Consider the following 288,358-nt stretch of genomic DNA (forward strand, 5'->3'; position numbering starts at 1 on the left):
ATGAATTCTGGGTCAAGGAGACTCATTGTCTTAAGTTGCATACTTATCAGTGATCCTGCCAGGTTCCTACAGTTCTAAACACAGGTTCAGATGGACAGTATTGGTTAAAAATGGTAGGAAATTACAAAACAAAAGAAACACAGATAAGGGGGTAGGGTTTTTAAGGATGAGATAAGAGTTGCTATGGATAGGAGGGAAATAGAAGATGATGGGATAAAAATAATCAGAGAGAGGTATATACATGTATGATGTTGTCAACAAACATATCCATTTAATGAAAAAGAAAAATAACTTGTAAAAAGGTGTAATTTGCTCTGCAAAGAGAAGTTCTGTGAATGGATCTAACATCTATGTTTCAGTCAAGTAGTTGAATAGAAATCTCATCTTTTCCAAGCATCAGCTACCTCTGAGGTCCATGAGATGGTGTTAATAGGACAAACTATGAAGAGGTAGATCTGAGCCTGAAATGATGTTCTATGGAGAGAAAGTCTCGGTTTCCATATGAATATAAACAATATCTGATGCCTTAAATCAACACCAGACAATTACCATGATCCTGCCAAGCTGGTATGTTGCTGTTAAAACTCATGCAAACTTCAAAACAGTAGATAAAATTCTTGGAGAAGATTGTCTCCTCCCCATGCATACAGCCTGGTTTCTTTTTCTTAGCAACAGTGGTTTCTGTAAATTTTCATTGTGGTTAACTGCAAGTGTGCTTTCTTATCACCTACTCTTTTCACATCTCTCAAATCAAGATCTTATTTTATTGTGGGGATTATAATTCCCCTAAGAAGTATGTGAGGAGCCACTGAGAAAATTATCAGAGCTAAGCTTCCAACTTAGAGCAGATGAACCTTCATACTTTCCAAGTCATGGTCCTCTAGCCAGAGTTTACAGCCTGGTAACCATGGAAACTGGATTGCAAAGGCCCACCAATCTTCACCTTGTTATTTTCTGGAGGGATTGGTTGACAAAATAGGTTCATAGAGACCTGAACTTTTAGCCCAGATAAGATCAGTCACTGAATTTCTATGGAAGTGTCTTGCTCTGACATTCAGAAATGACTAAATGGGAGAGCATGCCCCGGATGTACGAGAGAGCCAGACCCCAATGTTTTGATACAATTCATGAAGGTGACCTCTCTAAGAATGGTTGAAGCAACTCACCTTCAAACAACACCCTTCAGTGGTGCTCCTCACACCCTGTCTGGCAAATGAGCTATTTCCTCTGCTCTCTTTTCTTATTTTTGTTTGCGACAGTCTTACAATGTGTACTAGGCCTGCATTGAACTCACAACAATCCTTCTGCCTTAGCATTTTGAGCACTGAGATTACAGACATGAGCTACTACTGTTATTGATTCATCTCACTTGACCATTCAAACTTGAACTGCATGGATTTCTAGTGTCAGTTTTAAAGGCCACATTGAGAAGAGCTGAAAATGGGGGATGCTCATTCCCCCCCAAAGCTAGTGCCCCTCCCTCTCCCACAATTCCTCAGTGTTGCTAGGGGTGTTGATGAGAAAGAAATGTCTTAGTATGTCATTTTGGATTTAGCTATTTCACCTTGAGACTGATGTTGCCAATTTATTTCATTTTTTTTCATTAAATTTGGGGTTTAAGTTAAAGAAATAAAGGCTCTGCATCATTCATGAAGTTATTAACCCAAATTGTTAACTTACATGGAAAAACGATAGAAAATGAGTACTTTTGGGATGCAAAGGGGTGAGAAAAGAATGAAACAGTCAGAGAAAGTAACAGCATTTGTGCAAAAGTATCAGAGTTTAATGGAAGAATAATTCTCTTCAAAAACTACCCTGACATGTCTGTGCTTCCAAATCATTTTACTCTCCTTCAGATTCCAAACTCAGAGTTCACCCAGTCTGTGCCCAGATTTAACTCCAGAACCACATCAGCTTGTATGTAGTCTTTATTCCACCACTCTGAGATGAGTACCGCTGTCTCCGTTGTTCACCTCCTGGCTACATCTCGTGTCTTTGGCTGTGCTGAGCATCAAATAGCAGAATTCCAAGAACCAACAGGACCAAGCCACCCAATGTGATCCTGGTAAGATTCTCCACTGTGTGATCTTGGAGATGTGAGCCTGGGTGATTTCAGACACAGAGGTCACACTGCAGTACAGACTCCATATTCCACATAGGGCACTTACCTGACCCTAGACAAGGCTTAACTATCTGCATCCAGCTCTGTAACTGCTCTCCCTACTCACCTGTTTTAGGGTCTGACATGTTTGGTGATGAGCTGGTGGTCTCACCTATTCCTAAGAATCATAAAAGAGGAATAGAATAAATAAAGTGGCTGAGAGAATAGGTCATTGACTATTTCCTGGATTTCTCTCTGTAAGTATATCATGACACATGGTTCTGATCATGATGGTTTGGGATGAATTACTTAACTGTTGGCTAAGGGTTCTTTTCATAAGCTCTTCTTGCTTTTGTATGTAACACCAAGTTCATGCCATCCACTGTGGACTGAGCCATCCCACATCAATCATTAATCAAGAAAATTGCCTACAGACAAATTTGATGGTGACATCTTTTCAAAATAGGTTCCCTCTCTCTAGATGATTCCAGCTTGTTTCAAACAGACAAAAAAACTAATCACCACAGAATGCATTTATATATATATATAAAATAATATGTTTCATATACTTTATATTGTCATATACTTATCTTATGCCTTATATAATATACATTTTATATTATATAAAATGTAAATTTATATTGTCAAAAATAATATAAATTAATAAAAACATTTAACAAACTGTTTCTATATTTGAGGATAGAGAGATGGCTCAGTGGATAAGAGTGCTCAGTGCTCTGGCAGAGGACCTGAGTTCATTTCCCAGCATCCATGTTGGTGGTTCACAAATGCCTGTAACTCTACATTCTGAAGAATTCAATGCCTCTGGCTTCTGTGGGCATGTTTGTCATAAGCACATACTCTCTCCACATATATACACACAATTAAAAATACAACAATCTTAATTCATTCTACATTTTAGAATCTATGTAGAAGGATACACAATAACAACCAATTGGTCAATATTAAGCAAGTGAATAAAAATAGTAAACATGAATGTTTTCGAATGTAAACATATGATGTTTATTATAGATGAGCATGCAAGTGGTTTTATCATGAAAGATGTACACATATGTATATACATATAAGAAAGAAATGTTTGTTTATAAATAAGAAGTTAAGATGAAAAGTTTCCAACTTATTTTGGCTGATGTACTTGCCATCAATAAATCACAAAACACTGAAAATCCATGGTGCATCAAGAGGGAGGGTTCCAGGACAGTCATGGAGGGAGATCAGGTGGACACTAGGAGGCTATTTCTGCCAAACACTTGCCACCAGCCACTCTGCACAGCAGCTGCCCCCATTTCTCAAAGTGTCTATCCCCAGTTTAGTAGCACAGAACAAACAAAATTGGAAAAGTCCTCTTTGGGGAGTGACAATCACTTACAACCCAATCACAAAGGACTTCCCACTAATGGGACAGGTGTCCATAAACCAGTCTGGAAAAAAACTGCCCAGAGACATATACAGTACTGACAAGCCAAGCCATGAAGGAATACCCAAAGATGTGGCCATGATTTGAACCAGACAAGAGGAACAAAGCCCAGAACTGTGAACAGCATCTGTACACCAACCTCTGAAAATCTATGCAGAAGTGTGACTGGCATCTGTGAGCCCTGGGAGGAAGGCTTAGAAAAAATCAGCACCCATGCAAGATATCACATTTAGATTCCACATGCCTACCCATATCTGCTTTATTCACATGAATTCAATAATTTGTTAATTTAATAAAAAAAAAACGTTTTTGAGACAAAGTCTCTCTATGTAGCTCTAGCTGAACTGAAAGTTATTATGTAGACCAGGCTGGCCTAGGACACAGAGAGATCTGTCTGTCTCTGCCTCCCAAATATTAAAATTAAGGTGTGTTGCACCATGCCTACATTAATAAACACCAATTTAGAAGAGCAGCTTGTTCCTGCTTTATTCAATTTCTCTCTCTCAGCCTTGTATTTATTTTTGCATCATATATGTTCTCTATATTACTGTGGTAGTTTGAATGTAATTGGCCCCCTTAGGCTCTAAGTAGTGGCACTATTAGGAAGTGTGGCTTTGTTGGAGTGAATATGGCCTTGTTGGAGGAAGTGTGTCACTGTGGTTTCCTACACTCAGGGTACTACCCAGTGTCTCAGACCATTTCCTGGTGCCTTCTGATCAAAATGTAACCAGCACCATGTCTACCTACATGCTGCCATGCTCCCTGCCATGATAATAACAAACTGAAATTCTGAACTGTAAGCCATCACTTCAATGAAATATTTTCCTTTATAAGAGTTCCCATGATCATAGTGTCTCTTCACAGCAATAGAAACCCAAACTAAGAGAATTACCATTCCACAGTCTTTTTAAAAGATGTATATTTAAGTGTGTTTATTATACTGTATATGTGATAGTATGTGAGTGTGTGCACATGAATACCATGTCACCTGTGTGGAGTCAGGGAACAAACCTCAGATGTCAAGTAAGTCTCACTTCTGTGTCTGGCTTTATGTAGGTTACAGGAGATCCAAGTTGAGATCCTTTCACTTTCAAACAAGTGTTTGAACCACAGAGCCATCTCTCCAACCCACACTCCACAGTCTTACTCTGATTTTCTTTTTCTGTTTCACTTATACCCTCAGCACTGGACACAGTACTTCAATGCTCTGTTACCTACTAAAGTGATGAGGATTGAAGGGAGGTTTATTTTTTAAGTGAATGTTATAGAGATACACAAGTACTAGTTTTAAAACAGACTAAGAACATGAAAAACAATGCAACATGGTTTCCTCTGAAAATTAGTTTCCACACAATGGTTTCCAATGTGAATGATTAAGGCAAAATATTAAAGAATTCAAAAGAATGATTTTAAGTAAAAATAATAATAATTGAAGAAGACATGGACAAAAATTTTGAGATAATTCAAAGAATGAAACAAACAGCTGAATGAAATAGGGAAGCAAATATAGGATATGAAAGTGGAATTCACACAGACGGATAAATACAAAGAACTGTTGTAGAATATTATTTTAAGATGTGCTACATCTGTTTATGCTGTAGAACATTTAATGATGCAAAGATGTGCTGCATTATTTTATGTTGCATTTGTTTAGACAGACAAAGTAACACAACTCTGTGAAGTTGTGTTATTAGTCTAATAAAGAGCTGAAAGGCCGATAGAAAAGCAGGAGAAAGGATAGGCAGGGCTGGCAGGTAGAGAGAATAAATTGGAGAAATCTGGGAAAAGGATTGAGGAGCAAGAAAAGGAGAAGAAGAGGATTCCAGGGACCAGCCACCCAGCTACATAGCAAGGCATGGAGTAAGAAGTAAAGAAAGTTAAAAGCCCAGAGGCAAAAGGTAAATGGAATAATTTAAGGGAAAAAAAAGCTGGCTAGGGACAAGCCAAGTTAAGGCTGGGAAATTATAAGAAAGAATAAGCCTCTGTGTGTATTTATTTGGAAGCTGAGTCATGGGCTCCCAAAGAGCAAAGATTAAAAAGAAAAAGAACTACAAAGATCTAATTAAAATGATGAAAAAGAAACTATATGAAAGAAAAAGATATAAAAGAATAATAAAAATGAAAACTTTTATAAGCAAAGTAAGAAGACCAGTGGAAAGCCTTCCCAACAGGACAGATCAAGTACAGGGCAGAAGAACATCAGGGCCCTAAGACAGGTAGGTGAATTAGAGCATCCTGAAAATGACTAAGAAATATTAATAAGAAAGTACAAACAATTCATACAAAATGCCCTGTTGACAATGAAAAGACCAAATAAAAAAGTCGTGGCCAAAATGTGAAGAATTTTATTGCAGTGATGCAAAAACAATTTGAATAAAATAATAGCAGATATTTATTTGCACTAATCTAGGGAAAGATGTACCTATCCAGGCAAAGGCATTAAAATACCAAGCAGTCATACGCGGCCACAAACACTCCTACTTCAAACATTCATATCATAGTTTAAAAGCTAACTATACAGAGGAAAGGAAGCATAATGAAAGATGTGGGAAACACATAAAGGATAGACCAATGGTGGAGGCATGGGCCATTGTATTTCAGGCTATGGAAGGCAATAACTGCCAAAACTGGTAGAGTAATATCCTGGAAATAAATTCAGTAAAATCCAAGAAAGCTGTCATAATGGAAAAATAAAGGAAAATATTTCCATAATGAAAACAAGCTGAAGTCATCCATGAAGTCAGCTCTATAAGAAAAAAAAATGCTTGAAGAATCCTTGGGTGTGGTAATGCATGCTTTAATTCCAGCACTAGGGAGGCAGAGGTAAGAGGATCTCTGCACTGAAGCCCAGCCTAATCTATATAGTGAGTTCCAGGGCAGCTAGGACCACAAAAAGAAACAATGATTCTCATCTCCTAATACCTAGAGACACATTTTACCTGGAACCCCCAATGGCCATACCTGGCAGGATGCCAGAGGAATTTCCTGTCAGGAAACATGCAGCCACCACACCTCCTAAGAAACAAAGAGGATAACAGAAACCAAGGAACAAATACACACTCAATAAAGGCAAGACCTGATATCATCACAAAAAACCCAGATGCTTAGACATCGATGTAAAAACACAATTAATAACAGCCAGGAAAATACATCTCCACCAGAATCCATCAACATTACTATAGCAGACCTGGAGATCGCAGCATAGCTAGAGCATAAGGTAAGGACCACTAAGTAGGTTTTATGGATATTGTATTGGTCTTTAACGAGATTGGATAAATCCCTTAAAGAATTTAAGAAAACACAAATGAACTGTGGAAGGAAGTGAATAAAACTGTTCAAGACCTAAAAGTGGAAAGAGAATCAGTTAAAAAAAAAACAAACAGAGAAAATTCTAGAAATGAAAAATTTAGGAACTCAAACAGAAACATCAGAGGCAAGCCTCAACAAGAGAGTACAAGAGATGGAAGAGGAAATATTAGGCAATATAGAAGAAATGTATGCATTGAACAAAGAAAATGTTAAACAAAAATGTTCCTGGCAACAAAACATCCAGAAAATGTGGGACACTTTGAAAAGACAAACTGTAAGAAAAATACTAGAGGAAGGATAAGAAACATCGGTCAAAGGAACAGAAAATATTTTAAACAAAATGATAGAAAAAAACTTTCCTAACCTAAAGAAAGAGATGACTCTAAAGGTTCAAGAAGCGTATAGAATACCAAATAACCTGGATCAGAAAGGAACATCTCCTCAGCATATAATAATAAAAACACTAAACATAGAGAAAAAAAGAAAGAATATTAAAATCATCAAGGGATAAGGATCAAATAACATATGATACAGACCTATTAGAATAACACCTGACTTTCTAATGGAGATTATTAAATGCCAGAAGTGTCCAGATAGATGTTCCACAGACTCCAAGAGACCGCAAATGACAGCCTAGAATAAGTTTCAATCACAATAGATGGAGAAAATAAAACATTCCATGATAAAACCAAATATAAGCAATATTTTTCTACAAATCTAGCCCTACAGAAGGTGCTAGAAGGAAAACTCCAACCTGAAGAAGTTAACTACATCGAAGAAAACACAAGGAATAAATAATCCATGACCATCAAATTAAAAGAGAGAGAAAATTCTCTCTCCTCTCCTCTCTCTCTCTCTCTCTCTCTCTCTCTCTCTCTCTCTCTCTCTCTTACACAAGTATACACACACACATACACACAAACCACCACCACCATCATAACCACCACCACCAGCAGCAGCAACAGCAAGAAGAACAAAAGAACAGGAATCAACAATCATTGGTCATTGATATCGCTCAACATCAATAGCCTCAATTTACCAATAAAAAGATTAACAGAATGGATGTGAACACATGATATATCATTCTGCTACATCCAAGGAACACAGCTTAACATCTAGAATAGATATCTCCTCAGGCTAAAAAGACAGAAAGAGATGATCCAAGCAAACAGACCTAAGAAGCAAGCTGATGTAGCTATTTTAACATCAGACAAAAAAAAAAAAAAAGACTTTCAACCAAAACAAATCAGAAGAGATAGTGAAGGACAATTAATAGTCACCAAATAGAAAAAAAAAAAAAAAACAACACCAAAAGCATTGCAATTCTAAACAACAACAACAAAAAGCTATTCTGGAGCTAACTGATGTTATAAATTAAATGGATCTAACACATTATAGAGCATTTTACTCAAACACAACAGAATATACTTTCTTCTCTGCATTTTATGGAACTTTCTCCAAATCTGACCACATATTCAGGCATAAAACAAATAAACAGTTATTAAAAAAATGAAATAACACCCTGTACCTTATCATAATATCATGGATTAAAGCAAGATATCAACAATAACAGAAACAACAGAAAGTTTACAAACTCATAGAAACTAAACAACTCACAACCGAATGAAAAATGGGTCAAGAAAAAAAATCAAAGAATTTCTAGAATTGAATAAAAAAGAATACACAACATACCCAAACTTACAGGACATAATGAAGTTAATTCTATAAGGCAAATTCATAGCACTAAGTGCCTACATTAAAAATTGGAGAGATCTCATAAGAGCACCCCTGAAAGGTCTAGAACAAAAAAGAAACAAGCACATTCAAGAGGAGTGGATGGCAAGAAATGATCAAACTTGGGGCTAAAATCAACAAAACATAACAAATAGAAAGATACAAATAATCAATGAAAAAAAGAGTTTGTTCTTTGAGAAAACAATAAGACTGACAACCTCTTATCCATATTAACTAAAAGGCAGATAAATATCAGAATTAACAAAATTAGAAAGGAAAGGGGGGACATAACAACAGACAGAAAGGAAATCTTGAGAATCGTAAAAATCATTTTAAAAACCTCTAATCCACCACATAGGAAAATCTAAAAGAAATGGATAATTTTCTCCATATATACCACCTACCAAGGTTAAATCAAGATCAGATAGGCAATGTAAATAGACCTTTAATCCCTAATTAAAATAGAAGCATTAATTAAAGCCTACTAACAAAAACAAAAAGAAAAAGCCCAGGGCCCAATGGTTTTAATACAGAATTCTGCCATACTTTCAAAGAAGAGTCAATACAAATACTTCTGAAATTATTGAAACAAATAGAAACAGAAGAAACATTGCCCAATTCATTTTACAAGTCCACAATTACCCTGATGCCAAAACCACATAAAGATCCAACAAAGAAAGAGAATTACAGAACAATTTCCCTTTATGAACATAGAAGCAAACATTCTCAATAAAATACCTGAAAACTGAATCCAAGAATACATCAAAAAGATTATCCCTGAGGATCAAGTAGGCTTCATCACTGAGATTCAAGGATGGTTCAACATGTGTAAATCAATAAATATAATAGACCTTACAAACAAACAGAGTCAAATGATCATCTCATTGGATTCAGTATGCCTTTAACAAAATTTCAAACCCCTTCTTTTTGTTTTCATTTTTTACTGAAAATAGGTTCTTTTCTCATACAATACATCTTAATTACTGTTTCCCATCTCTTTACTCCTTCCAATTCCTTCCCATCTCCCCTCCAATCCCAATACACTCCCTTTCTGTCCTTCATTAGAATAAAAAAAAGAGGCTTCTAAAAGACAACAAAACATGACAAAATAAAGTCTAATAAGATAAAGCAAAAACTATCACATCAAGGCTGGACCAGGTCACACAACAGAAGGAAAAGAGCCCCAGGAGAAGTCATGAGAATTGGAGACTCCTTCAAACATTTAGGAGTCCCATAAAAATAATCATCTGAATGCTAAAATATGTATACAGAGGACTTGGTTCAAACCCTTGTAGACCCTATGATCACTGCTTCCATCTCTGTGAGTCACATGAGCCTTGTTCAGTTGAATCAGAAGGCTTTATACTCTTGTTGTCCTCCATGCCCTGTGGCTCTTATAATATTTCCACCCCCTCTTCTGCAGGCTCTTTCCTGAGCTCTGAGGGGAGGGATTTGAAGGCGATATCCCATTTAGAGCTGTGTCAACACCCCTTCTTGATAAAAGTCCTGGAGATGTTAGGGATACAAAGGACATACATGAGCATAATAAAGGCATTTTTTACCAAGCCCATAGCCAACATCAACTTAGATGGAGAGAAACTAAAATTAATTCCACTAAAATGAGGAACAAGACAAAGATGTCCATTCTCTCCATAAATATTCAATATAGTACTTAAAGTCTTAGCTACAGTAATAAGACAAAAAAGACATTAAGAAAGAGGATTTTCCTAATATATCAGAAATAATATCAGAAAAGAAGTCAAAGTAACTTTATTTGCAGATGTTGTATTAGTGTACATAAGCAACCCCAAACATTCCACTGTGAAACTCCTATAGCTGGGGACACTTTCAGCAAAGCAGCTGTATGCAAAATTAACACACAAAAATCAGTAGCCCTCCTATGTTCAAATGATAAATGGACTGAAAAAGAAACCAGTGAAACAGAATCTTTCAAAATAGACTCAAATAATATAAAATATCTTAGTATGACAGCTCTAGCTAAAAGGTAAAAGTTTTTTTCTTTTAGTTTTGTAATTTTTTTTTATTCCATTTGTGTTTTAATTTTACACATCAGCCGTGGGTTCCCCTGTCCTCCCCCCTCCCGCCCCCGCCCTCACCTTCCCCCAGCCCCTCCCCTCCATTCCATCTCCTCCAGGGCCAAGACTCCCCTGGGGATTCATTTAAACCTGGTGGATTCAGTACAGGCAGTACAGACAATGAGGAAATCCAGAGAATCATCAGGTCATATTTCAAAAACCTCTACTCCACAAAAGTGAAAGTTTTTATGATTGAAAAAATACTTAAGATGTTGAAAAAAGAAATTGAGGAAGATATCAGAAGACAGAATGATTTCCCATGCTCACAGAGCAGTAGAATTGACACAGTAAAAATAGCCTTCCTACCAAAAGCTATCTCCAGATTCAATACAAGCCCCATCAAAATCCAACAGAATTCTCAGGCTTCGACAGGACAACTCTCAACATCACATGGAAACACAAAATAAACAGGAGAGTTATAATGTTCCTGAACAACAAAGAAAAAGAATTACAGGAGGCATCACCATCTTGTACCACAGAGCTGTAGCAATAAAAGCAGCACAGCATGGTATTGGCACAAAAACGGATGTGTTGATAAATGGAATCTAATTAAAGATCTACATACCCATGGACACCTGATTTTTTTAAGAAGAAGGCAGAAATACATGCTGGAAAAAGATATCTTCAACAAATTGTTCTGGTCAAACTAGATGTCCACATGTAGAAGAATGCAAAGAGGTCCTTACCTATCTATCACCTTGCACAAAACGTACATCCAAGTGAATCAAAGACCTCAACATAAAACCAGATACACTAAACCTTATAGAACAGAAACTAGGAAATAGCCTTGAACACATTGGCACAGGAAAAAACTTTCTGAACAGAACACAGCACAGGCACTAAGATCAACAACTAACAAATGGAACCTTATGAAACTGAAAAGCTTCTGCATGACAAAAGATGTCATCATATGGACAAATGACCATCAGCCTACAAAAAGAGAAAAGGATTTTTACCAACTACACTTCTTATAAAGAGCTGATACCCAAAATATGTAAAGAACTCAAAGAAAACTAGATATCAAAAAAGTAAATAACTCATTAAAAAAGGGGTACAGATCTAAACAGAATTCTCAGGAGAGGAAACTCAAATTATTGAGAAGACTTAAAGAAATGTTCAACATCCTTAGTTATCAGGGAAATGCAAATCAAATCTACATTGATATTTCATCTTATTCCCATCAGAATGGCTTAGGATCAATAAAACAACTGGCAGTTCATGACGCTGAAGATGTGGAGTAACTGGAACACTTCTCCATTATTGGCAGAATTGTAGTTTTATACAGACACTAAGAAAATCATTCTTGAGGTTCCTCGAGAAGATAAGAATTGATATACTCAAGATCGAGCTATACCACTCTTGGGCATATATCCAAAGGATATTTCACCCATCACTATATGCCACAAACCACAAGAATAGGAAGTAGGTTTTTAGCTGATTATGACAAGCTAATACCTGGAAGAAGCCAAGGGTCTTTCAGAGGTCAAAGTGAGGCTTAAAGGGAGTTTCAGTGATATTAGCTCTTGAGCACTAGCCATTTTCCTACAGTGACTTTTTTGCGTGCTATTGTAGCTTTTTCATTCAATTACTTTTCTAAGAACAGTGTGTTGATCATTTATTGAGCACCATTTCCCTTCTACAATGGAATATTTAGATAACCTTCTGTGCTGACAGCTATACACAGCCAGAACCCCAGTTCAAGCCTCCCTGTAATTATAGTCATTAGCAGAATCCAGCCAGGACCATCCCCGGACCAACAAAAATATCTTATCAGAGATACCTCTATACTCTCTAAGAACAAACTTAAGCCCCAGACTATCTGTTTGAGAAGGCCTGGTGGATGTGCAATTAAGCTTAACTTTCTCCTTTTCCAAAGTCTTATCTCTAGTTTTAGATCTAATCTACCTTTAACTATTAACTCAGAACTAAAGGGTTTCTACTTACAGGTACATCAAACTGACTCAGGCTGCCCAGCCACCAAGTGCACTCCCCCGCCCTGCCAGAAAACCACAGTAGCCAAGATAGCTTGGACAGATAAGGGGCCAAAGGAAAATAAGACAGTTTTATTTTCACTCATCACTGATAGACTCCTAACACTTTAACTAACCACTTCTAAGAATATAGTTGAGCACATAAAATCCCCCTTGCCCAGATACTAATTTAGCCCTCAGTTGATTCTATTCCCCATTAGTCACTTCCCTTTTTGGGTTGCGGATGATGGCTGGCAATTATTGCTCTTCTGTGTGGATCTTATTGCCCTTTCTTTTGACCCTGAGGGAATTCAAGACTGGTGATCTTGCCTTAGCCAAAACATTGCTATAGCATGGGTATATAACTGTAAACCTCAGAGACTTGAGGGAATGGATTGGAAGCAAACTAGATTGGGGGAGAACAAGATTGGAGGACTAGAAGAGAGAACTAGAAGAGCGAGATGGAAGATGAGGAAGAGCCGGATGGGAAAGAACTAGATGGATAAGAATCAGATGGGAAGAACTAAGGAGATTGGGAAGAACTTGATGGGAAAAAATGAGAGAGAGAATTTAGAAGATTATAGAGAGGAACTAAGGAGGGTCAGAACAAGATGAGAAAGACCAAGATGGGGCAGAACTAAGATGAAAGAGTTAAGATAGCACATAGAGGGAAAGGAGCTAAGTAGGAGACCAGAATAGAAGTAGTGTAGAGAGAACTAACTCAGAAAAATAAAGTGAATGGATAAAAGAGTTTTGTGTACATATCTTTATTAGAGAACCCCTCAGATTAATCCACCACTGGTAGCATTTCTTCTGGGACTCTGGGAGCAGGCCATTGAGGGGCTGGACCCCAATAGCTTTTAGTAACTATATATTCTATTTCCCTTCCTGAGAAGCTCCCTCTGTTCTCCCTAGTCACTTACTCTGTGCCTACCTCTGTGGTTCTATGGGTTATAGTTTGGTTGTCACTGACTTAGCATCTAATATCTACTTATAAGCGAATACATACCATATTTGTCTTTGTGGGTCTGGGTCACTTTGCTCAGAATGTTTTTTTCTATTTCCAACCATTTACCTGTGAATTTCATGATTTAATCTTTTTAACTGCCAAATACTAACTAGTCCATTGTGTAAGCTTGCCACATTTTCTTTATCCAATTATCTCTTAAGAGATATCTAGGTTGTTTCCAATTTGGGGGTATTGTGAATAGAGTGGCAATGAACATGGTTGTGGAAGTGTTTTAGTGGTAGAACGAAGCAACCTTTGAGTATATGACTAAGAGAGGTGTAGCTAGGTCTTGAGGTAGGTTGATGCCCATCTTCCTGAGGAACCATGCTCATTTTATGTATTTTATTTTTTGGTATCCTTTAGAAGCCTGTTTGATTTCTAATGAGCGGCATAAATGTAATGGATCCAGAGGAGAGGAGATTTGAGAAGGAACTTGGAATAGATGGGGGGGAATCCAGAGTCAGAATATATTATATGAGGAAAACAAAACCTGTTTAAAATAAAAGGGAAAAAAGAAATAACTTCAAACTGAAGAGAAACATAAACATATGAATGAGACAACAGAAAAGCATAAGCAGTGTTGGACTAAATGAAGAGTAGGAACCAGACAAGTACTACAGAATCAATCAAACAAAAGGAATTAATGCACATCCTCCAATAACAATGAAATATTAATGATCCTAACTTCCAAGTCAAGCACACAGACTGGCAGATAGGATTACAAAATAAGACTTATCTGCTTCTTGTCTCCATAGAAACCCACCTTATCATCAAAGACAAATGCAACCTCAGGGTGAAGGATGAGCAGACACATTTAAAATACAAAGAACTATAAAGCAGGTACACGTTGCTATCCTAACATGTGACAAAGTAGATTTCAAGCCAAAACTATTCAGAAGAGATAAAGAAAGCTACTTCACAATGGTTAAAGGAATTGTCAATCAAGAGGATAATACTATTCCAAACATGTATGCATCACACACATGATTTCAGGATCTTGAAATAGATACTACTGTATGTAAAAACACAGATTAATCTCAACACAATAATAATACATGGCTTGAATACTTCACTTGCACCAATATACAGGTCATGCCAATAAAACACAAAGAGAGAAACACCTGAGTTAAATGATACAGTAAATCAAATAGAACTACCGGCATATGCAGACAGTCCCATTCAAACACTGCAAATACTCATTCTGCACAGCAACCCATGGGATATTCTCTAGAACTAGCCATATGACACACACACACAAAAAAAATCTCAACAAACATGGAATAGTAATGTCAGGAGCTATGTGATGGGACAAACAGGCAGTGTTAGAACTCATGGAACAAGAAAGGGCAATTGCCAGGTGGTGGTGGCACACGCCTTTAATCCCACCTCTGGGGAGGCAGAGGCAGGCAGATCTCTGTGAGTTCGAGGCCAGCCTGGGCTACAGAGTGAGATCCAGGACAGGCACCAAAACTACACAGAGAAACCCTGTCTCAGAAAAACAAAACAAGACAAAAACAAACAAACAAAAAAGGGCAATTGACAAAGCCAAACTTGAGTGAGCCTTGGAGAGGTGAAGCCCAGAAGACTACGTGTCATGAGGACCTAATGCTGTTATTGAGCATAGCACTGATCACTGTTCTCATGGTCACCACATCCCTCATAATCTATGGGCTGTATGTTTGAAAACTCTCAGGGAGTTTCTAGTCCATCACTGGGCAATATTACTGGTACTACAATAATAGTGATTGACTTTTTCCAAGCATTGCTGCTGGAGCAGATTAATGATTCAACCACCACCCTTAGAAAGAATTTAGACTTGTAGAACTGTTAGTAAGGTTAGGTTATGGTGTTTTGTTAGTAATTTTGAGGTAGAAATCTTAGGGAACTATTTAAAGTTTAGAAAGGCACACTTTTAATAGGTGAACAAGGGACTCATTGGGATCAAGAAACAAGAACAAAGACAGCCCAGTTAATATTAGCTGACATATCGACAGAGGAATGGTTCTCAAGGAAATCAAATGCTGACTGGGAGGCAAGGTGGGTAAAAACCATAAAGGCAAGAGTCTACTCTCTCCGTTCTGATTCAGTTCAGTGCTTGATGTCTTTGCCAGAACAATATGTCAGCACAAAGGAATAAAGGACATTCAGGTCTTTCAGACAATATGAAAACATGCTTGCTTTCCTAATAAATCTTTCATTTATATGTAGATACACAAAACCATGTATGTATGCATGGCATGAAAGGAGAAATGAAAGTTTTTAGGGCAGGAAGTAGACTGAGAGGAAGGAGAAAATAAGAAAGTAGCAGATACTGAAGTGCAGTGTGAATATACCCAAAGTCCATAATGAATGTGTATGAAGAGATACCTTTATGAACCGCAATACCATGTGTAATGATTTTATGCCAGTTAAAATTACATTATTTGAACAAACAAAACGAAGTAAAAACTATTTTTGAAAAAGCTGTGTCAAGGAAGAGATTCTCACCTGAGATTATGAGCTCTAGGGGTTCACTGGGTGCTGACCATACTAGGGCATTGCTCTTGTCATACCCGTAACACCTGAGCTTCCGCCCGTGGCCGGGGCTTACGGGACCCATAGGAAAAAGCGCCTGCATGTGCCCATTTGGATGTCTCTGTGAGTCACCAGTCCAGGAGAGCTTGTTTTCTCCCTCCTCAGTCAGAATGAAGGTTTCAAATCCCAACCATGAGACGCACTGAAAGGTTACATTCTCTCCTGGAGCCACCACAGAACTGGGCAGGGCTGACAGGCTAGGTTTACTATAGACATCTAGAGAGAAGGAGGCAGGATGTTAAAGGTAGCCCACAAAGTCCTTCCCCTGTGTCTATGCTGTAGCAGGGACCTGGACCCGTAAGTGTCCTCTCACCTGTCACCACCAGCTCCAGCATGTCACTGTGCTCTGAAGAACCAGCAAGGCTCTCATAGTAACAGCGATATCGTCCTGCATAGAGCTCTGTAACGAATAGGATGGGGAACATAGCCTTGTTCCCAGGCTCCATTACGGTCTGCCTGTGCGAGAGTGATGTTCTTCCTTCTTTATTCAAGTAGTACTCCCGTGCCTGGATATTTCCTTGACACAAGATGGTCACCGACTTCCCCCAAGAGACAATAGAACCTGGCTCAGCCCAAAGGATGGGTGAGGGGAGTGTTTCTGAAAAATATTCAAAGGTTGCGTCCCAGGATATCACCTCTCTCATTCTTGCGCTTAGTTCTAGGACCTTCCAGATTACAACAGAATCACCTCTCACTCTCTGTTCTCCATCCTCACTGCATAGGACAGTATTTGTGGTCTCAAATGAAGATGAAGGGGTTTGAGACAGCCTTGAAGCTACTCACCTTTCTGCACTATGGTAGTACTGGGGCTCAGACTCAGGCCTGGAGGAGTATTTCCTGGAAGATATTTGTCCCCCAAATGCTCAGCTAATTGCATTAGCCCAAGAGCCCCCTGTATTTTCCTTAGAAATCTGGATTTTACTCTCAAACATATCACAATGTCCCTTCCACCTCTGCAAATCTCACCAATGCAAAACAGGACAGTGAGGATGGTAATCATGGTGTTTCCTTCCACAGGTTCAAATCCACAGATGAAGGAGACCGCAATGCCTGGCAGCACTTGGAGACACAGGCAATTTGGACACTGCAGGCAGAGCCTGTGTTCTGCATCATGAGGTTTCTCATTTCAGAGAGAGGAAATATCACCGCAAAAAGGCATGATTTCATTTCCCCTGGCTTGTGGTTGGATCAGGCACCAGTCTCTTTGCTGACACTAACAGGGGCTCACATAGACACATCCACTCACTGCCTCATTACTTTTCAGCCCCCTGATATCAGAAAACAACTGCAAGCAGAATTTCTTTATTCCTTGGCCAATCCAGTCTCAGTGAGAGTGACTGAAGGCTGGTCTTTCCTCCTAGAGCCTCCCCTTGGGGAACCTCTTCCATTCCTTCAGCCCATCCATCCATACAGCACTGTGTAGTCCTTATCATGTGCCGTAATCTTCCCAACCCAAGACATGCTTAGAGGAAGATATAAATGTATACTATAGGCAGATGCAGAGCAGCAGAGTATCAATTCTTTGGTTCACATGGACTCAATTCTGGAAGTCTCATGTCTATTACTTTTACATAGTAGGTCAACTCAAGAGTTGTTATTTTCTTCCATTGTGTATGCTGTCTACCACTATCTAGTCTGCAACTAACCATAGGAAGAGACATAGGAGAGAAGTGAAGGGCGTTCCACTCTTTCCTGAGTTGACTAGAGGAACTGATAGGGTCATTGGATGGATGGATGGATGGATGGATGGATGGATGGATGGATGGATGGAAGGAAGAGAAGGATATCTGAGACCTTGTAATCCATAACTGACCCAGTGAAGGTGGTTAACTTCCCTCTCAGGAGGTGCTTGAGTTAAAACTTATAACAAATGTAAGCATTTGGAAGACTAAAAGACAATAAGCTACAGTATATTCCAGTTCAGAATGCCATAAAGGTAATGGCAATGCATAGATTAATTTTAACTCTATTACGAGGTTAAAGCAAAAGGCATTACAGAAGCAGTAATTTTTAAAATTGACAATTTTTTCCTCCTTTTTTATTTATTATATTTGTGTTTTAATTTTACACATCAGCCATGGGTTCCCTTGTCCTCCCCCTCCTGCCCCTTCCCCACCTTCCCCGCAGCCCTTCCCCTCCATTCCCATGTCCTTCAGGGCCAAGACTCCCCTGGTGATTCAGCTCAACCTGGTGGATTCAGTACAGGTAGGTCCAGTCCCCTCCTTCCAGGCTGAGCAAAGTGTCCCTGTGTAAGCCCCAGGCTCCAAACAGCCAGCTCATACACTAAGGACAGGTCCGAGTCCCACTGCCTGGGTGCCTCCCAAAGAGTTCAAGCTATTCAACTGCCTCACTTATCCAGGTGATCAGATGGCCAAACACCCTAACGGTCATGCTGGAACTCTCATCCAATAACTGATGGAAGTGGATGCAGAGATCCTCAGCCAGGCCCCAGGGGGAGCTCCAGGAGTCCATTGTCGAGAAAGAGGAGGGACTGTAAGAGTGTGAATTGTTGAGACCAAGATTGGAAAAGTACAGGGACAAATAGCCAAACGAATGGAAACACATGAATTATGAACCAAAAACTGTGGAGCCCCAACTGGATCAGGCCCTCTGAATAAGTGAGACAATTGAAAATTTACAACTTTTAATGTTAATAAATTTTCTATTCATTTTACATACCAACCACAGATCCCCTCTCTTCCCTCCTCCCCCCCCCAGCCTTCTCCCCCATCCACCCCCATTCCCACCTCCTTCAAGGCAAGGTCTCGCATGGGGAGTCAGCAGAGCCTGATATATTCAGTTGAGGCAGGTCCAAGCCCTTCCCCCTTGCACCAAGACTGTACAAGGTGTCCCACTATAGGCACTGGGCTCTAAAAAGCCTGCTCACACACCTGGGATGGATCCCAATCCCACTACCTGGGGGCCCCCTAAACAGTTCAAGCTAAACAACTGTCTCACCTTGGATTTACATTTTATAAACTACTTATTTTACATAGAGGCACAGGACCAAATAGAACTTTATTCTTGGGAATTAATGGCAAAAACTGAAAAATTGGACTGCACCAAACCTAAAAGCTTCTGTATAGCAAAGGAAATAGTCAGCTGAGTGAGAAGAAACCCCCACAGAATGGGAGAAAAATCTGGTAGGAGATTAATATCTAGAACACACAAGTAAATAAAAAAGCAAAGCACCAAGAAAACATATAGCCCAATTAAAAGTGGGCTGTAAGACCCAAAGCTGAAGGAGCTCCACAACACAGGGCAGCCATGGAATGTCCAAGATTCCCAGTGAGGGCCCAGCATTAATAGTGTACTAGAACCAAGAGGTCTCAAACCAGACCAACAACTCTTTACAATGAACATTTGCAAGTAAAATTAGGTGGACAAAAGGGTTCACTGTGTGGCTAACTGCAGCTTCCATGGTGGTAATTTTAATTTCCCCCTTTTTCTTTCCTTTTCTCTCTTAAATTTTGTTTTATTTTCTTGGGGGGTGGGGTTGCAAGGGCAGAGGGCAGATGTGAAGGATGGGAACATGAATGGGATCAAGATACATGACGTAAAAGACACATAGAACAAATAATAAGAAAGTTAAAATAGGCTGTAAATCTGAACCAAATACTCAAAAAAGAAATACAAATAGATAATAATTATTTAAAAGTGTCCAGTGTCATTAGGTATCAGATAAATGCAAATTAAAACCACTTTGAGTTTCCATTGTGCCAGAATTAGGATAGTGGTCATCAACAAATTATTAAAAAACATCAGATGCTGGCAAAGATAGGCAGAAAGGAACAGTTATTCACTGTTGGTGGGAATGCAATGAATGGTACCACCACTATGGAAGGAAACCAGTAGGAAGGTTCCTTGAAAGGCTGAAAATGGAACTAAAATATGACCCAGCTATACCACTCATTGGCATGTGCATAGTGTAGAGATACTTGCTCATCCATGTTCACTGTTGCTCTGCTCATAATATTTAGGAAATGGAATGAGCATATATGTCCATCAACTGATGACTGGATAATGAAAACATGATACGAATAAACAGTGTAATATTATCCAGCTCTTTGACCTACTCTGGTGATCAGATGGCCAAACACACTGTCATGATAGAACCCTCATCCAGTGACTGATGGAAGCAGATGCAGAGATCCACAACCAAGCCCCTGGAGGAGCTCCAGGAGCCCAATTGATGAGAGAGGGGAGGGATTATATGAGCAAGAGATACTGAGACCATGATTGGAAAAAGAACAGAGACAACTAGCCAAACTAGTGGATACACATGAACTGTGAACCAATACCTGAGGAGCCACCATGGAACAAGACTAGGCCCTCTGGGTAAGTGAGACAGTTGCTTAGCTTGAACTGTTTAGAGGGCCCCCAGGCAGTGAGACCAGAACCTGTCTTTGGTGCAAGGGCTGACATTTTGGAACCTGAGGCCTATGCTGAGACACTTTGCTCAGCCTTAGTGCAGGGAGGAAGGGATTGGACCTGCCTCAACTGAATGTAGCAGGCTCTGCTGACTCCCCAGGGAAGACCTTGCCTTGGAGGAGGTGGGAATGGGAGATGGTTTGGGGAGAAGGCTGGGGGTGAAAGGAGGGAGGACAGGGGAATCCATGGTTGATACATAAAACAAATAGAAAATCTCTTAATAAAAAGGAAAAAAAAGAAAGTCAATCTGTTGATGAAAAGCAAAAAAAAAATTATCCAGCTCTTAAAAAAATAAATGAAGGTAAATACACAAATCAATCCAGGAAGCTAAAGGGGGCTCATTGGCACAGAGGGGAAGAAATATCTTAAACGCAGATGTGGAGAGAGGTTGAATTGGGGAGAGGGACATGAGGTAGGATGGAGAAGGGAAGGGAAGATAGGTAACTGAGAGATAACCAACACTGAGGATGTTTGAAAAAGCAATACAGAAATCTGCTGTTTAATCATGTGTGTGTGTGTGTGTGTGTGTGTGTGTTTGTGAACACGTGCACATGCATATCACCAGAACCTGATGATAAAATTCTTATTGCTCAAGACATCACACACTTTTGTTACAGGACATACAGAAATGAAGTTGATACTGACCAGGAAGCTTCCTCCCCAGTAGCTAGATCTCATAGTACCAAAAGATGCTATTCAGTCTTCTGGTGAAAAATCACCAGTAGCTCTGCACAAACACAAACCCTGTGTGCTACAGTAATAACTGGTGGGGCGAAATATGTCCATGGATCCAATAGTGGTATAAATGTTACAGAGTTAGCCAACTGCTTCCTGAGTAAAGGGAATTCATTCCTGGTACTGTAAAAGTGGACAAAAACCTTGGTCAGGAAACTAACATTCTACCATTATCTTGCCAAATTAACAATCGCAAACCTCTAAATGTATATCTCTGTACACACAGATTTACACAGATCTCAGACTTCATCAGAGAAGTTTCTTTGCACAGTGGACAGCAGTTAGTACAGAAATGTACAACTGGTCAAAATATAGAGAATAAATGTCTATGCAGAGCTCAGCCACAAGTGAGACATCAATGTCTCATCCCTCCTTGCAAGGCTCAGGATCATCTTGGAAGAGGGTCCAGAAAGATCATAAGAGTCTGAGGTCAGAGGGGACTGGAGTGAAACAGTGTCTTCTGGACGTGTCAGGATTCCTGCACTCACAAGCTCGCAGTGGCTGTCGTTGCCTACACAGGACCCAAAGAAGATCAAGACAGGTCCTTTGCACACTTAGCAAGTGCTTTTAGCCTCTGGTCCATCTCTTCAGTCCCATATATGTAATAAAAAAAAAACCAACCACTTGATTATGTGGGTCTAAAGTGTGAACTTTGCAGATGACAATATCATGTCATAATGTCAAGGGTTGGATGTGCCTGGGCCTGATGCTTATTGATGCTGTTTGGTTCACTTAAATCTGTGTGAATTCTTGTTTCAGTCTCCTGATTATTATTTTTCATACTACTTGATATATAACCTAGTGTTTTGTGGCATCTGCATACAAATGAACGTGCATACACACCAAAACACACACACACGCACACACACACACACACACACACACACACACACACACACACACCTCATGGTATTTGAAGTAAGTGTGAAGTTGTGTGTAGGTTCACAGCTGTTTTCAGGCATTTCTGCCACTGAACCACATCCCTTTCCTGTTTTTACCTTTTATTTTTTGATTCTCACCCAAAACTAATAATCCTCCTTCTTCAGCATCTCAAGTACCTGGAATTATGGGTGTGCATCTCCAGACCTACCTTCCCATTTTATTAGTCATTTCTAATTTCACCTGATTGTTGTTTGAATCACACATGGGATTTCAATCTTCCTAATGCTGTGACCTGCTCTGTGACCCTCCATAACCTGTCCTGGAGAGCTCCATGAGTGACCTGTGGGTTGAAAGTTCTTGAATATTGGCAGTGCTGCTCATGTCTACTGCTTTCTTACTAATGTTCTGTCTGGATGTTATGTCCAATGTTAAAGTTAAGATGGCAGTCTAGTATAGCATTTCCTCTATCTCTTTTTACGTGTTTGTATGTAATGATATGGAAGGAATATACACACTATTAGTTGTTCATGCTGAAGTCTTGGTTCAGAATGACAATACAGAATGAACTTCTTTGTCTCCTAAAATCTATTTTGCATAATGTAAATGTGACTACTACCTCTTTAATCTATCTATCATCTATTTTTATCTATCTATCTATCTATTCTCTATCTATATCTCTATCCCTCTCTCCCTTCCTCTCTATCTTATATAAGAAAGAAGTAGAGCAGATGGGCAGTTGGAAGGCATGTGCTTTCTTTTTATTTTCAACTTAGAAGAAAATAGGATTTACCTAAGACCTGTGATAATTAGTCCTCATTGTTAATGTGACTAGGTTTTTAATCACCTAGCAGATACACTTCTAGGTGTGCCTGGGAGGACATTTACAGGGAGGTTTAACTGAGGAAGAAAGACTCACATTGAACGTGGATGGCGTCATGGAACAAAAGAAGGCTAGAGAGATGGCTCATTGGTTAAAGTGCTTGCCTATCCTATTATGAATATAATTGCTTATTAATGTTTATTGACCATTTATAAATGATAAAGGGTGATCTTTCTAGATATTACCAACTTTACCATCTGCTGGTTTACAAATCTTCCCCTGGAAAGAAGCTGCTTGCTGCCAGTTTTCAGCCTCAACTTTGCCTATTCTCATTCCTTGTAATACATTGGAAAATAAATTTCAATCACTCCATCCACCCTCAAACTCCTTTTGCTTCCCCTGACTCCTTTTTATTCACCATTGTTACACGTACACACCACTTCTTTTTTCCCTTTAGCATTGCTCCTGTGTACATATGACCAGGGCTGACCACTTGGGATTGAACAACCTGTGTGGAAGCTCATCCCTGGAGGAAACTGATTCTCCCTTTCAGTAGCTATTGACTACCTATAGCTCTTCATCTAGACATGGGACCATGTGTAATTTCCAATGTCCATATTTGCATGCCAACTGCTGATATTATTATGCTGCTCTTGTTTTGGAAACTGAGTTGTTGAGATTTCATGGGTTCATTTTTCCAGCATCAGGCATCTTGACAAGATCTGAGAGCCTCTGGCTCTCAAAATTCATCTTCCCCTCTCTCATAATTGTTCCCAAACCTAGTATTGGAGTTGTATTGCAAATACATAAGTTGATCTTACACCCTGTTTCCAAAGACACCACACACTGTGGACACAGGATTTGGAGGAGTCAAGTTGGAACTTAACTGGTGTCTTCCTCCTTGAAAACTGGCCCTAATAGTACCAGAAGATGCTCTGCATGCTGCCAAGTGAGGGGAAAAATCTATAGTCCCATCAAACTGCAAAGTTTACAAGCCACAACAATGGCTGGACCAGCAAAATATCCACAACAGGGAAATAATAGCACTACTGTCTTGTGAATAACCAACAGCTATCTGATCAGATGTAATACTCACTCAATAAAAAGGTATTCATAATCTGGTATTGTAAATCTAGACAACTACCTGTGGCTAGAGAGGTCATAGACCTATGAGGAGAACCTACCACTTCCCTACATAACTTTTTCACCTTTCATCAAAGAAGCTTCTGTTTCCCAACATACTGTCTTTTTTCATGTTGTTTCCTCCATATTTCCCTATGTTTGTATGAAATTACATTCTTCCTAATTGAAGAATTACTCTTATATTTCTTGTATTTCAAGCCTACAGTAAAGTATTTCATTAATGTTGGTAGCAAGGTTCTCATTCATCCTCATTCATAAAAGATGATTTCACAAGAAATAAAATTCTGACTAGGCAAAACTATTTTCTTTCTCCCATTCAAATGAAGTCTATTGCATCCTGCCTTCCCTTTTGCCAAAGTCAGTAATCAGTTCAAAGTCTCTTAATGAAAAGCCCCACACCATCAAAATAGGATGCTGCTAAGATTTTTTTCTCACTTTGATTATGTTTCTATATGTAGATCTCAGTGTTTTCACTGACTAGAGTTAGGTAGGATTCTAAATCACAAAGGTCCTTGTAATGACTTTGGAAGTTTCTTTCTTCACCTCACTGTAGAGACATAATTTAATATTTTGCGAAGTTACAAGATGCTATTTCACTTTTTCTTTATTTGTTGAGACATTTTTTGTATACTAATATATGATTGATTATGCAGAGAGTTCCATAGACTGCTAAAAAGGAATCTGTATTCTTCCATGTTTAGATGGAAAGTTATGTAGATGTCTGTTAGGTCTGCTTGGTTTATAATATATTTTCACTCCAATGTTTCCCTATTTCATTTTTGTCCAGATAACTTGACTATTGTGGAAAACGGGGCATTAAGGTTAATCTGTAGTTTCATATGTAGTTGTATTTCTTTTATAGAATTAGTTGCTTCTATGTTTGGCATGTTTGTTTAGAATTATAGTACCCTCTTGGTAGACTGTTCATATGTTCAATATGAAGTGACATTCCTTAGCTCCCCTGACTAGTTTTGGTTTAATGACTATTTTGTCATATATATAATCTATAACAGAGCAGCACAAAGAAGGGAAGGTAAATGAAGACAGATAATTTAAGAGTCTGCTTCAGGGCCACAGATGCAGTGGTTGAGCAATGTATACCATGACAGAGTTCTGTTTAACACTCTGCACCATGAAGGAAGAAAGTCTATGGCACTGAATTAAAGAGAGTAGGATGTCTCTGATGCAAGGTGGTACCAGGGAATGTAACGAGAAATCACTAGGTTCTGCACATCTGACAAAAGTAGCAATGGATCAAGAAAGAAATAGACACAAGTGTGAGAGAAATGGGAACCCTATCCAACATCAAGATTTCTATCTTGAGCAAGAGGAATAAAGCAAAGTTCCATGGGAGTCACTAAGTAGAACAAGATCCTTCCATCAAGCACAACCACTATGACTGCATCAAGTAGCACATGTCTGTGTGTACTAGTTGAGGACAGTCATCCAACACTGGAAATATTTAACTGAACAAAGATGACACCATTTTCTTTTTACTATTCTTATCTTGTATTATTTGGGGGTAAAAATACATGTGCCTTAATCAGAAAAAAATTAAAAAAATAAAGCACTTGCTTATCAAGTGTGGGGAGCTAAATTTGAATTCAGGAATTCACATGAAAAAATAGGCACTGTGATGCACCTGTAATCCAAGCATTGCCATGGTGAGATGGTAAGCAGAGACAGGCAGATACCAGGAAGTTTGTAGATACCAGGAAGATAATCTGGACTTTGAGTCAAAATTCCAGGCCAAGCAGAAGTGAAAGATGCCTAAGGACTGATATTTGAGGTTGTCCTATAATCTCAACATGCACACTGTGCATATGTGCACCCACACTCACACATGCACTCCCATCTACACACCCAAATTATAGAAATGAGATGGGGAAAAGGATAAATGGGTTGGGCTTCTTCTATTCCTCCTTCCTATTTTTTTCTACTTTTGCTGTTTGGTTATTATGGACACAATGTAACCAATGGCCTCAAGCTCCTATTGCTGTAATTTCACTATCACAGTGGACTATCTTCTCTCAAACTGTGAGTCCAAACAAACCATTCCTTTCATAGGTTTCTGTTGTCTTAGATTTTGACACAGCAACAAGAACAATCATTTTATTCTGTATTTATCTGTTCATCAGAGACTTTTATGTTGCCTTTTTTGGTTTTGTGTTTGTTTGTTTGTTTGTTTTTGTGTTATGAATTCACCCTCGGGACTTTCTCAGGCTACATATACCACTAAGATCAACCCCTGCTCTCATGCTTCTATGTAGTATCCTTTGGTTCTTTTACTTTTGGGGTTTATTTATTTTTATCTCATATGTATGAGTATTTTCCTTCATGTACTTTTATTCAACAGATACATGCCTGTTGCCCACAAAAGCTAGTAGAAGGCATCAGAACACATGGAACTGGAGTTATAGACAGCTATGAACTACTATATGAGTACTTGGAACTGGACCTGGGTTCTCTGGGAGAACAAAACGTGCTCCTAACTGCTGGGCCAATTCTCAAACACTTGGTTTCTATGTCATTGTTTAATTATTTTTATTGTTTATTTGGGTATTTCACATCATGCATCTTGATTATACTCACCTCCCAGTCTTCCTTTATGCCTTCGTCTCCTGTGACTTCCCCTTCCAAATCAAGTCTATTTTGTGCTGTCTATATATTCCTTGAAGCATTCCTAGTGTCCAGCCCCCTAAGGGAAGATAAGTCTTTTTCCACCTGTACCCCAACCAGAAGCCATCAACTAAGGAGAGCCAGGTCTCCTGCACCATGACACCCCCTGCACCTGCTGTGGTATAGGCTGGTGAGGGGCAGGAGCAGGACCAGATCTCCTGCACCCATGCCACTCCCTGCACCTGCCGTGCTATAGGCTGGTGAGGGGCAGGAGCAGGTCTACCACAAAAGGCAGGGTCAGATCTCCAGTGCCCACAAACTTTAACTTGGGTTCTGGAAGCAGCCCACACTACAGGCATCAACATGGGCTTCAGTGGTAACATGAGCTGCAGACATCAACATGGCCCTTGTGTGTATCAGTCCCACTGAGCCACTTGTGGTCCTCAGCAGCTGCATGGTTCTTGAGTCTCAACATGACCTCAGGTGGTTACACATGTCACTCACATCAGCATGATACCCCAAGGCAGCAAAGCCTGAGCACATCACCAAGCCATCAGGCATTGGCACAGATTGCATGCTTCCACATGTTTCTAAAACCTGGGGGAAGCACCATGGACCACAAGTGATAACATGACCTGTGGTTGCATCATCTTTCTTCATTTCAGGCCTCCATTACTGCCCAGAGCCAGGGGTATCCCATGTCCAGGAGGCAGGTTCAGGGGGTGGGACTCAGGCTGTGTCTGAATAAGCTCCATGCTGTTGTACACCAGCCAACCAACCCTACTGGGCAATGATAACATGTCGCTCTCAGCCCTCTTTCTCTCTCATGTATCACTACCATCACAACCCCAGTTCTACCTCACTCCATAACACTCTGTTTTTCTATCTTTCCCAACTCTCCATCATGTATTTGTTCTTTGCAGTGGTGTATGACACCACCCCAGGCTGTAAGGCTAGGGTGGTGTTTGGCTGTCTTCATCACTGCCCTAGTCTGTGAGACCCAGCTTGGTTTGTATTTATTATGGGGCAGGGATCATGGGGATGAACACCTTACTGTTTGTGTGTCTGCTAAACTCTTCATTACTTTTCCTCTTCTGAAGGACACAGACTTATGGTTCAATCATCTCTATTTTGGGGACATACCTAAAGAGTTGAAATCAGAGTCCCAGCTTATCAAACTCAGCACCCAAAATAGATGCTTGCACATGCATGTACTGCAGTATTATTTGCAATAGCTAAAATATGAATCAATAGATTAAAAATGAAATATATGCCCAATTTTTTTAAAGATTTATTTTAAATTATGTGTATTGTGTGTGCTTGTCTCTGTGTGGATATATGTGTGTGTGCTGGGGGCGGGGGAGGTGCTCAAGGAGGCCAGAAGAAGGCATCATATCCTCTAAAGCTGGAGTTAAGGGGGTTATGGGCTGCCTGACATAGGATATAGAAGAAAAAAAAACTTGGTTCCTCTAGACAAGCAACAATTTATATTTAGTTTCTAAGCCATCACTCTAGTAAAAACAATGGAGTTATACTCAGCAATAAAGAACAAAATGATTTCATTTATAGAAAACTGGATGGAACTAAATATATATACCAAGAGAAGTAACCCAGTGTCTTAGTTAGGGGTTTATTGCCATGAAGAGACATCATGACCATGGCAATTCTTAATTAAGAAGCATTGATGGGGGCTGGCTTACTGTTTCAGAGGCTTAGTCCATTATCACCATGATAAGAAGCATGGCGGCGGCTCACAGGTAGACATGGTGCTGGAGAAGGAGCTGAGAGTTCTACATCTCAATTGGCAGGCAGCGCGAAGAGAGGGTAACCCTGGGCCTGGCTTGAGCTTCTGAAACTTCAAAGCCTCCTGAGGTGACACACTTCTTCTGACAAGTCCACAACTACTCAAACAAGAACACACCTCTTAATAGTGCCAGTCCTTGTGAGCCTATGGGGACCATTTTCATTCAAACCATTACACCCGGATTCAGGAAGATAAATTTTTCATGTTTTCCTCCACAGGCAGAATCTAGATTTTTAAAACATACAGAATAAAGGGGAGATTCTTAAGGAAGAGGAACAGACACCAGGAGAGGCACAGGAAATCAAAGAGTGACCTACAGAGACACTATGTTTCCATGGAGATGACATAATAAAATCCATTGTTTGCGCAACAGACACTAAAAAAAATTTTTAAAGCATTTCCTAGATAACATGTTCAATGCCATGTCTAGTCCTTTGAAGCTTTAAGAATTTTGTTCAGAATAAGAGAAATTGCCCTGCTCATCAATTAATTCACAACTATTTTTATAGGATATTAATCAAAGCACAGTGGGGTTTGAAATATTTCCATGTATGTTCTGAGGAAAAGTACCAAACACTGTTTTTTCCCTATGAATGCTAAACAATTAGTTACATTCTTTAAATTCCAAAGTGCGTGCAAAAACATACACACACACACACACACACACACACACACACACACACACACTTATGGCTTAAAAGCATTGTAGTTTCTCCTTCTTCCATCACTCCCCATCTCTGAAATTCTCTTTTGAAATTTTAACTTCAAAAAGAATAATGTAATTTGGGATACTAAGAACATGCAATAGTTCCACAAATATTAAGTCAAATGGCAAAGAAAAGTGACCATTTTAATCATTAGCTAGAAACAAAAGTGTGTTAAAACCTCAGAAGAGTTAGACAAATTATTGACAGAACAACTGAAATGATAATCAAAATGTCATTTTTCATGATCATTTATTCCACATGCAAAACTTCACATTAGAAGACTTAGGTTTTGGCCAGGCAGTAGTGGCATATGCCTTTAATCCCAGCACTCAGGAGGCAGAGCCAGGCAGATCTCTGTGAGTTCAAGGCCAGCCTGGTCTCGAAAGTGAGTTCCAGGACAGGCACAAAGCAAAATGAGTGAAAAATTGTTAGCTTATTTTAAGCGCTTGGATCCATGCTTATGAAAATGCAGAATCACCTGCCTTTATTTGCAGCCTCTGGGAGGCAGAAAAGCAATGGGATCTTTGTGATTTCTAGGACAGCCTGGTCTCCATAGTGAGCTCCAAGCCAGTTAGGGCTACACACTGAGACCCTGTTTTGAAAAGGGGGAAAAGCAGAACCCGAGAGTCAACAAAGAGGAAAGTCAAAGGTTTCATCATTGAAAAGAAAAATGAAGTGGAAATAAGAGGTAGAAAGGAAAATAATGTAACAATAACAGAAAAAGAGAGGAAGAAGGGAAGAAAGTAGAGGAGAAGGAGACGGGGGTACGGGAACCATCATCAACAAAAGCAAGCACAAATGAGACCACACATTTACAAACACAGGGAGAAAGAGCCTAAGTGTTGTACAAGCCAAAGAAAACCGAAGAACACTCATACACTGTGAGTGTATGTAAGTTTGTCAGTACCTCTCCTCCCTGGTGTCCACAAGGAGCTCATCTCAGATCTTGGGTGTGCTCCCTGCCTCATGAGGTTCAGCTGTTCTTCCAAGCATCCCCCAAAAGGCTCTAATACCCTAAGTACAGTCCACATCCACTCAGGGACATCTCAGCAGATGGAGTTCTTTCCAAGATCCATTCTGCCAAACGATCTGTTTGTTCACAGGGTTCTGGCAGAAATGTCTCTCATTTCAACCTGTAGTGGTTCCTTATGGTTCCACCAGGCCTCAGTCAACATTATCAATGGAATAAGGAGAACCACCCCTGCCACGCCCATCCTGATTGAATTCTCCAGGGTGTAATCCTTCATGACAGAACCTGGCAAGGGAGAACAGAAAACTTTATGAGTGGGTCAGACCATCCACCACAGGAACTCAGAAATGCAACTCTTTTCTGTCTACCTTAAAGGAATTCTTTCTGTCCAGACAGTATCTTCTGCCCTGAAATCATAGAAAGTCTTTCAAGGGGAACCACATTCATTCATTCCTCACCCTTGCAAGTTTCCTTTGAATTTCCTGGTCTTTGAGTCTATGCACAGGCCTGTTGGTGGCTATCACCTTTCTCCTCCCCAGCCATGCTAGGATTCAGGGGTATAGATCCTCCATGGACATATGTCTATTCACTTGAATGTCCTTTGTTGCTACCTGGACTTAAAATAGCCCATGTTTCTCTCAAGCCTGCTAGAGGGACATGGGGGACCATGGCCCTCAGTTTTACCTATATTCATTGTGAATATCAAGGACTGATTTTCTCTCCTGGTTTAAAAAAAAAAAAAAAACGATACTAATAAGAAAACTTTCTGGAACTTCCACATCTAGGGTTAAGGTCTGATTGACAGTTGGGACATAGTGAACTAGGGTATGTTCAACAGGAAAACAGAAGCAAGACCAAGTGATAAAATGTCAAGAGAGAAGATAGATTTAAGGGCAGGACAACTACAAGGAATCTTTAAGTTCTGTGTGTACGCTGACTACCCACTGTGTTCACATACTTCCTGTGTTGTGTCCCCACCCTCTGGTACTTACCTTGTGTGATGTTAAGATAATATGAAGAGTTGGTGGCATTAGGAACTGAGAGGCAGAGGAAGAACAGAAGATGAGGTCTTGATTCTTCCTACAAGTTTTCAGTCCACCTCTTTCCTCTGTGCTTGCTCCAGGAACTTCACATTCATTGTAAAGTCACTTCTCTATAAAAATGTGACCCTTTTATGAGTTTAATTCCATGCTGTCACTTTCTTGAATATTAATTTCTTCTATAAATTTTAGAATTGTGATGGATTTGGCAGCAACACAGTGTACCAAACCAGACTGAGAACGAATACATTTTCTATCTCTTTTTGGGAACTTAAGTATGTTAATTTTTAAAACTACTCTATCTACCTTCCTTTGTAGACTAATGGAGTACTAGTGTGATGGAGATTTCCTATAGCCAACCTGTGCATCAGTGAGTTTCATTTTTTATAAAATTGTGAAGTGCTGTTTTTGGAGTTAGGAAAAAATGCTTTTCTGTCCTCTACTCTCATTGGCATTATTCACCAATCTATTTAATTTCTATATACATTTCTACATTAAAATATTTATGCTGGGAATCAAACCTAGGGTCTTGTCTTGCCTGCACGTTAGGCAGATGCTCTACAAATGAGATGCACTCTCAAGACTTTTGCATTTTATTTTTTAAGGATTTATTAGTGTTTATGTTATGTCTATGGGTGTTTTGCCTGCATGTGTGTCATATACCAAATTCATGCATCATACCCAAAGAGTCCAGAAAAGAGCATCAGAGCTTCTGAACTAGAGTTAAAGACAGTTATGAAACCAGACCCAGGTCCTCTGCAAGAGTGATAATTGTTCTTTACCACTAAAATATCTCTTCAGGCCCCAAAGATTTTTTTTAATTATGTGTATTTGTGTATGTGTTTCTCTGCTGTATATATACTCACATGAGTTCAGAGCAGTTGGAGGCAGAGTATTGCATGACATCCCTTGAAGATGGAATTATAGGTGGTTGTGGGCCATCCAGTGTAGGTGCTGGGAAACGAACTTGGTTCTTCTTGAAGAATACCAAGTGCTCTTAACCATTTAGCTACCTTTAAAGTCTTTCATTTCTTTCTTTTTAAAAAAACAATTTAACTTTATTTTATGTGCATTGGTTTGAAGTGTCAGATTCCCTGGAACTGGAGTTACAGACAGTTATGAGCTGCCATGTGGGTGCTGGGAATTGAACCCTTGTCCTCTGAAAGAGCAGCCATTGCTTTTAACCACTGAGCCATCTCTCCAGCCCTGCCTTTCATTTCTTAAAAAATATTTTATTTTACTGTGTGTTTGAGTGTTTTGTTTACATGTATGTATGTATGTTTGTATGTGCACCACATGTATGCAATGCACACTGATGTCAGGAGAGAACATTGGATCCTCTGGGACTGGAGTTACAGTTGGTTGTGAGCCTCTATGCAGGTGCTGGGAATTGAACCTGGGCCTCAGCAAGAGCAACAAGTGCTCTTGACCACTGTGCCATCATCAGCTCCTTCTTCCATTTGTTTAAGTTAACTGCTTTCTCTCTCTCTCTCTCTCTCTCTCTCTCTCTCTCTCTCTCTCTCTCTCTCCCTCTCTCTCTTTCTCCCTCTCTCTCTCCCTCTCTCTCTCTTTCCCTGTGTCCCTCTCCTCTTCCCTCCCTCCTCTCTCTCTTTCCCTCCCTCCCTTTCTCCTCCCTCTCACCCCTCTCTCCCCCTCCCTTTCTCTCTTTCTCTTTCTCTCTCTCCCCCCTCTCTCGCTCCTCCCTCCCTTTCCCCACCTCTGTTTGTGCCCATGTCTCTGATTTACTTGACTCTACTTATCTCTTTTGGACCCAAAATGTAGCTTTCTCCTGAGTCATCCTATAATATCAGTGATTATTTCAGAATATGGTCTTTAAAAGCCATTTGGAGACATAGGAAAGTCATACAAACACACAGGTACAGGTTCAGCCTCTTCACCCAGGAGCATGATACAAGGCCATTATGACTCAAGCAGAGGAAGGGAGGGAGTGTCAAACTAAAGTCAATGTGAGGAATCATGGTTGAAGCAGCGTGAGAGAGCACAGCACAGTCCTGAAACTCAGGTCAGGTAGAAGATATGTCTGGGTTTCCTGGTTGAGAAGGGAGATGTGGTAAAATGGAAACTCAATTTCTGAACTTGACAAGGTAAGAGTGGAAAGAGTCGCTTTCTGACCCATGTGTTGTATCACCATGGTTTCTCTGCTGTTTGTCTCTGTTCATAACTCCTCTGACCCCCCATCTATGTTTTTAAAAAATTATTTTATTTTTGAGATTATAAAATATATAACTCTCCCTCTCCTCTACGAAACTTTATCTGTTTCTACATAATAATATTAACTTGAGTTTCCTTTGTCATTGTCTCTGTCATTAAAACTCTCATCAAGTCTACTTCTCTCCATAAGTACCCAATACTTACCATCCTCCTGTCCTAAGACTGCCCAGTTCTAGAACATCCAGTACATATATGATTGAGAGTCAAAGAAATAAGTCTGGAGACTCTCACCTGAGATTACAATGTCCAGTGTGTCACTTGGGTGTGACCACACATGGGAATGTTGACTAGAAGAACTATAACATCTGTAGGTCACAGCATGTGCTGCAGTCACAGGAGCTGTAGAGATGTTGGCTTGGGAGCCTCCAGCATAAGGTTCCCCAACTAGATGCATTTGGACCTCATTTATATTCTCTCTGTACACAACCAGAATGAAGGTCTCAAACATGGCATCTGAATAGCATGGCAATGTCATTGTCTCTCCTGAATTTATTGGAGGAGCTCGTAGGGCTCAGAGAGAAGGCTTTCTGTAGACTCCCAAAAACAAACAGGTTGTGAGTTGGAGAGTCACTCTACCTCGCCCCACATCATGGAAACTGGGATAAGAAAGGTTCTCCAAGCCCAAGTCTTTCTTCCTACTCATATCCTCACGTTCTCTTCTGTGGCTATCTCCCAACCCACATACTTACCATTTTTTCTGTCTTTTGATCAATTCTCTGTGTCTATAGTTTCAAGCTCCCTCTGACATGGGGTTGTCCCATGAAGATGACTGTTGCATTCATCTACCACAGACCTCTTCCATTTTCTATGATGGATGAGGGTGGAAAACACAGCATACTGGGTTTCAGGCTCCCCTCTGTATACATTCCATGCCCTTTGGGGAAGAGTAAGATCCCTGCCAGGATGTGATAAGAGCAGTAAGGCAGCTAACTGGAGCTCTGCTGTGTTTTCTCCTGAAACTAGGCTGGTTCACCCAGTGTGCCTGGGCCTTGTCTGTAGTCCCAGCTTACACAGGGCAGCCTTGAGTCTGGGTTCATGAGCATCACCCCCTCTCAGCCTGATGGCAGCACCAGTACTCTGGTCATACTGTCTCAGCTTTGCTTCTCTTCCTTTTTGTCTCTGACTTGGGGTACATTTTTGGTTACTAATTGCTGATGTCAGAAATGATCATAAAAATGACATAGGAAAAGGAACATGCGTGTGTACTATCTTCTAGTTCTGGAAGTAAAAAGCCTGAATGAGCCCACTGGTATGAGTCTCGTGTCTTAAGGGCTGCATTTCTTCCAAAGGCCCCAGGAGGAAGCATATATGTCTTTTTCTCTTCCAGATTATAGAAGCCTCCTGAACTCAGTGGCTTGTGGACACTTCGTTTTCAGAACCCGGAAAAAAATGGAATGTGCCACATGCTTCCTTGCTCTGACCATTGCTATCTTCTTCCTCCTCTTTTATGAGCTAGTGTAGCTGCTCTAGCCTGTGCGGATCACCCAGGACGTTCTCTTCATCTTAAAATCAGGCAGCTGATTAAACCATGAATTGCATCCTCAACCTTTGTCCCTCTTCCATATGGGAGTTGTTCTGTACCAACTGTCCAGTGAGAACTCACCAGGGTCTCAGGAAAACTACCTTAGAACCTTCTGAGTGCAGTGTCCTTCATAACCTAAATATTGTATATAAAACTTCACTCTTAAAGATCTCTCTATCACAACAAATCTCCCCTTAGAACCAAGATTTTAGCACATAAACTTTAGGTGGAGGTTAAACAACCAAACCATCAAACCACATGACAAATATTAATTGGTTCTAAGGCTGGGAATATGAATATCATTAGGGGAACACTCTCCTAACTACCTCAGTGCCCAGTCCCCTATATTGATGTTTCTGGAGGCTAAGACACTTTAAGACATCCCTGCTATTCTGGGGTCTCCTATCTAATAATCACATTTAAAATCTCAGTAGAAATGGTGGGATAATGAAGAACACCTCTGACATGAGCTGTCTCACCTGTAAATATGGTCAACAGAGGATCACTGATTTCTGACAATACACCACGGACGGTAAGATCAATGCCCTGACATCTAATAGGTCCCCACATGTGCCATGGTCATGGGGTACATGTCAAAGCTGTGTCGTAATATGATGTCTTGGAACACCCCATCTTCCTTGAACAAGTATTTCAAATCCAAAGTGGGACTGACACCTCAGAGTCACATGCCCTCCAATGGAAACCAGGGGACTGGGGCAGGCAGACAGGGTGGGCTTGTCAGAAACCCCTGTGAAGAGAAACTAGCCCAATCTTACAAAGAAAGAGGCAGGAGCACCTCGTTATCCTTTGTGCTCAGGACTCTCCTTGCTTGTGTATTTCTAAAGTCCCTTCCAAGGCAATACATCCAGAAATACATGGTGACACCATACCCTGCTAAAACTTTTGTGCAACTACTGCATAAGCGATTCAAGGCATTATGAAAATAAGTTCCATATATAAATGTAGTCATCAACAGAAGACCAAGTGACATCAATTTGCATCAGGAAAATACTAAGCAGCTGAGTTTGATTGGAATAATCTGGAATTCCCAGGACATAGTACAAAGTTTCCCCACCTCTTCTGGTACAATAACAGCTGTCCTCCACATGTTCCATCATCATGGATATTCTGGAGAGCTTGTGTCCACATCTCATCCTGAGAGAGACTGGTGTTCTGAGCTATGTGTCTTCCCCACTACACAATGACATCACTTTTCCTAGACACTCAGGCCTCTTCCAGTCTTTTCCTCAGTGTTGATTGAGTCAACCAAGGAAGGAAAGTCTGGGGGGTCTCTGGGACAGAATCAGAGAGCATATTTCCATGTCTTTCACTTTTGAACTTGTAAGATGTCATACACAGGCCTTCCTGGTAGTCTTTACAGCAACCCAATCCCTGTGCTGTTTGCCTTCCTATTGTAGAAAAAAATCTTTCTGTGTAGCATGAGAAGTAATCCATGATTTTGGGCAGACTCATCCACTTTTGCCCACGTCCTCTGGAACAGGAAGAATCCTGGAGGGAAAGACCCATGGTAGATGAGCTGTCTCCTTCCAGCATCCTGGCATTCTGTCTCTCTGCCCTGGTTGGTCCTCTGCACATTAGAAGTCAGAGCCCACTCAGTGAACATGAACTCATGTACTAACCTCCACCATTGGGAGCCAGACACCCTGCTGTAGACAGATCCAGCACCCCTGGCTGATACTTCCACCCCTGTATTCCACACCATTCACTCCCAGCAGAACTCACCATGACACAACAGGCTAAGGAACGTAGGCAGTTTGGTGCTGCTTCTGCTGCCAGGAGGCAATGCCCCAATATAACCAGACAGGATTTTCTGAGAGTCCCAAGTCATCTGTTTCACTGGCTGACCACAGCTGAGGAAGCTGATATTCGTTGGCTCCTTGCATCTTGTATGTGGCTCACAAATCATGATGACTTTCAGAAAATTCTCAAGACTCTAAGTCTTGTTTTACTGATTTTTACCATGACTATACTGGAACATGTCTTGACCTCATTTCCTCTTATTCAGAGTCATCAAATGAGGTAATTATATCAAAACTGTATCTATATGTTTTTTATACAAGATTTAAATTATTCTTCCTATGTAGTGTATACTTATTAAATGAGTACTTTTAAGATAATAATAATAACATGTGGCCCCTAGGACGCAGGCCTTAGGACACAGCCAGTCCCAGGGAACCCTTACCCAGCTCTGCTCCAGTTGCTGGCCAGCAGGGAAAACTCCTGCAGGAAGGCACACACACACACACACACACACACACACACACACACACACACACACCTCCCCCACCAGACCATGCATTCTACATGCCCTGCCCCAATACCCATCTGTCTGTGAACCAGTAACTTCCTGATGCACAGAAACCAAACCACCAGCTCTCATTGGACCAAGAGGTGAGTGACTCTTCTCACACCCAGAGTCCTGCCCCTAGGTCCCAGGCACTGGGACATAGCCAGTCCCCGGGAGCCCCCACCCAATTCTGCCACAGTAGCCAGCCAGCAGGGAAAACTTCTGTGGAAAGGCCTCTTCCCACCAAAACTCCCCATCAGACCCTGCAATCTACAAGTTCCACACTCTGCCCCAATACCCAACCACCTATGACCCCAGTAACTTCCTGAGGTACTGAAACCAAACAGCCACCTCACATTGGACCAAGAGTAACTTCCTGAGACAAGGAATCCACCAGACTCATTAGACCAAGAGTGGCTTCTGAGTGATATAATCTACAACTCTCATTGGACCAAGAGAGGCTTCCTAAGACACAGAATCTGTCAGCTCTGACTGGACCAAGAGCCCTAATAAGACCAAGAGTGGCTCTGTGAGTCACAAAATAAACTAACTTGGGTTGAGCTAAGAGTAGCTCTCTGAGATACAGAATCAGCCAGATCGAATTAGGCCAATAGCTAAGATTGGAACCAGAGGGGCCCCTTGAGACACAGACACAATAAAAACAGAGTGGACCAATAGCAACTCGCTTAGACACAGGAACCTCTAATACCTATTTGAGGAGGAGATAGGCAGACATCAAGGCAAAATTACATACAACAACATGAAGAGTAATAAAGTATCACCAGAACCTAGCCCTCCTCCAACAGCAGGACCTGAACATCACAATGTAAAAGAAGCCAAAGAGAGTGACCTTAAAAATAGCTTCATAAAGATGCTAGAGACCTTTCAAGAAAAACTGAAAAACTCTCTTAAAGAAATTGAGGAAAAGGCAAACAAAAAATTGGAAGAAACCAATAAAGAAGTTGAGAAAAATACAAACAAAAAATTGAAAGAAATCAATAAATCACTTTAAAAAAAGCCAAGAAAACCATGAAAAAGCAATTAACCATGTGAGGGAAACAATCCAAGACCTGAAAAGGGAAATAGAAACAATGAAGAAGACACAAACAGAGGGAATGCTGGAAATAGAAAATCTGAGTAAACAAACAGGAAACACAGATGCAAGCATAACCAACGGAATACAAGAGATGGAATAGAGAATCTCTGGTTTAGAGGATACAAGAGAGGAAATAGATTTGTCAGTCAAAGAAAATACCAAAGCCAAAAAAGTTGTAACACAAAATCTGGGACACCATGAAAAGGCCAAATCTAAGAAAATTATGGATGGAAGAAGGAGAAGAATACCAACACAAAGGCACAGAAAATATATTCAACAAGATCATAGAAGAAAACTTTCCCAACTTAAAGAAGGAAATACCTATGAAGATACAAGAAGCCTACAGAACACCAAACACACTAGACCCCTCTCCAAAAAAATCCCCTCGACACATAATAATTCAACAACTAAACGTACAGAATAAAGAAAGAATATTAAGAGCAGCAAAGGAAAAAGGCTAAGTGAATTATAAAGACAGACCCATCAGAATAACACCCAACTTCACAACTGGGACTTTGAAAGCCAGAAGGACCTGGACAGATGTAATGCAGACACTAAGAGACCATGGATGCCAGCCTAGACTAATATACCCAGCAAAACTTTCAATCATCATAGATGGAGTGAAGAAGACCTTCCAAGACAAAACCAGATTTAAACAATACTTATCCACAAACCCAGCCCTACAGAAAGCACTAGAAGGAAAATTCCAACCTAAGGAAGGCAGATACACCCATGAAAACACAGGTAATAGATTACACCACAGCAGTAAACCCCAAAGAAGAGAAGTACATACACACTACCACCAAAAATAAAAATAACAACAGGAATGAACAATCACTGGTCATTAATATCCCTTAATATCAATGGACTTAATTCACCTATAAAAAGACATAGGCTAACAACGGATTTGAAAGCAGGACCCATCTTTCTGCTGCATACAAGAAACACACCTCAACTTCAAAGATAGACACTACCTCAGAGTAAAAGGCTGAGAAAAGTTTTTCCAATCAAATGGTCTTAAGAAGTCGCTATCCTAATACCCAAAAAATAGACTTCGAACTAAAATAAATCAAAAGAGATCAAGAAAGGCAGTACATACTCATCACAGGAAAGATCCACCAAGATAAAGTTTCTTTTTTTTCTTTTTTTTAATAAACTTTATGTTCAATAATTTCATACATACATATACTCTCAATTTTGATTACTATCTCCTTCACACTCATCTCCTTTCTTTCACTATCTTTTTTTTCATTTTTCTTTATTAAGAAATTTTCTACTCACTCCACATACTATCCACAGATCCTCCTCCTCCCTCCTCCCTCCTCCCTCCTCCCACCCTCCAGCCCTCTTCCCCAAGCCACCCTGCATCCCCACATCCCCCAAATTGAGCTGGAGGAGTTCCTCAGTTCCTCAGTGGAAATGTAAGGGTTACTTATGTATACTGTCATATCATCTGCAAGTAAATACATTTTTATATCTTCCTTTCCAGTATGTATCCTCTTGATCTCCTTCAGTTGTCTTATTGCTCCAACTAAAATTCCAAGTACTATATTTAATAGATACAAAGAGATACAGAGCAGATAACCTTGACTTGTTCCTCATTTTAGTGGACCTGCTTTGAGTTTTTCCATATTTACGTTGATGTTGACTATAGGCTTGCAGTAACCCCCTTAATATGTTTAGGTATGTCTCTTGTATCCCTAATAACTCCAGGACTTTTATTTTGAAGAGACGTTGGATTTTGTCAAAGAACTTTCTGAATCTAATGAGATGGTCATATGGTTTTTGTCTTTCAGTTTATTTATAGTACGAATTACATTTACTGGGTTTTGTATACTGAAACATCCCTGCATCTCTGAGATGAAGTCTGCTTTATCATGTGGGATGATCTTTTTGATGCATTCTTGGATTTGGTTTCAAAGATTTTGAGTCATTTTGCATTTATGTTCATAAGGGAAAATGGTCCATAATTCCCTTTCTTTGTTGAGTCTTTATGTGGTTTGGGTATAAAGGGTATCTGTGGCCTCATTAAATGAATTGGACAATGTTTCTTCTGTTTCTGTTTCATGAAAAAATTTGAGGATTATTGGCATTAACTCTTTTTTGAAAGTCATAGAATTCTGCCCTAAAACCATCCCTCCCTGGGCTATTTTTTTGGTTGAGAAATTTTTTTTCTCCTTTTTTTTACTTATATTTGTGTTTTAATTTTACACATCAGCCATGGGTTCCCCTGTCCTCCCCCCTCCGGCCCCCACCCCTACCTTCTCCCCCAGCCCCTCCCCTCCATTTCCATCTCCTCCAGGGCCAAGACTCCCCTGGGTTGAGAAAATTTTAATGACTGCTTCTATTTCACTAGGGATTATAGATTAGTTTTAGTTGCTTATCTGATCTTGATTTAACTTTAGTAACTAGTACCTATCAGGAAAATTATCCATTTCCTATATATTTTCCAGTTTGGAAGAGTACAGGTTTTTAAGTATGTCCTTATGATTTTCTGGTTTTCTTGATATCTGTTATGTTCCCCTTTTCTTTTCAGATTTTGTTGATTGGGATATTTTCTTCATTTTAGTTAGTTTGAATAAGGGTTTATCTATCTTCGTGGTTTTCTCAAAGAACCAATTCTTTGTTTCATTGATTCTCTGTGTTCTTCTCTTTGTTTCTGTTTTATTTATTTCAGTCCTCAGTTTGATATTTATTGCCATCTACTCCTATTCAATGTGATTAAGTATTTTTGTAGGAGAGGATTCAGGTGTGCTGTTATGTTGCTAGTATGAGATCTCTCCAATTTTTTTTCATGTAGGCACTTAGTTTTATGCGCTTTCCTCTTAGCAAACCTTTCATTGTATCCTGTAAGTTTGGGCATGTTGTGTATTCATTTTCAATCAATTCTAGAAAGTCTTTAACATTTTTGTCTTGCCCAATTTTTCATCCATCGGGGACTTGTTCAATTTCCATGGTTTTGTACACTTTCTGTTGTTTGGCATTGTTGCTATCCAGTATTAATCCGTGGTGGTTTAATACAATGCAGGGAGTTGCTTCAATTTTCTTATATCTGTTGAGACTTGCTTTGTGTCCAAGTATGTGGTCAATTTTGGAGAAAGTTCCATGATGTATAGAGAAGAAGGTGTATTCGTTTGTGTTTGTGTGAAATGATTGTAAACATCTGTTTGCTTCAGCCTTTCTCTATTTATTTTTTGTCTGGATGAAAGTGTCATTAGTAAGAGCAGGTTACTGAAGTCTCCCGATATCAGTGTACGCAATTTAATCTGTAGTAGTGTTTCTTTCACAAACTTGGGTGCCCTTGTGTTTGGGGAATAATTGAATTGAAATTAAGAATTGAAATGTCATCTTGTTGGATTTTTCCTTTGTTGAATATGTAGTGTCCTTCCCCAACTCTTTTGATTATTTTTTGCTTGCAGTCTAAAATGGTTATACCAGTTTGCTTCCCAGGTGCATTTGCTTGAAATATTGTTTTTCAGCCTTTTACCCTGAAGTAATGTCTACCCTTGATGTTGAGGTGTGTGTGTTTCTTTGATGCAACAGAAAGATGGATTCTGTTTTCCCATCCATTTTGTTAGTCTGTGTCTTTTTTATTGAGTAATTCAGTACATTGAGATTGAGATTGAGATTGAGATTGAGATTGAGAGATACCAATGGCCAATGATGGTTGATTTCTGTTATTTTGTTGTTCATGGTGGTGTGTGCTTCTCTTCTTTTGATTTTGTTTTCCTGAGATTATTTATTCCCTGTGTTGTCTTTGGTGTTAGTTAGCTGCCTTAGATTGGAGTTTTCTTTCTACCAACTTTTGCAGGGCTGGAACTGGAGATACATATGGTTTAAATTTGTTTTTTTTATCATGAAATAGCTTATTTTATATATCTATAGTGACTGAAAGTTTTGTTAGGTCCAGTAATCTGGTCTGGCATCTCTGGTTTCTTTCAGTGGGCAGTACATCTGTCCAGGCCCTTCTGGCTTTTAGAGACTCCATTGAGATATTGAACTCAATTCTAATAGGTCTTCATATGTTACTTTGTATTTTTCAATTGCAGCTTTTAATATTCTTTCTTTGTTCTGTACATTTACTATTTTTATTATCATGTGTGGAGGGTACTTTCTTTTCTGGTCCAAACTATTTGGTGTTCTGTATGCTTTTGTAACTTTACAGGAATTTCCTTCTTTAGGTTAGGGAAATTTTCTTCTATGATTTTGTTTTCTGGGCCTTTGAATTGGCTGGTTTTGTCTGTCAACTTGATGCAAGCTAAAGTCATCAAAGAGGAAGGAACTCCAGTTGTGGAAAGTCCTCCATGGCCTCAGAATAAGCTCTTATGTCTAGATTCCAGCCCTGTTTGAGTTCCTGTTCTGACTTCCTCCAATGAACCACAGTTCATCACTTAAGTGTAAACCATATACACCCTTTTCTCCCCAACTTTCTCTTTGACCATGATGTTTGTTCACAGCTATAGAAACCCTAAGTAAGACAAATTGTTACAGTGTAGTAGGGTATTGCTGTGACAGACCTGACCATGTTTTGGGGAGAATTGTGGAAGGACTTTCGAACTTTGGGCTAAAAGAACGATTGAGTATTAAGAGGTATGGTGGGGAGGGGTCCTGGAGAGATGGCTAAATGGTTAAGAGCACTGCTGCTCTTCCAGAGGAGCCGGGTTCAATTCTAAGCACCCACATGGCAACTCACAACTGTCTATAATTCCAGTTCCAGGGGATCTGACACCTTCACACCAATGCACATAAAATAAAGTTAAATAAATTTTACAAAGAGCTCTGTGGGATGTTCTGCAAGAAGATAAGAATGCTGAGAAAGTGCAGAGGATGGAGGCCTGGCTTATGAATTTTCAGAGGGAAGTTTAAAGACTCTATCAGGGCTGTTTGTTATTTTGAGTTAAGAGTCTGAGGTTCTGGTTAGGTGGGGCTGAAGAATCAGCTGTGACTAACAAGATCCCAGAACTATTGAAGCGAAACTTTTCTTTGCTTGGATACTTGATACTGGTCAGCTGGAGCTAAGAAAGTAGTGGTGAATAAGAAGAGATCAGCAACACTAAGGTGAAATCTTCGGGGAAGTGTTTGCTGAGAGCACAGAGAAGTGGTGTTCCAGAGGTGGCCAAGGTTGTACCTACCTTCTGCTGGCAGCTGGACTTGGTAATGTGTAAGCATCACTCAGGTGGTACTGGTTTTGTAGGCATGAAGGAGTTATGGAGAGCTTGACGCTGTGAGAGGCCAGGAGAGGACCTTGGTAAAGGTGCAGCCTCAGTGGCAGTTTAAGGCCCAGGACTGAAGGTTTGGCACCATGGAGACAACCTATAAGAAGCTGTTGGTTAGAACCTGTCTCAACTGAATGTACCAGGCTTTGCTGACTCCTCATTCGAGGCCTTACCTTTTCAGAGGAGGGGATGGGGTGTAGGTTTGGGGGAAGGCTGAGGGGAGCGGAAAAAGGGTTGAAAGGGGGAATCTGTGGTTGGTATGTAAAATGAATAAAAAATTTCTTAATAAAGAAGAAAAGTAGAGAAAATAAAATAAAAAAGTCTATCAGTGAAAGTGCAGTATTTTGGAGATGCGGGTACCATAGATGACCACCAAGTATCATATTGAAGAAGATATTTAATTTTAATTTTGATTTTTTTCTTTTTTTTCTATTTATTATTTTGATTTTTAAAGTAGCCCACAGATGAAAGACGAGCTTTTAAAAGAGACTGAAATTTTAATGTGTTTGAATTTAAAGTTAATAATGATTTTAATGTGAGATCTTGGGGATGAATAAGAAAGGAAGGGCTGTGGCTTCATATTTGTGTGTCAAGTTGACAAGGGTCAGCTGTACTGACTGGTTTTATGTGTCAACATGACACAAGCTAGATTCATCAAAGAAGGAGCTCCAGTTGTGGAAATGCCTCCATGAGAAGCAGCTGTAAGACATTTTCTCGATTAGCAACCAGTGGGGGAGGGCACAATCCATTGTGGGTGGTGCCGCCCCTGGGCTGGTGGTCCTAGGTTCTATGAGAAAGCAGGCTGAGCAAGCCAGTAAGCATCCGCAGCTCCTGCCTCCAGCTTCACATCCTGCTTGGATTCCTGTTCTGACTTCCTCCAATGATGGACTATGATCTGGAAGTGTAAGTCAAATAAACCCTTTCCTCCCCAACTTGCTCTTTGATCATGATGTTTTGTGCAGCAATGGAAACCTAACTAAGACAGCCTTTGATCTGGGATTCTCCTCCTATTCCTATGTTTCTTAGATTGCTGTTGAAGGGCCCAGCCCCTAGCAGGTCAGAGAAACTGGAGAGGTGATATAGAGCAGGCAACCTACTGGACAGATGTATATAGATACACATGGGAACTTTATCTGGGGCAAGGCTTAATTCTTCATTTTATTTTCCTTTCTGCTGATGGTTCTACTCTATTCTTTCTCTGTTCTGTTCTTCTGTCTTCTGATGTTTCTCTTTTTCCCCAGTTGTTTCATCTCTTCCCTGATGTATACCTTCTATTACATCTCTTATTTTTCTCTTGTCCATTTTATACATCCTAATATAAAGATTTCTATGTAAGAAAAGATTACCTCACAACTGTAAGTTACATATTTTCCAAAAACAAATTAAAATCTTTACACAGGAAGAAATCACATTGTGATCACAAGTTACATGTTTTCCTTATAAGCCCTCAAGTAGTTAAATATTTTTCTTTGTGTTAATTTCCCACCATAACATACTCACCTCACAGCAATGATTCTTTTATTATTGAACTTTTAGCAAGCTAAGTATGTTTCAGCCAGTTCCTTTTGTACTGGCAGGCAGCTGTTTGTAGTTTCAGAGTAGCAGATTTCTATTTTCTACTGTAGAGAAACTTTACTTTAAACAAATAGTTAGCTCACCACCCATTTTCCTTTACACACAATAGGGTCATTTAATTTCCTTTTTAAGGAAAAAAAATTGTTTTTTCAAAGTGCATACTTGGGCCTGTGAATAATTCTATAAGTTACATGACCAAGGAACTCGGGCCTAACCTTGGGTGTAGGGACATAAATGCTTTCTTTGATCATTAGCCTGTTTTTCCACAGGCAGAATTCAAGGGTCTATAATGCTTACAACTTCCTTGTTCTTATTTTTTTATCCTCTGCAAATCTCACATCCAACAAAGGGAAAGGAGATTTTTAGCCTATTTTTGCCTTTTTTATATCTCTTACTGGAACAATTGGGAGAATAACCTAAATCATTTCCCTAATCATCCTTTCTGTCGTAAGCACATATATCTTTTAGGTTAACTCAGAAAGTCTAATTAAATCACAGATTTAACTCATCATCATTGCTCATCTAAAATTATCTTCATTATGATCTGCAAGTAAAGTGCCCAGTGAGGAGTGGGGTTTTCCCAGAAACAATCACACTATATTAGATACAGTGGATCCTCTCATATACCAGATACAGCAGCAACACAGTAGTAGCAAGCAGGAGGAAACACTGCAAAAGCAAGAGGCATTCTGGAAACAATCCTTGGGGCTTTGCCTCTCCACGATGTACTCAGAGTAATTCTGTTATCCTCTGGGCTGGATTCTGTAAGCTCCATTGCTGAGTGTAGCTCCTCCATAGCCACCAGCATGAGGTTTTGTCTTTTCACATGTCCCAGATTTTCTGGATGTTCTGTGTTAGGAAATGTTTACATTTAACATTTTCTATGACCGATGTATCCCATTTCTTCTGCCTCACCTTTCGTGCCCAAGACTCTCTCTTCCATCTCTTCTATTCCATTGGTGAAGCTTGCCTCTATAGAGCCTGTTTGTATTCCTAATTTTTTCATTTTCAGAATTCCCTCAGTTTGGGTTTGCTTTGTTCCAGGTCTTGGACAGTTCTTTGTACTGTTTCTATTTTCCTGGATTTCTTCTTTTTTTAATAACATAATTCTTTATTGATCTTTGGGAATTTCAAATCATGTGCCCCAATCCTTTATAACTCCCAGTCCCTCCCTATCTGACCCTCACCCCTGAAGCAACCCCCAAAGAAAACCCACAAACAATTAACTAAGAACAGAACAACGACAACAAAACACCCTGCTCCTCTGTCTTTCCCATCTCCCCATCACCTCGTCATTCCTTCTGGTGACATTAGAAGCTGCAATGTCCCAGGTACACATTTTGTACAAGAAGTCCCACCTGCAAATGTTCATTGCAATGAGTCATTGGTCTGGTTCAAGCCCTCTGTCACACCATCCTCACTGGAACCTCATCAAAATTCCTCTTGGATATCCTGCTATTGCCCTGAGTGATGGAGATCCTGTGGCTCTCATTCCAGCATGTGATTGATGGGATAAATGTTAGGGTGGGCCAACCCAAGGCCTAAGATGTGGGTCTATAGTGGTAGCTGAGCTAGTCAGTCTGGACCACTGGGATTACCCACATCAAGTGAGGGGTGGAGCCAGATTTCCTAGGCCCATGCCATCAGGGCCAGCTCTACAACACCCATGGTGAGGGGTGAAGCTATCTCCCCTGAGAACAGGAGACAGCTCTCCCATGAGTAGCAGGGCCAGCTCTCCTTCAGTGTCCAGCAAGGGACCGGGCCAGCTAGCCCAAGGTCAGTGAAGGGTGAAACCGACTCAACACAGCCCTCAGATTTCAACAGACATGATTCCTATGATGTCCTGTGGTAACATGGCCATGGACATCAACACAGTCCCCAGCTGCAGCACAAACATGGACCCAGACATGGCACTTGAAAGTAGCTCAGGTCTAGATGTCACCATGGCCAAGTGCAGCAGTGTAGGCCACTCAGAGCAGTATGGCTCAGGCTGCTGATTGGCCATCAGATACCAACATGATCTCAGTAGCTGACCAGACCCCAGGCATCTGCTTGGGCCTTGGTCATAACAGAAGCCATGTGTGGGAGCCCTCAGAGGTTTTCTAGTGAGATCTGAGCTATCTTTACCCAGAAGGAATGCATAAGAGAATGATTGGACCATGGGCCTGGGTACTAAGTGGTTAGTAGGGTCGATATTTGGCTGGAGCTAGAAAGGGGGAGGTCTTTTGCCCTTCCCCTTGGTATTGTTATAAAAAAAAAAACCTTTTGAATAAACTTCTGGGCCAATGGAGAAGGATCCAGGCTCTCCTGAGGCTATCCTGTATTTCTGTTTCTCTCCTCTGTGTCCTTCTATCTAAATCCCTTACTCACTCCTCAAGAGTTCCTTGGGGAAAAAAGTGGGAGAGGATCCCCCACAGCCATGATCCTGGCTGCTATAGAGCCACAGGCCCAGATATGGCCCTTGACAGCTTCTCCAGCCTGAATGGCATCATGGTCCTGTGTGGCAGTACAGACTACTAAGATTGGCATGGCTCCAGTAGCAGCATGGACCTCAGACACCCACATGGCCTCGACCCCAGTCATCCATGTGGCCTTTGGTAGCAATGTGAGCCACAGACATCAATACAGACCTTGACTGTGGTAGGACTACAGACCCAGACATGATCTTCAGCTGCAGCCCGGCCCAGATGTCACCATGGCACCTTGTGACAGCACAAGCCACTCAGCTCTATATGGACCAGGCTGCAGAATGACCCCCAGAACCCCACCTGGCCTCAGTTCATGGCCCAGATTCTGGGTTTTGCATGGCCTTTGGTAGTAACAGGTACCAAGGACATCAACAAATACCCTGGCTGTGGCACGGTCATGGTTTTTCTGGATTTCTTTTTTTAATGATGTATTTTATTTATTTTTATTTTCATGTGTATTGGTATTTTGTCTGCATGTATGTCTGTGTGAGAGTGTTGGATCCCCTAGAACTGGAGCTACAGACAGTTGTGAGCTCCTATGTGAATGCTGAGAGTTGAACCCAGATCCTCTGGAAGAGCAGCCAGTGCTCTTAACCACTGAGCTATCTCTCCAGTCCCTAAAAATTTTTAAAGATTTATTTTATGTATAAGGTGCTCTTATCTGCATCATATCTGCATGTCAGAAGAGGGCATCAGATCCCATTATAGATGGCCATGTGGTTGCTGGGAATTGAACTCAGGACCTCTAGGAAGAGCTGCCAGTGCTCTTAACTGCTGAGCCATCTCTCCAGCCCCTTCTCTGGATTTCTTTAATGGATTTGTTCATTTCTTCTTTAAGGACCTCTATCATCTTCATACAGGCGATTTTACGATTTTTTTTCTTATGCTTCAACTATGTTGTAATTCCCAGGGTATGATGTGGTAAGATAACTGGGCTCTATTGGAGATATTTTTCCCTGACTGTTATTGATTGTATTTTTAGGCTGATGTCTATGCATCTGGGATTGGGATAACTATAGGTCTAGGTGCTGCTTTCTGGATTTGTCTTTTTTGGATGGTTTGTTCCTTGGTTTCTGTTTTTTCTCTGGATTTTCAGACAGTGTAATGACTGTGTGTTGCCTAGATTGACCTGATAGTTGGAACCACTGGGTGTTCCAGATCAAATGTGCTCCTCGGTATTGGGAGTTGATGTTTGGGAATGAGGATAGGCTACAAGTTTGAAAGTGGTCACATGATGAATCAGAGGAGAGACTTCAACCAGGATCTACTTATTTTGTCTCCTTAGAATGGGAGGAGGCACTGAATAGAGTTCACCCCAGAGGTTCTACTAGAGAGGTAGGGATGAGACTGAAGGATTTGATCTAGAGAGGCAGAAAGATAAGTGTGGATCTGCCTTCACCATACTCATTTTTCCTAGCAGGAGAGGCCATAGAGTTAGCAGGAAATGTGTGCTGGAGTCAAAGGCTGGGACAAAGCAATGAGCTGGGGAAGAGTAGTTAGAAGGGAGAGTTCTGTGTGATCCACATGAGATGGAAATAGGGAGACAGTAAAGCCTGCCACAGGTGTTCTGCAGCAGAGCTGGAAATGAGACTCGGGATTGAACCTGGGGAACAGAAACCGGAGAGAGCATCTGTAGGCAACCTAGCTGGTTTTCTCATAGACATGGCCTGTGGGCTAGCAGTAGCTCCCTACTGTAGTTGGGAGCTGCTAGAAAGCAACAAATGGGCAGAGAGTGAGGAATGCTGAAGCCAGTGTTCTGTTGTAAAGCCAGGGATGAAGCTGAGGGATTGCATCTGGAGGAGAGGAGAGAGTGGTGAAGGTCTTCAGCTGACTTGCCTGTTTCCCTGGACTGCTCAACTGGTGTGTTCACAGAGATTCTGTCCATTAACTTTTTATTTTATTTTATAATTTAATTTAATTTTACGTGTCAGCCACAGATTCCCCTGTCCTCCCTTTTCCTGCCCCCCCCTGCCCTCTCCCCAATCCACCCGCCATTCCCATCTCCTTCAGGGCAAGGACTCCCCTAGGGATTCAGCTCAGCCTGGTAGATTCAGTCGAGGCAGGTTCAGCACCTCCTCCCTTCACCCAGGCTGAGCAAAGTGACCCAGCATAGGCCCCAGGCTCCAAAAAGGCAGCTCATGCACTAAGGGTAGGTCCCAGCCCCACTGCCTGGGGGCGCCTAGATAGTTCAAGCTAATCGGCTGTCTCGCTTATCCAGAGGGCCAGATCCAGTTGGGGGTTCCTCAGCTGTTGGTTCATAGTTCATGTGTTTCCACTAGTTTGGGTATTTGTCCCTGTGCTTTTTCCAATCATGGTCTCAACATCTCTCACTCATGCAATCCCTCCTCTTTCTTGCTGATTACTGTCCATTAACTTTAAATTTAGTTTCAGACAAGTTCTTAAGGCAAGAGCAGAAGGCAGACATATCATGTGCCGAAATATCACAGGAATGGCCTCTAGCTGGGTTGCTGTTAAGTCTTTGCTTCCCTCTGAAATATCTTCAGCTAGGCCTCCACAGTCTGTTTGCTTTCACCACTGTCTTCCAGAGCTCTCACTAAGATAGTCAATTAAGCCTTGCTTAGGGTATTCTGTAGTAGCTGTTCCAGCTTTGACCTGGAAGTATTACCCCCCAGTGAGGCTTCCAGTAACTGTCACACCGACCTGCCCCTGAGGCAGGGCTGATATGGGAGCCCTTAAGATCAGAGATCTGGATGTGCTGGCCCTCTTGGTTCCTGATGATCCTGGATGCTGGATGGTAGACTGAGCAGAGTTCTCCAGAGAACCCAGCTGGACTGCACCTCACCTCTCCCACATCCTGTAACCAACCCTTTTACTATCTGTAAGTTACCCCCCAAAATAAACTTCCTTTTTAACTACGTGGAGTTGCCTTAATAAATCCCCCAATACTATTCAACCTCTTTTGCATTCCAAAATCATGAAGTCTTCTACATTCCTCTAAAAAGGATCGAGGTCAGGCTTGTCACAGCAATCTCCCACTCCTGGTACCAACCTCTGTATTATTGCTGTGACAAAACACCATGACTAAAGCAACTTACAGAAGAAGTAGTTTATTTGCATTCAAAATTCCAAAGGCAGAGTCCATGATGACAGAGTGAAGGCACAGTGGCAGCTCACGTCTCGAATCACAAGCACAAGAAAGAAAGAATTGTTCTGTGGCAAGATTTTTCCTGGGAGACACAGCATACACAGTAGACACTACTCACTCTAGATAGGGAGCCTGTGACAGACTGAAGTATGGCTACCACTAAAGTCCAATTTGGTGAATCAATGAGTTTTGTTAAGATTACTTACAGGAGCAGAAATGACTCCAAGTCATCTGCATCACCAAATTTTGCCCCTTGCATGGATGACAACTCCCAAAGGACACACTTCACAGCCTTCAGGCAAGCTAAACAGGTTGGAGAGTATCCTTTTGAAGTGATTCTGGTCCAAACCTCTGCTAAGCCACTCAGCTGTGTTTTTGTTTTGTTTTGTTTTATTCTTCCTGGTAGATGCTCTGTTCTCGGATTCTTCTTTGCAGCTTACCTAGTCTAACAGTGACTGTCACCAGATCTTCTTGTTAACTCGTAGAAAGAAGGGGCCTAGTGAATCTTGTCAGTTTCAGGGCCTTCCTGGGTCTGTTGTGAGTTTCTTGCCTTCTGACTTAAGATTTCCTTCAGGATGGATCTTGGAGGAAATGGATACACAACAGTGAGCTGGAAATGATGAGAGTCTTAAAACTTTCAGTTACAGAATTCCTCTGACAAGACCACACCTCCTAAGTCTCTCCAAACAGCATCACCAAATGAGGACCAAACATTCAAATGCCTGAGACTATGGAGGCCAACTCATTCAAGCCACCATTCTGTCCCAATTGAATGGGTGTAGAGTTATCTTCACAGATCTTTCTGACAGTTCCCCTGCACCCAAATATGTTGTTCTCTTTGGGGCACCCAACAGTGTTCACACACTTGTACCACAAATTTTCTTCCATGATTTTTCTCTACTTGGTGGATTCATCTCCAAGTTTCTACCATATTAAGAGATGCACTATTCTCTCTGGTTCACTTCCACCCTGAATCTTGAGGACTTCTCTGGCTCTTTTGAGCTTCAAACAGAAAAATCCCAAGAGCAACCAGAATCAAGCCAGCCACAGCCATCCTGATGAGATTCTCCACTGTGTGATCTTGTGAGTGTGAATCTGGGAATTTGGACAAACAAGACAACAAAATCAATACAGTCCCAAATTGAAAACAAAGTGGAATAAACACCTATATCAATAAAAGGCAATATTATACTGAAATCAATAGTCTTTTATGTATATTTATTATTTAGTAACTATTACACCATGAAAATCATTATGTTCCAATTATTAAATTAGTTGAATAATTCATTGATATTTCCATGAGTATATATAACATTTATCAACAACTTAAAATATTTTATACATTATTATTACACAGCATAAGCTGAGAATATAGTTCAGTCACTAAAGTGATTACTTCACAATCATGAGAAATAGACTACTTGGAGTTAAAGGTTTAAGTAGAGATAGGGGTTGGCAAAGAAGAGGGTAAAAGTTATATTAATGACAACTAAGGATGTAGAAGACATCCTAATGAAATCTGTTGTTTGTATGTATTTAAAAGGGAGTTTAAACAGAAGCATCCTGCATGGGTTGGCAATGTTTGCTTCTAGAAAGTATGGGTTATTAAGTGAAACTATTATTGCAGGGCACAGAATACCTCCTTATGTATTATTTGTTAGGGACACCCAAGAAGTACCCTAAACAATACAAGAGCCGTTGCTCTTTGTTGTCCATTATAACTACTGTATGGACCTCTTGCTTGAGATATCACACTCGTTTATGTAGGAGTACATAGAGAAAGCAACCTCAAACTGACTAGGAAGCTCTCTCCCTGCTGACTAGCTTAGACACTGCCATAAAGAGTTATGCAGATTGCAGGGTGAGAAATGACATCAATGGTCCTATCAAGCTCTAGACCCCACATGCTATAATAGTGTCCTCTTTGGCAAGATGCCTACAGGTACAGTATTGACATGGCAGTTATGTGTGTAACCAGCTTTCTAATTGGACATAAGGCCTGATCCACGGGAAGGATCCAGTGCATGATACTGAAAACATGGACAAAAGCTCATGACAGAGAGATTGTAGGCCCTAGGTATGGGAAACTCACTGTTGTTGTTTTGATAAATGGTCATACTGTCAAACTGCATTCTAAGTGTATATTTCTATATCCACACATCTGTGCTACTCTTAACTTTGGTGGGGGCCACATCTTTCTTCAGTGGGTAGTAGTTAATGTAAAGACTGCTAGCTGGTCAAAGCCTCATTTTTAACTATGAGTGCTCAGCTCTGGATAGAACATCCATATCAGCCTCCTCACAGCCAAGGCTCAGAGAACATCATGCAAAAGGGGGTGGAAGGAATATAAGAAGCAGAAGACACAGAAAAGAGTTGTGAAATGCTGATTCTGGTATTGCATCAACTGTTGCACATATCAATTCACAGAAACTGTAGTTACCCTACGCGAGACCTGTACAAAATTAAAATTAATCCAGTCAAAACTCAAGCATATATGGGGAAGGGACCCTCAAAGCTTTACCCCTAGCTTGGGATCTATTGGCATTGATGGCTGCTGAGGGTGAGGGAGTCAATCCCCTTTGGAGATGTGACAACTGATAGGTTGACCAAGCCCTAGTGGATAGTCCCATATACATAGACAAATGGAATATTAATAATTTAAAAGAAGATATGAAATTGGAATGGAGGTGAGGTGGAGAAACTAGGGAGAATTGAAGGGAAATAGTAGTAGAAGAATATTATTACATTACATTTTATAAACACATGAAAGTTTAAAGAATAAACAAGACCTACAGAAGATCAAGCCAGCCAAATTTCTGGCACAGATGGGTAGGTCAGACCTAGGTCCCTTGCCTTACTACTGAGGAGTTTTTGGAAGTTAGTAGAGGATAGGGGAGGGAGAATCATTCTGAGTGTGTGACCAGTAGTAGATTTTTCCATGCTCTAGTAGACCCACATCTATGAAAATAGAGGCAGCACTAACTGAACTAGGGGGTTATAAAAACCACGTGGAGTTCAGAGTGGGGTGTATGAGGAGAGTTGGAAGGGCAAAGTCTGGGAGTAAATATGATCACATTTCACTGAAAATACATATGAAAATGGAAAAATAAATAAAATTGTTCAGATATTTAAAAATACCCTGCAAACCAAAGAATAAGTGTAAAAAACAAAGACAAAATATGTGTGGTGGTTGGCCCCTCTAATTCTAGCACTGGGGAGGCAGAGACAGGCTGGTTCCTGGTCCGCACTGGCTGACCAGCCTTGCCTACTGGCAAGTTCCACACCAGGTGAGACCCTGTCTCTAAAACCAAGGTGTATGGCTCCTGAATCTCTACATCTGTTTTATGTAACTCCACACCAGACATGCCCCCTCTGCCTGTTGTTCTCACTCATTTTCACTTCAAAATCTCCAGTCTTTCTGTCTCTCATCTTTCCTAAGACCTCATCTTTCATCCTAGTCATGATGATATGGGCTCCCCTGCGTGGTCGTTGAAGAATATGAGTCTCTTACAGGACCAAGGATTCTCACCTGTGTTTAGGATATTCAGAGGCCATTGGTAAATGGCCACATGGAGGACGTAGAATATCCACAGCTTGTGTATTGACTAATGTGGAAGCTGCTTGCAGGAGCCAATGTGACATCAGCCTGAGAGAGCCAGGCCTGGGCTGCTGGGTAGGGCAAGAAGGGATGTAGTGTTGCCATCATCTGATAGAACAAATCCATCATAATGACTGTCACTATGATGTTAGAGGGTTGGGTCAGGGTCTCTCTAAGTGCTCAGATATACCCCTGCTGGGTCAAAATGGGGGCCTTCCTAGAGAAGTCCCTCGGAGAGAAGATGGGCCAGGTATTAAGAATACAGTTCATGCCAAACACCTTCCTCTCCCATCACCTTTCCTTGCAGGCCTTGCTGTGTCTCTACATCAAGCCCCCTGAGCATCCCTCAGCTGTCTTTCAGTGTTATTGTTCTCATCTGGAACAGGGCTCATGCAAAGAATTTATGGGCTTCTAATAAATGTCAAAGATGGGATTGCCTCACCTGAAAGGAGGAGCTGCAGGGTCTCACTGGGTACCGACCACATCTGGGAGGTTCTCTTGTAGTATCCATAGCACCTGAAGGCCCAGCTGTGTTTGGAAGTCACTGGTCCCACAGGAAACAGGGCCAGAAAATGTCCATTGGGGTGTTTCTGTGAGTTCTGAGTCCAGGACACATTCTGTTCTCCTTCCTTAGTAAGGACGTACCTTCCATATCCCTGATGTGAGCTACACTGGAGGGTGACATTCCTTCCTGAGGTTACCAGAGAGCTTGGCAGAGCTGAGATACTGGGTTTGCTGTAGAATCCTGAAAGAGAAGACAAACATTCCACGTTATCTAAAGACTGGACTGTGAGAAGGAGATGCCATGAGATCAAAACCCCTCACTCAGGGCATAACCTGAGTTCAGGACCCTTGAGAGCCCTTTACCTGTCACCACCAGCTCTAGGACATTGCTCTTTTCTGATAAGCCAGCAGGGCTATAATAGTAGCAGTGGTATAGTCCTGCGTGATACTCCGTTGTGAATGGAATGGAGAAGTTGGCCTTGTTCCCAGGCTCAAATACAGTCTGTGGCTTCAAGGATTTTGAACCTTCCTCTTTATACAGATAGTACACCTGGGCTTCCTCGGTCCCAAGACACCAGATAGTAACAGACTGTCCCTTGGTGACCACGGAGTCTGGCTCAGCCCAGACGGTGGGTACGGGAAATTTTCCTGCAAGAAAAATCAAATGCTGTGTCCCAGGGTATTCCTTTCTTAAATTCCATCTCGGAGCCCCTGGGTCTTGAAGCATCACCATAATCAACCCACATCTGCGGTTGTCCATCTCCAGTGCACAGCAGTGTTTTTTTATTTCAGTGTGGAAACAGCATCTGGGGAGGTGTGGGGAATGACTCACCTGCCATCGTTGTGGTCCTGGGTTCCAGACTCAGCCCTGAAAAAGATTTCTCTGTGAGATTTTCTCCCTGAAGCTTGAGGAGATCCTCTCCTCTGCAAAGCCATCCAAGGCCATGAGATCTCCTGATGAGCCACGGCTTAGTTGTAGCCTGAGGTCCCTCCTAGAATTAGGTGTCCCCTCCACCCTTCAAATCTCACCAAGATGAAACAGCACTATGAAAGTGGAGATCATGATGTCGCCTTCCAGGGATGCCAGCTACGCTGACTGATGAGAGTACAGAAACTGCCAGGACAGATCAACACAGAGGATGACACTAAAGACACTGTGCTCGATGTTGCGGGCTGTCACGTCAAGAGGAGGAAGTCTTATGCAACCGGCTCACTGGTGGAATGCTTGCCTGGCAAGGACAAAGCCCAAGATTGCATATACAGCATTGGAAATGAAAATAAGGGGAAGTGTCCTCCTCAAGAGTGAGTTCGCTATTTTCCCAAGACTGTGGCTAAGCTGGGTACAAGGTCTACTGAGAACATTAGAGAGAGTAAACAGGGCCTTATCCAGCTGCAGTTTTTTTTTTCCTCTCCAAGTCCAGTGAATAGCTTCAAATATACCTCCTGTCTTCCTGATAAATGACTCCCAGGTGAGTGTGACTGAGGACTAAGAGCTGATGATCCTCTTTACTGAGCAACCATAATGAAGTTTTGTTCATGCCCAGGTTCCTCCCTCTCTAATTGTCTTGTGTTTAAGAATTTAAGAAAACATGGGGTTTTCTCTCTACCATGTTCATATCTACAATATCATGATGTCTTACCATCTTCAGTCATATCCCTGACTCTGATGATGCATTGGGGAATATGGAAACTGATGTTTCAGGGTGGATTCAAAGCAGCAGAGACACCAAGCACCTGTATTTGTGGCTCATGTGGAGCTGCTTCTGAGATTATTATAGGATTTTTAAATGCAAGATTGTGTCATCTCTCCTAGACACCTTGTAAATGTAAGAATTGTTCTTTTGCTATTCATACAATCAACAACTTTCCCCTTATCCCTCACTAATGTGTTTGTCAGTACCAGGCATAAGACTCCTTGCTGATGCCTATAAGTTCCTTCCTTGGACTTATGAATCTCACAAGGATGAAAACGGGCACTGTAAATGTGAGGAAGCCTTCTGTAGCTTCCCATAATACAAGCCGATACAAAAAAGAGAAGTTAACACTTACTAAAAGTTTAAATGAATAGAGTCCTTGTGACACAAGACTATTAGAGATGGAGGAACTTGAGCATGAACATACGACAGAGATAACTTCCGTATGGTTGCTCAGTAAAAAGGATTATCAGCTGTTTTGAGAAGTGAAACTCATACAGAATTCTGGAGCCCCATATCACTCTTGAAAAATGTACATTCTGAAGTTTCATAGTTAAGGATATAGGAAATCTTAAAATTTGTGTGGGTTCTTTGAGAATATCATACAATGTGTTTTGATTATGTCCATTCCTCACCCAACTCTTCCTAGATCCAGCTCCTTTCCTACATGATCAACTTTGTGTCCTTTTGTGGTTTTTTTAACCCATCAAGTTCAATTTACTCTTGGATGTGTGGCCTTCCACTGAAGCATGGTTGACTTACCAGAGGCTACACTTTTTCTCCCTTTCTCAACAACTATCAGTTATCAATATCTCCATAAATATGGATGGAAATTTGTGTCCTCCCATCTCTATGCTGGGATTTGGTCTAGTTTGATCTTGCACAGTTTCGGACATATGGCTACAACTGCTGTGAGTTCATGTGTGAAGCTGCCATGCTGTGTCCAGAAGACACTGTTTCCTTGTAGATAGCCACAGTCTCTGGCTCTTACAATCTTTTCCCTCCCATCTTCCATATCTATCTCTGAGCGTTGAGAGGAAGGGGAATATCCATCAGAAATGCCAAGTCACTTATAAATAAGACCATTAAAAATTAGGTTATTGGACAGAAATATTTAAATCGGAAGTTCCTGGAAAGATATACTCCAAGTCCTGAAAGACTACAACTATCAACCCTGATTATTCTACCCAGCAAAACTATATATTAAATTGAAGTTACTATAAATCTTTAAGCAAAGAAACAGATATACATGTTGCTATTTTAAGATCACCTTTAGGTGGGTAATGGATCTGAAAGAAATGTAAATGATTTAAAACTATGATAAAATCTATAATGGTTTGAATCTGGTGTGCTCATCAATATTCTAAGGGGTGTGGAGTTCTTGTGTATCCCTAGCACAAATTTCAGCTATTGAATATACTTCAGTTGAGTGTGTCAAAAAGAGAACAGTTCTCTGCCTTTATCATACTGAGGAGTTTAGAAAGGTATTTTATAGTCTCTTACTGCCTCAGGAAGCTGACTTTAAAGACACAAGTGTGTTAGTGAATGAATGTGTCTGTCTGTCAGGAACATATGGTAACCTTTGTTGAGTTCCCTCTCTAAAAATGAGAGGAATTTGTGAGGAAGAAGACTACCTTCTCTGACCATGAATGGCAAAACATAGGCACTGTGATGTTTCAGGCATATAAAGCCCTGTGGAAGGATTCAGCATGGTGGATGGCAAGGGTTCTTAGATGAAATTCTGGAGTGGTGATAGAAATGAGCTAATGTGGTGACAGGATTAGGGCAGGAGGTGGATGGAGTGATGATACCAACATGTGAACTTGAATCTCACTGAACATGGACAGTATTGATACCTGGAGGACAGTTCAGAGCAGGATTTTTTTTTTTTTTGGAGTTCATGTTAAAATTAAAAAAGAAACATGGAGGAACTGAGTCTATCCTCTGTCCGGCTTGATCAGAGAATATAACATCGCCACCACAGATGGTCTCAGAAGGAGGTTTGGGTAGGCATTAACAAGACCTAATTTACTTGAAGAGAGAAGTTAACCTTTTTGCTAATCACTCCTGTGATTTGTTTGCTGGTAATTTCCTTCTTCTTACTTCTTCATTGCTGTAAGGGCAGTGGCTTCTCTTAAACCGTCCTTATCTAAACTTCCTCATGATTTCTTTGCAATACCTCTTCTCTCCTGACCATGGAAGACACTGATGGGTCAACATTGTAGATTCTGTCTCAGTGCTCAGGACACTAATACTCACTGGAAGAAATGTATTTGTTTCCATGTAAGGTATGAGGGATAACATTTACCAATATTCAATCTCAAACAGGTAACAGTCTCCCTCAGAGTAGGGTGAAGGGAATATACTTTCTTGCAGGAACAGTGCGAGGATCAGTCAGGCCACAAATTTGGAAGGGTTTAAATCTAGATTCCAATCCTCAGAATAATAAGTGGAAGGTTAATAAAAATTAATGGTGCAGGAAAAATCAATATAGAACTCTGTAAGGTAATTAAAATATTGAGAACTAGATGGAATAGAGTAGCTTGCATGAGTAAATAATGCTTATCTCAGAAGCCATTGGTTGTTAAATGAAGATATCAGTGCCAAGTGTAAGACACTTTCACTCCAGTTGTTGATCAAGGAGGCTCCTGGGGCTACCAAGGCTCAGAAAACAACATCATTTGCTGACATTGCTCTGGACTGACCACTAGAGTGGATGGTAAGACACTATTGGTGAAGACAAGCTGGAATGAACTGAAATCTTCCTTCCTATTGGCCTGCTTTTATAGTGCTGGAAAATGCTGTGTAGCTTCCTGGAAAAGGAAACGTCAATGATTGTACCTAGCTGTAGTCTCGTGGTCTTGATGATGATGTATTTTCTTCAAAATTAAAGGATCATAAGCATTAAATTTTATTCCAATTTTACCCAGCTTTCTTTGTAGATTGACAATCAAATTGTGTACTGAATATTTGCAATGACTTATGTGTTTATTTATTGATTTATTTGTAGAAACTTGAACAGCCATTTTGAAGTAATGATTTCTGACTGTTTACCTGTTTATGACCTTCATTCAGCAGCAGGTTTAACTGGAAAATGTATTTGCCTATATTCCAACTATTTAGATATCTCTGAAGGTATTTGGATTCAATGTAATTTGTTTATTGTTTGTTTTATTCAACATTAAAGTGCTGGGGATCAACGACAGACCATCTGCCAGATAAATGCTTAAGCACTGAATGGTACACCAAGCCCCTATTCATGAGTGTGCTTTCTCTGCACACAAGCTACACTAATCTGTGTGGTTGGTCTAGTTTAACTCAATGAACACTATTTTCTAGCTGTCTATTGCTTCTCAGATTATCTGTCTTTTATAATATGCATCCACCTTTGTCTGTACATTTTCCATTATGGATTCTGATCTTTCAGCTGTTTCCTTGCCAATTTTAGTCATTATCTCTAATTTCATGCTCCCTTTTGTTCTGAGCCTCTCTCTCTCCTCAACCTCTGAATTGCTGTGTATGTGTGGGAGGGGTTCTATTTTTGTTTATTTGACTCTAATTATTGGCAGAATGGTTGCTTCCACAAGGACAATAAGGAAGATGAAACCCACACCCTCCAGATAAAGGACATCAATGTCAACAAGGACAAATTATGCATAAATCACAATGAAGCAGGAAGAGTCAGATTGAATCTATTTGTTTAGCCTGCATAGAAATCTTAGGATCCCTGAGAAATTAGGCCAAGACAAGATAAACTCAACCCCATAACTCAGTTTACATAAGTAACACATCCAGTTCTCATTGTTGAAAAATGAGAGTAAAGGTGAAATGGAAACTCAAATTCTGAAGTGCTCAGGTTTCTTCACAAGTACAGAGAAGAGGATACCACGTGCTGACCCTTGTGTGCCATCACCATGTCTCTCTTTGGTACTTATACCCATTCATGACTTCTCTGTATTTCCTTTGTAACTGTACCATTCATTATGTTAAATGGTCTGTGCTTGTGTCTCCTTTTTCAATGTCTTTCTTGATAAAACTCACCAGGACGGTCACTCTCCCCAAGTAAACCTGCTTGTCATCATTTTTATGACCGCCCTATGTGCACCTGATCTGTGTCTTAAAGACAGTAAGAGACAGATGTGGAGACTCTGACACATGATCTCCATGTCCAGAAGGTCACTGGAGTCTGACCATGCATAGGATCAATGAATGAGAGAACCATAACATCTGTAGGTCCCAGCATGTGCAGGAGTTATGGAGATGTTGGCCAGGGAGCCCTCAGCATAAGATTCCCCAACAAGGTACAGGTGGTCTGGCCTTCTTTATTCCCTCTCTCTGCAGAACCAGAATGAAGGCCTCAAATCGCATGTTTTGAACAGCATTGCAGTGTCACTGTCCCTACTGACTTCAGCAGGGAGCTAGGAGGGCCAAGAGTGAGAACTTGCTTCAGCTACTAGAAATGAGCAGATTATAAGTTTAGAGGATATTTCCCTTTACCCAGCTCAGTGTGACCTAGAAAAACAGAGGTTTTCCTCCCTCCATCTGTTCTTCTTAGTGTCTCCTTGCTCCTTTTAGTATCTATGCCTCTTGTTTATGCTCCATTTCTCTGATGCAGAAAAGACCCATTGCATCATTGACTTTGGTGTCTAACAAGGAACTATGGCAAGAACAAACCAGTGCCCCATGAAAACTACATTAGTACCTTATTGAGACAATGTCACTAACAACCCAGCAATCATGCATTAGGCTCCACCTCTTAAACTTGCCTGTACTCCAAGATGTGAACACTGGAGAATAATCATTCAGTCTGTCATCTTTAAGGTACAAGATACACCTTAAAATTGTATCATGTGACCTAATTATGCATAAGTCAGGTTTAAAATGTGGTTGTCATTGAAGGCTGGTGGCCCTTCCTGACATAGTACTCAATCCTTTGTACTGAATTCTCCATAACCTAAAACATTTAGGTTCATGTTTTCCTTGTGTTGTACTAAAAACCTGCTGACTAGATACTCTGAATAAGAAACATGGCATCATTGAACACATTTCAGGATACAAGCTCCCTCACCCGTCACCATGATCAACCAGGAGTCACTCAGTGCTGATGATTCATGAGAATATTTAAGGTCAAAACTTAGACCTCTGTAGGTCCCTATGTGTGCTGTTGTTTCAGAGCCCATCACAAAACTCTGTTGTGAGTTGATCGCTGCATCTGGAGGATGCATCCTGAAACAGACTGAACATTTCACACTCAAGCTAGGACTAACACTTGAGAGTCATATGCTCTCCAACAAGAACATAATAACTCTGCCAGGAAGACAGGGGAAGGATCTTATTTCAAAGAGAAGGCACAGCCTTGGAGAGAAAGAGGTATAGCTGCCTCCTTCTTCCTTGTACTTAGAATATCTTATTTCCTGGTTTGTAAGGCTCCTTGATAGCTGTCATAATTAGTTTTTGTTGACTTGACAGGAACCTAGACATACCTAGGAAGAGGAAATGTCAACTGAGGAACTGTCTGTGGGAATGTCATTTTTTAAACTGCTGATTGATGTTGGAGGATCCAACCCACTGTGGATGGTGCCATCTATGACCGGGTGGCCTGGTTGTATAAGAAAGTGCAAACATCATCAGAGAGGCTTCCTCTGGCAGCTGATGGGAATAGATACATAGACCCACACCTAAACATTAGGCAGAGCTTGGGAACCCCTCGAAAGATGGGGAGGAAGTATTGTAGGAACCAAAGGAATTGAGAACACCAGGAGAGTATGGCTCACAGAATCAACTAAACAGTGCTCACAGGATCAGAGACTGAAGTGGCAATCAGGGAGCATGCATAGGTCTATACCAGGCCCTCTGCATACACACTGTGGTTGGTTAGCTTGGGGTTTCGTTTGGACTTCTAACAGTGGGAGTGGAGGTGTCTCTGACTCTTTTCCCTGCTCTTGGAACCATTTTCCTCCTGCTGGGTTACCTCATCCAACCTTGATAAGGGGGTTTGTGCCTAGCTTTATTGTATCTTGTTGTGACATATTTGGTTGATATCACTGATAGGCCTGTGCTTTTCTGAAAGGAAACGGAGGAGCAGTGGATGTAGGGGAGAAAGGAAGTGGGGGCATTTGTGAGAAATGAAGAAACGGGAGACTGTAGTCAGGACGTATCATTTGAGAGAATAAATAAAAAGTTTTAAAAAAAAGAGAGATAAAGCAAGGTGAGCAATCCAGGGAAGCAAGCCAATAAGCAGAATTTTTCAATGGTCTTCACTTTGGTTTCTAGCTCAAGGTTCTCTCTTTGCATTTCTGCTGTGCTTTCCCTCAATGGTGGATTATAATCTGTAAATCAAAGACACCCTCTCCTCCCGCAACTGCACTTGGCCAATGTTATATCATGGCAACAGAAGCAGCTGCAACACCACTATGAGTGCTCAGGGTTAAAGGACAGCATTTTCTATCCCTGAAGAATGGTGAGAATGTTGAGCAAATACTGTATAAGGGAGTAACCACATTGTGATAAAAAGAGGAAAAGGTGTGTGTGTGTGTGTGTGTGTGTGTGTGTGTGTGTGTGTCTGTCTGTCTGTCTGTCTGTCTGTCTGTCTGTGGAGAAATTTTTATGTGAATGAAATAACACCAGTTAACATGAGTAAAGCATTAAACATTGGAATCTCTGATCAGTGATTGCTGAAATTCCTGGAACAGAGCATAAGACTCTCTTGCCTCAGAATACAAGAGAATGTAACAGCAACTATCCTTTGCATTTTCTACTGCCATGAAGTGCTGGAAACCTTGAAAGCTGTCTGGTACTGAGGGTTGCTGTCTCCAGCTCTGTTTCCATGCTTACTACCTACATAATACCTCTTGCTCTGGGCACACAGCTCTCCTCTACTTGCAGGAGTCACTTGGATCAGTCAAAGGCAGAATGACTAAATTGGTGGAAAGTATTCAGGGCCCTCTCTTTCCAGTTTAATATAGGTTAATCCACAAGGCTTCCAACACTTGACCCACTTTCCCATGCCCTGTGCTGTCTACCACACTGTTACAGCAAAATATGGATTGCATTTTAATCCATACTTTGGTGACAGACTCAGCCATTTGTGCCCAGATCTTCTACACCCCTTGAAATAAAGATACATGGTGAATTATCTGCTTCATATATAGCCCTGCCTCTGTTTTTCTCCCATTGCCTGGTCTGTGAGCCTTAGCAGCCAGAACATGGTAGATAAGGGTTAACTCAGGCATCAATGTACAGCTACTTTGTGGAAGCAAGGTAACCCACTGCAGTTGTAGACAGCCTCTCAGACAAATACTCCACTTCCATACCCCTCATCTCCACTATAACTTATCAGAAGACACCAGAATGACAAGTGTGGGCAACATGATACTGCCCATGTCAACAGAACTGACAGGAGTCAGTCCCAATATAGTGTACAGTATATAGCATACCCTCAGGGGCCCAGCTAATCTGGTTTACCAGCTGACTACAGTATTAAAAGTTGATGCCTGCAGGATCCTTTTGCCCTTTATGTGGCTAAGAAAGAAAAAGGACTTTCAGAAAATTATTATATACAGCTCTCTCTTGGCAAAATTCAGCATGGTTATAAACAGAACATGTCTTTGACCCAAACTCATGTTGAATATATTTTGGGTTTTTTATCATATTCAATTATTCATCATACATAGTGTGTACCAACTTGAATAGCTATAATTAGTATTATATGAATAGTCAAATAGTGAAAACCAAAATCATCTTATATGATAGATGTTATATTTAATTTTGTCAGCATAGTGTAATTTGGAACCATCCATGGGAAAAAAAATCTCTGAGTATATCTGTGATAGAGTTTCTACATGAAGTTAATTAAGGTAGAAAGACTTTCACTAATTGGCACCCTTCCATATGCTGGCACCTCAGGCTGAATAATAAAGATGAAAGGGACTGAGTATCAGCGTTCATAACTCTCTCTGCTTTCTAATCCAGTGTGACTAGCCACCTCAAGCTCCCGCCAACATGGCTTCCCTACATGTGACAGATTATGCCTCCAAATTATTAACTGAAATAAGCTCTTCCTTTTGTACATATCTTTTGTTAGGTATTTCACTAGATAAAAGAGTGAGAGAAGCTCAGGAGGTGCCATCACAAACTAAGGAACTAATGGCGATGGCTAGCTGCTGGGGAAGGAAAATCATGCTTCCTCGGGCCACTCATTGATTGCCTACACTCAGATGGATGGCCTGATGTTCATACAGTCAGCACCAACTAGACTTAGTAGGTTATGAAAAGAAGAAGATGACATGAAGTTGAGGAAAGAATGTATTGTATGGGATTCAGTGAAGTCGGAGCAGATAAATGGGAGGTGGATAAAATTCTATTTTATGGTGTACATGTATGAGATTCTCGATGAATGTGTGTGTGTTTGTTTTATTGAGACAGAGTCTCTATGTGTAGTCCTAGCTGTTCTAGTATACTCACTATGTAGAGCACTCTGACCTCGAACTCATAGAGATCCACCTGCCTCTACCTCCAAAGTGCTGTGATTAAAGGTGTGGTCACTACGTCAGGCTTCAAAGAATATTTTTAAAGAAAGCAACTGAAAATGAGGAATAACAGCACTGAGTTTGTTCCTAAGCTCTGTTTATGTTCCTGTTTTCTGTTTTGTTTTGTTTTGCTGTTCTTGTTTGTTTTGTGTCATTTTGTTTGTTTATTTTGGATATTTGGGGGATTGGTGTCTTCTGATGGCAGATCTTTGTGGTATCTCTCTTTCTGTGTTGGTTTTTATCTTCTTTGCTCTGTGAATAGAGGGTATGGTGTGTGATCCAGGCAGTCTTTTCTATTGCTCTAGGTGGTCTTGCTGTCTCCAGGTACTGGATGGACTGTCAATAATCTCTCTACAGCTGGGACTTCAATCTGGCATCCCGGTGTTTCTGAGATGTGGCAGCCTGCATGCTTCTGTCTACTGTGAATTCATTTTTTACAACTCACCCTTTCTCTGGGGGAGCTTGGTGTGTACATGGTGAAATAACCACGCTCTGGTCTATAGCAAAGATCAGATTTCTACATGGTGATTCCTGTGGTTCCTAGTCCAAGGTTGCCACCTCTACCTGCATTCTGCCTAGTGGTACTCTAGTGTTAATTACTTTCTGTGTCTCTTTTGTTTAATTTCCTCTGTTCCCTTCCTCATCTCTGCTCATATATGTTTGTCCCTTGTGCCAACATCTCCTGCTTCTGTGATCTAAATTTCTTAGCACCGAAAGCACAGCACGTGCTTTTTGAGGATACTCCTGTGTGTCTTGATTCTTGCTTTGGCTCTTGTCTTACTCAGCCATATTCCCTCGCCATCTGCAGCTAAGTGTTCTCACCTTGAGTCTCTGAAACAGACTTTCTGTAGCTCTGTTCTGAATTCTCAAGTGTTGCTTCCTTCCTTCTTTGCTCTGAACCTTGAGTGCTGTTCTACTTTCCCTTACTTCAAAGCATGGTTGCTTTTCATCAACTCCTGGTTTCTCACTCAGAGATTCTAGCCATTCCTGTGTGAGTGTCACCCACTGTCTTCTCTCAAGGTCCAGATTAGACTGAAAAGGTTGCTCTAAATCAAGAAAGTTGTCCCCAATTCCACATCTGTAGAGAGTTCATCCCAGACCAGGATCCAAGATCAACTTCTGACTCCAAAATTCAAATACTTTCAACAGATTTTATTGCTCTAGAGAAGTGGTTCTCAACCTGTGGGTCATGACCCCTTCGCAGGTTGAACAACCCTTTCATGAGGATCACATGTCACATATCCTGCATATCAGATATTTACATTATGAATCATTACAGTAAAAGTATAGTTTTGCAGTAGCAACAATAATTTGATGGTTGGGGGCGGGGGTCACGAGTATGGAACTGTATTAAGAGTTCACAGAATTAGGAAGGCTGAGGACCACTGCTCCAGAGAGACACTTCAGCCCCTGGCTTCCAGGGTGTCCTCCCTAGGAGTTCACCACCAGTAGCAGGTCACAGAACTAGAGAGGCTGTGGAAAACAGAGACCAAAGAAAGGACCCAAGGTCTCCAAAGAATTAAGAGTCATTAAAGTAATAAAAATGTGGCTCTTAATATTTGTGGTGGTCTGAATGAGAATATCCCATAGGCTCGGGTATTTGAACACTTGGTCTCTAATTAAGGAGGTTAGGAAGGTGTGGCCATGCTGGAGGAAGCACGTCATCAGGGGTGAGATTTAAGATTGTGTATCTTCAGCCTACTGCTAGTTCCCTTTCTCTGCTTTGTGTTGTAGTTAAAGATGTGATCTCTCAACTTCACGCTCCTTCCACAATCCTGCCACTTGTGGCCATGTCTCCCTGTTATGACAGACTCTTTTTTCATCTGCATATTTGTGTGTGTGTGTGTGAGGGTGTCAGATTCCCTGAAACTGGAGTAACAGACAGTTGTGAGCTGCCATGTGGGTGCTGGGAATTGAACCCAGGTCCTCTGGAAGTTCTCTCCAATCCCCATGAGAGACTTTTATACCTCTGTAGCCATTAGCCAAACTAAACTCTCCCTTCTATAAGTTGCTTCTGGGAATGGTGTTTTATTATAATAATGTAAAATAACTAAAAATATTTTATGTGAAATTTGTCATGAGTTAAAGGCCTCTGTGTGTGTGTGTGTCTCTCTCTCTCTGTCTCTCTGTCTCTCCATATATGTAAGTCATTTGTGCAACTACATATATGGGAGTGTATTTTAATCTAGGAAATTCTTGTTTAAGTTCAGCTCCAGAGACCAGGATATAGGTAAGTGGGAAAATGTGTGCCTAAGATGCACTAGGTTCCAAGCACAATCCTCAGCAGTGAAATTATCGGAAAAAGTTTAATTCTAAGTCGATAAAGCCAGTTAGGATACTAATGGGTGGTAGGCTTGTGAACTTGTGAGTATTGATTGTGAACTCCACGGTATTTAGAATAACCCATCAGACAAGCCTCTGGGCATGTTTGTGAAGGATTTTGCAGTTTTAACCAAAAGAGAACTACCCTCCGGATGAGCAGATCCATCCCATGGCCTGGAGTCATGCGCTGGATAAAGGAGAATGTGAGATGAGCTGCAGTGTTCGTGGATCTGTTTCCTGACGTCACATGTGATGTGACCAGCTTCCTCTTGCCCCTGCTGCTGCCACACCTTCTCCAACGGGACGGATGGTAACCTCAGACTGTCAGCCAAAATAAACCTTTCCCTCATGGAGTTGCTTTTCCAGGTATTTTGACACAGATGATGAGTAGCTGGTCACAGACTAAAAGTTACTGGTATGTAGGTCAAATAATGGTGAGAGTATGAGTCCAGAAGAAAATAAAAATTACATTTTATTCTAAGAGCATTACTCTACATTTTATTCTACATTTTGTAAAATGAGGAATGTTAATTATGCAAAACAAGCTTTTAATATTTTTTGTAATCTCTTGAAATCTTAAAACTTATACATTAAAATAGTGACTTTGAAAATGTTTAATAATAGAGAATATAGAATTTTAATGATTATTTCATTGCTTCACCTTTGTAATTCTGTGGTAGCAAGTGCAGTTGCTAGAAAATGCAAATTTAAATATTTGGCTTATTCTAAGCACCTTAAACGAAGCACAACAAAAAAGAGCTTATGGTGCCCACCAGGGTTCTCCCATTGTGCTGTAAGCCTGTATTTAAGACATCCTCCCTCCTTCAATAAACAGCATTTAGCATTCAAAAAGAAGAAGAAGAAGAAGAAGAAGAAGAAGAAGAAGAAGAAGAAGAAGAGGAGGAGGAGGAGGAGGAGGAGGAGGAGGAGGAGGAGGAGGAGGGGGAGGAGGAGGAGGGGTCAAGATTATGATGGGAAACCCCACAGAGACAGCTGACTGGTACTAGCTGGAACTCACTGACTCTGGACTGACAGCCTGGGAACCTGCATGGAACTGAACTAGACCCGCTGAATGTGGGTGACAGTTGTGTGGCTTGATCTGTTTGTGGGGCCCCTGGCATCAGGACCAGGACTTATCCCAGGAGCATGAACTGGCTTTTTTGGAGCCCATTCCCTGTGGTGGGATACCTTGCTCAGCCTTGATACAATGGAGAGGGCCTAGGCTCTCCTTCAACTTGGTATGCCAGACTTTGTTGACTACCATGGGAGGCCTTACCCACTCTGAGGAGTGGATGGGGGTAGAGTGGGAGGGAGGTGAGGAGGCGGGAGAAGGGGAAGGAGGAGGAACTGGGGTTGGTATGTAAAATGAAAAAAAATAATATATTTATTAAAAATAAGGTTATGGAACAGTGTAAAATAAATGAGAATAAGTCAGATGTGGTGGTATGTGCATTTAATCCCAGCGTGCAGGAGACAGAAGCAGGTTGATCTCTCTGAGGTCCAGGGCAGCAGAGCTGTAGAGAGAGACTCTGTCTCCAAAAGTGTATGAGAAGAAATGTCAGTGAGAACAAAGAAGAGTAAAAGGGGTAATGACATAACAAAAGTGTGATGGGAAGAGGAAGAAAGAGAAGAACAATGAAGAGAAAAGGAAGAGCAGATACCAAAGGGGACAAGAAAGAGGAGAAATATATTATCAACAACAGGAAAAATTACAGTCAGATCACTAAAAATAATGAGGAGAAATGAATGACATTTAGGAAGAAATGTTAATATCTCACGTGGTATCTGTATGTGGAGCCCAGCTTGCCAATGTCCTCTCCTGATGCTTCCCCCAAGTAGCTCCCCAGTCTCTACAGACTGCTCTTGCATAATGAAGGGTTGGAAGGGTTGTCTTACTTCAAAGACCCTTCTGATACTTCACCAAGACCTGCCCCTGGTGCATTCCACATCTGTATCATTTGATGAGCTGTAATCCAGGGCCCATTCTGTCCCATCATCTGTTCACTTCAGCTGGGTTCTGTAAAATTTTCCTTCTCTCCATCCTTACCTCTTCATGGCTCCACCAGGCCTTAGCCAGCATCAGCAACAGAGCAAGTAGGACCAGCCCTGCCACAACTATCCTGATGGAATTCCCCAAGGTGTAATTCTGAAAAACGGGACCTTTGGAAGAAACGGAAAACATCACATGTAGGCCAGCAGCTCAGCAGTCATATAGGAGCTGCAAAATGAAAGTACTTTCCCATCAACCTTGGCAGAATGCTTTCTTTCCATATGTCTTCCATTATCCCTGCATCATCACGAGCTCCTTAGGGACTCTGTCCTTTATTCCCCTGTCACCACTGCAATCTTCCACTGAACCTCCCTGCTGCAGTAGTGAGTGCCCTTTAGTGTGCCTTTACCAGGAGACTGTTAGGAACTCACATTCTCCATGAGCACCAGCCTCACCTGATACTGAGAAACCCTGCATTGTGAGGCTATGATAGTGCTGTATGAAGATCAGAAAAACTGCAATCAAGACTGACCCCAAATTTATCTACTGTGACATGAGATTTTTCGCTGGAATTCTACACTACTTTCTTCTCTCTCTTTACTTGGCTACGTTAATCCACCCTTCTCTCATGTATTCTGAGGACACGGAGAAGATTATAATGCAGAGTTTCAAATAATTTCCCTTCTGAGTATTCAGGACTCCTCTCTCTGTCCCTTCATAAAATGAGATTAAAACAGAAAGCCTCTTGGAACTCCAGTGTTAAGACATGAATGAGAGTCAGGCTGAGGTAAACTGTGGAGGATGCTCAAGAGAAAAATCTTAGAATGGAGGCCAGATGAGGAGAGAAAGAAGTCACAGACCCAGGAACTAGCCACATGGGAGGAACCCTGAAGTACTGTTCGTCCTCCGATCCACTTACAGACATGTGGGGATTGCGCCATTTGGTCCAATGACTAATTGGATGGAGGGGGTTTAGGCCTTATGAATGTGGTTTTCTCTGTTATACGTGACACCTTAAAAATTGTGGGACAAGGGTCTCACACTTTCTTGGGTGATCAGAGAAGGAGCAAGCTGCGGAGAAGCGTGGCTTGCAGTTTCGGTTCATCACCCTTAAGTGGAAGGGCAGGTCAGTGGCGGCATCTCAGCTCAGCCGTGTCATGAGTGTATTTTATTGATTTCATTCTTTTATAAATCTTACCTGGCCCCACACATCAGCGTCCTGCTTTACAGACTTCAATGTGCCCCCTTCCCCAGCTCCCCTAGCAACTTGACATTCCTGGTACTTACCTAGTTTACGTTCAAAAGGGCATAAAGAGCCAGGGTCATCAGGAGCTGAGAGGCAGAGAGGGAGGTGAGGTGAGCGCTGGAATGTGCTACAGCAGGTTGCAGCCCATCTCTTTCTTCTGGGCTTTCTCTGAGAACTGAGTATTTAATGCATTTATAAAGTCACATTTCTGAAAGGACACCCAATGACACTTCCCAGCACTGTATGCTTCTGCTCTACTTTTCAAGTCTAATTCTACCATTTTCATTCTCCTGAAATTTATTGTGAGGATTTTGGCATTGTGATAGGTTGGGCAATAAGATCATATACCAGATAAGACCGAAAAACAATACATGTCCCCCAAATACAGAATTTATTAGCATTGCTCTTGTTTTTCTACTTTATCTTACTGTCTTCATAAATCGGTAGATAAACAGCATACTGGAGATTTTCTGAAGCACACTTATATGTCAATGAATTTCCCTACAGAAGTGTGAGATACCATTTTTGGAACTAGTTAAGATACTATCTACCCATTTACTGTCACCATTATTATCCAACATTATATTTAAGCATACAAGCTATTTATGTATTTTAAATTTCATTACTGTATTTTTAAACTATTAATTTCATAATGCTGTGTGTCACGCCTGCACTATTGACCACACATGGTCAGGCAAATATTCAACAAATGAGCTATCTCCAAGCCCACTAGCTGTTACTATTTATGTAATATTTCATAATGAGGGTGTGTGCTGTCTCTTCTCATGGGCTGCGCTGATCTCTGTGTTTCTCCAAGGTTATACTTTGTGTGGCCAAAATGCTATTTATGGTATGTTTATTTAGCATCTAACAATACCTTTCTCTGCTTTCCATATTCTCTAGCCTTCTTTTAGAACCATTCACCATCATGTCTCCCTTTTTCTTTGGATCTGCTTTTCAGAATCGTTTTGTCTCTCACTCTCACTGTCAGCCATTCCCTCTGATCACACTTCTTTCTCACTCTTCACTCTATATTCATAGTCTCTCTCTCTCTCTCTCTCTCTCTCTCTCTCTCTCTCTCTCTCTCTCTCTCTCTCATCTGACTTATCTGACCTTGTTTATCTCTGGTAGCATGTCTCCATGTGATTTTTCTCCTTCTTCACCCTATTATGTGTGGTGTGGTGTGTGGGGGATGGGGTGTGTGTGTGTGTGTGTGTGTGTGTGTGTTGCAAAGAACTCAGCCACACGGGGATTGGTGTTCTTTTCTTCATCCAGGAATGTGATAAACTGGCACTAATTATGGCTTAACACCATGAAAGAAAGTAGTGTCAGACTAAACACAGCGTTTGTTACTGGCAACTACACCAAGGTCTTGGGACCCATGTTGAGCCAGCTCCCCTGTAATGAAATTCAGTTATAGGGCATGTCTAGCGTTTTCTGGAAGAGAATATGATTAACTAAAATGGGAATCTAACTTTGTACAGACTTATTAACTTATTGAATAACTCTGTTTGATCCATGAGTGTCAATAATTATGTCATTTTTTGCCTTAAGCTCCTTCTGTTGCTGTGACGAAACACCATGACCAAAAAGAAAGTTGGGGAGGAAAGGGCTTATTTGGTTTACACTTTTGTATTGCTGTTCATCATCAAAGGAAGTCATGACAGAAACTCAAACAGGGCATTAACCTAAAGGCAGGAGCTGATGCAGAGGCCATGGAACTGTGCTGCTTACTGGTTTGATTGCTCTGGCTTACCCAGCCTGCTTTCTTATAGAATCCAGCACCACCAGCCTAGGGATGGAACCACTCATAATGAGCTGAGACTGCCCCCATCAATCACTAATTAAGAAAATGCCTTATAGCTGGATCTTATGGAATTGTCCTCCATTGATGTTTCCTCCTATTAAATAACCCATTTGTATGTCAAGTTGACATAAGACTAGCCAGCACAAGGTCCTTTCATGATTCCTCTGAACTGGCTGTATCTATGCTTTGTGTAAGGACCAATGGTGTGTGCTTATGTCTCCTTTTCCACTTCTGTCACGAAATCTACCCCAAAGACTGATTCTCTCCAGAGTACCTAAAAGGTATCAGTTTTCTCACCTTCTGAGTCCTTCAGAATTTACAATGATCTGCTTACTGGAGAGGGTGAGGAACAAGACTAGATAGACACTCTCACCTTTGACTTTGATGTCCAGGGAGTCACTGGGGTCTGACCATTCATAGGGTTGGTGGCTGACAGAACCATAGCATCTGTAGGTCCCAGCATGTGCAGCGGTCACGGGAGCTATGGAGATGTTGGCTTGGTAGCCTCCATCATAAGGCTCCCCAACAAGGTAAAGGGGGTTCACACTTAGTCCCTTTCTGTGCAGAACCAGAATGAAGGTCTCAAACACAATCTCCGAGAAGCATTTCACGGTCACTGCCCCTCCTGATTTCACCAAGGGAGCTGGTAGGGCCAAGAGTGAGGGCTTTCTGTAGATTCCTGAGAACAAAGAGGCTGTGAATTTGGGAGTCATCCCACCTCAGCAAGCTCTTAGACTTTAAATAAGTAAGATTTTTTCTCCTTATATCATTGCTCCCTCTCAGTGTCTTTTTATCATTTTCTGTCTACATTCTCCTCCACGTACATTCCGGCTCTCCATGTATTTTCTCAGTTCTTGGTTTCTATTAGTACCTGACTGATTTCACCTAGCATGTCCTAGCATTGTGTCAATGGCATTCATCTCCATTAGACCGCTTTCCCACTTTGTATCATGAATGAAGAGATGGAACCTGGAAGGCTGCACTTTAGTCTGCTTCTTTTAGCTTGTTTCATGCTCTTTTTGAAAAAGTATAATCAATATCAGGGTGTGAGGATTAGTAAAACAAATGAGAGGCGGTTCCCAAATGTTCTCTCTATCCAGTTCTAAAAAGGGTTCCCTGCCATGTCTGGACCCTCGCTGAGTTCCAGTATCACAAAGAGTCCCTAGTCTGGATACGGGAGCATTGGATAGTCTCAACCTGGTGGTAGTTCCAGCATCTTCATCTTCCTGATATCAGTACATCCCTACCCTTCCTTCTTTGGCTTCATTAATGTGTCCTTGACTTGTGTATCTGTATTAGATTCCAGTTGCTGCTATGACAATGATCACAACTGGGCAGCATAAATTGAATACAAGTGTACTACCGTTTGGTTCTGGGTGTCACAAGTCTGAAATTGACATTACTGGCATAAGTTAGGTGTCTTTAGGGCTGCCTTCCTTCATGATTGTCTAGAGGAGAATTCATTTCTTTTCCCCTCCAAGTTTCTAGAAATCTTTAATTCCTTTTCTTGTAGACCTTTTCTCTATCTTCATAGCTGGCTGTACATAATCTCTCCCACAGTTCACTGCACTGACCTTCAAACACCAGCCGCCAACTCCCCTTCCTCTGATTGAGGCTGTTTGGGTTATAAGGTATTGTCTGTACTCAAGGGGCTAAGTGCTAAGACCCAGACTTTGACATTTTACCTCAATTTCCCTTCTGTATGTATCAGTCCATTTTATCTTAATATAAAACATATCTAATGTTGGTTACCTCACTCATGAAAAATGTTTGATTAGGGTGAAAGTTTTAGAGGCTGGGGGTCAAAGAGGAGGCAACCCATCTGCTTATCCTCTGATGAAGTATGATATGCCACAGGTGGCAGAGGAGCAGAGAGGCAGCAAGTTACAAAGGGGAGCAGGCACTTTGTGTGCTCTTGACCAGGGTTGGGACTACAGAGGTGGCTGAGAAGCAATGGCTGGTCTTCAATAGGAAATGAACTCATTTCCCAGAACCCACATGGCAACTCATAGCTGCCTATAATTCCAGTTACAAGAGATTCAATTCCCTTTTCTTGCCTCTGAGGAGACAAACATCTGTGTATATACATCAAATAAAAATGGAAATAACAAGGTCCTGTGAGAGCCTTATTAACTTCTGAAGGCATCTGGTACTAGTGCCACATGTTAAAAATAACTATGCACCAACACCTCCTCACTAGGGGGCATGCTGTCAGCACATAGAACTTTATAACACAAGCCATAGCCACACTTTTGAGCTATAGGATGTAAATATTCAGTTTCCAGGTATTAGTGGGAGGGTGACAACTGATGAGTATTGTCCTGTGCCCCTCAGTACTGAGTCCCCTTATTTAATTACCCATAACCGGAAGCTCTTGGAGGTGTCTACCCCCTCTTCTGATAGAACTCCCACTGACAGTTCCTGTAGAAACGTTAGGATGAGAAATATTGGGCAAGGAACCACCCCTCTGGACAAGGAGCCCTCTTACCTGTGACCACAATCTCCAGGCTATCACTCAGTGCTGATAATCCATGAGGAGCAAATCCCTGGCATCTGTAGATCCCTGCATGTGCTGTTGTCACAGGTCCTATCACAAAGTTCTGCTGGGAGCTGAAGTTCAGCATCTGGAGGATGCGACCCCTCTGTTCCTTGAACAGACTGAACATTTCAAACCCAAGCTCAGACTGACAATACAGAGTCACATGCTCTCTGATGGGAACGATAGGGCTTGGCCAGGCAGACAGGAAGGGCTTTTTAGATTCCACTGCTGAGGAAAAGGAGACCAGATTTAGAGAAGAAAACAGAGAAGTTCCTCCCTTATGTGTTCAGCAACCCTTCTCCTTTCCATGTTCCCAAGGTTCTTCCTGGCCAGTTGTGCCCAGCACTATGCATTGGGACCACCCACCATACAAGCATGCTTTCCTCTAACAAAAGTGTGATCTGAGAATTTTGAGCAAGTACTTCATAAAGAAATCAAAGCTTTCAACAAAACAGTATCATCTATATATAAAAATGAGATGCAGAACAAGGCCCTAGTTGAGAACCCAATATTATCATTCTGCTACATGGACATAGTATTAGAATGACTACTACTGACTTATTTGTATACTCAGTAGATCACAGAATCTCTTACCTCTCTTCAGGTAAGCCACTCTTTGTAGGCTCAGTGATCTTTATGAAATAGGGGATGGAAAGATTGTAAGAGCTGTAGATGGTGGATAACTTCAAGAAAACAGAGTTTTACAAGCACAGGAAGGGAGATGCACATATGAGCTCAAAGGGGTTGGGACAGCATGCATAAAGCCTGGGCAAACTTCAGCCACACAGAACCCTGGGACAAACAGGGGAAGGCAGACATGAAATGCCACCACTAGCTGAGGAGATATTAGCATCTAATGGTTGCTGGAAGAGGAAGAGTCAGTTTTCTTTTAATGATATGATGCTTGGCAGTCCTGACCAACCCCAAGACTAGCACAAACTGGAATTGTTGGAGAAAGAAAAAAGGAACCAACCTCAGAGTTGGGTGGTAAAGGATTGGAGGGTTAAGAGGCTGTTAAGGGAGGTATTTAAGAGGAGTGAATATTTTCAAAATACATGATGTGAAATTTCCAAAGAAGTAATAAAAGTTTTTGAGACAGGGTCTCTCTAGACAGCCCTAGATGTTCTGAAACTCACTATGTGGACAAAGATAGCCTCAAACTTAGAGATCTGCCTGTCTCTGACCCTCAAGTCCTGAGAATAAAGACATGTATTACCACACCTGGCTTATAAAAATTATTTTTTAAAAAAGTCAGAACAGAGGTCAGATTTCATATGAATAAAATGATATTGGTAAATATGAAAAAGCATTAAACAACAGTCTATATCACACATTCATGGGCCACAATACCAGATTCTCCCACCTTTCCTGGCACAATAGTAGCTGTACTTTTTGTATACCACCATCATAGAGCTGCTGGGAGGCCTATGATCCTTTCTGGTCCTGAGGAGGGGCTGCTGTTTCCACCTCTGCTTCCTTACTTACTATACCTATTCCCATAAGACACCTTGCTTTCTTCCATGCCCTTATATTTCCCGGTACAGCTTAACTTAGTGAGTGGCAAAATTGTCCAGTATGCGTAAGCTATCAAGGCAAGGTCTCTAAGGACCCCACTTTCCATTTCAACAGAGATTCACTCACAGGACTTCCCACATTCAACCCATGAGCTGTGTTCCTCCTACCCTCCTGCTACAGGAACACTCTATTTGGTTTGGCAAACAGACTCACCAACTTGTGTCCAGATCCCTTGAGCCCAGATGCACCCTGCAAAGAAAGAGTCATGATAGTTGATCCATGTCCTCACAATGCCTGATTTCCACTCCTCTTACCTCTTTCAGGTCTGTATACCTCTGAAGCCATACCTGTTGTGTAAAGATCAACCAACCCTCCAATGTCCATCCACTTGGGTATTCTTCTCTATACATACCAAGTCTCCTAGACTACTGTTTCCACCCTGGTGTTCCATACCCTTCATTCCCAGAAGGACTCACCAGAACACACCACACTGAAGAGCATGAGCATCATAGTACTGCTTGAGCTGACTGGAGGCAGTGCACCAGCAAAAGCTCACAGGATGTTGTGAGTTGAACAGCTTATCTGATTTATCAGTTGACCACAGCATTAAGGTTCTGATGCCAATGGGCTTCTATTGCCCTGTAGGCACTGAGAAAGGAAGAGGGTTTGTATTACAGCTCTTTCCTGGCAGTTTACCATGTCAGTAACTGGAACACATTTTAGACCTAATGCATCATCTGAATGATTCAATAGAATAATTTCATTAAAATGTATATATTTTGTTGTTTTCACCTAATGTTCAACTCTCCTTCATAGATAGTCTTTTAAATATCAAATAGATGATGATTATTATTACTATTTTTGCAACAATAACAATGATTTTTCATGCTGATATCTCTAATATTTGGTTCAAAGTATAAGCATCTGATTTCCAAGAAGACAATGTACATATTTATGATCATAAAATTCACCTCTAAAGAAAATAACCAAAAATGCTATCTTATCATTCATAGCATGATTTGAAATTTGTTTTATGAATGACTAAAAACCATCTAAACTCTGCCATGGGTGGCAATGCATGCCTTCAATCTCAGAACCCTGGAGACAGAGACAGGTTATCTCTATGAATTTGAGGCCAGCTTGGTCTACAAAGTGAGTTTCAGGAAGGCCAAGGCTCCATAATAAGACCTTGGCTCAAAAACAAACAAACAAAAATACAAGTTCATGATTCTGGGTTTTTTCCGCTCTATCTGAGAATTGGATATACTCATGTAATGTATTTTGATTAAACCCACTATCCATTCCCTCCCTCCAAGTCTTCCTCTGTCCCCCTGCCAAAAGGACTATATGCATCTTAGAGAAAAATAACCAACAGCTTAATTCATTATTCTTCCTTTTTATTCCTCTTCTCTCCCCATATCAGTCACTACTTTCCCCTTCTCTATATATCTCTACTTAAATTATAGACAAATATTCAAATATCAATTAATATAGTGCTATGGAAAAGAAACATTTCAATAATCAGTTGCAAATGCTTCGAGTCACAGTTGCTTTACTTCCCCTACTCTTGTGGCTCCTTCTATTGACGTTTCCTTCCCTGTCTTCTCCATTACCCAGTGATTAATCACCTCTTTTTCCTGCCTAGAGGTTCTGGAAGTCACTTTTTAAAATATGTTATTTATTTACATAATCATTTATTTATGTGCATGAGTGTGTTGCCTGCATATCTGCATATGCACCACATATGTCCAGTGTAAAGGGAGGCCAGAAGACAGTGTTGGATCTTCTGAATCTGGAGTTACAGATGATTGTGATCTACAAAATGGGTCCTAGGAACTGAACCCAGGTCCTCTTCAAGACAGCAAATGCTGTCAACTGTAGAGGGAGAATTCCAGTCTCATAATCGTAACTCTGCCTTTTTCTCACTTCACTCCTTCACTCATACCCACAGTAACTGTAGGGCTTAACTGAGCATGCCCATAGGCTCTGTGACTGAGTGCTGATGCCCAGTGGGTGGAAGCATTATAGGTGTGTCCTTGTTGGAGGAGGTGCATCACTGGGGTGAGCTTTGAGTTTTTGAAAGACTCTTGTTATTTCCAGTGCTGTCATGGTTGTGGATCATAATGTGAGCTCTCAGCTGTTCTTTTGCTCTGCCATCATAAACTATAATCCTGAGACACCATAAGCCAAATTAAATGTTTACTTTGATAAGGAAGGAGAGAGACAACATTTGTGGCTTCCAAAAAGTTTAATAATTCACCACATAAGCAGGTCACTGATTGATCAGGGCTGCAGGACAAGGACTCAGGAGCAGGGGCAGAAGTGGGGTTCCTAAGCATAAAATTTACTAACATTTGTTTCTAAGTTACAGTCGTGATTTTTACTGATCAGGATTTAGAGATTAGGGGCTTTCTTGAATGTTCCATCATTGATAACTGATATACAATGCAAGCCTTTCAGTGCAACTAATCACATTCATTTGTTCCTTCTGTGGTTAGGAACAGCTGTAATGTTTCTCAAGAACTAAAGATTCATAACAACTATTTCTATGGTTTAGGGATGAGGTTGATCAGCCATTGGAAAGTTCTCCCCTAGGGTTTGGGAACCTGAACTTTATTTCACCCTGCAGGTAAAATGGAGTCTGAAGTCAAAATGGCAGTACTCAGGTCAAGGTGCTTTTGCCTGCTCCCTTCACATTGTGTTTATCACATAATAGCAAAGTAACTAAGACAAAAATAAATGTCTTATGGTTCCACAATATTATCAGAGTTTATTTTTCTTAAATTATTGACATTGAAAGAGCTTGTTATTTCTTGTTTGTAAATTGACTATTACTGTATTTTCATAATTCTTCTTTTTTTCCATTTTAAGAAATAGATTTTTTCCTGCAGAAGAGGGGGAGAAAGAGTTGCAGGAGCCAGAGGGGTCAAGGATGCTACAAGAAAACCCACAGAATCAACTCACCGGGGCTCATAGGGCTTCACAGAGATTGAATCAGCAATCGAGGAGCATGTGTGGGTCTGACCTGGGCCCTCTGCATATATGCTATGGATGTGTAGTTTGGTCTCCTTGTGGGACTCCTAACTGTAGGAGAGGAGTGGGGAGAGCTGTCTCTGACTCTTTGACCAGTTTGGGGGACCTTTTGCCTCACAGCCTTAATATGAGGGGAGGTGCCCAATCTTACTGCAACTTGATACTCCATGTTTGGCTAATATCCCTGGGAGGTCTACCCTTTTCTGAAGGGAAACATATAAGGGTGGATAGGGGGAAATGGGAGGTGAGGGAGTGGCTGGGAGGAGAGGAGGGAGGGGAAACTGTGGTCAAGATGTAATATATGAAAGAAGAATAAATAAAAAAGAAAAGAAACCGATTCTTTTCACATATAATATATACTGATTAAAATTTCCCTGCCTGTATTCCTCCCAGTTCCCCCCAACTCCCCTCCCATCTGGATCCACCCCAATTCTATATCTCATTAGAAAATAAACAGGCATGGCCACATGGCCACCAGAATCATTTCCACCCAAGTGGCCATTCCTTCCACCCAGAGCCAGGATATCATCCAGACCCAAACTGCTGCTGAGAACCATGTCTGGGTCCATGGCCCAGCTGCTGCTGGGGTCTGTGTGGATGTCTGTGCCCTATGTTACCTCAGGAGGCTGTAGGAACCATACAAGATGAAATCAGAGGGAAATGCTGATCTGGCCCTGCCCTTCGCTGCCCTGAGAAAGCTGCCCTTGCCTCTTGCTAAACACTAGAGCAAGAGAACTGACCCATGCACTTGGGAGAGATGGCCCCCACCCCTTACCACAAGCAAGGTGAACCTGTTCTGGGGGCATAGACATAGGGGAGTTGACTCTGCCCCTTTGCCTGAGGCAGGTGGCCCCAGTGGCTTGAACTGAGTAGCTTGGCTACTACCCAGGCTCACAGCCTGGTCTTGGGTTGACCCACCCTAGCTAGCATCTACCACATCTAGGACCTGCTGGAGCTCATGAAGGAACGGGTTCTGTGAAACAATACCCATAGGATCTCCAAGACTTAGGGCAGTCACAGGATATCCCAGAGGAGTTCTGGTGAGGATCAGTGATGATGGTGTACCAGAAACCAGAGGCCTTGAACCAGACCAGACTCATTGCCATGAACATTTGCCAGTAAAGCTGATGGGAAAGAGGTTATACTATATGACACACTGCTCCCAATGCCACCAGGAAATGAAGAGGTGTGGGAGAGGCAGGAAAGAAGGAGAAGCAAAGAGACGTTTCTGTTGTGGTGGTTTTTGTTTTGTTTGGGGTTTGTTTTGCTTTTGCTTTTGATTGCTTGCTTGCTTTGTTCTGTTTTATTCGGGGGGGGGGGGGGTTCAGCAAGGATGAGGAGAGGATATTGGGGGACCAGGAGGTGAGCAGAAATGGGGTGTATGATGTGACACTACCAAAGAGTCAATAGAGAAGTTAAATAAAAATATAAAAAAGGCTTCTAAGGGATTAATATGATATAAATAATACAAAATATTTTTTTTAAATAACACAATAGACCAAAACAAACAGAAAGAAAAGGGCCCAAGAAACAGATACCTAGAGACCCACTCACTCACATACCCAGGAATCCTATCAAAACACTAAACTAGAAGTCATAATATATATATACAAAGGACCTGTAGAGGTTCATGCTGCATCAGTCTTTGCGAGTTTTTATGTGTGTTGATCCTGTTGATTCAGAAGGCCTTGCTTCCTTGGTGTCCTCCATCCTCTCTGGATTTTACACTCTTTCTCCCTCCATTTCACAAGGATCCACAACCCCTAAAGGGAAGAATAGATCTCTCTCTCTCTCTCTCTCTCTCTCTCTCTCTCTCTCGTGTGTGTGTGTGTGTCTGTCTGTCTGTCTGTCTGTCCCAACGTATTTCCTGGTTATTTTATTTACTTTGCCTAGGGAGATCTACCTGTCCCCTGCTAGTCCATTACTCTATATCTAACCTCTGTGGTTCTATGGACTGTAGCTTGGTTATCATTAACTTAACAGTTAATATCCACATCTTAGCAAGCACATACCATATTTATCTTTCTGGGTCTTGGTTGCCTCACTCAGGATGATTACATGCAAATTTCATGATGTCATATATTTTATTAAGAATTTTTTTATTCATTTTATATGCCAACCACAGATCCCCCTTTCTCTTCCTTCCACCCCTCCAGTCTTCCCCCCGCCACCCTCCATTCGCTCCTACAAGAAGGCAAGGCCTGCCTTTACTGAATGTACCAGACTCTGATGTCATATTTTTAAAGGCTGATTTTTTTTGTTGATATTTCTATTTTATTGATTTCCCTCTGCATTCTTGCTGTCTATTCCCTTTAGGTGTGATTTCTTCTCTTTCTTGTGGAGTTTTCAGGTGTTTTGTTGAGTTACTAGCATGAGATCTCTCCAGACTTTTATGGAAGCACCCGGTGCTATGAATTTGCCTTTTAGGACACGCTTCATCATGTTCCATAACTTGGACTATGTTGTATCATTTTTATTCAGTTCTAGAAAGTATTTCATTTCTTTCTTTATTCCTGTCCTGATCCATCTCTCATTCAGTAGAGAACTGTTTGGTTTCCGTGAGTTTGTAGGCTTTCTGTTGTTTCTGTTGTTGACATACAGCTCTAATTAGTGGTAGGTAGATAAGCTGCAGGGTATTGTTTCAATTTTCTTACATCTGTTGAGGCCTGCTTTGGGTCTAATTGTGTTGCCAGTTTTGAATAAGGTTCCATAAAGTGATGAGAAGAAGGAATTTTTTGTGTGTTTTGGTGAAATGTTCTGTAAATATCAGTTAGGTCCTTTTTGTTTATAACATCTGTAAGCTCCAATATTTCTCTGTTTAGGTTTTGTCTGGGTGGCCTTTCTGTTGTCAAAAATGGGTGGTGACGTTTCCCGCTGTCAGTGTGTATGAGGGTCAATATGTGTTTTAACTTAGTGGTGTTTTCTTTTACAGACTTGGGTGCCCTTACATTTGGAACATAGATGTCAAGAATTGTGATAGCTTCTTGTTGGATTTTTTTTCCTTTGAAGAGTATGTAGCCCCTTTCCCTGTGTCTTCTGATCAGCTTTTGTCTAAAGACTATTTTGTTCTTATATTTTACCTGGGTTCGATCCTCAGCTCAAAAAAAAAAAAAAAAAGAAAAAGAAAAAAAAAGACTATTTTGCTAAATATTAAAATGGTTTCTTAGGTCTACTTGCTTTGAATATCTTCTTCTATCCTTTTATCCTGAGGTGATGTCTATCATTGATATTAAATTGAGTTTCTTGTATGTTGCAGAAGGATGGATCCTGTTTTCACATTCACTGTTACTCCATGTCTTTCTATTGGGGAACTGAAACCATTGCTATGAAGAGATATCAATGAGCAGTATTTTTTGATTCGTTATATTGTTGTTGTTGTGGTGGTGGTGGTAGTGGTGGTTGATGTGTGTGTGTGTGTGTGTGTGTGTGTGTGTGTGTGTGTGTGTGTGTGTTTCCCCTCTTTTGATTTGGTTGGGATTATCTATTCCCATGTTTTCTTGGGTGTGGTTAACTACCTTAGATTGGAGTTTACCTTCTAGCACATTCTGTAGGGATGGATTTGTAGATAATTTTTTTATTTCCAGATTCATTATTTATTCTTGTTTTGTTTTGTTTTGTTTGTTTTTTGAGACAGGGTTTCTCTGTGTAGCTTTGTGCCTTTCCCAGGCTGGCCTTGAACTCACAAAAGATCCACCTGCCTCTGCCTCCACTTTCAGGTCTTGAACTCTTTTATTCCATTCCTTCCACTCTTTTTGTGTTTATAGATGCCTTTAAGTGATATGTTCATTTCCCTCTTAAGGACCTCTCTTGTAGTCATAATGGCTGTTTTAAGGCCATTTCCTTGTGCTTCAGCTATGTTGGAATATCCAGGGTCTGCTGTGATGTGGTTGCTGGGCTCTAGTGGAGACATATTGTCTGGCTGTTATTGATGCGTTTTTATACTGTCAATGCATCTAGGTTTGAGATGATTGTAATTTTAGGTGATAATATCTGATCTTCTCTTTGTGGGGTAGGTGTTTGTTTGTTTTTTTTTTTCCTTGATTTCTGTTTACCCTCTCAGGTTCTTAGGAGAGAGCAGTAGCTTTTTTATTGTTTAGTGGGTAATTGTCCTGGGATATTTCCAGGTGTAGCCACTGGGGGTTCTAGGTAAAATGTAATAGTATTCGCTCCTCCCATTGCTCCGCCCATTGCTCCACCCATGACCTTGGGCTGCGGAAAGAAGTGTTTTTTCTTGCCTTTGTACATGACCTCTTCAAAGGAGAGGAGAGAGGGGTCATGTGTTTCCTTCTTCCTTTTTTTATTTTTTATTTTATTTTGGTTTTTTGTTTTTGTTTTTGTTTTTTGTTTTTTGTGGGGTTTTTTTTGAGACAAGATTTCTCTGTGTGTAGCCCTGGCTATCTTGGAACTCACTCTGTAGACCAGACTGGCCTCGAACTCAGAGATTCACCTCCTCTGCCTTCTGAGTGCTGGAATTAAATGCATACACCACCATGCCTGGCTTTTTTTTTTAATCCTGGCGTGATGGGACACCTAACAGAATGGGACTTGAACATCAGTCAGTGCTCTTAACTGCTGAGACATCTCTCTCTTCTCTTTTTAAGAGGTCGGGTACTAAGGCAAGAAGCACCTCCTCCTTAGGGCCATTAGCCCAGGGTCATGGGCAGAGCAAATACCACTAGAGTAAAATGTGTTTCTAGGTATTGGAAACTGAGACAAGAATGTGGATGGGCTGGCGTGGACGTGGGGGTTAGGACTCAGGCTCTACAAGAGGGAGAAAAACGTGGTGTTCCACCGAGATCTGCTTATTTCCCTGGAAACAGGTTCAGAGATTGAGGAGAGGCAACAACAGATAGTCTGCTCCAGAACTATAAATGAGGCTGGGACATTAACTTGGAGGAAAAGAATAAAAGTGAAGATCTGAAGCTTGCCTGCTTGCTTCTCTGTCAGCATTTGTTGGTGAATTTCCAGAGAGTGCCTGCTGGAGTTGGGAGATATGATGATGGGATGAATGGGGAAGAAATTTGGGGAAGAAAAGTTGTGTGGTCCACTGGCTATAGGGGCAGAGGGGAGTGGGTGCCACAGCTAGTGGTCTCCTACAGAGCTGGGAATGAGAGTAGGAGATTAGGAGATTGGATTTGGAGGAGAGCAGGAGGAGGTAAAGATCGGCAGTTAGCCTTCCTGCTTCCCTTTAGTCCTCAATTTTACTCTAGTGGTAAACTAAAGCCAGAATTGGGCTAAAGGAATGAAGGAGCATACACAGAGATGCTCTGAGATGACCAGACTCTTGTCATTCTCACTGGGAAGTGACGGGCTGAGGAAGAAAGGAGGGATATTTTCAGCTATTTCCTGGTGGGATAATGTAAATGAGAATGCCCAGACCTCCACACATCATTGTGGGGTCATTATCATGTCCTGTCATCTTCTTGGCCATGGGGATGATCCATGGAAGAGGCAGATGGATGCCACAGAAAGGATACAGAGCAGCAGAGATACACTGAGCAGCTGACTGTGCAGCTCAGGTGGAAACAATTCTGGCAATCTCTTACACAATATCGTTAAAGGTTGTACCAAGTGCTTTTCTCCCAGATCTTATTAAACAGTTACTTTTCCTTCCATAATTCATTCAGTCATTATCCTCTATTGAGTCATCACCACATGAGCTTTGCTAACTGGCATGAGAGTCATTGCTAATCTGACAGTTTCTTCCCCAGACTCACACATCTCACACTGATGAAGACAGACAAGATGATGGGTAATTTAGCTTTAGTTTTCCACACCACATTATGTAAGAGAAAGGGGGAGATAAGTCGCAATGCCAAGTCAATATCAAATTGGCAAATGATGAGAACACATTGGATAAAGGAGTGTCCCAAGCCTGAGCAGATGTCGGGTCAGCAAGGCAAGTATCAGCTGAACTGAGAAATAAAACTGAACCAGCATGCTCTGAATCCACCTCACAGACACCCTCACATGGATTCTGGGGCTTTACCTTTAAGTTCATGGAAAAATGTTCAATGAAAGAATCATGTTATATTGGTCTTCTTTTTTGTGTTTTTTTTTAAGTTGTATTTTTGAGACAAGTTCTCATATAATATATACTGGCTTCAAACTTGCTGTGTGTCTCAGATGACCCTGACATTCTTAGCCTTTCGCTTTCACCTCCAGAGAGCTGGATTATGTTGATAATTTATGGTGATAGAATTCCAGGGATAATGTCAAGCCAAATGATATCTGCAGCATTGTTTAAGTGATGTGCATGGGTGTCATAACATATATCTTAATTCATAAGTGCATTTGCAGCTGAGTGGGTCAAGACAGGAGTACTTTTCTCAACTTTCCACAATGAAGAATCTACAAAGGTATTCCATGCTGTCATTGTTTCAGGGAGGAGGTCAAAGTATGTAACAGATCCCTATGGAGCTGGAGTTAAAGACAGTTGTAAGCCACCTGACACGGGGGTAGGAACCCACCTCAAGTCCTCTTAAAGAGCAACAGGTGCACTTAACCACTGAAGCATCATTCCAGCCCATCAACAATCATTTTTATTAAAATTTTATTTTATTTCATGTATGTGTTTTGTCTGCATGTTTGTCTGTGAACCACATGTGTGCCTTGTGTCTACTGAGACCAGAGTAGGGCACCAGATCCATGGAACTGGAGTTACAGAAAGGTTTGAGATGCCTTTGGTGTGCTAAGAATCAAACCCACATCCTCTGGAAAAACAGCCAATATTCTTAACCACTGAGCCATCTCTTAAGCCCCTCAATAATTACTATAGAACTAAGTGAATTGAGTCATGTAAACAAGTCAGAGAGGGCATGAATGGATTTAAAGACTCAATTACATACAAATATAAAAGACTCTCTTTACTCTTAAAGATGAACCAAGCAGAAAGGGATCCCCAAAAGTATTTTATTTAAGTAAAATCAAGCAGAAGCATGAATATTGATACTTAAAGCATTTTAAACACTTTTAATTCAAAGCTATGGGAAGTTAAAAATTCATAATATCACAACCAAAACGATCAAGGAATCATGGGAGGTACAATTGTAAGGCTGGTGATAGACAACAGTTTCACAGTACATTGTAACATGAGAGTTAAGTTCTTGATTCCCATCAGGCAAATGGTGAGTGACAGGAGCTGGAAGATTCTAATACTGGGATCCTCCTCTCAGGTATAAGAGGGCAATCCCAAATGCCAGGCACAAGTGGGTGAGTTAATGCCTAAACTAATCCACACTAAGAGATGGATTTTGTATTTTGGGGGTAGTGTTTTTTCTTTTTTTAAGACAAGCCTCTCTGTGTAGTCCTGGTTGCCCTAGAATTCACTAATTGGACCAGAATATCCTTGAACACATGGAGATCCGCCTATCTCTCACTCTCGTGTGCTGAGATTAAAGGTGTTTGCCACCATGCTTGGCAGATGGGTTTTATTTTAATAGGTGTGCTCCTCCATGAAGAAGACTCTCCTACTCTCGGCTTTCCTTCATTGCTGTAGTTCTGTACAAACACACTTTTTTTTAAATTTTACCTATCATCTATCTATCTATCTATCTATCTATCTATCTATCTATCTATCTATCTATTTTATATCCCTACCACAGATTCCTTTCCCTCCTCTCTTCCCATTCTCTCCATCCACTCCCCTCCACCCCTCCTCAGTCCCCTCCTCTGTTTCTGTTCAGAAAGAGACAGGCCTCCCACGATTATCAACAAATCAAGGCATATCAAGTTGCCCAAAGACTAAGCTCCTCTCATTGTATTTAGACTGGGGAAGGCAACCCAGTATGAGGAATAGGTTCCCAGGTGCCAGCCAAAGCATTAGAGAAAGCCCCTGTTCTCATTGTTAGAAGTCCCAAAGATAAACCAAGTTATACAACTGTCATGTATATGTGGAGGGCTTAGGTTGGTCCCATGCAGGCTCCCTCATTGTTGGTTCAGACTCTGTGAGCTCCAATGAGCCAGGTTAATTGTTTTTCTGGGTTTTCTGGTGATGTTCTTGACTCCTTTGGTACCTACATTCCTTCCTCCCTCTTTTCAGCTGGATTCCCTGAGCTTGGCCTAATATTTGGCTGTGGATCTCTGCAACTGTGTCTGTCAGTTACTGGATGAAGGCTCTCTAACAACAATTGGGGTATTCACCAATCTAATCACAGGAGATGGCCAGTTCAGGCACCCTCTCCACTATTGCTAGCGGTCATCCTTATAGATTCCTTGGAGGTTGGCTGGCATCAAGTTTCTACCTGACCCTGAAAAGGCCCCCATTTCCAGCCATCTCTTTCAGTACTCTACTCCTCCACTCACCCCTAACCCAATACCTCAAGTTCCATCCACACTTAACCCCATTCTGCCCAGGAGATATCTTCTATTTCCCCCTTCCCAGGGAGATCCATGCCTCCCCTTTGGACCTTCATTGTTACCTAACCTCTCTGGGTCTGTGGATTGTAGCATGGTCATCCTTTACAGTTAATATCCACTTATGAGTGAGTACATAACATGTTTGTCTTTCTGAGTCTGGTTTACTTCACTAAGGATGATTTTTTTTCCAGTTCCATTCATTTGCCTTCAAATTTCCTGGTGTCATTGTTATTAACAGCTGAGTATTATCCCATCATATAAATTGTTACATTTTGTTTATTCATTCTTAGGGTGAGGGGCAACTAGATTGTTTGCAGATTCTAGGATTACAAATAAAGCTTCTATGAACATATTCGAGCAAGTGTCCTTGTGGTATGATTGAGCGTACTTTGGGTATTTGCCCAAGAGTGGTATAGCTGTGTCTGTCCTGAAGTAGATTGATTCACAATTTTCTGAGACATTGCCATATTAATTTCCAAAGTGGTTGTACAAGTTTTCACTCAAACCAGCAATGGAGGAGTCAAGCACACAGTTTTTAAAAAGTAAAATCCATGAATATATACATGAAACTCACTTTACATTAAGGACCAACATAGGCTGGAAGTTAATGGATGGAAAAGAGTCAGAAGGCAAGAAAGACCAAGGAAGAGGGTGCAGGGGGCTCCTGACTGTGAAATCACATGTTTAAGCAAATTATCAAGACAAATTTCTGACTCTAAATATAGAATATTCTCTGGCAACAGTCTAGACCCATGGAACTCATAGGCCAATATGAGCTCTTGGTCTTCTTGGACACCAAGATGAAACTTAGTCCCCTTGGTTGTGTCCTTCTGGGGTTCTGGAGCTGTCTGTGGACTTTTGCTTGTACCAAGCTTCTCCAATGATTGCCCCCAGGACCAGCAAGACTACCCCAGCCAGGGCCATGCGGACACCATTCCACACCTTGTAACTCTGGAGGGTGAAGCCTGAAAGGGAAAAGACAACAGTGAGTGGTCATTCTCTGGTGAACAGGACCTAGCCTAGGAATCCTGAAACAAGAGTTACTTATGTACTTCGCAGTTAGAAGCCATCATCATAGATGTCACTTACTTGTTGCAGAAAGTTGATTGTAAAAAAATAAAAATAAAAATAAAAAATAGTCAATCTTATGGTGTCTGCCAGGACTCAAAAGAAAGGGATGAAAAAGTGTGAAACTTCTCCTTCCCTTTGGGCTGATGCTGGCATCTTGAGTCCTTTGCCTGGCTCCCATCATTTGTGATACCCCTGTACTTCTCACCTTGGTTCTGATTGTACTCATCCCAGCACCCTTAGATCACTGGGTGCATACCCAGGCTCTCTCACACAGTGAGAAATGGGTCCCAGGGGCAGATCCAAATGGAAAATTTCCACACGCAAAGGGTTAGACTCAGCTATGAGTTGGAAGGCAAAGTTACCCCTTTGTGTGCCTCAAATGTCCAAAGAGTAAATTGAGGATAAACTTCCCTGGTGTCTTTTTAAAAACACAGTGAGACTGCAGGGCTCTGTGAAAACTGATTAGTAAAGGTGGTAGCTGGGATGCTTTGGATGGTCATTGCTATGCCCTGTATCCAGGTCCCTGGATATATCCAGGACTGGATATAGAGGAAGAGCTTGGAAATGTCATGGTCCCTGGTGTCTCTTCTCTGTTCATCCACCACTTTGTCTCTGTTCACTACAGGTCTTCCATCTTCTATCTCATGTCTGAAGTCTTGCTTGGTATCGTTAATATGGATGACATTAGGAAGACTGTCTTTCATCCCTGAGTCAAGAAGTATGAGTCTTTTTAGCCTTTCCCTTGGTATAGCCTCTCCATCTATACTGTGTCAAGCACTGAGTGTACAGTGAGGAGGATCAAGGTCCCAAGGGCTGGATGGGTCTCGTGGGGGATTACATACTCACTGCATCCCTTTATACTGACTTTCTGTACTGATAACGGTCAGGCACTACAGTAAGTATGTTAGAAATGGTAGTTATACATAAAATATTGAGGTGAGAATTTGAACTTAACATTACTCTCCTTTTCCTCCCCACCCTTGACCTCCTTTTCCTTACATCTGCTCTCACCTTAAACTAAATTTGAATAGTATTAATAATGTTAGAGGGATAAAGTAAGATTGGAATCTACCCAGAGTAGGGAACAAGCCCATCCAGAGTGGACACCACCGAACTTATCACATGGACACAGAGGCAGAGTTAGTAATATTAGTCTGACAATAAGGGGTGTAATGGGGGTCAGCCTGGCCTCTCCCTTGTCTGGAGACACTTTCCTGCTCTGAGGCAGGATCCTCTAAAGGGTCTGTGATGTTGATATCTATTTCCCTGAAGAACACATATGACATTTATTTATATCTTCATAGTCTTCACTGCATTGATCATATTTTAAAATTTTATTTATTTATCTGCTAGAAATAAATACAGATACATAAACACATAGATACAAAACTCTGAAAAACCCTGGGCTTAGTAAAGAGGAAAAATAATAGCAAAAAGTCAAGTTCTTCCTATTTCCACCTACGATGGTCCCTCTACTCCCATCTGTCCCCTTTCTGGGCACTTTAAATTACAGATGACCCATCCAGAACCCATAACTGGAAAGACCCTTAGCATATGGATAAAATACTTTCTCTTCCCATTTGGAAACACTTCCACAACCTAGCCAGCCTTTTTCTAAGGACACCCATGGATGAGGGAACTTCCTTTGCTAGACACAGAGTCAGGAGCACTTGATGATGGCCTTACCTTGAGAGCCACTGTCTCACCTAGATATTAGGGTTATGTCAGTGCTCCTGGATAAACTTGATGGATACCTCACAGTGATGGGGTCATCCCTAAACTCACAGGATAGTTGAGTCACAGCAGTTGAAGATAACTGGGGAAAAGATTTTTAAACCAAGAATGACCCCATCTTTTCCTGATGAAGGCCAGACCTTTGGAGCTCACCACATATAGGGAAAGGACCTAAGATTCAAAGTATTATCCAGTTCTGCTCAAAGGCCATCTCTGGACCATGTGACATGCTCAGTGGAAAGAGGCCACACCAGAAAGCACATATAACATGGATGGTACCATGCCAGTAAAGAGTAAAGCATTCCACTGAGGAGAGTCAGTTCCCTTACTATGTCTGAACTCCAGTCCCTAACCAGCCAGAAAAATTAGTGTGTACTCAGTCCAGGATAGAACTGAATGTAGACAATCAAGATGATGAGTAAAGACAGAGCTTCAGAAGCCTGGGAACAAACCTGGGGTAACTTGTGTGATTGTAGCAGAGGCCTGGGTGATGTCCTCATGAATGCCCTCCAGAACCAGGGTCTCACTGCGTGGGGACCAGGTGTTCTTTACCTCATAGAGACATCTATAGAGTCCAGCGGTGTCTTTACTCACTCTACCAAGGTAGAACCTGGCTTCTGTCTTAGAAGAAGAGGAGTTCATCACATCTATGATCCTGAAATTTTCCTTCTCCAGGCGGAACCGATCAAACACAACAGGGCTCTTGCACATGATGACCACTGGTATCCCTCTAGGTAGCACATTGCCTGGTTCAGCAAAAATGTAGGGTCTGGGTAGATACTCTAGGAGGAAGCAGAGTAGGATTCTGTGTACAGGATGGGGACATTTTTTCTCTTTTCATGTAAAGAGTGGGAAGGAAACAACCCAAGACCCACATCCTTCACCACATCTATGCTCCACTTCCCATTTGCAGAACAGCACTGCTTAGGTGGTGTTTCATGAGATCGGTAGTGATATTTGAGAAGCCCAGAGTCACACTGTGCAGCTGCATGATCCTCTTTATGCTAAAGAGATGGAGCCTTGCTGGGAGAGACCTTCAAAACAGTCTTTGCTATCTATAAACTATGCAAATACATGGGATGGTTGGAGCAGCAGTGACATTGTACATGAAAAGAGGATTTCAAGGTGAGTGGCCACAAAAACAGACGAGGAAGAAAGCTCCATCTCTGGGGACCTGCTGGCGCTATTGCAAGACCACTGTTGAAGCTTTGGCTTTAGAAGGAAGGTAACTGGCAAGGGAGGTGGGCAAAGAAGAGAATGCTTATAGCCAAGTTAGCCAGATTCTGGTTTTTAATAAATGATGGTGAACATCAGAGCAAATCAAAGAAGACTTTTCATTATCTTACATGATACCGAAGACCAAGATGAAAAAATCAGATATGAAAAAAAATCAGAATAGGAAACCTGCAACGTTTAGAGGATGTTGGATGAGAAGATTAAAGTGTGATAGTCGTATGGCTTAAAGTGGGTTACAATCCTTCCTCAAATCCACATGACTCCCATCTAGTTAGGTTATTGATGGGGGAGGGGGTTAGAATGCCACAGATATGACTCACCATCCTGCATGTGGGTCGGCTGGCCCAGGCAGATCACTGAAAGAGAAATCCCAGTGAGAAAAACATTCACTGCTCAAGTTCCCTCAGCTGGGGTCATGGGTCAGTGAATAAGGGTGACATGAAACCTCCAAACTCTCTAGTCAGTGTTGCCTCTCAATCAGGCAGTCTCCTCCTCTGAAGTAGGATCTTAACAAGGCCCAAGGGACCTCACTGTCAACCCCTTTGTACCCACTCTGCCCCAATTTTTATGATACACTGGAGATCTTAGGTGTCCTCATGTTTGGCTTAGGACAATAGGCTGGTAGGTGCCTGTGGGACTGAAAGCCTCTCAGATATTTGGCACTCCTGGGCTAGAAAGTGAATGGGATCTTAGACCTATGTCTCCCACTCTTCCTGTTTCCCTAATCTCTCTTCATTTACATACTCACTGAGGACCAGGATAGAGATGGAATGCAACGGAAACATGGTCCAGTGTCTCAGCCCTCTGTGTCTGCTCTGTGGTAAGAGAACAGAGTCTTCAGCCAGGCAGAGTAGACTTACAGAGCTATATATACCACAGGAAGGAAGGTGCTGAGTTCTGGATCCCATCTGAACTTCCCCAAATGAGTTACAGAAACTCTTGGTTTTCTGTGTTGATGTATTGCACAAGTAGGCTGAAGCAATGTCTGTATTAAACTTATATGCTGCTGACTTGTAGCTGGATATATAAGTGATGCATTGTTACATAAATAATCAAAACTATCTTGATATGTTGATGAGGGTAAAATAAAAAAGGATTGATGATGAATGAGTGATGAATCATTGGAGAGAGGAGTGATGAATGGATAGGTAAATAATGATGTATGTATGTATGTATGAATGTGCATGTTGATGGATAGATATGAGGGTGTTTGCATGGATAGCTGGATTGAGAGATATGAAGATGGATGAATGGAAGATGATTGATGCATGGAGGTTTGGATGGATGGATGGATATGTGGGTGGATGAATTGATTAGTGAGTAGGTGGATGAATGGATACTAGTAACCTAAGAGGGAAAGAATAGGGACAAAACCTTCCTGTCTAAACTCTAAAAAAATCTCATGTTTCTCATGTGACACATTTTTCTCTCTATCATGCAAAGAGAAAACTAAACATTTTATTTATGACTTATTATATTATCATACCTATCATGTTAAGTACAAGACACCAGAAAGACAAGTACCACATGATTTTGATCACTTGTGTAATCAAGGAAAAAGGTAATAAAAAAGCATTTGTATTATTAGGGAGAAATGGATGGATGGGGGAGTAATGAGAGCAGTGGGGTGAATATGATAAAAGTGTGTTATGTATGTGGATGAAAGTGTCATAACAGAATCCATTATTTGTATAATTAATATATGACAAGTAAATGTGTTCTTTTTTTCTTTTTTTTTTAAACTTTATTTTATATGCATTGGTGTGAAGGTGTCAAATCCCCTGGAACTAGAATTACAGACAGTTGCGAGCTGCCATGTGGGTGCTGGGAATTGAACATGGGTCCACTGGGCCAGCTCTCCAGCCCCTAAATGTATTCTTTTATCTAAACATTTGCATATCACAGGGGTATTAGACACATGAAGAACTCATTCCTGGTTTACATTCTGTTCTCTAAGGTGAGTTCCCCCTGGGTCAGTTACCTGGCCCTCCATAATTCCCACTTATTTATAAAGATAGAGGCTGTGACCTGCAGCACAAATTCTAATTGGTTTTAATAAAATAAAGAGTTAGATATCAGAAAGCTGAAAGATAAGAGTAGCAGGGCAGCCAGCCACTAGAAAGACTTCTTACCTCTAGGAATCCTCAGACTGAATGGGTTGAGCTCCTAACTCTACCCAACTTATATTCCTTCTTGACCTCCTTAGTGCTTGGATTAAAGCTGTAAGCCGCCACCACCACCACCTGGTTCTGTTTCTCTTTTACAATCACATGTATCCCAGGGTGGCCTTGAACTCCTGATCTTCCTCCTTCCTCCTCCCAAGTGCTGGGATTAAAGGTGGGTGCCATCACTACCTGGCCCCTCTGATTAACTAGTGGCTAGCTCTGCCCTTTGATCTTCAGGCAAGCTTTATTTGTTAGAGCATGAGCAAAACATCACCACAGTGACTATCAGCTATCCTTATTACCAGCTGGGTGCCATTGTCTAGAGACCCAAATGCACTGAGACTCTACTGAGCATGTGCTGATGGGAAGAGCTTTTTGGACTGTCCAATTTAAAAACACCCAGATAGATCTGATGCAGTGGTGGCTTCTTATCCAGGACCATGCTGGGCCTCCTGTGACCCATTTATAAAACAGAACAAGAGCTCAATGTGTACAGCAGGGTGACCTTGTAGCTTCATCCCCAACCATTTTGAGTAACCCATCAACCTTCTCTGCTTTCTCTCCATGGTCCTCATGTCCAGGATGCCTGAGGTCTCAGGGTTGTCATGAAGATATGAGGTCTTCTTCCATTGGTCTCTGTCCAGTGGTCTGTTGTCCCTGTTTTCTCATTTTCCTCAAACCTGGAGATACTTCTCAATGGGTGAACCTTCACTTCGTCCCAGTGGTACAGGAGTCTGTGAGCATCTGCATCTGCCTGTAGACAGATGGCATTTCTCATTCAAGGAGCCCAGTGATGCTCTCTGGAGAGCCTCCCCTACATGCCTCCAGGGAATTGGGAAGTGGGGCTTCAGGTGAACGCATTTCTCCCCTGCCTTTCACTCCGACAAGGTGCTCTACCCTAGCATCACCTGTAGAGGGCACTCTAACAAGAGCAAGAGGAACGTCCTCCCTCTCTCGACTTGGAGACTGCCTGTGTCTGTCAAGTGGCTAGAGATTAGAGAAGAAAAGGCCAAAACAAAGTTGTTGGGTTTTTTTTTTTTATTTAATTTAATTTTACAAATCAGCCATGGGTTCCCCTATCCTCCTCACTCCCAACCTCGATCCCGCCTTCCCCCCAGCCCTCCCCCATTCCCATCTCCTCCAGGGCCAAGACTCCCCTGGGGATTCATTTAAACCTGGTGGACTCAGTACAGGCAGGTCCTGTCCCCTCCTTCCAGGCTGAGCAAAGTGTCCCTGTGTAAGCCCAGGGTTCCAAACAGCCAGCTCATGTACTAAGGACAGGTCTGGGTCCCACTGCCTGGGTGCTTCCCAAACAGTTCAAGCTATTCAAGAAGCAAAGTGCTAGAGAGGTCCCCAAAAATCCACAAAGATACCTCCACTGTAGACTACTGGCAATGGTCGAGAGAAAGCCTGAACCGACGTAGTCTGGTGATCGGATGGCCAAACACCCTAACTGTTGTGCTGGAATTCTCATCCAATAACTGATGGAAGTGGATGCAGAGATCCTCGGCCAGGCCCCAGGTGGAGCTCCAGGAGTCCAATTGTCAAGAAGCAGGAGGGATTGTAAGAGCATGAGTTGTTGAGACCAAGACTGGAAAAAGCACAGGGACAAATAGCCAAACTAATAGAAACACATGAATTATGAACCAAAAGCTGTGGAGCCCCAACTGGATCAGACCCTCTGGATAAGTGAGATGAAGTTTGTTTTAATCTTTTTTTTTTTCCGTTTTCTTTAACAGTTCAAATTTTTCTCTTATTTTTTATTTTTTAGATTAATTAATTTATTTCTTTTTCTATTATCAGCTTGATACAGTATAAATTCTTACCTTAATAGTGTAATGTTTCATTGAGGGGTGCTCAGTAATTGAGTAAAACCAAATCTTATCATAAGCAACAGTCATCCTAGGGTCCCCCATGCCATATATACAGCCTTATGGTTCTGTGGGTTGCAGTCTGATTGTTCTTTGCTTTCTATCTAGAATCCACTTATGAGTGAGTACATATCATGTTTGTCCTTCTGGGTCTGGCTTACCTCACTCAGGATGATTTTTTCTAGATCCATCCATTTGCCTGCAAACCTCATACTGTCATTGTTTTTCTCTGCTGCATTATGTATGATCCTTGCTCCTTACTCCCTTCCCCTTTCCTCCTCCTCCCCTTCTTTCTTACCTCCTTTCCTCCTTTCCTCCCTCAAAAAGGAACCTTTTCTCCTCATGTGTAATTTCTCTCTTGCCTTCCCCAGCAGCCCTGCTACTTGCTTTCACTGGCCACAGTGAATGAGAGATGGTTCTACTCAGCATTTGTGCTCTGGCGGGAGCTGGGACTCCACCAATCCTCTCTGTCCATGTTGTTGTCTCTTGCTAAGAGCAACTCTGACACCTGGACACCTCTGCCCACATGACTTTGGAAGAACCCACGAGGATCACATTGAAAATTAATGACAAGTAGACAGAGACACAGAGAGGAGGTGAAGGTGGTGAGGCAGGCAGATATCACAGAAGTACACGGAGATACAGAAGCAGGGTTGGAAAGCAGCTACCTAGAGAAAGGGAATGTGAGAGCAAGAAAAGCAGTAACTTAGTATAGATGAAAGTCTTTAGAGCTGGGCACCTACCTCTGAGACTGAACAGAGGCTCCCAGCAAAGAAACATAGCTTGTCTGGTTTGGGACCCCCTGAAACCCTGCAGCTGGGGACCCTAAGATCTGCCTTCTTTAGTGACCTGCTCATACCATGATCCCTTGCGTTCACACAGCAGGGGAGAGGGCTGTGCAGTGTGGGGATGACACAGAAGATTATGGCCTAATGGATGAGATATGTATTTGTTTGTTCATTTAATTATTATCTCGAGAAGTCTCCCTCTATGTAGGCTTGGCTTTCCTGGAACTCACTATGCAGGTAAGGCTGGCTTTGAACTCACGGAGATCCACTTGCCTCTGTTTCCCAAGCGCTGGGATTAAAGGCGTGGACCATCACACCTGCATTTTCAAACTATGTTTCTTCACATACATGACTAGTATTCTAGTCTCTTTCCTGTTCTTTTAATTATGTTTTCTTTTATTGATATTTATTTTCTTATTTCTTCATTTATGAAGCACAGTACATTGTGATATTTACTTTTAATTATGTATTAGGTTTATTCGCTTTATTTTATGTGAGAGTGTTTTGCCTGCATGTATGCATACTAGGTGCCTGCAAAAAAAAATCAGGAAATGGTATCAAATCCCATGGAATTGGACTTAGAGATGGTTCTGAGGCACCATGTGGGTGCTAAGAATCAAACTCAGGTCCTCTACAAGAGCAGCTGGTTCTCTTAACCTCTGAGCAGTCTCCCCAGCTCAGATTATGATGATTTTATGTGTGTGTGTTAGTATTTCCACCTCTCTGGATCCTGCCAAAGTGACACTCTCCAATTTTCCCTTCAAGAGAGGATTTCTTCTTATTGGGCTCTTTTTGGGGAAGGATGTTTGTTTTAACACAAGCACACTGAAATCGGCTTATTTTTGTTGTTGTTTGCGTCTTTTGTGTTCTTGCAGCCCAGAGTGTTTGAAGATGCACCATCAAGATGAGATACTCTCACCCCCTAGTGGTCTTCTGAAATTTTTACTCTGCCTTTTCGTTTGTTTTATTTATTTATTTATTTATTTATTTATTTATTTATTTATTTATTTCCGTTTCACACACCATCCCCAATCCCCCTCCCTCCCCTTCTCCTGTCCCCCCATCTCCATCCACTCCTCAGAGGGGGTAAGGCCTCCCTTGGGTAGTCAACCAAGTCTGGCATACCAAATTGAGGCAGAGCCCAGCCTCTCCCTGCTGCATCAAGGCTGAGCAAGGTATCCTACCATAGCGGATGGGCTCCAAAAAGCCAGTTCATGCCAGGCAGTGGTGGCGCACACCTTTAATCCCAGCACTCGGGAGGCAGAGCCAGGCGGATCTCTGTGAATTTGAGGCCAGCCTGGGCTACCAAGTGAGTTCCAGGAAAGGCGCAAAGCTGCACAGAGAAACCCTGTCTCAAAAAAAACAAAGAGAGAGAGAGAGAGAGAGAGAGAGAGAGAGAGAGAGAGAGAGAGAGAGAAGCCAGCACCTGGTGTTAAGTCCTGGTCCCACAAACAGAGGGGATGTGATGAAGAACATGAGAGAGATTAAGATGGCCGATGGGGGGGGGGCATGGAGAGGGAGAGCAATAATGAGATATCTTATTCATTATGGGCAAGAGAGAAATCTGGTACTAGGGAAATTGTCAAGATTCCACAAGGATGGCCCCAGCCAAGACTCCTAGCAACAGTGGAGAGGGTGCCTGAACTGGCCTTCCTCTGTAATCAGATTGGTGACTACCCTAATTGTCATCATAGAACCTACATTCAGTAACTGATGGAAGCAGATGCAGTGATCCACAGCCAAGCACCAGACCCAGTTCCTGGAGAACAGCTGAAGAGAGAGAGGAGGGATCATATGAGCAAGGGGGGCTCAAGATCATGGTGGGGGAAACCCTATAGATAACTGACCCTTGCTAGTGGAAGCTCATAGACTCTGGACTGACAGCTGGGGAACCTGCATGGGACCGAACTAGGCCCTCTGAATGTGGGTTGTTTTTTATTTTAACAAAATAAAATATAATATAAAACAAGAAAATCGCATGTAGACTGGACAAGCGAAACCAACAGAAGGAAACGAGCCCAAAAGAAGGCACAAGAATCAAAGACCCACTCATTCACACACTCAGGAGACTGATAAAAACACTAAGCTGAAAGCCATAATAAATATGCAGAGGACCTGGTACAAACCTCTGCAGGCCCTCCCTGTGCACACTGCTTCGGTCTCTGTAAGTTCGTGTGAGTATCTTTCTTTTTTAATTAGTATTTTAATTTATTTTGAAATTTTCACAGATGTCTTATCCACCTCTCCAATAGCTCTCTCAAACTCCCCGGGGCTCTACCATCTTATGGTTGATCTCATCCAGACTTCATGTCTTTTGCAGGGGTGAGGGGAGAGTGGGCTTTTGTTTTGAGACAGTGTCTCATCATGTGGCCCCGGCTAGACTGAAACACACTATGTAGACCAGGGTGGCTGAAAACTCACAAAGATCTGCCTGCCTCTGACCCCCAAAGCACCAAGAGTGAAGATGTGTGCCACTGCGTCCTGCTGTGTCCTCTTTTTAATTCTTTACTGTTGTCGTTGTTCTTGTTAAAGCTTTCTGAATCTAATTAGTGCTGACAGTATGCGCATGCGCATGGGTATGGGACCATTGCGCCTGACCCTGTGTGCAGGCAGAGACACTGACAAATAGCACCTCATGGTGATCAGTGTTCTCCTGCTCCATGTGCATGAATACACTTGTGTGTGTGTGTGTGTGTGTGTGTGTGTGTCCGTGTGTGTATATTGGCATGTGTGAGTCTGTGTGTGTGTGTGTGCATATTTGCATGTGTGAGTCTGTCTGTGTGACTGTGTGTGTGTGTGTGTGTGTGTGTGTGTGTGTGTGTGCAGGTAGAACAGCTCTGCCCACTCTCAGCCTCCCCTCCCCATTGACTCCTCCTTCCTCTTCCATCCCTTGATCAACACACTCCAGTAACAAACACCGACCCAAGTTCAATCATCAGTGAACATGTTGAGGGCATCCAGGGGGAGGTGGCAGCTGTGCTGACGGTCTGTGCCGCTGGCTACACACACAACAGCACACCAAACCTGATGGTACACACTTGAGTATGCTCAGCTTGTTCAACTACACATATATTTAAAGAAAAGGGAATCATAGGCATCCTGTGTCACCCTCATTTCTCCACTCATCTCTGGACAGCTATAAAGACAGAATTTGGGTCCTTACAGGCTGTGTGTCCAAGATCCACACAGGTTGCAGATGCTCCATCTTCAAAAATCCCCATGATACATGCCATGAGGCCTGATGCAGAGAAGCGGCTTAGCTTCCAGCTGCATGAGTACAACCCAGTCAGAGTCGGCAGGGGGATCCGAGGAAGCCTTTAGGGTTTCACTTGGCTTATTACACAAGTTGGGGTGTAGAGGCCACTGGATAATTCCAGTGCTGTTCATTAAAGAATCTGGGCTGTGGAAGGGTCTGTAGAAACAGCTAAGGGGCTCTAACTGTGTCTCTGGACACAACCAGGTGATTGCAACTTGGGCTCGGAAGCTTACTGCAACATGGTCTTTCCAAGGACTGATACTACCACCTACACAATGCAACTCCTAGATAGGGAACAGGGGCCTCCAGGGTCCAGTTTCTGCCTTGAGCAGAACTGGCTGGTTAGCTTTCCACACCAAGGTGATCCGAAAAGGAGCCCTTGAATGGCTGCTTTGGGCTTTTCCACTGTGCATGTCTCCAGATGTGCCCAGGCTCAGCGTCCGATGATGGCGGCATAGGTGCTGGACTCAGTCATGGTATCTGTGCTCTGTGGGGTCACAGCTCCAGCTGTCCTCTGTGTGAGGGCGTGATGGTCCAGCTGGGCATATGTCACCTCCTGAAGGCCTCCTGCAGCAGGGGTCTGAAAGAGAGGCCCAGGAGAGTTAGGGGGGTTGTGGGGGTGGGGTGCTTAGGAGTGGGAAGCTACCTGTAATGACTCTATGGGTTGCAGTCATGTTATCCTCTGGTTTCCTTCCAATGGTGTTTGAGTTGGATTACAATACTCAGAGATATGGTAGAAGTGGTTTCTGCCCTCTCTTGTCTTGGACGCTCTCTCTGGGGAAAGCCAGCTGCTGTGGAGAGCTCTCCTGTCTGTAAGCACTAGAACGTGTCACTCTGAACAAGGCCTGAGTGACAGCATCTGCAGTCAATACTTTTAGAATTCTTCTGCTCCACGGTTCCTTACCCAAGAGACTGAAGCCGTGCTACTAAGCTGCTAAATTTGGGGGCATTTTCTTAGTTAGCACTAGATGACAAATACAAGACCTACCCAGGTTTCTGTTCTTCTGTCCTCAGGAAGCTTGTCATCCCTGACTATATCTGTGAAAAAGAAGACACAGGAAAAGTTCTCTTTGGTGGACACTAAAAGACAATTATGACCACATTATATCCCACCCCACCTAGAACCCTCTACAATGTTTTCCTACAAAATCCTTGATGTTTTCCTTGCCTTTTGCTTCCCAGTGGACTGGGTAACCCTTCCTTGCTCCTCACATTCCTTACCTGGTGTCCTCTCAAGGCCATTAGGAGCTGGGCTGAGCCTAAGGGGGAAGGATAGATGAACATTAGAGATTGATTGAAGGCAAAGGACTGGGCAAGGGTATAGGAGTCATTCCAGAAAGCTCACCTCTCTTGTGGCCTCTGCTGCTGGCTCTTGCTGTTTGGGAGCCCTAAGAATAGTCAGTAGTCCACATTTAGGAGGGAGGTCTTGTTCCCAATACTCCCCACAGCCCACCGAAGCCAACTCTCACCACAGATACCTACCCTGCTTTTTCTGACGGTGGCTATGGAAGCAGAAGAGAAGGAGGAGGAGAAGACAAAGGAGGAAGACCACAGAGACCCCAACAAGAATATAAATGCCATTTGTCTTCAGCCAAGATGTGTCTAGAAAAGATGGTAACCAGGTTATCAGCAGCAGGCATTTTTTTTTTTGAGTACCCACTGCATAGGACACATCCGCTGTGTGATGTTCACAAATGTGTGAGTATGTAAAATTTCACGTGCAACAGTAGCCTTGAAACATTTCAACATTATCCTCATGTTACCCATCAGGAGTGTTGATGTTCTTTGTGCCCTGGGACACACTAGCCACTGGCAGAGTCATCTAATGACTCAGCAGTCATATGTAGCTAATGGCATCCACTCTGGTTCCCACAGATAAGAGCACTGACTTCATGATTGAAGTCATGAAGGGCAGCATTGTCCACCACACTCCGTAGAGCTTCGCAGAGACTGACAACCAGCAAGAAAAGAAGCAGTGCTCCCTCAACAAACCCACTTGGGCTCCCACTGATGTCAAGTATCCCCATCTCTATGTGTTCCTCAGGGTAGCCCCTGACAGGAAGGAACTCAGTCCCAATGTTGTCTTGTTGTCTGGTGCCCTGCAGACAGCATCTGGTGCCCATCCCATCCTCTCCTATAACATTCACCCTTCTCCACCCATGCACTCACTGTTCCACCTCACAAGCAACCATACAAGGTGGGGCCCACTTGTCCCCTTTTCCTGGATGGTAGCCACTCCCCTCCCTTGCTCCTGAGGCAGAATCTTCAATGCCCTTTAAAAAAAAAGTCAGGCAATGTCCCTTTGGAAGCTCTTCCCTCAACACCTTGCCCAAGTCTAACTCCAGGCTCTACCTGCTATTCTTTTCATGTATCTTATTGCAACTTAATTATACATGTCATATGCATGCACATGATATAGTTATAATTATATATTACATATGCAAATTGAGTCACATGTGCTGTATCATGACGTTATAATTAACTATGGACCATTGGTAAGATTGTAACTGAGCTGAAAAGTTTCTATGCCCTTGTGGCATTGTGCCTACCCCTAAGTTTTGGTTGCCTGCAGCATTCAGGATACCATTTGTACAGGACTGCAGTCTAGAAGTCACTTGCTCTATATGCCAAATGGTCAGGTGTACAAAGAACTTTGCCTTCAAGCTGGTTTAAATAACATCTTGCTCACATAATGACACAGTGAGCTACCAACCATGCACTTCTCAGAACACAGGAGCCACATGACCACATGGCCTATGGGCATTGTGTCCCAGAACAAAGGACCATTCTTAAGTGACACATGGCTTTATATTCATCTGTAATGTAAATAAGTACAGCTAAGGTGCTCTGGATCAATGAGTAAAGATTTTGGTGTGTAAGAGTGAAGACTAGAATTTGGATCCCAAGACCTATAGCCAAAGTTAAATGACCATGACACCTGGCCTGAGTAATTACTGAGTAATCCCAGTGCATAGGAGACTCTGGTGTGGGACAGAGAAAAACCAATATTTCTGTAAATGCAATCTCTTTCTAAAGAATAAAGGGGGATATGATATAGATATATATGATATAGATATAATAGGATGAAAGGGTAGATTATTGAACCTACTTTTAAAGAGCAATGTGTTTAAAAATGTTTTACATTGCTATGGATTTTTGTTTATTGATACAAATTTAAAGTTAATTTTGTTATACTGTATGTGTATATTTATTCTTGTTTAAGGTATTGTGTTTATACAACTCATTTAAATTGTAATGGAACAATTAGTCTTCTATGATAGTCAAACTTATAGTCATGTTAAGTTTTCTAGGTATACATAGATATATTTCAGATAGATAAGTAATCTTCAAACACTTCAAAGACCTACAGAATATGGTATTTAAAATGTTTTTTAAAATTTTAGACTTTCTGGACAATGAGACATGTCTGCTCCTGGTAGCACCAATTTATTTCAGAGAGGAGGATGGGCATTGAAGACACTCTATATGGAGTTTATCTTCACGTTGACAAAAAAAAAAAAAGCCATTTGGGCAAGAAACTGTTCTTGCCTGGACTGCTTGATCAATTGGACATGCAGGACCCATAGAAAGATGACCACTGAACTTTGCTTGGTAAAATGGTCCTTCAGGTTCCTGCTTCACAGAGGAAACTGCCAGACCTTTTACAGGACACAGAGAAAAGTGACTGAGAGACTCTAGACCTGTGGGCTGAAGACAGATGCCCCAACTTTACAAAAGAACTTTGGATGACTGTCCAGGCTGCTAGCTGTCTCTGTCTACTGTCACAAGACTCTAGAAAGTTGCTTGCATCCTTCTCCCATTTCTCAGGTAATATTATATCCTTCTGAGGTCTTTAATGTAGTTGAAGCTGGATAGTTACAATTTTCCTTAATTATGATAAAAGATAAGTTAGATATGAAACCTTAGACTCATAAATATAGGATAGATAGGATATCTTCTTTAATTTTGCCAAATACAAATAGACTAGATATTATAAATAGACTAGACAGTGTAACTGTAATTCTTGTTTGATAATTGTTTTGTTATCTGTAATTTTACTATGTAGAAGTTAAAACCTTCCTTTTTGAAGAAAAGAAAAGGGAAAGTAGTATGAGAAGCTACCCAAATTCCCACAGCAGGAAATCCCCTGAGCAATCTGGCTAGCCAGACGAGCTGAAACAGTGAACCCTGGGGTCAGTCAGAGATTGCACCTCAATTGGAAGGTGGAGAACACCCCAATAAGACATTCAACATCAATCATGGACCTATACACACACACACACATGCATGTGTGAAAGCCTGCACCCACCTGAGTGTCAACACATGAGAACACACAGTACACAACACATCTCTTCACAAGAAAGTAAAAAAGCAAGTATGAAATAAAATAATATATTAACTTCTATCACATAAATTAATATGTAAATAACTTATATATATTATCTTTCAAATGTATAAATTATACAATACTATCCTAATATATTATGTGTACTTATGTGTGTGTTATAGGAATAAATGATATCTGTTAAGCTATGTATTGCAAATATGAAATAGCATGTGATACTATTTAGAATGGAATAACATGCATTATATTCATGTGTAAAGATACATTATATTGTTACATCAATAATATTGCTTATTTTAATTATGAGTCAATTATATGACTCAATATAAATTTAGCTTTAGATCTGAAATTTTAGTGTATTTCTGTGACATCCTAATTATCTCTCCATTCTGCCCACAATGGCAGGGCCATTTCTCTCCCCCCACAGTGAGTGTCTAGTTTGACTCACTTTTGGACCGGTGCATTTAAAATGAGAGAATACTTACTTAAAAAGTCGAAAACAGGATGGTGATCCAGTACATTCAGCTGGGAAACACACCACGACACCACAACAGCACAAAAAAGGGCTCTGGCCGAAGCACCACCGTGCTCCTCTGTTTCCACTCTGTGTGTCCCTGTCCACCATCCCGCCTGCCTAAACTCGGAGGTTAGCCTAGATCAGAGTCCACGGATGACTCAGGACCACCACCCAGGGAGCAAGCAGCACAGCCCGACGGCGTGAGACACAAGGAGTGAAAAAAACGCATCCCACATCCCGCAGCATGCCAGACTAGCTACCTAGTTTCACAGGTCACACTCTCCCCGTGGCTCTTTCCTCTCAGGGATCCTTCCATCTTTGTCAGGTGTAGACACTGAAAAAGTGCCTTTAGCTGTCATAGAGCCTGCGCTGGCAAGGATAGACCTGCTCCACCGCAGAGTAATGTGTGTAATGAGGCTCAGACCACAAGAGGGCAGCATAGAGCTGTGCAAACTGAGTTCTGGGATGACGTTTCTGGGCTACTTCTGTCCCAGTCTTCAGAGTTTGGTATCCTTAACCAAGAGCGTTAATTTTCTCCATATTTAAAATAATAGTGTCACTGGGGCATGGTGGCATAGCCCTTAATCCCAGGACTCAGGAGACAAAGGCAGGAGAATCTCTGTGAATTTGAATCCAGCCTGGTTTATGTAACAAGTTCCAGGACAGCTGGGATTACATAGACTCCATCTCAAAATAAATAAATAAATAAAAATAATATCAATGACATCCTAATGCCTGGCTCCAAAGCTAAGCAGAAGGCTTATCAGGACATCAACCCAACATATAAACCCTAATAAACCACAACATCAGCAACGAGGCAGGGTAAAGGATTGAGAGCTTATAAGGAGAGCTATGTAGACTTCTTCTCCATCCTAAGTATTGATCCAAAAGGGGTGATTTGCACATCACTCAGTCACAGATCATGAGGGAGACCTGAAATGACTGGACAGGGAAAACAGGAAACATGGCGGAGCCTCTCCTAAAACCCTCCTGTTGGATAGTGGTCCTTCTGTTCTTCACTCACTAACTCTGCTTGGCTTCACAAAATAAGCACTGAGAAGCTCCTAGGAAGATGTTCAAAGGCATGGAAATGGAGTCTGTACCCTGACTCAACGACATTCTGGGACCTGACCACATTCCATATGAAAGCACACCCAAAAGAATAGTCCAACTGTCCACCAGCCCTGCATGGACCATATGACCTGCCTAGTGACATGGGACCACAGCAGAGGAGATATATTCCTGCAGTCACCACAGGCTTGGACTCAGTGGAAGGACAGGATAAATCACCATGCCCAGTGTAAAAACATGCATAGCCTTGAGAGGAGTCTACCCCCACCACTGCTGGGGCTCCTACCCAATAATCAGGAGCATCTCAGTGCCCTACCCCCTAGACTGTCATGTCATCCAGGTCATTCATGGTGTCTGGTAAGACTAAGGCCCTAGAATCTGGGGTTTAAGGGCAGAGGGGACCTGTGCTGAGGAAGGTGGGAGAAAAGAGCCTTGGGTTTAAGAAAAAGCAGGGGAAGTTGAGGCAGGGGAGAGCAGCTAGGGTTAGAATCCAGGGACCTGGGAACAAACCTGAGTTCACTGTTGGACCTGGGTCAGGAGCCTGGGTGACATCTTCTCTGGTTACCATTAGTTCCAGGGTCTCACTGCGTGGGGACCAGTTGCCCCATTTTAAATAGAGACAGGAATAGCCTCCAGAAGTGCTTTCATTCACTGGGCCAAGCTGGAATCTAACCTCTGTCATTGAGGGCTGTGTGTTCTCCTTATCCATGACTGCATGGCCTCCCTTCTCCAGGCGGAATGTATCATGCCCACCAGGGTTTGAGCACACAAAGGTTACAGAATGCCCTTGGGGAATCACGAGGCCTGGTTCAGCTGAGATGAAAGGACTCAACAGAGACCCTAGGAGAGAGCAGAGTAGGGATCTCAGTTACACAGTGAGGACATTTCCACACATAAACCAATTTATGCACACCATTCTATAGTCTTACCAAATTTAGAGTTCTCCAGACATAATGGAAGTGCAGCTTTATAACATTGCCACTTTCTTTGTGCATTTGAATCCCCATCACATGATAATAAGGAACCTAAGCCTCACCACATGCTGGGTCTAGCAAGGATCTGTCCAAGGAAATCTCAGAACATCCCAGGCTGGACATGTCTGTTGCAGAGCCTGCTGTCTTCTTGTTCATGCCAAGAACCTCTGAATTTTGTACCTTTATTTCAGCCTTTTTTCCAGGCCCTCTTATTGGGGCCTTCAATGCCCACCTGCATCAAACTGTCTGGATGTAGAAACACCCTCATAAAATCACAGATATATATGCTTACATCAAGAGATAAGTTTAAAATGCTCAAAGTGATAGATATCTTGGTGTACATTGTAGAACTGCTGGATCAAGCTCATCAATGTTGATTAAAACGTGAACTTACCTTTTTGTGAGGATACAACTGATCATTTGCCATCCTCTCCTTATCAATTCCCAAGCTTGCAAATGCATGGTTACTACCCATGATGCACAATTGGCCTTCTGCTCTTATTCATGTGTAAATGAGATTTTGTGCCCTTAGACCAACATTCCTAATCCTCACTCTTTCCTTCACTTATTCTTTCAGCCGTTTTTAATATCTTAGTCATCTTTTAGGGATGCCTTCAATGTTTCCCTGGCTTCACCTATACAAGAAACACAGTTTCTTCCATTTGAAGGGAAATTATGGGAGGGAAGACTGATTTGAGATAATAACTGTCTGGTGCCATAGGAAAAAGACTGCAAAGAAAGCGAGGGGTGAGCACAGAGATCCTGAGGTACAGGTGAGGTCAGAGGTGTACTCCCGGCGACGACAGGAGAAAGATACGTGCACTGAGACCCGAAAGACAGGAGTAAACTCCCTGAACCTAGCAGACAGGGACACGGAGAATCAAACACTGATAAGACACTGTGGAGCACCCAGCAACTAGAAATGTATGAGCTCTACATGAGCAAACTGGAAGTGAGGGGAGGGTAATGGAGGACAAGGGTTGGTGGAAAGAGAGCTTAGGAGAGTGGGAGGTCCTTGCTGGATCAGGGACAGAGTGGGAGAACAAGGAAAGAGAGACCATGATAAAAAATGAAGACTCCATAGGAATAGGAAGAAGCAGAGTGCTAGAGAGGTCCCCAGAAATCCACAAAGATACCTCCACCATAGACTACTGGCAATGGTCTAGACAGTGGCTGAGCTGACCTACTCTGGTGATTGGATGGCCGAACACCCTAATTGTCATGATAGAACTCTCATCCAATAACTGATGGAAGCAGATGCAGAAATCCATGGCCAGGCTCCAGGCTGAGCTCCAGGAGTCCCATCAACGAGAGAGAGGAGGGATTATATGAGCAAGAGATATTGAGACCATGACTGGTAAAATTATAGAGACAACTAGCCAAACTAGTAGAAACACATGAACTGTGAACCAATAGCTGAGGAGCCCCCATGGAACTCGACTAGGCCCTCTGGATAAGTGAAACAGTTGTTCAGCTTGAACTGTTTAGGAGGCCCCCAGGCAGTGGAACCAGGACCTGTCCTTGGTGCGTGAGCCTGCTTTTTGGAACCTAGTGCCTATGCTGAGACACTTTGCTCAGCCTTGGTGCAGGGAAGAGGGGATTGGACCTGCCTCAAATGAATGTACCAGGCTCTGCTGATTCCCCAGGGGAGATCTTGTCTTGGAGAAGATGGGAACAGGGTGGGGGGAGGTTGGGGGGGAAGGCTGGGGGTGGGAGGAGGGAGGACAGGGGAATCTGTGGCTGATATGTAAAATGAATAGAAAATCTCTTAATAAAAAAAAGTTAAAAATAACACACACACACACACACACACACACACACACACACACACACACACTGTGTAGAATGCCACTCAGAGGACACAGACCCTCTGCTATAGAAGAAGAAGCAGTTCAAGAGATCAACTGGAGGATATGCCAAGAGTGATTAATACAAAGCTTCCTGTCCGTCAGTCGCTGAATTTAAGGGCTGTCTGAAAAGGGAAATGTCAGGATGAATCATATGCAAACTGGCTTGATTTGGTCATTCTCCAACGTCTATTTATTTCAATACATGAAGTCAGACATGGTAAAGACACACAATTTTTTTCTCGAGACAGGGTTTCTCTGTGTAGCTTTGTGCCTTTTCTGGAATTCACTCTGTAGCCCAGGCTGGCCTCGAACACACAGAGATCCACCTGCCTCTGCCTCCTGAGTGCTGGGATTAAAGGCGTGAGCCACCACCGCCTGGCTTGCAATTTTTATTATTTTAAAAATTAAGTTAAAATTCATCCTGTTAGATAACCCAGAGCGGGTGCAGGGCTGGAGTGTCTAAAGAAAATGGAAGAATGTTGAAGAGCCTTGAATAACCTAGAAATAAGCCAGCCTGATAGGACAGGGGATCAGGATGTAGCTCGGTGTCACCAGCTCCTAGAGACACAGTGGTCTGTTTCTGTGTCAAAACAAACTATGGAGCCCGAGCCACATCCCACCTCCAGGCCTAGCCTGATTTGTTCATCCAGAGTCCAGCCTGACTAGTAAATGTGGCTCTCAGCTCTCGTCAAAGATGCTTCCTTTTACAACACACAGAGACCATTACAGCAAGCCTCAACTGGTTGAAATTCAGAAAACAACTGATAATGAGGGCCCATCCCCAACGGATAAATCTGCAACACATCCCCAAACCTAAGTCTCAGGGAACATTATAGAAGAGGGAACAGAAAGACTGTAAAGGCCAGATGACCAGGAAATCTACTGTGAGAGTGTTTCTTCCTGGTATGACTGGACGATACCTCAACAATATGGCTGCCTAAACATGTCCTGAACAATGACAATAACAGTTGACATCCCAGCTTGGTTGAGGGAACTCTCACAGGGCTCCAATGCCTCTGTGAGGAGCTACAAGCATTTAATGACTGCTAAGAGAGTGAGAATTAGTATTCCCCAGGGATGGGGCCCTTGACTGGTTGTTCAATATGAAGTAAAAGCACATATAGGCAAGACTAATCACTACACAGCAAGTTGTATTTATATATTTATCTGAATGTATGTAACAATAATAAAGAAAAAGAAGCCATGCATTTGAGTGTGATCATGGAAAGCAGGGATACAGAAGGGGTTCGAGGGAATATAGAGAGTGGATAATAATGATGTAACTATATTTTAATTGAAAATAATTTTTTAAAATTAAGAAGAGAAGCAATGCACGGGGCCAGAAGAAACTGTTCAGAGAAACATGTGAAGCCTCTGGGATAAAACATACATAAAAGCTTCTAAGTAGAAGGATGATATTTGTGCTTCTGGATGGCAAGAGACAATCTCCATGGTGTCAGGAAGGGTGAGAGGGTATAGAAGAGCTCAATAGACATGAGGGAAGGCACAAATGAGTGGGGAGGGAAGGAGCTTAGAAAGAAGTTAGCAGACTTTTACGCAAAAAGGAAGAAAGACTTGAAGCTGGGTGCATGCATGTAATCCTAACACTTGGCAGCAGGCATATCTCTGTGTGTTGTGCCAGGCTGTTCTACAGAGTAAGTTTCAGGCCAGACATGGGCACATAGTGAGAATCTGTCTCAAAACAAACCAATTAAGCTAACTAACAGACTTACAAATTTAGTGGGAGGAAACAACAGGACCTGGTGACACATTATACACGGGAAGGTGGAGAGGGGAGATCAAGTGTGACTTCTCATGATCTGCCTTTCAGAACTGTCAATGCCTTGCTAAGAGAGATCTGGGTTATGGGGAGAAATCTCTCAGCTGTAGGCTTGGTCATACTGAATGGAATTGTCTTTGCAAATATCTCATACCCACGTTTTCTTAGCATGATTCCGAGTAGAGAAGAGATAGAATCAATGCAACTGTCAGTCAGTAGATGAATAGGTAAAGAGAATGTGGTGCACAAACACATTAGAATCCTGGTCATCCTTCAGAGAGGAAATGCTGCTGCTGGTGGCAACCAGAATGAATCTAGGGGAGTTAACTGAAATATGCCAGTCACCGAAATACAATTACCATAGGATCTCACTTATATATGGAATGTAATGACATTCACATCAGAGATTAACATAATGAAAAAAGAATGATTGGCTACCTGAGGCTAGGGAGAGGGTAGATGGAGACAGAGAAGATGTTCATCAAAGATGCAAAATTCCATTTAGACAGGAGAAATGCATTATTTGAGATCCACCATGCCTGACAGTTCCTTTAAAACTTCCAATAATGGTAGATATGTAACATTCTCACCAATAAAAAATGATGAGTGTCAAAGGTGATAGACATGCAACATAGACTAACTTGGTCATAGCATAGTGTATATATATATACAGCAAGTTGCATCCCATAAATATATAACGGTTGTTATTTGTCAATTAAGAACGTTTTAAACCAGAAAACAAAAGAAGAGAGGTGAAGGTTGAATATTTGAGTGTTTACGATGACAGAAAATATTCAAGGGTCTCCCTCCAGGCCTTCCAAGTGCACATGGTCCTCTCCAAAGCTTCCCATAGGTGCAGAAGTAACCAAAGACATAACTCACCTTCCTGAGTGTTGATTGTCTGCCCCAGGCACAGCACTGAAAGAGAAGACCTGGTGAGAAAGACACTCGCCACACGGTTTGCTTAGAAATGAGAATCTAGGAAGGACTAGATAGATGTAGATGGGGACATCCAGCCTCCCAGGATTACCCGGCCATCCCTCCTCCACATATATGTCATAGTATAATCCTCCTTCTTGCTCTGAAAGAACTCTTAAAATATCCCCAAGGCAGAGACACAGACTTGAAATCCCAGCTACTCAACCAAGTCATGTGTTCCAGTATTACTTGGGCGACAAAGTGAGTTCCTCTCAGTGCAGCCATGTCTCAAAACTGAAAGTAAAATAGGGTTAGTTCAGAGCCTAGCCCAGTCATCACTGGAGAGGCTTCCCTAGCAGATGACAGGAGCAAATACAGAGACACACTGTCAAACAGTAGGCAGAGCTCGGAGAACACTGAGGGAGAGGGAGAGGGAGAGGGAGGATTGGAGGAGCCAGGGGGGTTGAGGACATCAGGAGAACACGGTGCACAGAATCAACGAAACAGAGCTCAGAGGGGCTCCCAGAGACTGAGGCAGCAGTCACAGAGCCTGCACGAGTCTGCACTAAGGCCTCTGAATAAAAGTTATGCTTGTTTATCTTGGGGGGTTGTGGGACTCCTAACAGTGGGAGTTGGTGTATCTCTGACTCTTTGGCCTGCTCTTGGGACTCTTTCCTCCTGCTGCACTGCCGTGTCCAGCCTCAATATGAGGGTTTGTTCCTAGTCGTATTGAATCTTGTTATGCCATATTCAGTTGATGTCCCTGTAAGGCTTGCTCTTTTCTGATGGGAAACTGGAGGAACAGTGGATCTTGGGGAGAGAGGAAGTGGGTGGGGAACTGGAGGAATGAAAGGAGGGGAAACTGCTATTGGGGTGTATTGTATGAGAGAAGCATAAATAAGAAAAAGTGGAAAAAAGTAAAATGAGAGCTGGGATGGCTGGAAGAGAGGTTCACAAGGTCCCCACTCCTTGCTAAGGAGCTATGTGCAGTAGACAGCTTCTGGGGACGGGAGAGTCAGTTTTCTCTAAGGCTGTGGCCAGTGGTGGGCTGAACATGCTCCAGCAGATGGCCCCAAACCCTGGAGTATATGGACAGCCCAAATGATATTCACTGGATCATCCTTTTTAAAGAGGCACAAAGTAGAGGGGGGAGGAGATGGTAGGGAATTACAGAAAGAATGGGGATGAGTGTGATCAAAACATATTGCATGCATCTAAGAAATTCTTTAAAAATATTTTAAATATATCTAATAACAAAAATTTATTTATCATTGTTGCCAATGGATCGATGCATCTCCCACCCCTCATCTGAGAAGCTTCTATTTGCAGCAAATGGAGATTAACACAGACACCCACAACTGATCAAGGGGCACAGAATAAGAGACTGCAGAACGCTCAGCCTTAAAGGGAACATACATACCGTACATCTCTGCCTCCCAAGACTCAGGGATTGTTTTGGAAGAGGGCGTGGGAAGAGCATAAAAGCCAGAGGCAGATGATTTCAGGGACTACAGGGTATTCTGGACACAGAGGGCAGCTGCACACATGAACACATGGCATTTGTGACAGCACACACAAGACCTGTGCAATTCCAAGCCAGACAAAATCCCAAAACTGGAAGGAAATTTAGGCACATACTCCCTGCTTTAGCCTTGGAGAGAATGGTAATTACCGGCTGCTAGAAGGAGAGTCAGTTTTAAGAGTGTGGACCCTGGAATCAGGTGTTGTGAAGCACACCTTTAATACCAGAATTTAGGAGGCAGAGGCAGGTGGATTGCTGTGAGTTGGAGATCCAGCCTGGTCTCCACAGCGAGTTCCATGACAGCCAGAGCTACATAGCAAGACACTGTCTCTGAATAAACCAAAAAATAAAATTAAGTACAGCCCCTGTTAAGTGAACCATTCTCCAGTGCTAGACCACACACAAGAATGTGTGAGAAGCACAAATGGATCCTAAGGGGCTTTTTAAAAACGGACACAGAAGAGCAGGGTGGTGGTGGCCCTCGCCTACACTCCCAGCACTTGGGACGCAGAGGCGGATGCATCTCTGTGAGTTTGTCTGGCCAGCCTGGTCTACAAAGAGAGTTCCAGGACACCTGAGACTGTTACACAGGGAAACCTTGTCTTGGAAAAAAAATTAAAAAATCAAAAAGTAAAAAAATAAAAATGAACACAGTGTTGAGTGGGTAAAGAAGAGGGGTGGATCATGGAAAAGATGGATGTGAGTAATGTAAGAAACTCAAAAATTAATAAAAAAAAAACTTTTTAGAAATAAAAGAATTTCTGAGCAAGGATATGTAATAACATGTAACCGCTGTGATCTTAAAAAAATAAAATAAAAATATAAAGAATGGGAGGATGTGCAGAGATGACTGGCCACACTTGTGGAAGCCCATGAACTGTGGACTGGTGTCTGTGGAGCCCCCGTGGGACTGGACGAGGCCCTCTGGGTATGGAAGACAGTTGTTTGGCTCGAACTGTTTGGGGGGCACCCAGGCAGGGGGATCAGGATCTGTCCCTGGTCCATGGGCAGGCTTCTGGAATCCGGTGCCTGTGACACCTTGCACAGCCTTGGTGCAGTGGGGAGGGGATTGGACCTGCCTAGGCTCAGTGTGCTGGGCTCTGCTGACTCCCCATGGAAGACCTCCATTTGGAGGATGTGGGGATGCGGGGTGGCTTGGGAAAGAGGGCTAGGGGTGGAAGGAGGGAGGATCTGTGGATAGTATGTAGAATGAGTAGGAAAATTCTTAATAAGAAAAATGAAAGAAAAAAGGAAAGTGGAAAAATAAGTAAAAAGTGAAGATTTAAAAATGGTGCTACTCTTTAAAAAAATAAAAAGAAGGCATGGATTTAGAGGCTACAGTTCTGTGGTAGCATGCTTACCTAGCATGCATTAGGCCCTGAGTTCAACCTCGGACACTGAAAAAAACAAAAGTCCCTAGGTCATCGTCCCTTCTGAACAGGCTCTTCCTAACTCCTTTTAAAGCTGAACTTGGCCGCATGCCCTATTCCTGTTCCTATCAATAAGTCCACAGAAGTATCTTCCAAGTACAGGAGGGGATGAAGAGACTCTCCTCCCAGGGGACTCCAGAATCTGCCTGGCTGGTTTCAGGCCTGAGTAGGGAGTAGACTCCCTTCCTCAAATCACCTCCCTCATCCCTCTGTTTCTCCCAGGACTCACCGAGGGCCAGCACAATGGCAGGATGAAGTGACATGACTCAGGCTCCAGCAGTCTGACCAGGTCTGGAGCTGAAGCCCTGCAGTGGACACAAGAGGCAGGATGTGTGGACTGGCGCTCATCACAAGGTTTCTGTATCAGTTTCCTCACACGAAGAGGAAGAGGTTTCTCTTCTGGGCTTTCCACTCTTTCCTCTAGTGACTCTGTGAGAAGGTGTCAGATTCTGAAAAAATAGGTTAGGTCCCTGAGTACAGGTGCAAGCGAGCTCATCCCTCAACGTGTTTGTCTTGCTGTAAATATGTAAGACACAGAAATATAAGATTTTACACGTCAGTCCTTATTGTAGAAACGAATGGACATCGATCTTTGGACAAGGCATTTCAACACCCAAACCTCATATTTCCCAAAGTTTAAAATGAGAATCATAAAGTCTCCCCTAAATGTTTGATGTTATGATCTTTGTAAGATCCCAAGCAGATATTTCAGATATTTTACACATTATATGTGTGCTGCTATAGATAATGGCTTTTATTAAATAATTTTTATTTGTGTGTGTGTGTGTTTGTGTGTGTGTGTGTGTGTGTGTGTGTGTGTGTGTGTGTGTGTGTGTGTAGCAGTCACAGGACAATTTGCCTAAGTTGGTTCTTTCCTTTTATTGTGTAGGTCCTAGGGATCTAACTCAGGTTTTCAGGCTTGGAAGCAAGCATCTTTACTCCCTGAGCCATCTCACTGACCCAGATGACAATTTTTTTTGTTTTTGTTTTTTCAAGACAGAGTTTCTCTGTGTTGTTTTGGTAACTGTCCTGGACTAGCTCTGTAGACCAGGCTGGCCTTGAACTCGCAGAGATCCACCAGGCTCTGCCTCCTAAGTGCTGGGATTAAAGCCATGCGCCACCGCTGCCCAGGCCCAGATGACATTTTTAAGATTTATTTTTTATTCTACACATTGGTGTCTCAAGTGTCTTTGTGTCTGTGTGAGGGTCTTGGGTCCCCTGGAACTGGAATTTCAGACATTTGTGAGCTGCCATGTAGATGTTGGGAATTGAACCTGGGTCCTCTAGAAGAGCAGCTGAGCCATCTATCCAGCCCCAGATCATATTTTTAAAAGATAACAAATGTTATCAGCAGTGGTGAAAGTGGATCCTTTTCATACTGTTAACAGGAACCCATGACCCCAACTGTTATGAGGAAAAGCTGTCTCTGAACGAATGAGTCAGAATCATTTTGGAGAATCTGAGGCCCTCCTTCCATGCCACTAGTGGAAAAAAATGTGTAAATCAGAGGGAAGAAAGCTCTTCCTCTTTGGAAACAGCATGAAGATTTCACAAAATAAGAAATTAAAAATAGAACCCAAGTAAGTGGATGAAATAAGTATGGAAGTGAGAAGTCAGCACTCATGTAATCATTGCAACACTATTCACAAGAGCTATGGTGGAGAAATAATTACAAAGAATGAGTGAAATGTGGTGCATATACACAGTGGAATGGAGAAGATAATGATGGTGCCATATGAAAAAAATCATATGGCTGGACCTTCAAAAATCATATGGCTTGGCCCAGTGAAACAAACAACCCCAGAAGGGCAGGCACTGCATTGTTCCCCTTATATGAGATACGTTAAGTAATCATATTCAAGCTGGACATGCTGATCCATGCTTGCAATCCCTGCACATGGATTAACAGTTAACAGTATGAAAAAGATCCACTTTCACCACTTCTGATAACATGGAGGCAGGAAGATCACCATGAGTGCAAGGTCAGTCTGCACCACATAGTGAGTTCTAAGCCAGCCTGAGCTATATGGCAAGATTCTGTCTCAAAAACTATAAAATACTTAAAGAAGTCAAATTCATAAAAGCAAAGTTTGGAATGCTGTCTTCCAGAAGAAAAAAAATGTGGGGAAGTTATTTATCAATAGACAAAATTTTTAGTCAATCAATAAGAATAACTCTAAGACAATGTAATACCTATAGTCAATAATACAGAACTGCACAATAAAAATGTTAAGAGAACAGATTCTATCCTTTTCTGTCTTAGCTAGGTTTTCTATTGCCATGATAAAACTCCATGAGCAAAAGTAACTTGTGGAGGAAAGAGTTTGCTTCATCTGAGATTTCCAGGTAACACTATCACTGAGGGAAGTCAGGGCAGGAACTCAAGGCGGGAGCCCAGAGGCAGGAACTGAAGCAGAGCCTGTGGAGGAATGCCTCTTACTGGCTTTCTCCCCCATGGCTTGCTCAGTTTTCTTTCTTATAAAACTCAGAACCACCATACCAGGGGATGTACCACCCACAGTGCGCTAGGTCCACCCACATCCATCAATAATCAAAAAAAAAAAAAAAAAAAATGCCTCAGAGCTTTATCCACAGGACAACCTGATGAGTGCATTTTCTTTTCCTTCCTTCCTTCCTTCCTTCCTTCCTTCCTTCCTTCCTTCCTTCCCTCCCTCCTTCCTTCCTTCCTTTTCTTTCTTTCTTTCTTTCTTTCTTTCTTTTTTTCTTTCTTTCTTTCTTTTTCTTTGGTTTTTCAAGGCTGGGTTTCTCTGTGTAGTTTTGCTGCCTATCCTGGATCTCACTCTGTAGACCAAACTCACAGAGATCGACCTGGCTCTGCCTCCCGAGTGCTGGGATTAAAGGTGTGCACCACCACCTCCTGGCAGGTGCATTCTCTTTTTTTAATATTTTTTATAATTAATTTAATTTTATATATCAGCCATGGATTCCCCTGTCCTCCCTCATCCCCCCCAGTACACCCCCCCATTCCCACCTCCTCCAAGGCAAAGTCATGCCTGGGGAGTCAGCCCAGCCTGGTAGAATCAGCTGAGGCAGGTCCAGTCCCCTCCTCCCTGTACCAAGGCTGAGCAAAGTGTCTCAGCACAGGCCCTAGGTTCCAAAAAGCCAGCTCATGCACCAAGGACAGGTCCCAGTCCCACTGCCTGGGGGCCTGCTAAACAGTTCAAGCTCATCAACTGTCTCACTTATCCAGAGGTCCTGGTCCAGTTCCATGGGGCTCCTCAGCTATTGGTTCACAGTTCATGTGTTTCCGCTAGTTTAGTGATTTGTCCCTGTGCTTTTTCCAACCATAGTCTCGGTATCTCTTGCTCATGTAATCCCTCCTCTCTCTTGTCGATTGGACTCCTCTTCCCAAATTACTGTGGCTTGTGTCAAGTCCACAAAATACTAGCCAGCTCCCTCTCCCTCTCTTTGTCCCTCTCCTTCTCCCTGTCCCCTCCTCCTTTCTCTCTCTCCAGCCTTCTATCCCTCCCTCTCCATATTCTTGTAGTACCATGGAAACTAGAGTGGGTCAGAGTGGCATAAACAAAATTCTAAAGAGACTAAATAGACAAGAGACAGACCTAGAGTTTGAGGACGGATGGATACCCTTATGTCAAGACCAGAGAAGGCAACACTTAGTGTGTCATGAGCAGAGGGAAAGGATAGACGTCCTCTCACGGAGTCTCTAAGGTCTTCAGTGTTTGAAGACAGGCATGGTGATTCCTCCACACCTTGCTGACACTGGTGGTGGTTCAAACAGCTTGTGCTCAGTCATCCTACTAATAAAGACCTAGCTCTGTGTGCATGCTCTGTTCTGAGGTTGCAAACATGGACAGGGAGGAAACAAAATTTGAACTAAGACAGTTTCAACAGTCCAACCTGTAGCCCACATGGGTCTTGACCTTACAATGGATCTGCTTAACTCCCCCAAGTAGCTGGGATTGTAAGGCTTGTGCCACCAGGCCCAGCTTTTCGAAAGAAGCTCAGATTACCAAATATGGCCAAGTGATACTTAAAACAAGATACATTTTATACATTGAGGTTTTGTGGGAATCAACCCTTTCTTTATATATTAAAAAAAAATGGTTTCACAAGGAGACCTTTGCCCACCTTTACTTCTTATCATGGACTCTGGGGGTCCAGACCCTCAATAGTCCCCTCACAGAGTCTGGGAAGAATCTACAACCAGCTGATAATTAATCTTTGATGAAAAGAAATGAATCTATATACACGAAACTCCTCAGTCCACACACTATTATTCTGTGATAGTTCTCTTTCTTCATAGCTTCTATTCTGCTCTCCTGCCTAGCTCCTTTCTTGTCTGATTTCTCTATATATTTATCTACTGTCCCCTCCAGGTTCTATCTTAATTCCTTCATCTAGTTCTGCCCCTTCTAGGTTCTCATCCATCTAGTTCTTTCCCATCTTAGCTCCTCTCCCATCTCCTTCTCTCCCATCTTCTTCTCTCTCATCCTGTTCTTCCCCATCTAGCTCATCTTCATCTTCCATCTTGTTCCTCTAGTACTCTCTTCTGCCCTTCAGTCTAGTTCGTCCCATCTCAGTTTGGTCCTCTCAAGTTCTTACCCATCTAGTTCTTCCATTCTCTTTTCTCTTCTCTGTCCTCCACATTCCACCTAAGTCTCCCAGGGATTCAGTTATAAGCCCAAGCAATAGCAAGCCTCTGGTACTAGCCAAAATACTAACAAACATGAGAGTCAGGGTCTCTAGAAAACTGTTGAGTCGCTGAATCAAACCAGAAAATTTCCATCCTTGGAATTCCTCCTCTTCCCTCTCTCTCTCCCTCCCTCCTTCCCTCCCCATCTCCTTCCACATACCCTCTCTTCTTTTGTTCATTAGTAAGGAAGAAATTTAGGGTCTCCCACATGCCAGGCAAGCACTCTGCTGTTCAGTTATAGCTCCAAACTCTTTAACCTTTTTTTAACATATTTTTCATTTTGTTTTATGTGTGTGAGTGTTTTGGTTGCATGTATGCAAATTTAAAAACATTATATACCAACTCCTAATGACTTATTGTTATACCCTTAGACTACCATATATCTCAAGCCTTATCAGAGAAAATTTTAGTCTACAGAATGGAACTAAATGTTTTTATATTATATTTTGTATTTTCATACATGTGTGTGTTCCTTTTTAAAATTTCTCCTTTTCCTTCTCCTCTTTTTCTTCTTTTTCTCCTTTTTAAGATAGGGTCTCATTGGCCACACTAGTGGAAGCCCATGAACTGTGGACTGGTGGCTGTGGAGCCCCCATGGGACTGGACTAGGCCCTCTGGGTATAGAAGATGTTTGTTTGGCTCGAACTGTTTGGGGGGCACCATTGAGATCTGTCCCTGGTCTATGGGCAAGCTTCTGGCATCTGGTGCCTCTGGTGTAACACCTTGCACAGCCTTGGTGCAGTGGGAAGGAACTTGGACCTGCCTAGGCTCAGTGTGCTGGGCTCTGCTGACTCCCCATGGGAGACCTCGATTTGGGGATGTGGGGATGTGGGGTAGCATGGGAGAGAGGACTGGGTGTGGGAGGAGGGAGGAAGGGGGATCTGTGGATAGTATATGGAGTGAGTAGAAAATTTCTTAATAAAGAAAAATGAAACAAAAAGATATGGTATCATGTAACTAGGCAAGACTTTAATTGACTATATAGTCAAGGATGACCTAGAATTCCATATCTGCTTACCTTGACTTCCCAAGTTATGAAATGACAGGCATGTGCCTCCAAGCTATTTATTAATTATTTAATTAATTTTAACCCACTTAATCAAATTAGTGATACCCAAATATTCATGGATGTAGAGACATCCACTGGAGCATGGTCAACCTACCATGGGCCACACCCTTAAAGTAAACTGACTCTCCCTCTCATGGAAGCTATCAATTGCCAATCAATCCTAAGTGGGACCTAGAGAGCCCTTACCTCAGCCATATTAGATGTTTAAGTGGCTTGATCTTGTGCAGATCACCATAGTCTGTGATCTAATAGCCATGTCATGACCAGCATTTCACAGAACTCCTCCCATCTTCTGGTTCTCACACTCTATCAACCCCTCTTCCATGATGGATAGGTTGATATGGGTGTCCCATCTATGGCTGAGCCCTCAAAGCTGCTTCTTCTCAGTACTTTGTACAGTTATGAGTGTCAACATTAACCACTATGTGCTGCAAAGAGAAGCTTCTTTGACCAAGTTTGAGATCAGCACAAATGTACAGCCATAAATACAAAAATTTAGAGGTGCCTTGAAAACATGTTCATTTAAAAATAAACAACAGTAGGTTCCTCCCCTAGGTCCTCTCACATCCGTAGCCATGGATTAGGGCTATGTCTAACTTCTAGCCATAGGTTTTGACCATGTCTACAATACCTGCCTTTTGTGTGTGTTGTTTTGCAGCATCAGTTGAATTCATGGAGGCAGAACTTGGGCTCACATGCCCGTGTCTTGGTGTGAGTTTAGCAGTTGTTATATGTGGTCTGAACTATCTTCATCTCATTTTCCAAAATGATCAGCTCCCACCAAGCCACATGACTTCACCAGCTCCTGAAGCTTTTCTGTTTTTGTCTTAGCCAAATCACTTTTGGGAATGGCATCTTCTTGTTTTACTTTGCATTCCTGTGACTAACATATTGAGATCATATTTGCCATTTGGATATGCTTTCTATTTTTGAGAAATATTTCTCATTTCCTCTTTTTTTTTTCCTAAGTGAGGTATACTTTAGTTAAATAGGAAGACGTTTCTTTTCTTAGCAAGCATATGAGTTCTGTGTCAAACCCATACATTATGAATGTCAATTCCCATCTGACAGTTTTTGCTCTTACTGGCACATTTTAAAGAACAAAATTCTTGAGTCCTACTATGGTCCAGTTCATCTTACTTCATATTTTATTTTAAATCCTGTGTGTATGTGTGTTTTGTATATGATGTAAATCGCATATATGACAGAAAACATAGTATAACTGTCTTTCTGAGTCTTTTTCACTTTACTTAGTATAATAAACTCCAGACCCATCTATTTTCCTGAGAATTATGTTTCTCATTTCTCATGTTTCTTTCATCTTCATGGCTGAATACAGTTCCATTGTGTAAATACAACACATTTTTATTCACATATCTGTTGATAAGTAGTGGGTGCCCAGTTTCACCTGGCCAATCAGAATCCCTCATGGGACAGAAAGAAATGGCAGAAGTATGGCATCATGCATTTTTAAATCCCAGTGTCACAACTCTGGAGCCAAATATAAGACTCCAGCCCTTAATAAGTTCCTTGAGATTGTAGGAGCCAGATGGGTCAAGAACACCACAAGAAAACTCACAGATCTACTAGCCAGGGCTCGTAGGCGCTCACTGGCAACCAGGGACCTGCATGGGACTGACATAGGCACTCTGCATATATGTTAAGTTATGTAGCTTTGTCTTCTTGTGGGACTCCTAACATCGGGAGCAGGAGCTGTCTCTGACTCTTTTGCTGGCTTTTGGGACTGTACTCCTCATACTGGGTCTCCTTGCCCAGGTGCGTAGTCTTACCACAGCTTTAATACCATGTTTTGTTCACACTCGGGGAGGTCTGCCCCTTTCCTAAACAGAAACAGAGGAGGAATGGATTAGGGTGTGGGAACAGAGGGGGGGGGGGGATGGGACCGAGAGGAGGGAGGAGAAATGGTGGCCAGGATGTAAAATAAATAAATAAATTTATTTTAAAAAAAGAAGTTCCACGCTGTTATACATTGAACATTTGTGTACCTTCAAAACTTACATGTTAAAACTTAATCCCTTGGGGCTTTGAAAGAGGTTCAGTGGTTAACAACTGCTTGTTGCTCTGGCGGAGACCCATGTTGGGCAGCCCACAACTTCCTGTACTCTTGCTCTGGAGGATTCAACATCCTCTATTGATCTCCACAGGCATCTGTGCATACGTGATATAAACACACGCACACACACACACACACACACACACACACACAGAGAGAGAGAGAGACAGAGACAGAGAGAGACAGAGACGGAGAGACAGAGACAGAGAGAGAGGGAGAATAAATTTGTTTAAAATAAATATCTCTAAAATTCCATTGAAGACACTAGAACACAGATATTAAAGGAAGGAGACTATATTGGATCCCCCACATGCAGTATCAGTTGAAACTTCTAACTTCGCAAACTGCAAGTCAGTAAATTTACAGTCAATCAATTATCCTAAACCACTGTATTCATGATAGTTCACTCACAGTTAAGTGAAGAATGAAGCCACCAGCTGGAGAATGGCATGGATAACTCTATTCAGATTTTACTAACAAGAATTGGACGCAAGAGAAAAGATGTAAACACTTCACCTGTTTCTTCTCTTCTTGTTGTGATAACATGCCTCTGTTGTGGAATAATCCTCTTGTACATTGTAAAGATTTGTCACTCTATACTGATAGGCCAGTATCCAGGCAGGGAGTATAGGTGGGGAGACCAAACTAAGAAAGATGGGAAGGAGAAGGGTGGAGTCAGGACTTGCCAGCAGATGCAGAGGGAGCAGGAAATGAATGTCCCATGCTAAAACAGATACCACCACGTGGCAAAGCATAAATAGAATTATGGGTTAATTTGAGAGTTAGCTAGTAACAAGCCTAAGCTATTGGCCAATCATTTATAAATAACATTAAGCCTCTGTGTTGGTTATTTGGGAGCAAGCAGTTGGAAAAGGAAAATCTCTATTTACACACCTCAGCAAGTGGAACTTAATGGAGACAGGATTTATTTTAACTCACAGTTCAATCTATTATGGCAAGCAAGTTACAATGGTAGGAGCTTGAGGCACCTGGTTACACTGCACCTTCAATCAGAAAGCAGAGTGTGATGAATACTTGCTGCTACTTAGCTCAGTCTCTGCTTGTACAGTCCAGGATCCCATCCAGGCAAAGGAACCACCACAGTGGGTGGGTCTTCCCACCTCAATGAACAGAATTAAGGTAATTCCTCAGGGCCATGTATGTCCACAGGCCCCTCTCCTAGGTGATGCTAGATTCTCTCTAGTAGATTACACTAAACATTACAACCTTCATATGGCCACTCAACACCATTTTTACTGCATGATGCACTTATAGTCATGAGAATAAATAGTCCTGTGTTCTGTCTGTTCATCATGGTAGCATGCATTATGGCTTTGTGAACTTGTAAGAGCATTGGAGTTTCACCCACAGCCAGCCTGAATCATGGCTGTTCTGAGAATGCAAATACATGATTCAAAATGAAAGGGGATTACCAGGAACATCTAATTTACTTTCCTGACTGCTCCTGAGGTTTTGACTCTGAGGGAGCCATGGGCCTAGAGAAGAGCTACTGCTCCCTTTTCTGTTCACAGAGGAAGAAGTTGCAGCTGGGGAGCTGTGGTGTCCGAAAACTGCCACCACCAATAAGGCACCTTCTCCGTGGCTAATATTGAGTCATATGGTCGTAAGTGTCTCTGTTTTGAATATAACTAAGGTTTTAGAAATGTGACTGTGAGGCCTTTCTTCTCCTACTCTAAAGAGCTCACAGAGCTGGGCAGTGGTGGTGCATGCCTGTAATCCCAGCACTCGGGAGGCAGAGGCAGGTGGATCTCTGTGAGTTCGAGGCCAGCCTGGTCTACAAAGCAAGTTCCAGGACAGCCTCCAAAGCTACAGAGAAACCCTGTCTTGAAAAAAAAAAAGTTCACAGAACTATGAGCTCCCTGCACCAAGTGGACAAATTCGATGCATACTCAGCTCAAACCATCAATTTAGAGGAAGTCCCTGGAAATGATCAGCATGTCTTCTGGAATTTTAGTTTCAGGGCCTTTCCCAGAGAAACCACAATCACACCAGCTCTTCCAACCACAGTGATATCTCCATGTTAAAGACAGAAGCACAGATTCTGAGTGTTAGGGAAAGGATTTTCCTATGCCAGGTGTGCTTAACCAGACACAGGCTTGAAGAGTAACAGGGCACAGTGCTCCCCCACCTTAGCCACAATCCAGTCTCAGTCACATCTCCCAGACATGGATCCAGCCTTCCAGCCTATAGCACATAAACCTGGTGGTGTGAGAGCATTCTTCCTAGGTGAAGAAGCAGGTGATCTGCATGCCCAGGAGCCAGTTACCACCACAGGAAGGCTCCAGCTGGCATCTTGACTATGACTGGCTCTAGACACTGTATTTCTGAGGCCTGAAATAACAGGTAAAGGTATCGGAAACGGTGCTCTGAGCACCATAGAGTGAGGCAGTATGCTGTGTTTTCCTCTGGCAATTTCTCAGAGGAACAGAAGCACCCACTTCCTTAGAACTTCACCCCTCTCACCTCTGACCTTACCACACTGAGAAATTTCTCATACCATGAGCAATGCCTGAAGTTTCACAAGCCCCACCTGCCAGACCAGCGTCCACTACCAGACACTAGACTCTGATGGCTCATTTGACTCTGGTTTTTAAAAACAGATTTCAACAGAAACTTGGGGTTCACAGGAAAACTGACCAAAAGTTGAACAGGGTTTCAGGTGTTCTCCCAACAGGTACATTTTGTGATAAAGCTACAGGAACACGTGGCTGTCATTCAGGATCTGTAATTCATGTTGCATTGTGCACCCTGTGGATTGTGCAAATGTCTAAGGCATGCCACAATTATGGTTTGCTACCCCCTAAAACATCTGTAACCCATTTATTTCTCTCTGTGTGTCTCTCTGTCTTTCCGTGTCTGTCTGTCTGTCTGTCTCTCTCTCTCTCTCTCTCTCTCTCTCTCTCTCTCTCTCTCTTTCATGTGTGTGTTTCAGGAGATGGAACTTGTGTTAGTTATTTTTTCTCACTGCTGTGACAAAATACCTAACAAAGGCAATTTAAGGAAGGAAGGGTTTATTGTAGGTCATAGCACCAGGGTGCAGACCATCGTGGCAGAAAAGTCATAGCATTGGGAACATGAGGCAGTTAGTCACATATCTGCCAGTCAAGAGACAGAGAGAGGTGAATGTTGGTGCCTGGATTGCCTTCCCTTTTTCATTCAGTCCAGGGGACCACAGTCACCAACATTCCTGGCAAGTCTTCTCAGCTCTGCTAAATTCTTTTGGAAATACCCTTATAGCAGCAGTTCTCAGCCTCCCCTTTAATACAGTTCCTCATGTTGTGGTGACCCCCAAACATATCTTCTTCGCTGTTTCATAACTGAAATTTTGCTGCTGCTGTGAATCACAATGCAAATATCTGATACGCAGAATGTGTGGTATACGTGACCCCTGTGAAAGGGTCATTTGACTCCCACCACCAAAAAAAGGTCAAGACCCACAGGTTGAGAACTGCTGCCTTTTAGACACACCCAGAGGTGTGATTTCATGGTGTTACTAAATCCCACCAAATTGACAGTAAAAATTAACTATCACAGAATGTAAGGTTTCACACACACTAGGCAAGCACTCTCCTTCTGAGCTACAACATCAACTACTTGCTGCTTTCTCCATGAGTTTTGTCTTCTTCAGAACATCTTGCAGAGTTGAATCAGACCATATGTGCTCCTTTGAGACTGGCTTCTTTCACTTAGTAATGTACATTTTTTTCCTCCAAATTCATGAGCAGGCACACGCGTGTCTGTGTGTGTGTGTGTGTGTGTGTGTGTGTGTGTGTGTGTAGACACAGCTTCTCAATTTCCCTGGGCAGATAGCAAGGATCTAGATTGCTTGGTCTTATAAAAATATGCTTTTCCACTGGACCTAGCTCTGGGACTCCAACTGAAGAGAGAGGGGAGAGATTATATAAGCAAGGAGGGGTCAAGATCATGATGGGGAACCCACAGAGACAGCTGACCAGAGCTCGTGGGAGCTCACAGACTCTAGACTGACAGCTAGGGAGCCTGCATGGGACCAACCTAGGCCTTCTGCATGTGGGTGACAGTTGCGTAGCTTGGTCTGTTTGTGGGACCACTAGCAATGTGACCAGGATCTGTCTCCTGGCACATGAGCTGGCTCCTTGGAACCTAGTCCCTATGGTGGGATGCCTCGCTCAGCCTTGATGCAGGGAAGAACTTGCTCCTGCCTCAACTTGATATGCCATGCTTTGTTGACACTGATAGAAGGCCTTACCCTTTCTGAGGAGTGGATGTGGGGGTAGAAAGGAGGTGGGGGGAGGGGGCAGTAGGAGAGGAGAAAGGGGAAACTGTGGTTGATATGTAAAATAAATAAATAAATAATTTTTTCAAAAAGAAAGTAGGGCCGGGCAGTGGTGGTGCACGCCTATAATCTCAGCACTCGGGAGACCAAACCAGGTAGATCTCTGTGAGTTCGAGGCCAGCCTGGTCTCCAAAGCAAGTTCCAGGAAAGGCGCAAAGCTACCTAGAGAAAGCCTGTCTCGAAAAACCAAAAAAAAAAAAAAAAAAGAAAGAAAAAGGTAGGGGAAAGGGGGGCCAGTGAAAAATATGCTTAAATTACATTGAATATTTATATGAAAATATGTAATCATTACTGTATACAATAAATATGTGAAATAAAAGAAGTATGGTTTGTAAAAAAAAAAAAAAATGTGCTTGCCTCTGTCAGCTACAGCTGCACTGTGTCTGCAGCTGCCACACCACACTGACCACACTGACTCTCCGAAGCCCATAACCACATCTCACCATTCCACATCCTTCCCAGGATGCACAGTTGCCACTGCTCTGGATTTGACCACTCTAACAGGTGTTCAATGAAAATTTGGTTTCTGAGATGTTACAAGGGCTGCAGCTCAGGAGGCAGGGGCAGGCAGATCTCTGTAAGTTCAAGGCCAGCCTGATCTATATAGAGAGAGACTTCCAGGACAGCCAGGAATGCACAGAGAAACCCTTTCTCCACAAACAACAAACACAAACAAAAAGACTGCAGAACACTGGCTGCAAGTCCGACTTTAGGATAAGTTCCTCCTCTGGTTCAGTCTCTCACAGCCTCAGAGACCTGAGCAAATCACTTCCCCTTGTCGACTTGCTTACACATGAGAATCTCCTTTCTTGGAAACCAATCAGCCAAGATTTACTGGTTGCCCATCACAAGCTCAGTGCTGGAAGTTAAGGACACACTTGAAGGTCTGTGCAGCAGGAGCTTTCAGTGTGTCTTGTTCACATTTTTGTGGATCAGGAATGGGATCCTGGCTGGAAATGAGACCAGGTTATCGTCTTCACTGGCCCACCTCCAGTGGTCTATGTCCTCCAACTAGACACTGTGTCCCAAATGTTTCATAAACCACCCAGTGGATACTAAGTGCTCAAAACCTGAGCTCACCGGAGTCCACAGCAAACTTACTGCTCTAACTCTCCACAAACAACCTAACCTTAACCCTGACCCTTTCCTCTATGGGAATTTAGCAACCTGAAGCTCTTAAGTATCACCAAAGGAAGACATTCCCAAGCTCCTCCCATAAACCAGCACAAATCTCCACAAAGCTAATAGTAGTCACTCTACCATAAAGAATGTGAAGCCAGGTGGTGGTGGCGCACCCCTTTAATCCCAGCATGCAGGAGGCAGAGCAGGCGGATCTCTGTGAGTTTGAGGCCAGCTTGGGCTACAAAAAGGCACCAAAGCTACACAGAGAAACCCTGTCTCAAAAAAAAAAAAAATGTGAGCTGTAGGTAAGGGTGTCTTCTCTCTCAATGCTCTGGCTCTGGACTTCAACACAGAAAATTTCCTACATGGGACAATTTATTTTCTTATCTATTCTAGTTCCATTTCTATGGCAATGACAAAATACCCAAACAAAAAGCAAATTTGGGGAGAAAATATTTAATTTTAGGCCACAGTTCCAGGTTGCAGTCCACCACAGCCCAGAACTCACTATTGCATGAGCTTGAAGCATCTAGTCACATCATATCTATATTCAAGAACAGGGGGAAATAAATATGTGAGTGTTTGCTTGTTTATGCTATTTGATTTTTCCACTCTTACTTACTTCAGGAGCTCCTGGTTAAGGAATGGTGCCACCCACTGCTGGCTGAATCTTCACACATCACTAACTTAAGACAACCTTCCCCCTGCCCCCCCCACTGCCAATGCCTGTCCACAGCCCAGCCCAATGTAGAAAATTCGTCAATGATAGTCTCTTCCCAGGTGATTATAGGTTGTGTCTAGTTAATAATTAAAACTATCACACCCTCTCAGGTACATAAAAGTAGGACCTGAGGCTGGGCAACTGTTGGGTGTTTCCAACTCAAAGACGTCAGCTGTCACCATGACGAAATCCTGAACTGTCTGCTGCTGTGGAAAATGATGGATGACTTTGGCATTGTTCTGGACCCTAACACTGTCTTTATCCTTGGTTGGAAATGTTCTTCTCAAAGCTAGAGAGATGGCTTCATGGCTAAGAGAGCTTACAGCTCTAGCAGAGAGAAGATCAAAATTCAAATTCCAGTGCCCATGTCTGGTGACTCACAGCCATCTGTAACTCTAGTTCCTGGGGATCTGATGCACTCTTCTGGCCTTGTCAGATTCTAAAAATAAGTGCTCTCTCTCTCTCTCTCTCTCTCTCTCTCTCTCTCTCTCTCTCTCTCTCTCGCACACACACACACACACACACACACACACACACACACACACACACACGGGGGGGGGGGGGGGGGGGGCAGGCAGACAGACAGATGGACTGACAGAGACAGATCCATACAGAGATAGAGAGAGGCATGAGTGAAGAGGGAAGAGAGAGGGAAAGAACGAGATACATACATAAAAACAAGTATCTCCCCCATCTAGACAAAACCATGGGATCCAGAAGGTGGCCAAGAGGGTTAATCTGGAGAGGGGTTATGATCTAATGTCCCAAATACGAGTCTCAACTCCAAAATCATTTCCAAAGTTACCCCATCAGCTTTTCCTTCTCTAACACTGCCTCTCCTGACATGGACCAACTCAAAATAGACCTCCACAATTTATTACGAAGAGTTGCCCTTCTGTTCTCAGACTGTGTGGATTCAGGCCTCGAAGAGGAATTCAGACTTTAAATGTTCAATATTTCACTCAAAAATCTGGGCCTGATTTGGCCTTTCAACATTTGGTTCTAGCTAGGGTCAGGGGAACAGGAAGCCTGGATAGATACTGCCCTTCTGTCCCTCTCTCTTCTCCCTGTGAATCAGGGCAGTCCCACTTTGTGGATGCAAGCTGGGCTCGGATCTAGAGGCCTGTCTTCCCTGCACCCGAAACTCACACCTTATGGGCTCTCATAATTCTACACTTTTCGAAGAGAAAAGCAGGAAGTAAATACAGTAGGCATTGTGCTGTGTCCTTGGCCTCACCCTGGCCAACAGATGGCTATGGTCATCAGAGCGGTTCTGTCATAACTATCTGTGGGCTTCTTATCAAGGATTTCCTCTTTTTTATCAAGTGTTTCTTTGAGTTGTTTCCTCTTTATCATCACTGGGGCCTAACAGAGAACTGTTCTCCTAAAATATCTTTGTGCCTGCCCATGTTCTCTATGAACAACATCTCTGATCCAAGTATCAGGTTTACACTAGTTATGCTGACCCTGATCTGCCAAGAGAGATTCTCGTTGCTGAATTTGAAGCAGGGTTGAATTTGAGCATGGCATCAAATGTGTGCCAGGCATGCCTAAAATAAAATAGAGAACCTTAAGTAAGTCACCTTTTTATAAAGCTTTGTGCAATTGTTTTCATTTTTCTGATCAACTGGTGTATTTTCACAGTCATGGCTATGGAGGGACTTGGGTCTATGTGTACATGACACTTGAGATACACAAGTCAATGAAACGAATAGTCTGAGAAAGATACACATCAAACTTCCTCAGAAATTATGTAACTTGAACTAATATTAGACACTTCAAAGATGGAAAGAATAGCTAAGTGATAAAGAATGCCTACTATTCTTGCAGAAGACCCAACTTCAGGTCCCCACATCTGCATCAGGAGGCTACAAATACTTTTAACTCCAGCTCTAACTGACATGATGCCATTTTTCTGACCTACACAGACACCTATAGGTATATACACTAGCGCACACACACACAGTTAAAAGTAAAACCTTAAGTAAACAAGCTAAAGAAAGGTGGGCTTGGGTTGGGGATTTAGCTCAGTGGTAGAGCACTTGCCTAGCAAGCGCAAGGCCCTGGGTTTGATCCTCAGCTCAAAAAGAAAAGAAAAAAAAAGAAAGGTGGGCTTTGTTTATTCCTTGGTGTTGTGAGATCGCCATGTGGGAGATCCAGGCTGTCATTTGGATTTCTTCCTGGGGTAGCTCAGGTACCGGGGTCTCCTCCAGCTTCACTTCACCATGGCCTTGAACTTGAGAAAGAAATCTTTTTTTTTCATTTTATTACTTTTTTTTACATACTAACTACAGTTTCTTCCCCTCCCTCTCCTCCCAACCCTCCCCTGTATATCCACTTTTATCTTTATCTTTATGTTTTATTTCTTATTAAATTTTTATAGGAATGGGTTTAACCATGACATTTCATACATGTACATCCTTGTACTTTGCTCATTTCCCCCACCCCATCACTGTCTTTTATCTACCCCCCTTCCTCTGGGCCTTTATCCCAAATACTCCACATTCAGGTTTCACTTGAGAAAACAGACTTAGAAATAGATACACATAAAATATGGTTAGCATGTGCGATATTTGTTTTTCTGAGTCTGTCTTATTTCCTGCAACACAATGGTCTCCAGTTCCATTCATTTTCCTGACAGTGGTGTAATTTTGTTCTTCTTTATGGCTGGGTAAAATCCCACTTTATATATGTATAGTGTTTTCTTTATCCATTCATCCGTTGATGGACATCTAGCCTTGTTGCATAACTTGGCTGTTGGAAATAGTGCCACAGTAAGCATAAATGTGAAAGAATCTCTGTAGCGTGCTGACTATGATTTCTTTGTGCATATAGCCGGGATTAATATAGCTGGATCAAATAGCAATTTTCTTAAATAAATAGTAATTTATTTTTATTTTGAAGGGACCTCCATACTGATTTCCACAGTAACTTCACCAGCGTGTAATCCCACTGTGGTGTATAAGGGTTCCTTTTCCCATGCACCCATGCCAGCACCCCTCTTTTAGAAACTGCACACCTCACTTCTGCTCACACGCCAGTGGTGAGAATTAGCCAAGAGTCCTTCAGGCATTCAGTGAGCCAGGGCAAGGGGCTGGGGGAGACCTACCCTGATGGAGGAGAAATCCTGTGGTCCATGAAAGAAAAGAAAAACTTGGTCTTAAGGCAGATGTCAGAAAGATCTTGATACTGGTTAAGAGATGTAGAGTTTGTGAAGTGGTGAGCTGGCCCGGTGGGAAGCAAGGCAGAAGGCTGAGGACATTGAGGTGGCTCAGCCACGGCCAGGAGTTAAGAAAATAGCTCTATTCAGTCTGAGAAGTGAATCAATTCTAAATGTAAAGTGATAATTGGGTGGGATGGCCTAAAAGGCTGAAAGAAGATTTAGGATTTCATTTCTCTTAATTTTAATAATAATTTTAATTTCTTTTCTTTTGATAATTGTTTTGAATAGTTTCAGATATTTAGATAAGTAATTTTGGCCATTTTCACCCCTTCTCATTCTCTGCTTCTACCACGGAAACCTTTTTTCTCATGTCTCCTTTCTACTCCAATGTCTCCTTGTGTGTGGCTCAGAGAATTGAATTAGGATTGCTTGCTCCAGTGCTGGGAAGGGGTTCAAATTCAATGGAGCAAGGGAAACATCTCAGTGCTTACACCACTGAAGAATTTAGAACTCCCTCCCCAACAACTGTGAATTGCCAATAGTCCCTCAAAACTATGAAGCTCATCTCCCATCTGTGATGAAACAGTGATGGACCAAATCTGGTGCAGGTCTTGTGGAGATAAGCACATCTACAGTGCATGCTCATAGGCAAAGATGACCACACCCAGATGACAACTTTTTGATGTCCTATCCTCTGACTCCTGTATCCTTTTGATATCCTGTCCCCTGACTCCTGTATCCTTTTGACATCCTGTCCCCTGACTCCTGTATCCTTTTGACATCCTGTCCTCTGACTCCTGTATCCTTTTGACATCCTGTCCCCTGACTCCTGTATCCTTTTGACATCCTGTCCTCTGACTCCTGTATCCTTTTGACATCCTGTCCTCTGACTCCTGTATCCTTTTGACATCCTGTCCTCTGACTCCTGTATCCTTTTGGCATCCTGTCCTCTGACTCCTGTATCCTTTTGACATCCTGTCCTCTGACTCTTGAATCCTTTTGGCCCCCTCTTCTATGATCTTCCTTTATTTTTTATTATTTATTTTTCTCTATCTTCATTTTTATCTATATCTTTGCCTGCATTTGTGTATATCACATAAACGCAGTGCCTACAGAGGCCAGAAAAGGGCATCAGGTGTCCTGGAATTAGAGTTATAGATAGCTGTTGGAAGCCACCATGCTGCAAGTACTCTTGACTACTGAGCCATCTGTCCAGCCCCTCTGTGGTGTCCCAGTGAAGAGTGAGCTCTCCACCCTCACTGACCACTTTGGCCAATTACAGATTTCTACAGATTAACTGATGCCCACTGCAGTAAGGAGCTTCTCTGGTGATTTGGGATGTTATCCTTAAGAAAATAAGAAAGATTCTTTTTTCTTATTTAAGAAAAATTTCCACTCATTCTACATATCAACCACAGATCCCCCTCCCATCCATCCCTCCTCCTGCTGCTCCCTCCAGTCTCCTCCCCTGCCCCAATCCACCCTCTATCTCCTCCTCTAAAAGGGTAAGGACCCCCGTGGGAAACCTGGTACATTCAGTTGAGGCAGGACCAAGACCCTTCCCCCTGCATCAAGGCTGAGCAAGGTGTCCAACCATAGGTAATGGGCTCTAGAAAGCCAGCTCATGCACCAGGTATAGATCCTGATCCCACTGCCATGGGCCCCTCAAATAGACCAAGCTACACACCTGTCTCCCGTGTGTAGAGGCCTAGTCTGGTCCTGTGCAGGCTCCACAGCTGTTGGTCTAAAGTTCGTGAGTTCCTATGAGCTTGGTTGAGTTGTCTCTGTAGATTTCCCCATAAAGACCTTGACCCACCCCCCTTGCTCATAGAATCCCTCTTCTCTCTCTTCTGCTGGACTCCTGGAGCTCTGCCTGGTGTTTGGGTGTGGATCTCTGCAACTGCTTCCTTTAGTTACTGGATGAAGGCTCTATGATGAATAAGGAAGGTTGTATGCATATATGTTGCTCAATCACGTTCTTTGTCTAAATATATCTATGGGACCACTGTGTGGACACAGAATTGTGTGAAGCAATAAAAATAACAACAGTTGTTTCCTAGCTCTTTCAGTATGCCAGGCACATCTTTTAATCCCCTACAAGCAGTTACTTAAATCTCACCACAAAGCACCATACCACCCAGACTTGCCTCAAACTTATGATATCTTGTGTCTACTCCCAGCTTACTGGGATCACAGTACCCAACCTCAGTTTTTATTGTTTTGATAAAGGTGTTTCAATTGCTAGAACCATTCTACAGTCGAGCACACTGAGATTCAGAGTGTTCATTCATTTGATCTGTGTTGTGCATGAAAACATGGAACTGGAATCCACCTGTTCAGACATCCTGTCCACCCTTTTACTTCTCTGCCATTGTCTTTATTAAACAAAAGGAAAAAAAAAAGTAGTAGATTAAGCGGGAGGGGGTCCTTGCCTTCCAGCACTGAATTCAGGTACCTGAATTGAGATGACTGCTGTGAAATATAAACAAACACACACTGTTATGCCTGAGGAAGCAGGCTGGTAGGAGTTTGGCTCCCAGACATGTTTGTTTTTGTTAGATAAAATGGGTTTGTTTACAGTTTTAGTCAGAACTGTGAGGAGAAAACAAGCATCTTTTTCTCTCCATCTTACCCTCAGCAGTGCTTCAGCTTATAGAGAAGATTGAACAAGAAGCCAGTGGGTGATGGCCCCAGGGCAGAGGCCTGAAAATCTGAGTTCTGTATTCAGATCCCACAGTGGAAGGAAAGAACCAAGTCCTGAGAGTCAGCCTCTGACCTCCATGTATGCACCATGGCACATGCCCACTCCTACTTACTTACACATCCATCGTGCACACAAATGCACATGAATAATGAGTATTTTTTAAATATTAAACAAAATCCTCCTAATATGCATATGCAACTTTCACCAAAAATTTCTTTCCTAGAGGACAGTTCCCTCTAGCTCTCTCCCTCACACAGCCCCCTCCACAGCTCCCCGTCACACAACCCCTCATACCTCCTCCTCTGGGAATTACGGGTTCAGACAATTTTGATTCCACAGCCCAGAATTTCTTAGAGAATTCTTCATTTTTAGGGTAATAATACAAACTACCTTCTTTCTTTCTTTTCTTTTTCTTTTTTGTTTCTTTCTTTCTTTTTTTTTTTTTTTTTTTTGGTTTCTTGAGACAAGGTTTCTCTGTGTAGCTTTGGAGCCTGTCCTGGAACTCACTTTGTAGACCAGGCTGGCCTCGAACTCACAGAGATCCACCTGCCTCTGCCTCTGCCTCCCGAGTGCTGGGATTAAAGGTGTACACCACCACCACCCCGCTTTCTTTTCTTTTTCTTGAGACAGGGTCTCACTCCATAGCTGTTAATCCCACAGATTCAAGGAGAAAGACCATTGATTCAAAAGTATAACCAGATCAAAGCAAGCTTTATTCTGTGCCCACCTGAGCTGGTCCAGTGGCTGTCTCCCCCTAAGATGGGGTCCAAGAGATCAGCTGGAGAAATTTTCCCAAGCCCCCTTTATAGAGAAAAACCCATAGGATGGGAGATTTTGCAAGCACACCTCATTACAGAAGTGAGACCAGGCCTTTAAGGAAACCTTCCTGGGGGTACGGTGCAGCCCAACTCCAAGAAACATTAAGTTTTACAGTAAACAGAAACCTGACTGAGCTAGAATATCAAAATGGCTCCTGATTACAAAATGGAGTTGGGCAGGTTTCATAGACTGTGTAGTCCTGGCTGTCCTGGAATTCACTATGTAGACCAGGCTGGCCTTGACTCCTTTCATATCTGGTCTCTGTCTTGAGGGATTTGTGGGTTTTATATAATTTACGGCCGTACTGATGTGAAAATCCATGAAACGTGCCTGTGTTCAAAAGAATACTATAACTGTAAAAGAAGAAGCAGAAATCAGCCAGGCAGTGGTGGCACACCCACTTAATCCCAGCACTCGGGAGGCAGAGCCAGGTGGATCTCTGTGAGTTCGAAGGCCAGCCTGGGCTACCGAGTGAGTCCCAGGAAAAGCGCAAAGCTGCACAGAGAAACCCTGTCTCGAAAAACAAAACCAAAAAAAAGACTGGCTCTCATGGGGACTCAGGCTGGCCTAGAACTTGCTATGTAGCCAAGGGACTTCTCACCTTCCTGCCTCCTCTGCCACCTCCTGAGTCAGACGAAGGCTTCCTTCATACACTCTAAGTGAGCACTCTTCCAACTGAGCTACATCCCCAGGCCCAAGTCTCCATTCTCCACTGGGGAGGGGGGTGTCTTTTGTTTGTCTGAGATAATGCTTTTGGTACATAGTTCAGGCTGGCTTCAAACTCCTAACTCTCTGGTTTTGTGTACCATTGTGTTCACTATCAATTCATTTTGATTGTGACTCCTTCACCCCTTATCTATAAAGATAATGCTAACTGTCCTGGATTTGTTCTTAACTGTCCTAAAACACAGTCAAGGTTGAGTTAAACTAAGCTTTTTACTGTTGAAAATAAAATGGAGACATGGCCCGTCAGGTAATAACACTGGGTGCTCTTCGAGAGAATCGAATTCGATTCCCATCACCCACAAGGTGACTTACAACCATCGGTAACTCCAGTTCTAGGGGATCCAACACCCTCTTTTGATTTTCAAGAGCACCAGGCACAGATGTGGTGCACAGATGTAGAGACAGGCAAAATACTGGTACACATTTAAAAAATACCAGGTTGAGCTGAATCTCCAGGGGAGTCTTTGCCCTGGAGGAGATGGGAATGGGGGGAGGGGCGGGGGTGAAGGCAGGGGTGGGGGCGGGAGGGGGAGGACAGGGGAACCCATGGCTGATGTGTAAAATTAAATTAAATTTAAAAAAATTTTAAAAAAGAAAAAAATAATAATTTCTTTAACGGATGGAGGTGCAGCTTGGTGATAAACCAAGTTGTCTGAGCATGTTCTAGTGTATGGACTTGGTCCCCAACATTGAAAAAAAAATAGGGAAAAAGAAGACAGAACATCTGTTTGTGCCTTGGAGCCCCTCCAAGACAGAGAGAACAAGAGTTTCCAATTTTAGAACAAGGAAGGAAGGAAGTTCATGCTTAGGGTTTGCTAATTCTGAAAACAAAGGTAACAAGCAAGAGACAAAGAGCAGACACTGAATGGGACCTGGAGGGCCAGCGAGGGAGCAGAAGGCAGGACACTAGATAGGTGGGAGCTTCAGAGACATCGCCAGCAGAGGAGATCCACAAGTTGAGCTCAGATGGGTCGAAAGGACTCATTGAACCAGGAGGCCGGTCTACCCTTCACTTCGGTCTTAGAGGGGAAACCACTCAACTGCTCAAACTGAGACATCAAAACAAAAATGAAGAAATCGGGCCGGTTACACTTGTGACTATCAGAGTCACACAGGCTGCAGAAGAAGAAGGATCAAGAGTTGGGCACCCGGGTTACGTCTTTATTATTAAGTATACACCGTAATTTAAAGTATTCAAACCCTATAATTATGTAATACTAAAAAAAGAAAAAGAAAAAAACAGGGCACTGGAGAGATGGCTCTATGGGCAAGAACAGTTGCTGCTTAGAGGATCCAGGTTCAATTCCCAGCATCCATACAGAGAATACAACCATCTATAACTCAAGTTAGAGATAATCCAGTGTTCTCTTCCAGCCTCTATGGGCACTAGGCATGCCTGTAGTGTGGAGACTTACATGCAGGCAAAGCTCCCATGCACAAACAATTTTTAATGGAGCTGGGGAAATGGCTTGACAGTTAAGATCACGTACAGGGCATCTGGGGTTTGGCTCCCTACACCCATATCAAGTGACTCAGAATCTACTGCAACTGCAATTTCAGGGAATTCAGTGGCCCCTTCTGAACTCCATGGGCACCTGAACATGCATACACTAAGGTCAGGCGCACACACACACACACATACACACACACACACACACACACACACACACACACACACACACACACACACACACACACACACACACACACACCAGTTTTAATTTGCAAAGATAGTATCAGATATGCAGATATGGTGGTGTCTTACATGTATATAAATGGAGAGAGGATGAGAAGGAGCGACAGAATATGGAAATGAGGCAGGCACACGCCTAAACTTCTCTCCCTATGGTCCTTCCTGTGTCAGATAATGAGAATCCCAATCTTCTAGTTTTTCAGACTAAAATAAAATATAACACTATTCTCCTCAACTTCCTTTTCCTCATACTTCAGCGGCTTATGTGGATTTCCCGCTCACAGTTCTCCAAAGCTGGCACACATCTCATACCCTCCACCATCTCCTATCACCTTCAGTGTTACAAGGACTCCCCCTAGTTTCTCCTAAAATATTACCTCTAATCTGTCCTGGACACAGCATCATAATTAGCCCCTTAAAAGCCTGTCAATTTTCCTGAGAGTTGGGGGCATCCTGGCAGACAGGGTGACAGACGTAGTAGCCGTGAGGTGCCAGGAACGGCACCCACGCACTGTGCCAGCCTAGTTTGTCAAAGTGTGTGCTCATCCAGATGAGAGAGGGTAATGTGCCAACTTTGTGTCTGTTATTCTTGGAAATCATTCCCTTGAGAGCAAGCCTTTGTCAGGAGCAGGAAGGGGGGGCTGGGAAGATGGCTCAGTGGGGTAAATGTCTCTGAGCAAACATGGCAGCCTGAGTTCGATCCCTAACACCAACAAAAAGCCAGATGTGGTTGCTCATGTCTGCAATCCCAGCACTTTTACCTGGAGATGAGTTGCAAGGGAAACAGGAAAATCATTCAGAAGCAAGGAGACAGCAAGGGAGAGCTGGAAGGAGAGGACCAACTCATGAAAGTTTTCTTCTGACCTCCATGTGTGTGCCATGGCATACACATAAGCACACTTGTGTTCTCTCTCTCTCTCTCTCTCTCTCTCTCTCTCTCTCTCTCTCTCTCTCTCTCTCTAAATTGCCAAGGCCTCACCCCTAGCTGAGGAGTCATTGGCAATTGGCAATGGATGGTTTCTTGGAGAAGTAGAATTATTTTTCTGTGGAGGAATGATGACTGGCAGGTTGTCTATGCCTCAGTGGATGACTTCCCACACATGCATATATGGCCAGCCACCACTTGAACTTAGTGATTTAAAACAAACAAATAACTACATACAAAACAAAATGAAAAAAGAAGACATAAAACTTGGATGGAAGCGTGTTGGGGGAAGTCATGGGGAGAGTTGGGTGGAGGGAGTGGGGAATGGATATGATCAAGACACGTTGTTTACATGTATGACACTTTCAAAGAGTAAATAATTAGTATTAAAAATGTGTATAGGGCTAGGTGTGGAGGAGCATCCCTTTAATTCAAGCACTTAGGAGGCGGGGATGGGGAGGGGGGGTCTCTGTGAATTCAGGGTCAGGCCTGGCCTGTATAGTGAGTCTCAGGACAGCCAGGATTGCATAAAGAGACAATATCTCAAAACATAAATAAACAAAGAAAGGAAGGGAGGGAGGGAGAGAAAAAGAAAGAGAAAGAGAGAGAGAAAGAGCCGGGTGGTGGTGTCACACGCCTTTAATCTCAGCACTCAGGAGGCAGAGGCAGGTGGATCTCTGTGAGTTCAAGGCCAGCCTGGTCTACAGAGCGAGATCCAGGACAGGCACCAAAACACCACAGAGAAACCCTGTCTCGAAAAAAAAGAGGGAAAAAAAAGAAAAAAATCAAAAGAGAGAGAGAGAGAGAGAGAGAGAGAGAGAGAGCAATGTGTAACCAGATGTCGTGGCATATGTCAGTATATCAGTCAATACTGCTGTCAAGTTATGTGCTATTGCAAGCATCCCTCTGATACTTATTTTCTTAAAAAATAAATAAATAAAACCGTGGGGGAAAGATACGGACAATCTGACTCTCTGACAACTGTGGAGTCAAGCAGACTGTCCCTTTGCCAGCACAAACTACTCTGAATAGTGGCAGAACCTTAAGGAAGTTGTACAACAGTTTCAGCTGCCTGCTGTCAGCACACAGCTCTGGCTCCTGAAGGTGCAGCCCCAGTCATAACTGTTTGGAGAGTCTGCAGCGGCCTGTTTCTCCAACCATCTCCACCCAGGCCAATGGACGAGCACTTCTCCTGGGGGTCCAGCCAGGGACTGTGATCAGTGCAAAGAGACACTGCTGTATCTGGTCTGAACACTGTTAGGGGAGCTGCCGGAGAAGATGACTGTGACATGGGTCTAAGTCACTAGAGAGCAGTGGCCAGCCTGCAACTCCACTGGGCTTCTGGATCCCAGAGTAGCCCTGAGACTTTCTCAGGGTGAGCTTTCATGCACAAAAACCATATCCTAGGCTGACACACTTCAGTTAACAAGGACATTTAGCCGGAGACAGAACTACAGAAGTGGAAAATCAAAATTAGTACATTTAGAGACTCTCCCAGAATTATGGATTTTGTTCTCATTTTGGCAGGTAGTCTGTCTGCGTGCTGAGTTTTATGGCCTGAATGGTACTTCCATCAGGGAATCAGTTGTGCTAAGGTCTAGGGGCCTGTTACAAATTACAGTTGATATCACATGTTTATAAAAGTTGGTAAGTTTAGAAAAGTAATACTTTTTAAACTATTTACATCATATATAGCTAAAGTATACAACATGAAAACCTTTTAAAACAAATTTCACACCAGGTAGTGATGTTGGTGCACACCTTTAATCCCAGGACTTGAGAAGCAGAGGCAGGCAGATCTGAGTTCAAGGCCAGCCTGGTCTACAGAGTGAGTTCTGGAACAGCCAGGGCCACACAGAGAAATCCTGTCTTGATAAAACCAAAATAAATAAATAAATTTTGTATAAAGATGAATACAAGAAGATATCTTTAAAAATATATACCATAAAGTGGTTACTCTAGTGGCAGAAACTACCACACCCATCTTCCTGCGTAGTAACCATTCCCCCGGGAAATGGCAATTACCCACTCACATATCAAAGCCGTTCTTAACCCCAGTCCTCATGGTATGCATTAGATCTTTCACTGCCAGCTAATGTATCTTTGGAGTGCACTCAGTGATGGAGCACTTGACCAGCATGCATGAGGTTCAATGCCCAGGTGAGACAAAAGAAACTTTTCAGCTTCTTCATATCTGTCCTGTTTCCATTGGAGAAGCAGAGGACCACGGGAAGACAGAAGGTCCAGTTAAAAGTCACTAGGCTGAGGCACCCGGACCACCCACTTTCCCATTGCAAACGCTTAATCTGTGTCTTGGGCTCCCTCTTGTGGCTATAGTGGGGAAAATCCCTTTTAAGTAGGTGTGGCGTGTCCCATCAACCCCCAAGACCCCCGACTGGCCCAGTCCTTCCTGTATCCGTCCTTTACCTGAACCGTCCCGTTCAAACAATACAACTAATGCAAGCAGCCCTGCAGGGAGTGAGTCAGTCACACAACAAGACAGAAAAGTGGGAGAGAGACTGCCCAGGAAGAAGGAAGCTTGAGGTGGATGGAAGAGAGTGGGGTCTTGAAACGGCTAAAGTCGTGTGTGTGTGTGTGTGTGTGTGTGTGTGTGTGTGTGTGTGTGTGTGTGTGTGTGTGTGTGTGTGTGCGCGCGTTATCCTGGCATCATACATCAGTATACAGACAACACTCCCCTGGATACATCTGTATTCTTTTGTTTGTTTGTTTGTTTTGTTTTTTGGTTTTTGGAGACAGGGTTTCTCTGTGTAGCTTTGCATCTTTCCAGGAACTCACTCTGTAGACCAGGCTGGCCTCGAACTGGCAGAGATCACCTGCCTCGGCCTCCCGAGTGCTGGGATTAATGGCGTGCGCCGCCGCCACCACCACCACCGCCAGGCAACATTTGTATTCTTGCAGACAGACAGGAAGCCACAGGAACAATACAGGAGTCCTCCTTACCATAGTTGTGATTCATTGCAGCTCATCAGCCACTGTCAACCATAGAATACTGAATGGAAAATTCCCGAAGTAAACAGACTATACCTTTTCAATCATGTGCCTCTCTGAGTAGTTTGAAGAAGTCTTGCTCAAAGTAATACTCTGTCCAAAATAATGCTAATAATATACGTTAGGGGGAAAACCCCATTCTCCATCACTTTTATTACAGTGTTTTACAGATGTCCTGTTTTATTTTTAGTGATGACTGCTAGTCCTTGTGTGTGGTTTATAAACTGAGCTTTGTGGTAGGGATGCAAGCACATAGTATATATATAGAATTCAATACTCGGTGTGGCTTCAGGCATCTGCTGGGTGCCTTGAGATGAATTCCCCACAGATGGCAGGCTGCTGTGAGCTTGTTCACAGTCTTCTTAAACTGATCAGAAAAGATGAGACAGTCGAACAGCTTGCACAGGAGATCTAGAGGGCCACAGACCTGCAGTGAGTGCAGGGGTCCTGAGTAAAGGGGTAGGAGAGAAGGCAGCAGGGGTTGACTCCAGATAATGTGGAACCCTGTCAGTCTCTGCAGTTACCCTGAGAGAAATGGCAAGTAACACAGACTGCCCCAAGTTGAAGATACTTCCGGCAATGAGTCTTTTATCTAGACTTCCATTATAAAGCTGAACCTCTCAAGCAAGAGATCTGCTTTTCCAGTGACCTCCAAACAGTCTCGGCCAGCTTCCTCAGCAGCCGCCAACCCCTTCCCTCTAGGTATCATTGCTGACAGCTCCATAATGAATTGACTCCTGAATGCCTATCTTGTTGGGGGCAGAGGGGTGTCTCATAGGGCTCCTCACAGTATGTGGCACAGTGACCCCCGAGTTATGCAGTGCATAACAGATCTGTGCATAGTGTTCCTAACATACTCTCTCTGTGTCTCTTTCGTTTGTGTCTTTTCTGTTATTTCACTGGGTAATAAGATGTCTTAACTCTCTCCTCTCGCATAAAGGACAGGATAGCGTTAGAAGCACCCAGAAGAGCAACAGAAACACAGCAGCTTCAATGTCATTCTTAATAAAGAAAATGAGTTGCTACAAAGGGCCAGGAAACTATGACGGGGTTTTAGATACCAGTCTGCAACTCTGTATAGCCACTGAGATCAGATGAGGGACTGCAGCCCAGCTGGCTCATTGTACCGGGAGCTCCCACAGCCAGCAGAGTAATTATAGATCTACTGGGTGATTACCATGTAGTCATAGAGTCCAAAGCGATAATAGCAGGGTTCCAAACACAGGCACTAGGCAATAGCTGGAGACATGGTGATGATCAAAACTCAGAGACAGAGGATGTCCCTGAAATGTTGAGCCTCAGGATGCCCAGGATAGCCCCACCAGTCACACAGCCTAACACTGAATGATTATTTTTCCCCCTTTTTTATGTGGTTCTTGGAATTGAACCTAGCTCCTTACATACAGATAGATATCAAGGACTCTGCTACTCGGCCATGCCCCCAGCCCCTCACTGGGGGATTCTAGGCAGGGGCTCTACCACTGAGCCACACCCCAGCCCCTCACTGGGGGATTCTAGGCAGGGGCTCTACCACTGAGCCACACCCCCAGCCCCTCACTGGGGGATTCTAGGCAGGGGCTCTACCACTGAGCCACACCCCCAGCCCCTCACTGGGGGATTCTAGGCAGGGGCTCTACCACTGAGTCACACCCCAGCCCCTCACTGGGGGATTCTAGGCAGGGGTTCTACCACTGAACCACACCCCAGCCCCTCACTGGGGGATTCTAGGCAGGGGCTCTACCACTGAGCCACACCCCAGCCCCTCACTGGGGGACTCTAGGCAGGGGCTCTACCACTGAGCCACACCCCAGCCCCTCACTGGGGGATTCTAGGCAGGGGCTCTACCACTGAGCCACACCCCAGCCCCTCACTGGGGGATTCTAGGCAGGGGCTCTACCACTGAGCCACACCCCAGCCCCTCACTGGGGGATTCTAGGCAGGGGCTCTACCACTGAGCCACACCCCAGCCCCTCACTGGGGGATTCTAGGCAGGGGCTCTACCACTGAGCCACACCCCCAGCCCCTCACTGGGGGATTCTAGGCAGGGGCTCTACCACTGAGCCACACCCCCAGCCCCTCACTGGGGGATTCTAGGCAGCTCTACCACTGAGCCAAACCTTTTGCTCCCCCTCCGCCACCAGCATGTCTTTTCCTCACAGGCAATCTTTTTGTTTTGTTTAGTTTAACCAGGGCTATCTGTGTGGCCGTGGATTTAAAAGTATCCACTGGTTTTATATCTAGAATCCACTTATGTTCAGTAATAAAGCTGAATGAACTATTGTTTACTTGTTTGAGACAGAGTCTCACTCTAGCGCAAGCTACCCTGGAACTATGTGGACCAGGCTGGCCTTACCTCTTCAGGGTTGGGATACAGTGTGCAACTATGTCTAGCTGAATAACTACTGACACATGCTACAACATAAACCAAACTAGAAACACTACGCCAGGTGAAAAAGCCAATCATAAAAGACCACGCGGAGCCTGTTCATAGGTTACCAGAAAATGTAAATCTCTAGAAATCAAAACAGAATAGTCATTGCCAGGGACTCAAGAGGGGAGTACAAGGGAACTCTGGGAATTAGAGACAATTCTAAATCTAGACTGTGATTATGGCCGAATAGCTTCTTAAATACACTATAGCCGGGGCTGGGAGTTTAGCTCAATGATAAAGCAATTGTTTAATATATCTGAGACCCTGGTTTGATTCTCTGTCTTTGTTCATGACTTAGTTATACACATGCAATGATAAATTAATTATATAACTCAATAAAGCTGTTGTTTTCAAAAAAAAAAAAAAAAAAAAGTATCCACTGGAGGCTGATGGGCTCACCAGTACGTAAACAACTGAAGGCAACGATACCCATTCCCTCCCTGCAGAATCTGTAGCCAATTGAGATAAGGTAGGACACCACAAGCCCCTCCCCCATCTATAACTGACTGATGACAGGCCCAGACTTGTGTGGGGCCCAGTGCAGGTGACCATAGCTGCTGTGAGATCATGGTTACAAGGTCATCTAAGGGCTTTCTAAAGCCAAGACCCCCAAAGCAGAGATGTTGTTGGCATGGCAGCCATCATGATAACTGTGGTTCCTACAACAGGAACAAAGCAGCTAAAGGAAACGATCTGATGTGAAGTCTCTCCCAGGTGTCAGTAGCTGGGTTGGTGATTTTTTTTTTAGCAGGCACGAGGGATTTAAAGCAGCCACAATATTCACGATGATTGCTGGGGAAGCAGCTGCTTGATTGACAGCCCCCATGGTTCCCCAGGGAGAGGCTGTCTACCTCCAGTGAGCTGCCAGAGGCCTAGCAGCAGCCAGCAGCATTACTTCCAGACCTGCAGGATGCTGGACTTGGGACCGAAGAAGATAAATCTCGACTTTCTGATTCAGCCTCTGTCACTGTCTTTCCTGGGACAGTCACCCATCCTGCTCCCAGGAAGCTGCTGATGTATGTAGGCACAAGGAAAATGTCTAGACAGCTGTCAATCAAGCAGCTAAATTGCTGGTAGCTGAGGGAAAACATTATGGTGGGCTGGTTGAAAAGATCTGACATGGAAGTAATTAGTCATCTTCAGTAAACGTTATCTAAGAGGATTTAACCTCCAACCAGTACCCTAGGGAGGGCTGAGTTCTCCAGATCTGTCTTAATTCCCGGCATTTCTTTTTTTCCTTTCCTCTGAGTCTGCTAGGCCCTGTGTTCAGAAATGACGGGAACATAGGTCTTTCTAGCTCAGTTCCTGGTGCAGGGAAAAACCATCGTTCTTTCTATTTCCTTGCAGCACAGGTGATGCCGATCTGAGTGGCCTGGGCAGCCACGTGGGGACACGGTGACCTCTGGGCCTGGGATGCTGCCGGGGACCATGTCTGGGTTTGTGGTCCTACTGCAGCCAGAGTCTGTGTTGGTGTTCATGGCCCTAGTTGCCACCAAGGGCCACAAGGATGCCCAGCTTCTGGGCCACTACCTGTGGCCATGTTGGGGTCCGAGGGACCATGCCACTGAGGGACCATGCTACCTACCACCTGTAGCCATGGTGTCATCTGTACCCAAGCTACTCCGAAGAGCCATGTCTGGATCTCTGGCCCTACTGCAGCTAGGATCTATGTTGATGTCTGTGGCTCCAGTCGCCACCAAAGGCAGTGCAGATGCGTGGGGTCTGGGCTGACACCTGAGGCTATGTTGGAGCCCAAGGGTCATGTTGTCACCAGGACCACACAGATCAGGTGGCCAGCACTGCCACCCAGAGCCATGTTAACGTTTGGGCCCAAGCTGTGGCCCAGGGCCATGTCTAGGTCCATAGCCCTGCTGCAGCCAGGGTTTCAGCATCCACACAACAAGCTGGGTGTCCTGCATATAGTTGCTAACTCTAGCTCTAAGTGTTCCTTTGCCCTTTTCTGGCCTCTGCACACATGCACAGGCACACAGACAGTGCATACATGTGCCTCTACACTCATACAGACACATCACACATAAATTAGAAAACATAAAACTTTAACAGAAAGATTAAAAGGAAGGAAATGTTGTCACTTGTGCTAACAAGGATAAATCCAGAAGATATTGTGTTATGTAAAATATGTCAGGCCTCTGGCTTCCTTTGAATCATTTTGAGAGAGTATTGGGTCAGGAGGCCAAATCTCACCCTGTAGTCCCAGCTGCCCCTGAAATCCTGAGTTCAATTACTGGGACCTATATGGTGGAAGGAGTAAGTGTGACTGTTGACCTTCACATGTTTGCTCTGGGACATATATTCCCTCTACACACACACACATACACACACACACACACACACACACACACACACACACACACACACTGAATGAATGAATGAATGAATGAATGAATGAATGAATGAATGAATGTAATAAAATAACTCTTTGAAGAAACAAGAATTTTGTAAAGGGCTGAGGCTGGCATGGTGGTGTGTATTTGTATGCAATCCCAGCATTTGTGAGGTAGAGGCAGAAGGATCAAGAGTTCAAGGTAAGCTACACAAGACCTTGTCTAGAGGCGGGAGAAAAAATGATTGCAAAGATGTTAGGCAGCTCTTGAAATCTAAAGAAAGGCTGAGGAGTGAGACCCCGAGGACAGATTTGGTGGTTTATGTCTCTAGTCCCAACACTCAGGAGGGTGAGCAAGACATTGTCGGGATTTCAGAGGCAGCTGGGACTACAGCGTGAGACCCTGCCTCACTCAAAATGACTCAGAGGAAGCAAGGCAGAGAATACAGAGCCAAATGGAACATCCTAGAGTGGAAGATACTCGTGTTTAGGGCTAGGGGTGTAGCTCAGATGTTAGAGTCCTTGCCCAGCAAGCACAAAGCCCTGGGTTTCATCCCAAGCACCACGTACATGAACTAGGTGTGGTGATACATACAGGTAATCCCAGCACTACAGAGGTGAAGGCAGGAGGGTCAGAAGTTCAAGGTCAGCCTGAACTCCATGAGATTCTGCCTCAAGGAAGGAACGAAAGAGTGGAAGGAGAGAGGAAGGGACAGAGGGATGAAGGAGGGAGAAAAGGAAGAAAGGGAAGGAGGGGAGAGGAGGAGGTAAGGAAGGGGGAACTGGCCACTAGGAACACCATCATTCCTGGTATCTCTGCCTTAGCTCCCCGCAGAGAAGTCCCACATAGGACCCTAAGATAGGTGGAGTCCAGAACTGACTCTAAAGAAAACACTCAATATGTGGGAACAGTGGGCAAGCAAGGACTTTGGCTTCCATAAAAGAAGGCGAAGCAAGACTTCCCACTAAGCCCCAGATGGATGGAAACTTCTTTCCAAACAGGAAAAGAACGTCCAAAGATGGCAACCATGCTCTCTCTGTGTCTGCGCACACCAGCCAAGGTGATACCTTAAATAAAAGCTCTGCTCCTCCTGCCTGCCCACACACTTTCTGCCAGGTGCCCAGAGAAGTTTTTTTTATTTTGTTTTAGTAACTAAGAGACTGACAGACTTGTGGGTGAGAAGGTTGAGCTCTTCAACATTTCAATATGCAGATTTTTCAAACATAAAGGTTGAAAGAATTTGCCAGTGACTATCTACTCACACCCCACTTGAGTTCTTCCAGTAGCAGCTTCCCCTGCTTGGTTTTAAAATAGAACGTCTTTTTGAATTCTTTGATAATTTCATACTTGCATACAATGTGTTTTGATCGTACCCACTGTCTCTCCTCCCCTAACTCCTCTCAGACCCAACCCTCACCTCTTCTAACTTCCAGCCCTCTTGTTTTGCTTTTAATAACCTTCAGAGCCCAGTTTGCGCTGCTCATATACTCATCTGTATAGAGGTATACCCTGGAACTTGGTGGACTTACTAGGTGCCACACCCTTAAAGAAAGCTGACTCTCCCTCTCCCAGAAGCCATCAGCTGTCAACAGCTCCTCAGCCCGGAAGGGGGGCTGGTGAGTCCCTATACCTCCATGCTGGGTTGTCAACTGGCTCGATCTTGTTCAGGCTTCCACAGCCTCTGTTGAGTTCATGAATACAGCAGTCCTGTTGTGTCCAAAAGAAACTGGTTTGCTCAATCTTCCCTGGCCTCTGGCTCTTAAAATCTTTCTTCTCCTTGTCCACGAGGACGATCCTTTGGCCTTGGATAATGAGTGTGATAGAGATGTCCATTTGTGGCTGAGCATTTCACACTCACTTAGTCTCTGCATTTTAATCAGTTGCAATTTTTCTGCCTTAACTGTCATCCACTATACCACAAAAAACTTCTCTATTGAGGTCTGAGAGTCACACTAATCAATGAGTATAGAGATGGAAATTTAGAGAGCAGTTTGGTAGATACTATGCCCATGTCTCAATTAGGATTTCTGTTGCTGTGATAAAATACCATGACCAAAATCAACTTGGGGAAGAAAGTGTTTAAGTTTACACTTTCAGGTAACAATCCATCAATAGAGAAGTCAAGGCAAGAAGTGGTGTGTAGAGAAATGCCTACTAGCTTGCTCTGGATGACTCACTCAGCCTGCTTTCTTACACAAGTCAGGATTACCTACCCAGGGGTGGCCCTGCTTACAGTGTTCTGGGCCCTCCCACGTCAATCATTAATCAAGACAATACCCCATAGATCTGCCTATAGGCCCATCCTACGGAAGCATTTTCTTAATTAAGATGCCCTCTTCCCAACTATGTCTAGGTTTGTGCCAAATTGACAAAAATCAAACCAGTCCAGTCCAGTTAGTAGAATAATAGTAGCAGGGCCTGAGAGCTCCCCCATCAGTTCCTGGCCAGATTTACACTACCAGGTGTGAGCTTCCGTCTAAGAATATTGTTGCTCAGTTACCATGTTAGGTAAAAGCTGAGCTCTAGATCTCCTGTGTCCTGAGAAGAGATTGCAATTTCATCTCTCTGGATATAACTCTTTCATTTAATCATACAGGTTTGTTGCTTTTTGCTGTTGATTACTGGCTTTGTTCATGTTTGAGACTAAATAGCAAAACATGAAACTAGGCACTGACTATTGTAAAATTTTTATTTAACTTATGCATAGTGTGGGTTGGGGCATGTGAGCATCAGAGGACAACTTGAATGAGGCAGTAGGTTTCGAGAACTGAACTCAGGTTGTCAGCCTTGTCAACAAGTGTCCTTACCCACTGAGCCATCCCACTGGCCCACCACTGTTTTAAGGTGGGTAATTTGGTGGGTGTGGTATCTTCGTATGTTACCTAACTGCAAGACAAAGTCATCACCCTGAAAGGAGATTCCATCCCTTTAGATTCCCTGGCCAGCAGCTCTCAAAATCATGCTTCTGTTGGCATGGATTTTGATATACATGGACTTGTATGCCCTTCAACTTTGTGTATTTGTATTCTCTCACCCATCATAGCCACCTGTGTCCCAGGTATTGATACTTCATCCCATTTTTGACTGAATATTTTTGCGGGATGCTGAGGTGGAACCCAAGGTCTCACACACGCTAGGCAAGTGCACGACTGTTGAGCCACACTCTCGGCACCTCACTGGGGCATTCTAGGCAAGCAATTTATTACTGAGCTACATCCCTATTCCCCTTCCTTTTATTTTGAGACAGGGTTTCACTAAATTTCCTAGGCAGATCTTTCGATCACTCCATAGCTCAAGCTACCCTTGACCTTTAGCCCCCTCCTGTCTCAATCTTCTGAATAGTTGGGCTGACAGATCTGTGCCGCTATACTAGGCTAGGTAATAGTCCATTGCATGGTCACACCACTTTTTGCTTACCACTGATGGGTTGTTTCTAATGATCTTTCCAACTTCCTCGTGGAACCCAAGAGTTACGGGGTTAAACTGTGGGGCCACACATCCACTCTGCTACTCCTTATTTGTGTGATGGTGACCAGATGGCTTCACATTCACTGAACATCTGTTTTCTCAAATACAGAACAGCAGGAATGACTGTGTCTGACTCACAGGGTGGGTGTGAAGGTCGAGAGAAGTGATCGATCTATGGTGAGTGTCTGTGGCATTGGAATGACCGTAAACTCATTTCACTGTTAAGAAAACTGAAGCTTTTGTGCAACCAAGTCACAAATGCACTGAGAGGGAGTCAGATTTCAACCCCCACACATGCCCTACATGTAGGCCTAGTCCCTCCTCCTCTTACTCCTGTTTGTCTTCTTTCTCTTCCTCCTCCTCCTCATCATCATCCTTTTCTTCTTCATCCTTCTTCTTCTTTGTCCCTCCTTTTCTTCCTCCCTACTCCTCCTCTTCCTCTTCCCTCCTCCTTCTTCTCCTTTTTTCTTCTTCTTCTGGAAGTCCCCTCGGTTGGTTAAATCCCATGCTCGTGGCTGGCTGCTGCCAAAGTCGATGGAGCAAGAGTGCTGGAGTCACGAGCCATAGTTGCCTTTTTAGAGCTTTATTGGGAGAGAGGGGGAGAGAGGGGGAGAGAGGACCAGAGAAACAGAGAGACCGCACGGAGGGAAGAGAGCGGAAAAGGGAAAAGGGAACACACAGAGGACCCTCCCGCTTTTTAGGCTGGGCCATCCGAGGCTAATGATGTAATTAAGAACAGAGTCCTTACACCCTCCACGCTCCCCCGCCCCTGCAGAAACACCTCAGAAGCCATAATAATGGTGACAGCAGCTGAAGAAATATAATGATAAATATAAATAAAGAAGATACATAATGAAGTGCACACAATAGTATACCCAGTCACAAAAAAGAAATGAGGACTGACGTGTCTCTGCTCTACTTTGCTTCTCTGTTGCTGTGATAAAATGCTGACCCAAAACACCTTGGGTAGGAAAGGGTTTGTTTGGCTGGCAAGCTAAAGTCTATCGTGGAGGGAAACCAGGGTAGGAACTCAGATGGGAACCTGGAGGCAGGAGCTGAAGCAGAGACCACGGAGGAACATTTACTGGCTTGCTCTCCAATGCATGCTCAGTTTGCTTTCATATCTTGATTGTTTGAAAGAAAATGGCCCCAAAGGGAGAGGCAATATTAGGAGGAGGCGTGGCCTTGCTGGAGGAAGTGCGTTGCCGGGGCCTAGCTGCCTCACAGGTTCAGGTCCTGAGACAGAGAATGGGTGTCAGCGCAAGAGAAACTTCTGACCACCAAGTGGATTGCATTCAAGTGTCTCGAAAAAGCTGGAGCCATCTTTATTTACATGTTAACAGAGTTTTTCTTACCAGGGTTACATAATAAAACCAGTTTTATTATTGGTTCCTATTTTTGACTTTTAAGAAATACACTATATTTTAAGAAATACATCACAATCGTTATGAAAGCCCCCATTGTTCCCCTTTATGCTCCCCCAAACACACCTTCCCACCCCTGCACAACCTTATTCTAGACACAGAGTTCAGCACTTTAGCAGGATTAACTAAATATGGAGCCAGACACATCATCCTGCCCTTACAGCACTTACGTCAGCTGGCAGCTACTTGTAGTAACAAAGTTAAAAAGTAATAAACATCAGTACAGTGCTTTAAGGACAACAATATTCAAATCCAAACAATTCTTTCAGATCTGCCAGATTTGCTTTTATACAAGAGGGTCCCACGTCTCAATCTCTCTATAAAGGCAGACTTCGATTAGGCACTCTTTTCCCATCCCACTATACCATACTTTTTTCACCAATATAAGCTCCTGTGTACAGAAAGATCGATCTTTCCATCCCATATTTTACATTGCATTTTTCCTATTGGACTAGACTAGATCTCATCATCAATTCTATATGATTGGTTTCCAGGAAACTTACTCTCAACAGTGGCCCTATGTGTATTCCTGAGGCTTTTTCCCTATTCTGTGTATGCATGCATGCCTTACTCTCTCTTCCAGGACTGTTAGACATGATTAATGTCCCAAGTGTTGTTTTTTCAAATGTTCCTCTCTCTGTTGGGTCAGAAAAGCTCCCAGGATTAGCAGTTGTAGTTAGTAATTCCAGATAAGATATTTGAGAAACCTGAGCTAGTGGGAGCTCATAGACTCTGAACTGACAGCTGGAGAACCTGCATGGGACCAAACCAGGCCCTCTGAATGTGGGTGACAGTTGTGTGGCTTGGACAGTTTGTGGCCCCTAGCAGTGGGACAAGGATTTATCCCTAGTGCATGAACTGCCTTTTTGGAACTCATTCCCTATGGAGGGATACCTTGTTCAGCCTTGATGCTGGGGGAGTTGCTTGGTCCTGCCTCATCTTGATTCTGTTGTTGTTGTTGTTGTTGTTGTTGTTGTTGTTGTTGTTTTTGAGACAGGGTTTCTCTGTGTAGTTTTGGTGCCTATCCTGGATCTCACTCTGTAGCCCAGGCTGGCCTTGAACTCACAGAGATCTGCCTGCCTCTGCCTCCTGAGTGTGGGGTTAAAGGCGTGTGCCACCACCATCCAGCAGTGCCTCATCTTGATATGCCAGTCTTTGTGGAGACCTTACCCTCTCTGAAGACTGAATGGAGGGTGGGGAAGAAGTGGAGAGGGAATTGTAGTTGGTATGTAAAATGAAAAAAAAAAAAAAAAAAACAAAAACAAAAAAAAAACTCTTAAATTTAAGGAAAAAAAGAAATACCCAGAAGGCAAACCCAGAGTCATAAAGCAGATTAACGGGGGACAGAACGGGTAGAGAGTTACTTCTCTGTGGCATGGAGCATTCTATGGGCCTGGGGAGGTGGCTCCTACCACACAATGTGAGAATGTGAGTTCAGACCCCTAGAACCCATTTAAGCTGGGCAGAGTAGCAAGTGTCTACAATCCCAGCACTCCTACAGCAGGATAGGAGATGGAAACAAGAGAGTGCCTGGAGGCACATGGGTGAGCTAGCCTGGTGTACACAGCAGCAAACAAGGTGGTAGGCAAGTCTCCTGGCCCCCACATGTGTGCTGTGACAGGTGCACTCTCACACTCCAATGTGTGCGCATCAAGCACACACACACACACACACACACACACACACACACACACACACAATTATAATAATGTGCACGTGGAGATCAGAGGGTATGTTTGGGGAGTTTGGTTCTCGGCCTTTTTGAGGCAGAGTCCCGCTTGTTTCTGACATGCTGTGTACTCCGGTATAGCTGATTCACAACTTCCAAGTGATCCCCGTAACTCTGGGTCTCCTCTCACAGTAGGAATACCAGGATTTCACATGCATCCCACCACAGCATAAGTTTGGGGTTTTTTGTTGTTGTTGTTTTTAACAAGGGTTCCAGACATCTGACCCAGGCCTTTAGGCTTGCAAGACAAGTGCTCTTACCCCCTGAGCCCTCTCTCTGGTTCTGAAAAATACTTAGGAAATGGCAATGTTAGCAAGAAGCTGATAGAGCATCCTGTCTCAAAACTGCTGGCTGATACTGAGGAGCCTACTTGCAAATTTCCCTTGATAAAAGGGCTTGGGAGTTTCCATTCCTTCCTCCCCCCCCCCCCCCCCCCCCCGGATCAGCCCTGGTGTGGCTTCCTCTCACATTCTGGGCTGCTAATCAATATTTGCTAGTTTGTTTATTTATTTATTTACTTCTTTAATTCTTTTTAGTTTCTTTTTTTGCTGTTTTTGTTTTTGTTGTTGTTGTTGTTTGTTTCTTTTTTTATGCCAAGTCTCTCTATGTAGTCCCGGACTGTCCTCAAACTTGACATGTAGACTAGTAGGCTGGTCTTGAACTTACAGACATCTGTCTGCCTCTGTCTCCCAAGGACTAAGATTAAAGACATGTGCTACCATGCCCAACACAATATTTCCTATAAAATTACTTTGTTGCACTCTCCAATGAGCCTGCAAAGAAAGTCAACAGAAAGAGTGGATGAGAAAGACAGAATGTGCATTTTAAAATCCAGGAACTGTTAGGTTTTTACTGCCTTTCTCCTAGTTGGTGTCAAATCACTCCATGCCTGCACCCCTGTCATGCTATAAATAAAATGATTTAATTTTTATCTCACCTGCTGGAGCTAACGCATCTGCAGCAAGGCCCACACATATTCCCTGCCAAGTTCCATTCAGAATCTTACTGCTGTGCTTGGAATCACCCCAGCAGCTTCTGTTGCCTGGAAATAAACTCTGAACTCCCCACCACCATACTTTAAAACACTGCAGAGCTCACCCTGCCTGCTCCCAGACCCATGCTTTAGCAGTTCTCCAGCTCAGTCCAACCAGCCCTCACAGAAATGCCCTCAGAGGCTGCAGCCCTGTACCAGGCCTTTGCATCTGCTCTTACAACAGCCTGACAGCCACTGGCTATAGCGTCTTCTCATGCTCCCTGTACCACCTTTTGTTTCAACCTCAGAGCACCTCTCCTGGAGGCTGGAGAGAGGCTCAGCATTAAGAGTACTTGTTGCTCTTTCAGAGGACCTGGGTTCAGTACCCAAAGGACCTGGGTTCAGGTCCCAGGACCTGCATTGTGACTCACAGTCTATAACTACAGTTTCAGGAGATCTGATGCTCTCTTCTGGCCTCTGTGGGTACTGCACGCACATGGTGCTCATACATACATACAGACAGACAAAACAGTCATACATATAAATCAAATTTTTTAAAATTAAAAAAAATTAAATGCTTCCCCTGGTTATTCTAAATAAAATGTCTCCCTCATTGTGCCTGATCAGACCTCCATATCCACATTCTATCATCATTCTTTCCACAGTGTAGTCACATGGGGAGGATTGTGTGCTGTCCCCAACCCATCACCACCATGGCCAGATTCAAGAGTGGGGCACAATTGCTTTTTAATTCTACTTCTGAAATTTATGTCATGATACTTACCTGGCAAGGGAGATACCATGATAACAAAGGTGGTTTTCCCATGATGAGGTTTGTCCATTACACTCCGGATGTGCTGGGCCCTGCAATTTCCCCAAATTTGATAAACTTGACTGCATATTTTGTGGTAGTGGGGGACTGTGTTCTCGCTACCCTCTGGAAAAAATTAAATAAATGTATGTCGTGAATCCAAACCTTGACTGAAACGGCGTTTAGAAGTGGTACGTTTTTGAGTGATTGGTTTTAGATGAAGTGATGAAGGTGCTGTCTCCATGGGGGCATTAGTGTTTTATATGGTGGGAAAGACACTGGAACTAGATCTCTCTCTCTCTCTTTCTCCCTTCCCCTACCTCCCTCCTTCCATTTCTTGCTCTCCTCGATATGTGAGGACATTCTAGAATAGCTACATATCTGAAGTGTGAAAAACAACTTTCAGAACATTCTAGAATTTCCCCCATCAACTCTTCCCGTCTGGGGAAGCCAGATGCATGGTAGCCCTCTGCAGCAGCCCATAGAGAGTGTCAGTCAGGAAAGTTAAATATGGAGACCCTGTGAGACTCTTTACAGAATTATCTGTTGACAAGGCCAATCTTGTGCAGACCCAGTGCAGGTAACGGAATCTACTGCAAGCTCATGATTACACCGACTGTGTCATATGCAGAGGGTAGTATGTCATGGCCCTTCCCTCCCTATCTTAAACCTCTCCTGTTCCCTCTGCCTCTTCATCTGTAAAGGTCCCTAAGCCCTCGAGCAATGGTTCTCAACCTGTGGGTCATGACCCTTTTAGGGGTTGAATGACATCTTCACAGTGGTCACATATTCTGCATATTAGATGTTTACATTACTATTCATAACAACATCAAAATACAGTTAAGACGTGGCAATAAAAGAAATTTTATGGTTGGGTCACCACAGCACGAGGCACTTCATTAAATGATCACAGAATTAGGAAGATTGAGAATCATGGCCCAGAGGGAAAGGTATAAAAGATGAACTCAGCTGTGACTTATTTTCAACATCTTACACAGCCACGAGTTTCTGCATCCACCACTGCTCCCTGCAAAGACAAGTTTCTTTGACTAACTATGTATTTAGATGGTAGTTTGATGCTATGTCAACTTAGCTGAAAAAATAGCACTAGGTTCCCTCTGAGAGCAAATGAGTTCCTGACTAGATATATAGTAGCAAGGGTAGAGTCCCTCCTGTGAGGCAGGCCTCAAATCTAATCAGAGAGCGGTTGGTTATTCCAGTAAAAGTCATGCCTCCGTCACACAAAAAGACTGGTCTTGGTAGGGTAGTTTGTAAATTTCACAGCCTCTCTGATGAGTTATTGGCTATTGATAAATTCCGTGAGAGTAGGAGCCATTGCTTTGAGTTCTGAACCTACTAGTGAGTTTACCAGGCTCCAGTCGATACTTCTAAGCAGATGATGAACCAGACAGCAATGGTTAAACTCTGAATCTCCAAACAAAACCAAAAGACATGAACGGAAGAAAGGGATCTATGTGGAGGAGGAAATTTAACAAGAGAGGCAGAGAGATAAAAGAGGGTGGGTGGGAATGAAGGCAATCGTGATGATGTATGGAATTGTAAAATAACAAATGTAATTAACTGAAAATAAAACAAATAAAGGAGTAGATTTAGAGGACCATATGGAAACCATGCAGTCTACAAACTTCTATAATTCAAAGGGGAAGGATTCCAAGGAACTCCTGAGAAAAGTGTCTCTCAAATCTCCACATCTGAGATTGAAACATTCCAAGAGAATTAAGCCGGCTGCCACATCGCAAGGGAGGCTGGTAGCAGTTCTGGATACGACCACTAGATGTCAGTATTCAGTGTGTCCTCTTTGTAAGACCAAAATGTCAATCTTGGAGGCTAAAATCCTGTGAAGGGGTTACTTTTGAGTTCCTAAGGGATGATCTATGTAAGAAATTACTGCAAACCTAATACCTTACAGGAAGTCATCTACAGTTCAGACAATGAGGTAAACATCTCTCTTCAAAACCAGTGGATTCCTGACCAACAGGCCTCGGATATGAATCATGTATTTTCAGTCTATATGTTGGTGTTTGTTTGTGCCTTGATATCTTGAGGTCTTAAAGACTCTGTAGTGGACTAACTATCTTTCCAGACACGCCAAACACTCATCTATTATGATGTCTGATCTTGGTTGTCAACTTGATTGGACTTGGTCTCAACTAAGAGACCCACCTGTCTGAGGCAGGTTCATATCCTGTGACTGGGATAAAATGTTTTGGAAAAAGCAATTTGAGGGGTCATTTGTCTCACAATCCATCATTGTGGGGAAGTTAAGGCAGCAGGAACTTGGAGCAGTCAGTCACGTTACAACCATAGTCAAGAGCAAAGAGCGGTCAATTAATAAATGAATGCTAGTCTTCAACTCACTTTCTCCATGTTTATACAACCCAGGATCCTCTCTATTCAGGAACCAGTGCCACCCATAGTGGGCATATATTTGCATTAAATCAAGAGAACCCCTCAATGCATCTCCATGGTCCAGCCTGATCTAGACAGTCCTAGATTGTGTCAAGTTGATAATTAGAAATATGCATCCAAAGTATGTTTCCTAGAGGCATTAGAAGGGGAAGACTCTCGCCCAGAGTGGCGCATTTTGCTGCTCAGATAAAGAGACCTGAGAGAAAAGCAGGATGGCTTTTGCCTGCCTGCTTAAGCCTTTGCTGGCAAGTGTATCTACACTGTTGTTGCTGCCTCTGCGGCCAGCCATCCTTTGCTAACATCAGAGCCCAGATAGTCCTGTCTTCCAGTGTGGACTGAAGGTCAGTGGCTCTCCAGGAATCCTCTAGGCCTTCACCACTAGATTAAGACAGCTGAGGCATCCAGCTTTGTGGCCTGAGCAGCCACTGGGCCCTTACTCTCTCTAGTGTTCAGACAGCCATTGTTGGACTACCTACTCCATATTGTGTAAACCAATCTATTAAAGCCCCTATATAATATCCATTCTTGAGACCCTGTCTCAAAACACCAAAATGAAAAATAAAAAGCCATTCTGTCAATTCTGTTCCTCTAAGTAAACACAGCTAACGTGTCTGTGATTGTGGCTTCCCTATGCAGCCCACACAACCTAGAATCCACCCCCAAACCCATATACACCATCCCCCCACACCTCTGTTGGGTCCATCATGTCCTAGGTAATTATTCTCTGACCTCAGCACTCCAAGAAAGGTACTAGGCATTAAAGACAACCTGTTCTCAGAGCCACTGAAAGTGTTAACATTAAGTAATTCTAACCTTGATTTCACAAAACACAATAATGTCTCTTGATCATCAATTCTCCTTATTCCCAGTGCCTCCTGACCAGCCCTGTGCTTCTCTGTGCATTTTTGTGTGGCACTGCATGCCTCCTTGTCTATAAAAAGCTGCTCTTTCTATGGATTTTTCTCTTCTTATCTATTGGTTTCATCATGTCTATATTTTAAAACATCTTGATGCCTGAGTGAAAGGAGAGATAAGGATGTGGGTGCCTGGTGTTTAGGGGGTGGGAAGAATGCCACTGTGAACATTGGAGCAGGGCTCACAGAGGGCTCAATGCAGGATCTATGTGTGGCAAAGAGACAGCTGCCTAGAAATGAGAACAGCCAGAAGGCTGCCTGAGGAAGAGACTGGCCCCAGGGGAGTCATGGTAAGCAAGAGAATAAAGGTGCAGGGCAGAACAGCAAGAGTGAGCACATCACGCACAAGAATTAGAAGTACCGTAGAGACAGATTCAAGGAACGTCAAAACTCCTTCAAACCAGATTCCTGACATCATCCAAGTTTACTTTCTCACTTGCACATGCTTGCTGCACAGGTGAGCTGCTTCTTAGTCGTGATGCTCCTGCAGATGATGAGACAGACACAGATAGAGTCACAGAGACACATTTCCTGGGCCAAGCCTGAAGATGATATGCAGCCTTTGCAACCTTCCAACCCTAGAGACTAGCCACAAGGTCACTCCTGAAGAGGAGGGAAAGCGGGGAAATGGGTGTGGCACCTGATTTGAGTGCTGTTTTCCAGTGATACAGAAAAGAAGGAAGGGCTGAGGATGTAACTCAGCTGGTAGAGGGCTCACCTAGCATGCACACTGCCCTGGGTTTGAGCCACAGCATACATAAAACTGGGTGTGGTAGTGTGCACTTGTAATCCTAGAATTCATGAGGTGGAGGCAAAAGGTTTAGAAGTGCAAGGTCACTCTTTGCTGTATACCAAGTTTGAGGGAGGCCAGACTAGACTACTTGAAACTGTGTCTTAAAAAGAAGAAAGGAAGGAAGGAAGGAAGGAAGGAAGGAAGGAAGGAAGGAAGGAAGGAAGGAAGGGTCTCGTTACCCAAAACAGACCATATGCACGTCATGGCAGATTCAGCAGGACTCCAACTACCCCACAGAATGCTTGTGGTGGTATTTTATTTGTGCTCTAACAAACAAAGCTTGCCTGGGGAACAGAGGACAAAGCCAGCCACTATATTACACATAGAGGTCAGGCAATGGTAGCACATGCCTTTAATCCCAGCATTCAGGAGGCAGAGATTCATCCGGATCTCTGTGAGTTCAAAGCCGCACTGGGAACAGAGCCAGGCACACGTCTTTAATCCCAGCACTAGTCAACCATAGAGGTCTGGAGGTCTGTACAGACAGACAGGAAGTGATAGAGCTGGGCAGAAAGAGGAAGTGATGTAGCTGGGCTAAGAGAGGAAGTAAGATGGCAGGGCACGGAAAGGTATATAAGATGTGAGTATACAGGAAGTAGCTCTCTTGGGCTGAGGATTTCCTAGCGGTAAGAACTTGTGGCTGATGTATTCTATTCTGGTCTTTCAACTTTCACTCCAAATATCTGGCTCTGGGTTTTTTGGGCTGTTTGTTTGTTTGTTTGTTTTTAATTAATAAGACCTTTTAAGATTCGTGTTACAGGGCTGGAGAGATGGCTCAGTGGTTAGGAGCACTGGCTGCTCTTCCAGAGGTCCCGAGTTAAATTCTCAGCACCCACCTGGCAACTCATAACTGTCCGTAACTCCAGTTCCAGTGAACCCGACACCCATGGCAAAACACCAATGCACATAAAATAAAGTTAAATTTAAAAAAAAAATTTTAAAGATTCGTGTTACAGATGCTGTTGTGAATTAAATCTAAGATGCACTCACAGCTCCCAGGACTCACGCTGTCAAGGCTTATCTCCAGCTGGAAGCGCTGTTTAGAGAGGCTGTGGGATCTTTAGGAAGGGTGTATCAGACAGAAGTAGGTCACTAGGTACAGACCCTTCAAGGTTGTACCTGACTCCTGCTTTCTCTCTGCTTCCTGGTCTACCTGTGGGACAGCCTCTTGCTTCAGCCACCGTGAACTGACCTCCACAATGTCTTCTCTGCTATGATGGACTAAAACCCTCCAACACCAAGCCTGAATAAATAGTTCCTTCTTTTCAGTTGTTCCTGCCAGGTATTTTGGTCATGCGGATGCAAAAATAACTTATGCAGATGGCACTTGGCATGTAGACAAAACTCCATACCACTCCTTTCCCATTTAAGTGATGACTTCTTGCCTGAAACATGTGTCCTCCTGTAAATTAGATGCATTAACACACCAAATCATACACACCCAATGTACAGCCAGCCCATTTCCTTTTCTCTGCTCCTAACTCTGTTACAGAGTTTTAGTTTGGGGTGGAGGATACATGCATAAAAATATATTCGACAGTAAAAGTGTAAATCCAGCATGAAACTCCACAAAGTCTATTCCTAATGGCTACTCTAATTATGTAGAAGTTCACCGAGAAGTATGGACTTTGGGTGTGGTTAATTTTGATGCGTGACATTTTTCTATTTGTAAGCTTTTATGACAAAGCTAACAAAATGTAAAGAGCATAGTAACCCAAATGTCTTAGTCAATGTTACGATTGCTGTGATGAAACACCATGACCAAAGGAACTTGGGGAAAAAAGGGGTTTGGGCTTACTCTTGGACATCTCTGTTCATCATCAAAGGAATTCAGGACAGGAACTCAAGCAGAGCAGGAACCTGGAGGCAGGAGCTGACACCAAGGCCATGGAGGGGTGCTGCTTGCTCCCCATGACTTACTCACCCTGCTTTCTTATAGAACTCAGGACCACCAGCACAGGGATGGTACCACTCACAATGGGCTGGACCCTCCCTTATCAATCACTAATTAAGAAAATGTCCTACATCTGTAGGCTTGCTTACATCCCCATCTTATGGAGGCATTTTCTAAATGATTTATTTATTTATTATGTATACAGTGTTCCGCCCGCATGTACACCTGCACATCAGAAGAGGGTGCCAGAGCTCATTACAGATGGTTGTGAGCCACCCTGTGGTTGCTGGGAACTGAACTCAGGACCTCAGGAAGAACAGCCAGTGCTCTTAACCTCTGAGTCATCTCTCCAGCCCTGGAGGCATTTTCTTAGTTGAGGTTCCCTCCTCTTGCTTGTGCTCCCAAGTGCTGACATTACAGGCATACACCAACATGCCCGATTATGAGATGCTAGGTGTTGAACACAAGGCCTGGTATATGGTAGGCTAGTACTAATGCTCAGCCATGTAAATTTGAGAGTTTTGTGGACAAGTGTTTTGCCTGCTTGTACATACGTATGCTACATACACACCTTGCCCTCAAGGGTCAGAAGAGGGCTTCAGATTCCCTGGGATTGGAGTTACAGATGGCTGCAAGCTACCATGGGGAGCTGGGAATTGAACCCAGATCCTCTGCAAGAGCTGAAAGTGCTCCTAACCACTGAACCATCTCTCCAGTCTGTACATGTTTTATTAAAATGTATTACATCATTTCTCCCTGGATTTCCTTGTTCCATCCAAGTCCCCTCCTTCCAACTGAAAGATTTTTACTTTATCCCCCCCCCATTTGCTCTTGTGCAGTGTGAGGGGTGTGGAGGGGGGTATATGCTAATGTGTTGAAGACCAGAAAAAGTGTTGGACCCCTTGATGTTGGAGTTACAGGTGAGTGTGAGACACCTGGTATGGGTGTTAAGAACTGAACTCAGGTCCTGTGGAAGAAGCAGCCAGCCTTTTTTATTGAGGACCTTTCTCTCTAGGTTTTACTTATTTATTTGTTTGTTTGTTTGTTTGGTTTGGTTTTTCGAGACAGGGTTTCTCTGTGTAATTTTGTGCCTTTCCTGGAACTCATTCTTGTAGCCCAGGCTGTCTTCAAACTCACAGAGATCTGCCTGGCTCTGTCTCCCAAGTGCTGGGATTAAAGGCATGTGCCATCAACACCCAGTTTTATTTATTTTTATATTTTGTGGTGATGTATTGTGTACCCTAATAAACTTGCCTGAGGAACAGAGGACAGAGCTAGCCACTAGATTAAACATAGAGGTCAGGCAGTGGTGGCACACACCTTTAATCCTATCACTCAGGAGGAAGAGATCCATGTGGATCTCTGTGAGTTCAAGGCCACACTGGGCTACAAGAGATTGATCCAGTACAGGAGAGAAACAGCCAGTCAGTGGTGCACACACCTTTATTCCCAGCACTTAAAATCTCATGCCTTTGCTTGGGAAGCACATACACTTTTAATCCCAGGACATAATATGGCAGGGCAGAGAAAGGTATGTAAGGCATGAAGAAACAGGAACTCTTTGTAGGCTGAGGACTTTGTAGAGGTAAGAAGTAGTGGCTGGCTGTTCTGCTTCTCTGATTTTTTGGCTTTCCCTGAAAAGATATCTGATATCTGGCTCTGAGGTTTTTTTTATTAAAAGACCATCTAAGATTCCAACAACAATATTTATTCATTTGTTATGTATGTATGAGTATACACATGCCCTAACATGTATATGGAGGTCAGAAGACAATGTGTCTAAGTCTGTGAAAGGAACTCCCAAGGGCAAGTTCTCAGCACAAAGGAGATTTATTTGCCCCGAGGGACAGAGGGCAGGAAATAAGAAACAAAGACAGGTGATAGCGGGACCAGGGAGAAGGAGAAGGGAGTAAGGGAAAGGGGGTATCAGTATTTGTCCCCCAGGGACAGAGGGCTGCCTCTGGATACAGAGGAGACAGACGTGGCCCATAGGCAAATGGTGGTTTATAAAGGTAAAAGGGGAATCTCGTGTTAGAATGAGGTGTTTAACTTTAATTGGGCATGTTAATTAGGGGAGCCAAAGGGGGCTTTTGATCGCTGGACGTCAGTACTTTAATAACTAGACCCTGGTAGTCAGCCTTGGGAGGAGGAAGAGACCAAATAAGGGAATAGACCCTGGTGGCTAGCTTTAGGAGTGTAATCTACTGGTCTTTAGCAAGGCAGAGGCAATGGGGGAGAAGGGCAAGGCCTGCCAGAGCCAGGCTTGCCACACTCAGGCTGGCTAGAGTCCCAAGGATGGAGCTCAGGTCCTCAAGCTTGGCGGCAAGCCATGTCACTGGTCCCTAATCTCTTTTTACAAGGACTCCACTTGTGATAAGAGTCCATTCTTGTGACCTCATTTTACTTCAGTCACCTCCTTAAAGACACAGCCGAATCTGAGATACTGGGGCCTAGGATTTCAATAAGGAGTTTGGGGCGGTGAACACACATCATCCAGAACACACTTTTACTCAGTGTGGATTACCTCTGACCTCTGATCCCCATAATGTGAGTTCTTCTTGTGCCTGGAGCAAGGCAAGCCACTTGATCAGCCTCAGAGTCACTTAGCCTTTAAGCTCTACACTGAAATATTCCCCCTGTGGGGAGGTAGGAGGCTCATGAAAACCACATGAAATTTACAAGAAAGACTCATGGGGCCCCCCTCGGAGGTTCTTGTAGAGATCAGCAATGATGGAGGCGAGGAAGCCGGTCAGTGGAACTGTCTGGAAGATATCCAGGCATCATCACCCATGCCGGGATGGGCTTTGCAGTGGCGCAACTGCCCGAGTCTCCCATGCTCCTGCCAGTGGCTCCAGGAAGTTCGCTGGTTCACCGGGATGGAACCGTTCCTCCTCCCCGTCTCTACCCTCCCTCTCCTGGGTGAATAGAAAGAGACTCCTGGGTGAGGTAACGCAACGGGGCTGCTTTCCTGATGGTCTTTGAATGGAGGACATCAAAATGATGGGAGCAGAAGATGAGGGTGGGGAGGAGGAAGAAGAGACAAGAAGACTCCCAGGAGTCCACAGGGATGACCCCAGCTAAGACTCCTGCAATGGTGGAGAGGGTGCCTGAATGGATCATCTACTGTGATCAGATCGGTGCTGACCATCCTAATTGTCATCAGAGAGCCTTTGCGGAGTAATTAATGGAAACAGAGGCAGAGAGATCCACAGCCAAGCACTGGGCAGAAGAGCTCCGGAAATCCTCCTGAGGATAGGGAGGAGGGATTGTGTGAGCCAAGCGGGCCAAGGTCATGACGGAGGAACCCACAGAGACAACTGGACTGAGCTCCGAGGGAACGCATGGGGAGCCTGCATGGGACGACGGAGGCCTTGTGCATGTGTGTGGCAGTTGTGTGGTTTGGTCTGTTTGTAAGGCTCCAGCAGTGGGATCAGGACCTGTCCCTGGCACTTTGGGGAACCTGGGTTACCTCACTCAGTCTTTATGCAGGGGGAGGAGCTAGGTCCTACCTCAACCCGAAGTGCTACACACTATGTTCAAGCCCATGGGAGGCCTGCCCCTTTCTGGGAGAGGGAACCGGAGGAAAGGAAGGAAGGGAAACTCTGGTCGGTGTGTAAAATAAATTTTAAAAAATGTTAATTAAATAAAATAAAATTTAAAGAGAGAGAGACCAGAGCTGCACCTGTGTTAGAGATTAAGGCCAAAGGACATAACTTGGAAAGTATGAATTAAAAGACTGTAAACCACAGCTCCAGAGCCCAATTATCTTGGGTTATTTTTATTCCCTTTGAAAGCAATCCACTGGCTACCCTCCCCCGTGTCTGACCTAACACCCTGTGACTATCAAAACCTTTAAATATTATTGTCAGAACTGAATTGAATTGTTGAACATCCAGCTGGTATCAGAACTAGGATCCCAGGTGGAGGAAATAAATTATTAAACAGTTGCATGTAGCAATGTGGGAAATGAGATCTGCCTGGATATTAAAAGATACGATGAAAAGAAAACCCTTAAAATGTATTCTTAGCATACCACCAGCTTCCACCAATCCAAAAGCTAAGAATAGGATCATGTAGCAACTGGAACCTATAGCAGGGATTTCTCCCACATTGCCATAACCCACTTACCTGTGGCTCCCACCAATGTCTTTGGCAAATGCTTGATTTATGACAATTTGTTTTCTGTAACTAACAAAATGTCATGGAACTATTTTCACAGCAGAGTATGGCTTTTTTTTGGGGGGGGGGGTGCCTGAATCTGTTTTTCTAGATCATGCCTACTCATATATGGTTCTTTAATAAACTATCACTTCTTCCCTTTGGGGTAAGAAGTGTGTTTCGGAGGTAAGGGTTGTGGTTTTACCATAATGTCAGCAGTAGCGGGCACTAAGGACAGCAGCCGTTCTTGAAAGACTGGTCAAAAGGGAAAAGGGCTCCCCAAGAGCTTCCACTGACAAAGATTCCAGCTACTTTCCTGGCTAGACGTGGGGGAGAACTGTGGTGATATTTTGTGTGTACTCGTAACAAATAAAATTTGCCTGAAGATCAGAGGACAGAGCCAGCCACTAGATCAAACATAGAAGCCAGGCACTGGTGGCGTACACTTTTAATCCTAGCACTCGGGAGGTGGAGATTCTTCTGAATCTCTGTGAGTTCAAAGCCACCCTAGACTACACATGATTACTCCAGTCTAACAGAGAAACAGAGCCAGGCAGGGGTAGCACACACCTTTAATCCCAGCACTAGGAAGGTTGAGACAGGAATGAAATGGCTGGGCAGAGGAAGGAATATAAGGTGTGAGGAGACAGGAGTTAGAGGCCCTTTTGGCTGAGGACTCAGAGGCGCTCAGTTTGAGGATTCTTGGGAACAGGATCTCGCCTCTCTTTTAGCCTGAGAATTTGGTAGTGGTGAGAAGTTTCTCTACGGCTTGTTCCTTTGTTCTTCTGATCGTTACAGCATTTACCCCAATATCTGGCTCTGGGTTTTCATTATAAGACAATTAGGATCCGTGCTGCAGAGAACAGCCAGAGTGAAACAACATCAGCAAGAGCGCCCCATCCTCCTCGCCTTGACCCCAGAAACTGGAGCAGGGAGGAAGGGAGAGAATAAGGAGAGAGGACTGGCCAGTCTGTGCTCTGCTCCCCTCCTTTGTCCTGTGGGGGGGGGCGGGGTCTCAGCTCAGGCCTCCACCAGGTTAAGAGAAGCAACTTCGAGCTGATCAACAGCCATTTTACTATTATGTTAGTCTGGATGATAGGGCTCCTAGAACTCCAAACAAACGACACTAAAATATTGACGGCATTCTCCAGATTATGGCCAAGGAACAAAAAAAAGGTCCTCAGCTGGTTACATCTGTTGAATTACAGCACTTAAGAGGCAGAGGCAAGGGTGGTGGTGGCGCATGCCTGTAATCCCAGCACTCGGGAGGCAGAGGCAGGTGGATCTCTGTGAGTTCAAGGCCAGCCTGGTCTACCGAGTGAGATCCAGGAAAGGTGCAAAGCTACACAGAGAAACCCTGTCTCGGACCCCGCTCCCCCCCCAAAAAAAAGAGGCAGAGGCAAGTAGATCTCCGTGAGTTCAAGAACAGCTCGGTCTACACAGCAAGTTCCAGGTTAGCCAGGTCTCAAAGTGAGCGTGTGTGGAGGGGGGATGTAGAGAGATGGCTCAGTGGTTAAAAGCACTGGCTGCTCTTACAGAGGACCCAGGTTCAATTCCCAGAGCACACATGGTAGTTCACAACTATCTGTAACTCCACTTCCAGGAAATCTGACACCCTCACCTAACTCCTGAGGGCCCTAGGTACACATGTATTGTACAGTCATACAGACAGGCAAACCAATCATACACATAAAACAATAATAAGATAATTTAAAATAAAACAAAAACAGAGGGCTCAGACAAACATGAAGACAAATGAGAAAAATAAAGCTGTTTTGTACTTGTTCAAGGAGCCCTGGCTTCATTGTTGAAGATGTTTGTAACATACACACATATATTTATTTATTTATTTAAGTTAGCTCATTAGACTTGGGGGGCAAGCACCTTATAAGCTGAGCCTTTGCACTGGCCCCCAGACCTCAGACCTCATATTTAAAACTCTTCTATTGTGTACTTTTTTTATTCAGATTGCTTTTTAAGTAATATTTTAAATTTAGAATTTCTGATGCAAGGCAAGTTGCCAAGGACTGAGTTTCTGTACTTCTTTTCCAGATCCCTCCTGTTATCATCTCCCATTCCTAAGATACTTTGTCCCAGCTGAGGAGCCGCATGGTCACATTGCTGTTAACTGTAGTTCACACTGTACTCGGATTCCCTTTGCTTTGACTTAACGTCACCTTTCTGACCCTGGATCCTGTTACATTTGTCCTTCCTATCTCCTTAGGCTCTTCTTGGCCTTGGTAGTTTCTCAGGCTTTTTTTTGCTTTTGCTAACCTTGACAACTTGGAGAACTCTGGTTAAGGATTTTATAAAATGTTCTTCAGTTGGAAGTGTGTGTGTGTGTGTGTATGAATAATGTGTATGAATGTCTGTATGCATGTTCACATATGTGAGGGTTCTTGTGCATAAATGTGCACACACATGTGGAGGGTTAAGGTTAATATCAGTTATCTTTCTCTCTCTTCACTTTATTGAGGCAGGTCTCTCACTTCATGCAGACTTTGAAGACTTTGTTAGCCACCTACTCCCAGAGATCCCCTGTCTCTGCCTCCCAAGACCTGATATTAGAGATGGGACCACCATCCTTCCATAGCTTACCAGAGACATATTTCCCCCAAGGCTAAGCACCCCCCCAAACAGCGCCACCAACTGGAAACTCAGTATTCAAATGCCCAAGACTATGGATGATATTTATCATGTAAATAACCACAGACATGGAGCCACCTTCTTTTTACATAAGATCTTTATTGACAGATAATTCACATAATATACAATTTTCCTGTTTGCACAATTTGATAGACTTTAGTCCAGCATCCTCATAGGCCCTTGACACCATCACCACTTCCTGTTTTAGAATATTGCTGCCTTCAATTTCTTTCTTTCCTTTTTTTTTTGAATGCCAAATGCTGTTTATTGAAGGAGGGAGGAGGTCTTAAATACAGTCTTACAGCACAATGGGAGAACCCTGGAGGGCAGAAGTTTGCTTCCGATGTTTTACAGTCTTGAATCTAAGCTGTTAACGCCCAATATGCAGGATAAACAGACAAGGAACTTCCCTTAAGCATTCAAGAGGGAGGGTGGAATTGTAAGGACTCTGTCCTTAATTACATCATCAGCTTTGGATGTAGGGGGGAGCCTACTAAAAAGCAGGCAGGCCCTTTGTGTGTCTCCCTTTTCTCTTTCCACTCTCTTCCCTCCGCTCAGTCTCTCTGTTTCTCTGGTCCTCCTCTCTCTCTCTCTCTCTCTCTCTCTCTCTCTCTCTCTCTCTCTCTCTCTCCATTTCTCTCCCAATAAAGCTCTAAAAGGTAACCATGGCTCTCGACTCTCCTCCATCAGCATGGCCGCTGCAGGTGGCCACCAGCCACGAGCAGTGCCACTTCAACCAACAGGAATCTCCCAGGGAATTAGCGTAGGGAGGATATCAAGGTCAAGGTCAGCAAGCAAGGCAACAGTTACCCAAAACAGGGGCCAGGACCCTACAGGTTCCCCCCTTTTACTAAAACATGAGCTTCTGACTTAGGTTTCATGGGACAGCAGCAGGTCACCTTGGAGCCACTATCTTAATGACTGGTGACATTGACCTGGGTCACTGGCTGCGGAAGCATTTGTCAAGTTTCTCAACTTTAAGCTTATTTCTTTTCATTGTTCCTTTCCAAAACTGTATACTTTAGAGAGGAGTCAATAAGTTCAGCCCATTCTTTGGGGCTGGGGAGTTTGTGTTGGCCATCTAGGCTTTGAATGGAGGCTTGTTATAGTGTACGCTCAGCTTGTCAGGGGCCACATCATTAAAGAAAATGGACTCTCCTCCTCTTAGCAGCTATGAAATGTCAATAGCTCCTCAATGAGTGGTGGCAACATTCCCTCCTCTACACTGGGATTTTGTCTGGCTGGAGCTCTAACAGGTTTCATTCATGATGTCACAATCTCCATGAATTTATAAGTACATCTGGCATATACTTAAATTATCCACCACATCTGGCTCTTAACAATCTTTTTGCCTCTTCTGAAAAGACCCCTGAGCCTTTGAAGGAGGGTTGTGATATTAATATCCACAGTATTTTGCTCTCTGCACAGTGACCAGTTGAGGGTTTCTATGTCAGTTGCTATCTACTGCAAGAAGAAGCTTCTCTGATGAGAGATGAGAGGTTCTCTGATCTATAGGTATGGTAATAAATCATTCTGTTAATAGCATGTCCATTGGCAGAACATTATTAGATTCTCCTTTGGGGCCTATGACCTATTTAGCCACAAATTCTTGGCTCCTTTAATAGTGCTAGGTATGGGTGCCATGTCATCTGCTGTGGATAGACAAGCAAGCTGTTTCCAGCCCTGGATTATTACAAATACATACATACATACATACATACATACATACATACATACATACATAATATATGCTGCTTTGGACACTCTCTCATAGTTCTTATGGTAGATGGATGTCCTCATTTTTCCTGAATAAATAAATACATAAGAGTAGACATGCCAGGTCCAGATGTAGGAGTTCTGAAAAGAAATAGCACCAATGACATGGATGAGTGATGGTAGATAGATAGATACAGAAATGGGTAGAGAGACAGACCCCATTCCTGGTACCAAGTTCTGTATTAGTTACATTTGTTATTGTGATAAAATGCCATGTCCAAGGCAACTTACAGAAGGAAAAAGTTGTTTGAGCTTGGGATTCTAGAGGGAGAAACTATAATGTTGCAGGGAGTGGAAATGCACCGCAGTGGGAGGCTGGAGCAGGAAGCTGAGAGACTACATTTCAACTGCAAGCCTGAAACAGACAGCAAACTGAAAGTTACATGAAGCTTAAACTCTCAAAATCTGGCCCCTGTGATGTACTTCCTCCAGCAAGGCACCACCTCCTAAAGGTTCCAGAACTTCCCTGAAACAATACCACTAACTGGGACCAAGTATTCAAGACCATGAACCTATGAGGATCATTGCTCAAATAACCACAGTAGATACAATAGATAGACAGATACATACATACATACATACATACATACATACATACATACATACATACAAAAATAGATTGAAGTAAATTTATTATGAGAATTGACTCAAACAACTATGCAAGTGAGAAGTCCCACAATTTGATGTCTGGAGACCCAGGGAAGCCAGAGGTTGGTTTCACCTTGAGTCTGAAAGCCAGAGAATCAGGTATTTAAGTGTTCTACAGCAGGAGAAAAGGATGTTACAGGTGTGGAAGAGAATGCAAACTTCCTGTCCTAATCCTCAACAGATTTGGGGGTACACAAATCTTACATCTATGTGATGGGTTAAAATCTAGTCTCCAACAACTGCTCTCAGGCACACCTAGCGTGAAGAAAGAAATAAGGTTGTGCCATCAATGTGTGTATCCCCCCAACCCGGTCAAGTGAGCACCTAGAATTAACCACTCTACCGTCTGGACTCACACCAGGTTGCTCAGCTGTGAGGTCTGGTCCAAGCTGTCAGTCAATTGAGTCTGTGCTTGAAGGTCACCCGCATGCAGGAAGAGCCACTTCCCTGGTGTCTTCTGTATCCATAGGCAACCATTCCTTTCCACCACTCATTCAAGTACAGTATTTATTTAAATTGTTACTAGTGTTTATTCATCGTACACAGCAATGGGTTTCATAGCATTATAATTCATAAATATATACATACATATATGAATATGATCTAGGTCCACATATGAAAGATGCAATAATTGTCCTTGTAAGTCTGGCTTATTTCACTTAAAAAGATGACCTCCAGTTCCATATAATTTCTTGCAAATAATAACTTATTCTTCTTTACAGCTCTGTAAGATTCCATTGTGTACACATACCACATTTTCTTTATCCATTGATCTACTGATGGACACCCAGGCTGATTCTGTCACTTGACAGCTATACATACATAGTGCTGCACTAAACACAGATGTGTAGGTATCTCTGTGGTACACTGACTTAAATTTTTCCCTTTTTCTAAAGTTACACACTATACTTACAGTCCATTTCTTCTTTGCCTTCCTTACCCATTACATGAACTTGGGGAGCTACCATTCACATGAGACTGTGTTGTTTGCTTTTAGGACACAAAGCAATGCCTGTTCTGTGTATGAGGCATCTAGGAAAATGAATCATAGTTGATTCTTTTCAGTGAGGACCTACTATGTGCTAGACATAGGCTGCAGAACTTTGTGATATCTTCAGGAACCTGGTTAGCCAGCAAGGCTCCTAGGGTCTAGGTTGAGTTTCTCAGCTGAGACCTGCTCTCACTTTCTGTCAGGAAGGGCTGGGCAGGAGGCACAGTACTTCCTCTCCCGGGCTTCTCTCCCACTTCTCTGGCTCAGCATCACCATGGCCCCCTCTTCCTCTGCTTGCCCCTTGCATGCCAGTGAGGCACAGCGTCTGGCTAGACCAGAGCTTGCAGACCAGCCAGCACCAACCCACAGACAGGCTTTATTTGGCCCACACAGTCATTTTTTTTTATTTGAATTCATTTTAACATTTAAAAGCTGAGGGATTCTGCTTTAAAAATATCCAGATTTCTGTCTTCATTTGGAAATTTGGAACATCTGGTGAGGCTGGGTCCCTCTTCCCATATGGCCAGCACTGGCTGAAACTAAATGGCACTGACCACGTGGTCAAAGCCAGCTTCTCTACACCCAGCCTGAATGAGCGCCCATGGAACCCGAGGTCATTTGGGAATGGTGTCCCCATCTGGGGACTCTAGAATGTCACATGGACCATCTGTGAATAATCCCTCCATATCTCTTCCTGGTGAAACAGGGTACAATGCTAGGTGGAAGTCAAGCCAGCCAGCAGACCTACAGCAGAAAGTACCACAAATCTCTGATATAATAGGACAGGTGTCTCAAGTTTAATCAGTACAGGTTAGAGTAATTCCCCAAAGAGGCTGCCTTCTGGGACCAAACCACACACTCAAGAGGCAGAGAGATGGAGGCAGATGGAGGAGAGACGCAGACAGAAAAGCAATCCATTCTCTCTCTCCCCCCACCTCTCTCTTCTATTGCTAACCCTTCCCTACCAACCTGGACCAAAAATGTAGCGATGGGATGGGATGCCTTTTACTCCCTCCATCTCATCCCCCTGACCAGAAACATTACTGGGTATTTCAGGGGCAAAGTCTAGCCCTTCTCCACACCAAGAGGTACCCTTGAGTAGCACCCTGGGAATGTTAGTTCTAGGTCACACAGTGAAGGCCTGGGTGATAATGTCACGGTGGTCAGGTTCCCTCCAGGGTCTCTATACCTCCTTCCTCATCTATCTGTGTGACTTTAGTGGCTTCCTGTGAGACCCAAACAGGTATTTTGTCTAGAAGATACCTTGTAAACTTTAAAGCGAATGGCAAAGGGTGAGGGGCACTGTAGACTGAAGTAGTTTCGAGGAAGTTTCAAAGACCTGGGAAGCCACCTAATACAGATAGGATGAGTTCCTATACGGATAATAGAAGTCCTTACAATTAGTCTTTACAGAATATGCTGGTCTTTAAACACATTCTGGAAGGGTCTGTCCACACAGGAAGGTTTCTGTTTAGAAACAGTCCGTATACAGGTTAGGTCAAAGTGGGGAGCGGGGATAGAGGACTTTTATCCAAGCACAAACGCTCTTTACAACAGAGAACGCCTTTAGAAAAGTGAGGGATTTTCATTGGCACGCCTGGCTATTACCTGCAAAATGCTGTTCAAATACTAATGACCTTTACACCAAGGTGAAGGTTTTATGTAAGGATAAAGAGCTTGTGTGCTTCCAAGAGAAAACACAGCAGCCTGGCTCTTGCACGTACGGGGGACAAGGAAGGCTAATCGATTTTGTTCTCAGCACAGCACAGCCCCTGGATGCCACTGACTTGAGCAAAGACCCTGCACCTGCTCAGGCAGCAGGTGGGAGCCCGCGAGAGGGCGGAGCAATTGGGCCCACCGCTCACGCCGCATTGCCTCCGGTGGCCGCCAGGGGCAGCACCGAGGCACCTGCCGCACCTCCCCCTCCCCAATCTCCACCCCCCGCCCTCCGGGCTCCTGCTCCCGGGAGCCCCGCAAACCCCGCTCCGCCCGCGCCCCGCACAGCACCGAGGCTCCCAGCCCGGTCCGCCCAGCTGCCCCTCCCCGGGGCCATGGGGGCACCCCCGGGCTACCGACCCTCTGCCTGGGTGCATCTCCTCCACCAGCTGCCCCGCGCCGACTTCCAGCTCCGACCGGTGCCCAGCGGTTTTGCGCCCCGCGACCAAGAGTACCAGCAGGTGGGATGGCAAACAGGGGCCAGGTCCCCGGGGAGCAGGAGGTTGGGTCACAGTTCCTGTGTCTTGGGGGCTGGAGACCCGGCCTGCGTTTGGGTGTACAAGAGCAGGATTGGCGGTGGAGAGCTCATACCTTAAGGTTCCTCCCTCGGACGTGCGCTGGGCATGCAGACCCCTCTCTCCAGAAATAAAAGAAAGCCAGGAGCCTGGACCCCCAAGAGTCCTAAATGGGAGGAGATGAGGCCCCAGCATTTGGGTTCCTGAGACCTGCCTTGCAAGCCAGTCTCCAGGGTCATCTAAGGAAAGATCTGCTCCTGAGGTTCTAGGCGAGAAGGACCCCGCCCCCACAGGATCCCAGCTAGTAAATATGTCCCAGATAAGGGGGTACCCAAGAGACAGGACCGAGAGCGGGAAGGCTGGGGAGGCAGCTGAGGTCTGGGACAGGGATTGATATCCTCAAATAGGGAAGAGAGATTTTAAGGCTAGGGCTGGGGAATGAGGTGAGGTGAGATAAGGATTCAGGGTGCTTTCGGCCTGTCCCAGGACAGAAGACGCTGTCAGGGCGCCAGAGAGGATCAGGTGGAGATGAGGTTAGGTTTGGGGCCACTGAAGACGGCAGGCCTGGGTCCCAGGAGGGTGAGGCTGGCGGGGGAACCTCACAGAAGCTGGTTCCCCGGGGAAAGGGGCCCAGCGGCAGCTCTGGGTTGGGGGGTGGCTGTCCCCTGACCCAGTTTAATTCAAGTCCTTGACTTTGAGATTAATGCGAAAAGCTGGCCTGAGCTGGGGGCCTGGAGGGAGGGGGGCTATCACCCCTGCCCTCCCTCCAAGTCTGAACCTCTGCGGCTGTTCGGGGTGGCTTCTGGGAAAGGGGCACAGGGTTGGGAGAGCTTTGAGGGAGGGGGGTGTTCCCAGAAAAGCAGCAAGGGGGAACGTGTGCTGTGTGCTTGCTATTTGGGTCATGGCTGGCACAGCCTGAGCGGCTCCTCCCTGCCTACTCCACCCGCCCCCTCTCCCCTCCAAACAGGGACCGCCATCCCCTCGCCCACAGCCACTTACACAATCACAGCCTCCAGCCGGTAGGTCCACCCACTCCCAAACAGACTCACGGGGCTTATGGCTCTGGAGAGCTCCTCAGCCACGAGGATTCCCCCGTGGGCCCCCAGCACCACCACAGATGCTTAGAACGGTTTGCTCAACCTGATCCTCAGCAGTCAGAGTCAAAGCTGGGCCACACACAGTCCTATCCCTGAGACATTCTTCTTCATAGAAATGACACACTACGAGGGACTCTGGGACAGGACATTCAGGATCACATGCCCAGTCACATATACACAGCACCCTCATGTGTACACCATCACACATACAGGCACCCTCATAAACACATACACATCTATTCCCCACACACACAAACTCAAACTCACCCCAAGTCACACATACACTCACATAGTCCACCCAACACCCCTCACTGATTGAAGAAGCTATGTTCAGAAAACATTAATGCCCACAAATATTCTCTTGCACACAGACATGCAGCATGATATACACAAACACCTTATACTCACACTCCATGTGCCCTCATCTGGTGGAAGGCAAATTCACAGCCACATAAACACTGCACACACTTGTCACTCCCACAGGTGATGTGGAGGACAGGGAGATGTGCTATGATTTAGGGACTGTAGTCCCTGAGAATGCAGGGCTGTGATTCCAGGCCTCATACTGCCCTTATCCTGCTGTGTGGCTCCAGGTAAATCCTGTCCAGCTCTGGGCCTCGGAGAAGACATGTGACACAGGTCTCCTGAAAGACCCTACCACATGCAGAGCCCACCATTCTATAATTGACTGAGACACGGCCTCTCTCTGTAGTCCAGGCTGGCTGGAGTTTATGTAACATGGAATGGCCTGAAAATATGGCGGTCTTCCTGCCTTAGCCTCCAGAATGCTGGGTTACAGGGGTCTAGTGCCATACCTAGCTAGCTCAGAGCCACTCTGTTCTGCAAGGTGTTCCCAGCTGTTAACATCCTTTTGTCTACCTTTCCTTCCCTCTGTCCTTTGGGTCTCACTACACACTGTTAGTCTCCTTTCTTCTCTAGTTCTCTCTCTGTGTGGTTCTTTCTCTGTGTGTGTCTCTTCACGTCTCTGTGTCTCTGTCTCTCTCCCTCTCTCTCCCCTGTCTCTGGTTTGATCCCTCTGGTGTTTTGTGTGTCTTATCTCTACCTCCCTCTTCCTTGTCTTTGACTCTGAGCCTTGTGTATATGTGTCACACCACACACACACACACACACACACACACACATACAGCTGTCACAGCGCCCCGTCCCCAGCCCCAGCCCTGGGGTGATAGACTCAACTGCAGTGGGTGTGTGAGCTCAGCTCAGCAGCGGTCAAGAAGGCTGCCTCTCCTGCTCACTGAAGTCCGGTAATGGGAACCTTCCTGCTCCTTCATGTCCCTTCCTGCCGTACAGTTCGGAGGGAACCTCAGGAAGTCCTTGGGACATGTTACATTCCAACTGCTTGGTTGCACTAAGGAGGACACCAAGGTTCAGAGAGAGGGGAGCCCTTTTGAGGCCACACAACCTGGGAAGAACTGTCCAGGGCTGGAACCCAAAATCTGGGTCCCCTACTAGTATGCTGCCTCCAGCAACCTAGCCCTAAATTCTGGATGGGCCTTAGCTGTTAATATGGGAGAGAATAGGTATCTCATCTTTTTCCACAACCTGAACACCATCAAGGCTTTGCCCCCATGCCCCTGAGGAGGAACTTCTTGTCTGGGACATGAACGTGCTGTCCGAGGCCTCTCATCACTTCCTCCTCAGGCCCTGCTGCTGGTGGCAGCCTTGGCTGGGCTGGGATTGGGCCTGAGCCTCATCTTCATCGCCGTCTACCTCATCCGCTTCTGCTGCTGCAGGCCCCCGGAGCCCCCTGGGGCCAAGAGTCCCCCACCGGGAGGAGGCTGTGTTACCTGGAGCTGCATCGCTGCCCTTCTCGTGGGCTGGTAATGGGGCCCCAGGGTGGGTGGGGAGCGGGGCAGTCAGTCTTCTCACACTAACTCGGGGGATGGGCGCAGTTAGGAGAGGGAACCCCTGGACACTGCCTGTCTGCTTGGTGAGGCTCAGGGAGGACGAAGCAGCCGGCCTGGGCGTAGAATTGAAAGCCTGGGACAGGTGTGGGGTTTTCGGTGGATCTCTCACCACTCAGGGGAGTAGATATTCTCTCTAGACTCCAGTTCCCACATCTTTAAAGTGGGTTTTGCAGTACTACGTGTACCCCGGTTATACCAAAACTAGAGTGCACAGCTCCTGCGTCCTGGGGGTGTCCTCTGTGTTAACACTGATCCAAGAGTTATTCATTCACTGAGCTCATTCATTCAACAACTGAGCATAACTACCGTGTGCCAGACACTGAACATGCCAGCCCCGGCGCCCTGTGACTTGAGGCACACAGTTCCAGTCAGGGAAAGAACAGGCCTTACAGGGTCACCACCAGCAGCAGCAGCAGCACCTGCTCAGCCCACACCCAAGCTGGGTCTGAGCCTTTCTCATGCTGAGAGCTGTGCTCAAGCTGGCCACACCTGGTTCTGAATGAGGGAAGCTCGGGAGGAAGAGAAAATGACTTTTTAAGCCCATCCAGTGTAAGAGGCAAGTGGAGATTCAGACTCATGGAGAAAGAACCCCTCCCCCCCAGGACCCTCCATAGGAACTTGATGGCAAGATTGCTGACTGGAGTCCAGCTCCTCCTAGGTCATGGTTAGTTAGCTGACTTATGTCTCCTATGAGAGGACTAAGTATTTGAGGGGGTTGAGACCTGCTGGGGACTTCAGACATGGTCATCAGGAGCCGTATAGGAATGTGGTGTCCCCTCCAGCCAGCTGGGGGTATGGCCTGGAGTAGTCACCCCAGTCTGGGCTCTGGGCCACTCTCCCTCATTGTAGGAAGAAGAGGGTGTGTGTTTGGGAGTATGGGGGGGGGGGGGCTGGGCGCCCTATATCCAAGATGTTTTCTCATCAGGCTTTCCAGAATGGGGGTGGATGGGGGAAGTTGACAAAGGCCCAGTGGGGGAGAGACATAGCCCCAGCCCCCTCAGAGCCTGGGAACAAGAGGAGCATTGTAGGGTTCTGAACAATGGGGCAGGGGCAGTAGGCTCCCATCCAAGGGATGGGGTGGGGGCCTGTGTAGCCCAAGGCTGGGAACTGTGAGGGCATCAGGCTCTCGCCCCTTCCAGTGCGAGGCACAGACTCAGAGAGGAAAGTGGGTCCCCATATTCAAGCTCCACAATGGATGTCTGTGTGTTGGCTGGGCAGGGACAGGGGCCCCGCTCCTGGCCTGGCCTCCGGCCCTCCCTCCCACATTCTCTTACTCCTCTTCCAGCTGGCCAGATGCCTGGATCCCTGGGCAGCAAAGGGGAAGGCTGAGGGCTCCAGGCACAATGTCTTTTACAAAAGAATAGGGGCTAGGGGCCTTGTGCTCCTAAGAACCTTGAGGGGGCAGGGGCAAGGACCCCATGGGCTAGGAAGAAACAGGTGTTGATGATCTAATGACTCCTAAGACAAGGCTGTGAATGCGGGATGTTTAGGCAAAGGACATAGGAGTGGATTGTGAGCTGATCGTAATTAGGAATTGATAACCTTTTATCCAGGGCTAGGCAAAAACCAGGGTTCCATTCTGGGGAGTTAAATCTGGGGGACCCCCTCTTTTCCACCACTCCACCCACCATTAGCATCACAATGACGTCTCTTCAGCTGGGGGAGTGAGGTCTTCAGGTTACCTTGGCAACTGGTGGAGGCCAACCTTGAGCTGTTCTTTTTTCCCACGGAGGATGAGCCAATAGGGTGGATGCAGAGACTGGGTGGGCAAATGGAGCAAAGGGGAGGGTGGGTGCATGTGGAGGCGTGGTGCCTGCCCTCCAGGGCCTGAGACGGGTTGGTATTTCTTCTTCCTCCTTCTCTCAGTGCGGGCATTGGCATTGGTTTCTATGGCAACAGCGAGACCAGCGATGGGGTGTCCCAGCTCAGCTCAGCACTGCTGCACGCTAACCACACACTCAGCACCATTGATGACTTGGTGAGGGGCCAGCCTCTGGCCAGACTGCAGACTCATGCCCCAATTGGTCTCCCCATGGGATTGTGCCCCCCCCCCCCACTGAGGAACAAAAGGAGCCCAAATCAAAGCAGATCCCAGACCAGAAACCTAATCCCCAGATGCAGAACTTCAAACTTAGACCTTGCAGACCTTAGACCCTATGTTCATCCCCAACCCTGCAACCTGGAGCTGGGTCTAGAAGATTCAGATGCAGAGTGAAGGAAGGCTCAGATCCAGGCCCAGGCCTGCACTTATATCCCAAGCCAGAGACAAAACACCAAGGACACCAGTCCCTGTCTTCAGGCCAGATCCAAGGCTACACATACCCTATACTTGGCCCAAATGCAAGCTCAGGGACACCCCCCCCCAACACACACTGGGAGATCTTGTACCCCGGGATTCCAGAGCTCAGGACTGAGATGCCGGTGTAGCAGTTTGGTGCCTACTTGTGGAGAGCCAAGGCATGAGATTTGAGACCCCAGACTCAAAAAGGCCGACATGGGCTTCAGACTTAAGACTCCTCCTTCCGTTTGACTTAATTTCAGTGCTGGAGTTAGGATCTTTACCTTGCCTTCAAACCCCTGACCAACTAGAGCAGATGACGACAGGACCTGGGAGCCCTTTTCCCCAGTCTTCAGATGCCCCAGAGCTCCAGATCTCAGACAACTCACATTCCTCATCCCTGCTTCACCCCCGAGACCCCATCCTTGAGCCCCAACCCCAGGCTGTGGAAAAGGTCACCCCTGGCCTGAGACCGTGTCACCTCCCCAGGTGCTGGAAACAGTGGAGAGGCTGGGTGAGGCAGTAAGGACGGAGCTGACCACCCTGGAGGAAGTACTGTCAGAACGCGTGGAGCTGGTGGCCGCCACTCGGGGAGCCCGGAGGCAGGCTGAGGCTGCGGCTCAGCACCTGCAAGGGCTGGCCTTCTGGCAAGGAGTGTCCCTCAGCCCAGTGCAGGTGGCTGAAGATGTGACTTTTGTGGAGGAGTACAGGTAGGGAAAGGGCTTCCCTGTTGTTTGAAGCATGGTAGTCTCTATCTGAGCCCTGGGGGGTTGTGGGTGACAGTATCTGGATACAGTTTTATTTGTCCCACTGGTTGGAAGAAGCTACAGTGACTTGGCAGGTGGAGGCAGGGGTGCTATCCAGCATCCTATAGGCCAGGCCCCACTATGGAGAATTACCCAGTTGTGAATACAAGACCAGGCTGATAAAGCCAGCTCTGAGGATGGATCCAGAGACCGAGGGCCCATCCTCAGACTTACATACCCCCTCAATGATCTGTCATTCATTCACTCACTCAGCCGTTCCTTGACTCATTCATTGGCGAAGCAATCACGTAACACACAGTAGTAAGTAGACTATTCAAGTAGCAAACCTTAGATTTATCTAAAATGGGATTATCTGGGAGGCAACTGTGTTCACTATACTGTGTTCACTGTGCAACTACTTAGCATCTGGAGAGAGACGGCACATATGATTAGGAACCTCAGCTTTAAGAGGCCGCTCTGTATTTGTACAGGCTTAAACAAGCTTCTTCTCAGGCCTTGGCCTTGGTTTTCCCACCTTAAAGTGAGTCCTTTCATGCATAGCTCAAAATGCCTTGTGGCAAGTTAGTTAATAACCTTGAGTGTCTGAAACAAAGAACACAGGTGACTGATGAAATAGTGTCAGTCAAGTCCAGATATGCCAAGCAGAGGGGTGACAGCAGGAAACTGCACCCAGGAAGGACTCTTCTCAGCCAGGAGAGCAATAGGAAACAGGCCTGTGATCTCAACCACTCTGGAGGCTGAAGTAAACGGGTTGAAAACTCCAGGCCTGCTTGGGCGGCAGTCATTTCAAGGCCGGTCTGAATAACTTAGTGCGACATTGTTTCAAACGAAAGAAAACAAGGTTGAGGCTGCGGGTAGTGGAAGGGGAGGATTTGCCCCGATAGTGGAAGAGGATTTGCCTAGAATTGACAGGTGAGGGATTGAGAGTGTGACTGGGTGGTAAAACACCTGCCTAGAACCTCCCTGTGAGGGACTGAGGGTGTGGCTCAGTGGTAGAGCCCCTGCCTGGAATCCACCCGCGAGGGGCTGGGGAGTAAAGCTCGGTGGTAGAGCCCCTGCCTAGAATTCCCCAATGAGGGGCTGGTTTTGTGGCTCTGGTAGAACATTTTCCTAGAATCTAATCCTGAGGGGCTGGAAAACATGACTTGGTTAGAGTTGCGGCCTACCTAGCATGTGTGAGGCTTTATGTTCCCAGAGGCATCAACAGGTCTCGGGGGAGTGACTAGAAAGAAGGTGAAGGGCGCTTGCTGCTCTTATAGAGGACCCAGGTTCGGTTCCCAGCACTCACAATGGCAGCTCACAGCTATCTGTAACTCCAATTCCCCGTGATCCAATACCCTCTTCTGACCTCTGCAGACACCAGGTAGATGCACACACATGTAGCAAAACACTCACCCTTATAAAATAAAAACATTTTTAAAAAGCAAACACGTTTTCTGTGAGGTGAGTCATGAGAGCTTTGGAGCAGATAAAACAGGAAGGAGCTTGTCTGGACACAGGCAGGCAGCTTATGGCCCAGTGTTTGGAAGGGCTGTGCTAAAGGTGACACTGGAGGGGAGGAACAAGCTGTGAAGTCTCCGAGGCAGCCATCCATCTCAGCAGCCAGCAAGCCGAGCTTTCTCCACTCGGTTATGTCATTACTTCCTGTACAACCCGAGTCTCCTGTTCCCAAGCAGGGAGGCCAGGCTCCTCAGAACGCGCAAGTGCAGCACACTGGGGCTGAGACAATCCCAGCAGAGGGTGCATGCTGGGGATCAAACAGTGGGAGGCAGTCGGGCCTAGGTCCAAGGGCCACAGGTTCTATGTCACAGTCAAACCTAGGATCACAAGAGTCTGGTCGGGGAGGTAGAGGTGACTGAAAATGATGCTCAGCAGATGCTCTGTGAGCATGTCTGGTATTCGAGAGGCCCACAGATGCACTGGGGCCACGGAGGCACGGCCAGGTCTCAGAGAGCGCAAACCACAGTCACATGGACACGCGCTGAGAATGGCACCTTATGAGCATTTGCAGTGTGCCAAGCACTGAGTTTGGGCCTTCCGTGCATCTCCCTCTGCAGTCCTGCTGGGTTACTTATTTAATTACATATTATGCAGCATTCAAAGCCTACCCTGGATGATGATTTGGCTAACATTAACTTCACCCACAAGCCCACTCTCCTAAGACCTTTACATGTGTCCATTCATTCATCTGATAACAGATTGTGAAGTTGATTCTGATATGCCACTCAGGTTACTAGTAGGGAAACTGAGGCAAATAGGTTACATGGCTAATTGAGTAATTGAGACCTAGACATCATAGCTCTGAAGTGTGCAGTAAGGTTCCAGGTAATGGACACCCTATAGTGCTGGCTCAGGGATCTTATTCAGAGAAGCCACTGCCTGCGTCCACGACCACAGAACTTCTGTGATTTGGTCAGGGTAGGTCCCAGGTGCTTCAACCCTAGAACCTATGCTACAAAGCACTCCAGAGTCTTGTGAGCCATGCCCCATTTCACCAGTGAACTTTGCAGAGCAGCAGGGAGGCTGCAGGATCAGGTTGGGTTGGGGTGAACCTGACGTCCTGCCGCCCTCCTTTGGCCCTTCTTCCTTCAGGTGGCTGGCCTACGTCCTCCTGCTGCTCTTGGTGCTTCTGGTTTGTCTCTTCACCCTCCTGGGCCTGGCGAAGCAGAGCAAGTGGCTGGTGGTTGTGTGAGTGGAGCTCTATGCACAGGGGAGGGGAATGGGCCGGCTTCCAGCATGCATGCAACATTGTTAAAGTCATGGGAAAGAGGAGATTGCATTTGCTGTAAGGGAGGAGGGGGCTGACGTGCCAGATGCTTTCTCCCTTGGTTACCAAAACAAAACCATGGAGGGAGTGCCACCAGGTTCTCTATATGGCAGGTGAGGGACCTGAGGTAATGTGGGGACACCTAGGACCTATGCTCTTACAGAACAGTTCGCTGTGTGCCAGATATCATTCTTAGGACTTCATGGAACTCTCCCATTCAGCCTCCCAGGGAGGTAGGCACTGACCTCTGTTTAACAGTGGGAGGTGGTGGAAGTCCACTGTGGCTAGGTCAGGGCCGCACAGTCAGGATGTACTGTGTGTGTGGTAGGGCGCCAAGCCCAGCCTGCCCATCATGGGAAGAGCCCATCCTCCTCCTCCCTTGGTGCCTACTGTCTGTGGACTCCCCCGGGAGAGATGCCCTACTGCATCTAAGCCCTCATCAAGGCTTGGAGACTGATAGAACACACTGTGTTGAGCAAGTGTATGACTGGGGGCCAGGTCTTCCAGTTCACAACAGCTGCCAGCCTCCCCTACCACTCCATGACCCAGAATTATTTTACCCTCACAACCCCGGACATGTCAAGACTTAAATAAGCTAAGCTCAGAATTTCAGAAATCAGCTCTGGAACACTCCCCACACGTTATGGCTTAGAGGTTGAGAGTGGGGATGAACCTATTGGACTCTGGACAATAAAATCCCAGGAAATTCAGCCTGTGGATGGACAGCTGCCTCCTAGGGTCCAGGAACAGCTGGGACAATGGCTGCTGACCTGCCAACCAAGACCTTTCCCTCTCCTTTTCCGACTGAACAGATGTTCTATCTGACGTCAGTCTGGGCCTTACCCCACCCTTTACTCCTGTGCCTCTGCCTCTAATCCTCTAGGCTACAGAGGTTGGTGGGTACTGGGGAGGGCTGTGATTGGATGTGGGATGTAGAAAGAGGCAAGGCTGATTAAGAGACCTGAGTCCAGCCACCTCCCCCTCTAGGATGACCGCCATGAGTCTCCTGGTGCTTGTCCTGAGCTGGGGTTCTATGGGCCTAGAGGCTGCCACAGCTGTGGTAAGTATGGGGCTCTGCATTCAGGTGTTTTGAATCAGGTGGGTGTGACCTAATTAATGCCATAAATCCTAAGGCTTGGGAAATACGATCACAGTTCTGAGGTTTCAGCCTTATTTGCTGGGTCCTGAGAGAGCAGAGGCCAGGGTCTGGACTAGACTCCTCAGTCTGAGGAGATCTAGAGTCTGGACTCCTGGGTTTGAGGGAGGAGGACTGGAGCCTGGACCTGTGGGAATATGAAATCGGACATTTCTGGTCTGATCCCTTCCTGCTTCCTTCACCAGGGCCTCAGTGACTTCTGCTCCAACCCAGACACCTATGTGCTGAACCTGACCCAGGAGGAGACAGGGCTCAGCTCAGGTGATTCCCATAAACCCCTGCGGTCCTCTGCACTCCCTGCCACCCACTAGTGCCTAGTCTGTGGTAGAGTGCAGAATCATCTACCAATCCCGGAAGGATGGTAAAAGGGTAGGATCAAAATGTCTGTGAGTGTGAGGGGGGCGGGGAGCATGGACCTCAGTGATAGGAGGATGTGACTGTGGGAGAATGTGGGGGACCTGCCCCCACTTTTTCCCATGGGGTACTCTTGAGCAAGGAGGAGTGAGAAATACTTAGATAGAAATATAGAGAAGAGTGACAGATAGAAACACAGGATAGCCTTGGGAGGGCCTGGGTTAAAACCCACCAGCCCCTTCTTTCTCTTCTAAAGGGCTATTTATAGAAATGCCAGGGGTGAAGCAGAAGACCTCCCCCAAGCACAGCCAAGTACAGACTCTTCCAAACACTTAGTGACCATGCATGTGGTCAAGCCATACCCTAATGCAGCCCTGCTGTGTAAAGCAAGCTCAGATCTCACTAGGAAACCTCTGTGGACCCCAAAAGAAGAACAAGGAAACATAATTAGGTCAGTTGAATCTGCTTCCAGATGCGGGTGAAGCTGAAGGGATGAAAGTATGGGGTGTGATATTGCCCACCTATAATCCCAGCAATTAGGAGTCTAAGGCATGAGTTCAAGGGCAGCCTGGGCTATGTCACACCCTGTTCTAAAACAAAACGAAGACAGAATGGAATTGGAGATGTCACTAAGTTGGTAGAGTACTTGCCTTGCATGCCCAAAGCTTTACGTTTGATTCCCAGCAACACATAAAACTAGCACAGTGGCTTGTGCCTAAAATCTCAGCACTCAGAAAGTGCAGGAAGAAAGATCAGAAAAGGTGATCCTCAGCTACATAGCAAGTTCAAGGCTGGTTTGGGCTGCATGACTCTTGTCTCAAAACAACAGCAGCAAACCGAACAACAAAACAAGAAGGAAGAAGAGGAGGAGGGAAGGAAAGGAAAGCAGGGAAGGAGAGAGAATGGAAGGAAGGGAAGAAGGGAAAGAAGGAAGGAGGGGAAGAGGAGGGAGGGAGAACGGATAGGAGAGTGACTAGCAGGTCTTTGAGACCCCAAGAAATTTCCAAACTGGGTGGGGAATGTCCCCTGGGCTATGGCCCTCCAGATGTGCCCAGGGAGAGCCTGGGCCCAGGCTCATAGCCTGCTCCTTTCTCTCCCCCCACTTCAGACATCCTCAACTATTATTTCCTGTGCAACCAGGCGGTCTCCAACCCCTTCCAACAGGTTAGGACTGTGGGCAAAAGAAATGGGAACTGAGGAGATGGCTAACGTGAATCCTCAAAGGCATATATATGATGGGCTGTACTCCTGGGTTCCATGGGAGGTGGAGGGTGCCATGGCCCAGAGTTGTGCATTCTAGTGGACAGATGGCATGACCCATACCCTGACCTGAGTCCTCCTCTCTATCTCCCTGCAGAGGCTGACTCTGTCCCAGCGAGCTCTAGCCAGCATCCACTCCCAGCTGCAGGGCCTGGAGCGGGAAGCTGTCCCTCAGTTTCCTGCAGCACAGGTTAGGTCAATAGACGGTACCAGCCCGAGGGGGGGAGAGGGCTGAGCCTGGTGAACCTGTGGGATGCTGGCCCTGCTCATAGGACGGGACAGGGTCAGGTTGGCTTGGGTCAGACAGGCCCTTCTCCGAGTAGGCAGGGTCTCCAGTTGTGTGTAGAGCCTACAGGAAGGGGGCGGAGGCAACAGAAGTAGACTGGTCTCTTGGGGCTGGGGAAGCAGCGTGAGGGAGACTCTGGAGTGCTGCTGAACCTCTGTAAAGGGGAGAGAGGGGATGGTCCCTTTGGGAAGTGGGGCTCCTGAGTTGAGGGCGGAGCATACTTTGCGGGGTAGCCAAAGGACTGTCTGTGTTCGTTCCCTCCCGCAACAGAAGCCCTTGTTATCCTTGGAGGAGACGCTGAATGTGACGGAGGGAAGCTTCCACCAGTTGGTGGCGCTGTTGCACTGCCGCAGTCTGCACAAGGTGAGCTCGCCTGCTTGCTCGCCCAGTTTCTCCATCCCCTTCTTTCTCTCACTCTTCAGTCCCTCTCCGTTCCCCTCTCCCTCCCCTCTGCTGCTCTCTCTTTCTCATCCTCTCTCCCTCTCCCTCCTCCCATGTTTTTCATCTTTTACCTTGTCTCCTCTTTGAAAGCTGCTCAGCCTCTTAAGCCCTGGAATGAGAGCCTGGGCAGGCTCCTAGCTCCCAGGGTTGAATGCTAGTTCGTGGACCTCTCTATGTGACACGAGGGGCGGGGGGGTCATGTAGCCCAGGCTTGCTTCAGACTAGCTGTTATAGCAGAGGATGACCCTAAGTTTTGATCTTTTTGCCCACACCTCCCTCCTGAGTGCTGGGCTTACGGGTGTGTGCCATCTTATGAAGTACTGAGAATGGAACTCAAGGCTTGATGCATTTCAAGCAAGCACTCCACCAACCTCGCTAAGTCCCCAGCCTCCAGTCTTTTTAAAAAGTATTTTCTCATTTTGAGGCAGAGTCTCATTAAATTACCCAGATACGGCTTGGATTCCTAATCTCCTGGCTTCAGCCTCCCCACTAGCTGGGATGGCAAGATCTTCCAGACCCAGCCTGGACTATTATTCGATGTACTTTTCAAACCCAGAGACTAGGAGAAGACAGTTGAGTGGTTTACCCAGAGGGCAAGGACCTCATGGAAGGGTACTGAGCTCCTTCTGGTCTGCACTTCCAAGCATGGCCAGTCTGTCTCCTTCTGCTTCGGAAACATTTTGACCCATCCACCACCCAAGGGCTCACTGCAGATTGTATCTGCAGGACAGATGCTTCATCACCACTTTCTGCTTATCTGTCCACCTTGTAATTAGCATACAGACTCAGCAAAGAGATTCCTTTCTACAAGGAGACCCTGGCAACCCCTGGGAGGTCCTTGTCCCAAAACACTGTTTGCTGGGTATCCAAAGTCTGAAATCAATGTGGTATCCTGCCCCAGGGGGCAGGTACCAAAGAGTGAGCAATGGAAGGGTTCTTGCTTTTTTATACAATGGCATGCTGGGTTCCCAACCCTGTTTTTTGACTCATGCAGATGCTGAGCTCCAACACTGGCTCCAAGATGACTGTGAAGGGAGAGTTGAGGAGTCAAGAGTCTGCGCCCACCATTGATAAGCCACATGACCCTGGGCCTTGGTTTCCCATCTAGGCCTTTTTCACCACATGCTAAAATTAGGGACAGGACGGAGAACTTTGCTCCATCTATGAAGTACTTGTCACACAATCATGAAAACCTGAGTTTGATCCCCAGAAACCATGTAAAAAGCAGGCCATATGGCGCTGGTTTAAAATCCCAGCACTGAGGAGGCGGAGACATGTGGATATGTGGGGCCTGCTGGCCAGCCAGCCAAGCCCAACTGGTGAGCGCCAGGTCCAAGTGAGAGAGCCTGTTTCAAAAACAAACAACACCTTGCTGATGGTCAGAGAACAGGACGGCCACAATATTAAACATAGAGGTCAGGCGGTGGTAGTGGCGCACGCCTTTAATCCCAGCACTCGGGAGGCAGAGCCAGGCGGATCTCTGTGAGTTCAAGGCCAGCCTGGTCTACAGAGCGAGATCCAGGACAGCCAGGTCTACATAGAGAAACCCTGTCTGGAAAAACAAGAACAAACAAATGAAAAAAAAAAAAGCGCAAAAATATATTTGAACTTTAATCTTTGTCTCACATGCACAGGCATCCAAACACTCCTTCCACTTGTACACACACACACACACACACACACACACACACACACACAAGTAAAATAGGGACAAGAAACATTAGGATGAGAAAGAATGAGCGGTGTGTGTGTGTGTGTGTGTGTGTGTGTGTGTGTGTGTGTGTGTATACCTTTCATCCCATCCCTTCCAGAGGCAGAGGCCAAGGCAGGTGGATCGCTGTGAATTTGAGGCCAGCTTGGTCGACAAAGTGAGTTCTAGGCCAGCCAGGCCTATAGGGAGGGACCCTGTCTAAGGGGGCGGGGCTGTCTCTGGAACCTAAGAGACTTGGTTGCAGATTCAGCTCTGTACCTTCTAGGCTGTATGACTCTGTGCAAGTAGACTGCCCACTCTCTGGGCTCAGCTTGCTTTCCATGACAGCCAAAGACAGCATTAGCTGGGGCTGTGGCAAGGATGTGTGGGCATAGTATGTAGTGTGTGCCAGCTGCAAACCTAACTGGTTAGCATCCCGGTGGGCTCCTTAACCCTAGCCCTTGAGCTAGGTGGTCATGACTGTCCTTGTAGCTCCCTATCCTCACTTCCCACTGCATCTGCCGCTCACCCAGCCGCTGCACCACGGCTGCAGACCCTGGCCCTCCTTACCTCCTGCCCAAGACCACAGCCTTGGGCATGCAAGTCTTGCTCATTCCGTCTGTCCAGTGACAGCTGGTGAGCCTTTCGAACACAATCGGATCAGAGTCTTCCTCTACAAACCCTTGCGTGAATCCCCCTGCACATGGAGTGAAGCCGGGGCTCCTGGCACTGACCTGGAAGAGCCTGTGTACATGACAGCCTTAGCAACAGCTCTGTGGCCTCCACCTTGGTGTTTCTGCCCTTGTCTTCCACATCAGCCCAGCCACCTGCCTCTGTCTAGACCTAACCATATGCCCGACTCCTTGTGCCCTTCTCAGATGGCCTCTGCTGGCCACTGTCCTAACACCAGCTTACCAGCCTCCGAAGTGGCCTCCTTGGTCCTATGTACTGAAGGTTGCCAGTGCTGGGGACATGCCTGGAGCAAAGGTGGCTTAGTCCATTCCCGCAGAATGAATCAGCATGTTGGCTATGCCACTGGGCACGGAGGTCACTGTGGTTCTGCTGGCCTCTAGGGTGGCAGTCACAGTGGCCAGCCTTTTCTGCAAGTGTTCCATGTGCCGTGTCCAATTCTAAGTGTTATGTAAGCCAGCAACTTGTGGGTTCCAAGGGGCATTTGACAATGTGTGTGTGTGGGGGGGGTGGCTTTCCCCACTGCAGGACAGGGAGCTGGCATCCTCATCTGTCAATAGCACCTGGCTGGAGCAAGGATAGGCAGGGTTGGTGCTGGTGGGAGGTATCCGTGTAGAGGCCCGCCCACCTAGGTTCCCGGGAGAGTTCTCTGGGTGCTGAGTGATGATTCTTCGCATGGGATAAAATAGGAATGGGTTGTGAGGCTATAGCTCAGCAAAAAGGTGAACACATGGAATGACCATCCGTGTTCGAAACAGTTCTCTGAGGGGAGACTGCCCTTGGGCACAGAGTCTGGGTGGCTGACCCATGCAATGCCACACAGCCAGGTAGCGGATGGTTGCTGGGTACAACTGGGTACAAAGTGCCCGTGTGCACACCCTAAGGCTTACCTATCTCGGCCTCAGGACTATGGCTCGGCACTCCGAGGTCTGTGTGAAGATGCCCTGGAGGGCCTGCTGTTCCTGATGCTCTTCTCCCTCCTGTCTGCGGGGGCCCTGGCCACCACCCTTTGCAGCCTGCCCCGTGCCTGGGCCCTCTTCCCGCCCAGGTCAGCAGGGGAGAGAGGGCAGGGTCCCCAGGGAGGGGACAGGAGGCAGTACCCAGGGCCACTGGTGGGGATGGGGCAGCCCCCTGATGGGTCCCCATCCTGCTTCTCTGCTCTTCCCCACATCACACTTCAGTGACGACTACGATGACGCGGATGATGACGATCCTTTCAACCCTCAGGTAGACCCTGGTCTGAGGAGGAGGGCTGGGGTGTCAACCCCTGGGCCTAAGGGAGGAGGACGGGGCCCCACAGTATGTCTCCCTGTATGTCTGCCCTGCTAGGAATCCAAGCGCTTTGTGCAGTGGCAGTCTTCCATTTGAGCCTCCCCTCCAGCCTGGAGCCTGCCTCATTCGGTAAGTTTCAGTGGCACGTTGGTGTTCTGCTGGGCCTTGGCTTATGGTACTCTGATGCTGGGTGGGTGTCCGTGGGCGCGTCTCCTTCCTGTGTCAGCTCCTTATCCCTCTCTCTCTCTCCAGCTCCTTTCCTGGCTCCTGGAGAAGGCCCCACTAACCTGACCCTGACTGGGTTCTGACCACTAACACTGCTGGCCATGGACACCTCACATAGGATGACATTCTGCTCTGGCCCCCACGTTTCTCCATCCCTATTTGTCCTTAGCACAGGGGGCTGCTGAGGCGGCAGAGCAGTGAGCAGGGCTGACTGGGAAGGGGGGTCCTGCAGCTGGGTGTCCCTCACCTCTGGCTGGCTGCCAGTCTTGTCCTTGGAGAGACTAAGCTGGAGGAGGGTATAAGGATGTCTCTGCTCGTCTCCTAGCGATCTCAACTTGTGGCACTAACTCGGAAGAGGGTTGATTTGAAATAAAAGGGAAGACTATTTTACAAGTAGCTAGGTCCTTGGTATTTCTTCCTCCTAGGAGAGGAAATCCCGACTGGGCCAGGGAGACCCCTTCCCTGGTGGTTGAAAGGCAACTCTCCTCTTGTCCAGGCTCAGCACCGCTCTGGTTCTGAAAGTCATAGGCGCATCCTGACAATGGAAGAGGCAGATCCCAGGAAGAGAACAAACCTAGCATTAGATCTAAACACGCGTGCATCCCCAGGAACAAAGTTGAGCTTCCAGTCGCGTGGAATGTACAAGGCCTGGTGGGTGTCGGAATGGTGTGCAATCAACTCGCTTCCTAGCAGCTCAAATCCAGCACGAGACGTCAGAAAACCCAAGTGTGTGCCAGTCAAGGGACAGAACTGTTCAAAGGGAAAGTAGAATATTTGTATGGAGTGCGGCCAGGGTGATGTAGAAGGGGAAACTGGAAAGAAGATGAAATCTAGACAGGAAAAGATAAGGCAGCCTATGAGCTGTGAAGTAAAAACAAACAAACATGGCAGAGTAAAAAGGGAAATGTATTATCTGGGGAGTAACGCCCATGTAGTTCTCTTTTATAAAAAAAAGATAGCACCTATGACAAATAACCCACAGAAACTTCTATTTATTTAACAAAAAGACAGCTCAAATTAAAAGTAAGCAACTGAGATGAACATAGGAAAGAAAAAAAAAAAAAAACCCACGACAAACTCATAAAGTTGTTCAAATTCTAATGATTTCCAAACACAATGTGCTACTCCCCACCCCAGTACTTACTTATTGTCTGGTGCTGGTCTAGAAGCCCAGGAAGAGGTGCTCAAAATATGCTGCCCAGATGCTATGAATCCCTAGTTATGTGAAAAAAAAAAACAAAAAAAAAAAAACCCTGCTCATATGTGAAACAATAAAAACTGTACCTCCACCTGGTGATCCTTCGGGGAATGAGCTTCCAGAAAGAGACAAACAAGCAACTAAAAATGTGTGTGAAGAGCTGTTTCTGGGCAACATTTGGCTTAGTTAAATGCTGGAGACAAAAAGTCCACAAAAGGGAAAGAGAAGTAGCACTCTCTGGAAGACCAGCAGCTCTATAGGGGAAGCCGACAGAGCAGGATCCCCAAGTTGGGTGTGACCAATGGAGCCAGTAGGATGCACTAACACCAAGGGACATACATATACCCTGAAGGGCCTTTCACAGTGATGGATACCTCTGGGCCCAGTCCTGGCACCACTGTGCTAATGTGGGCAAGTTATCTGACTCCTTGAACCTCAGTTGCATCGCCAAGCAAATGGGTATCTTCAATCTAGAAACGTCAGCTCCGACAGGACAGGTAGAAAGCAAAATAAATGCAACATGATGCTCTTGGTTACACTCCGGCACGCAGAAAACATTAATTAGAAAAGTATCGAAGTCTAAGTAAAGTCTGCGGCTTAGTTCAGAGTATTAAAGCAACATCAGTCAGTTTTATTACTTTTAACAAATAAAACATGGTGATTCCGAGGTGATAACAATAGGGGAAACTGGGCATACCATGCCCAACTCCCGTATTACCTTTGCAACTTTTTTTTTCCTGTAAACCCAAATTTATTCTAAAATAAAAGTTCATTATAAAAAAAGAGATGGGAAGAAACCTATCATGCTAACAGTAACAAAATGATACAAAGTTAATCAAGTGTTGTGTAATTACCAAAAGTCGCTAGTACAAAGTGTGCCCGGAGGCTGGGCTATAAGGTGCTGTTTCATTGTTTATTAACAGGGATCCCTAATTGAATGACACAGTTCAATCATTCCTGGTGTAAACAATGAGCTTTAAGAACTGCCTATGGTGGCTGGGCCTGACGGGCTCACAACTTCAGACCCACAGGGAGGCGGATCTCTTTGAGTTCCCCATCAGCCACACACGCACAAACTTCTAGGTTCCGCAAGCTTCCTCTCCCTACACATCCCTCTACCCCGGCTACCTTTCCAGCGTCACAGCTCAATGGCTACTTCCATTCCTCAAGCGACGTGCTTCCTGCTTCCTTGGGTGCGAGCCACTCCAGGTTTATTCACTAGGCAAGGGCAGATTCATCCTTATCCCTTTTTTCTTTTTTTCGAGACAGGGTTTCTCTGTGTAGCTTTGGAGCCCGTCCTAGATCTCGCTCTGTAGACCAGGCTGGCCTCGAACTCACAGAGATCATCCTGGCTCTGCCTCCAGAGTGCTGGGGTTAAAGGCGTGCACCACCGCCGCCCGGCTTCCTCCTTGTTGTTGTTGTTTTTTGTCCCTTTACGTCACAGCGCTCTGCGCAGGCTCACAACTCCTGTCCCCATACTTTACATTTTAGAGCTAATGACTACTGCAGAATGAGTCAAGACTAGGCTGTTATATGGGAGAGTTTACGGCGCTTGTCCCCATGGGGCCACCGTCCACGCCCAGCTTCCGGCTTGCTGACAACGCCCACACGCGATTGCGTAGGCGGGGTGGGGTGGAGGGCGGCGTAAACCCAGCGGCGACACCCATTGGCTGTACGCGACACGGGGCGGGCACAGACGTCCGGGCGACGTCATCACGCTGCGGCCAGGACGTTCCAGCCCCAGAGGAGCCAGCCGGTGACCGAGCGCTGTCGCGGTTGTCTGGTAGCCGCCTTGGGCCGCCCGTAACGAATCCCGGGAGTAAGCGGTCCTGGTGAGTGTGAGGGGTGGTGGGCGGACTGGCAGTCGAGCACCGGGACGCCTTCGGGCCCCGCGCTCTGCGAGCCCGGGCCTGCTTGGGGAGGCTAACCGACGCCGCACCCAGCGTCCGCAAAGGGTGTGGCCGCCGGGGCGTCTTCGCGCATGCCCTGTGTCTTGTGCGCGCTCGCGACCTGCGCCTTTGCGCGTGCGCACGCGCTTCCGCTCTGCCGTGGGCGCTGGGAACGCGGAGGTCCCTAGAGCCCCAGACGCTCCCCTGGCGGCCCCATTGACCCGCTGTTACGCCGGCCGCCGTGTTGCCCTGGGCAACCCAGAGAGGCCACCCTCGCGGCGTGGTGCGCAGGCGCGGCTGAGCTGCCGGCTGGCCGCCGTGGGGACAGGAAGGTCGCTTGGGTTCAGGGCGACCGCTGTTTCCACCTGGTGTCGTGGGCCCCATGCCTGCGGGACAGCCAGGTGCTTCTCAGCTTAAGAGTCTGTGGCCCTCGTCCATCAGACTCCTGCCCCCTAGGCCAAACTTCTCATACCAGTTAGTACCCTCAGGCCCTCCCACTTGCTTCCCTAGTGTCGACCCCTTGACGCCACCCAACGGCGGCCTGTCTTCATTCATTCATTCGTTTATTTATTTTTAAGGTCTTTGAGGCCTGCCAGTGCCCCTAAGGCTTCCTGTAAGATTTCGGGTTCTCCATTGGGCTTCTTTCCTGTAAGCCCTGTTGTTCCGGCCCCCGGAGCCCGGCCCCCCGAGGCTGTCATGTTTCTTCCACCCCCACCCCTCACCCTTAATGGTTTCTTAAGAATGTTGTGGGCCTCCCACGCATCCTGAAGCGTTATCTGCAGACACCCTGCCCAAGGGAGTGCCTGTTGTTTCTCCCAGACCAGCTCCTGCTCCTAGGAACATCCTATATACGTCTCTTCTCTGTCCTCTGGGGACCCTCATTGATCCCGGTGCTGACAGTGAGTGACTTCACATGGGGAGAGCCTCCCCTACCTCCACTCTCCGCTGCTCCGCAGTGGGCCATCCAGAGATGCCCTTTTTCTTTGGAAACTTTGCTCTGTTCGCTGATGTTCTCCAATCTCAGCTCTGTGCTCCTCAGTGTGTCCCCAGAAAGTTGCCTCTTGCCAAACTTGTTAGCTAATGCTTTATTCAGTGTTTGTTAGGACTTTACTCACTGGAGGGCCTTCCTCCTGCTTCTTTCAGAACCTGTATCAATACTCTAGGAATTCTCTTTAGACCCCCTGCCCAGGACTGAGGTCTCCCCATCCATCACCTCAGCCTGGTTTCCTCTCCCATCCACTCTGCTAATGATAGTTTCATCATCTTGTCTGTCTTTCATTTTCACATCCTGCATTTTAGAGAGTCCAGTGTCTTCCTTTCATGCTTAAGGGTCTTCATCCCACATTAGGAATTTCCTCTGATTCTTTTGCCTGTTTGTTTTAGAGACAGGATTTCATTGTGCAGCCCAGGCAGGCCTTGAACTCCCAAAAGAGTGCTGGGATTGTAGTCATGAACCACGGTGCCTGGATTGCTTTTTCTATGAGATGCTCTCTTTCCTGCCTATCCTTTTATGGGTCTGATCTACTTTTTTCTTCCTTCTTGGGTCTAACTCATCTTTTTTCTTATAGACAGTGAAAAAGCAGTCTGGCTCCCGAGGTCCACTCCCTACACCCCAAGGTCCAGATGGCGGCCAACGTGGGTGATCAGCGCAGTGCAGATTGGTTAGTAGGGCTGGGGAACACAGCTGTTGTGACAGGAAAGAGGAGCGGGACACAGTGGGACCTCCCATGACTTAGAAGAAGAAGTCCAAATTCTGGGGGCTAGGGTGGAGGGGCAGGCTCCCCTCTGAGCTTTAGTGTGTGTGTGTGTGTGTGTGTGTGTGTGTGTGTGTGTGTGTGTGCGTGCGCGCGCATGCGCGCACTCGTGGAGGCCGGAAGAGGCACGACATTCCTTGGAGTTGGAATTATAGGTGTCTTGAGCTACCTCACATAGGTGCTGGGAACTGAACTTGCAAAATCTGCAGGACCAGCACATGCTCTTAAACACTGAGCCATCTCTCAGCCCCCTCTTACTGTCTTTTTAATAATTCCTTTTTTTCCCCATTGTTGGCCATATCAGAATTCATTTACTTGTAAAAATAAAATGAGTCCTCCTAAGGTCATAGGTCATGTAAAGTTTTGTACACACTGGTCAGCCTTCTGTTTGCTTGGCACTTCTGTGTGCCAGCTTCCACTAGGGCTCTAGTAGCTGTAGAGCTTAGCTGTGGAACTTGGGGGCCTTGTCTACCTGTGTGCAGTAGGAGAACTCTGTCTCACCTTTGCAGGTCTTCTCAGTATGGCATGGTGGCTGGAGCCAGCAGAGAGAATGGCATGGAGACTCCCATGCACGAGAACCCAGAGTGGGAGAAGGCCCGCCAGGCTCTGGCCAGCATCAGCAAAGCAGGGGCTGCCAGCAGCTCCAAAGCCAGCAGCAGTGGACCTGTGGCCAGTGCACAAGTGAGAAGGACTTGGGAGATAGTGTGCTGGGGTGGGGCTGTTCTCAGGATGGGAAGGATGCTGGCTTCCAGAGGATGGCATGCCTCAGGGGGCTGTAAGTGTGTTTTCCTGTTAACTAAATCTGATGGGGGAAAGGTCAACAACTGGGTCAGCCAGGGCCTGAATGATCTTAAGGAGGGGCCCTGCCCCATCTTCTGAAGCCTACTCTTACTGTCAGGCATGGACTCTGTTTCTTTTCTGCAGTAGAGGCCTTCCCTCTTGGGACTGTAGTTCCCATAGGCTCCTGTGGCTGGTACTGACTGACACATACATGCTTCTGTCTCCACAGTATGTCTCTCAGGCAGAAGCCTCAGCTTTACAGCAGCAGCAACAGTACTACCAATGGTACCAGCAATACAACTATGCCTATCCTTACAGCTATTACTACCCCATGGTGAGTCCCCGTCTGCTGGGTGAGAGCCTTCTGTCAGTGTTGGGAATGGTTAGCGGGAGTGAAGACAGACAGCAATGTTCAGAAACCTGTCAGTAGCCCTAATGTAAACCAGCTTCCTGCTCAGGTCTCTCAAGACCTGACCTGTCCGTGGTCCATCCCGACGTTGAGGCTCACATCCTCACCGCCTCACTCCAGACCCCAGGACATTAGCATACCCCAGTCACCTGTGCTTTGCCCTGCTGCAGCTCTCCATTTGACTGTGCTCACTTGAGCGTTCCTTGCTGCCCAGAGAGCATCTTCAGAGAGCCTCCCGTTGCCAAGCTCTCCAAGTCGTACTCCTGCTTCTCTTCTCTGCCTTGTTTTCCTTCTCGCTACTTACTGTGGGATGGTGCCCACTTACACTGATAGCTTTGTAGATTTCATTAGAGCCCGGGGTTTGTTTTTCTTTTTGCGTCAGAGTTCTCTATTCAGCTTAGGTTGGCTTCAGACTCTCCTCCTGCCTCAGCCTCCTAAATGCACACCACCACAACAAGCTTGCCTTTTTATTTTTTATTTTTTATTTATTTTTTTATTTTTATCGATCAGTCTAAATGTGTCACCCTGGTTGGCCTGGAACAAGCTGTGTAGATCAGGCTTGCCCCAAACAGCACAGAAATCCCACCTGTCTCCACCCTGCCTCCCAAGTCATGTGATCAAAGGGGTGAGCCACTGTCCCTGTCCACCGCCTGCCTCTTTATCATAGCTAGAAATGTTGGCACTCACTATGTCTCACCACTTGTTAGCAAGAGCTCTGGGTGCTGGCATGAGTGGGATGAAGAATTTGTTGTTGTTTTGATTTTTTTTGTAAATACATGTTTTGGCACATTTGTGTGGTGGAAAGAACATGGGCCTGGCGTTTGTAGCCTCTTGAGCACAGTTCAAGGGGGCCGAAGGCATGAGCAGCCTTCACTAACTCGGCTCTCCCTGTGCCCTGGCAGAGCATGTACCAGAGCTACAGCTCCCCCTCCCAGTATGGGATGGCCGGCTCCTACGGCTCAGCTACAGCCCAGCAGCCGTCGGCTCCCCAGCACCAAGGGACTCTGAACCAGGTAACGCTGTGCCTAGCTGCTCCTGGTCAGCTGGGAGCAGGAGCCGGGTTTTGAGAGGATTCGCAGCCAGGAAGGGTGTGCGCTGTTTCAGAGCTGCTGCTTCCCTGTTCGTTCTTGTCCAGCAGCTCCTGAACTAGAAGCTTAGCTTTTAAAACAGAATGGGTTTGAGACTGGGCCAGGCCAAGGCGCTGTAGTGTTGGGGGGGTGGTTTGTGGTTGGCAGTCTAGCTTCTCTTTTCCTCCAGCATGTGCTCTCACAACTGCATTCAGCAGCAAATGTGCCCCTACACACACAGCAAGTGGTGTACACACACTCACACCTACCCTCCATGCCGCCTTTGCTTCTGATGCAGCCTAGAGGAGTGGGGGCTAGGGGACCTCCCTAGCCGTGGGAGGTCCATTGACCTGGGTTTGAGTCCTTGCTCTGCTTCACTGGCCTCTGCACCTTAGTGGCTTTTCAGAGTTGAGAGGGTGCAGCCTCGTCAGAGGGTCCGGGCGGGTGTGTTGTCATGTGTGTTGAGGTGCTCGAGAGAACCCTAGGGAATGTGCCATCAGGAGAGTCAGGCCTCAGGGTTGGCAGTGATGGTGGCTGCTGCCTGAGGTAGCTGAGGCTGTGGACAGTTGTAACCCACAAAAGATTGTAGCATTTAGTGCTGAAGAAGGTGGCTGTAAGAATTGAGTACCATGTGAGACAGCTCCGAATACTGCTGCTGCCCTCAGCCTCTGCTTCTTCCCACAGCCTCCAGTCCCTGGCATGGATGAGAGCATGGCCTACCAGGCTTCCCCTCAACAGCTGCCTGCAGCCCAGCCCCCTCAGCCCTCAAACCCTCAGCATGGGACACATGGTCTAAGCAATGGCCCTCAGTCTGGAACAAGCCCAGCCACGCAGCACAGTCAGGCAGGGGCACCTCCAGGGCAGACCTATGGGCAACACAACTACAGCGAGCCTGCCAAGCCCAAGAAGGGTCAGCAGCTGTGGACTCGAATGAAACGTGAGTTGGCAGACCTTTGGTGGTCAGAAAGTCGGGGCTTGGCTGTGAGCCACACAGAGTGGCTGGTCCTCTGTCAGGGTGTTGTGATAGGCCCTAGTCCGGGGGAAGACTGTTCTGGAACACATGTGGTCATGCTAGGGACCTGGTCCAGAGCTTGGCCAGTGGGAATGTCTGGGGAAGGCCTAACTCCAGTCTCTGCTGTCCTCCCACAGCAGCCCCGGGGACTGGGGGTCTCAAGTTCAACATCCAGAAGCGGCCCTTTGCTGTCACCAACCAGAACTTCAGCTCCAATGCAGAGGGTCCACACAGCAGCTTCGGCCCCCAGCCCAACTCTGAGAAAGCTCAGAACCACAGGTGATTCTCATCCCCACCCCCGCCTACACATGCTCTGTGCTCAGCGATGTCTGCTCCAGGGTCCCTGTCTAGCCGCCCTGAGTGCCGCATGAGGTGAAGGGAACTCTGGGAATGGACAGTGCAGGACTGCCATCTCCGCTCACGGGAGAGGTTCTTCCGCGGTGCGGGTCCTCCCTCCTGAGCGCCCTCATCCGTCTTCCCGTCCCCACAGTGGGCCTTCTGGCCGAGGAAGCCTGTCTGGGAAGCCGGATGATTGGCCCCAGGACATGAAGGAGTATGTGGAGCGGTGCTTCACTGCCTGCGAGTCAGAAGAGGACAAGGACCGGACCGAGAAGCTGCTCAAGGAGGTGCTGCAGGCCCGGCTCCAAGACGGCTCTGCCTACACCATCGACTGGAGCCGAGAGCCTCTGCCGGGGTCAGTCTGGGGGACACAGTGGGCTGCTGGGTGGGGGCTGGGGCTGGGGCCTCGAAACCAGCAGCTTCAGAGAAAGGAGCTAGAGAGCTGACAGCTCTCTTCCAGGACCCTCTGGGGTGGGTAGATGCCAGCAGTGATCAGGGCTGGGCTGGTGGGAGCAGGCAGGGCTTGCTGGGGAGGCATGCGTGGCGTGATGGCTAAGAGCATCCCCTGGACACAGACAATCTTGGGCTTGGTCCCTTTCCTGCACCACAGTGGCTGAGTTGCCGGGGTAAGTGCCTCTCCTTTCTGAGGTTTTGTGGCCCTGGGCCATAGGGTGGGGTCTGCAGTCCTGCAGGTTGGTGGCTGGTTGGTAATGCCCTGCCCTGCTATATCCTCAGGCTGACCAGGGAGCCTGTGGCTGAGAGCCCCAAGAAGAAGCGGTGGGAGGCCCCTAGCAGCCTTCACCCTCCCAGGGGGGCAGGCTCGGTGACCAGGGGCGGGGGTGCCCAATCCCAGCGAGGGACACCTGGGGCTGGGGGTGCTGGCCGAGCCCGGGGTAGCAGCTTCACCAAGTTCGGCAACCGCAACGTCTTCATGAAGGACAACAGCTCTTCCTCCAGCACAGATTCGCGCTCCCGCTCTTCATCCAGGTCCCCCACCCGCCACTTCCGGAGAAGGTGTGCAGGCTTGTGGCTGGAGGGCAACTGGGAGGGGGCTGACGCCTAGCCTTCATGTTCCAGGCCTAACTTTTCTGTTTTCTTATTCAGTGACTCCCACTCAGACTCTGACAGCTCTTACTCGGGGAATGAATGTCACCCTGTAGGCCGCAGGAACCCACCCCCCAAGGGTCGGGGTGGTCGTGGGGCCCACATGGATCGGGGCCGAGGCAGGGCGCAGCGTGGAAAGAGGTGAGGCTTTGAGTGGGATTTCTTCCTGGGCATAGGTGGAGTTTATGGCGTCTCACAGGTGGGGTAGATGGCCTTCCGAGTGGCTAAAGACATTGACTTTCTGTACACTTTCTCCCCAGACACGACCTAGCACCCACCAAACGCAGCCGCAAGAAGATGGCAGCACTGGAGTGTGAGGACCCAGAGCGTGAGCTTAAGAAGCAAAAGAGGGCAGCCCGCTTCCAGCATGGGCACTCACGCCGCCTGCGCCTTGAACCTTTGGTGCTGCAGATGAGTAACCTGGAGAGCAGTGGAGCTGACCCTGACTGGCAGGAGCTGCAGATTGTGGGCACCTGTCCTGACATCACAAAGCACTATCTACGACTGACCTGTGCCCCTGACCCATCAACTGTGCGACCTGTTTCTGTAAGTTCCAGGCAGTGTTAGCATTAGGCCAGGGAGCTGACGGAGGGAGGGGAGGTGCCATGTGGGGTGTCTGAGGTGGCAGCTCTGGAAGGTCTATGAGAAGACCTTAGCGTGCAGGCTCTTCACACTTGGGGCATAGCATGACCACTCAGCCTTACTACAAGCTAAGTGGAGGCAGACTTTCATGTGGGACCCTGGAGCCGGTGGCCTTGTCTGGCACAGCACCGCATGTCAACAGGAAGTCGTGGGCACTCTGTCTTGCCATGTCGGCTTGGTCTTGTTTGTTCATAGTGGCGAGTCACTGACCAGGGTGCATGCAGCTCATTGAGTGGCCACCCGGTGGCTTTGGCTAGTCGGCTGTCTCTGCACTCAGCCTAATTCCATTCCCTGCAGGTTTTGAAGAAGTCTCTGTGCATGGTCAAGTCCCACTGGAAGGAGAAGCAGGACTACGCTTTCGCCTGTGAGCAGATGAAGTCTATTCGGCAGGACCTGACGGTAAGGCAGATGCTGAGGAGGCTCTGGAGTCGGCCATCTTGCTGGTCTCTGCTCAGCCTCACTGCTCTTTCCCACTGCCCAGGTGCAAGGCATCCGCACCGAGTTCACTGTGGAGGTGTACGAGACACATGCCCGCATTGCCTTGGAGAAGGTAGGGAGCTAGGCAGCTGCCACGGGGCTCCCGGGCCTCTCAAAACCACCTGTACTTGCCTGTTCCTCATGCCCTCCCTCCATGCCCTCCCCTCAGGGCGACCATGAAGAATTCAACCAGTGCCAGACACAACTCAAGTCGCTGTATGCGGAAAACTTGGCAGGCAATGTAGGTGAATTTACTGCATACAGAATCCTCTACTACATCTTCACCAAGAACTCTGGAGGTGAGAGGCCCATCCCGAGATGGAGGGTGCCGTGCCCAAGGTGGTGCCCTGCCAGCTGACCTCCTTTTATCTCCCCCTGTGCAGACATCACTACGGAGCTGGCATACCTCACGAGGGAACTGAAGGCGGACCCCTGTGTGTCCCATGCGTTAGCACTGAGGGCAGCTTGGGCCCTAGGCAACTACCATCGCTTCTTCCGGCTCTATTGCCATGCACCTTGTATGTCAGGCTACCTTGTGGACAAGTTTGCAGACCGGGAGCGCAAGGCCGCCCTCAAGGCCATGATCAAAACGTATGTGGCACTGCACTCTGCTGCATTCTGTGCTGTGGCTCTGCCACGCCCCTCCACATCCTGGCCATCCTTCAGCTCCTCTGCTGGAGTCCCTCCCTTGGCCTTCATTGCTGTCCTCCTCAGCCACCCTCAGCTCCGGGTTCTCTCCCACCCCTCTGACGTCACTGCTCCAGGTGTCGTGCCCTCCCTTCCTGCGCTCCTCTTCTGTTCATGTCAGCGTGGAAGCTGCCTTTGCCTGCAGCTCCTTGCTGCTCTTCTTCCTGACATCAGAAAGAGTAGCCTGGCTCATTCCGCAGCAGTCTCTTGAGATGAGGCCTTGTGCCCATTCCACTCTTGAGTACCAGAGATCTTTGGGGGTCTGTGGCACAGAGGGTGGCATTGCAAGGCCCGATGGTCATCAGACGTGAGGCTTGTCTGTGTGGGGAAGAGGTGTGCCGCCCCTTAGTGGGTCGAGAGACCAGGGCTGCTGTGCAATAGAAGGCCCACAGTAGTGTGTGCCAGTGTTGCCAAGGTTGAGAAACCCTGGTCAAGAGGTCTGTGAACAGTCTCAGGGGGCCTTGAATGCCGAGGAGCTAAACAGCAGCATTTTCTTGTTAAGGTAGTAGTCCTCTTATGGTGGGACCTGCAACCTGTGCATCAGGAAACCTGTAGGGTTTTGTTTTAGTCAGTTCAACCCAAGGGAGGGGCTATGGGGTCTGGCTCCAGATTTGACTTGAGATGAGTGGGCATCGGCTGTCAGCCTTGTGTGGTACAGTGGGCCCTCAGTGAGCAGCCTCAGTGGTGCAAGTGATTCTTAGTCTGTTCATAGTCAGCCTTGGCCGCACAGCACAAATGGTCCTTGTGAGTGCTCAGGGTGCTGGCCTGTGCTGACCTCATTCTCACAGCACCTCCCTGTAGACCTGGCACAGCCATTCTTGGCAGACGGGGAGGCTGCCCTGTCCCAGGGCCGTAGGATGCCCAAGTGGCTAAAGGGCTATGGAGGCCTGTAGTAGAATGTCCCCAGAACTAGTAGGACATGTACACTATTAGGACATCTTAGTACCAACCAGAAGGCACTGCTAAGTGCGATACTCTGTGCAAATATCCTGGAGTGTGGGGCACCACTGTCCCCACCCTCTGAGCCCTGTACCACTTACTCTGTCTGGCTCCAGCCCCTCAGCCAGCAGAGGAGTGAGTCAGCTGGGCCCTTTCCCTCCTGCCCCCTCCTTCCTGGACAGGTAAGTGTGGGCAAGGGGGGGCAGCTGGGCACTGGGGCTACCAACCCCATCCCTGCCTCCCCCCCCAAGCCCCTACTGTGGGGAGGTTGGGAGGGGCTGCAGAAGCCAGCAGGTTCCTTGCTGAGGAAAATTGTGGGAGCCTGGATGGGGAGTGTTGCTCCCTGCTCTGGGGCCCTCCCTTGTCTGCTTGCCTCATCATTTTCTCCTCTTGTCTCCGTAGCTTCCGCCCTGCGCTGCCCATCTCCTACCTGCAGGCCGAGCTGGCCTTCGAGGGCGAGGCCGCCTGCCGGGCCTTCCTAGAGCCCTTGGGCCTGGCCTACACGGGCCCGGACAACTCCAGCGTGGACTGCCGCCTCAGCTTGGCGCAGCTGCCAGCCTTCTGAGCACCCATCGAGCACGGGCGGGGTTAGGGCTGTGGCCCAGCGCCGCCTTTGCTGATTTTGTTTTTGAGCCATGGACATGGGTTGTAAATTAATTTGTGGGGAGTGGGCTCCAGGAAGAGCCAGCATCCCTACCCCCGTTTCCCACCGGGGGTCTGTACAGAGATTTTTCTACGTTTTTATTTTTTGTCGCAGAGGGGTAATTGGGAGTGTAGTGGAGGAGGGTAGGGTGGGGGCTACAGGTTCTGTGTCCACCTCTCACCTCCACTAATGCTGTCTCAGTGTTTTTTCTCTCTCTCTTTCGAGCTCGTACTCCAGCACCTGACCCTGCGTGCTGGCCCATCCCATGCTGGGGGGCCAGCAGAAGACAGGCCGTCCAGCCCGCACCCGCCTGCAGCGGGGCATCAGCCAGCCACATCTATTGCCTCGTCTGCCTCTTCATAGACTCTTATTGCCCAGCCATTGGGGCCTCAGTGTTTGGGGTGAGGGGAGCTGCTTAAAGACTATGCCCCTCCTTCGACCCCTCACCCCAGAAACGCCAGCCAGCACCACCCACACAGCCAGACCAGCACCACAGCGCACTGAGGACTCCAAGGCCTTCGCGGGACCTGCCGGCCGGGCTGCCTCGTCTTACTCAAGTTGTATTAAGTTGTCTCCGTGTCCCTTCCTCCCTCTGCCCCAATGTTTCTTCTGATTTTCTTCCCTCCCTCCCTCCCTCTTCCTTCCCTTCCTGCTCCCTGGTTCAACACAGGTAAAATGGTTACCCTTCTTCCCTTCCTCCCTCTGCCTTCATGGATCACCAGCTCACGTCATGTTTCCTTCTCTTTTCTCTGTGTGTGTGTTTAAGTTATTTTTCTTCTTTCTCCCCTTTTCTTTTCACCCCTCCCCCTCTTCTGCCATGTAACTGGAGGATGTGCTATGAGGTTGCAAACAGCTGGACTGTCAGGCTGCTTTTTTTCCAGATGCCTCCCTGCTTCCCCTCCCCACCTCTCCCCTTCCCTCCCTTCATTCTCCTTGAGCATTGAGTACAGTACATTTTGGAAGCTTGAAACCAAAATTAGAGAGAGAGAGAGAACTTGTTTCTATTTGGCTTGTTTCTTCAAAGTTTGGAACCTTGGTCACTTTAGGGGAATCTCAGCCAGGGGCAGGTAGCTCTGCCCTGCTCTGCCCATACGGCACAGCCAGAGTTTGCCTAGGGGCTGCCTCCCTAGATCCTGGTTCAGGATTGACCCAGGCTCAGGGATGCAAACCTGGGATCCGTGTGGCACCTTGGCCAGGGTGAGGTGTGGCTGTAGGCCCCCTGGGGGCTGCACCACTCGAAGCCCTTCAGCCTCTAGCCTCTGATTGAGAGTTTGTGCCATGCCTGCCAGTGTGGGGGAGGGTGTGGCACAGAGCGCATGGTGACCCAGAAGAACCAAGTCCTTGAACTGCAGCTCAGAGGGTGCCTGAAGCCCTGGTTTCAAGAGGGCCCTTCGCAGAGCCCCAGCTGCTGCAGCCTCCTCCCCAGGGCCTGTCAGCCTCAGCAAGGCCATTGTCAGGTGCAGGGCCTGCGCAGGTACAAGGAAAGCCGCACAAGAAGGGGCAATCTGGACCAGATGCTCTTGGGCCTTGACCACTTCCGCCCTCAGCCCAGGCTCTGTCACCATCATTGCCACAAAATGTGTGGGCCGGGGCTGGCGAGGGGGGTACCTTTCATCAGGCCAAGCCCCTGGATCGCACTCACTTTCCATCTGTTCAGCAGATAGCCCTGGAGCTTCCATGGCCCGTGCCTGCCACCGTGGTGGAAGCAGTGTGGCTCCAGGTGCCTCTAGTGAATTCAAGATCTCCTTTACTCCTGTGAAGCACTCCCTTGGGTCTGGTGTTCCTGAATCATTCGGGACGGTCTCTCTGGTTGCCCTACCCTCTTTGGGTGTCTCCAGGCCCGAACCAAGCCCAGTTCTTGCCGGGTTTCCATCCTCTTCCCTAGAAGCATCCTGGGTGTCCTGAACCTCGGGAACTGCCCCTGTCTTCTCTGTGTCAGGGATTTCTAGTGCAACCTCTGGCCAGTACTCGTCCCCGCCGTCCAGCGCGTCCAGGATGGTGGGTCCCCGTCCAGTGTCAGAACCCGAGCCAAAAATGAGGTCAGTACGAGAGGCACGGTCCCACACTAGGCGGCCTCGGAAGCGGAAATAGCGGATGCGGTGCTGCGGAACCGCCAACACGCCGGGCCCGAGCGCTGCCAGCGGTTCGTCCCAGCAGAAGGCGCAGAAGGGCTCTTCCTGCACGCCCAGGAAGCGGTCGGTGTAGCCCACCGAAAAGTCAGCGGGGTCCAGGCGCGGGTCCCAGCGGATGCGCTGGATGACGTCGGCGGCAGTACGCAGCGCGGGCTTCTTGGACCCAGCCTCGGGCCGCGGGACCTCGGGGGTTGGCGCTGGGGCCCCGGGGTGTGGCTGACGGCAGCGCGCGCCGAAGCGACAGCGGCCCTCTAGGAAGAAGCGGCAGGCCGGGGTGGCCTCAGAGGAGTCGGCCACGGCCTCCATGGTACCGCAGCCTCGGTCCACCGCGCTGAGCCCCAACTGTGACGCCAGGAGCCCCGCCTGCCTCGCCTAGAGGGAGGCCAACAGCCTAGGCCCGACCTCGGCGTGTCCCACTGGCTCCGGAGCTCCCGGCCCTGCCCAGCTTATTTACATGTAGCCGGCCTCTGCTGCCCTGGAAACCTGGTCTTGCCCCGCCCCAGATGAGCTACAAGTGTCCCGCCCCTCGGGGGCCCTGGCGAGCCTAGCTCTGCCCAACCAGCCAATTAACTAGGTGCAGATCCTCAGGCGCTCAGGGGAGCCAGGTTCCAGCCCATCCAACTATTTTATGTGTGCTCCTCCCTTTCTGGGCCCTGGCGAGACAGTTCCCACCCCTTGCGAATACTTGTGCGCGTACTCCGCCGCTTTCAGAGCATCAAGGGAGCCTTGGAGCAAGGACTCCTCTCCAGCCAGCTGATTCACATGTAGTTTACCCTTGAGGTTGGGGGTGGGGCTGCGAGATCACGGCCCTCTGCAACCAAATGCTTCGCTTGTACCCAGTCCCTCTCTCGGGACCTCTAGAGAGCCTGCCCTTCCTCTTCCCTCTACCACCCCGCAGCACAAGATTTACACGTACACCACCGTTTGTGTGTGTTGCGGCTCGGGGTGGGGTGGGGGCGGTGTTGCAGGTATCCCGGCCCCGCCCTGCCCTCGACCGTCCTTTAAAGTGTGTAGTCCCCATACCATCAATTGACTTACTTACGATTCCTCACTATGAGCAAAGTGACTCCTGCTCCTGCCCCGTGCCAAGTTATAAGTGTCCTGTCCTGTCCCGGCAGCGTGGCTTACCTTGGCTCCAACCCACCTGAATGATTTACATATGCCCCGCGTCTCGTTGGCCTTACCCTGGCTTTGCCAAAATTCAGCGGTTTTACCTGAGTCTGGTGTGGGGTACGGGTCTTGCTCCTATCCCCAGTCCAGGGGTTGGTTGACACATACGACCCACCCCTCTGGAAACTTCAAAAGACCTTGTTCTGCCTCCGGTCCGGTTAATTTAAACTGGTTTCGCGCCCACCCCCCCGGGGGGGGGGAGTGTACCTAAGATAGACCCTCCCCAAGCCGCGTGATTAAAACTAAATGTCCCTCTCCTCTGGGAACCTTCGAGAATCTGGCCCCATCCTCAGTCCACGATATAGGCCTAGGGAGCCCCGCACCTCTGAGAGGTTGAAACATCTGGACATCTGTGGGCTCAGGTTTAACTTTGTGCCCAGATTTGTGACGCAACAGCCACCCTCCAGGCGACGCACAGTTGGTAGGACCAGAAGCTCTCCCCACGGGGACCACACCCCTCGTGCTCCCAAGGTTCCTCAAACACTTCCCTGTGCAGCCATTCCTAGAAAAAAGAGCGGCACCGCCCAATCAGAGTGCACCTGGTGGGGGTGGGGAGGGCCAGGCGCCTGAGACTCTTCCAGCCAAATGTGACCTTGGGTGGTGCTAAGCAAGTCATGGGGGCTGGACTTTATCCAGGTTAGCAGTGAGGCTGGGTCAATATTTGAAAAATGACTACGTCTGTGGGAGCGGCCAGGTATAAGACTCTGCCCTTGGAGAGGGGCATTACGTGAATACACCTTCAGACTCTTTTTTTTTTAACCAGGCTGGCCACGAACTCACAGAGATCCGCCTGGCTCTGCCTCCCAGTACTGGGATTAAAGGCATGCGCCACCACTACTTGGCCCCCTTCAGACTCTTAAAGGAACACCACTAACGACAGACTTGCTTTTAGTTGGTGGCACCCCACCGTCCTGCCTCTGCACCCCTTCCCGTATAAAGTGAACAGACACAGCCATTTATGTGTACAAAAGTGGGATGTTGGGAGTGGGGGGATGCAGGAATAAGGACACTACAGGCCTATGACATCGTCCAGCGGGAGGTCAGCATTGGAGCGACAGCAGGCCTTTGGATGCTGCATTCCAGGGTGGGCGTCCCCGACGGGCTTGGTTGTCTGGGCGCGCTCCGCGTCCATGACGCCTAGCACTGCGTCCAGCATAGAGGGGCCGAGGTCCAGATGGAAGGACAGCAGCGGGTCCGCAGGTGAAGGAACGAGGAGAGCAGGTGTAGGGGGCTGTGGCATTGCAGGTGGAGGGACAGAATGTGGGGCCCCGACTGGCGGCGCGCGGGGCTCGGGGGGCGGGCCGCCCCCGTGGCGACTTAGGAAGGAGGTGTCCCCGAAGGCGTCGCCACCGCGTCCCACGTGCAGTGTGTGCCTGAAGTCTCCAAGGGGCGCCGAGATAGACAGCGCTCCGCGCTCCAGTCGCTTCTTGGGCTGCGCGGGGCCCAGCTGCTTCAACACCGGCATCTGTGGGGACACAGGCATATCGGAGCTGCCTCACCCTGGAGCCCCGACTCTATGTCTCAGACCTACCTAGTCAGCCACAAGAATGCTCTGATAAGGCAGGACTGTGTTAGCACTATTATTCTCAGTTAACAAGCGAAGACACTGAGGCTGTGAGAGGTTCCCAAGGTTACTACTGCTGGACTCAAATCTCAGAGGACACGTTTAAGTTTCCCCGAGTCTAACAGGTCCATGACCATTACGCTATGTGTGTCACACCAGTAACTAATATTTGAGCTTTCCTGGAGGGTAAGTACCAAAAAATTACTTCAGAGTGCTTCCCAACAAGGCTAGTAAAAACAACAACACCAAAAAAAAAAAACAAAACAAAACAAAAAACAAACAAACAAACAAAAAACTCCAGTTAGCATTAGTTATAGATGAAGCTAGGGGAAGAATAGATGAAGATTATCAGTGTCCATCCTCAAAGACAGGGCAGACTGGCCAGTGAGTACCCCAGGCACTGGACTAGCCACACACGCATAAGCACTCTTCCCTCCATACACACTGACGAAGTGGACCAGGAAGGCTCTACAGAACATGTGCAAAATTCATTGTACAGACCACATGAAGATTCTCATTTGAGAGGTTTATGGTGGTCCAGGGGAGCTGTATGTTTACACAGAATTTTACAATTAAAATGATATACTTTGGGGGAAGACTTTGACTTAGGTTATAGTATCTCATTTTGTAAAACACAAATAATAAAGCAAATATATGTTAAAAATTGGCAGTAATGGGGGCCTGGAGAGATGGCTCAGAGGCTAATAGTGTTTGCTGAGCTTCCGGGGGTGAGGGAGGGGAGAGTTCTGATCCTAGTACCCAAGTCCCACAGCTTACAACTTCCTATAACTACAACTTCAAAAAGTCTGCTGGCCTCTGCAGGCACTGCACACACATGCAAGCACAAAAACACACATTCCCAGCACCTACATGATGGCTCACAACCATCCATTACCATCAGTTCCAGGGGATCTAACACCTTCTGCTGGCCTCCATGGGCATCAAGCATGCATCTGGTATACACACACATATGCAGGCAATATACTCATAGATAAAATAAACGACTCAATCTACTAAACACATACTGGCAAGAATGGCATATGTTTGCAGCTGCTAGCTTGTGAACTATAAACCAGATATGCAGTTGCTCCATTACTGCACCTGACTGGGTGGTCAATGGAAACGCAGCAAGCCTTGGCCCATATCCTAGAGCTTGGTCTTTTTCCATGGAAACTCTGGGAGGGACTTTGACAACTTTGTACTTTTAAGGCCCACTACTATGATGAAAGCCCATGTTTCTATTTCCATCAAAACCCCACCCTTTTCCTGTTAGACGAATCTCCACAAATTAAGCCTTCGTTTTCCTGTCTATACAACAGATAAAATGACACTACCGATTCCCTGCAGAGGACATAGAGATAGTGACTGAAAGTATGCTTTCAATACGAAGTGCTGCCAGCTGGCTGTGCTGGTGTTGGGAGTAGAAAAGGCTGTGTCACCCAAACAATAACTGTGGAACAAAGATTAGATGTGGTGATACGAGGAAGGCAAGGGAGCCAACATTGTTCTTTCAGCATTCAGCACCCTGGGAAGTACCAACGATGATGTGGACACAAAGTACAGCCAAAACTGTTCGAAATCATTGAGATGGATGCAGTCCAAGGACTTTCGAATTCATGCACATGTACACACTTCCCGTATTTCCCCCTCTGCTAGGGACTGAATCTAGAATCACATACATGCTAGGAAGGCACTCTACTGCTGAACATCCCCAGCTCTCTTTAAAAAAATTATTTTATGTGTATGTGTTTTACCTGCATGTATGTCTGTGTACCACATGCATGCCTGGGTGGTGCCCACAGAGGCCAGAAGAGGGTGTCAAACCCCTTGGAACTGGAATTACAGATAGGCTAGTGTTGCCATGTGAGTGTGGGAATCAAACCTGGGTCCCCTAGAAGAGCAGTCAGTGCTCCTAATGCCTGAGTCATGTTCCAACATTGCCATGCCCCTCTCTCAAACCTCTTTTTATTTGTCATTATGGAACAAGATCTTACTAAGTTGTCCTGGAACTCACTTTGTAGCGCAGGACTTGAATTTCATCATCCTGCCTCAGCTACCTGAGAAGTCGTGATTACTGGCCTAGCCACCAGTATTGGTGTTTGTTGTTGGCGATTGGTTTTTGAGAAGATTTGTTTGTTGTTTGTTTTGGAGACAGCATACTACAAGCCAGTTGTATCTAGCTGGCTTCCAGTTCAGGGCAATGCTCCTGCCTCATCCTCCCCAAAGGCTCAGCATACAAACCTGTGCCGCCTTGCCCATCTCTGAAACTACTGTTGCTATACCAGGTCTACTCTGGCCTTCACGTCGGTGAATAAACACTGTAACTTGACACACCATCACCACTCCCTCCTTCCACTGTAAGGAAAACAAAAGTTTTGGCAGACTAAGACTTGCCCTTAACAATTTAACAGGTACTCGGACTTTCCCTATTATAATTTCCCTGCTTTTTGAAAATGCTGTGCTTGATTCGCTAGTGAATACTGAGCCACAGTTAACCATAAAAATCCTCTCTGGATGAAGTGATGCCGTTCGTCTTAGTATTGGCCCTGCAGTGAGATGTGAAAAGAGGTAGGATTCAGAAAAAGAGTTGCCTACCTTTGGATCTGGCTGGGGCTGTTGCTCTGTGGCTTTGGATAAGCAATGTGACCCTGCTGAGCTTGCTTTCTCATCTGCAAGGTGGGATGCCAAGAGAATGCTCCATCTCAGCAAAGCAAATGGTCGGTGCTCACTGAGTAAATGCTACGTAGAATTCTACCCCCTTTTTGTTGTGCTGCTGAAGCTAACCAGAGTTAGCGACTACCATCAAGCCATGCCCCTAGTACCTTACTGGTGAATTCCAGGCAGGCAATCTACCATTGAGCCATACTATTAGCTTTTTATTCTTCCTTTTTTTTTCCGAGACAGGTTTTCTCTGTGTAGCTTTGCGCCTTTCCTGGAACTCACTTGGTAGCCCAGGCTGGCCTCAAACTCACAGAGATCCGCCTGGCTCTGCCTCCCGAGTGCTGGGATTAAAGGTGTGCGCCACCACTGCCCAGCTACTCTTAGCCTTTAAAAGGAAAAAATAAAAAATAAATGGCATGTGTGGTGCACACCTTTAATCCCAGAATTTGAGAGACAGAGGCAGGCAGATCTCTGAGTTTGAGGCCAGCCTGGTCTACAGAGTTTCAGGACAGCCAGAGATATAGAGAGAAACCCTGTCTTGAAAAACCAAAAGAAAAAAAAAAAAACACAAGATTTTTCATATGAGCCTCATTAACTCGCTTAGACTGGTTTTGAATTCACTCTGTGACTAACGAAGACAGACTTTGAACTTGTGATCCTCCTGTCTCAGCTCGACTCCCTAGTAGCTGGGTTATAGGCCTGTACCACTAGATTCAACTTGGCTCACATTTGTAATATTGCATATACTGGGGCTCAGAATTTGCCATTTCTTTCTTATGGGACTCTGATCAGCTGCCTTAACCTTTGGCTGAGTTTATTCTCGAAAAGCAAGACTCAGACCCCGTATGTTAGGGATGGCAGGAAGCACTCGCATAACGCGTTTTATTTCCCAAGCACCTTCTTGGGGCTGAGCATTGGCCTAGAGGCCTGGAAAGGATGCTCAAACTCATTAGTCTTCAGAACAACCCGAGTGGAAGATGATGATTAAAATTGTTTTTCAATGATGAAAAAGAGAAAAATTCAGTGACTGGCCCTGGGTCACACGAAAATAAATGCTCCAGGGCAGGGTTTAGACCAGGCTGACCGTGTGGAATGTAACAAACTCCTGCAGCCACTCACAGGAGGTGGCCACATGGAAGGAAAGAAAGAATGTGTTAATTTCATACGAAGGCCAGAGCTTGCTTGCTTGCTTTCTTTCTTTCTTTCTTTCTTTCTTTCTTTCTTTCTTTCTTTTTTTTTTTTTTGTATGTGGAGCTGAACCCAGGGCCTTGTGCTTTCTACCACTGAGCTAAATCCCCAACCCCCAGAGCTTTCTTTGGTACCTTACCTGACTTTGGTTTTCTTTTCCATTCTACATGGGGTATGAGTTTTAAAAAAAAAAAAAAGAGCTTTTGTGGGGCTAGAAAGCTGTTAAACTCTGGGGTCACAGTCCAAAAAAGCTTTTGGAGGTGGACTCGGTGGCACATGCCTTTAATCTCAGTGTTTAGAGGGCAGAGGTAGGGGGAGATTTGTGAGTCCGAGGCCAGCCTAGTCTATCTATGTAAAGAGTTCAGGACACCCAGGACCACACAGTGAGATCCAGTCTCAGAAATAAACAAACGACAGAGGTCTTTGGACTGGAAAGATGGTTAATTGTTCTAAACCCGATGCTATAGAGGGCAAGGGCAGGAAGCTAGCTGGGGTTCATTCAACTCCAGTTTGAATAAACAACCCTTCCCCATCTCAAGAATAAGGTGGCCAGCCTGGCAGCGGTGGCGCATGCCTTTAATCCCAGCACTTGGGAGGCAAAGGCTGGTGAATCTCTGTGAGTTCGAGGCCAGTCTGGTCTACAAAGTGAGTTCCGGGACAGCCAGGACAGTCACACAGAGAAACTCGCCCCCCCCCGGGGGGGGGGAGGGGGAGAAGGAAGATAGAGAATTATCTATCAGGACACCCGACTTCTCTGACCTAGGGACTTACATCCCCTAGCATACACGTATGCACTGAGTACATGCATTGCCTCTCACACACTTCTCACACACTCAAGGGGAGATTTTAATGCTCTTGTAGTTCCTGGCTGGCTTTGAGACCTTGACAGTCACTTCCCTCTTCTAGGTGCCTAGGTGTCCTTCTGCTCACCCCCCCTCTAAGCTCGAATATGCTTGTGGCAGGGCTGTTACATTCAAGGCAATGCGGTCATTCTTGGAAAAAGTTCGTCATCAGCCTAGGCTCTTCATACAGAGGGGCTGTTGTTAGGGACCAATGCAAAGTAGACTGGAGGCGAGCACACACAGGGGACCCAGCCGGGCCGGACAGACGCGCTCTCAGATAAGCAGAGCTCCTCTGGTCTCTTCCACTCCCTTTCCTGCCTAGGCACTGTGCCGCTCCAGCTGCAGAGGTGGGGGGCATAGTTGGTTCACCTCTGTCCTCTCTGAGCCCCAGCCCTGCCAGGACGCAAATAACCACCCGCTCCGGAGCTGCCCAACTGGTTCTCCCGCGGGCTGGAGGAGGGTGGAGCCCAGACCTGGCAGGAGACCCCATCTGGAGACCCCTGGGATTTTAGGATTGGCAACCCTTTTCCTAAAGCTACACGGCTGCAGCAGGGCCGTCAAAGGCCCCGATTTCTTTGGTAACGAATCTGTGCCTTTCCCCCCTCTGGTTGAAGACCCCTGCCCACCACAAGCCTTCTCACCTCGTGGTCCTGACTGAATTGGGCTCCGGCTCAAAGTGTGGTCCCTCCTGGCCTCGGAGGCTACCTCGCGGGCGCCCTTTTTCTTCTTTCTCCGGGCGGGATCTCACCAGGCAAAGAAACAAGTGTCATGCCCCACTTGGAAGGGGCTCCAGGACCCAGGCATGTGGTCTGAATGCCACCAGCTCAGGCCGGGTCCTGCGCTCTTGGGTCCCAGGAGCCCCACCCCCTAGCTCTCTGGTTTCACAGACAGGGAGTTTCCCTGCTCTCCGCTCTCACATTCCAGGGGTCCAGGCTTCTGCACTCTTTATCGTTTATGGGGGTCCAGACTGGTGCCCTCCTCCCTGAGACTCAGGAGACTAGATCCCAGAGTCTGGCAACCCCTGGTTGTGGTTCCTTCTTACCTGCACCGGGAACTAAGCTTCAGCCCCTCTCCGGGGCCATGGTAGCCTACCAGGAGAGCGCGGAGTCAACGCCTAGTCAGCTTAGTTGGTCTTGATTTCTTGTCCCGGACTGAGAGGGTTAAACCATAGGCTCCTCCCAGCCTTCCTTATTCTCCCAAAGTTTGCCTCTAGGATTTAAAGGACTAGAAAGTGTTGATGGTGGAAAAGCTTGAGAGCCCTTTGAGAGGATTGTGGGGGCAGGAGGAGACCAGGACTGGACTGGACGCGCTGGAAGCCCGGGCAGAGATAGGGGGATGGACGGGCGCGCCCCCAGCCCGGCCCCGTCCCCGGCCCCTCCCCTGCCCAGCTTGGAATTTCCTGAAACTAGGAAGTCTGGCTGTTTAGAAGAGTAATTTCTTCCAGACTCTGCAGCTGTTGGGGGAGTGGTGTGTGTGTGTGTGTGTGTGTGTGTGTGTGTGTGTGTGTGTGTGTGTGTGTGTGTGTGTGTGTGTGTGTGTGGTGTTGAGAACGAGAGGAGACAGGAAGAGAGGAAAGAAGGAAAGAGAACTGCTAAGTCCTGGCTGGAGAAAGCAGTGGTGTGACAGCGCCCTGGAGAGATCCCCAGATGGATGTTCCTATTTCAGCCACCTTCCAGAGAAGAGCCATTGCTCTGAGTGCCTGGGTCTGTGGCGAAGAAAACACACTGGTGTTCGAAACATCCTTCTGAAGTCGATGGGGCATGACTGGAGTGGGAAGTTGGGGGTGGTGGGGGGTACCGAGTGGGCTGTCCTGAGGTGTGGTGTAGCTTAGGACAAAAATGTACTGAAAGTGGGCAAGCTCAAGGGGTGCAGGGGAGACCCAGTTACAGATTTAACAAGCAAGCCCCTTTGAGCTGCACGCTGAAGGACCACCAGGAACTTGCCTAGCCCATGGAGGAGGGAGCACATAAGAGAAAAGCAGAGGCTGGGCACAGTGGTACAAGCCTTTAGTCCCAGCACTCTGAAAGCAGAGGCAGGTGGAGCTCTGTGAGTTCCAGGCCATCCTGGTCTACACAGAGAATTCCACAGGGTTCATAGAGACACGTTGTCTCAGAGGTCTGGGTTGAGAGAGAGCAGGCAGAGACCACATAGAACATCGGCACACAGCGAAGCAGATAGAAGTGACTTTAGTAGACCCTGAGAGGTCAGCTTGAAAACCACTAGGAAGAATCTAAGTCAGCAGCATGCCTCATAACTGCCAGCCCATATACTGGTAATTTTTTCTCAGGGGCCAGGTTACTGGATTAGTCTGTCCATCAACAGATAGATGAGTGGATAAAGAAATTGTGGTGTATATGGAGTGTGTGCAACCATGAAGAAAAACACAATTATGTAATTTTTTTTAGGAAATGGGTAGAACCTGGAGCCTACTATGATTCATTTACATGATCTCTCTCTGTGTCTGTCTGTCTGTCTGTCTGTCTCTCTCTCTCTCTCTCACACACACACACACATACACACACACACAAGAACATGCTCACATTCAAGCACACAGGTACACATTGCGGTTGATGAATTGTTTTGTTGGTGACAGTATGTGATTCTGTAGCCCTGGAACTTGCTGTGTAGACCCGGTTGGCCTCACAGTGACAGAGATCTGTTTGACTCTACCTCCAGAGTCCCCACGTTAAAGGTGTGCCATCATGCCTGGCTGTTTTCTGATTTTATTGAGTTACCCATTCTGGGTGTGTATGCTTTTACATTTCATTAACATTGCAACGAGTTACTATTATTACATATATTACTAAGATAGATAATATAATATATGACACATATACAGGTTAAGGGGGCAGTGTACACATGTAACTCCTTCTGTCACATGCATGGGTTGGTGGTGGGGGGCGTTACTGTGAGGATGTCTTTGAATCAGTTCATTCTGTCCACTCCAGTGACCCTCAGAGATCATCCTAGAGCAGCAATGCTCAATCTACCGGTCTCATTACCTTTGGGATCGAATGACCCTTTCACAAGGTTGAACATCAGACATCTTGCATATCAGATATTTACATTATGATCCATAAGATCAAAATTACAGTTATGAAGTGGCAGTGAAAATTATTTATTTATCATTTATTTGTTTATTTGTTTATTTGTTTTTTCAAGACAATTTCTCTGTGTAACAGCTCTGGCTGTCCTGGAACACCATTGGTAGACCAGGCTGGCCTGGAACTCACAGAGACCCTCCTGCCTCTGCCTCCTGAGTGCTGAAGTGTTGACATTAAAGGCTTTTGTCACCACCTCCTGGCAACAAAATAATTTTATGGTTGGGGGTCACTACAACATGATTAACTGTATTAAAGGGTCGCAGAGTTAGGAAGGTTGAAAATTGTTGATCTTAGGCGATGCTGTGGGCTGGAGCAGGGCCAGCTTCATGAACAGGCATCTTGTGAAGGCACCCAGGGTTCCATGCTCAGAAGTGCCTGGTGCTTGACTTAGTGCCCAGCAGTTCCCCAATTGCAACTCACTATTTTTAGAGAAGAGGTTCCTAACACTACCCCATACATTATGAAACCTGTGGAAAGGAAAAGCAAGAAGGTAAGGCTTGGGGCAATATCTCCTTGAAGTGCAAAGTCTGAGTGATAAGAGGAGGGAATGACCCCTGGGGGCAAGGCTGTTGAGGAACTGGGAGAAAAGGGAGGAGGAGGGGTTGGGACGAGACAACTAACCTTCCTGGGACAAGGAAGCAGCCAAGGACAGTAAATTAAAACACCGCAGAATAGGGTGCCAGGCAGTGGTGGTGCAAGCCTTTAATCCCAGCACTCAGGAGGCAGAGGCAGGCGGATCTCTGTGAGTTCGAGGCTAGGCTGGTCTACCAAGTGAGTTCCAGGAAAGACGCAAAGCTACACAGAGAAACCCTGTCTCGAAAAAACAAAAAAACAAAACAAAACAGAGCAGAATAAGCAGGATTTAATAACAGTCCAAAGACTGCTGGGGGTGTGGGTGGCAGCCAGCATCAGAGGGCAGAGTAGGAGAAAGCCAGGCTGGGATCAGAAGTGAAGAAGGGTAGCTCTGAGGAGGTCAGGGCAGGGCACAGGGCATCGACCGGGAGGATTAGAGTCACAGAAAGGTGTCCTCTTCTTTGCTTGGTTTAGACACATTTGCTACTATTTTACTTCATTTTAAAAAATAGTTTTATTTCTTATTTTTTAAAGTAATTTTCATTGACATTGGGGGATATACAGACACATCTTTCTTTTGTGGGGGAATCTTTAACTAATAAAGCTTTAGTGACCTCCAATCTAGTTCCTGTGTTATTATTATGAAAGTTATTTATAGTCAATTTTGAAATTATAATATAATCTCATTATTCCCCACCTCTTCCCTTTCCCCCTATAACCTCTTTCATGTACCATCCTTTTAAATTCATGGCCTCTTTTTTACTTCAGTGGTTGTTATATACTTACATATACACACACACACACACACACACACACACACACACACACATATACCTCCCCCATATATATACACACACACAACACACACATATATACACACACACACGTATATATACCCACCCACCCCCCCACACATATATATACCCACACACACACACATATATACACACACACACACATATATATACACACACACATATACACACACACATATATACACACACACATATATATATACACACACACACACACATATATATATACACACACACATATATATATACATACACACACATATATACACACACACACATATATACACACACACACACACACACACACACACACACACACATATATATATATACACACACACACACATAAATACGACCTGTTCAGTCCCAGTGAGGTTACCTGTACGTATATAATCTTAGGGCTGACCAATTGGTACTGGGTCACCAGCTGGGGACTTCTTCCCCATGGCATTCTCCTGCTTCCAGCATTTACCATCTTACGTGTCTCTTGAAGTTAGTTTGGAGGCGGGGACAGTTCCTGACTTTGACAGGGACTCTTAAAAATTGACCTAAACTTTTCGCTCTCAAATGTTTTTATTAGGGATACTGAATTTTATTTTTTATTACCTCTTTCTCTCTCTCGAGTATGTGTGTGTGTGTGTGTGTGTGTGTGTGTGTGTGTATAGGCACGTGTATGGAGGTCAGAAGACAGTCCTATATAGTTGGTTCTCTCCATCCACATTTGTGTGGGGTTGGATACTTTTTTTGTCATGAAGGTCACCCTGAGTACCATGGAAGCTGAGCAGCTATCCTTGGGCTCTGACTGTGAGATTCTCGTCCATATTTGCCACATTTCTCATTTGAAAGGCCAAAATTGTTCCTAGGCTTACTCTGTTTATATTTCTATAATAAGGTATCACAAACTGGGCCTTGAACTCACTCAGTAGCTAAGGCTACCCTTGAACTCACAATCCTCCTGTCTCAGCCTCCCCAGTGGTAGGTTCACAGATGTGTGACACCACAGATGCCCAAAGTACTTATTATTTTTTTCAGTGTTCTGGAATCATGAAGTCCAAGATCAGAGCAGATCTGGGGTGTGATGGCAGGCTGCTGCTCACACACAGCCTCTTGGGGCTGGATCCTTAAAAGGTGCAAGGGGCAATGGTCTCTTTTCCAAAGACACAAATTCTAAGCATTTTGTCACCTACTCTCTCAATAACTTGGGGGTGAGGATTTCAGTGTCTGGGGGATGGAAACATTCAGATCATAACACAGACACTGGTGCCAATATTCCTGTGTAAGAAAATCACTTTTATGAGAATTGATACCCATATTGATTGTACTCAAAGGCACCTGCAGTGTTCTTTAAATACGCCTAAATCCTATGAGATGATTTTGGAAAATCGGTGTGGTGGTACAAGCCTCGAATCTCAGCACTCAGGCGGCAAGTTCAAGGCCAGTCTGGGGCATAAATCAAGAGGTGGGGGGAGAGGAAGGGAGGGAGGGAAGGAGGGAGGGAGAGAGAGAGAGAGAGAACGGACTATGGCTCACTATACTTCTTTTCTCCATTTTATTTTATTATTTTTTTGCATCATTCATCATATGTAGAGACAGATTTAAAAATAAAGAGAGAGTAAACTTAGTGTTACAAAAGTAAGGAATAAAAAAAGAAACAAACCCAAACTAAAACAAATCCACAATAGCATCTAAGAGTTATTCAATACTCAAAATCTACCAGGAATATCTAAAGTCCCTTTCTTATAATTATAGCAATGTTGAGAGTTTGACCAGTCACTGCAAAAGTATTTGCTTTGTTGTTGTTGCTGTTTTTTTGCCATTTGATATTGGAACGCATCATTTATTTTATATTTACTCCTTTATTGTGTGTGTGCACACACAAATGCACACGCCATTGCACATATGTGGAAGCTCAAGGACCACTGGAGGGATGTGGTCCTTCTTCCGCCATCTGGGTCCTGGGCATGCAACTCATGTTGTCAGACTTGGCACCAAGCATCTGCACACTGAGCCATCTTGCTAGCCCTGGCATTCATTCTTAATGATGCTGTTATTCAAAACAATTAAACTAATACATATGATTGCATCATGCATAATTTTATCATTTTATGACTATTATTAAGGTGCTTGTGTGTGCATGCAGGCACCTGCATGCCACAATTCACATAATTCACATGTAGAGATAAAGCGAGTCAAGGTCTCTCTTGCTGCTATGGGATATGGAGACGGAACTCAGGCTTTGCCTCGTCTATCACCTCTCATCAACTCTCTGCTGCGTATTCAAGCTTCTCAATCACTTTATAGGGAAAACTCTTCCACAAACAGCAGGTTGCAGAAAACCAGGAGATTGTCAGGTTCCAAAACCCAGATTTCTGCCACAGGAATAAACAAGCTTCCCATTGGCAAAGACGCGTGGATCATCCCGACTCCTAGGCTGATTAATAAAGATGTCTTTGAGCCTAGTTATACTAATTTAAAACTTCAGATCCAAAACTGCTATTCCTTCAGGCTGACCCTATTGATGAAAACAAAAACCACGAGGCCGGGCCGCGAGTCTCAAAATCAGGCCAAGGACAACAAAACAACCAGACAAAATGTTCAAAGGATTTAGTGACAGCCCAGAGACTGCCGGAGTTGTGAGTAGGAGCTGGGACCTGAGGACTGCGTGTGTGGGTGGAAGCCATCGGGTCAGGAGCGAGAAGGGAGTGCAGAAAAGAGAACACTGGGCACCACACATGGGACCGGAAGGGCTGGGCAGGGAGATAGGCTATCTACAGGGGTAGGTAAGATTAGGAAAAGTTGTTCTTTTCTTTCTTCCACAGTTGGGATACATTAGCTACTATTCTGTTTGTTTGTTTTTTTTTTTTTTTTTTTTTTTTTTTTGGTTTGTTTTTTGAGCTGAGGACTGAACCCAGGGCCTTGCGCTTGCTAGGCAAGCGCTCTACCACTGAGCTAAATCCCCAACCTTTGTTCTGTTTTTAAATGGCTGAGATGCCTTTCTAACATTTCCAAGTGAGTGCTCCTGCCAGCTTCCCCCAGCTCCCCTCAGTCCTTACCTGTCACAGGGTCATCCTGGTTTGCACACCCCAGCCCCTACCCTGAGCTCCCCACCCCAGGGGACTGGGCTGCTCTTCCCTTTATAATCCAACCATCTGGTTCTCGATCTCTGTACCTTTGGGCCTCCTGACCTGGTTCTTCTCTCTCTCTCTCTCTCTCTCTCTCTCTCTCTCTCTCTCTCTCTCTCTCCCCCTCTCCACATGTGGCTCAGGGTCATGTCCACTCTGGACTCTCCTAGATGCCCCTGTCTCTGACTATGCTTCTCCACACATCTGTAATAGACATTCTCCTCCACCATACCTAGGAGCAGTCATGATCCTTTCTTTTTTATCTCCTTTTTTCATTTACCTCCCTTCCTGCCTCCTTTCTGTTATTTTAAAAAACAAGTTTAAGGTACATACACAGTATATTGTATGACAATTCCAAAGAGTAAAAGAGAAGGATTATTTCAGCTATAACCTTGAAAAATGAGTGTCTTTTAAAATTTTATTTTTAAGGTATTTATTTATTTATTTATTTATTTATTTATTTATTTATTTATGGTGTGGGAGAGGACTGGGGGTGGGCATGAGATTGACTTTTAACACTGTCTAAGATGATGGTCACCCATGGCTGGTAGGGCTGAGAAAATGGAATTTTAGATTGATTTAGCTATTTTAATGTATTCAAATTGAAACAGTCACTGCTGGCTTGGGCCCCATGCTACAGTGACTGTTTCAGGCCCAGAGAATTTAGAGAGGGTTTGGCTGGGAACAAGGAGTCAGTCTCCTCTGGAAGTAGGCAAGGAGGGAGGAGGAGAGGGTTAGGACACAGCCCTAAGCCACTTGCTGTTTGGGCTGGTCTCAGAGAAGAGACTCTGCCTCAGCTGGAGGGAAGAAACAGAAGCAGGTCCACCCTAGCCCTGGAGGACAGCAGGGCAGCATCTACTGAGCTTTTGCTGAAAGCAAGGCCCTCCCTCATCTAACTAGGTATGGTGGCACATGCCTAATATCCCAGCATTCTGAGCAGGAAGCAGGAGGATGGCAGATTTGAGGCCAGCCTGTGTTACACAGCAAGAGTGACTCAAAAAACAAGCAAGCAAACAGGAAACAAGGAAATATGCTTCTTAGGTGTGTTATGCACATGGTATGTTATCTCTTTCCATTATATCAGCAAAGCTGAGTCATCTAGGGAGAGCCTGTACCAAAGTCCATAAAGCCAGGGGCCGTAAGTCTGCAGTGACTGGTGCCCGGGGCTTCCAGAATTTGTACAACTCTCTGTTAGGTGTGGACCACCCACAGCCAGAGTACCTCAAGATTGCGGTGCTCAGCAACAAAAGGACTTTGTGAGAACACTGTCTAGGTTCAGAGAGGACAGAGAGAGGTGGAAGGAAGGAAGGAAGGAAGGAAGGAAGGAAGGAAGGGGAAAGGTAATGGAGAGAGAGGAAGAGAGTGGGGGAGGAGAGAGGCGATGTTCTGGGGTCAGTGATCTATGTCTGGAGCACTCTGTTCTAATGGAGGTGCTTGGCTCCTTCAGCTGAGGCTTCTGTTGAACTATTCCTGCTCCAGCGCAGGCAGCCTGAGGTCGTCTCCCAACCCCCTCCACCTTTCACATCAGGAAGACTTCCGGAAAGGTCCACTGAGGACCTGGGAAGAGCATTGGATACTTTGGTAATGCGTGGGAAATTTCAGGAAGTAGGGAATCCTCAAGAGACAATGGCCACAGCCTCTGACAGAGGGTTGCGCGAGGTTTCTCCATTTCACCAGGGTCTTCCTGCCTGACTCTAAACTCAAGGGGATGGGGTTATAGCAAGAACCCTGCATGCCTGGGTGCACAGTAGCTGGCTCGTGCATGACTCCTGGCTCCACCCTACACAAGTCTCCGTGTTTCTCAGTTAAGCAAAAAAAAAAAAAAACAAACCACCACAACAACACTGTGATTAAACACAGTATTGACCATTTAAGTCACTTTTAATAACTTCCATCCTCCCTCTCCCCCCCCCCCCCCCCCCCCTTATTGACACAGCATCTCACTCTTTAGTCCAAGCTGGCCTTGAACTTGAGGCAATACCCATGCTTCAGAAGTCTGAGCACCTGGGGATTGCAACCTGGCTGTCTCTATGGTTCTAACTCATTTAAACATGTTATATGAGTGGAATCGTACGGTATTTGATTTTGGGGGGAGGGACATGGAGCTGGCTTGTTTTCTGTTTAGCACAATGTCCTCGAGGTTTGTCCACTACAGTGCATAACAGGATCTCCTCCTCCTCCTCCTCCTCCTCCTCCTCCTCCTCCTCCTCCTCCTTCTTCTGAGACAGTCTCATAATGCAGCTCAGACTATCCTGGAACTCACTAGGCAGATGAGGCTGGCCTTAAACTCACAGAGATCTGCCTGCCTCCCCAGTACTGGGATTAAAGGTGTTTATCTGTATCTGATTTGGCAAGTTGATTCTTAATTTTTGAAGAAGAATTGTTATGTTTTTTCCTAGTGTTCTAAATTATTTTTCTCTTCCTCTGCTTTTTTTTTTTTTTTTTTTTTTTTTTTTTTTTTGAGACATTGTCACTCTATGTACCTCTGACTGTCCTGGAACTCACTACGTAGACCAGGCTGGCTTCCAACTCATAGAGGTCTGCCCGCCTCTGCTTCCCTTGTGCTGAGGTTACAGGCAAGAGCCACCACACCCAGTTCAGGATTCTGATTTCACCATCTCTAAGGAGGCATTTTGCCTCACCAACCACTGTTAATATTTGTTCTTCGGTAGCAAATGTAGCGTGGCTTCTCATCATGGCTTTGAGTTGGAAAATAAATGTCTGAAATAATTTTAAGTGTCTCCAGCACCCCCATAGGATTAGACTCAAAATTGAAGAAGGCTTTGTAAAGATTTTCAACAGAGAACTAACTGGTATCTGGTATAACGATCCTGCCCTCTAGTGGACTGAAAAAGTGTTCTGTCTTTCTACTGGATGACATCACAGACCATATCATGGTGCTTCGATGTTTTTTGAAAGCTCTATGATCCAGTCTAATGTGTCACATCACCAACTCCCAAACTGATGCCTCATGTGCATGTATCTGACCTATGGTGTCTAGGTTGCCTATCTGCATCTTTCCTGAAGGGGCCTTGAGCTTCTGTTTTTACCCTGAGGGACGTAGACTCAGTTGGTGACTTCCCAGACACCAACATGTTCAGAAATACTGAGAGTCAAGAGCACTGAGGGGCCTGGAGAGATGACTCAGTGGTTAAGAGCACTTAACTGCCCTTTCAGAGGTCAAGAGTTCAATTCCCAGCAATCACATGGTGACTCACAACCATCTCAAGGGGATCTGACTCCCTCTTCTGGTGTGCATGATGACAGGGCACACATATACACGAATTTAAAAAAGAGTGTCAAGGAGAGGCAGCTGTGATGGTTGGTTTTGTGTCAACAAGCTAAAGTAACCTGGGAGGGGGACTCTTAGTTGAGGAATCAATTCCATTAGATTGGCCTGTAGGCAAAGTCTATGAGACATTTTTTGATTGGTGATTGATTAGGGAAGGGCCAACCCACTGTGGGAGGTGCTACCCCAGGCAGGTAGTCCTGGGAGTTATAAAAAAGTGGCCTGAGCAAGGCATAAGGAGGAAGCCAGTAATCAGCACTCTCCTCCATGGCCTCTGAATCAGTTCCTGCCTCTAGGCTCTGCTTGAGTTACTGTCCTGACTTCCATGAATGATGGACTACAATCCTTAAGATGAAATAAACTCTTGCCTTCCCAACTTGCCTTTAGTTGTTGCCTTAGGTACTGTTCTGTTGCTGTGGAGAAACACCATGACTAAGGCAACTCTCACAAAAGAAAGCATTTAGTTAGGGGCTTGCTTACAGTTTCAGAGGGTTAGTCCATGGCAAGGAGTGTGGTAGTCGGCATGGTGCTGGAGAAGTAGCTGGGAGTTCACATCTGATCCCCAAGTTGCAGGCAGATCTCTCTCAGAAGAGAAGAGAAGAGAGAGAGAGAATGGACCTGGACTGGGACTGGCTTGGCTTTTGAAACCTCAAAGCCCATCCTTAGGGACACACCTCCTTCAACAAGGTCACGCTTCCCAATCCTTCCCCAATAGTTCTAGTGACTGGGGACCGAGCGCTCAAGTGTATGAGCCTATGGGGGCATTTTCATTCAAACACCGCAGTCGTAGTGTTTGTCACATTAATAAAAAAATGACAGCAGTAATTCTAGATATGCTGGGACTCACTGTTTTGTACTTGTTCATCTTCCGTTGGACTCTATCTTGTCCATTCCAAATACTCTTTGTCCCTTGAAGAATTCCACGCAGGACCCTCTTACATATAGAAGGTAATATCCATTTTCCTAAGTCTCTTCTGTCTCTTGAATCTCATACCTTGAAACAGATTTAGCAAACTACCTCTAGAATTGACTTCTTTTCCTTCTCTTCTCTTCCTTTTCTCATTTAAACTTTTTATTAAATTTATTTATTTTTGTGTATGTATTTGTCACACACACACACACACACACACACACACACACACACACACACACACACACTTGAGCTCATGCCCATGCCACATATAGAGGTCAAAAGACAACCAGAAGGAGCTAGTTATTTTCTTCCACCATGAGGGACCTGGGGATCAAAACCAGCTTGTGAGGCTGTAATGTAAGTGCATCTACTCATCTCACAACCTCCCCGGTCTACCCTTCCTTCCTCCTTCCTTCCTTCCTCCTTCCTTCCTTCCTCCTTCCTTCCTTCCTCCTTCCTTCCTTCCTCCTTCCTTCCTTCCTTCCTCCTTCCTTCCTTCCTTCCTTCCTCCTTCCTTCCTTCCTCCTTCCTTCCTTCCTTCCTCCTTCCTTCCTTCCTCCTTCCTTCCTTCCTTCCTTCCTTCCTTCCTTCCTCCTCCTTCCTTCCTTCCTTCCTTCCTTCCTTCCTTCCTTCCTTCCTCCTTCCTTCCTTCCTCCTTCCTTCCTTCCTTCCTTCCTCCTTCCTTCCTTCCTTCCTTCCTTCCTTCCTTCCTTCCTCCTTCCTTCCTTCCTCCTTCCTTCCTTCCTCCCTCCTTCCTTCCTTCCTTCCTTCCTTCCTTCCTTCCTCCTTCCTTCCTCCTTCCTTCCTTCCTTCCTTCCTTCCTTCCTTCCTTCCTTCTACTGAAAGGAATCCATGGAGTCTGCATGAAGGGCAAAGGAATTTATTTGGGAAAGAAAACTCACAAGACAGAAGAGAGAAATTTGTCGCAGGATCCTAGAAGGGTGAGGCACGGTCTCACACTGTTCTTCCACCTGAGATCTGACTGGTCTGTTCCAGCATCCAAAACCCTGACAGAGTGAAGAGAGAGCTATGAAAGTGCATCCCGCTGGGCGGTGGCAGCCCACGCCTGTAATCCCAGCACTCGGGAGGCAGAGGCAGGTGGGTCTCTGTGAGTTCGAGGCCAGCCTGGTCTACAGAGCTAGTTCAGGACAGGCTCCAAAGTTACACCAAAGTTACAGAGAAACCCTGTCTCGAAAAACCAAACCAAATAAAAAACAAAAAACAAAAAGAAAGAAAGAAAGAAAGAAAGAAAGAAAGAAAGAAAGAAAGAAAGAAAGGAAGAAAGTGCATCCCAGGTCTTAAGGGTTCCCAAGGGGCCACGCCCCAGGAGCACGTACCTCAAGGTCATAGGCAGGTATAACAGCTACGTGCTACCTCACTGGGGTGGTGCTTCAAGGTCATAGCTAGAGAAGCTCCCCACTTTCCTTCCTTCCTTCCTTCCTTCCTTCCTTCCTTCCTTCCTTCCATTCCTCCCTCCCTCCTTCTTTCTTTTCTCCTTGTCTGTCTCTCTTTTATTTTCAATTTTTGAGGCAGGGTCTCATGTATTCTAGGCTGCTCTTAAACTTGCTATAAGTGGAAGATGGCACTAGACTGCCAATCCTCCCACCCACACCTCCCAAATTCTGGGATTGCAGATGTGCACCACCATGTCCAGCTGGTTTAGCTAGGTCTGTCAGGTGTTCCTTGTCTGTCACCACAGACTCTGACATCAAGAGAGCTGTCTCCAAATGTGAACTTAATATTATATTGGAAAAATGAGCCCCCCCCCAAAAAAACCCTTTTTTATAGATCACCATGTCTGTGGTATTGTGTAATTAATGAAAGAAAATATTTTGAGGCATAAGGGGATGACTAAATTCTGAATTCTCCTTCTAGTTAGAATCCATGGAGGGTGGAGAGAATTTGCTAAAAATGGACATCTCTTTGCTTATTTCAAGCTTATGCTCATGCCCTGACTCTCTCCTTTTTTCCCCCCCCCCCCCCCCGTCCCTCCCTCCAAGGTCTTGCATAACCCAGACTGACCTAGAATTCACTATGTAGTAGTGAAGGTGACCTTGAATTTCTGATTCTCTCAGGTCTACTTTGTGAGTGTTGGGATTACAGGTACATACAACCCTGCTGTTTCCGTGAGTAAGATGCTAGAGCCCCAGAATTCATGCATGATAGACAGGTACTTTGACAACTGAGCTATATCCTCAATCCAACTGCATGTTTCTTATGATAGTCCTTCAGGACGACTGTGTGTATGAAAAACACCTAGTTTAGCCTGTGTGACCTCCAACGCAGACAGCAGAACTTAGAAGAAGCAGCATGAACCTATAGATTCTGACCATGGTGCTGAACTCAGAGCAGAATGTCAACATCTCAATCAGCACTGTGGACAGCAACCAGGAAACCCATTCTCTTGAGGCTGCACCTGAAGAGAAAACAGGGAAGGTATCCAGACTCTGTGTATATCCAGGGACGGACTCAGAATTTAGCAGGAGATGAACAACTTAAGATATGGATGAGGTCCAGATCAATCATAAGATACTGCTCTGTTCCAGGCCAAGTGAGAGAAGGCTAACAGGGAAGATGTGGGCTTTGATTAGTCTAGACAGTACATCGTCTCTCATTGCCTATGAGTGTACATTACAGGTAATAAGAATGTTTATAACACATCAGAATTTTGTCAGCTTGTAATGTTGAGATCTTGAAGCAGAGAAGCTGTGATTTCATGAGGCTTATGGGGTCCCATCCCTTCCAGAGATTATATAAGAAGGGCAGAGTTGCTAGGAGTGGGTTATATAAGGTTTTAAGAGAAGTCTTGCTGTCGTAGCTGCCTGAGAATGACATATTTTTGTAAGTGATGTCTCAGATGCACTTCTGTAAGTGACCTTAGGCAACTCATTAGTTTCTCAAACTCAGCATGGAATCCTTACTTTGACCTGTCAGTCGCTTAACTGAATTGAATATGAGTTTCTTTTTTATCTATCTATCTATCTATCTATCTATCTATCTATCTATCTATCATCTATCTATCTAACTATCCATCTATGTATTTATTTTCCAGAACTGAGGACCAAACCCAGGGCCTTGTGCTTGCTAGGCAAGTGCTCTACCACTGAGCTAAATCCCCAACCCCGTATATGAGTTTCTTATATCTCTTATATTTTGATTGGTCAAAATTAACCCTTTACTCATTGGGACTGTATAAGTCAGTGACATTTTCTGCATTTGGTATTTTGTGTAATCATTAGCTCTACCTATCAAGTTCTAAGACATTTTTAGTTTACCAAGAAGAAACACTTATTGAAGTAAGTTCTGTAGAGACTCAAAACCAACTGGATTTGTGCTTGCATGTGCACACACACACACACACACACACACACACACACACACACACACACAATTGATCACACAGTTATTGAGACTGGCAACTCTCAAACTGGCATGTGGACCCCACAAGTTGGAAAACACAGGGACAAATGAATGTGATGTTCAGAGCAGAGGCTGTCCACTAGTAGAGTTCCTTCTTGTTTAGAGACCATCACTCTTTGGTCTCATCCAGACTAGCACATGATTACAGGAAGCTCACTCGCTATCTTAGTTAGGGTCACTATTGCTCTGTGATGAAACATCATGACTGAAAAGAATTTGGGAAGGAAAGGATTGACTCAACTTACACTTCTACATTATAGTCCATCACTGAAGGAAGTCAGGATAGGAGCTCAAACAGGCCTGGAACCTGGAGGTAGAAGCTGATGAAAAGGTGCTTCTTACTGGTAGAAGCCATGAAAAGGTGCTTCTTACTGGTAGAAGCCATGAAAAGGTGCTTCTTACTGGCTTGCTCCTCATGGCTTTCTTATAGAAGCCAGGATTACCAGCCCAGGTGGCTCCACCCACAATGGGCTGAGCCCTCCCACTTCAGTCACTAATTAAGAAATGCCCTCCCTACATGCTTGCCTGCAGCCCATTAGAAACATTTTCTCAACTGAGGCTCCCTTCTCTGTGTTGAGCCTTACTTGTGTCAAGGTGACATAAAACCAGCCAGTGTACTCACACTATGGGGTGTGTGTGATGTGCTTCTGTGGAAGAGTAAAAAGTTTAAATTTAACCCTACCCCAAAATACCATCAGAGAGAGCTCCAGAATAATATTTGACCATGCGTCTGGGAACAATGGCTCACCAAGTTGACACATGAAACCAATCATCCCGAGTCTAACCGTTATCAGGGCACTGCACATTCCTTCATGCCGCATCTGCCCTCCATGTAAATGATAATAAGCCTATAGTTCTGTCTAATCAGATATGGATATCCTGTATAACTGCCATTTAAGGTTTCTATCACTCCAACTGTCGCCAAAAGCTACTTGGGGATGAAAGGGTTTGTTTTAGCTTCCAGGTTACAGGCCATCCTCCAGCAAAGTCAACGCAGGAGTTCACAGCAGAAACCTGGACTGGGACGGGCTCAGAGGCCATTGGTGGAGGTGAAGCCCCATGATGGAAGGAGTCATGGGAGAGAAGTTAGAGCCTGGCACCAAGTGCCAGGACCAGAAACCCTGAGCAGAGTTCCGGAGAGGACAGTGGTAAAAATGCATCCCAGTTACTTTGGAGACCCCAGAATTTTGGAGGTGCCAGTACTATGAGATGGCCACCAAGGATGGCAGTGGTCAAACGGGACAGGCCTGAGCTTGAAAGAGAAGCTGAATGTGCTACAAAAGCTGGAGCCAGGGAAGGGGAGCCGCTCAGAGCCCAGGAGATTATGTATCCTCAACATCTGGCTCCAAGCTTTACACTGCTGGACTCTGGTTTTGCTTTGATTTGAACGGAACTTCAATGTTTTTCCTTCTGGGAGTAAGAAAGTACGTAACTTGTTATTTTGATCTTATGGGAGTCCACAGTTGAAGACTTTTGGATATTTCAGGAAGACTTTGAACTTAGAAAGAAACTTTGGATATTTTAAATAAACTTAACTTTTAAAGAGTTAGAATTTTTAAGGGCTGTAGGTGGTATCATTCCTGGGAAGGTGGTCCTGGGTTGTATATGAAAGCCCACTGAGCAAGCCTTAGGGAGTAAGCCAGGAAGCATCACTCCTCCATGGCCTCTGCATCAGCTCCTGCCTCCAGGTTCCTTGAGTTCCTGCCCTGACTTCCCTCAGTGGCGGACTGTTAGCTGGAAGTGTAAGCTGAAATATATTCTTTCCTTCTGAAGCTGTTTCTAGTCACGGTATTTAACACAGAAATGGAAAGGGAGCTAAGACAATTGGATACCAATTTACTAGAAGAGACTTCAAAGTCTCGGAGTGATGTTTACATTTCTCTTTGGTATTTTGTTCATTTAAATTAATTTCTGAGAACTTTATACATAAGTAGAATGTATTTTCATCGTATCCACTCCTTCCTCTTTTTATGACTCCTTTCATATCTTTCCCCCACATCTCTGGCTCAAATTCATAACCTTAACTCAATTTTTTCTTCTATACTCTCTCTCTCTTTCTCTCTCTCTCTCTCTCTCTCTCTCTCTCTCTCTCTCTCTCACACACACACACACACACACACACACACTACTGAATCCAATTAGTGGTGCCCATATGCCACCTATGTTCTTAATATATTACAGTTAGGGCTGGAGAGATGGCTCAGTGGTTAAGAGCACTGGCTGCTTTTCCAGAGGACCTGGGTTCAATTCCCAGCACCCACATGGCAGCTAACAACTGTCTCTAACTCCAAGATCTGATACCCTCACACAGACATAAATGCAGGCAAAGCACCAATGCAAATAAAATAAAAATAAAGTATATATATATATAAACTCTGATGCTAAGACTCAGGGATTTGCTCCAAATCGGTCAGCTAGGAAGTGAAGCCACAAATGACATCTATCTGAGTGATTAAAAGAAAAAAAAAGAAAAAATACATATTACAATTAAAGTTCTAGGAAATAAAGTTGGCGATTTTTACAAACTGTGCTCTAAATTTACATTTTTCTCCACATGGCTTACAGTTATGACTGATTGTCAACTTGACAGTACCTAGAGTTACCATAGATTCAAGCCTTGGGGCATGTCGGTTAGGATGATCCAGATTAGCTTAAATGAGATGGGAAGACTCGACTTAAATGTGAGTAGTAACATGCCATGGGCTAGGATCCCTCACTGCATAACAGGAAAAAGTGAGCGGAACGCCAGCATTGATCTCATTGTTTCCTGCCACCAGGATTTCCCCACCAAGATGGACTGCACCCTGGAAGGATGAGCCAGAGTGAACTCTTCCTTCCTTGAGTTTCATTGGAAAAGATTTATGTATTTTCTTTTAAAAGAATTTTGCCTGCATTTATGTATGGACACTGCATGTGTGCCTGATGTCTTTGGAGGTCGGAAGTGGGCATTGGATCCTCTAGAACCGGAGTTATAAATGGTTGTGAGTCACCACGTGAATGCTGGGAACTGAACCTGGGTCCTCTGCCAGAGCAGCAACTGCTCTTAACCACTGAGCATCTCTTCAGGCCCTTAAGTTGTTTTTGACAGGGTGTTTTATTGCATCACTGAGATAGGTACTAATACAACTGATAAGATAATGATGGAGGAAAATAAAGAAGATAAACATGTAAGTTGTTTTATTTGTGGAATGCATTACATGTACACTATTATTATATTTATGTATCATGTAACTAGAGACACATACAGATACAAATATGACTTATGCTGGTAAGAAAAGAGAGGCCCAATGGCTGGGGAAGCTGCATGGGACTGAACTAGGCCCTCTGAGTGTGGGTGACAGTTGTGTGGCTTGATCTGTTTGTGGAGCCCCTGGCAATGGGACCGGGATTCTTTCCTGGTGCATGAACTGGCTTTTACGAGCCTGTTCCCTGTACCTTGCTCAGCCTTGATACAAGGGGGAGGGGTTCAAGTTGATGCACCAGACTTAGTTGACCCCCTCTTCCCTTCCTTCCTCACCCTCTCTACAGAGTGGATGGAGGTGGGTGGGGCTTAGATGAGAGAAGTGGGAGGGGGGACTGTGGTGGGTATGTATAATGGAAAAATTAAAAATAACAATTCAACAAAATGGAATCATTAGAGTTAAAAAAAAAAAAAGAAGAAAAGAGAAGTCCATGAAGACACTTGGAGGACACTTGCAATGAACATGCTAGAATCTGGGACAGGAGAGCTCTCCACACTCCCAGAGCCCAGTTTTCAACAAGCTTAACAGCAAATGACAATTTACCAATGCAGTGTACATTACATTCCATCTAGGAGGAGTTAAGTTGTGATACATCCTATGACAATACACGAGATGGCTGGAATGTGCTAAATGATAGAGAATGACTAAACAGTGTTATTTACTCTGCATTTCATCTGTAAGACACATCCACAGGAGGCGGATTTGGGGGAAGGAGATGTAGAACGGCATGGGAAGAGGGGGACTGAGAAAGTGTGTGGGGAGGAGGATAAATAAAGACAGAGCATGAGGGGATGGTTCAGAGTTTAAGAACACACACTGCTCTTGTAGAGGACTGGATTCGGTTCCAGCATCCACAACAGGTGGCTCAAAACCGGACACAGTGCCTTCTTCTGGCCTCCAAGGGTGTTCCACTCATGTGTGCACCTTCCCCCACACACCCATAATTAAAAATAATAAAAATAAGCTGGGCAGTGGTGGCACACGCCTGTAATCCCAGCACTAGGAAGGCAGAGGCAGGAGGATCTCTGTGAATTCAAGGCCAGTCTGGACTGCAGAGTGAGTTCCAGGAAAGGCTCCAAAGCTACACAGAGAAACCCTGTCTCGAAAAACTAAAATAAATAAATAAATAAATACATAAATAAATACATAAATAAATGGAACATTGGAACCCCTGAGACTGGAGTTACAGCCAGTTGTAAGCCATCACTGGGTGCTGGGAATTGAACTGGGTTCTCTGAAAGAGCATCCAGTGCACTTAACCATCGGGCCATCTTTCCAGCCATAAGAATTTCCTTTCTAAAAATGGGGGCTGGAGAGATGACTCAATAATTTAAATGAATCTTGCTCAGCATGGGAACCTGAGTTAGGATCTCCAGTATCGATGCAGAAGGCTTAACCGAAGATTTGGAGATGCAGGGGCAGGAGGATTCCTTCGGGTTGCCTGACACCCAGTCTAGCTGAATTAGCAAGCTCAAGTTCAGGTAGAGACACCACCCTGCAAATATGGTGGAGAGAAGTTGAAGAAGACGTCAGATCACTGGATGCTGATCTCTGGCATCCATATACACACATGCACAAACACACACAGATTTTTGTCTGTAATAAGTTTATAAATGCCATCTCATTCTAACAGTTGGATTGGTCTCATTTTTTGAGTAAAATATGTATCTCATAAACTGACTTACACAGGAAGTTATTGTTTTAAAGGTTTCAAAACTAGGGATTGATGAAATGGCTCAGTGGTTAAGAATACTGTCTATTCTTCCAGAGGACTCAGGTTCAATCCCCGTATATGTTTAGTGTATATAGATGCCAGAAGAGAGCATCAGATGCCCCAGAACTGGAGTTGCAGAAAGTTATGAGCTATTGTGTGGGGGCTGGGAATGGAATCCCGGTCCCTTGCAAAGGCAGTGAATTCTCTTAACTGCTGAGCCATTGCTCTAGCCCCTGTGTTTATATTTCTATATGTAGAAGCAGGTTGTATTTCTCATCAGCATCACCAGCACTTAGAATTTACACATCTCTGTGTATCTCTTTGTATGTTGCATTGTGATTCTGACTTTATGATGCCCAGTTAATGAGTGGTCCAAAGAATGATGAAGTTCCAGAGTACCTGGCTTGGATCTGATGCATTTCTCCTCTTGTACAGATGATGTGCTAGAGTCCCTGTAGACTGGGGCTTGACCCTTAGCCTCTGGGTGTTTAGCTAGGAAATCAGTGGTAAATCATCTCTATGGAAATTAATTTGCATGTCCCTGTGATCAGAATAAGCAGAAAGCATAAGAGGGGGGCTATTGCTTCTGAATGGGGAGACAACTTCTCACTAATCCTAAGATCTTGGGAGGCACAGATAGATTTTTGAAAATCCAGACACAAGTTCTGAACTCACAGAGGATAGAAGGCTGAACTATCAAAAGGACTGTGTCAGGGAACGTGCTCACTAAGAATCTACCGTAAGAGACTGGAGAGATGGCTCAGTGGTTAAGTGCACTGGATGGACCCAGTTTGATTCCCAATACCCACATGATGGTTCACAACTGTCTGTAACTGCAGTTCCAGGGGATCCAACACCCTTGCACAGACACACATGCAGGCAAAACACCAATTCATATAAAACAAAAATAATAGTCTACCTTAAGTCATGAAAATAAGACATAAGGAAGTGTATCCCAGGAGAATATTTTGCATCTCAGGATGAAAAACAGCCTCTGCTTCTTTATTTCCTGAGAATAGCTCAGACCATTACAGAATAAGTTAGACACCAAAACACCCCATCAAGGAGAATCCTTAGATATGGAGATAGATAGATAGATAGATAGATAGATAGATAGATAGATAGGCAGGCAGACAGATAGATAGACCGAACCCCCTCTGTCCTGCCCCCAACCCACCTCCTGCACCCAGCCCACCCAACCCACTCCCTGAAATTCCCATCCCCCCACCCACAGTTTAGTCAGAAGTTCTCTTCTATTTCCCTTTCCCAGGGAAATTCTTGCATCCTTTTTTGGGCCCTATTTATTATCTAGCCTCTCTGGGGCTGTGTATTGTAGGTTGGTTATTCTGTACTTTACTCTTAATGTCTATTTATGAGTGTATGTTTGTCTTTCTGGCTCTGGGTTACCTCACTCAGGATGATTTTTTTCTAGTTCCATCCATTTACCTGAAAATTTCATGAGGTCATTGTTTTTCACAGTCAAGTAATACTCCATTGTGTAAATGTACCACATTTTCCTGCTGTGTGATGTCTTTCTATACACTGTGAATATATGTTGCTCCCATTGGTTAGCAAATAAACTGCTTTGGCCTATGGGACAGCTTCTTAGAGGCAGGTGGGAAATGCAAGGACAGAGACAGGAAAGAGAAAGGCGGAGGCTAGAGAGATGCCAGGAACTGCCAAAGGAGAAGCAAGATGCCAGCAGACTGGTAATGCCATGGCCAAGTGGCAAAACATAGATTAATAGAAATGGATTAATTTAAGATGAAATAGCTAGCTAGCAAGGATCCTGCCATAGATCATACAGTTTGTAAATAATATTAAGCCTCTGAATGATTATTTTATAAGTGGATGTGGGACTGCAAGGCTAGGCAGGACCTGAGAAATGTAGGATCATGGGCCTTTTCCTTATCCATTCTTCAGTTGAGGGGCATCCAGATTGTTTCCAGATTATGGCTATTACAAATAATTCCCCTATGAACATAGTTGAACAAGTGTCCTTATGGTATGATTGAGCGTTCCTTGGATATATGCCCTAGATCTGTATTGCTGGATATTGAAGTAGATTGATTCCCATTTTTCTGAAAAACTGTCATATTGATTTCCAAAGTGGCTGTACCACTTTGTACTCCCATCAACAGTGGAGGAGTGTTCCCCTTACTCCACATCCTCTCCAACATAAGCTGTCATCAGTGTTTTTGATCTTAGCCATTTTGACAGGTGTCAGATGATATCTCAGAGTCATTTTGATTTTCATTTCCATGATGACTAAGGATGTTGAATAATTTGGTGATTTGAAATTGTTCTGTTGAGAATTCTCTGTTTAGATTTGTATCCCATTTTTTTAAATTGGATTATTTGGTATTTTGATGTCTAATTTCTTGAGTTTTTTATATATTTGGAAACAAGGGATGATCTCCAAAATTAAAAAAAAAACAAATTTAAAGTTCTTATTGTTTTGTTTTGGATTTTGAGACAAGGTCTTGCTATGTATAGTGTTTTCTGGCCTGGAACTCATTGTGTAGACCAGGCTGGCTTTGAACTCATAGAGATCCACCTGCTTAGATCTCCCAAGTGCTGGGATTAAAGGCTTGAACTACCATGCCTGGTTGAAGTTTATTTTTAAATTATAAAACCTTTAACACCTAAGTGAAATATTTGAAAACTATAAAATGTCTAAAATAACTTAAGAAAAATACAACTTAATAATCTTAAGGAATTTTAAGTTTGAAGGAAAATATTCTGTATAATGTTATAGGCTCACATGATCCATTTTATTTTGTAGCACTAACATTGAAATTAAAAATGAGGGGACAATTAGTTGAGTCCAACAATATGTTTAAAAGCATACTGTGATTAAGTAGGACTTATCTAAAAAAAAAAAGATATTTTAAAATAAGAAGTCTGTACATGTAGCCCATTACTTTAAAAGAAAAAAACCCATATGATTATCCTGGGAGGCGCAAACAAAGCTTTTGATTTAAAATTTTATGTGTTTGTAATTTAAAAAGCATTTGAAATCCAGAAAAGGAAGCAGATTTTCCCAGTCTGACAAAGACTATATATGTAAAGTTTCATTTGCTACAATTTATTTATTCATTTTTATACATTTTAAATGTACAGTATAATTACATCATTCCCCTTCTGTTTCCTCCCTCCAGCTACTTCCAAGTCCCCTCCAATTTCAAACTGATAATTTATTTCTCTTTGATTATAACTACATATGTATATATGTGAACATAAATATTTTGTTTAGATGTACAAATAGTAACTTTTACAGTAATAATTATTTTAATGTCAGGAAAAGATAGAAAAAATTTTAGTTATTAATCACATTTTCCCTCTAATTTATTCTTTGAAAATTTCAAACACACATACAAAGTGTCTTGATCATATATCCACCCCTCACTTCCACAGTTTCTACTCCACCTCACCCCTGAACCCTTCATCACATCTCCCTCCCAATCTCATGTTCTCTTTTTATAATTTTAATTTTAACTTACTGAATTCCAATTAATGCTGCACATGTGTTCACTGGCATGGGGTAATACACCACAATATGGACAACCCTGCAGTGGCTATACTTCTAAAGAAAAGTGACTTCCCCATCTCCTGTACAGCAGCCATCAACTACTACTAACACACACACACACACACACACACACACACACACACACACACACACACGCACGCACGCACGCACACGCACACGCACACACACACACACACACACACACACACACACACGCACGCAGGCACACACACACACACACACACACACACACACACACACACGCACATGTACACATGCCCCCCCCCCCCACCCCGACACTCACACTGGGATTTTAGCTACCCTGATTTTGTGCAGATCTTCTGTAGGGAACCAGGGAACCATACCTGCTGGAGGTTCATGTGTGTAACAGGCATTCATGTCCATAAGACATCATTTCCCAACACTCCTCCCCAGCCTCTGACTTTTACACTCTTTCTACCCCTTTGTTCATGATGTTCCCTGAGCCTCAGAGGAGGAAGTGTTACAGAGCTGAGCACTTAGAGTTATTTATTGTCAGCCTTTTGATCAGGTATGAGCCCACTGCAACTGCAAAAGGAAGCTTCTTTGACCAAGGATGAGAGAAGCACACATTTATGGAGTGAATTATTGGCATGGTTTTGTCGGGTTGAAAAGCGATGTCCTCAGACTCCCCCACCCACCCCCGCCCGCCCCTGCTAGCTCTGGTAGGTTCCATGTGGCTCTGTGGAGGAGGGGAGAGTGGAAAATGTTCCTTCCTGCAGCCTCAGAGTTTGTTGAGTTCTGGTGTGTGGGGGAGGGGGTGCTCTTTCCTGGTAGTCCCCTCACACTCCACCATGGCCTCTTCTTTCACTTAAATAGAATTACTTTTAAATGAAGTAATCCAACCTACCACTTCTCAGTGAAATAATACTTGCTTACTTCTGGCTCCCCATTTTTCTGACATACTATGTTCTTCTACCCATTCCTGTTAGGAATCTCAGCTTCCTGACCCTGACTGCCGACAGAGGGTTCCTCCCAGTCTGACCCAGGGAACAGTTCAGACTTGGGAGATTGTACACCAGCTCTGCACTGTGGCATCTGTTTTCCACACTTAGCATCTTCTCAGAATCGTGACTGTCAGGGAAGGCTCCAGTGTAACACTCACAGCCAGACTCATGTGACACAGATACTCATGGGAGACAATACTGGAGTGGATCTGTTTTGTGCACTCACAGAGGTAGGCAGCTTAGTGCTGACTATGGGGCCTGGACAATCAGCTTAGACATCTCAGTGCTCCTCTGCAAACAAGGGGATTGGAGCCACAGATGCCTGCTTTTGCCAGGATCCCTAACCTTACTTCTACCACATGCAGAGCAACTTCCCCTACAGACCTCTGAAGATCCTACCTTCACTGCCCCAGCTGTGTCCTGTGAAATGGATTCTTCTTCATTCAGGAATCTTTTATTTTTCTTTTTCTTTCCCTGACCCATGATGATCTGCAGTTTTTACATATATTATAATTGACCATTGGTAAATACTCAGAGCAGAAAGAGAGACACACACGCATTAGTGAGCACCTCAACTGTGCAACAACATGAACATCTCATGCCCCAAACTCATGTTGTACCCTGGGCAGGAAATCAGTGATGACTGAAATTCTGAATGTCCCAGACAGCACAGCACCATGTGAGCTAGCCTCTCTGGAGTTGTGGGTTGCAGTCTGGCCATCCCTTCCCTCACATCTAGTATCCACTTCTGAGTGAGTATATACTATGTTTGTCCTTCTGAGTTTGGGTTCCTCACTCAGGATGATATTTTCCAGTTCCATCCATTTGCTTGCAAATTTCATGATATTATTGCTTTTTACTCAGCACAGCACCATGAACAATCTGAGCAGTGAAGTGATTTCAACAGGTTCCAAATGAGGAAGCTTAGAGAGGAGAAGCCAGTGTTTCAACTGGCACCAGCAGCGAGTAACATGCAGGCATTAAGGAGAAAGCAACCCTATTCGAGCAAGAGAACTCAGCCCTGCAAAAAACAGGAATCGTGAGAAGGCAAGAACAGCTCTGAAGGTTGTTCCAAGAGCTATGGGGTTGGGTGATGCTGCTAAGACAAGAAAGGGAGTTCCATGCAGCTGGCTGTTCGCCACAGGACACCCACACCCAGAACCCTGAGAACAGCTGCATTTTCTTCTGTGTCCATCCCCAGGATAAAACTCCATGTGCGGGGCACAGTTGGATGCTCAGTGTGCCCGCTACTCTGCACCCACGCTGCGGTATCATCTTGTATCGTCTCAGAAGCGATTTTATGGCTGGGGGATGACTGATCACTGTCAGGACCCCACCGTGCTGTGCAGATGGGTGAGCTGAAAGAGTGGATTCTCCACGGAGAGGTTTTAAGAGAGAAGGGTCAGTCTTCAGCCACCTTCAACTGCACGGGAGCCCAGCAAAGGAGGTAACAAATCTACTTGCTGCTACCTTCTTAGTGAGAGAGGTTAGGGGAGATGGCCAATATTGTAAGACGTTCTGGAGCGCAGCCAAGCCACAGCCCTAGGGAAATGAGAGACAGTCGCCTAGGGCGGGCTGTTCCTCTTTCCGTGAATATTCCTAAGAAACACCCATGTGATGCCAGGCATCCAGTCTCTCTCTAAAGATCTCATACTCTGTGCTGTTTGGCTCTTTGGCCAGACTCTGTCTGTGGTCTCTTCCGTTAGTACATTCCACTGAGAGAACGCGCCATGACCTTCATCTTCACTGCTCTGCTCTATCTGGGTAAGATTTGAAGAAGGGAAGGGGGTTATGGTCCACACGGCCAGGCTCTAGCCAAGCAGGAAACTCCAGGGTGTTTAAGTGGTTTCAGTGAAGTTGGAAGGCTTGCTTATGTCGACATTAGGTGCAAAGTTCTGACAAGGGACTCTCTTCTAGGGCTGAATCTGGGCCAAGAGACCTCAGTGTTGGCAGGTGAGTGTGTGTCCAGCTGTTTCAGATCACTCCTCACTGGGGACCTGAAGATATCCCTGCTCAGTGGGGCTTGAGGACATCAGGTGATACTGGGCAGGGGGTGGGGGGCAGTAGAGTGCTGGCATTTGAGGGGGAATGTCCTATGACAGCCCCTCATTTCTTTTCAGGAAATCCCTCCAAACCCACCCTCAGTGTTCAGTCAGGACCAGTGGTTGCCAGAGGGAAGCAGGTAACCATTTCATGTAAGGTGACCACAGGGGCCCGTGAATACCGTCTTTACAAAGAGGGGGGTCCACTTCCCTGGCGCACACAGAACAAACTGGAGGCCACAAACGAGGCTGAGTTTTTGATCCCATCAATGGAACAACAATATGGAGGAAGGTATCGATGTTACTATAAGACCCCTGCTGGGTGGTCAGAGCACAGTGACCCTCTGGAGCTTGTAGTGACAGGTGAGAGAACACCCAGCCCCAGGCCCTGCCCTCAGGAAAGGGGTCTGCTTTCAGGAATTTCCTTGTCTCTCAGCCCAACATTGGACGCCAATGTGGGCTGTGTTCAGTCCACTTAACATGCTATTACTTTCTTTTCTAGGGCTCTATAGTAAACCCAGCCTCTCTGTCCAGCCCAGTGCTGTGGTGACCTCAGGAGAAACTGTTACCCTTCAGTGTGGCTCACAGCTGAGATTTAGCAGGTTTGTCCTGACTAAGGAAGGAGACCAGAAGCCCTCCTTGATCCTGGACTCGATGCTTATAAACTCTACTGGGCAATTCCAGGGCTTGTTTCTTGTGGGCCCTGTGACCCCCAGCCAGAGGTGGATATTCAGATGTTACGGCTATTATGTCATCAGTCCCCAGGTGTGGTCGGAACCCAGTGATCCCTTGGAAATATATGTCTCAGGTAAGGAAGCTCCATCATTGACTCAATTAGTTGTTGACAGGGTAAGATTTTTTTTTTGTCATGACCCCTGATTTTCCTAAGGGAGTCCCAGGAGTTAGGAGGATGAGGGGAACTGGACCAGAGCCTTGTATGTGTGGGTGGTGGCAGTGGCACCCACAGGTAGGATGTGAGGAGACAAGTGTTTGATGGACGGCAGCTTCTCCACCAAACCTCAGCCTGTTTTCCTGCAGGGCTGCCCAGGAAGCTCTCATTGCTGACTTTGCAAAGTCCCCGCCCTTTCCCCTGGAGAGGACCTGACTCTTCAGTGTTGCTCTTACGTAGGTTATGAAAGGTTTTCTCTGTCCACAGGATGAGGAACTGACCCCATCCACAGCCCTGGCCTGTTTTATCAGGCTCTCAGGGTCAACTTCCCCTAGTGCCTTGTAAGCACTCCCACAGGGGCTGGTCCAGATGTTATGGTGTACAAAATATTTCCTTCAAGAGGTCAGCGGACTTCCTCATTAGAGTTGAGGAGCTGAGTGCCTCCACTCAGAGACTCAAAACTGCAGAGGACCAAATGATGAAGAGGAGAGGATGGTTAGGGTGAAAGATGAGGATCTCAGGACCAAAAAAACCAGGAAGTGGTATAGGAGCAAATCATAGAAAGCTGAAAGAGATCAAGTCCTCAGAGACAGGTTCAGAACAAGATAGGCAGTTCCCCACCCATCTTTCTTCCTTTAGGACAGTTCTCTGTCACATTCTTCCTCTCAGTTGAAGCCAAGCCCCGTGGGATGTCTTGGAGAGAAAGTGAGCCATGTCAGTTAATGAAAATAATGGACACGTTCCTTCTGACTTCCTTTCTGTGTCTAAGATCAATGTTTCCTAGCTCAGCAGTATCAGGCGGAATTCTGAATAAGTGCTCTGACCTCCCCTCTTAGAGACACCTAAAGATGCTATAGTTGTTGGAACTTGTCACCCTACTTGTGGTCATACCATAATCCCCCTGTGGAACTCAAGGTCTTAGATCAGAGGAATCTTACCTGCTCTGTCTGTGCTCAGTGGTTCATTCATTGCCCTACTCCCAGGAGAACTCTTGGATCTAATGAGATGTTTTAGTGAAATTCAGGAAAACTTTGTTCTAAAGTGACTCTGATGCAGAATTTGAACACAAATACCAGAGTAAGTCTGAAGCATCTAACACGGAGACCATTGGGAACCTCCTACAAAAGGGAGGGCTCATCCAGATCTGCATGAAGTTATGGAATGAGAGTAATGTGCATTTACAGGAAAGAAGAAACACAGGAAATGGGCCAGGGGTATAGAGTTATTGCCTAGCATGTAGGAGGTTCTGGCACTATAAATAACTTAGGAACCATGTTTGGTATCTGTAACTGCAGCACGCAGAAAATGGAAGCAGGAGTATCAGAAGTTCAAAGTCATCCTAGGCTACATGGTGAGTTGAGGGTGAGCTTGGCTACATGAGACCCTATTCCAAAGAAAAGGAAGAAGAAGAAAAGAAGACGGAAGGAAGGAAGGAAGGAAGGAAGGAAGGAAGGAAGGAAGGGAGGGAGGGAGGGAGGGAGGGAGGAAGGAAGGAAGGAAGGAAGGAAGGAAAGAAGGAAGGAAGGCAGGCAGATGAGCAATGACACACAGGAAGAAAGAAGGAAAGAAAGAAATGAATGAATGAATGAATGGATGAGAGGGAGAGACAGGGACGGGGGAGAAGAAACAGAGTAAGAAATTGAATTAAGAAATTTGGACTTGCCAGGCAGGGTAGTCACATCTTTAATCTCATAACTCAAGAGCTAAGGGCAGACAGATCTCTGTGAGTTCAAGGCAAGTCTGGTCTATGTAGAAAGTTTAATGACAGCCAAGGCTATAAAAAGAGATTCTGTCTCAAAGAAACAAATAAACAAGAAAAATAACCCTAAGAAATTTGGACTATTTTATAAAATTATTCTATAAAAATATTACAGTGAAGGGTTGGGCATTTAGCTTAGTGGTAGAGCACTTGCCTAGCAAGCACAAGGCCCTGGGTTCGATCCTCAGCTCAAAAAAAATTACAGTGAAATTAGCATAAATAAAAACTTCAAATATTTTTCTTCTTTATTTTTTATATTTATTTATTTCAGTTTTAAAAAGAACTTCACACATAACTGTATTTACACTATTTCTACCCCTTCCTCCCCCTCTCCAGTTCTTCCTACGTATCTTTCACCTGCTCTCAAATTTATGACCTTTTCTTTGATTGTCATGCTATGTGTATGTATACATAAATACAACATGCTGTATATAAACACAGTGTTACATTTAGTGTTGCTCATTGTGTGTGTGTGTGTGTGTGTGTGTGTGTGTGTGTGTGTGTGTGTGTTTAGGGCTGACCACTTGAATCACCAACCAAGGACTCGTCCCTGGAAAAGACTGAATCTTCTTCCAGCTGCCACCAGTTGCTTGCAGCTTCCTCATTTAGGGGTGGAATCTTGTGCGATTTCACCCACCCACACCGGCATGTCAATGTCAACTGGTTTCATCATGCAGGTCTTGTTTAGGCAAATATATATATATATATGTATTTTGAATTCTAATCTCTAATGTTGGGGTTCTGGAGAAGTCCCATAAAATATCACCATCCACGTATACATTCAGCAAGAACTTTTGTATTCCTGCATGCTGGGGCCTGACATCCCAATACAAAGGCAAGATGATGAAGACCCCGAGAGGGATGTGTGAACTCCTTTTAAGCATAGCCAAGGGGAGTTCCTAGGGCAGTAAGGTCACGTTAGATATGATTAGCTTAAGCAAGTGGCAATTATGTTAGTACATTCTCAATTGGTTCGAACTAGTAAGGGCTAGCTAAGACTATGGCTTTTTCATTTTGGGGCAGGCCTGGACAAGCCTCAGGCTTTGTTTTTATTTGGTTATTACCTTGAGCTGCTGTGAGGCTGTGGGGGCTGGCTCAGGCCTTGTATAACTTGAGCTGCTGTTTGGTGCATTGTGTTTTATTTGTGGCTTCCTCAGAAACTGCCTGCTCAGTTTCAAGAAGCAGGAACTGAGGCTTAACTGGGAGTCTGCCATGATATTTTCCAGGCCCTCCTACTCTGTATTTTGACCAGTTGTAGATTTCTGTGATGGTCTATGTATTCTGGAGAGAGAGAGAGAGAGAGAGAGAGAGAGAGAGAGAGAGAGAGAGAGAGAGAGAGAGAAGAGAGAGTTTTGAGGAAGGGTCTTACTATGTAACCCTGGCTGGCCTGGAACCTATTATGTAGACCAGATTGACCTTCAACTCATGGAGATCTGCTTTCCTCTGCCTCCTGAGTGCTGGGATTAAAGATATGTGCCACCATCCATACCTGACTTTTTTTTTTTTTTTTTTTTTTTTGAGACAGGGTTTCTCTGTGCAACAGTCCTGGCTGTCCTATCACTCATTCTGTAGACTAGGGTGGCTTTGAACTCACAGAGATCTGCCTGCCCTAGCCTCCCAAATGCTGGGATTAAAGGAAGCACCGCCACCGCCTGGCATGACTTGGCTTTTTAAAAAAATGTCCCTTCTCTTAAAATAATGGTGCAGGGGAGGGAGAAAGGAAGAAAATAAAAGCTTGGTAAACAGAAAAAACATTTGGGTCTCAAGTATTTCACACATCCTACTTTTTCAAAAATAATGCTTATTTTTATTTTATGTTTCTTGGTGTTTTGCCTTCATGAAGTAGAAGCTCTGGAACTGGTGTGAGCTGCCACATGGGTGCTGGGGATTGAATCTGGGCCCTCTGGAAGAGCAGCCAGTGCTTTTTTTATTTTTTGTATTTTTGTTTTTTGAGACAGGGCTTCTCTGTGTAAAACTCAGGTTTCTCTAAGTTCCTAGAACTTGTTTTATAGATCAGGTTGGACTGGAACTCACAGAGATTTGCCTGCCTCTGGTTCTGAGTGTTGGGATTAAAATCATGTGCCACCACTGCCCAGCAAGCCAGTGTTCTTAATCACTGAGCCATCTCTCCAGCCCCCTATATCCTACTTTTTTCCTTGGTTCTTAGATGCAAGTCAGCCCCTCTGGCTATCAACAAACATGTCAGATCCCCAGACAGGTGAGTAAGGAGAATTCTTAGCCACAGAACTTAATACAGAAGATCAAGTCCTGTCCAGGGGAAAGCAGTCTCCTGAGGTGATTTTCATCTGCTCTGACCTCTGTGACCTCTTTTTTAAAATCTACAGTCTCAAAGCCCCAGGATTACACAAAGGAGAATCTCATCAGGATGGGGGTATCTGTCTTGGTCCTTGTACTCCTTGGCATTCTGCTTTTTGAAGCTCAGCACAGCCAAAGACAGACCCAACACGCAGCCTGGAGAGAAAGTGACGCTTCTGTCATGGTAGCAGAGACCTTGGAATAAGTCTGAGGATCTCAGGTGGTTCTGTAAGAACATCTAGGACATACAATGGAGAACCATTTTCAGAGAATATCCAGGGGACAAATGTGATCTGAATGCAGGGAAACACTTGGGTGTTGTGGTGGAGAGGTCTTCTACAGTATATCACACGATGTTATTTCTCCACCTACATCAGTGGTTCTCATTCTGTGCCTTGTGACCCCTTTGGGGGACACATATCAGATATCCTGTATATCATATATTTATATTACAATACAGCAGCAAAATTACAGTTATGAAATAGAAAAGAAAATAATTTTATGGTTGGAGGTCACCACAACATGAGGAAGTGTATTAAAGGGTCACAGCATTACAAAGGTGGAGAACCACTGACCATTGTTCACTGCTAGTATTTATAAAAGCAGCTGGCATGTAAATGAATTAATTTTGAACCAGTTTGCTATAAATGCTGATTAGTTCCCTGAAGTCATTTTTGAAAATAATTAATTTCTGTGTTATCTGCAATGATACATGCAGTCGTTCCTAATACGGGCCTTTAATTTACTCACTGTCCTTACTGTAATGGCTAGGACTTCAAGTACAAAGCTGAGCAACCTATGAAGAGAAGGGATATTGCTGCCTTCTTCCTGATTTAAAATGAGATTTTATGGTTCTTATTGTTAAATATAATGTTCATTTCAGTCTTAGTGGATTATCTTCTTCAGATGGAAAAATTTCTCTATTCCTAATTTCCTGTGACTATTTATAATGAATGAGTGTGGGAAATTGACATTTCTTTATCTACATGAATGCCTTCATCATATATGTTTTCATTTTTTCCTTTTTGATGTAATGGATGGTATTAATTTCTGAATGACCCAGATTTACAAGCCCGCGTAAACCCATTGTTCATGGTGTATAAATCTTTTACACATATTGGATTAAATTTGCTAAAACATGTATGCACCACTCACAATAAAACATGTTCTCACACATGACAGTGTCATCATGTATAAGGTGCATGCTGATTACTGTAACTCCCAGTCCTAGTTGACTCTCTCCTTCTGTGATAAAGCATCTTGAGCAAAGGCAACATGGGGGAGGAAAAGCTTACTTCATTTTATAGGTCCCAGGTCCCAGGCCAAAATGAAAGGAAGTTATGACCTGGAGCAGGGCAGCGCTGAGGCAGGAGCTGAAGGAGAAAGCATGGAAGAGCACTGCGAATTGTCTTCTTTTTCTCTGTGGAGTTTTTCTAAACAGTCATTAGTAACCACACAACAAGTTCAATATTATTTTGTCTCAAAATTGCCTCCACCAAAGAAATTATACCATGGCTTTTTAATTTAGCCTCAGAGAAATTGTTAGGATTGGCAGAATAAAGTAAGATCATTGCCCAAATATCACAGGGGTGGTGTCTCTCCCAGTTACAGTTAAACTCTTCAGTTTGCCTTCGTCTCAGAACTGTTTGCCAGGCTTGCGCTAGGATGGCTTGTTAAGCTTGCTTATAGAATCCAATTTCTTTTCTAGCCCAATGTCCCAGAGTCTTCCACATTCCTTTAAAAAAACTCAGCATGCTCACGGTCTTCACAGCAACAGCCAACTCTGGTACCAGCTTATGTTTTAGTTACTTTTCTGTTGTAATAAAACACAATTTATAGAAGATTTTGTTTTGGCTTATGGTTCCAAAGGGTTGGAGTCTATAATGGCAGGGCCGAGGCAGTAGGCAGGCATGGTGGTTGGAGTAAGATGTTGAGAGCTCACCTCTTGAACCACAAACACAAAAAGAACAAACTGGAAAGGGAAATGGTTCAAGCCTTTAAACTTTCAAGCCAACCTCTCATAGTTGGGAAGTAGACCTACCCAAGGCTTTCTCAGAGGCCCCAAGGAAAGGACAAAGGGAGAATTAGTTCTGTGTCATTGTCCAGGAAAGTCTTGGCAAGGCTGGTCTGGGGATAGAGCCAGTTTCTCTAAAGGTCAAGGTTGTGGTTTCTGGGGACTTGACTTTCCCTGCTCTCGGCTGTGGTTATCAATCCCAGGGAAGCTGCATCTGTGGTATTCTGTGTTCTCCTTGTCAACATTGTGTGATTTAGCTCTCTGCTGACCTTGACCCATTTCCCCTTACAAAAAGTATATATGATGCTATACTTCTTAAACTTGCTTAGCATAAGTCATCAGCTTTTGCAGGACCTCCTGGTCTCAGTGATCGCTTTTAGTGTTCTTTATTCCTTGTCTTCTTTATTCTTCAATCCCCAGTCCCCCTACTTGATCCCTTACCACTCAGGACCCTTATTCCTGTGAGCTCTTATTCTCTAGTAACATACTTCCTCCAATAAGACTACACCTTCTCAACATCTCCAAACAGAGCCACCACCTGGGGATTAGGTGTTCAAATTCCTGAGATTATGGAGGACATATTAAAACTATGGTACCCCCACTCTCTTTAGTCTCCCTCCCAACTTGATCATCCACTCACTACAGGTTACTTTCCCACACTCACGTCTTTTTTTTTTTTTTTTTTTTTTTTTTTTTTTTTTTTTTTTTTTTTTTTTTTTACCCCTTCTTGCTGAACTATGCCCTTCTGTCTGATGGCAGGGCAAAGGGAATTCATTGTCTTCAGCTGTGACCCCAAAGAGGAATGTAGGCTTCAGTGGGCAGTTCAAAACCAGTGGTCATCCAGATGATACTTGTTAAACTTAATGGGTCTTAAGACTAAACAACAGAGATGAACTCTGTTCTCAAGTGACTCAGATACATGTACTGAACATCTACAGTATAATGAGGCTGAAGAATTCAATGAAAAGAACAGAAGAAACCTAGCAACTTTGCAATGAATCTTTGGGCTTGAGGATAACTGGTATACCTGCAGTCAAGCAGAGGGTCCACATGTACTTGTTCATACACATGTTCTCAATCTTTCTCCTAGATATTGTCTTAGTCACTGTTCTTTTCCTGTGAAAAGACACTATGACCAAGACAACTCTTATAAAAGAAAACATTTAATTTAGGGATTATTTATAGTTCCAGAAGTTTAGTCTATTATCATCATGGTGGGATGGACACATATGGTGCTGGAGCAGCAGCTAAGAGCTATATCCTGGTCCACAGGCTGAGAGGATGAGTAACTGGGTCTGCCATAGGCTGTTGAAATCTCAAAATCCACCCATCAGTGACACACATCTTTCAACAAGGCTAGATCTCCTAATTCTTCTAATCCAATCAAAGAGTTCCACTCCTTTGTTACTAAGCATTCAAATATAAAAGTCTATGTGGGCTACTTTTATTGAACCATCACAGATAAGAACACTGATGTTTGGAAGAAGGGAATCCAGGTCTGTGGTGCTGAATTGATTGGTTGGCATGGTATCAAATCTGTAAACACATTCCTCCCTAGATCATTCTCTCAAAAAGAGCAAAGCCTTAAGATATTTGCAAACACATTAGCCTCAGTTCCAACTGATAATATATCATGGTTAGGAAGTTAGGCTAAAAAGTCACTATTTACCCAGAAGGGCCTCAGGAAACATTTTCAGGCCTATGATCCTATAAATACTGATTTCAGACAGCCTCAAGGACTTCACAGGACCCTGACAGCCACTATTGAAGATCAGCAGTCTCAGGGAGTTCTCATGATCTTGCACAGATAGCATTGGAGAATTGTACTCCCTGGATGCTCAAACTAATCAAATACACAAAGAGCACTGTGGTCGCCAGGGGAGTCACATAAACACTTAGAGAGTCCCTCCTCATTCAAGACAATGCACATAAATCCTGACCAAGACTGAAGTCATGTTAGTACAGAAAGATTACTTCCCACCATGAGCCTTTCAGTGAGTAGTAACAGCACTAATTCTCAGCTCGTTGGGCACTGATGGACACACAGGACGGTAGGACTAAGCCAGCAGAGTCCATCCAGCTGTGTTCTTAGTGACTGTGATACAGGAAGAGTGGACTATGAATTCAGAGCCGTGGGAAAAAATGGCAGACCAGCACAGACTCCGGTTCCTGGGGAGTTGTTTTTATTTATTTATTTTTACATACCAGTAATACATAGTGTTACTGCTGTGACTCAGTATCTGACATACCACAGCGGGTTGATGGGATGCCATGTGAGGCCACTAATCAACTGAGAGGCAAGTACATCACATGTAGCTCATTCCACCAATAAAGGGTAGAACAAAGCAAGCCCCCACTTACCAGAATTAATTTGTGGTGTGCTTATGTGAGTATACAGCATGTTTGTGTGCGCACAACCCCATGAGAAGGCTGGTGTCCTGTTCTATCATTCTCCACATTACTCCCTTGAGACAGGGTCTCTTACTGAACTTGGACTTAGGCTGAAAACCTCAACAATACTTCTATCTCTATTCTAGAGAGCACTAGAGTTACAGCCTTGTGTGGTCATGCCTGGCTTTTTACATGAGCTTTGGAGATTCAAATTCAGATGCACATGCTTGTGCAGCAGAAACTCTTACCACTGAGCCATGTGGCCAACACCCAGAATTAATTTTTAATCACCTAAATGCAACTTACTACTTCACACCACCGTAACACCAACCACTTCAGGTCTTGTTCCCAGTTGTTCTCTGACATCCTGGGAGCTCTCTCTCTCTCTCCCTCACTGCTCCTGACCTTCCACATGAGGTTTCTCTCTCCCTCACTGCTCCTGACCTTCCACATGAGGTTTCTCCATGGGCTGTCCTGGAATCAGTTCTGAGTGTACATCCTTGCATTATGGCATCCTCTCTTCCAAATTTATCACCTGCTCGAATTTATCATTTTTCAAATTTACCATCTGGCAGAGATGGCAGCAGTGTGACACACCCATTTGAGACAGATGTCCATGGAGGGAAAATACCAATGTGAATCTGTTTTATTCACACACAGAAGGGGCAGATCAGTGAGCACTAAGCTGAAACATCTCAATGACATCTAAAAACAGAGGAATCAGCGTCACAGATGCCTGGTTTTGCCAAGATTCTTGACTGTTTCCATCATATGGAGAGCAACCTCTCCTACAGACCTCTGAAGATCCTACATCTACTGCCTCTGCTGTGTTCTGTGAAATGGTTCCTTTTTCATCCAGGGATCTTTTGTTTCTCTTTTTCTTTCCCTGACCATGATGATCTGCATATTTCACACATATTATAAGGGACAATCTGTAAATTATCATAGTAGAGAGAGAAATACAGACAGTTGGTGGGCATCTCCATTATGCAACAGCATAAACATCTCATGTTCCAAACACATCTTGTACCCTGTGCTGAGAATCAGCAGATATTTGAACTTCTGAATGTCCCAGACACCATAATCATAATACCATGGACAATCTAAGGAGTGAAATGCTCACAGAGGGCTCCATATGAGGAACCCTAGACATAATATGTGTTCAAGCTGGCATGGAGAGTGAGTGACAGACAGACATTAAGGCGATATCAGCCCCAGATATCTGCTCCAGGAAACACAAACAATGAGGAGGCAAGAACAACTGTGAATATTGTTCCCACAGAGATAGAAGTGGATGATGTTGCTAAGTCCGCTGTTCCATGCAGGTTCTCTTCAGAGGAAACAAACACCCAGAACAAAGAGAACATCTGTGTTTCCTTTCTCATCTCCAAATGTTTTCTTCTGTACCCATCTCCAGGATAGAACCCCATGTGAGCTGTAGTCAGGGGCTCACTGGTTTTCTGCTGTTAATGTCTGCCCTACATCATCAACCTGGATATTTATGAAGTATCCCCAGGCTGGTTAGATGAATGTCCATGATGAGGAACTCACAGTGGTGTGCAGACAAAGTCGGGGGGAAATCCTGAAGGAAACCACAAGCTGCAGCTGTGTAGGGGAAGGATCAGCCGTCCTCAACAGGAAGGGGCCAGTAAAGGAAGGGAAGCACCAGTTCTGTAGGCTGCTGCCTTTGGGCCCACACTGCATTGAGGACACATCAGGCACATGTAAGTGGTATTGGGGGAGGTGACATTTCTGTGAGAAGTCACTGCCAAGTCTGGAGTCTGTCCAAGTCAAATTAGCAGGGAGGTGAATGCCAGCTGCTCTCACTTCCTTCTTCTGTGTGACTACTGACCTTTCCACAAACCGATGGGAAGTGCTCAGCCCTAAGAACCCAAATGCCCCGTGTGTGTTGTCTATTCTAAGAACGGTTGGTGCTTCTGGGAAGAGATACCATGATCTTCACTTCCACAGCCGTGCTCTGTCTGGGTGAGATACAAAGACGATAGGAGAGAAGCTTGGTCCTCATTGCCTAGCACTGAATGGACTTCAGGAGAGCCCAGGGGACTCAGGAGGCTCTGGGATGGGAGAGTGTGCTCAGTGAGGGATAAACTCACAGGAAACTCTCTTTCAGGACTGACTCTGGGACTCAGGTCTCCAGTGCTGGCAGGTGAGTGTTCTCTGTTGTCTCAGGTCTTTACACTTCACTTAGAAGCAGAGCCTGGCTAAAAGCTTAGGAATGGAATGGAGAACAGCACAGGTGAACTAATACTGCAGAAACCAGGAGGGTCCTGAGACTGATCTGCAGGGGGAGGATCTGGGACTGAGCCTCTGATTTCTTTTCAAGGATCCATTCCCAAGCTACCCTCAGGGCTCAGACAGGCTTTGTGATCCTCAGAAGTATGAGGGTGACAATCTAATGTGAGGAGACCTCAAGGGCTTGTAAGTACCATGTATATAAAAAGAGAAGCTCAGATTTCTGGTGCAAACTGGAGGCTGGGAACAAGCCCAAGCTTCTCCATTGAAGAGTATCATTGAGGATTATATGCTGTTATTATGAAAACTCTGAAGGTTTATCAGGATACAATGACCTTCCTGGTGGTGGCACAGAAGATTATATTTAGGATCTCCAGCCCCAGGCTCTGACCTTAGGAAAAGGGTGCCTCCCCACACCTCATTACTGTGAGACTGTAAGTCCATTAACATATTTCCTCCATCTCTCCTAGGAGACCCCTACAGCAAGCCTAGATTATCAGCCGTGGACAGCCCTGTTGTGAATGCAGGAGAGACTGTGACCCTTCAATGTATATCATGGCAGAGATATGATGGATTTATTTTGATCAAGGAAGGAGAGCCCAAGTTCTCCAGAACCCTGGACTCACAGTATATTTTCACTGGGCATTTGCAAGCCATGTTTCCTGTGGGTCCTATGACCCTCAGTGACAGGGGGACGTTCAGATGTTATGGCTACTACAAAAAAGATCCACAGAAGTGGTCTATGCCCAGTGACCCACTGGAAATACACATATCAGGTGAGGTAGCTCCATCAATGACTGAATAATTTATTGAGACCCTAAAGTAAAGGCTAGGAGCTCTGACGTCAAGGGAATGGCTAGCTAAGTGGTACTTCTAACTTCTAAGTCAGACTTACAGGGTGTGGAGTTCAGTAACACTTCCCAGGCATGGTGGGGGTAAGCAGTCTATTTGGCAGGAACAGCTTAACTCCCAGGTCATAGTCCCCGAGAGCTGCTTAGGAATCACTCTCTCTTGTGGGAACCTGACCCTCTTCTATTCTTAGGGCATTATCTATGATGGAACTGTTCTGTCCCATGAAGTAGGAAGTGACTTCTCTCCATGCCTTGTCTTGCAGCCCCTTGCTGGGTTCTCTTAGGATGATCTTCCTGCAGTCTTTTAGCTGCCTCAGAGGGGCTGTTACAGAAACTCAAGCTCATGTGATGTTTCCCCTAAGTTGTCAGCCCCAGTGACATACTGCACTTCTTGATTGCAGGCTAAGGGCTCACCAGGTCTACTCAGAGACCCAAATCCTGCAATACTCTATGGGGAAAGTCAAAGAGGTGCTCGCTGTAATAAGGGACGTGACTCTCAGGGAGCCAGAGAGATGGAGATAGGGGAGAGAATGAAAGGAAGACATCAGAGAAAATAAATAGACAGAGACAAAATCTTCATATTTCAGCCATGGTTAGATCTCAGGTCAGAACAAAGGCAAACCATCCCCCATTCTCCCGTCCTTCTTCCTTCTGGGAGAGCTCTCTGTTACAATCCTGTCCTCAGGAAATCAAATGACACTGCTGTGCTAATCATAGAGCCTGAAAGACTTTTTCCTTATATTCAAATGTTCCTCATGTCTAAGACCTTAAACTACAGCCAAATCCGACTAGGCATACTTCTCTGTGAGTGTTGTGAACTCTAGACCAGCATATCTTATGGGCCTCAAGGATATTCTCCATACCTCACATTACCCACTAATGACCCAAGGTCCTTACAGTCTCAAGTGAGGGAGTATGGGCCCAACATTTAAGACCTCAAAGTCTCATTCATTGTCCACCCCAGGAAAACTCTTAGTGTGGATGGAAATGAGAAGGCCAAGGGAGAGTCAGAAAGATGAATATTCACTGTTTTTGAGATGGAGGCTGACAGAGGATATCCACCATACTCCATTGCAATGACATCCTTGGTGTTTCTACTCTGTATTTTCTTTCTTTTTTTTAATTAAGATTTTTTTAATTAATTTTACATACCAACCACAGATTCCCTCTCTTGCTTCCTCCCTCATCCCCCAGCCTTTCCCCACAATCTACCACCATTCCCTCCTCTGACAAGATAAGGCCTCCAATGGGGAGTCAGCAGAGCCTGGTCCATTCAGTTGAGGAAGGTCCAAACCCATGCCCCTGCATCAAGGCTGTGCAAAGTTTCCCCCCCATAGGCAATGGGCTCCAAAACACAAGCTCACACACCAGGGATGGATCCTGATCCTACTGCCAGGGGGGCCCTTAAGCAGATCAGGCTACACAACTGTCTCACTTATACAGAGGGCCTAGTCTAGTTCCATGGAGGCTCCATAGCTGTTGGTCTAAAGTTCCCACTAGCTTGATTTGGTTGTCTCTGTAGGTTTCCCCATCATGATCTTGATGCCCCTTGCTCATAAAATCCCTCTTCTCTCTCTCTCTCTTTGAGTGGACTCCTGGAGCTGGGCCTGGTGCTTGGCTGGGGATGTCTGCATCTGCTTCCATTAGTTACTAGATGAAGGCTCTATGATGACAGTTAGGGTATTCACTAATCTTACTTCTGGGGAAAGACATTTCAGGCACCCTCACCACTATTGCTAGTAGTCTAAGCTGGGGTCATCCTTGTGGATTCCTGAGAACTTCCCTAGCACCCAGTTTCTCTCTATCCTGATGATGTCTCCCTCTATTATGTATCTCTTTTATTGCTTTCTTACACTGTCCCTGTTCAAGCTCGACCATCCCATTCCCTATGTTCTCATCCCCCACCCCTACCCTCTATTGCCCCCCTCACCTCTGGTTTAAGATCATAGACATCTTATCTATTTCCCCTTCCCAGGGCCATCCATGCATCCCTCTTAGGGTTCTCCTTGTTAACTAGCTTCTCTGGAGCTGTGGGTTGTAGTCTGGTTATCCATTGCTTTACATCTAGTATCCACTTATGAGTGAGTACATACCATGTTTGTCCTTCTGAGTCTGGGTTACCTCACTCAGGGTGATATTTTCTAGTTCCACCCATTTGCCTGAAAATTTCATGATATTATTTTTTTCTACTGCTGATTAGTACTCATTGTGTATATGTACCACATTTTCTTTATTCATTCATCAGTTGAGGGGCATCGGGATTGTTTCTGGCTATTACAAGTAATGCTTCTATGAATATAGTTGAGCAAGTGTCCCTGTGATGTGATTGAGCATCCTTGGGTATATGCCCAAGAATTGGTATCATTGGGTCTTGAGGTAGATTGATTCTCAATTTTCTGAGAAATCCCCATACTGATTTCCAAAGTGGCTGTACAAGTTTGTGCTCCCACCAATTGTGGAGGAGTTTCCCTTTGCTCCACATCCTCTCCAACATAAGCTGTTATCAGTGTTTTTGATCTTAGCCATTCTGATAGGTGTAAGATGATATCTCAGAGTCATTTTGATTTGTGTTTCCATGATGACTAAGGATGTTGAGCAATTCCCTAAATGTCTTTTGGCCATTTGAACTTCTTCTGTTGAGAATTCTCTGTTTAGCTCTGTAGCCAACTTTCTTTCTTTCTTTCTTTCTTTCTTTCTTTCTTTCTTTCTTTCTTTCTTTCTTTCTTTCTTTCTTTCTTTCTTTTGAGCTGAGGATCGAACCCAGGGCCTTGCACTTGCTAGGCAAATGCTCTACCACTGAGCTAAATCCCCAACCCCTGCCAATTTTCCTTTAAATTGGATTGTTCGACATTTTGATGTCTAGTTTCTTGAATTTTTAAAAGTATATTTTGGAGATTAACCTTCTGACATATGTGGGGTTGGTGAAGATCTTTTTCCATTCTGTCGTTTGTCTTATTGACCGTGTTCTTTGCTCTACAAAAGCTTCTCAGTTTCAGGAGGACCCATTGATTGTTTTTCTCAATGTCTGTGCTACTGGTGTTATATTTAGGAAGTAATCTCTGGTGCCAAAGTGTTCAAGACTACTTCCTATTTTCTCTTCTATCAGGTTCAGTGTAATTGGATTTATTTTCTTTGTTCCACTTGTATTTGAGTGTTGTGTATGGCAATAGACATGGATATATTTGAATCTTCTACATGTTGGCATCCAGTTATGCCGGCACTATTTGTTGAAGATGCTTTCTTTTCACCTTTGTACAGTTTTGGCTTCTTTGTAAAAATCAGATATTCATAGGTGTGCAGATTAATGTCAAGGTCTTCAGTTTGATTCTATTGGTCCACATGACAGTTTTTATGGCAATGCCAAGTTTTTTTTTTTTTTACTATATCTCTTTAGTAGTGCATGAGGTCAGGGATAGTGATACCCACAGAAGTTAATTTATGGTACAGGATTGTTTTAGCTATCCTGGATTTTTTTTTTTTTTGTATAAAGTTGAGTGTTGTTCTTTCCAGGTATGTGAAAAATTGTATTGGGATTTGATGGGGGTGCATTGAATCTATAGATAGCTTTTGGCAAGATTGCCATTTTTACTATGTTAATCCTACCTATAAGCATGGGAGATCTTTCCATTTTCTGATATCTTCTTCAATTTCTTTTCTCAGAGACTTATAGATTTTGTCATGCAGGTCTTTCACTTGCTTGATTAGAGTTACCCCAAAGTATTTTCTATTACTTGTGGCTACTTTAAAAGGTGATGTTTCCCTGATTTCTTTCTCATTTATCATTGGTATATAGGAGAGTACCTGATTTTTTGAGTTAATCTTGTATCCTGCCACATTACTGAAGGTGTTTATTAGTTTTAGAAGTTTTCTGGTAGATTTTTGGGATCATTTATGACATACTATTATGTCATCTGCAAATAATGAAAGTTTGACTTCTTCCTTTCAAATATATATCCCCTTGATCTCTGTTTGTTGTCTTACTGCTCTAGCTAAAACTTTGAGTACTATATTGAATAGATATGGGGAGAGGGGAAAGCCTTGTCTTGTTCCTAATTTTAGTGGACTTGCTTTGAGTTTCTCTCCATTTAATTTGATGTTGGTTGTTGGCTTGCTGTAAATTGCCTTAATTATGTTTAGGTGTGTTTATTGTGTTCCTGATTTCTCCAAGACCTTTATAATAAAAGGCGTTGGATTTTGTCAAAGGCTTTTTCAATATCTAATGAGATGATCATATGATTTTTTTCTTTCAGTTTGTTTATATGGTGTATTACATTGACAGATTTTTCAAAGGTTGAGCCATTTATGCATCTCAGTGATGAAGCCTACTTGGTCATGGTGGATCATTATTTTGATGTGTTCTTGGAGCCAGTATTTTCTTGAGAATTTTTGCATCAATGTTCATGAGGGAGATTGGTCTGTAATTCTCTTTCTTTGCTGTATCTTTGTATGTTTTGGGTATCAGGGTAATTGTAGCATCATAAAATGAGTTTGGCAATGTTCTTTCTGTTTCTATTGTGTGGAACAATTTGAAGGGTATTGACATTAGCTCTTCTTTGAAATTCTCGTAGAATTATGCACTGAAAACATCTTGTCTTGGGCTTTCTTTTGGTTGGGAGACTTTTAATGGCTGTTTGTATTACCTTAGAGGTTATAGGTCTATTTAAGTTGTTCATCTGGTCTTGATTTAATTTTGGTATGTGGTACCTATTCAGAAAATTTTCCATTTCTTTTAGATTTTCCAATTTTGTGTAGTGCAGGTTATTGAAATATGACCCAATGATTCTCTGGATTTACTTATTTTCTGTTGTTATGTCTCCCTTTTCACTTCTGATTTTGTTAATTTGGATTTTGTCTCTCTGCCATTTAGTTAGTTTTGATAAGGGCTTGTCTATGTTGTTGATTTTCTCAAAGAACCAACTCTTTATTTCATGGATTCTTTGTATTGTTCTCTTTGTTTCTATTTTATTGATTTCAGCCATCAGTTGATTATTTCCTGGCATCTATTCCTCCTGGGTGAGTTTGCTTCTTTTTGTTCTAGACCTTTCAGGTATGCTATTAAGTTGCTAGTGTGAGATTTCCCCAACTTCTTTATGTGGGCATTTAGTGCTATGAATTTCCCTCTTAGCACTGCTTTCACACTGTCCCATAAGTTTGGGTATGTTGTACTTTCATTTTCACTGAATTCTAGGAAGCCTTTAATTTCTTTCTTTCTTTTTTCCTTGACACATTGGTATTTTAGTTGAGCATTATTCAATTTCCATGAGATTGTAGGCTTTCTGTAGTTTTTATTGTTGAAATCCAACTTTAAGCCATGGTGGTCTGATAAAGTATAGGAGGTTATTCCATTTTTCTTGTATCTGTTGAGATTTGCTTTGTGACTGAGTATGTGGTCAGTTTTAGAGTTGGTTCCATGGAGTGCCGAAAAGAAGGTATATTTCTTTGTATTGGGGTGGAATATTCTGTAGATACCTAAAAAGTACATTTGAGTCATAACATCTGTTAGATCCCTTATTTCTCTATTAAGTTTCTGTCTGGAAGATCTGTCCACCAGTGAGAATGGGGTGTTTAAGTCTCCCACTAGTAGTGTGTGGTGTTTGATGTGAAATTTAAGCTTTAGTAATGTTTCTTTTACATATGTGGTTGTCCTTATATTTGGGACATAAATGTTCAGAATTGAGAATTCATCTTGGTGGATTTTTCCTTCGATAAATATGTAATGTCCTTCTCAGTCTCTTTTGATTAATTTTAGTTTGAAGTCTATTTTATTAGATATTAGGATAGTGTCACCAGTTTGCTTCTTAAGTTCCTTTGATTGGAAAATCTTTTCCCAAATTTTACTCTGTGATAGTGTTTGTTTTTGAAAGTTGAAGTGTGTTTCTTGTACGCATCAGAAGGATGATTCCTGTTTTTGTATCCATTCTGTTAGCCTTTGTTTTTTTCTTTTAATAGATGAATTGAGTCCATTGATATTAAGATATATTAATGACCAGTGATTGTTAATTTCTGTTATCTTCTAGTGGTAGTGTGTGTGTGTATTTATCTTCTTTGGGATTTACTGCCATGGGGTTAACTATTGCTTATGTTTTTGTGGGTGCATCTGACTTCATTAGGTTGGGGTTTTCCTTTTAGTGCTTTCTGTAGGGCTGGATTCATGGATAGGTATTACTTAAATCTGGTTTTGTCTTGGAATTCCTTGTGTATACTCCACCTGTGGTGATGGAAAGTTTTGCTGGGTACAGTAGTCTGGGCTGGCAACCATGGTCTCTCAGTGTGTGCATAACATCTCTCCAGGACTTTCTGACTTTCAGAGCTTCCATTGAGAAGTTGGGTGTTATTCTTATGGGTTTGCCTTTATAAGTCACTTGGCCTTTTCCTTTGCTGCGCTTAACATTTTTTCTTTATTCTGTATGTTTAGTGGTTTGATTATTATGTGGCTGGGGGCTTTTTTTTGGGGGGGTTGTTTCTATTTGGTATCTATAGGTATCTCCTTTAATTATTTGGGCAAGTTTTCTTCTGATTTTTCTTCTGTTCCTTTGTCATAGTGTTTGTCTCCTTCTTCTATCCCTATTATTCTTAGGTTTGCCCTTTCCATTGTGTCCCCAGGTTTCCTGGACATTTTGTGTTATGGCTTTTTTTTTTTTTTCCGGAGCTGAGGATTGAACCCAGGGCCTTGTGCCTGCTAGGCAAGCACTCTACCACTGAGCTAAGCCCTTTGTTATGGCTTTTTTGCCTTCAGTGTTTTCTTTGACTGATGAATCTACTTCCTCTATTGTATCCTCCATGCCCTAGATTCTCTCTTTCATCTCTTGTATTCTGTTGGTTATGCTTGCACCTGCAGTTTCTGTTTGTTTACTCAGATTTTTTATTTCCAGTATTCCCTTTGTTTGTGTCTTCTTCATTGTTTTTGTTTCAATTCTCAGGTCTTGAACTGTTTCCTTCACCTGTTTAATCGCTTTTCTTTGATTTTCCTGGCTTTCTTTAAGGGATTTATTGATTTTTTTTTTTGTTTGTCTTTTCTTCAATTTCTTTAAGCGAATTTTTCATTTCCTCTTTAAAGGCTTCTATCATCTCCATAAAGTTATTGTTAAGATCACGTTCTTTTGCTTCTTCTGTATTGTGATGATCAGGTCTTGCTATTGTAGAACCACTGGGTTCTGATGTTGCCATATTGCTCTCTATGATGTTGTACGTATTCTTGCACTAGCATCTACCTATCTCTTCCTCTAATTAATCCATGATGTGTCTGTGTCTGAGGGAGTTGCTCTTGGTCCAGTCTGTGCTGGCTGTGTCTCTGTCTCAGGGAGCCACTCTTGGTCCAATTGTAGCTCTTGGTCTAATTGGACCTGGCAGATTCTGTGTCTCAGGGAGCTGCTCTTGGTCCAATCTTGTGGATTATGTTTCTCAGGGAGCAGCTGAGGTCACAGGGGGATGGGTGGGTTGAGGTAGGGAGTGGGTCTTATAGATTTCAAGGACTGATGAGGGGGTGTTGGTGGGGAAGCCTGACTGCAAGAATCTTCCCTCCTGTCCTGCATCTAGTGCAGTGATGGGTGGGGGTGGAGAGCATAGGTTGTGCCTCAGAACCTGGGTCCTAGAGGCTGGACTCTGGGTGGGAAAGTCACTCACCCCTTGGTTTAATCAGAGCTGACAGATTCTGTATCTCAGGAAGCTGCTGAGGTCACAGGGGGATGGGTGAGTTTGGGTTAGTAACTGGGTCTTGTAGATTGCAGAGTCCAATAGTTGGTGTTGGTGTGGAAGCCTGCCCACAGGAGTCTTCCCTGCTGGCTGGCAACTGGGGCAGAGATGGGTGGGCATTGTCTACTTTGTATTTTTTTTTTGTTGTTGTTAAGCCTGTGTATTGTTTCTTCTTTTCTGGAAATTTATAAATTATAAGATATTTATAGAAGTTTCACTTAAGATTTTTTTTTTTTTTTTTTTTTTTTTGGTTTTTTTGAGACAGGGTTTCTCTGTGTAGCTTTGGAGGCTATCCTAGATCTCATTCTGTAGACTAGGCTGGCCTCAACCTCACAGAGGTCTGCCTGGCTCTGCCTCCCGAGTGCTGGGATTAAAGGCGTGTGCCACCACTGCCAGGCACACTTAAGATTTGATCTCAAAAGAAAGTAAATCTACTATCTTCAGATGGTTGGATGATATTTATATATCAATTAGAGAGAAAAATTTTGTCTTAACATCAAATCTTTCCATCCAAGATATTTTAAATGGATAATTATTTGTATACCCAAAATAAAAATTTCCATAAAATTATATATGTTTAAGGGAAAATGAGTAAATTGCTCAATGACTTTAATAATTTTCAAGTTACATTTTAGAGCCTTGTATTTTCTAAATAATGATCCATACAAAGAATTTAGTTTCTCTATCTTATTTTATTTCATATTTATGTATGTTATTTCTTTTTCAATGGCTTTTCAGTTTTTTTTTTGGATTCACTGTTAAAAATTCATATCGGGCTGGGGATTTAGCTCAGTGGTAGAGCGCTTGCCTAGCAAGTGCAAGGCCCGGGGTTCAATCCTCAGCTCAAAAAAAAAATCAAATAAAAATTCATATCAATTTGATTGAGGCAAATATTTTGCTTCTTTAAAATTATTATTCACAAATGTCCTTTGTAGAAATTGGTACTCTTTTGAAAGATGTTTTCAACCAAGGATATCAGGTAGTATTACCATACTCATACCATGACCTCTTATCTCATCCCTCTATTACCAAACATTTCTCCATTCTACTCATATTTAGTTTCATATACATCAGCATACACTCACACACATGTGTATGATTTTGTTTTGTTTTATGTATATTGGTCTTTTGCCTGCATATATGTCTGTCAACTACTTACATTAATGCAATGGGAGGCCAGGAGAGGGCTTCAGATCCTCTGGGACCATAGCTACAAATGGTTGTGAACTGTTGTCTGGGTGCTGGGAACCAAACCTGGGTCCTCTGGAAGAACAGTCAGTGCTCCTAACTGTTGAATCATTGTAGCTTGAGTTTTTCTGGTCCTGCTTGACCCACAGTCAGGACAAATCTCTCTCTTCTCCCAATTCCACAGCCGCTCAGACTCAACCAAGTAAACACACAGAGATTTATATTACTTACAAACTGTATGGCCGTGGCAGGCTTCTAGTTATCTAGTTCTTATATCTTAAATTAACCCATTTCTATTAATCTATAAGTTGCCAAGTGGCTCATGGCTTACCGGTATCTTAACATCTTCTCATGGCGGTGGCTGGTAGCATCTCTCTGACTCTGCCTTCCACTTCCCAGAATCCTCCTCTCTCCTTGTCCTGCCTATGCTTCCTGCCTGGCTACTGGCCAATCAGTGTTTTATTTATTAACCAATCAGAGCAACACATTTGACATGCAGAACATCCTACAGCAAATCATCTTGCTATCCTCGTATATATATTTAGAGCTGAGGATCGAACCCAGGGCCTTATGCTTGCTAGGCAAATGCTCTACCACTGAGCTAAATCCCCAACCCCCTCATGTATATATTTTAATTTAATTTTTTTTATTGAGAATTTCATAGATGAATACTGTGTTTACATCATTTACACCTCTCTATCTCTGTCTCCCTCCATCAACTCCCCCTCCTATATCCCTCTCAAATTCAAGGTCTTTTATTCTTTAATTATTCTTCTCTCTCTCTCATACACACACACACACACACACACACAGACACAGACACAGACACACACACACACACCTACTAGGTCAATTTGTTGTTGTTATTTCTATGTTCATTTGTTTAAGACTGACCACTTGGGATTGAATAATCTATTTGGAAGTCCTTCCCTGTAGAAAACTGATTCTCTATCCTAGAAGTCATTGCCTGTCTATAACTCATCATCTAGGGTTGGGGGTCTTGTGAAATTTTCCACATCCACATTGGAATATCAACTGTATTGTCATTATTCAGGTCTTGTTTAGGATGCCCCATTGTTGATATATCATGGGTGCAGCTACCCTGCTATGTCTAGAAGATACAATATCACACAGCAGGTATCTGGTCATCTGTCCCTAAGCAATCTTTTGACATGTTTTCCATGATTTTCCTTTGGAATTCCAAATAGGGGTTATGTTGTAGATGTGTTAGTTAAGGTTGGACACTCATGGTCACTTCTCTGCATTTTGACCAGTTTTGGAACTCTATATCGGCTTCCATCTGCTGCAGAATGATACTTCTTTAATAAGGCATGACAGCTATCATGTGAATGAATTTGTGTATGTCTATGTAACACCTATAAATGAGACACATTTTGTGGTATTCATCCTTCTGAGTCTGATTTACTTGGCTTAATATAATGATCTCTAGTTGCACTTATTGAAAGTAGTGTATCTTTCACACCATTTTCCTGCTTCAAATGTTTATATCTGCAATATTACATAGAGTGTGTGAGCATATGCATGTACATTGATAACTATATATATTGTATTTTTAAATATATCTATTATTACAAACCATTCATATCAAGATATCCAGTTAATATGTTTTTATGTGTTTATTATTTTGCCACTCTCTGTAGACATATATCACTTATAACTAGAATACATCAACATGTTTATTTGTGTGTGTGTGTGTGTGTGTGTGTGTGTATGTGTGTGTGTGTTGTAAAGGTAACTATGTATCTTTATGAGTTGCATTGTAGCTATTTTAATTAACAAGATGCTGACTAGATATTGAAGCACCACTAGAATTTGCTGTGATAGATAAAGTGCACAAAGCCTCATACTGTTACTACTTTGATCTCCTGACTTCAGGACCACCAGAGGAGCAGCCTTCACCCTGGATCCTGGGTCCTTAGCTGGTGACTCAGTGAAAAGTCATCTCAAGGAGGATTAGCTTTCATCACCCTGTATTCCATACTGGGCAGAGATCAAAGGAGGCTTCATTAATTCTGAAGAGTGGAAGAATATCTTTGTTTTCATCCTTAGCTCTTAGGAGTCAGATACCTTTCTTCCAAAGCAATTCATACTTAATTTCTGACCAGATAGGGAGCCTTGGAGCTGTATAATTCATTAAGACAACCATAGGGAGTTCTGCCATAGCAGGGAAAGGATCTTCAAGAAATTATGTGATGAGAAAATTATGCAAGTAATAAAGGAAATAACATAAAGTCCATGAGAAAGGCTCAGGTCTCTTAAGTACTTCATACAGCTTACCTCTTTCCTTGTTTATCAGGAGCATCTGAGATGACCAACTCATCAAAAGTGAAGATAGGTGAGTAATAAGAGTTCTTCATTAAGGGTTGGATGCAGAGAATCAAGTTTTCCTTTTCCAGTGAAGCCAGGTGCTGAGGGTGGAAATCCTCTCATTTGGGAGTGACTTTGGTCTGCCCTGACCTGTTTGTGTACAATCTCCAGCCTCACCACCCCAGAATCATACAGTGGAAAACCTCATCCGGATGGCTATGGTTGGCTTGGTCTTCCTAGTGTTTGGGATTCTGCAATTCAAGACTTGGTACAGCCACAGACGGATCTGATATGTACCTGGGAGATGAACAGAAGAGAAAGCAGCATCCTTCTTGTTGGCAGATTCTGAGAAATAGGTCTGCAGATTCAAAGGGTTTTTGTAAGAAAATCTGGGGTTTATGTTTGAAACTGTTTTCAGTATTGTTCAGGGAGCAAGTGTGTTTTGGGTTGAAGGAGAGGTCTGCATGTTGGGGTACAGAGCTTTTCCCTACCAGATTAAGTTTCTCTTTACTGTGTTGTGAGCTTTTGTTGAGTGATGCCTCCCCTCTTACTACATGACACAGGGAAAATCATGTCCTAAAGCCTGGTTGGGTTCTTAACCTCATCCATCTTCTAATTTCTCTCACTTTAATGTAACATTTTCCTTAATTATATATCATCATATTCCCTATTGCACTGTGAGATTCTGTCTTTCTAATGATAACAAGGTATTTGGCTCAATAACAGTAACTATGAGCATAAATCAGATTCTAGAAAGAAAAATGACTGAACAAAAAAAAATCAAATCCTGCAACTCTCTCTGGACCATCAAACCCTGAAATTTTCACTACATGGTCATTGTGTGGTTTCTCCTAAAATGTAAAGAGTTACCAGCCATCAACACACTGGTGTTTGAAGGAATTTTCTGGTAGGGTACTGTTGACATGGCTTTGTAAATATCATTTTCTAAACATGTTCTGATATGTAACATTTACTGATTGCTGTATATAATATAATCTCCTACTGGGCAACTTTATGACATACATGTAAAAACATGTGTGAGAAGTTTAGAAATGATACACGATATTGACGTACTTTCAATCAAATTTATCTGTCAATTGCTGTCACATGCAAAAACAATTAACATGTAAATAAATCAACATTTAATGCCTTTGATATAATCATTTCTTTGGGGACTGGAGAAATGGCTCAGAGGTTCAGAGCACTGTCTGCTCCCCAGAGGATTCTTGTTCAATTTCCAGCATCCCCCCACCCCAGGTGGCTCACAACTCGAGTTCCATAGAATCTGACATCTTCTGGCCTTCGTGGCAATATACAGTCAGGCAGACAAAACACCCATACACAAACAAACAAAAATAAATAAAATAGGAAAAATTAATCACTGCTCAATTCTACAAAGTTAATTTGTAAAGTAATTTATAATGTCTACATAAAGAATCATGAAACAAGCAAAAATGACAGTTGTATGTCTTGAAATGTTGAGGCACAGGTGTGGGGGTTCATGCAGAGCTGTGGCAAAAAACTCAGACACCTTAAGAATGAATTTAGCCTTCCGGAGTGCAGGGGGATCCAGTCTCTAAGGACTGAACCACTTTCCCTTTGCCCAGGGAATTTTTATTTTTCTCTCAATTTACAGTTTAGCCAGTTGATTTCCATATCTTTTAAACAACCTGAAAGGAGCTCCCAAAAATACAATGCCAAGTGCAAATTTCTTCATTCATCAGGTATTACAGTTTTCCAGGTTTCCTGAACCAAGTTTTGCACAGGCCTTTGTATCCTTGGGAGGCTCTGGGACAAGATTCACATTGGGCAACAAGAGAAACAAAAGATGTGTGCTGAACAAAAGATGGATTAGGGTAGGTACTAGTCTCTGGCACCCAGGCTAGGTGTAGCCTGGTGGCAGTGCAGTCACAGATCCCCTTTCTTTTATACAAATTCAACTATCTTGAAGGTTATGCAGCCTCACAGTAAATACAGCCTTCTTTCCATCTATCTGTCTTACAATCTTACACAAGTACACCAAAACACATTTTAAAGCCAATAAAGTTACTGTTGCTAGTACAAGAGCAACACCTGCTAGGATAAGAAATCTATTAAAGTGATTCATAGGACTGAATGAGGCTAAGGTATCTGCTACACATTCCATAATGTCCATTCCTGTCATATCAGGTAACTTTTTAACAAGTTTCCTCAATTTCTTTCTGTAAATCATTTGAGAAGAATTGGGATGACCTAACATATGCATCTTAAACTTATCACAACCATACTTGCTTTCATTAAATCTTAAGGGTGTGATGCAAAAAGAACATTCCAATCACATTTTAATTTTATCTGCTCCTTCACAATTTCTAACTAACTGATCTCCTAACAATACAACAGCCTGCCTTAACTCAGCTAATTCATTTACTATCTCATTATCAATCTTATTTTGTTCAGTCCAAAGTTCTTCTGAATGTGTATGGCAGTCTCTAGCGAATTTGGCAGTTTGGATTTCTTTATGAAGCACCACTCCAGCTGTTGCTGCTGTAGCCATCAATGCAATGATTCCCATAATAACTTCAACAACCAGTCCAACCATTCAACATGTTCCTTTTACTCTTTTTTCATTGAGCTTCTGTACCAGGGTCATCACAAGAGACTCTTGCATGGCCTTGACAACTTCACTGGTATCCAGATTCCTGGCCTTGCTCTAAGAATATATGAATTTTCAAAGGTCAAATTTAAAAACACACTGGAATTAACACAGGTACAAAGGGTACAGCATTCACAAGTGATGCCGTATTTATTAGGGTGCCATTGTACAGGCCCTTTCAATAGCAAGTAAGTACACATGACTTAAAAGGATGGCTTTAATTTAGTCTAAAAGACAGAGTATACTTATTATCTTTAAAGTTTAATTTTCCTCCCCACGCATTAAATGGGTGGAAGGCACTTGTCAATTTCTGTAAGTTAGTCTCAATTGAATTGCCATATTGCAGGGGAGGACTTGCCATTCCAACTCCATGCCACTAAATAGGTTCATTAATAGAAGCATTGATTTCCACAGTTCCATTCAAATCATACCATTTCCATCTTAACTCTGAGTGAGAATATTTTTCCTGAGGGGAGCCACAAGGGCTTCAATCAATGATGTCTCCTTTGGAGATTTTAATTAGCACTCAAGGTTTCTCACTCTTACACTCTTGCCAATGTACCCAGTCAGATTCCTTGTTGGTAACCCTCATCTCACAGAATGGTAGATTTATGGAAAGAGTAGTACTAATCTCTTGTCCTTTAAAACTGGATGCATGAAGCATATAAAACTTATTACAATAATCTTGGGTAGTATTGACCATAGATAGCCATATTTTAGAGGTATATTTAGGCACTGAATTCCATTTCCCATGCAAATAGAAATTCCTTGTACTCCAACTGTGTATTTGTCAATCACTTTACTCTCCTCCATTGGCTGAGCAGGACCTTGGTTGTCATAAGAACCAGGTAGTCAAGAAGATCCATTAACCTTTACAGAAGTATTCATACCTCCCCAAATTACTGATATAAATTGGGGGATTGGGGGTAAAGCCCAATAATTATGATGCATCTTTTTTACATGCACCATTACCACAGAAAGCATGGCAACAAATAAGTTTGTAGCATTTAGAGGCTTGTGAATCATGCAAAGTATCATCTCTTCTTTATCACTCAAACTCTTAAGCTGTTCCCAGTTGGGGGCAGGGGGGGGCTAGTTGTCTGCTCCAAAGGCCACCTGTGTCCTCCTGTCTTTCACAGAGGCATCTCTGCAGCTACAGCATCTGGGAGATTTTCTTGCTCATGCTGAGATTTTTATCAATTTGATGCAATTCACAATTTATTATCTCTGGTGTAAACATAAACATAACCTCAGCCCTAACTTAGCACTTCTCCTGAACTATTTTGATATTAAAACATTTATAGGTTGGGGATTTAGCTCAGTGGTAGAGCGCTTAAGCACAAGGCCCTGGGTTCGGTCATCAGCACAAAAAACAAAAAACAAAAACAAACAAACAAACAAACAAACAAAAAACCTTAAAAAATTATAATACATGGGCTGACTCAATTCAGCAATTCTTTCCAAAACTCAGTGTTGTTCCCATTTCCTTAACATTAATTTATTTTTTTAGTATTTTAACAGTGTATTTTAAAAATAAAAAAGTCCCTTTCTGAATATATAATTTTAAGTGGAAATGTTTTTTGTTTTTTTTCCCCTCCCACCCCCACCCCTAACATTAAAAAATTTTAAAGTTAGTAAGGCATTATGCAGTCTATCTCTGGGAGTCCTCATATTCCACTCTGTTCAGTAACTTTCTCTTTTAGGGTACAGTTAGATCTCAACAACTGCTTGTCCTGTAAGATTGTATGGTATCCCAGTAATATGTTTTATGTTGTAATGTACAAAGTGTTGTTTCATTTTACTGGAAACATAAGCTGGGACATTGTCAGTATTAATTGTGCTGGTGTGCCCATTGCAGCCATTATTTCTAATAAATGTGTAATTATAGAATATGCTTTTTCAGAACTTAAGGCAGATGCCCATTGGAACCCAGAATAAGTGTCAATGGTATGATGAACATACCTTAATTTTCCAAAATTTACTAAATGAAATAGATCCATTTACCAAATTTCATTCCTTTGTGTACCTTTAGGATTAGTTTCTGCAGGTAAAGCAACTTGATTATAAAAAGAACAAGCAGGACAGTTTTTTATAATTTCCTTAGCCTGCTGCTGAGTAATTGAAATTTTTTTCTTTAAGCTTTTATTATTAGCATGTGTTTTTAATGAAAGTCTGAGGCTTCCAACATAGATCCAATCAATAATTGATCAATTTCCATATCTCCTTCTGTCAATGGACCAGGTAATTGAATATGGGTAATATAAAGTGGGCAATCTTTTTCTTGGATTGTCTGTTGTAATTGTACAAATTATAAAGATAATTCTGAATTATCAGGAAAAAATTCAGCAGTCTTTATATGCAATACAACACTTTCAGCATATTGAGAATCAGTAATTATGTTGAGAGGTTCCTTAAAGTCTAATAAATCCATCAGAATGGCATACAGCTCCAATTTTTGAACTGAATCATATGGACTTTGAACAATCTTACTGATGTTTCCTGCCTTATAACCAGACATTCCTAGTTTATTTGCATCAGTATAGAATGTAAGAGCCCCAGAAATAGTTGTCCTTTTTATTATGCAGGGAAGAATTCATTCAGTTTTTTTATAAGCTAAATTAAATTACTTTTTGGATAATTGTTTTTAATTTCTCCTTAGAAATTACTACAAGCCGTTTGCCAATCATCATTAATCTCCCACAATTGCCTAATTTCAATATTGGTATAGGGTACCACAATCTCAGCTGGATCCATACCTGACAATTGACAAAGTCTTAGCCTTCCCTTAATGATTAGTTCAGAAACCTTTTCTATATGTTTTTATTTTCTACTCTGTTTGTGAGCTAAGAAAATTCATTCCAAAATATAATCCTTTATCTGCATAATAAGTTCAGTAGAAGAATGATTTGAAGGTAAAATTACTAAAATATACCTCTTTGTGAGGCCAAATCTATCCACATAGGCATTTTGTAATTTTCATTCTACCAGGGTTAATTCCCTTTCAGCCTCAGCTGTTAACTGTCTTGGACTGTTTAAATCTGAATCGCCTTGCAAAATTTGAAACAAATTAGTTTATTTTTGAGTAGACAATCCAATTGTAGGCTACAACCAGTTAATATCACCCAATAAATTTTGAAAGTCATTGAGAGCGTGCAGTTGATCTCTCCTAATTTGTACCTTTTGCAGCTGAATTCTCAGTTTACTTAATTTATAGCCTAAATAGCTAAGAGAATCTCCTCTTTTTATTTTTTCAGGAGAAATTTGTAATCTCCAACAGGGTAAATTTTTCTATACTACATTAAACATTCCTTCTAAGGTATCTGTATTGGAAGCAGCCAATAAAATATCATCCATATAATGATAAATAATAGATTGAGGAAATTGTTTATGTCCTTCTTCCAATGGCTGATTTAAATATTGACACAAAGCTGGGCTATTTAGCATTCCCTGTGGGTGGACATTCCAGTAATATATCCTTACTGGTTGAATATTATTAAAAGTAGGAACTGTAGCCAGGCAGTGGTGGTGCACGCCTGTAATCCCAGCACTTGGGAGGCAGAGGCAGGTGGATCTCTGTGAGTTCGAGGTCAGCCTGGTTTACAAAGCGAGTTCCAAGACAGGCTCCAAAGCTGCAGAAAAACCCTGTCTCGGAAAAAAAAAAAAAAAAAAAAAAGGAGGAACTGTAAAAGGAAAAATTTCTCTATCCTGTTCTTGTAAAGGCACAGTAAGGAAGCAATCTTGTAAAGCAATAACTATAATAGGCCAATTTTTAGGTAATAAAGGGGGTAAAGGAATCCCAGGCGGTAAAGTTCCCATAGGTTGAATTATCTTATGAATAGCTTTTAGATTAGTTAACATTCTTCAGTTTTCCAGATTTTTTAAAATTACAAATACAGGAGAATTCCAAGTTTCCTCAATGTGCTTAGCACTAAGTGTTCTTTTATAAATTCTTCAAGTGCCTGAAATTTCTCTTTTGCTAAGGGCCATTGTCCTACCCATACAAGCGTCTTAGTTAGCTATTTTAAAGCCAGAGTAGTTGGCTACTCCAAATTTTGAGAGACAACTCCCATCCTCTCTTGCCTTTGAACAACCTGTATAGCCTGTGACTTTCTTTTCAGTACCTTTCCTGGGCATACACCCCATTTTAAACGTCATTTTATGAGCTGTCTCTGAAATTGGAGGAATATTAATTTGAGTTCCCCATTATTGTAACCAATCTCTCCCCCATAAATATATGGCTATATCAGCCACATAAGGCTTTAACATTCCTACCTGTCCTTCAGGCCCTACACATTTAATCTATTCTACATTCTTGTTTTACTTGAGATAAGGTTCAAATGTCTACAAATTGAGTGGAGACTTCTTGCAAAAGCTACTAGGGATCCCAGTATTCTAGTGTAATTATAGATACATCAGCATCAAAATCCAATAATCCTCCAATCTCAATCCCATTTAATTTTATCTTTAATTTAGGGCATTCATCATTGATAATTGTTTGCCCAAACACCTTTTTTTTTTCCTGTACTTCCAAAATATCCAGTTCTACATATAGGTGTCATTTTGCCTTTAAGTCATGGAAGCAATAATAATTGAGCATATCTATCACCAGCTTCTATTTCCATGGGCCTTTTTTACATATGCCATCTATAAAGACATTAAAGACAATCTCTGTAGGATTTTAAGAGGTAATTTGGGCAATACTCTGGAGTATTTTTATAAAAATTTAAAAAGAGGATCCTTTTTCATAGATCCCAAATAACATGTTAATGCAACTTGGCAATTATTAACAGTGTGGATCAAAGAATTTGCCTGTATTTAATGGAAAAACAACTTTTGTAAGCTCTCCATCAGGAAGAGATTACTTTCCAAGAGCTTTCACCTTAGTAACCATATTATCTATTAGCCTAACAACCCATTCTGTTTCAGATGTTACATTTCTATAGAATTTAGCCAAGAATTTCCAGAAAGCAATCTAAGGAGCAGAGGCAAATTCTAGTAATAATCAAGAGACAGAAGCATAACCAATAATATATTTTAAAATTATGAATCCTGTTCCATTAGTTTACCTACCATGAAAATGAAACATTCATACAAACACTTATTAGACAATCAAAAGAAGAGAACATCCTCTATACAGTGAATGATTAATATCTCTGGGAATTCAAACAACATTGACTTAGCATTCTGTGTCCTAACTACAACTACTCTTCACCAGAAGTTGGGCCCATTTAAACTTCCTCTATCTCTCAAGAAGGGACTACAAAGAATGAGTTATTCCACCATTAGAGGAAAACAAACAAACAAACAAAAAAACCAATTCTCATGAAGGGATCCTTAATATTGAGTTATTCCTGCTCTGAGGGAAAAAAAAAAATTAAAAAAAAAAACCCACACATTTAAACCAAAGTTAAGCAAATAGACAACAAAATTATGACCTTTGTGTTTGCTGTGCTTGTTCAGGCTGCAGCAGTGAGGACCCACCTGTTGGTTCTTTGTAATTCAGATGCTGCTGCTCTGTGCTGGCAGGCAGAAAGAACTCAGAGTTTTAGCTATTCTGGAATTTTTATACAGGAAAGAACCTTTTTTTGTTCCTCTATTTTGCTGCGAAGAAGTTTTTTTTTTTTCCCCCCTTATTTTTCTTTTCCAGGCCTTTTAATCTTTAGGCCTCCTATAGCTCAGAGCACTTCTGACCCAGGTGCACTGAGACGCTTGGGGCTGGGGGAGAACTACCCCTTGGGATAACAGCAGAAACCCTCACTGAGAGGGGCCTGGCCAGGAATCCCCTCTGTTTGCTGTTCTTGTGTACTTGAGAGTCTGGGGTTAACAACAATCTCTTCTTCTCATGCTGTTTGCCATCCTGATGGGTGGAGTTCCCAAGACCTGCCCTGGGGGCTGCCTACCAAACCTCACCAAAGTTTGGCTCCAAGGGCAGAATGAAATGTCATTGCCAATGGCTGCTAAGCTATGATGGCTATGTTATAATGCTGAAGCCCAAGCTGCTTTGATTTTTCAGATCCAATAGATTCTTCATGTTGGTACAGTGTTGATGCAAATTTAGAATTATCCTTGTTATAGTATATATATGTATTTCTGTTCTTGTTTAAAGTATTGTAGCCATACAATGTATTCTAGAGGAATCACAAGAAAGCCTTTCATGCGAGTTTCTGTGTTTAAAAAAATAACATACTGAAGGTACATAGAAGATTGTAGAATGCCAGAGGGGATGTGAACTATGTTGTGGTTTCTCATACCTGCACATACTGAATTGGGAAGTTAATTCTTGTTGGTTCCCATTGTAAAAATAGCTGATGATTCTTCACTGCAAGATGTTTACGGTAAAAATGAAGATATATACATGTCTATGTATGTGGCCACATATGTGACTTGGATTTAACTCTGTATGTGTGAATGTATGTAAGCATTAACTCTATGTATGTGTATGTAATTTGGGTCCAAATGTGTGTATGTGTGCAAGTAATTATTTAGAAAAACATGTTTGAAACAGCAATCACGTAGCTTTCCTCAGTCTTGGCTAGTGACCTCAGCATGATATAGGCAGCTACATGGCTGGCAACCATCTTTTACTAAGGTTATAAAGATCTATTCAGATTAACAAAGGTTAACTTAGAGATTGACACCTAAGTACTTATGTCTTGGCCAAGTGTTCAACAGCAAGCTTCTAGAGAATTTAAAAAGATGGCCACATGTGTTTAATAAACAAGGTGTTTGATAAATATTAAAGCTGCATGTCAATGCTTTTATACACCAGAATGTACCTTGCTCTGGCAGCTAAAATTTGTAATTTAAGAGTCACCCAGGTGATAGTCACCAGAAACTGAGGTGTTCATCTCTTATGATGCAGCAAGACCATGACCTAGGCAAAGGGCATGGAACAGCTTCTGATTTAATGAGTTTTGACCCTTTGGGGGTTAAAAGAAGCTTTTCTTACAGGGGTAGCCTAGGACCACCTGTATGTCAGATGTAGGCACTGATATTCATAACAGTGGCAAAACTGCAGTTATGAAATAGTACTTGGAAAGTTGAGAACCAGTGACCTAGAGAATGTTTCTCCTTACTCAATGTCGATTCAGGCTTAAGAATGTATGTCTAGTCACTTTGTCTTTGCTAAACTTGTTAAACTTAAGCTATCTGGATAAACTGAGTTATATAAATGTGTAGCTGGAGAGTTTCTCTCCAGCTCCCACCAAGCCCCGGCGGTCCCACAGCCCATTTATAAAATAAACACACAGTCTTGGTCTCAACAATTCATGCTCTTACAGTCCCTCCTCTTTCTCGACAATTGGACTCCTGGAGCTCCACCTGGGGCCTGGCCTAGGATCTCTGCATCCACTTCCATCAGTTATTGGATGAGAGTTCCAGCACGACAGTTAGGGTGTTTGGCCATCTGATCACCAGACTAGGTCAGATCAGGCTTTTTCTCAACCATTGCCAGCAGTCTACAGAGGATATATCATTGAGGATTTCTGGAGACCTCTCCAGCACTCTGCCTATTCCTGTTCTCATGTGGTCATCATTTATCATGGCAGTGAGACCTGGACCTTAGTGCATGAGCTGGCTGTTTGGAACTGGGGCTTACACAAGGACACTTTGCTCAGCCTGGAAGGAGGGGACTGGACCTGCCTGTACTGAATCTACCAGGTTTAAATGAATCCCCAGGGAAGTCTTGGCCCTGGAGGAGATGGGAATGGAGGGGAGGGGGTGGGGGGAAGGTGGGGTGGGGGCGGGAGAGGGGAGGACAGGGGAACCCATGGCTGATGTGTAAAATTAAAACACAAATATAATAAATTACAAAAAAGGAAAAAAAAAAACAAAAACCACACACACAGATGCTTATATTATCTAAACTGTTTGGCCTAATGGCTCAGACTTCTTGCTATCTAGTTCCTACATCTCAAATTAACCCATATCTATTAGTCTATAAGTTGCCACCTGGCTCATGGCTTACCAGTACCTTACATCTTGCTTTTCATGGTGGCGGCTGGTAGCGTCTCTCTGCCTCACCCTTCCTCCTCCCAGAATTCTCCCACTCCTTGTCCTGCCTACACTACCCTTCCTGCCTGACTACTGGTCAATCAGTGTTTTATTTATCAATCAATCATAGCAACATATATTTACAGCATACAGGACATCCCACAGCATAAATGTTTTATATTAACACTAAAAGTACATTCAATTGAGAAACTGTTATTTAAGGCTCATACTTAACAGAGATAACACTACAAAGTCCCTTTCCTAACGCCAGGCATTCAGACAAAGCTTCCATTACCTCAGGTGCTTGGAGAAAGTTCCTCTTTGCTAAAAAAAAGGAGTCACCCTCATTATTTCTGGTAAAAGGAACTTAGGACCCTTTCATTAACATATGGCTATTTTGTTTTTGTTTCATTACTGAACCCATATTTGATACTAAAAGAGCTTCAATTCAAAATCATTGCTTTTAAGGCCACTTATTATAGACTGTTAGAAAACACAAGTAACTAGAAACAAAGTTTGTCTATTCAGATATACCTGGACAGCTCTCATACTTCAGAGATCTGCATTTGAAGTGTTGATATAAGAGCTTATTATAACAGACAGACACCTATATCCTTCAAAGATTATGCATGGGGCACCATAATATTTTCACTTGGACTATGGCAATGCTGACCATAGGGCAAGATGCCCTCATGTAGCACCTACTGCTAAGACCCAGCACAAACTGTGGACAAGCAGCTGGACACTGGAACATTAATTGCACCCCAGTTGCCTAGACAAAGTAAGATCAGTCTTCCCCATGACCATCATCCACGGCAGTCACTCTTCTTTATATGCCTGAGGGTTGAAGAAAACTGATTCTGTTCTGACACTTGTGCCTCCAATGCTATGGAGACCTGGGTATGGACTGGTCCTTGTCATTTATAGACTCATAAGCTGCTTAGTCTTCATTCAAATTTATCCTTCTCAGATCTCTGATAGTACTGATGGTTGTTAGGCTTGCTATAACTTTGTCAGCTTGGCAGCATCAGGCAACCAGATCCTTCCACTACCTTATATCCAGCTTGGTAGCATAGTTTTAAAAAAAATGTTCTAAGATATATAAAGGTCTGAAGACATGAAAGTCAATGCAAGTTTTGAGGGATTAAGAATGTTTTAAGATATATTAATGTCTGAGGATATGAAAGCCTGTAAACTTTGAGGATCTGAGAAAGTGATTTAAGATATAAATGCAACTTGTAAAGATGTAAATGAATGATTTAAATTATGAGAAATGTTTCAGGTTGATCTCCCCTTCTATGACATAAAAATTCAGAGTTTAACATTTAATAGAGTTCTGAGAAGCTGGCAGAACAATGACTATTTACTGTTCAGTCACAGGTTCAACATTTTAGATTTATTTTGGTTGTCATCTAAATATAAACTTAAAAGTGCTTCTCATCAGACCAAAAAAAGTCTCTGTCCAATTTATACCTGGCTGTCTGGACAGAAGGAAAATGCACATGCTTCTAATTCAAATCTGTAGTTCTTGTTGGGACTCACAGATGTGAGTCCACGTCTGCTGTTTTACAGATATCCAGCACGAGCATTGTCTATGATATGGATTTCAGTACAGATTGGTAATACTAATGTATCTAACACTTTTATGTCATTTTGTAAGATAATTCATATAGGCCTCAGAGAATTAAAATAGTCATAAAACCTGGATCCACTTCTCAGAGGTCAGAAGGACTCCAGATAAGTACAGCTTGAATTTTCCCACTTGTCTATTACTAAGGATGTTTTTTTTTTTCTCTCTCCTGGTCTTGGGATGCCTACTCTTCCCAATTACTAAGAATAGTAGAAGTTCCTAAAAGTTCTAAAAAAGTTCATTTTTTTTTGTTTTCTTTTTCAAGACAGGGTTTCTCTGTGTAGCTTTGTGCCTTTCCTGGATCTCGCTCTGTAGACCAGGCTGGCCTTGAACTCACAAGGATCTGCCTGCCTCTGCCTCCTGAGTGCTGGGATTAAAGGTGTGTGCCACCGCCACTGCCTGGCCCAAAGTGTATAAATTTTAACTTCTGTTTCTAGTTTAAAATTGTCTCATCAGGTTTCTACCTGGCTGACAGACACCTCCAAGCTTCAGTAGCTGACTACACTGCTCTGGATGACTATGAGCTCTGTACTTGCTAAAAGCTGATGTGGACCCACCCAGCCAATGTGAGTATTCCCCATCTTTATAGATGGGTGAGATAGCCACATGCTTCTGACCAGTGCCCCATTGCCCAGCCTTTGACCAGCCTCCCAGCATTTTTTGAGGCCCTGACAGCAACACCCCAATGCTAGCTCAAAGCAGTTCCAGAAGAGAATACATCATCCCATGTTCCCCGCCCAGAATAAGCTGAAATGCTGGATCAAAAAGAAAACTCCCTGGCATGGGGGACAAAATGGTTAAGTATAATGCACATTGACATACAAGGAAAACAGGTTCAGAGCTGTCAATTGACTCAAAAATCAGAACTTCAGGGCCTTAAGAATGGCCATAGATACAGATGTCACTGTCCTAGAAAAATTTGTTAGCTAATGGTTCTTAGGTCCCAATACCCTTAAACCCCTGGTCAGATACAACTCATGATTGATCCCTGTCATTGGCACTTGTGAAGGGGGGAATGTGGGGTGGGGAGGCCCAAAACAGCTTGACCACACAGCTGCCATGATGGGCTTAGAGGCCTAGACACAACTTCTGCATCCAGGAAAAACTATAAGCTGACCTCACCTAGGGAGTGCCTGCATCTAAGGGGAAATACCTGACATTCCAAATATTCCCTATACCCCTAGACAAATATCAGCCAATCAGGGTCCTGAACCCTGGAAACTCCCCTCACCCCAACCTCTGCTATAATAAAAACCCCACCCTTTCTGGGTGTGTGGCTCTCTGCTTTCACTCCTGTGTCCAACAGAGAGTCTAGGCTTTGAGCCTGAAAATAAAGGCTCTTTGCTTTTACATATAGGATTCAGTCTCCATGGTGGTCTTTTGCAGGTCTCCATGATCTGGGCATAACAGACTAGCTCCTCTGTCCTTCTTCAGTGGATCCTTTATCCTCCTTCAGACCATGTGTTATGGTCCATTTGTCATGTTTGGTGCCAAATGTTTCAAAGTATAGAGGCATGGGTGTGTGTGTGGGTTCACGTGGATCCATGGAAAGAAAACTCAGAGGCATCTTAAGAATGAATTTAGCCTTCATGGCTGCAGGGGGATCCAGTCTCTAAGGACTAAAACACTTTCCCTTTACCCAGGAATTTTTTTTTATATATTTACAGTATAGCCAGTTGATTTTCATATGTTCAAAACAACCTGAAAGAATCTCTAAAAAAAATATAATGCCAAGTGAAAATTTTGGGGTTTCCTGAATCAAGTTTTGCACAGGCCTTTGTATCCTTGGGAGACTCTAAGACAAGATTCATATAGGGCAACAAGAGAATAAAAGATTGACTAGGGATAGGTATTAGTCTCTGGCACCCAGGCCAGGTGTAGCTCAGTGGGAGTACAACCACAGTAGTAGATCTTCCTTCCAAATATGTAAACCTTCATTTCCCAGTCTTACTTCATTAGCTGAGACTTCAAGTACAAGGCTGAACTTCCCTGGAGAGACTGGACATTTCTGTGTTTTCCTTAATGTGAAATCTCCCGTTTTTCACCACCAAATATGATGTTCATTCTAGGTTTCTTTAATATGATCTTATTAAATGGAGAGAGTTCCCTGTGTTTAGTTTATGGCGAGTGTTCATAACAAACAGATTTGGGGCATTGGCAAATGCTATTTCTTTATCTCCCTTCATACATTTATTATGTTTATTTCCACTTTTACTGTGTTGCTATGATGGGTGATATTCATTAGCTTTTGGGTTGTTGAACCAGCTTTATATAACAGGATAAATCTTGTTTGTTCTTAATGTATTAATTTTTACACATTGTTGGATTAAACTTGTATGATGTACTCTAGAGTACGTGGTGATAAAAGCACATTAGGGAATATTTTTCATTGTGTAAACATAGAATATCACAGGGATATGGTTGGACAGGTGATGAGATCCTGTGGGATTTCCATCTTATGAGTGGTCTGTCATTTCCTGGGATTTTGTTAACTGGCATATGAATGGTATTTGATGAGGACTTTGTATTTATGTTTATAGGAGATATTCATGTACAGTTTTTTAGACAAGGTTTCTCTGTGTAGCTCTGGCTGTCCTGGTACTCGCTGTGAAGACCAGGTTGTCCTTGAATTCACAGAGATCCACTTGCCTCTGCCTCCTAAGTGCTGGGGTTAAAGGCATGCACCACTACCGCCCATCTTCATTTCTTAAAAAGTGTCTGGATTTGGTGTTAGATGATTATGGGCTCACATGGGTTGGCTTACATGTACTTATGGTAGGATTTGAGAACCCAGTTATCTTCTTGGGCTTTCTTGTATCGTTTGGCCAGATATTTTCCAAATGGGACAGGCTTGTGGGCACCTTTCATACACTATCCTCTATGGAAAGATCTTCCTGATATTATCCTAATTTAATCAGAGGCTGGGAGTCTCATACTTTGATCTTGTGGAGGAAGGAGGCACCTCATGGTTCATGGCCATGAGTTCTAATAGACTCTGTGAAACACAGACCTTTGAACAAGCAGTGTAGATGCAAAAGGATTCCACAAAGAACCCACTGAGCCCAGAGATTGTGGTCTTCCTCATCCGCTTTATGGTCAGAACATGTCTCTAAGAATCACAACGTGTGTGAAAGGAGGAAACTAATTATTTATGTCTCAGGGAGAAAAGCAAAGCATTTTAACTTTCTCACTTCTGGTACTTCTTAGTAACTCAGAGACTGCCTTGCAAAGTGGGATGGGGAGCACACAAAGTGAACCAAGAGACAAAAGGATAGATTGATGGAAAAGAGAAAACTGGGCTCCTAGATAGTACCAGTCATCCCCGTGTCCCCCTCCCTGCTCTGGGTTTTTGAGACAGGATTTCTCTATGTAACAGCCATGACTGTCCTGGAATTCAATTTGTAGACCAGGTTGGCCTTGAACCCGTAGAGGTGCACTGCCTCCCGAGTGCTGGAATTAGAGGTGTGCACCCCCATGCCTGGCTTGCTCTCCTCTTGGTTAAAATCATTTTATTCATACTTTGTGAGCTTCACATGAAGCATGTTCATCCCATTCATCTCCCCATCTCTTCATACCTGCCCTCTGCCTTTGCAACCCCCTTCCACCCCAGGATAAGATAAAATAAGATCTGAGAGAAGTGAAGAAAGAGAAAACCCTCTCATCTCATAAGCAGTAGTGTGATGCAGTGAGTCACACGGTGTATCCGTATATCTTTACATTGTGTTCATTCCAAAAAGCCATTGGTCTGGTTCACTGCCTCTGGTTTCTGCTATACTATCAATACTTGGCCCTCACGGGGACTCCTCTTGGATTGCCTGTTGTTGTCCTATGTTGTGGAGATCCAGCCCCTTCATATGCTCCAGTAGATCATAGGTGGGGTGAATGTTGGTGTGGGCCAACTAATAACCTTGGTCATGGGCTTGGGCACTTGCAGGGTTCGTCAGTCCACCACCATCCTCACCACCAGGTTGGCCTCTCCAGCACTGCCCTGGCTAGTTCACCTATGCAGCAAGGAACAAGGGGCAGGGCTGGTTTTTCTGCTTTCATGCTCTCAGGACTGGCTCACCCACACCTATACCATTAGGGCCAGCTCTGCTGTGTTGTCCAGGCCAGGCTCATGGGCCACTTTCCTGAGTGCTACAGCTGGTGAGGGGCAGGGACGGCTCTGATGCTCTCATGACCTCAGGACCTGCTCTCACTCCTGCCACAGGCAGTGAGGAGGGGCGTATCTTCCTTTCCCACAACATAATATGGCAGATGAGGTGGGGAGCAGGTCTTCCATGCTCACATTCTTGGTTAGCCCACTGTTAGTTCTACTGCCAGCTCCCCCTGCAAAGTCTACTGTGTTTTCCAGGGGAAGTGCAGGGCTTGATCTTCTGAGTGTTGCAGCTGGTGAGAGGCTGTGTCAGCTTCCCTACTTGCTGCAGGTGGCAACCAGGGAGGGGGAGACAGGCTTTCTTCTTATAACCAAGTTAGCCAGTGCCATGAAAGAGATCAGAGAAGAGGAAGTTGCTGCTGCAGAAATGTCAGCCTCTGCTCTCTCTGTATGGTTCTCATAATGAGTTTCATGAGATGGGGCAGGCCACCACCTGTTTGTGATGTCTCATAAGGGGAAAGGCCAGTTTGTCTCCTGTTTTAGACATTGATTTTCTGCTCTCAGAAACTGCTAAAGTATTGATATGAAGCATGAAAATATGAAAAACACTGTTACATATTAAAGTAAGGTGGACTTTATAATGTGCTCAATGAATGTGTGGAACACACATTGTCACATATGGGTAAGTACAGCCTTATGACACACTCAGGATATGCAGAACCAAAGAGGCAGAAATTAGGTTCTGAGCAGAGTTGGCAATGGAAGTGAATGTGGAATTTGCATGTGGTTCTCTTGGGGGTGATGGCAATGTCCAGACTAGAGATGGATAATTCCCTGAATGCAGACCTTCCTGAGTGTCCAGTACTCTCATATACTGTCTTTGTGATCATCTGCCTTTGCTTCCAGGATGTGCTTTTGTTTCTGCTGTCCCTTTGTAGGGGTGGGGCATAGATATGGGGTATCAGTGACTCATTGCCACCACATTGGATGTTGTATCTTGGTTTCATTTTAGAGTGATTAGTATGCAGAAGTGAAGTCTGCCATGTCACTGGATAGCTGGCCTTCACACTAACACTGAAATAAAGGATATCACCAGCATGGCTTTTGGGAGGAAAAATGGAGGCTGCTACCTGAGTATTGATAAATGTTCCTCCCACATCTTAAGGGAAATCAGTGAATACACTCCAGTGAGAATTGGTGCCCAGGACATTAGACAGAATCTTTGGTGTCAGATGAGGAGCTGTGGTCTGGAGAGCAGAGGGCTTGAGGGAAGGGAAATAGTGAGGACATTTAAATGCTCAGGGTAAAGAGGAGTGGTTCTCCTTTTTAAGAATGTCAGAGGAAAAATGGCTTCTTCAATGTCCAGAGTGCAGAGTGTTCATCCATGGGACCAGTAAAAATAAAACAAAAATGGACTTCTGTGTGTGTGTGTGTGTGTGTGTGTGTGTGTGTGTGTGTGTGTGTGTGGTGCACGCGTGGTGGTGCACGTGTGGTGTGTGTGTAACAATAATTCTCAAAGGAAAAGATGGAGGTTGAAGGATGTCAGCTCGGAGAGGTTCAAAGAAGAGACTGGAGGGGAAAGTGATATAATCCTGTTTCAGTTAAATACATACTTTAAAAAATTTTAAAGAAAAAAAGAGGTTCTGTGGTGGTATTATGTTCCCCAAAATATTGTGTGTTCCCCAAAATAATTTTTTTATTTTTATTTTTTTTATTGAGGCAAATTAGATTCCACTTTATTAGTCCTGTGCTCAATTGCTTTCAAAATATTTCTAGTTTCACATAAAGATATGTATTTCATGATATTTAGCATTTGTTTTTATTTATTTATTTTTATTATTATTATTATTATTATTATTATTATTATTATTATGTGTTTTAATTTTATACAACAGCCATGGGTTCCCCTGTCCTCCCCATTCCAGCACCCACCCCCACCTTCCCCCTGCCCCTCCCCTCCATTTCCATCTCCTCCAGGGCCAAGACTCCCCTGGGGACTCATTTAAACCTGGTGGATTCAGTACAGGCAGGTCCAGTCCCCTCCTTCCAGGCTGAGCATGTGTCCCTGTGTAAGTCCAAGGTTCCATGCTCATGCACCAAGGACAGGTCCTGGTCCCACAGCCTGGGAGCCTCCCAAACAGATCAAGCTTTTCAATTGTCTCCCTTATCCAGAGGGCCTGATCCAGCTGGGGGCTCTTTATCTGGGGTCAGAGAACAGACAGCCCCACTAGAACAAAGCAAAAAATGGTGGCTAGAAAATGGGTCAGAGCAAGCCATAACAGAAGTTGGGTGGTGGTAGCACACGCCTTTAATCCCAGCACTTGGGAGGCAGAGCCAGGCGGATCTCTGTGTTTTCAAGGCCACTTTAGAAACAGCTAAGCATGGTGATCCACGCCTTTAATCCCAGGGAGTAATGTAGAAAGCAGAAAGGTATATAAGACGTGAAAACCAGGCACCAGAGTCAGTTAAGCATTTAGTTAGTTGAGCATTCAGACTTTGGAGCACCACAGTTCAGTTGAGAGCTATTGGGATGAAGACTCAGAAGCTTCCAGCCTGAGGAAATAGGATCAGCTGAGGAACTAGCAAGGTGAGATAGCTGTGGCTTGTTCTGCTTCTCTGATCTTCCAGCATTCACCCCAATAACTGGCCTCGGGTTTGATTTCATTAATAAGACTCTTTAAGATTCATACTACAAGGTTCTCTTTTATGGCCAGAAGAAAAAGTAAATGATCAACAATTAAAAATCACATCCAGTCCAGGACAGAGGTGAGCTTCCCCCAGTGAGCCACCTAGGGCTTGTGAACATCTCACTCCTTCAGTCAAGACGGGAAGAGAGTTGATGCCTCAACTCCCCCATCTTTCCACTTTCATTCCTCTGCATCAGTTTCATACAGTTCTACTCTGAGATGTCCCTGTTCTTTGGCCCAGTCAAGGCTCAGTGTGACTCAAGTTGTCCTGTTGTTACCGTCACATCAACCTCCTCCTGCACTACACCAGGCTCCTGTCACCACCCAACCCCATTTCTCTCTGTTCTTCATCACAATTCTGACTTCTCCCACAGGGCTCCAAATGGAGCAATATTTCAAGACATCTTGTCTTGATATTCATAGTTAACTGAGCTAAACTTTCCCCACAAAAAACCCAGTCTAGCCCCACATGGCAAGCTCTTCCTGGTTCACTGTCTCTCCCTTATACAGACCTTCATTTGTCAGTACATTCATGCCTCTGGAAACTGCTTCCTGGAGCTAATGGGAGTAAAGTCAACACCTCTCCAACATCCTCAATGAGATAAGGGTTAAAGAACCTTCCTCTCTTGACCTGAGGTTCTTACAAGTCACTCTCATCTTGAGTCATAAATAAAGCTTGACAGTTACCACCTTAAGCAGTTCTTATCTGCTTTGATGACCCTGAATTCAAGTCTTGTGACCTTGCTTTGGCCAGATAATTGCTGATTGTATATATACTGGAAATTTCAGAAACTTAAGTAGAACAAAGAGAGAACATCAAAGAGATAAGAGGCAGAGACAAGTTTACTTAGAACAATTAAGAGATGGACTAAAAGAGCATGGTGTGAGTAGATTTATTCTTATACCTTCAGATAAGTAGATTTTCCCTAGCTGGATGTAGCATCTTCCTTGGAATCTGGGAGAAAGCTCTTTGGGGCTGGCACCCAAATATTTTTTGTCAAATCTGGACTCACAGGGGCTCACAGAGACTGAATGGCCAGCCAGAAAGCTTGCGTGGGACTGACCTAGGCTCTCTGCACATATGTAACAAACTATATAGGTTGGTCTTCTTGGGGGCTCCTTGGAGTAGGAGGAGGAGCTGTCTCTGAGTCTGTTACCCTCTTTTGGGACCCTTTCCTCCTACTAGGTTGTCTTGTTCAGGCTCAGTAGGAGAGGAGGTGCCTTGTATTACTACAACTTGATATACCATGATTGCCTGATATATATAAGAGATCTGCCCTTTTCCAAAGAGAAATGAGAATGGGTGGGTGAGGGAAGAGAAGATGTTGAGTGGAGGGGTTGGAGGAAAGGAGGGAAAGGAAAACTGTGATCGGGCTTACAAAAATTAATTAATTAATAAAATAAATAAGGGACTCCACGGAATGGGACCCCAGCAACCATGCTGAGTTTCACTTCTTTGAACAGCCCGTGCCCTTCTTTGCTGAGTATGCACCTCTACATCTTTCTTCCCCTCCGCTCAGGCCTGGGAAGCCCGCTACTTCAATATGGCTCTATCCCAAGGGTGTAGCTTATTTACATTCCTACTTGGCTTTAGAATACATCATTTAATTCATTTTTTTTTAATTTGGTGTATGAATTCCGAGGAAGGACAGGGAGCACAAGAAGTGAACAAAGAGACAAAGCACTGCATAAACAGAGCAGTGGTAACAGCATCTGGAAAGTCCAGCCTCTCCCCTTACACCCAGTCATCTGTATGTAGAGATGAGAAAGAGGAAGTTAGTGTTGAAGAAGTTTCAACCTCTTACCTCCCTGGAGGGTTCTTTTTAACTTTTTCTTTTCTTTTCTTCTTTATTAAGAATTTTTTAAGATTGATTTTACATACCAACCACAGACCCTCCTACCATCCCTCCTCCTGCTCTCCCAGCTTTTCTGAACCCATTCCCCCTGAAAAGGCAAGGCCTCCCGTGGGGAGTCAGCAGAGCCTGGTCCAGTCAGTTGAGGCAGGACCAAGCCCCTCCCACTACATCAAGGCTGAGCAAGGTGTCCCATCATAGGTAATGGGCTCCAAAAAGCTAGCTCATGCACCAGGGATAGATCCTGATTCCACTGCCAGGAGCCCCTGAAACAGACCAGGAAATAAAAATGCCTTGCTTATGCAGAGGGCCTAGTTCAGTCCCATGCAGGCTCCACAACTATTAGTCCAAAGTTAATGAGTTCCTACTAGCTTGGTTTAGTTGTCTCTGTAGATTTTCCCTTCAAGATTTTGATGCCATTTGCTCATGGAATCCCTCTTCTCTCTCTTCTACTGGACTCTAGAGCTCGGCCTGGTATTTGGCTGTAGATCTCTGCAACTGCTTCCATCAGTTACTGGATGAAGGCTCTATGATGGCAGTTAGGGTATTCACTAATCTGGTTACCAGAGTAGACCAGTTCAGGCACCCTCTCGAGGATTTCCAGTAGTCTAAAGTGGGGTCATCATTGTGGATTTCTTGGAACTTCCCTAGCACCCTGTTTCCCCCTATTTCCATGATGTCTTCATATATCATGGTATCTCTTTCCTTGCTCTTCCACTCTGTCCTTGTTCCAGATCCAACTTCCCATTTCCTAATGTTCTCATCTCCCATTCCTTGCCCTCCATTACCACCTCCTCATCCCCAGGTTGCTCATGTAGATCTCATCAACTCCTATGCTGGGCTATCTATGTATCCCTCTTAGGGTCTTCCTTGTTAGCTAGCTTCTCTGGAACTATGGGTTGTAGTCTGGTTATCCTTTGCTTTACATCTAGTATCCACTTATGAGTGAGTACATACCATGTTTATCCTTCTGAGTCTGGGTTACCTCACTCAGGAAGATATTTTCTAAGTTCCATCCATTTGCTTGCAAATTTCATGATATCTTTGTTTTTTACTACTGATTAGTAGTACTCCATTGTGTATATGTGCCACATTCTCTTAATCCATTCTTCAGCTGAGGGGCATCTAAGTTGTTTCCAGGCTCTGGCTATTATGAATAATGCTGATATGAATATAGTTGAGCCAGTGTCCTTGTGGTATGATTGAGCATTTTTGGGGAATATGCCCAAGAATTGGTATCATTGGGTCTTGAGGTAGATGGATGCCTGATTTTTTGAGAAGTCACCATACTGATTTCCAAAGTGGCTGCTGTACAAGTTCTGCCAACAGTGGAGGAGTGTTCCCTTTTCTCCTCATCCTCTTCGATGTAAGCTGCCATCAGTGTTTTGATCTTAGCCATTCTGACAGGTGTAAGATGGTACCTCAGAGTCATTTTGATTTGCATTCCCCTGATAAATGAGGATGTTGAGAAATTCCTTAAATGTCTTTCAGCCATTTGGGATTCTTCTGTTGAGAATTCTCTTTTTAGATCTGTACCCCATTTTTAATTGGATTGTTTGGTATTTTAATGTCTAGTTTTTTGAGTTATTTATATATTTTTAAGCTCAGCCCTTTGTCAGATGTAGGGTTGGTAAAGATCTTTTCCCAATCTGTAGGCTGTTGTTTTGTCTTAATTTACTGTGTCCTTTGCCTTATAGATGCTTCATAGTTTCAGGAGGACCCATTTATTAATTGTTGCTCTCAGTGTCTGTGCTACTGCTGTTATATTTAGGAAGTGATCTTCTGCGTGTTCAAACCTTCTTCCTACTTTCTCTTCTATCAGATTTAGTGTAACTGGATTTATGTTGAAGTCTTTCATCCACTTGTATTTGAATTTTGTGCATGGCAATAGATATGGATCGATTAACCATTTTCTACATGTTGACATCCAGTTATGCCAGCACCATTTGTTGAAGATGATTTTTTCCCATTGTACAGTTTTGACTTCTTTGTAAAAATTCAGGTGTTCATAGGTGTGTGTATTAATGTCAGGGTCTTCAATTTGATTCCATTAGTCCACATGTCAGTTTTAATGCCAATACCAAGATGTTTTTATTACTATATCTCTATAGTAGCTCTTGAGGTCAGGAGTGGTGATGACTCTTGAAGTTGCTTTATTGTACAGGATTGTTTTCAGCTATCCTTTTCCCCCATACGAACTTGTATATTGTTCTTTTGAGGTCTGTAAAGAATTGTATTGGGATTTTGATGAGGATTGCATTGAATATGTAGATTGCTTTTGGTAAGATTGTCATGTTTGTTATGTTGGTTCTAACTATTCATGAGCATGAGAGATCTTTCGATTTACTGATATCTTCAATTTCTTTCTTCAAAGACTTAAAGTTCTTGTCATACATTTCTTTCACTTGTTAACTTAGAGTTATGCCAAGATATTTTCTATTATTTGTGGCTATTATAAAGGGTGATGTTTCTCTGATTTCTTTCTCAGCCCATTTATAATTGTGTATAGAAGAGTTACTGATTTCTTTGATTTAATCTTGTATCCCTCCATATTACTGAAGGAGTTTATCAGCTGTAGGAGTTCCCTGGTAGAATTTGTCAGGTCACTATTGTATACTATTATATTGTCTGCAAATAGTGAAAGTTTGACTTCTTACTTTCCGATTTCTATCCCCTTGATGTCTTTTTGTTGTCTTATTGCTCTATCTAGAACTTCAAGTACTATATTGAATAGATTTGGAGAGAGTGGAGAGCCTTGTCTTGTTCCTGATTTTAGCGGAATCACTTTGAGTTTCTCTTTATTTAATTTGATATTGGCTGTCAGCTGGTTGTAACTTGCTCTTATTATGTTTATGTATTTTCCTTGTATTTCTGATTTCTCCAAGACTTTTATCATGAATGGGTGCTATATTTTGTCAAAGGCTTTTTCAGCATCTAATGAGATGATCATGTAGTTTTTTTTCTTTCAGTTTGTTTATATAGTGTATTACCTTAACAGATTTTTGTATGTTGAGCCATTCATGCATCTTAGGGATGAAGCCTACTTGATCATGATGGATGATTTTGTTTTGATGTGTTCTTGGATATTGTTTGCCAATATTTCATTTAGTAATTTTGCATCAATGTTCATGAGGGAGATTAGTCTGTAATTCTCTTTCTTTTTACACCTTTGTATGATTTGTGTATCAGGGTATTGTAGCTTCATAAAAAGAGTTTGGTAATATTCCTTCTGTTTCTATTGTGTGGGACAATTTGAAGAGTATTGGTATTAGCTCTTCTTTGAAATTCTGGTATAATTCTGCACTGAAACCATCTGACCTTAGGCTTATTTTTTTAGTTGGGAGACTTTTAATGACTGTTTGTATTACCTTAGGGGTTGTAGGTCTGTTTAAATTGTTTATCTGGTCTTGATTTAATTTCTGTATCTGGGTATCTGGTACCTACCCAGAAAGTTGTCTGTTTCTTTTAGATTTTCTCATTTTGTGGAGTACAGGTTTTTAGAGTATGAACTGATGATTATTTGGATTTCCTCATTGTGTCTTGTTATGTTTCTCTTTTCACTTCTGATTTTGTTAATTTGGATGCTATCTTTCTGCCTTTGGTTAGTTTGGATAGGGGTTTGTCTATCTAGTTGATTTTCTCAAAGAACTAACTCTTTGTTTCATGGATTCTTTGTATTGTTCTCTTTGTTTCAATTTTATTGATTGCAGCTCTCAATTTGATTATTTCGTGGTGTCTACTCCTCCTGGGTGAGTTTACTTCTTTTTGTTTTAGAGGTGTCAGGTGTGCTGTTAAGTCACTAGTATGAGATTTCTCCAACTTCTTTATGTAGGCATTTAGTGCTATGCATTTTTCCCTTAGCACTCCTTTCACAGTGTCCCATGAGGGTCAATATGTTTTACATTAATTTTCATTGATCTCTAGGAAGTCCATAATTTCTTCCTTTATTTCTTCCTTGACCCATTGGTGATTCATTTGTGCATTACATAGTTTAATGAGTTTATAGGCTTTCTCTAATTTGTGTTGTTGTTGAATTCTAACTTTAAGCCATGGTGGTCTGATAAAATACAGAAAGTTATTCCATTCTTTTGTAAGTGTTGAGATTTGCTTTTTGACTATGTGTTCAATTATAAAGAGGGTTCCATGGAATGCTGAGAAGATATAATCTTTTGTATTAGGGTGGAATGTTCTGTAGATATTTATTAAGTCCGTTTGAGTCAGACCTTCTGTTAGATCCCTTATTTCTCTGTAAAGTTTCTTTCTGGAAGACCTGTCCTTTGGTGAGAGTGGATGATTGAAATCTCCCACTACTAGTGTGTGGGGTTTGACATGTGATTTAATCTTTAGTAATGTTTCTTTTACAAATGTATGTACCCTTGTATTTGGGACATAAATGTTCAGAATTGAGATTTCATCTGGATGGATTTTTCCTGTGATGAATATGTAATGTCTTTCCCAAACTGTTTTGATTTAATTTTGTTTCGTCTATTTCATTAGATATTAGGGTAGTTTCACCAGCTTGCTTCTTTAGTGCATTTGGTGGAAAGTCTTTTCCTTGTCTTTTACTCTGAATTAGTTTCTGTCTTTGAAGTTGAGGTGTGTTTCTTGTATGTAGAAGGAGGATCCTGTTTTAGTATCCATTCTGTTAGCCTGTGTCTTTTTTATAGGTGAATTGAGTCCATTAATATTAAGGAATATCAATGACCAGTGGTTGTTAATTCCTGCTATTTTTTGGTGTGTGTGTGTGTGTGTGTGTGTGTGTGTGTGTGTGTGTGTGTGTCCCTTCTTTGGGATTTGCTGCTGTGGGATTATCTATTGCCTGTGTTTTCCTTGGTGCATCTAACTTTTTTAGATTGGATTTTTTCTTCTAGTGCTTTCTGTAGGACTGAATTTGTAGATAGTATTGCTTAAACCTGGTTTTATGTTGGAATATCTTGTGTACTTCATCTATGCTAATTGAAATTTTTGCTGGTTGTAGTAGTCTGGGTTGGTGTCTGTGGTCTCTTAGTGTCTGTCTTGGATTTTCTGACTTTCAGAGTCTCCATTGAGAAGTTAGGTGTTA

At 44.2% G+C, this 288,358-nt stretch overlaps 8 protein-coding genes and 1 non-coding gene across 20 annotated transcripts; 4 read left to right on the top strand and 5 right to left on the bottom strand.

The window, feature by feature from the left end:
• Window positions 1-1,928: 1,928 nt before the first annotated feature.
• Window positions 1,929-56,144, bottom strand: LOC118590544 (leukocyte immunoglobulin-like receptor subfamily A member 6). The gene is given in 12 exon segments (XM_036198441.1): window positions 1,929-1,992; window positions 1,994-2,102; window positions 16,145-16,447; window positions 16,545-16,829; window positions 17,015-17,068; window positions 17,198-17,290; window positions 33,846-34,030; window positions 51,868-52,000; window positions 54,946-55,248; window positions 55,371-55,655; window positions 55,840-55,875; window positions 56,037-56,144. Coding segments are annotated over 12 exon segments (1,884 nt in total). The 5' UTR covers window positions 56,071-56,144.
• Window positions 56,145-88,574: 32,430 nt separating this feature from the next.
• On the bottom strand, window positions 88,575-94,845 carry LOC118574448 (leukocyte-associated immunoglobulin-like receptor 2). Of its 2 annotated transcripts, none has more exons than XM_036175367.1 (4): window positions 94,792-94,845; window positions 92,401-92,436; window positions 91,297-91,626; window positions 88,575-89,004 (listed from the first exon to the last, which is right to left on the bottom strand). In XM_036175367.1, the coding sequence occupies exons 2-4, from the start codon at window positions 92,408-92,410 to the stop codon at window positions 88,847-88,849; spliced, it is 498 nt and encodes a 165-aa protein (XP_036031260.1). In that variant the 5' UTR covers window positions 92,411-92,436; window positions 94,792-94,845; the 3' UTR covers window positions 88,575-88,846. The 2 variants fall into 2 exon arrangements, with proteins under 2 accessions (XP_036031260.1, XP_036031253.1); XM_036175360.1 differs by lacking the exon at window positions 94,792-94,845 and adding an exon at window positions 92,829-92,904.
• A 4,933-nt stretch (window positions 94,846-99,778) lies between these two features.
• On the bottom strand, window positions 99,779-174,121 carry LOC118569662 (leukocyte-associated immunoglobulin-like receptor 1). Of its 4 annotated transcripts, none has more exons than XM_036167806.1 (10): window positions 173,342-174,121; window positions 122,331-122,480; window positions 114,797-114,872; window positions 111,580-111,615; window positions 106,604-106,933; window positions 101,643-101,762; window positions 101,506-101,548; window positions 101,382-101,419; window positions 101,149-101,198; window positions 99,779-100,740 (listed from the first exon to the last, which is right to left on the bottom strand). In XM_036167806.1, exons 3-10 carry the CDS (start codon window positions 114,828-114,830, stop codon window positions 100,594-100,596), a joined length of 798 nt encoding a protein of 265 aa, XP_036023699.1. In that variant the 5' UTR covers window positions 114,831-114,872; window positions 122,331-122,480; window positions 173,342-174,121; the 3' UTR covers window positions 99,779-100,593. The 4 variants fall into 4 exon arrangements, with proteins under 4 accessions (XP_036023699.1, XP_036023672.1, XP_036023690.1 ...); XM_036167779.1 differs by having other exon boundaries at window positions 114,797-115,016; XM_036167797.1 differs by lacking the exon at window positions 122,331-122,480.
• On the top strand, window positions 154,750-154,913 carry LOC118576934. The gene has a single exon (XR_004944124.1). It is a non-coding gene; the product is annotated as a U1 spliceosomal RNA (small nuclear RNA).
• On the top strand, window positions 172,960-190,713 carry Ttyh1 (tweety family member 1). Of its 4 annotated transcripts, none has more exons than XM_036167767.1 (14): window positions 172,960-173,211; window positions 176,025-176,203; window positions 178,157-178,268; window positions 179,058-179,278; window positions 181,928-182,023; window positions 183,090-183,162; window positions 183,444-183,519; window positions 184,721-184,776; window positions 184,970-185,062; window positions 185,429-185,521; window positions 188,885-189,027; window positions 189,161-189,206; window positions 189,309-189,334; window positions 190,219-190,713. In XM_036167767.1, exons 1-14 carry the CDS (start codon window positions 173,086-173,088, stop codon window positions 190,277-190,279), a joined length of 1,401 nt encoding a protein of 466 aa, XP_036023660.1. In that variant the 5' UTR covers window positions 172,960-173,085; the 3' UTR covers window positions 190,280-190,713. The 4 variants fall into 4 exon arrangements, with proteins under 4 accessions (XP_036023660.1, XP_036023642.1, XP_036023651.1 ...); XM_036167749.1 differs by having other exon boundaries at window positions 172,961-173,211; window positions 189,309-189,380; window positions 189,973-190,713; XM_036167758.1 differs by lacking the exon at window positions 190,219-190,713 and adding an exon at window positions 189,902-189,966 and having other exon boundaries at window positions 172,961-173,211; window positions 189,309-189,380.
• A 1,640-nt stretch (window positions 190,714-192,353) lies between these two features.
• On the top strand, window positions 192,354-203,414 carry Leng8 (leukocyte receptor cluster member 8). Of its 4 annotated transcripts, XM_036186190.1 has the most exons (17): window positions 192,356-192,506; window positions 194,132-194,224; window positions 194,827-194,998; window positions 195,327-195,431; window positions 196,409-196,519; window positions 197,258-197,510; window positions 197,723-197,864; window positions 198,076-198,279; window positions 198,500-198,550; window positions 198,660-198,938; window positions 199,029-199,169; window positions 199,289-199,574; window positions 199,968-200,069; window positions 200,152-200,220; window positions 200,317-200,446; window positions 200,531-200,738; window positions 202,176-203,414. In XM_036186190.1, exons 2-17 carry the CDS (start codon window positions 194,187-194,189, stop codon window positions 202,336-202,338), a joined length of 2,454 nt encoding a protein of 817 aa, XP_036042083.1. In that variant the 5' UTR covers window positions 192,356-192,506; window positions 194,132-194,186; the 3' UTR covers window positions 202,339-203,414. The 4 variants fall into 4 exon arrangements, with proteins under 4 accessions (XP_036042074.1, XP_036042068.1, XP_036042083.1 ...); XM_036186181.1 differs by lacking the exon at window positions 202,176-203,414 and having other exon boundaries at window positions 192,354-192,506; window positions 197,726-197,864; window positions 200,531-201,111; XM_036186175.1 differs by lacking the exon at window positions 202,176-203,414 and having other exon boundaries at window positions 192,355-192,506; window positions 200,531-201,111.
• Window positions 203,412-205,029, bottom strand: Leng9 (leukocyte receptor cluster member 9). Its single transcript, XM_036186213.1, has one exon. It carries the CDS (start codon window positions 204,852-204,854, stop codon window positions 203,454-203,456), a length of 1,401 nt encoding a protein of 466 aa, XP_036042106.1. The 5' UTR covers window positions 204,855-205,029; the 3' UTR covers window positions 203,412-203,453.
• Window positions 205,030-206,673: 1,644 nt separating this feature from the next.
• Window positions 206,674-213,299, bottom strand: Cdc42ep5 (CDC42 effector protein 5). 2 transcript variants are annotated; one of them, XM_036195291.1, is made up of 4 exons: window positions 213,016-213,299; window positions 212,615-212,716; window positions 209,878-209,951; window positions 206,674-207,183 (listed from the first exon to the last, which is right to left on the bottom strand). In XM_036195291.1, the coding sequence occupies exon 4, from the start codon at window positions 207,181-207,183 to the stop codon at window positions 206,728-206,730; it is 456 nt and encodes a 151-aa protein (XP_036051184.1). In that variant the 5' UTR covers window positions 209,878-209,951; window positions 212,615-212,716; window positions 213,016-213,299; the 3' UTR covers window positions 206,674-206,727. The 2 variants fall into 2 exon arrangements, with proteins under 2 accessions (XP_036051184.1, XP_036051181.1); XM_036195288.1 differs by lacking the exon at window positions 209,878-209,951.
• A 25,099-nt stretch (window positions 213,300-238,398) lies between these two features.
• On the top strand, window positions 238,399-243,894 carry LOC118575999 (leukocyte immunoglobulin-like receptor subfamily A member 5). The gene is made up of 6 exons (XM_036176380.1): window positions 238,399-238,447; window positions 238,601-238,636; window positions 238,804-239,088; window positions 239,228-239,533; window positions 243,541-243,591; window positions 243,719-243,894. Exons 1-6 carry the CDS (start codon window positions 238,414-238,416, stop codon window positions 243,892-243,894), a joined length of 888 nt encoding a protein of 295 aa, XP_036032273.1. The 5' UTR covers window positions 238,399-238,413.
• The last annotated feature ends 44,464 nt before the right edge of the window (window positions 243,895-288,358 follow it).

This window comes from Onychomys torridus, chromosome 1 (genome assembly GCF_903995425.1).
Source record: "Onychomys torridus chromosome 1, mOncTor1.1, whole genome shotgun sequence".
In the NCBI taxonomy this organism is placed as follows: Eukaryota; Metazoa; Chordata; class Mammalia; order Rodentia; family Cricetidae; genus Onychomys; species Onychomys torridus.

Bases quoted from the DNA above. Each gene is read 5' to 3' on its own strand.
- LOC118574448 (XM_036175360.1), bottom strand. From the start codon at position 92,865: ATGTTTCCGTTGCATTCCATCTCTATCCTGGTCCTCA. The intron at 91,627-92,400 runs GTGAGTCATATC...GCTTCCTCCTAG, and splicing joins GCCGACCCACATGCAGGATG to AGTATCTACCCAGACCCTAC. The intron at 89,005-91,296 runs GTTTGTTCCCAG...TTTCCCTTTCAG, and splicing joins AATCACACAAGTTACCCCAG to GCTTCACCCTCCAGAGTTAC.
- LOC118569662 (XM_036167797.1), bottom strand. From the start codon at position 114,830: ATGTCACTTCATCCTGCCATTGTGCTGGCCCTCG. The intron at 106,934-111,579 runs GTGAGTTATGTC...GCTCTCTCCTAG, and splicing joins GACAATCAACACTCAGGAAG to GGTCTCTGTTGAGTCCTTTC. The intron at 101,420-101,505 runs GTGAGCTTTCTG...CTTCCCCCTTAG, and splicing joins CAGCAGAGGCCACAAGAGAG to GCTCAGCCCAGCTCCTAATG.
- Ttyh1 (XM_036167767.1), top strand. From the start codon at position 173,086: ATGGGGGCACCCCCGGGCTACCGACCCTCTGCCTGGGTGCATCTCCTC. The intron at 176,204-178,156 runs GTAATGGGGCCC...TCCTTCTCTCAG, and splicing joins GCTGCCCTTCTCGTGGGCTG to TGCGGGCATTGGCATTGGTT. The intron at 189,335-190,218 runs GTCTTCCATTTG...GTGCCAGTCAAG, and splicing joins AAGCGCTTTGTGCAGTGGCA to GGACAGAACTGTTCAAAGGG.
- Leng8 (XM_036186175.1), top strand. From the start codon at position 194,187: ATGGCGGCCAACGTGGGTGATCAGCGCAGTGCAGATTG. The intron at 197,865-198,075 runs GTGATTCTCATC...CCGTCCCCACAG, and splicing joins GAGAAAGCTCAGAACCACAG to TGGGCCTTCTGGCCGAGGAA. The intron at 199,575-199,967 runs GTAAGTTCCAGG...CATTCCCTGCAG, and splicing joins CAACTGTGCGACCTGTTTCT to GTTTTGAAGAAGTCTCTGTG.
- Leng9 (XM_036186213.1), bottom strand. From the start codon at position 204,854: ATGGAGGCCGTGGCCGACTCCTCTGAGGCCACCCCGGCCTGCCGCTTC.
- Cdc42ep5 (XM_036195288.1), bottom strand. From the start codon at position 207,183: ATGCCGGTGTTGAAGCAGCTGGGCCCCGCGCAGCCCAAGAAGCGACTG.
- LOC118575999 (XM_036176380.1), top strand. From the start codon at position 238,414: ATGACCTTCATCTTCACTGCTCTGCTCTATCTGG. The intron at 238,448-238,600 runs GTAAGATTTGAA...ACTCTCTTCTAG, and splicing joins CACTGCTCTGCTCTATCTGG to GGCTGAATCTGGGCCAAGAG. The intron at 239,534-243,540 runs GTAAGGAAGCTC...CTTGGTTCTTAG, and splicing joins CTTGGAAATATATGTCTCAG to ATGCAAGTCAGCCCCTCTGG.